We start from the raw sequence: 288,358 nt of genomic DNA, 5'->3' as shown, positions 1-288,358 counted from the left end.
CAGCGAGTGGACTGTACGAAGCTGGAGGGGAAGGTCATTCCATGTCTTGGCAGTGATGTAGGAGAAGAAGCAACCACTGCTGCGGCTGTGATGGATGTGGGGGTGTGTGCGAGGGTGAGTGAAGAGGAGCACAGGTGTCTAGTGTGTTGGTGGAAGTTCAGTCGATGATTGATGTAGCCAGGTCTTAGGTCATGGAGGGCTTTGTAAGCGTGCATGAGAATCTTGAACTAACATCTCTTCCGGATGGGAAGCCAGGGGACATCTCTCAAATAGGGAGCAATGTGGGTTCATCTGGGGAGGTCCAGGATGAGTCTGGCTGCAGCATTCTGTATGGTCTGGAGTCTTCTGAGGAGGTGGGTGAAGATGCCAGTGTAGAGGACTTTGCCATAGTCGAGGCATCTGTTGACGAGGGCCTGAGTGACAGTCTTTCTGGTGTTGGGTGAGATCTATATGAAGATTGATTCTGGGGAGCATGAGATGTGTGGAAGCAAGAGAAGGCAACTGAGTTGACTTGTAGTTTCATGGTCAGTTGGCTTTAGAGGATGATGCAGAGGTTGGGTGCATGGTTGATTGGTGTGGGTGTATTTCCAAGTTATGCAGGCCACCAGCTGTCTCCAGCTGTAGTCCAATGCAGAAGTGTTCTTTTCAAAGATCAGGACTTCAGTTTTGCCGGAGGTGAGTTGGAGGCCGTTGTCTCTCATCCATTTGGCTACATTGGTCATGGCGTTGAGGAAGTTGATTTTGGTATTGGAGAGGTCCTCGGGGAGCGAGAGGATCAGTTGAGTTTCATCTGCGTAGGAGATTATGTTGAGTCTGTGGGATCTGGCAACATCTGCAAGGGGGTCATGTAGATGTTGAACAGACTGGGGCTGAGGGATGATCCTTTTGGTACGCCGCATATGATGTCTTTGGGTGTGGAGGTGAAGGGAGGTAGTCGGACGCCGTAAAGAAGGAGGCAATCCACTTGAGGGCGTTTTGCTCTATGCCTATGTTGTAGAGTCTGATGAGGGTGTTGTGGGAAACAGTGTCGAATAACACAGTCAAGGAGGATGAGGGCCACAGTTTCTTCATGGTTGAGGAATGTTCTGATGTCATCTGTGGCTGCGATCAGCGCAGTCTCAGTGGTGTGGTTGGCACGGAAGCCTGACTCTGAGGCGTGCAGTGGATTGTTTTATTCCAGGAACTCTGTGAGCTGCTGGTTGATGGCTTTCTTGAATAGTTCAGACATGTAGGTGAGCAAGGACATTAGACAATAATTTTTGAGATTGCTGGTGGCCAATGGAGAGTTTCTTTAGGAAAGGTCTGATGTCTGCATGTTTCCATCTGTCCGGGAAGATTGCTGTGGAGATTAGGGTGTTGAGGATGCTGGTGAGTTGTGTGCTGATTAGGTTCTTTGCAAGGTTGTAGAGGTGGTGGGGGCAGGGTCGGTGGATGCCGCCAGTTGATGAAAGACATGATGGCTGAGGTGGTCAGGGCAGTAATGGTTTGGCTGATGTGCGCTGGTTGGTTGAGGTCACTGGGGTTGAGGGCGGTGGGCTGGAGGTTGAAATTGTTGTAGATGTTGGTGTTCTTTATGTGGAAGTAGTCTGAGAGGGTGTCGCAGAGCTCTTGGAAGGGGTGGATGGTGTTCTCTGTGGTTGTCGGGTTGAAGAATTCTTTGACTATTTTGAGGAGTTCCTTTATGTTTTCGGCCGCAGAGTCGATGTGGGTTGTGATGGCTGCTTTCTTGATTTCTTTGATGTGCTGGTGATAGTTGCTGAGCGCTGTTTTGTGAGCTGCTATGCCGGTTGGGTTTTTCGTGGCGCGCCACAGTTTCTCCAGTTGGTGTCAGTTGGTGGTCCTGAGTTGTGGGGTGTACCAGCTGGCATGTTTGGAGGTCTTTTTGGGTTTTGTAGGTTTCAGTGGGGCAATTCTATTGGCACTGTTGGTGATCCAGGTAGTGAAGTTCTGGACAGCCTGGTCGAGATCTGTAGAGGCCTCGGGTTGGGAGGTGGTGAGGGCCTGAGACCACTGAGTTTCAGTGACCTTGCTACAGCTGGGGTGGAAGGAGATCTGACGCCTGGTGATGGTGTGCTGGGCAATGATGATGGTGAAGTGTACGATGGTATGATCAGTTCAGGTAAGTTCTTATTATTATAGTTAATATGTGCTAACTTTTGATTGGAAAAGGGTAAACATTTCATGTTTGGTGTTTGAGAAATGGTCTTTAAAAATGTTCTTTAATGGTAAAGACAGGTTTAAAGTTGCAGTTTTGAAAATGCTCCTTTTAGAAAGTTAAAGGACAACAGAACAGCTGTATTGCACTTAATATTCACAGAATAAACAATGTACACAATAGAAACAAACAGAATTCAATGACAGTGTGCACCCTCTGAGGCGGTTCTACCCCACCGCCTGTTCAAAATTAAAAAAGAGAACTAGGACAAAAGTCTTAGAAAGAAAGTGCACTACTTCCTGCACTCAACGGGGTGTCTCACAATTGTTAAACTTCAGTTAGACCAGTTTACAAACTATACAAATCATTTGAGTTCCAATGTAAGCAACAAATTTGTAAATAAGAGTCCCAAACAATTGTCCATGACACCGTCAATTCATGACTTTACGAATTTAGGTTTATTCAAAATTGGATTTTTCCAAAACCAGTGTTTCTTTTATATGTCGATCCTACATGTCAGGCATGGATCACATTAATCCCGATGCATTTCGGGTGATAAGACCACACTTCCTCAGGGGAATCTACAAACAAATAATGATACCAATAAATATCTATCTAATACAGTCACATTGATCCATGTGGTTAGTCAAAGGCCCTTCATCCTGTGAGGTAATTGTGTGTAGGAAATGTCAAATAGGTAAGAAGAGCCCAGATTTTGCACGAGGCTGTAGAGAAAAAAATTATCAAAAACTACTCAACATGAAAGAAAAAAGAGAGAAGTGTGAAAAGGAAGAAAGAAACAGAACAGAATGAAAAATGAAAAAAGGAAAACCTAATAGAGCTATAGTTATCCAAACAAGAGTGACACCCTCTCAGTGAACATGCATACCACAACACAAGACAATATTCCACGCAGTATTCCCAAGTTTTTTTAACTCGTTGGGTATTGTCCATAAAAAGGTAACAGTGCATCATGCATTACTGTGACACAGCATGCAACCATAATAGACGTGTCCTAAAAATATCCATAAGTACCTCCACGCCAGATATCCTCTAGTGAAACGACTGAGGATTATCTCCTAATGGTACACAATGATGTTGAAGACAGTTCTTATGCCACACAAGGAGGTTTATATCACACGTAAAAATGCCAGTGGTACGTCCTGATCATCAAAACTACGTCCGGTATGCACTGAAAATACAACAATAACTCTTAAACTGCAATGCTAGCTTTTGTGTTAAACTGCCACATGAAGTCAAAGCAAATGTCACTCACTGATAATCTGATATCAAGTACGCCGTAACAGCCGCTTGCACCTTGAGTGCCTTGCACATCAATTTAATGTCTGGGAGAATTACAATAAACCAAGTTCTCCTCAGCAACCGAACCAACTGTGAATTAAATGATATGGCGTCACTAACTTTCCGCATCTAAATGCGTGAACCGCGCCTCTTAAAAACCACTTACCTCTCCGGTGTCTCCAGAGTGTAGCCCAAACCGCCGTCGTGTAATCACTGTGCAGCACGCGCCTTCACCAGTGGTAGAAATAGACAAAGGGAAGGAAAGTTCTTGAGCAGGTTCAGGTAAAAGCAACATGTCTGCCAGAGTGCCATCTAATACCCATAATGTGCTATACTTGACTGATGCACATTACCAAAAGTCTTGATTCCATGATTACTTCTACTAATGTGTGACAAGTATTTTCACTTACAATATTAATGGATAAACATTTGTGGTAGTGCTACTGCAACATTTGTTTTACAAATGTGTGTCAAATAGTTTCAATTGCAATGTAATCGAACAAACATTTCCAAAAAATTCTACAGCAACCAGACATGAACGTAATACTTTTCATATTAAACATACTGTGAATCAGCCTAACATTTACTTGGCAATACGTTGAAGTGTTCTAATCCCAGTAACTCTAGGTGAGACTGCTGGTACAATGAATGTACTCGAGGTTCTTTTCAGCATTTTGTGCCTTAACAGTAAAGCCATCAACTTTAAAATGCTTGTACTGACACTCCAATTACAACGCTGCTGGTCTGGAAATAATCTTGCTGTTAATCATCAATAAAGATTAAATTGATACGCACTGAATGTTCCATGTGAAAAATAAAGTTATGCTCTCTAACACTTCACATATATAACAGACTGAATAATAATTATGTTACAGATTACATTATGCCCAATTCTGTACGTATCACCGTTCATAATGAGATGTGTATTCCTAAAAACTCCTAGGATCGATGACAGTACATCCGCTGTACAATAGTCTACTTGAAACCCCTGGGATTGTGATATCTAAGGTCTGAGGTCTTGCTAGGGAGTAATGTTAACAACGTTGTATGTAATGTACTACCGAGTAAGAAGTGAAACTAAAATGTAACTATTGAAAAACAAAAAAAAGGAACTTGGGAAAATAATAAAAATGAAAGCCTACAGTACACATGCCAGTTCAAGCTTGTCGTTGAGACCCTTGGGCATTAGAGTATCAAGAAATCGAATCCCAAAACTTTCTCACTGGATAAGAAACTTGGACGTGTCCCTGTCATTTCTAATCTTTACTACTTCCAGCACCCTAAACCTGAGTTGGGCGATTGTGTGATGATTTTCGGCCCAGTGACTAGCTAAGGCAGAACTTGCGGTCCTGGTTCTGATCCTGCTCTTGTGCTCCGTGATCCGTGTTAGCAACGATCTCTCCGTCTTGCCCACATAATACAGGCCACATGGACACTTGATAGTGTAGGTCACGTTTTGCTCATTGCAATTAGCTGTGAAATGTAAATTAACAGGTTTCCCTGTCCAGGGATGGGAAATGGAAGAACCGCTTAATACGATGTCGCAATGGGAGCAATTGTAGAACTTTTGCATCCCTCTGTGTTCCATCTTCTTGTCTGAGACACTTTCCATTGGAAGCTCTCTGAGACTGCGTGATCTTTTGTAAGCAAAAATTGGGGGGTCTCGGAATAGATTGTAAAAATCAGGCTCGGATTGCAATAGCTCCCATCAATTCAGAATCACTTGTTTGATTGCTGCTGACTGTGTGGGGAATGTGGATACAAAAACCTCTATTTTATCGGTCGTCTTTTCCTTCTTCCTTAAAAGGTCAGTTCTAGGTATCTCCTGAGACCTTCTTTCTGCATACTCAACCACCTCAATGGGATATCCACGCTCAAGTAAACCTTGTTTGTATCCTTCCAAAGCTTTAAGGTACTTTAGTGTTGTCTGACGTGATCTCTTCACTCTAAGAAACTGGGGAAATGGAAGGTGTTTCTTCAAAGATGTAGGATGGAAGCTACTATATAATAGTGTGTTGTTACGATCTCTGGTTTTCTGAAAACCGAAGTAGTGATTGTGGTACCAACCAACTCTATCATCACATCCAAGTAGAACATACTCCGATGATCAATGGTGTAAGTCAATTGGATCCTCGGATTCCTTTCATTCAACTGTTTTAATTTGGCCACTAGATCTTGTTGTGTACTCGCCAAATTATTAGTATATCGTTGATGTACCTACGATATAGAATCAAATGCTCCATCCAGGTAATATCATTCAAGATGTAATCAAACTCAAATTTCATCAGGAAGATGTTAGCGTAGCTGGGGCCCCCGAAAAACCCATGGCGGTCCCATTGGTTTGTAAAAAGAATTTTTGCTTCCACTTGAAATAACTGTGGAACAAACAGTATTGAAGCAATTCAATTAAGAAGACTTTATTGGCCTGTGCGTCTTCCTGTTGGAGGAGTGCCCATTTGACAATTCCCTCTATGTGGCGAATAGATGTGTAGAGCGCAACTATGTCCACTGTACATAGCCAAATCTCTGCCTCATCTGGTATCACCATCTCATCCAAGAGTTTTAGAAGATGAGTCGTGTCTTGTATGTATGTTATTCCTGACTGTACAATAGGCTGTAAGAAAGAATCCAGATACTGTCCTAGTGGCTCATGAATGGATCCGCAACCCGATACAATTGGACGGAAAGGAGGATTTCTCAAGTCTTTATGAATTTTTGGCAACACATAGATGAGAGGTCTGCGCGGTACTCTAGAATATCTGAACTTTGATGTCTTGTCTGAGATACATCCCATGTCTTTAGAGTGTAATAAGATCTTATTGAGAGTGTATTGAAACTCCGTTGTTGGATCTCATGTCAAAGGCAGATAGGTCGATTCATCTGCCAACATTGTTTCAACTTTCCTCTCGTAAAAGATACGGTCCATCACCACCAGTGCCCCACCTTTATCAGCTGGAAAAAACACTAAAAAATAATTCTTTTTTAAGGACTTGAGTGCCTCTTTGATCGTTTTCGTCAAATTTTGCCATTTCGTCGAAGCAACTGATATTTGCGCTAGATCTTTTTTCACTAGAGTTTCAATCGAGTCAATCACTTTGTGTGATATCGGGATACAAAAGTACTTTTAGATTTGAACTCTTGATATTCTGAGCCAGTGTCTGTTGGTTGGGTGTTCTCTAAGTTGGCAAAAAAATAACGTAGTCTTAATTTCCTCATGAACTTGTAAAGGTCTACTTCTGTGTCAAAAGGTCTGGTGTGGAATGTTGGTACAAACCCGATGCCCTTATTCAACAGTTCCATCTGTGCTACTGACAACTGAGTGGAGGATATATTAACCACTAATGTTTTTTCTGTCTGCGACCTGCACTGGTGGGTTTTGTTGAATCTCCCGCCTCAGTGGGTTTTGCTGTGTCTATTTGAACTTGTGCTGTGGTTGTGTATTGGCGGCTGGACTGATTTTTAAAAGAGGTACCTTGGGAACTGTAGCTGATTCTATTGCAGGTTCTCCCTGTGAAGCTCTGTTCGCACGGTGAATACACAGTTCATACATCCATGCCAGTTGTCATATATTTTTTAGACAATCTGTAAAGCAGATTATCTTTTTTTAAAAACAATTCGGGATAATGCCCAGCATGGGCATACCTTTACCCTTGAGCTCTTGTGTGTGTAACTGCACTCCTTCAAGGCTCTTCCAGTCAACTCCTCCTGTGAGTCGTAACTGCATACGCGTCCGGCATCAGCTCAGCACCGCATCCAAGAGATAAGCGGAGGTGCAGGGTTGAGCGACAATACCCCACGCCCTGAAGAAATTGCCGTGAGTTTATCCTAAGGCAATGAAACATGTCGGCATTTTAATATGAGCAGACACACAGCATAGAATAAAAATCGCAAGCCAGTGTGATCTAGCTCAGAATTATATATAGTTGTGGGGTTTCATTTGGTGCACGGTTTACTGCACAAGTTATTTTTCATTATACACCCTAGCACCTTGTCTTTAGGGTTGTTACCTATATTTTCTCTATCACACAATTTCACTTCCGGAGCGAGGGTAGCTGATGGTGAGATCTTGAGGTAGCAGGCGAGTACCTTCCTGCTTTAACCTCCCTGGTGTTGCTACCGTGAGGCACCCTCGCTCCCACACTTTTTCTCACCATATCTGGGTGTCCAGAGACACTAATCTTTGGGTTACAGAGATAGCCTCCCTGTTTTACCTCGTATGAAATTCTTCTCTTTTTCTATTGGTGAGTCATACTCATAAGTAGCACAGATGGTGTCACCACTTGCTTTACAGATTGTCTAAAAAAATATATGACAACTGGCATGGATGTATGAACTGTGTATTCACCGTGTGAACAGGTCATTTGCTGTATAGAGACTTATGAGTGGGGGACGACCTGTTCTCTGCCCCTTGAGCTCCTTATTGTGGTTTGGTCTCCCTGTGAAGCCCCTGTTGTAGAAGGGACTGGTGCTCATGTCATCCGAGTGTCGCTGACTGATGCTAAGCTCTCTTCTGAGGAAGTGGTTCCTGGTTTATGGAAATTTCGTTTCTGAGCATACACCTCCGCCCAGGAGTACACTTCGTCCGGCTTATAATCAATTGTGTCTTCCCTGAACTTACAGACCTTGCGCTTGTGAATCTCCTTAGTGTAAACGTCTAATTTATTATTGATCTCTTCTAGTGTTGTGGACCAATTTTCGGATTCCATACACTGTTTAAGGGAATCTTGCAAATCATGTATCTCCTGTTCCAGACCCACCAAAACTGCTGATAGTTCTTCCACAATCAAAAGTATCAAATCTAAGGAGCACATATTGAGAATTGAGTACAACTTATCCATGAACTTCTTAGTAGTTTTAAAAATCATTGGTTTGATGACAAGTCTCAAGCCCCTTGGTATTCTACTGGCCTTGTGGTACTGGATAAGGGTAGTGGCGTGTAGTCTCTGGTTTATTTCTCTCCGCATTAAATATTCCAATTGTCTCAACTGCTGTGTAACTGGCCCATGGGCTGTGTCAAATGTCCGTACCTTCACGGATAAGACCATATTTATCTTGTTCTTCAGATACGCTATATACTTTAGTTTCTGCTTTATTATCAGTTAAATGTAAAATGTCCTCAAATTACATTGTGTGGTGCAACCGATAGCTGTGTAGGGCAGAAAAAATTAAAGTGAAAGGACAAAAGAACATCTGTATTGCAATCAATATTCACAGAATAAACAATGTACACAATAGAAACAAACAGAATTCAATTACAGCGGTTCTACCCCACCGCCTGTTCAAAACTAAAAAAGAGAACTAGGACAAAAGTCTTAGACAGAAAGTGCACTACTTCTTGCACTCAACGGAGTGTCTCACAATTGTTAAACTTCAGTTAGACCAGTTTATAAACTATACACATCATTTGAGTTCCAATGTAAGCTACAAATTCGTAAATAAGAGTCCCAAACAATTGTCCATGACACCATCCATTCATTACTTCATGAATTTGGGTTTATTCAAAATTGGATTTTTCCGAAACCAAAGTTCCTTTTATATGTCGATCATACATGTCAGGCGTGGATCACATAAATCCCAATGCATTTTGGGTGATAAGACCATGCTTCCTCAGTGGAATCTACAAACAAATAATGATACCAATAAATATGTATCTAATACAGTCACATTGATGCATGTGGTAAATCAAGGGCCATTCATCCTGTGAGGTAATTGTGTGTAGGAAAGGTCAATTAGGAATCTACCGCATAGCCTGAGGGTGCTTGGTCTTCATCATATAGAGATTTGAAAAAATCTTCAAAGGCTTCTTCCATTTCTATCCTGCTCTCTACCTTTCCGCCTGCCAGGTCACTGTTTATTGCCATAATTTTGTTCCTATTATTGTCCATTTTGATTTTCCATGCTAAGAGTTTCCCACTATTTTCCCCATATTCATAATTTGACAATCGACTGGCTTCCCATCTTTTCCTTACCCTTCCCTCCAAGTAGTTTGACAAATCATATTTCTTTTTGGAGATTTCCTCTTTTAATCTTTCTCAATCTATTTCAGAAGTTACTGCTTCAGAAATCCTATATTGGTCTAATATGTCTCATTCTAATTGGGTTATTGTGTGCCTGATTTCCTTGTTTCTTTCTGTAGCAAAACCAATCAAAGATCCTCTGACAACCGTTTTATATGCGTCCCACACCACTGTGCGTTCTAACGTCCACCTAACCTCAACCTGTGAATAGCTTTGGTTTAATTCTATTTGAACTAAGGAGTGGTCAGATAGATGAGCTAGTACATGTTGTACTTTTGTTACATGGTTACTTAGTAATTTATCTATCAAACAAAAATCGATTCTTGACGCGTGGCCATATTTTTGGTTTTTGTAGGTGAATCTAATATTTTGATCTCCTTTACTCTTCCATATATCCACTAACCCCAGAACCTCTTTAAACCTATTCATCCACTCCCCCACTTTAGGAAGATTCGACGCCCTCCCTGGCGGATGTCTGTCGATTATTGGGTCTAATAATAGATTAAAGTCTCCACCCAAAATAATTGGGATGGATATATTAATTAACTGGGAGTATAAAGACTGTAGGGGAGCTGGGTCTTCCGTGTTTGGAACGTAAAATCCAACTACAAGGGAGGAGTTTTTCCTCTAATTTGATCTTAGCAGCTGCCCATCTACCTTTCGAATCAGCATACTCTTCTAGAATATTTATTTTTGAAGGTTTTTTTTAACGATTATTGCCACTCCTTTAATACAACAAGTCTAATTTGTACAGACATATTTTTCCACCCATTTTTCATGTTTTATCATTTCGGGCCACTCTGATTGTAGGATTATAACGTCACATTTAAGTAATTTAAGTCTTCTTGTTACCCTCAGCCCGTTTACATTCCAATGCAAAAGAAACAGTGATGGACAGAATGCAGAACAATGTCATACATTCACCCCAGTACAGAGATCTGGGCCTAAATCCATCGGTTTTTTGCTCACCATGCCGTTCCAGCTTGAACCCAGCCATATGCAAATCAGTCTTGACCCTGTGCCTCATGGGTACAGTCCAGCCCGAACTGCCAAGCCAGGTCCTTCCTGGACTGGAAACAAGCATCCTAGGACCGGTTTCGGGGTTTCACCCCTCTTCAGCCAGGATAGCTTGATTCCAGTGGCATGGAGAGCACGGGACCCACGCCTGGGCATACCCTTCCCACTCGGGGTGACAAATGCAAAAGAAACAGTGATGGACAGAATGCAGAACAATGTCATACATTCACCCCAGTACAGAGATCTGGGCCTAAATCCATTGTTTTTTTGCTCACCATGCCGTTCCAGCTTGAACCCAGCCATATGCAAATCAGTCTTGACCCTGTGCCTCATCGGTACAGTCCAGCCCGAACTGCCAAGCCAGGTCCTCCCTGGACTGGAAACAAGCATCCTAGGACCGGTTTCGGGGTTTCACCCCTCTTCAGCCAGGATAGCTTGATTCCAGTGGCATGGAGAGCACGGGACCCACGTCTGGGCATACCCTTCCCACTCGGGGTGACAAGAACGATGGATTTAACCCAGATCTCTTGACTGGGGGAGAATGTATGCATTGTCAGCATTCCGTCCATCATTTGTTTGTTGTAACGCTTTTCCCCCTAAGTGGGAAGGGTATTCCCAGACGTGGGACCCGTGCTCACTACGCCACTGGAGTCAAGCTACCCTGGCTGATGACGGCTGATAGCCAGAAACCGGTCCTAGGATGCTTGATTCCGGTCCAGGGAAGACATGGCTTGGCAGTTCGGGCTGGACTGTTCCCATGAGGCACAGGGTCAAGACTGATTTGCATATGGCCATGTCTAAACTGGGGTGGTGTAGTGGGCAAAAGAACGATGGATTTAACCCAGATCTCTTGACTGGGGGAGAATGTATGCATTGTCAGCATTCCGTCCATCATTTGTTTGTTGTAACGCTTTTCCCCCTCAGTGGGATGGGTATTCCCAGACGTGGGACCCGTGCTCACTACGCCACTGGAGTCAAGCTACCCTGGCTGATGACGGCTGATAGCCAGAAACCGGTCCTAGGATGCTTGATTCCGGTCCAGGGAAGACATGGCTTGGCAGTTCGGGCTGGACTGTTCCCATGAGGCACAGGTTAAGACTGATTTGCATATGGCCATGTCTAAACTGGGGTGGTGTAGTGGGCAAAAGAACGATGGATTTAACCCAGATCTCTTGACTGGGGGAGAATGTATGCATTGTCAGCATTCCGTGCATCATTTATTTGTTGTAATGCTTTTCCCCCTAAGTGGGATGGGTATTCCCAGACGTGGGACCCGTGCTCAATACGCCACTGGAGTCAAACTACCCTGGCTGATGACGGCTGATAGCCAGAAACCGGTCCTAGGATGCTTGATTCCGGTCCAGGGAAGACATGGCTTGGCAGTTCGGGCTGGACTGTTCCCATGAGGCACAGGGTCAAGACTGATTTGCATATGGCCATGTCTAAACTGGGGTGGTGTAGTGGGCAAAAGAACGATGGATTTAACCCAGATCTCTTGACTGGGGGAGAATGTATGCATTGTCAGCATTCCGTCCATCATTTATTTGTTGTAACGCTTTTCCCCCTAAGTGGGATGGGTATTCCCAGACGTGGGACCCGTGCTCACTACGCCACTGGAGTCAAGCTACCCTGGCTGATGACGGCTGATAGCCAGAAACCGGTCCTAGGATGCTTGATTCCGGTCCAGGGAAGACATGGCTTGGCAGTTCGGGCTGGACTGTTCCCATGAGGCACAGGGTCAAGACTGATTTGCATATGGCCATGTCTAAACTGGGGTGGTGTAGTGGGCAAAAGAACGATGGATTTAACCCAGATCTCTTGACTGGGGGAGAATGTATGCATTGTCAGCATTCCGTCCATCATTTGTTTGTTGTAACGCTTTTCCCCCTAAGTGGGATGGGTATTCCCAGACGTGGGACCCGTGCTCACTACGCCACTGGAGTCAAGCTACCCTGGCTGATGACGGCTGATAGCCAGAAACCGGTCCTAGGATGCTTGATTCCGGTCCAGGGAAGACATGGCTTGGCAGTTCGGGCTGGACTGTTCCCATGAGGCACAGGGTCAAGACTGATTTGCATATGGCCATGTCTAACCTGGGGTGGTGTAGTGGGCAAAAGAACGATGGATTTAACCCAGATCTCTTGACTGGGGGAGAATGTATGCATTGTCAGCATTCTGTCCATCATTTGTTTGTTGTAACGTTTACATTCCAAGTTATAATTTTTATTTTACCCTCCGATGCTGTCATCTGTATTTTCTACTCACTTTTCAACTCAGAAATAAGTGGCTAAGCAAGCTCTGTGGCCTAAGCCTAAGGTGACTGATTGACAGGACACAGGTGGGGTGTACGGCAGACAAACGTGTGAACAGGAAACTCAGGTCCAACCCCAGATAAGCGTAGCGACACCAAAATGGTCCAGAGAGATTGGGTCCAATAAAACACACATGGCCGTAGGGGTGTGCACATTCCCAAAACACCATAAAGTCAGATGCCACATAAAGTTAGGAACACACAGCCAATCAGGACACAGCACACACAATACATGCAGTGATCACGTGCCCCTCATTCCGTACAACTGGACACGGTACCCACAGGCCCACATTGTGTCCATGTAAGGTTAAGGCCCACATGCAATTGTCATCAGGGGCCTTATTTATGACTCCACAGACAAAAGAAAAAACAATCGCCGGGTATTAGAGCACTTTACATAGCACCAGTTGCATTACATGAGGACACATTCATTTTTTTGGCAGGCACGGGGAGATTAAGTGATTTGCCCAGAATCATAGGATGTTCAGCGTCATTGCCCAGACTGGAACCCAGAACCCCAGATTCAAGGTCGACTGCCCTAGCCGTTAGGCCAACTTCTCTCCCCCTTTATGATACCCAAAGAAATGTATAAAACCCTGTTTAGATTGATTGTTCTTTGAGACAGTCCTCAGTCCTGCTTCTGTAACTGTGCTCCGGTACGAAGTGTTTAATTAAATTAACTGTTCCTATTTTGCCAAACACCTCTTGTCTTTTGTTTTTTCAAGGTAAATTCATATTTGAGCAACATCTGCTTTATTCTAGTAAATATATGGTTTCTTTCTTTATTCTCTTCCCTTGACAATTCCTTTAAATATATCTCTTCTGTCGTATACCATATTACTTTTACTACAATTTTCATCTCTCTGTTCGCATAGTGTCCCTTGTTCCTCCAAGTACATTTCTTCCTTCCCTCCACATTGTCTTTCCTGCTTCTTTTCCTTCTAACCCTATTTCTCTCACTCCTATTCCTGTAGCTGTATCTCTTATGCCCTTATCCCATTATACACCATTTTTGCATTTCTCCTTTTCTGGATAATTTCTCTCATATTTTCTACCTATGTCTCCATGCCCTTTCTTTTCCTATGATCTTTCTCCCTTCCCCTGGTGCCCCTGTTCTGACAGTTATACTCCATGTCTCTCCTATCCTTGTCATTATTCCACTTCTCTCCTTCTACGCTTGTCTCTACTGCTTCTATAGGTACCTCTTTTACCATCTCATTGTATCCCCAGTTCCATTCACTAAATCTCCTGTTTCCCTGTCTTTATCTCCTTTTAATCAAAACAGAATTTTTAAAGCGCGACTCGTCACCCATATGGGTATCCATTCCTATGCTCCTGGAGCGAGGCATTTCCTTTAACTCTCTGCTTGCCTACTTAGGGGCAGATTTACAAGCCCCTTGCACCACTCTTGCGATGCTTTTAACATGGGAAAATTGACGCAAAAGTGGCGCACGGGGCTTGTAAATTTGTCCCTTAGATTCTGGGACCATATCTCTTTTCTTCACCCATACTTACCTTTCCTAGGACTCTTTCTCTCAAACTTCAAAAAGGATCATTAATCTCCTGAATTAAAATCACTTTCATTTTATCAGCTATGAACACATTCATGTCTTCTTGTCTGGACCATAACAATAAGATTTATCTTGGAGTGCCTAGTTACACTCTTACCTTCTCAAATTGAAAAGATCTCACCACATTCGGACCTGGAAAAAACGTCTTGGTTAAATCACCATGCATAGGGACAAAGCCTGCATTTCTAAGAAATATATTTTTCAAATATTCCTCTTCAGGTTGCCTTAGCTGTTCGTCTGGTGCAATTGTCATTATCTGGTGGCTATCATTTGTTTTGAATTAAAAAAAAATCTTCTGCTAGCTCTAGAGGCAGCATAAATAGTTGACATTCTGCAAGGCCCTAAAATTCAGTAAGTTTAACCAGCGGTAGGCATGCTCGACTCCCATGCTTATTCCTTCTTTTTGTCCAGAGTGCAATGAAAGCCTTAAAGGTATACCTGTGTTTTACAAGTAGAATACAGGTTAGTAAAACATGACGATCTCTCCCACCCCCTTGTCTCTTTCATTCCTCTGAGTCTTTCTGCATCTATTCTCTTCCTCTCTATGTCTCTTTTGTTTCAGTAACAGTTACTATATCGTCTCTGCTCTTGTCCTCTTTTCATTCTGTCTCCTCGTTCTGTTCTTGTAGCTATTTAATTTGGCCCTTGTGTCTCTCCTCTTTCGGAATCTTTATTTGCGCTCTCCTTCCCTCCCTCGCATCTCTTGGTCCTGTATCTGTGTGCGGTACCTTCGGCCCCTGCTCTTGTCTGTCGAAGCTCATAACTCCTATCACTTGGTATCACCTGCTCCTGTGAAGGCACCGAGGGCTCTTCTTCCCGCGAGTTTCTAGATTGCACTAGTAATTTTGCCATTTCGTACCAACATGTAGAGCAGTCAAAGCCGAAAAAAACACGTGCTTCCTTCTGCCAGGGACTGCAAATTTAACTGAGAAACGCGATTGCCACCAGTGCAATTCGTGTACCTCTTACATTTTCCAAACCTATTTATTTCATGGTAATAAATAACTTGGGTTATGCCTTTGACTGAAAGAAACAACAGGTTGAAAGCAGGCTTCCGAGTGCTTGTCTCCATGCCTCTCCATCCTCACACATTGCTCCGAGCCCTCGGCCTCTCTCCTTGTCCTTGTAGTGCACGTCAGAGGTCCTGCGGTCGCATCTACGCGGAGTACGAGAGCTCCCGCTAGGACGAACCTTGGCCTTCTCTCCGGGGGTAGCATAATTCATCATCAGAGACAGCACGGTCAATGCAAAGATTCGAGTCACCAAAGGAATTGACCACTATAGGAGAAATAGTCATGCGCGTCCATCATGCAGTTCACGTGTGAGGAGTCAATAAAATATTTGTAACATAAAGTGGCGAGTGTGATCCGCATCTCTTGTGTTTGCATACTTCCCAGGCAAACACCTATTTGCGCTCGCCCCAGTTCTGAAATGTCTGGTTGCATCATGCACACATGAAAAACAATCCGCATTGGCTCACCATTGATTATCAAAAATTACCATAATTAGGAATATAATGATTAGTAATTAACGAATACATTGCTCTAAAGCAAGGTCACATTAAAAATCATGCAGGACATGAGATTTTGTGACATGTCCAGGCTGTGAAGCTGATTTGCCTTATGTGAAACATTGTCAGTTTCTGCTCACCACATACTGAATGAAATTGCCTTTGTACGTGGAATATTTTTCTTCGGGCAGGCAGGCTGTCAAGCACTTTGATGGTGGAGGCATCCACCCAGGGCTCGAGTCGGGGTACACGCGGGTACACGGCGTCCCCCCACTCTTTTCACAGGGTGGACGCCGTCCCCCCTGCCAAGAAGCTGGGCCCCACAGAAATAAGCTGAACGTGTCCCGGTGTAATTTTCAGACACCGTGACACGTTTAGCACGTGACGTCATGAGGTCATTTGCATATTGTCAGTCCCCCCTTCTTTTTATAGGACTTGTGCCCTGCACCCACCCACCAAATGGCACCCATCCCACAAGATACAATTTTGTTCACTGCTCTTCTGAGACATTTTTGATAAAAATGCTCCGTTCTTGCCTTCCTCACAGCAGGAACACTTTTCAGAAAAAGGTATACCTGAGCCTGTATTATGGAAGTGCCCGCAGGGTCGCAACGGGCGTTGAGGCCCACTTTGTGCACCCCGGGGCACTTCAATATTACAGAAGGGGCTGTAGATGCTTGTGAGGCCCGCTTCTGTAATACAGAAAGCACTGGCACATACGTTGCCCCTGCGCTATCTCAAGAGGGCGTTCCCTCATTTGTTTGGTGGTGTGTCCAAATGCAAATGAAGGAATCTCTTTGCCTCTCTCTGCCCCTGCGCCATATTATGGACGAGGGCACAGGGGTAAAAAAGCTGTCAGGAGGTGCACTGACAGTATGTCACAAAAAGGTTGTGTCTATCAGTGATGGGAGCCCTTTGGAGGGGTTCATAGGACCTCCCTGACAACCCCTTGCAGGCAGGTGCAGACACTCACTGCATCCACCTGCAAGAGGATCTCTCTCCCTTCTTTAAAGTGTAGGCAGGTAGCACCTGCACAGTGAAACCCAGAGTGGCTTTGAAGCAGCTGCTCCATATTTCACTTGAATGTGCTGCCCCCAAGGCAGCATGAGCTTGAGGCTGCCCTAAGGGTAGCGCATTCAACCGAATCGGGCACACTTTCCCTGTATGAGCCAGCGCACCAGCTTGAAGGTGCGCCATGGCTCAAACAGGGAATGCACGCCCTATATGTAATAGGGCGACAAATGTGCTATCTCTTCATCTCAAACTTCTTAACATGTGTTTTATATTTCAGGAATGAGTCCCTGACTGCAGAAGGTCTATTCTGAGATACAGAGCAAATAGTCTTAACATGGAGAGAACTTTTCCCCTGTGCATCAAAGACATTGCTTTCATTATAATGCCCATGCACACTATGCCAAACATTACAGACCTGGTAAAGAAAACTGTCGAAAGACCCACAATAGCTAGGCTTCCCAATACACAAACACATTTTTCCCTGTGGTAGATAAGTTGCCTATCAAAAAATTCTTAGAATGAAACCATCTGAGGCTTCACCGTTGGAAACCAGAGGCCGTATTAGACATAAGGCAAACTTTCCTTGTTTGCGCTATAGCTTACCTTTAAATAGATCGGCTTTACTACAGAGGATGCGATGACCCTAGGGCAGCCGCAAACTTGTGCTGGCTTGACAGCAGAGCATGGAAGTGAAAAATGGAGTAGCTTCTTAAAAGGCCCTTGATGTTTCACAAGGCAGACAGCATGCTGCCTGCATTTTTAGGAAGGGAGAGAGATCTGCTTACAGGCAGGTCCAGTAAGTGGTTAAATATCCACACGCGGGGGAGTTGAGGAGGTGAGACGGCATTGCCCGTTCCTTTGTCCAGGTGTTCCCTTCTGTGGTCGGGTCCCTCCCCTTCGCCTATGAAGTAGTGCTAATCCACCTGTGAGATGGTAAAATTATTCTGGTTCCTTCTTGGGATCAGACACACTTCATTTGGACAGCCTTGATTCCCGGGGAGTCCCACGGCCCCACTAGGGGGCCTTTTCTTATCCTTTTTTTTATTAAGGTCCTGAAGAAGTGCCGCCTGATGATTGGGCTTCAATGGCATGAAACATGTTGACCATGCGCACATAAGCTATCCTGGTACCTTAGGACCTCTAGATAACGCTACTATTCTTAGTTAGTCCTGGACCCATATTAAATCAAAAGTTTCTGGGTTCCGATTACTATTTTAAGTCACCTTTTACACACAACTATTCACTGCATTTTGCACACTTGCACCCACCACCTTTACAGAGTCCTCAGATCTGAAGAACTCCATCAAAGAAGCCACCAGGCCCGTCAGACATTGCAGCGCCGGTCTGATGAGGAGCGCTCTATGATGAAGCATGACACCGTAACAGGTGTGTGAGGGCATTAGGATCTGAAATTCAGATCTCCCAGCAACTGAATAGAGGAACTATCTCCTTCTTGTGTTATGCAGAAAGTGGTTGCACCTGACTGCAAGGGGAAGTCTGAGGGGTTCACGGGACCCCCTTTCTCCCCTCCAGAGGGCTGCCTTTAAGAAGCGCACTTTTAGTGTGCCTCCTGAAGGCATGTTTGCCTCTGCACCCATGTCCATAGTAAGGCTCGGGTGCAGAGACAAAGAGATTCCCTTGTTTGCATGGGGCCACGCCTCCATGCAAACGAGGATACACCCTCTGTGCGCCAGCGATATCAGTATTACAGAAGGGGCTGCACAAGCCTCTTCCTCTCCTGTAATACCAAAGTGTCCTGTGGGGGGGGCGCACAAAGCGGGAGCACATGCCTATCGTGTCCCCGGGCACTTGTTATGACACACATCTAAATTATTTATGTAGGGAATATCGAATCCTAAATATCAATGGGTCACAACCTCATGACCAGAATATTGAGGGACAGAGTATCAAACAGTGAAAGTGCACAGAGGTGGGTAAATATTTACTATTCTTAACTCCACAACTACGTACCTTGAAGATACACATCACCATGGTACGTGTAGCTGGAGTTAGGTATAGAAAATGTAACCAAAGGTACCTTGCCATGTTTCGTCCCTCGATGTTGGATTCATCTATATTGTGATCCGTTGATATTTTGACTTTTATATTCCCAGTTTACAAACCTCAGAACAAGGCAGGGCAGCTAAAGGTTTGGTTCAGCTGGAGCTCGGCTAATTTATGGAAATACCACGGCTCTGCCAAACCGTAAATGACCTCCAACGTCTTTTGTGCACAGAATCTTTCTTACCCGGAAGTAAAAATCGAATTATTTCGAAGACTCTCCACTCACGCTGGGCTGGCTTTCTCCTCCATTTTTAATGATCATTCGTGTTTCCTGACTGAAGAAGAATAACCTCGCATTGGCTGTGTTATGGAAACACTTTCAATGCTCCTGCAAATGTTTGAATTTCTCTAATATTTGGTATCTACCGTTTTACGCTCCTGGATGTGCGAAGGACTTTAGGAAAATGTTCTGCTTGGGTTTTCAGATCGGGTGGAACCCGCTCTACAGAGCCCTCCTGACCCAAACCAGAACGTTACCCCCTCCCTAGGGCCTTTTTACACCTAAATAACCACATATATATGTACCACCTAAGGACAGGGAATTCCTATTATATATATATATATATCAAGACCTCACCGTCTAGCGATCTCAGCAACCACAGTCTCGCGGCCTTCAGCAGACCCAGAATCTCCTACCTAGACGGCAGCAACACACACAGTCTCGCGGCCTCAGTCAGGCCCAGAATCTCCTACCCAGCCGGCAGCAATACACACACAGTCTCGCGGCCTCAGTCAGACCCAGAATCTCCTACCTAGACGGCAGCAATACACACACAGTCTCGCGGCCTCAGTCAGACCCAGAATCTCCTACCTAGACGGCAGCAACACACACAGTCTCGCGGCCTCAGTCCGACCCAGAATCTCCTACCTAGACGGCAGCAATACACACACAGTCTCGCGGCCTCAGTCAGACCCAGAATCTCCTACCTAGACGGCAGCAACACACACAGTCTCGCGGCCTCAGTCAGACCCAGAATCTCCTACCTAGACGGCAGCAATACACACACAGTCTCGCGGCCTCAGTCAGACCCAGAATCTCCTACCTAGACGGCAGCAACACACACAGTCTCGCGGCCTCAGTCCGACCCAGAATCTCCTACCTAGACGGCAGCAATACACACACAGTCTCGCGGCCTCAGTCAGACCCAGAATCTCCTACCTAGACGGCAGCAACACACACAGTCTCGCGGCCTCAGTCAGACCCAGAATCTCCTACCTAGACGGCAGCAATACACACACAGTCTCGCGGCCTCAGTCAGACCCAGAATCTCCTGCCTAGACGGCAGCAACACACACAGTCTCGCGCCTCAGTCAGACCCAGAATCTCCTACCTAGACGGCAGCAATACACACACAGTCTCGCGGCCTCAGTCAGACCCAGAATCTCCTACCCAACCGGCAGCAACACACATAGTCTCGCGGCCTCAGTCAGACCCAGAATCTCCTACCTAGACGGCAGCCTTAGCACGAGCTCATCCTATTGTTACCGTAGTACATGACAAGGGAATCGGGATTACCATAGATCAGATCACACAAAGACTATTAGTTGAGCACAACCTGTTCTCTAGTTCGAGGGGCTCGTTTTCCCCCTCATCCAGTTACCACTTACCTGACCAGGATTAACCTCTGTTCAGGTTGAGTTAACTCTGACTAAAAGAATAGGCTATCCTCCTATACAAAAATACACAACACATGCTAACTCACGACAAGCTAAATACTTTATTTAAATGCCACATGCACATTCGCAGAATACATTATATATATATAACCTGCAAGGAAAGTGAAAGGTTAAGTTATACACTTCAAAGGACAAAGGGGTCGACTTCACCTGGATTGTATGTAGCCTGTGCTCAATGGTCATCTAGGTTCCCTTCTCCCTCTGTGCCTCGGCTTCGCCTGGAAGTCACACCTCCGCAGTCGCGGATCTACTCCCTTCTCCCTCTCCGAGTCACTGGAACCTCTTCCTCATCGGCTACTCTTTCCTCTTTAGATTCAAGTTCGTCATCTGTCTTCCCTGGAATAAGTAGTAGCTCTTTCTGCTAACGGCCAGATGCCGCCTATGGTCTAGAAGCAAGTGCCCGTGTCTGCCTCAGACTTTCACTAATATAGATGTGCATTCTCTCATGGAAATTTCCAGCTCGAAACCTGCCGCCCACCAAATTCCTGTACCTCCCCGTGCCAAGGACACGTTCCCAGCCGGCCGGCCTGATGTAGTGTCTTCAGCATGAAGGAGAATACAATCCTTCGATAAGGGCCGGCCTGAACCGGTTCTCTCCAAGCGAATAACACCTCCTAACTAAAACACTGCCTATGACCTGGAAACTTCCCAAGCTGCCAGAGCAGGAGGAAAGATGGAGTCTCTCCCGTTTAAGGCCTACCAGGCCTGAATGCAGCACAGCTCCATTAGATACCCTCACTACAGAACAGATTACCCCTAATGCTAACGAATCTATCCCCTAGGCTATGTATGTAGGCCCTGATCTATGGGTAGGAGCACAGGATTGTGTCAACGTGTCTAATAGATAGGTCCTATTCACTACTCTAGTCCTTAGACTTGGATGGAAAGAGACTGAAGTCATATTGATCGCTCTATAACACAAGAAGGCCAGGAAAATCAAGCAGCACAGAAGGACGAAGACCACAGATAGAATTTGAAGCAGAAAAGCCCCTTTTGGCAACCCGTCAACAGCAAAAACTGCTTTTGAAATCGTGAAAACAAAGAAGATTTACTAATGCTGAGTGAAATATAGTTTTGTTAAACAAATTGATGTATATGGAGAGAGTTAAAACACTTGGATAGCACTACTCATAAAATAAAAGCAAGACTAAGCAACCCATATATTAGGCACCTTTGACATTCAATAGCATCAGCAGATGGCTTCTGAGCAAATGTTTGGGCCTCAGCAGTTGTTCTTTTACAAATTAGGCACTGAGACACAGGAGGACTCAATATCAGTTGCAAGACGATTTGGGTTATTTTTCAAGTTTTTTTAGGCATTCATTATTTTTAATAGTGGTGGTTGTGGCATTGGTGGTATTGGTTGAGATGGTATTGGTGGTGGTATTGGTGGTGGTATCGGTGGTGGTGGCATTGCGGGTGGCTCTATTGGTGGTATTGGTGGTGGTGGTATTGGTGGTGGTATTGGTTGTGGTGGTATTGGTGGTGGTGATATTGATGGTGGTGGTATTGGTGGTGGTGGTATTGGTGGTGGTATTGGTGGTACTGGTGGTGGTATTAATGGTGGTATTGGTGGTGGTGGTATTGGTGGTGGTACTGATGGCAGTTGTATTGGTGTTGGTGGTGCTTGTATTGGTGGTGGTGGTATTGGTGGTGATAATGGTGGTGGTAATGGTGGTATAGGTGTTGGTGGTATTGATGGTAGCATTGGTGGTGGTGGTTGTATTGGTATTGGTGGTGGTGGTATTGGTATTGGTGGTGGTGGTATTGGTGCTGGTGGTGGTATTGATGGTGGTGGGATTGGTGGTATTGGTGGTGGTCGTATTGGTGGTGATATTGGTACTGGTGGTGGTGGCATTGGTGGTGTTGGTGTTAGAAAGGGGATTTCTGGTTGGCTAGGGCATGTGCCTAAGCCAGGTAGAAACCGCCACTCTAGTCAGGGCAAGGGAGTTACACGCTGAAGATAACCCCTGCTCACTCCCTTGGTAGCTTGGCAGAGCGGTCAGGCTTATCCCAGAGGCAATGTGTAAAGTGTTTTCTCAACACACTCATACAGCAGCGACACACCACAAAAAGAACTCCACACAAGCTTATATCAAATAATAACCTTTGTATTACTCATGGAGCACATTAGAACGTAATCACATATGTTCACTGGGCCACCTGGCACTTAGTATGACTTTACAGGGGATTATATACTCAACAGGGCCAATCGGGCCACTGTCACAACATCACATATCTAACAGTCAGTAAGAAAAACCAGTAACTACTGGTAGGAATTGTACTTAGCATAAATCCATTAGGCATACATTCTAATCATCAGTGCACCCTAGTACAAAGCATTATGCATACACCATAATTAGCAACAGGGCACCACAGCGATCAGGGCACACATGAGTGCTCAGCCCAACACATTATGCATTGGCAACAGAAGCATTGCACCAAAGTAAGCACTTGTAAACGGCACACATTCATAGAGTCCCCACAGGGTGCAGCTGCTACACAGGGGTGTCCAGGGCCCCGTCCTGGGCTTGCCCCCCAAAAATGTTCCTTCTTCCACGAGGCCTCCCAACCGGCCCCCCTAGCTGCTGATGCAGCCAAAACAACGTGCGTAATGCAAAGGGGGAGGCGGTGCAACTCACCCTGGCTCCTTTAATGGAGGATGCCCCCTATGCTGGAGATGAGCATGCAGTTGCCCGCGACCATGCGGCGCAAATGCGTTAAGGCACAGAGTGTCAACAGGGCTTCCTCACAGGCCCTACTCACCAGTACCTCCCTCTCTAGACTCATCCAGTCTCCTCTGTCTCTCCTGTAATACCAAAGTGTCAAGGGGGGGGGGGGGCGCACAAAGCGGGAGCACATGCCCATCGCGTTCCCGGGCACTTTTTATAACACAGCCCCAGGTATGGAAAATATACGTCTAAATTATTTATGTCGGGAATATCGAATGCTAGATATCAATGGGTCACAACTTAATGACCAGAATATTAGTACCTCTCTTGACTCTTCGAGTCTCCTCGCCGTGGCCTGCTCTCTCTGATGACCTGCCTCTCCCTCTACCAGGTGGGGGGAGACGGGAAGTCGCGGAATGGAGCATGTGAGGCTCCGGCCCTTCTGCCTCGGCAATCTCGGATCAAGGCACCCACGAGGCACTGGCTCTATCTTCTGCCGAGCCCTGCCCACAACCAGGCAACCTCTGCCTGTCGTCCGACCTCTGGAGGGTGGTCCTCATATGGAGCGAAGTCTCTGTCGGATTGGCTCCTTACCTCGGGAAGGTGGCCCCACCCACAACCAGGCCCGGCCTCTGCCTGGCTGCCGGCCGCTTCCACAACCAGGCTCGAGAAGCATGCCTGGCTTCCGGTTCACCGTGGGGCTGTTCTCGCAGCATTAATCAGTCGGAGCCCACTTCTCGGGCTCAGGGGCAAAAAATGCGAAGCGCCCACACGCTTTGGGTGTCACAGGCTCAGGATGGAAATCCAAGCATCCACCATGCGCTGATAGGGATGAGCCCGACGCCAGGGGCTCAACACCAAGGACTCCTGTCTTGCTCCAAGCCCAGGTCCAGGGCAATTAGGCCAGAGCACTTGGCCCTCCTGGCAGAGTGCTGGGAACATGCAGGCAGGGTGCAGCCAGGCAGGCCAGCACAAGGGGCAGAGGAACAGTCCTCCTCTCAGCAACAAAGTACCATGGCGTTTCCTCCTGGCTCACTGCTGCCCATGCAGTGTCTCCTCTTCAGTCCCAAGTAGGCACCAACAGCACCCCCTACATGGGGACACAGCCCCAATACTTATACCACTGCTAGTCTTTGTTCTCTGTTTAAACACAACAGAGCTGCTCCGAGTGAGGTGACCTAAGTGCTAATGTTTCTTAGTTCATGAGTGCAGGCATCCCACAAAATTTGAAGTACTGGTCTCACACACCACCTGGTGTCATGCTTCATTATAGACCAATCCTCGCCCTCTAAAAACTCGGTTTGATAGAGGGCGGGCATGCACCTGACGACAGGGATGCACTTCTAAACTAAGTGGGGGCCCTTACAGAAAGAAGTTAATTTACAAAGCCATTACAGATTACAGTAATGGCTTTTTAAATTAACTTTTTTCTGTAAGGGCCCCCGCTTAGTTTAGAAGTGCATCCCTGTCATCAGGTGCATGCCCGCCCTCTATCAAACCGAGTTGTTAGAGGACGAGTACTGGTCTATGATGAAGCATGACACCAGGTGGTGTGTGAGACCAGTCCTTCAAATTTTGTGAGATGCCTGCACTCATGAACTAAGAAACATTAGCACTTAGGTCACCTCACTGGGAGCAGTTCTGTTGTGTTTAAACATTTTATGTTGGAGGCTGCTGACTTCCAGTACCATGTGCCTCTGGTTCCCTCACCCCAGATAAACTCTGGGTTTTGTGGTTGCACAGTCTTTGTTCTCTCCCTGGCACAGGGCTCTGTGCCCGGTCCAAACTAGTTCTGGGGGTAAATTTTTTCATGTGCACCACCAACCTTATTGTTAGTGTAGGTGCTGGCTCCAGACACACCACAGGGGGCGGAGCCAGCATTGTGTAAGGCAGGCACAGTCCTACAGCCCTATTCAGGTCCAGGTGTTACTCCTCCCACTACTCCAAATGCAGATTGGCCTATTCAGCCTAGAGCTGACTCACCCAGCCGCTCTGGAGCCACTGCACCTCCCCAGTCTCTGTCACTCCAGAGCCACGCATGCAATACACAACATGCAGGCACAAAGACACATAGCACACAGAAATACCCACTTCTAAAAGTGGCATTTCTAAAATAGTGATAATAAATCTGCGAACACCATTACACAGTATTTATTACCACTATTCCAAACATACCAAATTTGACCACGCTACTCCTCTCATGTCAGGAATTACCACTGAAACACATATCAGGGAATCCCCAATGCATTCCTATGAGAGGGCAGCCTCACAATAGTGAGAAACCAAAATGGCTGTTTGTCACTACCAGGACATGCCACACAGTTAAGGCACATGTCCTACCTTTTACCTACAGCGCACCCTGCCCATAGGGCTAGCTAGGGCCTACCTTCGGGGTGACTGATATGTAGTAAAAGGGGAGTCACAGACGTGGCACCCACTTTAAGTGCCACGTCACAGCGGCAGTAAACTGTGCACGCAGGCCCTGCAATGGCAGGGGCCTGAGACAGGTTTGAAAGGCCACTTTGGTGGGTGGCGCAAGCAGAGCAGCAAGCCCACCAGTATATTTAATTTACTGGCCCTGGGTATATGAGATACCACTTTACAAGGGACTGATAGGTAAATTAAATACTCCAAACAGGTGTAGACTAATCTTACCTGGTTTATCATAGAGAGCACATGCCCTTTTCACTGGACAGCAGTGATAAAGTGCCCAGAGTCCTAAAACAACCAATACCAGGTCAGACAAAATAATAGGAGGAAGGCAAAAAGTTCAGGGATGACACTGCAAAAAGGGCCAAGTCTAACAGGTGGTATTGGTGGTATTGGTGATGTGCTATTGGTGGTGGTGGTGGTGTTAGTGGTGGTATTGGTATTGGTGGTATTGGTGGTGGTGGTGGTATTGGTGGTGGTATTGGTGGTATTAGTTGAGGTATTGGTGGTGGTGGTAATATTGGTGGTGGTAGTGGTATTGGTGGTGGTGGTATTGGTATTGGTGGTGGTATTGGTGGTCTTATCGGTATTGGTGATGGTATTATTGGTGGTGGTGGTGGTATTGGTAGTACTGGTGATGCTGGTATTGGTTGTGGTGGTATTTGTGGTGGTAGTGGTATTGGTGGTGGTGGTATTGGTATTGGTGGGGGTGGTATTGGTGGTGGTATTGAATTGGTGGTGGTGGTATTGATGGTGGTATTGGTATTGGTGGTGGTGGTATTGGTGGTGGAGGTAGTCTTGGTGGTGGTGGTGGTATTGGTGATGGTGGTATTGGTGGTGGTGGTGGTATTGATGGTGGTATTGGTGGTGGCATTGATGGTATTGGTGATGTGGTATTAGTGGTGGTGGTATTGATGGTGGTATTGGTGGTGGTGGTGGCATTGGTGGTGGTAGTATTGGTGCTGGTGGTATTGGTGGTGGCGATATTGTCAGTGGGTGTGGTATTGGTGGTGGTATTGGATTGGTGGTGACATTGGTGGTGGTGGTATTGGTGGTGGTGGTATTGGTAGTTGTGGTATTGGTGGTGGTGATATTACCGGAGTGGTATTGGTGGTGGTATTGGTAGTGGTGGTGTTGGTATTGGTGGTGGTGGTATTGGTGGCATTGGTGGTGGTATTGGTGGTGGTGATGGTATTGGTGGTGGTATTGGTGGTGGTGGCAGTATTGGTGTTGGTGGTACTGCTATTGATGGTGGTGCTATTGGTATTTTCTTGGTGATGGTATTGGTGGTACTGGTGGTGGTGGTATTGATGGTGGTGGTTTTGGTGTCTGTGGTGGTGGTATTGGTGATGGTGGTATTAGTGCTGGTGGTATTAGTGGTGGTGGTATTGGTATTGGTGGTGGTGGCAATGGTATTGGTATTGGCGATGGAATTGGTATTGGTGGTGGTATTGGTCATGGTGGTACTGATGGTATTGGTGGTGGTGGTATTGGTGGTATTAGTGGTGGTGGAATTAGTGGTGGTATTGGTGGTGGTGGTATTGGTGGTAGTATTGGTGGTGGTAGTGGTGGTGTTGGTGGTGGTGGTATTGGAGGTGGTGGTATTGGTGGTGGTGGTATTGATGGTGGTATTGGTGGTGATGGTATTGGTGATGGTGGCATTGGTGGTGGTGGTGGTATTAGTGGTTGTGGTGGCATTGGTGGTGATGTTGTTGTTGTTAATAAAACAGGCTTTTAAAACAGCCCCATCAGGGGGCTTTAGTACAGATGACATGTAACACAGATGTGCTGTTGTCAGCTTTAGCCCATCAACACCAAGGACTCCTGTCTTGCTCCAAGCCCAGGTCCAGGGCAATTAGGCCAGAGCACTTGGCCCTCCTGGCAGAGCGCTGGGAACATGCAGGCAGGGCGCAGCCAGGCAGGCCAGCACAAGGGGCAGAGGAACAGTCCTCCTCTCAGCAACAAAGTCCCATTGCGGTTCCTCCTGGCTCACTGCAGCCCATGCAGTGTCTCCTCTTCAGTCCCAAGTAGGCACCAACAGCACCCCGTACATGGGGACACAGCCCCAGTACTTATACCACTGCTAGTCTTTGTTCTCTGTTTAAACACAACAGAGCTGCTCGAGTGAGGAGACCTAAGTGCTAATGGTTCTTAGTTCGTGAGTGCAGGCATCTCACAAAATTTGAAGTACTGGTCTCACACACCACCTGGTGTCATGCTTCATTATAGACCAATCCTCGCCCTCTAAAAACTCGGTTTGATAGAGGGCGGGCATGCACCTGACGACAGGGATGCACTTCTAAACTAAGTGGGGGCCCTTACAGAAACATGTCGACCCCATTGACATCGGTGGGGGGACAATAATATCCCCAACACACCGATCACCCTATTTTTAATCATCATATAGATGCCAGCACTATTAAAATTAATTTGACATCTGTAATGGCTTTTTAAATTCACTTTTTTCTGTAAGGGCCCCCGCTTAGTTTAGAAGTGCATCCCTGTCATCAGGTGCATGCCCGCCCTCTATCAAACTGTGTGAGACCAGTCCTTCAAATTTTGTGAGATGCCTGCACTCATGAACTAAGAAACATTAGCACTTAGGTCACCTCACTGGGAGCAGTTCTGTTGTGTTTAAACATTTTATGTTGGAGGCTGCTGACTCCCAGTACCATGTGCCTCTGGTTCCCTCACCCCAGATAAACTCTGGGTTTTGTGGTTGCACAGTCTTTGTTCTCTCCCTGGCACAGGGCTCTATGCCCGGTCCAAACTAGTTCTGGGGGTACATCTTTTCATGTGCACCACCAACCTTATTGTTAGTGTAGGTGCTGGCTCCAGACACACCACAGGGGGCGGAGCCAGCATTGTGTAAGGCAAGCACAGTCCTACAGTCCTATTCAGGTCCAGGTGTTACTCCTCCCACTACTCCAAATGCAGATTGGCCTATTCAGCCTAGAGCTGACTCACCCAGCTCCTCTGGAGCCACTGCACCTCCCCAGTCTCTGTCACTCCAGAGCCACACATGCAATACACAACATGCAGGCACAAAGACACATAGCACACAGAAATACCCACTTCTAAAAGTGGCATTTCTAAAATAGTGATAATAAATCTGCGAACACCATTACACAGCATTTATTACCACTATTCCAAACATACCAAATTTGACCACGCTACTCCTCTCATGTCCGGAATTACCACTGAAACACATATCAGGGAATCCCCAATGCATTCCTATGAGAGGGCAGCCTCACAATAGTGAGAAACCAAAATGGCTGTTTGTCACTACCAGGACATGCCACACAGTTAAGGCACATGTCCTACCTTTTACCTACAGCGCACCCTGCCCATAGGGCTAGCTAGGGCCTACCTTAGGGGTGACTGATATGTAGTAAAAGGGGAGTCAAAGACGTGGCACCCACTTTAAGTGCCACGTCACAGCGGCAGTAAACTGTGCACGCAGGCCCTGCAATGGCAGGGGCCTGAGACAGGTTTGAAAGGCCACTTCCTGTAATTGAGGTGGTGATTCCGAGCTGGCGTGCTGTGTGGTCCCTGGCGTCTCTGTGCCCTGGTGTTGGCGAGTTAGCCGAGCGGAGCGGTGCAGCTGAGGACTACGTTCCCCATCAGCCCTAGCGGCAGCGGACCCGGAAGCGGGCAGACGATCTTTCGCGACTGGAGGCGCATAAATATCCCCGGTGATACCGGCAGAGCGGGCGACCTACTTCCTGTAATTGAGGTGGTGATTCCGAGCTGGCGTGCTGTGTGGTCCCTGGCGTCTCTGTGCCCTGGTGTTGGCGAGTTAGCCGAGCGGAGCGGTGCAGCTGAGGACTACGTTCCCCATCAGCCCTAGCGGCGGCGGACCCGGAAGCGGGCAGACGATCCTTCGTGCCTGGAGGCGCATAAATATCCCCGGTGATACCGCACCGCGGGTCCGCGCGCGGGTCGGCGCCGGGAGAAGCCCGGGACAAGGGCGGGACCATCTGTGGCCGTCAGGGGCCAGAAGAGGCTGGGCTGGGCCACCCCCCTGAAGTGCCGCGATACGGATACCGTGTGAAGGTACTGTGACTGTTACTAGCGGTGGGACTGTGGCACTTTGTTGCACGTTGAGGACGGAAGGGGGCCTTATCTTCCCCTTGGCATACCGTGGCACTAACTGGGATCAGGGTACTGTGGACTGAGGGGAACGCGAGAGAATTGTTAGGGTAGATAATTGTTTATCATTTATCATTGATCTGTAGTAGTGTGGTGTTAGAGTACCCCATGTCTAAAGCTAAACCTTCCTCGGCCAAATCAACCATGGACAATTATTTGGTGAAGATGGTTGACAAAATAAATCAAGAGCGGAGAAAATCATTGGGGCGGGTGGAGGTTATCGATCCTATTCCTTTAAATATCAACCCTCCTACCCATCCACCTGCTATAGACAATGCTAATGTTAATAATGAGATTAATGATTATGATCGGATCCATGATACGATAGACCTTAGTGTGGTTGTCCCCGCAGATGACAATAACTTAGATGACCCACCTTCTGAGGACCTAACATGTACTGCAGACCCTTCGACTGCTGTTACAGCGGCTACCACATCGCAAAGAACATTACGCTCCAGCCGGACACATAATAAGACACACAACAAGATTGTGCATTCTAAGAGGGGGGGGGGGGGCGACCATTACCTAAAAGAACTGATCCTTTAGTCGTGAATTCTACCCAAACCCCTTCTGCAGCGCTGGATAGTAATCCGGTCATTATCGAAAGTGGTCAGTTGGATCTCCTAATTAGCATGATTGACGCCAAGTTTGATTTATTAATCAAACCATTAATGAATAAACTAGATATGGCAATTACTGAGGTGGTTAGACTAGGAGGTCTGTTAGAATCTCATCTTAATGCGAGCACTGGTACTAAAGCGATCGCTGAAACCCCAGTAAACAGCCATGCTCTCCGACAGGCCTCTGAGTTAGTTAAATCAGCGGCCAACCCCCCTAAGACTTCATATGGCGTACAAGGTAATGAAAGTAGAAATGCCATTGATTCTCTGCAGACCCTGGATCAACAAGGATTGTCATATACCCCTACAGTCGAAAACCAATCTGATCCTGGTGTAAAAAATATTGGTACCTCTAGACCCGACTTGCCCCCAGCTTGCGCCCCGTTTGTGGCGGTTCTTACCAATGTTCCACAAGTTAAAGAAACTGGCCGTAACTATAGTGAAACCCATGTTTCTTTGAAAAATAAAACTGTGGATTGGCTGCACCGGGAATGCGGCTTTCCAGTAGTCTTGGCAAAGGATATCATAAGTACTAGAAGAGTCAATTGGATTGGGAGCTCGCGTAAGACTTGTGGGGGTGACTGTATTATAGTTAATTTCCGTAACCCCCACCTTGCTTCCACAGCTCTGTTAAGAGCACAATCCTCTTCCTCAATGGACCAAGGGATATCCCTTCGGCCTCTAGTGTATTTCTATAGGCATCATAATACCCGTCCAAATATTGTACATACTGGGGCGAGGGAAAGAGTTAAGTATGTTCCCCCTGGTCCTATCTTCACTACGGCAAACCGATTTGAAGCATTGAGCGGACTAGATGGGAATGATTGACTGGGGCCAGATCCGTTTGAGTCAACTATTGTGGCTAATACCGCGGGAGGTAAGGGAGGGATTGTCGCAGTGAGGGTACCAGACTCAGTGGATGCCAGTGGGATTGTTATTACCAGCGGGAAGATTGGCTACTGTGAAGGAGAGAACTGTGCCCCCTTGTCCGTGACCAACCCCGTAGTCCCATACCTTCTGATCCTATTAGCCCCTCTCCTTGCCTTAGATCCCGGAGGCAGAGTGTTTACTCGATTGCTAGTTGGAATATTGCTGGACATTCCTCTAAGATCACCTGTCTGGGATGGGATGGGTCGAATTTATTAACACTTTTAATATTTTATGTTTTCAGGAAACCTGGTGTGTTGACCCAATCAATTACAATGGCTTTGTTTCTTATAACCTACCAGCCGTGGCCTCATCATCGGGTAGAGCTAAGGGTGGGTTATTGGTTTTGATTGCTGTAGATATACCTGTCAAAGTCAAAAAACATGTTTTGGTTGGTACACATTCCCAGATTTTATGGCTTCAACAGGAGCAGGACAGGAATATGCTTTTAATTAATTTTTATAACAATGTCTTCGACAACTCAAGGTACCAGGTTGTACTTGCATTGGAATCCGCTATGGAAGATATTGTAACTAAATTTGATATTGTTTTTGATATCATCTGGGTGGGAGATTTTAATACAGTGGTGTGTCCTCTTGCCACCCAAAGGGTATGTGGCTTTATTGATTGTTGGGGGGATGGTGTCTTCCACTTCCCTCACAACTTATATGGTAATTCTCTGAACAAAATTTTAACAACATACGACATGGAAATATTGGTTAATCAGACTAATAACTCAGGTGAAGTTGTCCCCACTTATACGGGAAGGAACGCTAATACAGTGATTGATTTTATTTGTTTATCATCTGGTATCGGCCCAAGGTGTTCTACCCCCGTGGTTGTAGACAACATAATTAGCGATCATAATTGTATCACTGCCGAGTTAACCTTATGGAAGGAACGACCTGCGTCTATTCCATGTATTATTACCAATATTGAGCCCCACCGCCCTAACGGTATTCGTATCAGATGGAAAGGCAATAAAGCGGACATTCAGTCTAATGCCATTGTGTCAAAATGTCTTACAGAAATAGTTACTATATTAGAATGTGAGGAGGGAAATGCTGAAATTATGCATACTTTTACCAATCTTAATTTAACTATAGACAGCAACTTCACTATATCGCACAAGGGTAGGAAACACCAGCTTAAGGGATGGTTTGACCATACCTGCACTATCGCACTTAAAAGGCTCAAAATAGCATTGTCAGCTGAGAAGAGAGATATTGGAACCATCAGGGAATTACGAGGGATTTACCAGACGGCTATCAAGTCTAGGAAAACTGAACTAAGACAAGAGGCTTGGGATAAATTGGATCAAGCAGCCTCTACAGCGGATTCTTCTCTATTTTGGGCAACAGTTAATAGTCCCTTTTTGAAGGATGAAAAGATCCCAGAATTAACAGCAAATTTCAGTTCGGAGAGCTGGGTCACCCATTTCTCCCAGATTTTTGATTCGACCAGAATTGGAGAATTCCATGACGACAGATGGCCTGTTATATCCTTGGACATTACTATTGCTGAAGTGTGGGATAGTATTAAATCCAGCAAGGGTGGGAAGGCCCAGGGACCTGATGGGGTTCCTATTGATGTATACAAAACAGTACCAGAGATATGGGGCCCACTACTTACAAAAGTTTTTAATACTGCCGTACGTACTGGGGTTCCACACACTTGGGAAGAATCCATTATCGTACCGATTTACAAGAAAGGAGACAGGGGGGATGCAAAGAATTACCGCCCAATATCCCTCCTGGACTCCTCGGTGAAAGTCATGAGCCGGGTACTTATGGTAAGGTTAGAAGAATGGGCCGAGTCCAATAATATCCTGGCTGATTCCCAATACGGCTTTTGGCGGGGCAGAGGAACATTAGAACAATGCCTCAACCTTGATTTAATCATAGGCAAATATACCAAGGCTAAAAAAGGATCTCTCTATCTCTGCTTTGCAGATTTGAGTAGTGCCTTTGATATGGTGGATCACAGTATCCTATGGACTACGCTATTGGAAATGGGGGCTCCAGAGGCAATTGTTTACTTTCTAGCGAGACTTTATGCCAAATTAAACTCTAGTGTTCGCTATGGTCAGGCCGGGGAGTGTACCCCCAAGTTTAGTGTTAGACGGGGAATTAGACAAGGGTGTGTGCTTGCCCCTTTGCTTTTTATCCTTTTTATTAACAAAGTGGACGCAGTTTTAAAGGAGATCGCGGCTGACGCACCAAAAATAAATGATTTCAGCGTTCCCGTACTCCTTTACGCGGACGACGCTGTAATTTTGTCTAGGACCCCTATTGGCCTACAGCGTCTGATGGACAGGTTCCTGCTGTTCATCAACGACAGAAAGCTGTTGATCAACAAGACTAAAACCTTCATTATGGAATGCGGGGCGGTATGTAAAAAACCTCATGCTTACTTTTTAGAAGGCCATAAGGTGTCAACAGTGGAATCTTTTAATTATCTCGGCATCACCTTTTCTAAATCAGGCAGCTGGACTAGTGAGATTAATAATGTCCAGGCAAGGATGGCAAAAAGCTCGCATGGGGTGTTCAAATTCGCTACAAACATTGGAGATAAACGGATCAAAGACATGTTGACGATCTTTCAAATGAGATGTTTATCTGTGGCCCTTTATGGAGCCGGAGTGTGGGGGCATACCAAGACAGGGAACCTGCAAGTAGAGGAAAACCTCTTTCTAAAAAGGTTGCTGTGTTTGTCTAAATCTGCTACAAATGATTTGGCCCATAGAGAACTAGGTATTTCCCACCTCTCCGATTTACTGGCACTAAGGCCCTTAATGTTGTGGCGTTCTGTATGGTTAAAAGAAGAGACCTCCCTAAGCAGAGCAATTATTGGAGATTGTCTCTCCATTGATGGCCACCTGAAAATTCCTTGGATTAAATATGTCATAAATTGTTACTTCGAGATTTATGGTATTAGTCTTAAAGATGACTGTAACGCCTCCTCCAGTCTGTCTAAAAAAGTGATGAAATCAGTTTTTATGAATTTTACGCTAGAGCAAAGGGAAAGGACTAGTAGTAATTTAAGTACATGTATGTTTTATAGCAGATTCTGTGAAAATGAGGGTTTTCAGCCATATCTGAGTCTAGTCACTCGATCCCTCCCATAGGTATGTTATTACCAGATTAAGGTTTGGGATAGTTCATCATTTGGTGGCTTACCCGTGTATTAAAAAACACCCGGTAGGCCCATGCCCATGTGATAACGTATCAGCTCAAAACACCATGCACTTTCTTTTGTCATGTAACCTTTATGATAATTACCGCCAAGCCTATCTTAAACCTATCTTTTTAAAATATGGTGTAAGGAACAGACAAGATGCCATGAAGCTGCTTTTTAAACCATACCCCGACGTATGCTTTTTTACTGCAACCTTCCTCCTATTAGCTATCAAAGTAAGGCCTGGTATGCTTTTTTAATTATTTATATATCTTAAATCATGTAACCTGTCTACATTTTTATCATGAAATTGTTTGTTGTATTTGTTGTGTATTTGTTTTGCTTTTATGGACTTGTGTTTTAAGCTCCGAATAAAGCCTTATGAAATGAAATGAAAGGCCACTTTGGTGGGTGGCGCAAGCAGAGCAGCAAGCCCACCAGTATATTTAATTTACTGGCCCTGGGTATATGAGATACCACTTTACAAGGGACTGATAGGTAAATTAAATACTCCAAACAGGTGTAGACCAATCTTACCTGGTTTATCATAGAGAGCACATGCCCTTTTCACTGGACAGCAGTGATAAAGTGCCCAGAGTCCTAAAACCACCAATACCAGGTCAGACAAAATAATAGGAGGAAGGCAAAAAGTGCAGGGATGACACTGCAAAAAGGGCCAAGTCTAACAGGTGGTATTGGTGGTATTGGTGATGTGCTATTGGTGGTGGTGATGGTGTTAGTGGTGGTATTGGTGGTGGTGGTATTGGTGGTGGTGATGGTATTGGTGGTGGTGGTATTGGTATTGGTGGTGGTATTGGTGGTCTTATCGGTATTGGTGATGGTGTTATTGGTGGTGGTGGTGGTATTGGTAGTACTGGTGATGCTGGTATTGGTGGTGGTGGTATTTGTGGTGGTAGTGGTATTGGTGGTGGTGGTATTGGTATTGGTGGGGGTAGTATTGGTGGTGGTGGTGGTATTGAATTGGTGGTGGCGGTATTGGTGGTGGTATTGGTATTGTTGGTGGTGGTATTGGTGGTGGAGGTAGTCTTGGTGGCGGTTGTGGTATTGGTGATGGTGGTATTGGTGGTGGTGGTGGTGGTATTGATGGTCGTATTGGTGGTGGCATTGATGGTATTGGTGATGGTGGTATTGGTGGTGGTGGTATTGATGGTGGTATTGGTGGTGGTGGTGGCATTGGTGGTGGTAGTATTGGTGCTGGTGGTATTGGTGGTGGCAATATTGTCAGTGGGTGTGGTATTGGTGGTGGTGGTGGTATCGGATTGGTGGTAGTGGTATTGGTGGTGGTATTGGTAGTTGTCGTATTGGTGGTGGTGATATTACCGGAGTGGTATTGGTGGTGGTATTGGTAGTGGTGGTATTGGTATTGGTATTGGTGGTGGTGGTATTGGTGGCATTGGTGGTGGTATTGGTGGTGGTGATGGTATTGGTGGTATTGGTGGTGGTGGCAGTATTGGTGTTGGTGGTATTGCTATTGATGGTGGTGCTATTGGTATTTTCTTGGTGATGGTATTGGTGGTACTGGTGGTGGTGGTATTGATGGTGGTGGTATTGGTGTCTGTAGTGGTGGTATTGGTGATGGTGGTATTAGTGCTGGTGGTGGTATTGGTATTGGTGGTGGTGGCAATGGTATTGGCGATGGAATTGGTATTGGTGGTGGTATTGGTCATGGTGGTACTGGTGGTATTGGTGGTGGTGGTATTGGTGGTATTAGTGGTGGTGGAATTAGTGGTGGTATTGGTGGTGGTGGTATTGGTGGTGGTATTGGTGGTGGTAGTGGTGGTGTTGGTGGTGGTGGTATTGGAGGTGGTGGTATTGGTGGTGGTGGTATTGATGGTGGTATTGGTGGTGATGGTATTGGTGGTGGTGGCATTGGTGGTGGTGGTGGTATTAGTGGTTGTGGAGGCATTGGTGGTGATGTTGTTGTTGTTAATAAAACAGGCTTTTTAAAACAGCCCATCAGGGGGCTTTAGTACAGATGACATGTAACACAGATGTGCTGTTGTCAGCTTCAGCCCATTAGCACAGGATTATGTGCTAGCTGGAATTCACATGACTTAATTTGCTAATAATTTCCTTGCGGGGAAATCCATTTTAGTTGGGGGGCTGAAACAGACACGAGATAATGGCGGGTTAAAGTGATTTTAAGCAGGCGTCCGTGTTATGGGTGCATACGTGCTGCTTTAAGAAACACAAGAGGTTTTAGCTGAAGCAATGCTTGTCAGGCCTGCAGTAAGATAAACTCAATAAGGTAAATAGCACTTACAGACTAAATAACAGGTCCTGTGTGACAACGGAAGTAAAGGGACCAGTTGCCATGTGGCATTACAAATGAAGACAAGGCCATACTAAGGAGGGACTAACAAGCCTATTAACGAATTGGAAGGCAGCATTTACGAAAGACAATGACACAAGCCAATGAAAAATAGTGGGCGCGGCTTCTGTCACATACTCTACTAAAGCAGTCTCGCAGAGTGAGTTGCACAGGCGAACTGCCGCTAGTCTCAACCTAAGAGTGCTTCCTTCTGTAAGTGACTGCAAATTTCACTGAGAAATGACATTTTGTCACCAGGAAAATTTGTGTACCTCTGATATGTTCCAAACTTATTTATTTCATGATGATCAATAGCTTGGTTTATACCTTTGACTGATAGAAAGAATAAGGTTGAAAGCAGGCTTCCGAGTTCTTGTCTTTGTCTCCATGCCTCTCCAACCTCACACTTTTCTCTGAGCCCTCGGCCTCTCTCCCTTGTTCTTGCAGTGGATGCCAGAGGTCCTGCGGCCTCATCTACGCAGAGTCTACTGCTGGTACGAGAACTCCTGCAAGGACTGACCTTGGCCTTCTCTCCGGGGATAGCATAATTCATCATGAGAGACAGTACGGTCAATGCAAAGATTCGAGTCACTAAAAGAATTGACTACCATGGGAGAAATAGTCATACCCGTCCGTTATACAGTTCACAAGAAATTAGTAACATAAAGCGGCGAGTGCAATCTGTAGCTCTAAATCAAACCACTTGTGTTGTTTGTGCACTTTCTATGCAAACATCTGTTTGTGCTAGCCCCAGTTCTAAAATGTCTGGTTGCATCACGCACACATACATGAATAATAGCACACCATTGATTTTCTACAATTACAATAATTAGGAATATAATGATTACTAATTAACAAATACATTGCCCTAAAGAAAGGTCACATTAAAAATCATGCAGGGCATGAGATTTTGTCAAATGTCCAGGCTGTGAAACTGATTTGCCTTATGTGAAACATCGTCAGTTTCTGCTCACCACATATTGAATGAGATTGCCTTTGTATGTGGAATATTTTGCTTCGGGCAGGCAGGCTGTCAAGCACTTTGATGGTGGAGGCACCCACCCACAAAGTGGCACCCCTCCCACAGAATACACTTTTGTTCACTGCTCTTTGGGAAATTTTTTTATAAAAATCCTCCCTTCTCGCCTTCCTCATAGCAGGAACACTTTTCAGCAAAAGGTATACCTGGGCCTGCATTACAGAAATGCCCGCAGTGTCGCAATGGGTGTTTAGGCCCACTTTTTGCACCCCCGGGGCACTTTAGTATTACAGAAGTGACCGTAGATGCTTGTGTGGCTCCCTTCTATAATACAGATAGCACTGGCACATACGTTGCCCCAGCGCTAAATGAAGAGGGTGGTCCCTCATTTGCATGGTGGTGTGTTCAATTGCAAATGAGAGAATCTCTATACCTCTACTCCTGCGCCATATTATGGACGAGGGCACAAAGGTAAAAAAGTTGTCAGGAGGTGCACTGACAGTGTGCCACAAAAAGGTTGTGCTCTATTAGGGCGCCTCACTGATGGGAGCCCTTTGGAGGGGTTCATAGGACCCTCCACACATCTCCTTGCAGGCGGGTGCAGTCACTCACTGCATCCGCCTGCAAGAGTATCTCTCTCCCTTTTTTAAAATGCAGGCAGGTACCACCTTGTGGAAATATGGATTTTTCTGGTCAGTTATGTCCCCTATCTTGGACCCCAACGGTTCTATGTGCATGTCACAAGTACATGTATGTTCCCTCCAGTTCCAGTTATGAAGACGCAAATACATGTGCGTCCACCGTCAACATGTCCTCTGTCAGATCCGCCATGAATAGGCCGGATATTCCATTCCTAAATATGAAAGGCCACCGGCTTTATATGGTTCACTTATGCCATTTTACAGTCCAGGCAAGTAGGCCCTGATTCTGTCATCAAACTCCTCTTGCTTTCTGCCTCTGAAAACTCGAGTTTTCCCTAAATACACTGCGGCTCGTCGATTCTATGGCTGAACAAGATTTAGCCAGGGCAGCTGTCCATTGGGTGGACAGTCCCGGAAAATATAGTGATGATACAGTAGTACGCACATTTTTGAATCTCACCCCAGATGAACAGAGGTTAGTTGGGATTTATATGATTCAACAACTCATTATACTATATCGGAGTCAGCATTCGGACCCTGGTCCCTTACCTGACATAATGACTGAATTGCTTATGAATAAATGGAGAGGTGCAGGTACTAAATTAATTAAAGAAATTCTAGAATCAAGAAAGCAGTATATTCTTTTTGTATGCGCAGAGCATGTCTCATTGCCCGTCAAGGAAAGAACCACGTATCACATGGATAGACAGAATCCCTTACGAGAAGTGCACCCAATAAAAGGCGAGGACAACGAGTTTAAGCGCGTATTTGTATATACGCCCATATCAAAAATAGAATTGTTACAAATGAAGAAAGTGGTACCCAGTCATGACAAAGATCCAGCGGGTTTTCACCGAGAAATTAAAGACATGTTACTCATGGGAGAGTATACCTATCCCGACATTATGACAATATTAAAGGTATTGATGCCTGCTGGCATTTATGAGAAACTCAAGGAAAAAGAGTGGGAGGTAGGAGACCAAAAGATAGAATGGTCAGTGTTAGAAGCGGAAGAAAAGGCCCGAACTGCAGGAGCAGGACTTGGGGATAAAACTAAAGCATTACCAGGTTTATTAGTACAGGTACTGCCACGTTTATTAACTACGAAAAAGGAAGATTGGGGTACAATTTCAGCCTGTAAACAGAAGCAAGATGAAGACACTAGTGATTACTATGCCCGATTCGAAAAATGTTTTGGTATAAATAGTGGCATAAAAGCAAGTAGCGAATCATACCCGCATCTGTTTGTAACAAAATTAGTAGAAAATGCCCTGCCCCCAGTAAAGAATAGAGTATTAAAATTCGAGAGTACCTGGCAAGGTAACACTCCATCGCAAATGTTACAAATGTTACAGTACCATCACAATAGAATTAGGGAGAACAAGAACATGAACACAGACGCATGAAAGACACGAAAATGAAAATGCTAGTTTCCCAGACAGTTCCAGCTGAAGGACATAAAAAGGGTATGACACATTCCGATTCAGCAGGACCTGTAAAAGGGACATGCAATTATTGTAAAAAGCCAGGTCATTACGTACACGACTGTCCAGTTTTAAAACATAATATCGCCATAGGTAAAACACAAGAAAGATCACGGCCACTCAGACAAGATCAGAATGAACAAGGAGCTCTGCAGCATGCCCAGGCCATGCCAGCCGCACAACAGCCAATACAGTTTGTGCCAGCTGCACCACCGTTGCCTGTTGCTGCCACACAGACAACAACACGACAAATGTATCAGACCGCACAGTATGAATATCCTGAGTATCAGCGTTACGCATGAACTAGCCTAGAGAGGGAAATTGACTTACCCCTTATCGAGATTCCTGTAGATCAAGAAGGACCTTATGTACATAGTGAATTATTAGGCCAAGATAGGAAATTTTTACTCGATACAGGGGCAAGTCGAACAACTATAAAACGTAGTGAAGTTCCAGGGGCACCCCTCTCAGGCTCTCAGAATATTTCCCTTGGTTTTTCAGGAAAACCTATTGTTAATGAAGTATCACAGCCTCTTCCACTTACGATAGGACCTCTGACCCGAACTACAGATTTATTGCTTACTAAATCATGTCCAGAAAACTTGTTAGGGATTAAAACACTGAAAGCTCTAGGAGCCATAATATGTTGTTCTCCGGAAGGAGTAAGGTTGTTTTTACGTGATTTTAAAGGTCACTATGTGTCTAGAGACATGGATCCCCGACTGCAGACTTTACCTACACGTCTATGGGCACAAGGCCCTACTGATGTTGGTTGCATGAACATTACACCATATCGAGTCACATTAAAGGCAGGAGTGGTGCTACCACGAATGCGACAATACAAGTTACCACCAGATGCTGTAGTGGCTTTACTACAAATCATTGACGAGCTTATTGCCCAAGGAGTAGTTGTAGAAACAGACTCCAATGTATGTAATTCACCGATAATTCCGATTCTTAAACGAACAGATCCTAAGGCCCCGCCAGTATATCGACTGGTTATTGATCTGCGCGAGTTAAACAAATGCATTGTGCCACAATTTCCTGTGGTCCCAGATATCTCGTCATTACTGACAGCTATTGATTCCGAAGCGACATTCTTTACTGTAATTGATCTCAAGAATGCCTTTTTCAGCGTCCCAATAGATCCGGAAAGCCAATATTTGTTCGGATTTAGTTTAAATGGACGTAGCTTTAAATTCTCACGCGCACCTCAAGGATTTACAGAAAGCCCCAGCATCTATAGCCAAGCACTGAAACGAGAACTAGATAGTATCCACATGCCAGTTAACACTGCTCTGCTCCAATACGTCGATGATCTGCTGATCACCGCGAGAAGCGAACCGGAATGTGAAAAAGCATCACTGACAGTTTTACAATTTCTAGCCGAAAAGGGGCACAAGGTGTCCCCTTCTAAGCTGCAATTCTGTGTCCAGCGAGTTGTTTATCTTGGACACTCGCTGTCCAAGGAGGGAAGGCAGCTTACAAAAGACCGCATTCAGTTAATAACTAACATGCCAATACCCAAGACACAAAAGGAGGTGCGGGCTTTCATAGGTCTCACTTCATATTGTAGGCAGTGGATCCCTCAGTATGCATTTCTAGCTAAACCACTCATTCAGTTAACCACACAGGAGGCAGCCACATCGACTGTTCTCCCTTGGACTCAGGAACATACACAAGCTTTTGAAAGCTTAAAGAAAGCTTTATGTCAAGCACCTGTTTTAGCAACGCCATGTTACAGAAAACAGTTTACACTCTTTGTTACAGAACGCGAAGGTACTGCCTTGTCAGTACTCACACAGGAACAAGCAGGAGCACACAAACCATGTGCTTATTTTTCTAGTACATTAGATCCCGTAGCTCAGGCTTTGCCTGCATGCCTAAAATCAGTAGCAGCGACAGCTTTAGCAATCAGACAAAGCGATGCCATAGTGTTAGGACATCCATTGACAGTTCAAGTACCACACGCAGTAGAGGTTCTTGTAAATAGAACGCAAACACAACACTTGACTATAGCGCGACTTACAGGGTACGAACTTACATTGTTTCAGCCACATATAGAAATCAGACGCTGTAACACATTGAATCCTGCCACACTTTTGCCAGTAACCGGAACAGACCCACTAGCTCATGACTGTATTGAAGTTATTACTATAACGACAAAACCCAGACAAGACTTAACCGATGTCCCATTGTCAGATCCAGACCTGACATTGTATGTAGATGGTTCATGTATGAGAACAAGTACAGGAGAGTTAGTGGCCGCTTACGCAGTCACAACCGATACTGAAGTCATTGAAACTAATCGTATAAATACTTTGTCAGCTCAAGCCGCAGAGCTTATCGCTCTGACACAAGCCTGTATTCAAGCCACGAATAAAAAAGTCAACATATACACTGATTCACGTTATGCATTCGGAGTTGTACATGACTTCGGCGTGCTGTGGCGAGAGAGAGGTTATTTAACTTCCCACGGTGCCCACATTCAGCACGGACCCCTCATTCATGCCTTATTAGATGCAATACATCGACCCACTGCAATATCAATTATGAAATGTAAGGCTCATACGAAGGTTACTGATATCATTTCCCAAGGCAATGATCTAGCCGACAGAACAGCTAAACAGACTGCTCAAACTCAAACCCCCGACATGATAAAGACAATAGTCCCGACACCGACACATTGTATGACAGTTAAAGATCCTACTCTTGACGTAATTGACATACAGACACATGCTACACCAGACGAAATAAAGAAATGGACTGAATTAGGAGGGATCCAAACGGACCAAGGATGGATGATGAAGGAAAAGTCTGTATGGTTCCTTCCTGATTCAATGGTCCAAGTTATAATTAACACTATACATAGTCCAGCACATCTAGGAGAAAAAGCTATGCTAGACAGCATTCAACACATTTGGTTCAATAAACATTTACGAGCAGCAGCCAAACAAAAGGTCCGTACCTGTATGATCTGTTGTCAGTTTAACCCAGGAAAAAGCGTTCCCGTAGAACAGGGTGGATTTCATCCTCCTAATCACCCTTTGAAGCCCTCCAGATGGACTATATCCAGATGGAACGATGTCGAGGATTCAAATATGTTCTCGTAGTTGTCTGCGCTCTGTCCCGTTGGACAGAGGCAATCCCGGTTTCAGATTACACTGCCCCGACTACTGCCAAACAGTTGGTTCGAGAATTCTTCCCACGATACGGTTTACCACGTGTTGTTCACTCAGATAACGGCCAGCCGTTCTCATCCGAATTAATGAAACACGTTTCACTCTTGTTAGGCTATCAGTGGAAATTTCACTGTGTTCGACACCCCGAGGCAGCAGGTCTCGTAGAAAGACATAATCAGATACTGAAAATCAGATTGTCCAAAATATGCAGAGAGAAAGGTGTCGACTGGGTAGTAGCGTTACCAGTTGCACTCTTTTACATGAGAATGGTAGCACACTCTCGAACAGGGCTATCCCCGTATGAGGTGATCTTCGGCAGACCACCAAATATGTGGGGGACGCCTATACCACGCAAAATAACTGATGTTGACTGTAATATGCTGACAGATTACTTGGCTTCCTTGATGTCTGCACTACAATCTTGTCGTTCACAGGTTGCTGCAGCCTTTCCCGATAACACTGAGGTGAAACCCCATGACGTAGTTCCGGGTGATCTCGTATTTGTGAGAAATTTCGACCGAAAGACTCAGCTGGAGCCCAGGTGGAAGACACCCAAGTTGGTTCTGCTCACTACAAGGACAGCCGTGAAGATCGAGGGCCGCAAGGGCTGGATTCATTCAAGTCATATCAAGAAATTTCATGGACTATCCTCGGATATAGACATTGTGCCATGCGCTCCCTCACAGACTGATTCAAAACTTCCTTTTGTTGAACAGAATAACTCTGAACACTACAAACTAAAGCTTAGGCCCAACAAGTCGAGCAATTTGATTGTTTAAGTCCTCTCCAAGGTGAAGCGGTTGAATTGTCTCTGACATGTATCCCTTGGACCTGAGTAGAGAAAACACCCGGAAAATGTTGAAACGACAGGCGTATTGTAAATCACTGCGTAGCCACTGCATAGTGACATTATTAATTTTGTTTTTCTTGAGTCTTTTAATAATTACTGCAAGTATATTGTTGCACATATATTACCCTATTTCTAGACATGTTTATAATGTTACTGCTGAACATTCTTTTAGTGACTTACCTCCGCATGAATTGTCTTATAGACTTGCGCTGCGCAATAACACTTTCATTAGTATGTTACATCATTCCCATCAGACTAGTAATGCTACTAATTGTTGGGTGTGTGGCCGGCTCCCTCCCTATCAGAATTATGAAGGAGTCCTGCCATTCTTTCCACACCCATTTACACATAATGGCTCCTGTGGAGCATGGTTCAGTTTAATCAATTCCATAGACTCAGACACAGCAGTTTACCAAGATCATTGGGTATGGGGAAACCTGAACCTAGTTTTACTCAAGGTCTGCTACCCTGACAAGGAGGGTCGCCCCAAAAGAACAGGAACTGATCTAGAAAATGAAGTATATGGATTAGGTAATTTTACACCTAATCTCATGATTCTAAATGTCGTATCCGAAGTTGAACTAGTCTTACCCACCATGTCAGTATTCCCAGCGAAGGGTGAATTGTGTGTAAGAAAGGTTGGTTCCATACATATGGGCCATAGTAAATGCACTACTATAGTAGAATTCAGTGATCAAGGCAAATCTTCATTTAGAGCTTATCGCCACTCCTACTTTATATGTGGTCAGACTGCATATATGCGTCTACCTCTAGATTGGGATGGTACCTGCTACATTGCATTCCTTTTGCTACCTGTTTTCCTAGCTCCTCCTGATTATTACAGAAATATTCATTTAGTACACAACAGAGAGCGGAGAGATCTCCCCATTGTCGATTACACTGAGACGGCATGGGACAAGTATGTAGATTTTAATAAAGGCATCTTTCCCTATATAGGTACTGTTACTAATAGTAAGCTGATACGTAGATTAACTAGAACCCTTGAAGCAGTAGTGAATGAGACTATTTCCGCCTTAGGCAATTTAACAGAAGAGCAGTCTGCCATGCGGATTGTTGTGCTTCAAAATCGTCTTGTCCTTGACGTCATCCTGGCTGATAGGGGCGGAGCTTGTAGGGTCATCGGATCAAGCTGCTGCGTATTCATACCAGAAAATTCGCCATCTGTATATAAAGCCATCACTCGCCTTCATAAGATTGTAAACCAGATACACCAGAACCCAGGCACTTGGACTTGGTCCAGTTGGTTTTGGAATGTGATATCAGCCTGGGGATGGAGAGTTTTATCCTTCCTAGGTATTGGCCTTCTCATACTATTCAGTTGCTGTCTATGTCTACAATGTGGACCAGCGATCTGTGGTCTGTGTGCCACATCGTGTATTCCACCACCAAGATTTCATTCGTCACGGAAGAAGAAAGAAGAACAAATGATGCTATATGAACAGATCAATGGATTGATGAAGATTGATATCTCTTAACGGGCAAGTAGGGGACAAGGAGGGAATGTGGAAATATGGATTTTTCTGGTCAGTTATGTCCCCTATCTTGGACCCCAACGGTTCTATGTGCATGTCACAAGTACATGTATGTTCCCTCCAGTTCCAGTTATGAAGACGCAAATACATGTGCGTCCACCGTCAACATGTCCTCTGTCAGATCCGCCATGAATAGGCCGGATATTCCATTCCTAAATATGAAAGGCCACCGGCTTTATATGGTTCACTTATGCCATTTTACAGTCCAGGCAAGTAGGCCCTGATTCTGTCATCAAACTCCTCTTGCTTTCTGCCTCTGAAAACTCGAGTTTGAGCCTGCATCTGTGACCATGAACTTTGTCTCATTCCCTGCGCGGCTCACGAAGCCTGACATCAGCCTATTCTCTGCCAAGAACTGTATTTCACCTTCGAATTATCTGCTTCACTCCTTAGCCGATGCATTCCTGCCTAGTAGTTTAAGTAAACATTCTTCCAGTTACCGAGCAAAAGGCCCGGCTTCTCTGCCCTTATGCAAGTAATTCATAGTCCTGTTACCATGGAATATTTCTACCCCCTCGCATTCAGTGTAGACACTTAGACGCTTGTACACGCACGCACAGTCAGTATAGAATAGATTCTGTCCGAGAGTCCTTCTTTTGTGGATAACATAGTTCTTTAAACATAGGATGTTAGATATGATTTGGGATTAGGTTGACTTGACCCCCCAGACTTTTTGTCTCCACATGTAGAGCTAAATGTCAAGTCCCCTTCACCCCCTAGTTGCACGTCAATTACACGTCATGCTGCTGCGCGCGCATCTATGCCCAGTATTATCTTATAGATCCACCTATATGTGACATCATAACCAATTATGTTCCTTTTTACTCCTTATTACACCCATTTTCTGGTTACGCAGATAAATCGTCATTTTCCTTATCAATTGTTACGCCTACTGCATTCGCTTCATTGTAATGTATGATCTATAAAAGTCATTTCATGTCAATAATGTATGTACTTCACTTCCTGAACCTCCGTGGTGATGGAACTTGGAGCAACCGATTATAATCGATCACTGGAATAAAGCCCATTCCGAAACCTCTAATACCACTGATTCTGCCTCTCATTTTACTGAGCTATTTTATTATGTTTATGTATCAAATTAAGTCCCGGTAAAGGAATTTTATTTACCACAACCTGCACAGTGAAAGAGAGAGTGGCTTTGAAGCAGCTGCTCCGTGTTTCACTTGAATGTGCTGCCACCAAGGCAGCATGAGCTTGCGACTGCCCTAAGGGCAGAACATTCAACCTAATTGGGCACACTTTCCCTGTCTGAGCGAGCGCACCAGTTTGCGCCGTGGCACAAACAGGGAATGCACACCCTATATGAAATAGGGCCCCAAATGTGCTACCTCGTCATCTCAAACTGCTCAAAATGTGTTTTGTATTTCAGGAAGGAGTCCCTGACTGCAGAAGTTCTTTTCTGAGATACAGAGCAAATAGTCTAAACATGGAGAGAACTTTTTCCCTGTGCATCGAAGACATTGTTTTCATTATAATGCCCATGCACACAATGCCACACATTACAGACCTGGTAAAGAAAAATGTCGAAAGACCCACAATAGCTAGGCTTCCCAATACACAAACACATTTTGACCTGTGGCAGATAAGTTGTCCATCAAAAAATTCTTAGGATGCAACCATCTGAGGCTTCACCGTTGGAAACCAGAGGAAGTATTACACTACCGCCCCCGCCAGGGGTTGGTAAAATTGCTGAGGTATGTTAATTCTATCCTTTCTGCTTTCTTGGAAACTAACAACTGTTTCCATCCTACTCAGACTGGATTTAGAGAGCAGCAGGGTACGGAAACTGCGTTGATCAGTGTGATGGTAGAAACAAAACGTATCCTTGACGATGGAGGCTGCGCTGCCCTTATTCTTTTAGATCTCAGCGCGGCCTTCGATACGGTGAACCATCAGCTTCTGATTCAACGACTTTGTCAGGCGGGAGTGTCAGGAAATGCTTTAAAATGGCTCCAGTCTTTTCTTGAAGACAGATCTTTTGCAGCTCGAGAAGATGACACTATGTCAAATCTGTTGCCATTGAACTGTGGGGTTCCTCAGGGATCTTCCCTGAGCCCCACATTGTTCAATATTTATTTGGGCCCGCTGGCAGAAATAGTATTGCCTTTTGGGGTTCAAATAATAACTTACGCCGATGACACCCAGCTGGTGGTTTTCATCAACCAGCAAGACAGCTCGTCGGCTGGTTTTTCATCCTGTCTTGCAGCCGTCTCTAAGTGGATGGATGCATCATTTCTAAAGCTTAATGGGACCAAGACAGAGCTTATGTTATTGGGTAATTTGGTTCCATCTAATATTGATCATCTCTGGCCCAGCTGTCTGGGTCCTGCTCCCATTCCCAAGGACCATATTAAGAGCCTTGGGGTGTGGCTGGATCGTAAGCTGGATTTTAAAGAACAAGCCCGCAAGGTTGCTGCCAGCTGCTATGGACTGCTGAGGCTGCTCAGAAAGATCCTGCCTCTTATACCATTTGGTGCTAATAGGTTGTTGGTTCAGGCATTGATTCTTTCTCGGTTGGACTATTCCAAAGCCTTATATTTGGGTGCTCCGTCGTCCTCGATTAGACATCTTCAGATTGTCCAGAATTGTGCAGCCCGCCTGCTGCTTAATACCCCTAGGCGGCTCTCCGCAAAACCAGCCCTTGCTGCCCTCCACTGGCTCCCCATCAAGGAACAGGTCCAGTTTAAGGCTCTATTCATTGCCCATAAGACAATCTCTGGCAAAGGATCTCTTCTGATGCGTTCTCTTATCCAGCCCTACTTCCCTAATAGAATGTTGAGGTCTGGAAATAAACGCTTACTTACAGTCCCGAAAATTAGAAGAGTTCGTAGTGGGGGGCGACTCTTCTTGTACAACATAGCCAAGCTCTGGAACCTTCTGCCTCTTCATGTCCGACTAGAGGATGATCATTTATCCTTTCGGAAGGAATTAAAAACTCATCTTTTCCCTTGAAGATGGCTCTAAGTGGGAAGTGCTGCCAATAGCGATGGGATGCCTTCGGGTGAGCACGCGCTCTATAAATGCTTCATTCATTCATTCATACGGCACACTTTCCTTGTTTGCACTGTAGCTTACCTTTAAAAAGGTCTGCTTTATTACAAAGGATGTGATGCCCCTAGGGCAACCACAAACTTGTGCTTCCCTGAGGGAGAGCATGCAAGTGAAATATGGAGTAGCTTCTTCTTTAAAGGCGCTTGATGTTTCACAAGGCAGGCAGCATGCCACCTGCATTTTTAGGAAGGGAGAGAGATCTGCTTACAGGCAGGTGCAGTGAGTAGTTGCACCGACCTGCAAGGTGATCTCTGAGGGGTTCATGGGACCCCGTTTCCCCCAATTCCAGAGGGCTGCCTTTAAGAGGTACACTGAATGGGTGCCACCTTTTTGTGGTTAACTTTTAGTGCGCCTCCTGAAGGCCTCTGCACCCGCGTCCACAATAAGGCTCGGGTGCAGAGACAAAGAGATTCCCTTGTTTGCATGGGGCCACCCCCCATGCAAATGAGGATATGCCCTCTGTGCGCCAGCGATATCAGTATTACAGAAGGGGCTGCACAAGCCTCTGCCTCTCCTGTAATACCAAAGTGTCCTGTGGGGGGGGGCGCACAAAGCGGGAGCACATGCTCATCGTGTCCCCGGGCACTTGTTATAACACAGCCCCAGGTACTTTCCCCACATCTAAATTATTTATGTAGGGAATATCGAATCCTTAAATGTCAATGGGTCACAACCTCATGACCAGAATATTGAGGGACAGAATATCAAACAGTGAAAGTGCACAGAGGTGGGTAAATATTTACTATTCTTAACTCCACAACTACGTACCTTGAAGATACACATCACCATGGTACGTGTAGCTGGAGTTAGGTATAGAAAATGTAACCAAAGGTACCTTGCCATGTTTCGTCCCTCGATGTTGGATTCATCTATATTGTGATCCGTTGATATTTTGACTTTTATATTCCCAGTTTACAAACCTCAGAACAAGGCAGGGCAGCTAAAGGTTTGGTTCAGCTGGAGCTCGGCTAATTTATGGAAATACCACGGCTCTGCCAAACCGTAAATGACCTCCAACGTCTTTTGTGCACAGAATCTTTCTCACCCGGAAGTAAAAATCGAATTATTTCGAAGACTCTCCACTCACGCTGGGCTGGCTTTCTCCTCCATTTTTAATGATCATTCGTGTTTCCTGACTGAAGAAGAATAACCTCGCATTGGCTGTGTTATGGAAACACTTTCAATGCTCCTGCAAATGTTTGAATTTCTCTAATATTTGGTATCTACCGTTTTACGCTCCAGGATGTGCAGGTCTTTGGGAGGGACGAAGACCAGAAACAGAATTTGAAGCAGAAAAGCCCATTTTGGAAACCTGTGAACAGCAAAAACTGTTTTTTTTTTTTAATCATGAAAACAAAGAGGGTTTACTAATGTTGAGTGAAATATAGTTTTGTTAAACAAATTGATGTATACTGTGAGAGTTAAAACACTTGGCTAGCACTACTCATGGTTTGAACAATTAAGAAAAAAAAGGCATGGCTTAAATCCAAACTTTTAATGTGACTCATGGGTGGGCGAGGTGGCGGCATGTTCCACTATCCAGGGGGTAGAATGAACATCTTGTGTTCCGAACAATGTGTGGCAGGCATAGGAACTATATTGAAACCCTATTCAAAGCATATCTCAAGGCCCTGGTAAGAGAGACCCTTTGTGAAAGATATGGATGCCCAATAAAAATAAGTATGCACACATGCATTTAAATAAGATCCACCATCAAACCTCAGGCAATGTACAGAGCACAGTATGGCAGAGACATGTATTTCCTGATGTTTTGTCCATCCTAATACAGACATCTTCTGCCTTTAGCAGCAACTCCTGATATGTTATCAAGAGATCCAAATACAGACTATTAGAGTAATAAACACATATTGGCCATGAATAGGTCAAGTTGAAATGCAGATATTTAGGAGGGTCACTTAGATCTTGGCTGGGGATCTGCTAAGCAGCCATGGGAGGGAAAATCTGCATCATGAGGACCCCCCTAAATAGGGTACCACCATGAAGCTGCGGATTTCACAAAAGGTAGAAGCCCTATGGAGGATGGCCCGCTGCTAATGACTGTATGGTGGTAAAGGATTGACCGGTGCACAATTGGCAGTTCCACAACTTCTAAATGGTGGGTGCTGTGAGTTTGGTGGGTTTGGATCCCTGCCAATAAGGGGGCGGGCTCCTGGTACACCAAATCCTTAATCAGGCACTTAATAAGACACTTAAAAACATGATATGTTGTCTTAAGAGTTTAAAGTTAAACACTTGTCAAGAAGAATCCCAGTATCCTTAACTGTGTGTGAAACCATGAGTTCTTACCAACAACTTTGGTAGTGGAGAAATTAGCTGGATTTTTAAAAACAGGGATTTCGTTCCAAAAATGTAGTTTTGTTTCTAAAGCACTTAGGGGCATATCAACAACAACCGCCGATAATTATCGCTGAGCGCACTTAGCGCTCGGATAATTATCGCCGGCTAGCGTCGATTTTTATCGCTGAGATAGCGTGCTATTAGCAACGCTTATCTCATCGGCGATAAAAATCCTAGCGCTAACTGGCTAACGTGAGATTATCGCTGGAAACCCAGCGATAATCTCACGTTAGCTAGTTGATAAGGACTCACAAACTTAGCCATGATATCTACCTTCCATAGGACATCATGGCTAAGTCAGTCCTGAAGCAGGTGTTAGGAAAGTAGCGATAACAGGTGTTATCGCTACTTTTCCTGACGCTATGCTTCATAGCGTGGGGCTTGATGATGGGAGAAATGTCTCTTAGCGACATTTCTTCTATCATGTCAGGTCAGGAACGCCCACTTTGCATCTCATTATAGATGCAAAGCTGGGCGTTAGAAATCCACACGCTAAAGCAAGGTTTCACGCGTTAGCGTGACCTTGCTAATATAGCGATAAAATTATCGCCGCTTTTCGGCCGAAAACGGCCGCTAAAGCGGCGATAATTTTTTATCGCCTCGTTGTAAATATGCCCCTTAGCTGGAACAAGTTGGGGCTTTTCAGTTCATAATTACCACAAGTTTAAAATAAACGACTCCTTCTTGATGAAGTTTAGGGGATTTTTGACATAAATAAAGACAAGAGCTGGGTCGAGAGTATAACACTGAGAAACCAGACAAGGTAGTACCAGTGGGGAAATGTTAACCACCCTAAACTAACAAACTTTTTCATCTCCTGCAAGAAGACCTCTTTAAAGTATGTTGCTCTCTGCTGTAAACCTCTGATGATGAATGAACGGCAGGTGATGGTCAAAAGGATCAAAGGAGCCAGTGATCCAACAATATACACGACTCATTTAAAAAAAAAAAAAATCATGGGAACTTTTATGTCTTTAAATAATGGAGAGGGTACAATTACCGCCCAACGTGGCAAAGACGTAATGTAGGTCCCTACAGCGCAAGGAGCCCCCTTACTCTTCATGTGCCCCATCATTTCTTCAATGGGGGCCCCATTGAGTCCAAGACTAAAGAATATCTGTGAGATATGGGAGACCTGCGGCCCCCTCATCGCATTCTACAGGGGGGGCACCATCATTGTGTGCTACACCACTGCTAAGTGGTCTTATAAAGAGAGTGCTAAAGATAAGTGACTATACTGTTTAAGACACAAAAACCTAGCAATACATTACATGTTGTTATCGCTGTGCCACCCTCTGTCTACGAACTATTTCTACAATGAGGACCATAATTATTCATAAGAAAAGAGGATGACCCTTCCTTTGGACTGGGATCACAATCTGGAAGGGGCAATTACTATGGGTCTTTGCCTGCATGAAGGAACTTGTTCAAACATTATGGGGCTTATGTACAAGCCCCTCTGCAGCACATTTCCGCTGACGGAACATCCCTTTTGTGACACTGTGGAGGCGCAGTGTGCAGACCCACATATATGAGGCCATGAAAAGCCACTTTTCCTCATAGAAATTGAGTGAGGCAAACCAGCACAAGTCACTGCCTCGCCTTACTCTGCGTCGCATTCCATGGGTGTTGCTCTGGGTGTTCCCACGCAACACCCATGGACTTTTGACTCTGCCCCAGATTTACAATGTCTTGTAAACCTGTGGCAGCGCCAAAACCTTGTGCCTCTCTAGAACAAAATGTATACATGTATACATTTCTCCTTGTTTTTTCTACTTTTCATGTGTGCTGCATCCGGCAGCACACATAGAAAGAGGAAAACACTTCCAAGAAGTTTTTGTGCATGAAGGTGTTCCTTCCTGCACAAAAACAAATATTGTCAACAACACAGACACCCTTACACCATGGTGCAAGGGTGTCTACGTTGGAGCACGGCTGTGAATTGTGTGCCTGCTGAAAGGACAAGAATGTACTGTATCTTGTGCATATGGTGCATCCCTGCCCTTTCGATTGGCGTAGGGCACTGCAGAAAAATGACTTGTGGTGCTGCCCTGCACTAATTCTTTGTAAATATGCCCCAGAATTGTTTCTGTGCAGGAAGGGACACCTACTTACACAAAAAGAGTCCATGGAGGCTTTTTCCCCTTTCTACGTGTGCTGCAGAATGAAAGAGGAAAAAACGAGGAGAAATAATGATATTTCTCCTCACTGCGCCTCCCCTGGGGAGGTGTAAGATTTTGACGCATGCCTAGGTTTACCGATTCTTGTAAATCTGAGAATGTGTCAAGTACCATAGGTTACGTGGGAACACCTACTGTAACACCCATGGGACACCTCGCCATCATATCCTGAGGCATAGCAGTGACTTGCGCTGCGTTTCCTCACTCAATATCTATAAGGCAGTGAAAAGCCCCTCAGGGTGGCTTGTAGTTATGGCAACGCCCTGTGCGCCACTAGAACGTCACAATAAATAATGTTCCAGCCGCACACTGGCCTTGTAAATAAGCCCCCTAGACTCAAGAGTAGGTTGAGTTAGCACAATGTCGTTTTTTGCATACACGGCCGTGGAACACTCCCTAAATTTATGGCACTTCGGTGAGAACCTCGAATGAAGCAACATACCTACTAGGCAAGACCGATCTCCCCTTTTGCCCATATGCTCTATGTGTCGAAATTTAAACTTGTTTCAATCCCGAGTTCTCAACAATCATTACCTCCTAGGGCATGAGATGCCCTATCTCATAAAGCGGGAGCACACAGAAACAGTCTGAGCACCAGTGGTAAGGATTATATAAAAACGTAGAAAGCAATGGTGGCACCCCCGCATGTTGGCACCATTAGTACAACCAATTGCTTCTTACAATCCGTTTTTTCACCGAGGTCCGCAAAACCTGTACGGTTTAGGGCCCGGCCAGAGCAGCAGAGATGTCCCTACTGTGAGCTGCACACTGGCACCCATCAGAAAGGAAACCAATCACCATGAACATATCCAGAGAAGCCAGAGAAAGGCTGACCTGTCTGTGGGGGCCAAGCTAGTGTAGCCTTACAGTTCTGGAAGAGTGTGTTGGCCTACAGTAAGACAAGTCCTGGTTTTCCAGGCAGTGCATTAATCTCTCTTTTTTAACTGTTTGCTTCCAATACTGCCCTTTCTGTGATGTCTGTCACCCTAGTGCCCGAGAGTAATTAGCTTTATAAAGCTGCCGTGCTGGCTCTGTGCTTAGAGAGCTGACGGCTCATGCATTTGATGAAAAAGCTCACCTCATACACGGGTTGGTTTTAATAAGTATGGTGTGTGAGAGCACAAATACACATACCTTCCAGGCAGTCCAGATACAAATGTGTGCTGTCATTCTATTGAAGCCTCCAACCGAAGGGAATGCTTTGAGGGAACGCCTGTGAAAATGAGTGTTGTTGCGCCGTGTAAACGTGCCACGTAGAATGTTGCACCTGGGGACTGTATACAGCCTCTGGATTCCGTTCTCGTGGCATTAAGCCAGAGAAACCCTTTTAAGCGGCCCCACTGACATGCAATGTGATATTTCTGACAAATCTCAGCGGACAAGGATTTTCTTTTTGCTGTGTTTGTTTTTTCGCCGCATGTAAAGTAATTTTCTGCTTTCAAGGATATTCCTTTCTGCTCATTTTATAAGCTTACTTAGAGTTTCCTCTCTGGAGTCATAAAGGTTCCTGGGGCTGGCAGAGCGTAGCTTTATGAGAAAAAAACCACTGCAGCCGAGCCCTGGGACGGCTTCCTGAAGCCGGGAGCTTATTAAGGGAGTATTTTCTCATCCTGCAGCGAGAGTGGTTGTCTGTATGTGCGCTCCAAGAAATCATTGAGATCGCACATACCGTTGATTTAGAGAGAAGTTGTATTTGTAACCCGAAAAATCAGAGAGTATGTAGTAAAATTACCACATCCTCCTGTGACGTTAAAGCAAAGCTACACTGAGCCCTTGACCCAAGGAACGATGCTCTTTTCGCATTGGTTGTTGGCTGCAAGGCCCAGAGGTGTAAGAGACAATACATTTCTGGGGGAGGGGGGGGGGGGGGGGGGACAGGGACATCATTTTGGACTTTCCAGTGACCCGATTCAAATAGACCATTGTCTGAGAACCGTACACTCCGTTAAAAGAATACAATCGCATAGTTTTGTAGTGAAACATTGGTAAAGGCAGGCATGTAGTCACAGTTTGCAAGATGCTTTGATTGTTATTTACATTCACAAAGTAATTAGACCAAATGTGAAAAAACATGTTTTTGAATCTTATCTTCATGCACCAAGCTAACAAATGTGGGACGAAAAAGGAAGATCAAACTGAATGCTCTTTGCGACCTGTGCATGATTGTGAGGGACTGTACAATTTACTTGTAAGGAAACACATCTTTTACAGCTGTCACAATCAGCAACTGCACCAGTACATGGTGGACTCGGATCTGACCTCTCCCCAAGTATTGGGAAAGAAGGCAGACTAGTGGGTCCGCACCAGAGTGCAACAAAAGTCTCATGGTGGTGCTGACCTTAAGAAGCGGGATTATTCTAAGGCCCAAGAGAAAGGTGGAGAGAAAGCTACAGACAAGAAAGAGTCTTCTGAAGGTCCTCACAAATCTTCCTCTGGGGTAGGTCCCATTCCTCTTCCTACTCTAACAAGAAACCTTGGTGCTATTTGTTTAAGGAAAAAGGTAAAAGGGCAAAGGTTGCCGATTGCTCTAAGTCTAGCACCAATACTGCTACTAAAACTCCTAAACCTCCTAGTGCCCCTAGCAATAGCACTGGTAGTAGTAGTGCCCCCAGAGTTTAGATGGGTTAACCTTGGGGACTAAAGTGGGTTCTGGCCTAGTCAGAACACCCACTCAGGCTGCTTTATTCTGTAGTGGTGGCACTGAGCTCGCCACCCTTATGTAAGTCCCACTAACTTGGGAAAATACAGACAACAGCCTCTCATCAATGGTCAGGAAGCTGTGGCATACAGGGACACATGGGCCAGTGTCACTATGGTGACAGAAAAAACGTGTGTCTACTGAGCAGATTCTACTTGGACAGATTTACCAAGTGACCAATGCTAACAATTCCATGGCAGATGTCAATCTCAGCTGGGGAGGGGTAACTGGCCCAAAGAGAGTTGTGGCATTCCCCTACCTACCTGTGGACTGTCTACTGGGCAATCATTTGGAAACTTCAGCCTGGTCTGAAGTGGAGTTCAGGACTCATACAGAAATGATGGGAATGTCAGCCAATGTCTTTGCTGTCACTAGGGCTGGGGCCCAGAAGTTAGGCACTGAGGGAGCCCTGGATCCTGAAGAAATGGACCAGTCAGCTCCCAAGAGAAGGAGCAAGAAGGATACATATGTATCCTCCTCTCAGATTTACAATGAGAATCAGCCTCCTCAGGGAGATGATCTCAGTACTTGTGAAGGAATTGTACCAGAGGAGCTTGGGCCTGACAAGGCAGAGCAACTAGGGACAGGGGTCCTTCAAGGGAAGACTTCAGTCTGGAGCAGAAGGCCTGCCCCTCTCTTGAACAACTCAGGCATCAAGCCGCTGCTGAGGAAGCAGGACATTTCAGCAGGTCCCACAGGACGTATCAGGAAGAAGGGATCCAGTTTCCTGAAAGTAGAGACCCCAAGCCTGGTGCCACTAGGAGGTTGGTTATACCTCAGAAGCTCAGGGGTTTCTTATTGACCCTGGCGCACGACATTCCCCTTGCAGAACATCTTGGGCAAAGCAAGACATGGTGTGTGTGTCCCCACATGTCTGAAGACACCAAGGAGTTTTGTCGGTCCTGTGTCACCTGCCAAGCCAGTGGTAAGTCAGGTGGCACTACGAAGACCCCCTTAATCCCACTGCCAGTGTTTCGGGTTCCCTTTGAGAGGGTAGGGATAGACATTGCAGGTCCCTTAAGCCCTCCAACAGCATCTGGACATAGTTTTATCTTAGTGGTGGTGGACCATGCCACTAGATATCCAGAGGCTATTCCCCTTAGGACCACCACAGCTCCTGTAGTGGCCAGGGCTCTCCTGGGAATCTTTTTCAGAGTTGAGTTCCCTAAGGAGGTCTTGTCAGACAGAAGTACTACCTTCATGTCTAGCTACATCACTGCTATGCTGAAAGAGTGCGGTGTAAACTATACGTTTTCCACACCCTATCATCCACAGGGCAATGGGGTTGTTGAAAGGTTCAACAAGACCCTCAAAGGTATGATCATGGGACTCCTATAAAAGCTGAAAATGGTATGTCTTACTACCTTGCCTTCTCTTTCACTACAGAGAGGTTTAAGGGGTGGGCTACAGCCCATTTGAACTTCTATTTGGACATCCAGTTAGGGGTCCATTATGTATGGTCAAAAAAGGATGGGAGCAACCTCTCAAGCCTCCTAAACAGGACATAGTAGACTATGGTCTGGGCTCCGTTATCACATGGCTGAGCATATGAAGGTGGCCAGAAAAAACCTTGAGGCCAGCCAGGAGCTTCAGAAGGCTTGACATGACCAAAAGGCTGTACTTACTGTTTACCAGCCAGGACAGAAAGTGAGGGTGTTGGGGCCTTATGGCCCCAGCAGCTCTCTAAGACAAGTGGAGTGGCTCCAAGTTGACCTAGGTACTCGAAGAAGTCCCCACAGGGGACTTCATGTGATTCGTCCGAAACCTTTTGTTAACAGGGCTGACATGAGCATGCTCATGGCCACTGATGAGGGACAGGAGGAAGTGAGTGATCCTCTCCCTAATCTCCTCTCTCAGGACCCTGTTGACGGATCAGTTGAAGGAGTTGCCGTGGCAGACAGCCTCACTGATCAACAGCAAGCTGATTCTAGACAGGTTCTCAGTTTTCTGGTCTCTTTTCTCTGACACCCAGGCAAACCACTTGGTGTACCCATGAAATGGACACATGTAACAGCATGCCTGTGAAGAGTAAAATTTACAGACAGCCTGATCATGTCACTGACTACATCAGGACAGAGGTCCAAAAGATGCCAGAGTTGGGAGTCATTGAGGCTTCAGATAGCCCTTGAGCTAGTCTTGTAGTCCCTGTACCAAAATCTCACAGCTAGGATAGTAAGAAAGAGATGAGTTGTTGTGTTGACTATAGAGGCCTCAATACAGTCACTAGGGCTAATGCCCATCCAATTTCAAGGGCAAATGAACTGATTGATACTTTGGCCCCTGCCCAATATCTCAGTACATTTGACCTGACTGCAAGTAATTTGCAAATCAGACTCAATGAGGATACCAAACCTAAAACAGCATTTTCAACCCCCAGTGGACATTATCAATTTATTGTGATGACTTGTAGTTTCAAAAATGCACCTACCACATTTCAGAGGCTGGTGAATAAAGTCTTAACAGGTCTGGAAGCTTATAGTGCAGCATATCTAGCATTTAGCTGTCAGAAGGCATTTGATAACCTGAAGCAAGCAATGTGCTCTGCTGTAACCATGCCAACAAAGATGGACTTTCCAGATATTTCCACTAAGAAAATGAAGCCTCAAATGGGCAAGGTTAGCCTCATCCGTACGTTTGGGGCGGGAGGGTGTAGGAAAGTAGGATCTGCTGTCATGGTTTCCCACACTTTTTGCCTGGGGTCAGTGTGTTTTGACTGTAGTCTGCTGGGATCCTGCTAATCAGGACGCCAGCAACTGTGCTCTCTGCCCTAAATTGGCTCTTTTAAGTACTTTGGTACAACCACAATTGTCTACTGGTGTACCATTATATGTCGCTAGTATATGCCACTAAGGTACACAGGGCATAGGTACACCAGAGGCTCCAATGGGCTGCAGCATGTATTTTGCCACCTGTGAGAGTCCACTTAAACTTGGCTACAAGCCTGCCATTGCAGCCTGTGTGAGATGGTGCTTGCACCTCTCACAACGGCTATAAGTTCCTTACAGCTGAGGTCACTGCACTTAAAAACGATGTCATTCCTATGGTAGGCAGGGTGATTGGTTACAAATGTGAGGGTTCCCCTGCATGAGCAGGACACCCCTACAGACCCCGGAGCTGATTCTCCAAGCTTTGTAAGAGCGATCAGCCATTTTAAGGTATATAGTGGACATCAGTTAATATGAGATGTCTAACTAAGTAATGGCTGCACTGGACCTGGTCATGTTTTGTATCAAACGTTTTGGAATCATACCCCAACACTGACTCTCGTGCTAGGAGAATGATCCCAAGTACTGGGGGGCTCCTTTAGTTGACCCCCCCGTACTCCAATTAACAGCCTTTCAGGGTCTGCCAGCAACCTAGTGCTGCCGACCACAGACATGATTCTGCCCTCCTGCTGCTGACCTGAGCTTGAGCAAGGGAAGGTAGAAGAATAGGTTACCTATGACAGGTAGGTCTGACCACCTCCCAGACAGGACTTATTGTATTGGGCTGGGGTGAGGTGCTTGCCAGTGGCACCTGTCTGCTTTGAAGGGCCACATTTGTGCCTTCCTTGCATACTTCTGTTTGGGACAGTTCAGGAACCCCTGGTTTCCACTCTGGCGCAAAACTGGACAAAGAAAAGGGGAGTATCCTCCCCTCTGTCCAGCCCCTCCTCTGGGAGGAACACCCGAGTCGTGCCAACCATTTCCCTAGGGTACTTAAGGGCTCCCCTGCAGGTAGGTCCTCAGATTCTTCGTGGAACAAGACTCACCTCTGAAACCAAGACACTCTTCTACCGTTTGGACACTTGAACTTCGTTGGACTTTGACTGGACCCGAGACTGCATTAAGGAAGGCTCCTGCTGTTCCTGGTCTCGCTGTTCTTCAAGTCTTCTGTGTCATCTGTGCATAACTAAAGTTCTCCAGAAGGCCTGTGGGCATCAAGGACATCCAAAGTAATCTCCCTTGGCGTGATGGAGTCACTCCCCTGCATCTGCAGGCACCGCAACAAAGCTGACCGGTCTGTTGCTCCTGTCATCCAACGGACTTCATGCAGCCCAGCAACACAGATGGTGGTTCTACGGCTCCCTAGAGCCCTGACCTGTCTTCTCTGCAATTTTGAGGACAGTATAGCTCATCGAAGCCGCTGGGACCAAACTCATGTGCACTGCGATAAATTGCCATTGCCAAGGCTTGTTGGCTCTGCACTCAAGAGATATTTGGGCTACAAGACAATTCACCCTCTAGCACCTCATCCCTCAAAGATCAGCATCCTCACTGCATCCTCTGCACCGTGGACCTCCATCTTTTGTGAGCTGCCTGAGGTCCTCTTGCAAATCCTGTGCCTTCGGCATTTGGGTCCTCTTCAGGGTCTTACTTTGCTTCAGTGGGCTCCCTGCTTGCTCATGGCCTGCTCTGACTCTCCTGCACTTGGTGCTTCGCTTGGATCTTACTGGTCCCAATGGTTGCATCTTTTTGCTTTCACACCATTTGGGGCTACCAAGGTTTGTTGGTCCTCCCGCTATACACCAACCACCTGAACACCGACACCCAATATGGGACAGCTCGTGCATGGCTCCTGGTCTTCCTCAGCGTCTCCTGGTCCTCGCAGCTGCAGCAACACGGTCACCGTCTTCACTCTTGAACCTCCCAACATCGGTGGGGATTGTGCTTCTGTGCCTCCTGGTCACTTCCAAGTGGCATAGACTCTATCCCCTCTGCTTGCAGGTTCTCTTTTTCAAGAATCCACTCTTGGATTCCACCGGACTCCTTCAAATGCTTCTTCAGAGGCATCTTCTTTGAAGTTTTCCTTTGTCGTCTATGGCAGGTTCCGACGTCAATTCACTCCTATGCACCCGGCTTCCCAGGTGCAGGTACCCTGGTTCCTGGGGCATCCATGGGTGGGATGACTCTCCAATCTCTCATCTTCCAAAGGGTTTCTTCGGGGTCCTCTGGGAAGGGCCCTTCTTCTGTAAAACTGCAACCGCGACTTCTCCATTGACTTCCATCGGGCATGTAGCTGTATTTCTACTCTGCACACAGCTCCTTGGCGTTCCTGGGTACTTAGCTTGGGTAGTTCCTTGTGTCCCCATCTCCTATGAGTTTTCTGGTCCAAGTCCCGTTCTCCTTGAAGTTTGCATTCCATTTTCTTCGCATATGGTTTGGTCTTCCCCTGGACACCAGTGTATATTTGTGCTACTTACTAATTATTTTGAAGTATTCTTGTTTGTATTGTTGATATCTCTGGGTAGGAGATATACCAATGTGTTAGTCATTGTGTTGCATGATAAATAGCCTTATTTTTATAAACACTGTATGGTTCTTTTTCATCTAATCTACACTATTGATTAAATGTGGTAAAACAAGCTGCTTTACACTTCTTCATGATAAGCCTGGAGGCTTATCATATCCTAAGCCAGCCTCCCAAAACCACCAACACCAGTTCTCTAATATACTTCTCCCAACAGAGCACAAGTGCTAAAAAAAATGAAGTGGGGCACTACCCAAGTTAGGTAGTATGTAAGTGACATTACAGCGCATGACATCGCACGTGACATCACAACACATGACCTCACAGGAAATTATATAACAAAAAAATCACATTAGATTCTAAGACCTTGCATATGTTAAGCAGGTCTATCATGAGTACATTCGAGCGCATTGCAATATTTACCAAATTAGAGTTTGCATCGAAGTTGTGCCAAAAATTGATGAAACCCAGATGCAAGATCTAGGCCTCCACTTATACATTTATTTATTAAAACTCTGCCAGAAAGAAATTGGTAACAAGGAGAAATATGGCTGTATATCTGTTCTGCTTAATTGGTTAAAAAGTCTGCATTTTAAAATATCTTATGTGGTTAAGACACCTGGTGCAGTGATCTTTATGTACCCAGTAAATCTCAGGAAATAATGATAATAATGGTAAGATAACTCTGGAGGTGAATGCTCTTGCTGGAGAGACAGTTGTTTTGTCTAGTCCCAGTTTTGAATCAATGTACCATAGAGGGTTAATATGTCTCACGTAAAGCACATCATGTGATATATAGATGACGGATTTTTCTTTTATGGGTTATTGATTTTAACACAGAGATCCTTTATTTACTTGCAGTTCATAAATTGTAATCCTTATAATATAGCACAACGAATTATAAAGGAAAGGACATGTGACTCCTACACCTTGTAACCCTCACTATCTTATGAAACACATCCTGCAAATTGATTTACACACATATGGTTTATTGTGAATGTATAATGTGTATGTAAATTTGATACTTGTATAGCGCACTACTCACCCGCAAGGGTCTCAAGGCACTTGTACGAATACCGCTGTGGAACCCATCCTGGCTTTCCCTGTGAGGCGTCCACTCCTGGGCACCCCCAAGGTGGAGGCCAGGCATCCTTAGCATTGTGGGGGCCGTTGTGGAGATTAAGCAAGCTATTGCCCAGAGTTGCACAGTGGGACTCCATGATTGGAATAGGCACCAAGGCGAGAATTATCAGGTCCGTGGAATATTTGAGCCCAAGACCCGCCGAGGCAGGGAATTGAACCCTGGTCCCAGGCTACACCTTTTGCATCAGGGTCTGCCGCTCTAATCATTGAGCCACACTTCTCCACCCAGATGTGTGATTTAAAGCGCTCCAACACCCTGGATTGGGTTGGGTAGCGGTATAAAAGAAATAAGACAAAATAGGGGTATTTAAATACTTACTTGTGTAAATATTAGGCAGACCAACACATCTGACACAACATAATGCAAGATAGCTTAGACTATGTTTGATACTAATTGATCTCATGTTCCAGGGCAAGGTTCAACTGCTCAAAATAAACATTCCAACAAAACATTAGGCTTTGAATGCCTGAATTGCGCAGTGTGAAACAGTCAAATGAGGTAGGGTCCGGGCTGATGAGGGGCAGGATGATGTCATCCAGGGTCGACTTTAGGGCGGTGCGACCGGTGCCACTGCACCGGGCACCAAGCTCAGGGGGTGTCATTTGCCTCTAACCAAAATGCATGCGCTGTACTCTTCCATTTCCACAACATCGTGAAAATAGAAGATGGACAAATGCACTCTTGTGGTTGCGGATGGATGTACTCGGACAATAAGTATGACCCTCTGAGGATGCCTCCTCTGCCGCTGCACATGCAGCAAGCACTGCTGCTGGGCCCCGAGTCCACCACTGTACCAGTGATTGTGCTGTGCAACAACACCTAGTCTAAGCAGCCGTGCACCCTCGAGCTTCTGACAACAAGCCCGAGGGCCCTCACAGGAGCAACCCTCAGATACAGGAGAGGAACAGCACTGGCCTTCACCTGAGCGTCCATCACAGGAAATTGAGGCAAAGCACTGTGGCTGAAAACACAGCTCCTGTCTTTTGGTATGTACAAGCCTTCCTTGTCTCGCCGCTTTTCATGCCTTTACGTTTTATTGTGAACAGTCTGCTTGTCTATGTTTTTACTCTACAGCCTGCCCCCTTTACACTGCTGTCCTGATCCATACTGTCTTACTTTACAGTGGTGGACAGTCTGCCTGTGTCTATTTACACTGCTCTCCTGCTACCAGAGGCCTATCAGTGTGTCATGGACCCCAGTGCAAGAAAGAAAATGGGCCCTTCAGGCCAGTGGGTCCCAGCGACCCTGTGTGCTCTGTACAGTATGCCCTCATCTCTCTTTTCGCTACTCTTCTGGTGTACAGCCTACTTGTGTGTCTAAACTGCTATCCCTTATATGCAGTATTTTTCGACCCTCTTTACACTGCTGTGGCTTGTCTTCATTTAGACTGCTGCTCTGGTGTGTAAAGTCTGCCCCGTACCAGTTTTCCGCTTCTGTCATGGTGTGTACAGTCTGGTGTGGACTTTTTTTACGCCGCTTTCCATGTATATACAGTCTGTCATCCGAAGAATTCAAGTGGCCAGGATACCAGATGTGGCCTAAGGCATAGAGCTTCTGACTTTTCAACTGGGCACTCAGGTTAAAGTCCCGGCGTTGGCTCACTATGCTGTGACTCTGGGCAAAGCATTTAATTTCCCAATACCTGGAAAAAACATGAATCTGACGTTGTGTACTATAATCTAGTGTTCACATGAAGCACTGTGATCCCCTTCGGCCAAGTTTGCGCAATATGAAAACAACAAAAGTGGGTCAAATGGTGGGTGGACACCCTGGGACATGTCTGAGTGCCAAGACTTCCCTCGCAAGCCAGGACCTCTGTCTTACAATCTAGGCTTTCTAGCCACCAGTACCAGGCCTGCCACCTAGGCGTCGTCTAAGCAGGCACACTGTTAGGCTATTAGGCAAAATGTTACTGCTAAGTAATCATAGCAACCGAACATATCCTCCCACTCAAGAAGCCACTCTCCATTCATATCACCTCTGGGCATATGGGCTCCTTTTCTTCGTGAAGGTCTGATACACAAGGGCCTAACCTGCTAATACTTTGTCTTCGTGTCTTATAGAGCATCAGATGTAATTTATTTTGCATTTCATTCTAGAAGTCTCATTGATTTAAGCACTGTGCACTAGCTGTGCTTGCACCTGTCACTGTGTGTGCCGCACAGTGCCTTTGGTATCATTTTGTTCGCCCTAAGTTGGCAGGGTATGCCCAGACGTGGGTCCCTTGCCCACTTTGCCACTGGATTCAAGATAGCCTGGCTGAGGAGGGTTATGAACCCGAAACCGGTCCCAGGATGCTTGTTTCCGGTCCAGGGAAGACATGGCTTGGCAGTTCGGGCTGGACTGTTCCCATGAGGCACAGGGTCAGACTGATTTGCATATGGCCATGTCTGAACTGGGGTGGTGGAGTGACCTAAAGAATGATGATAGATTAAACCCAGATCAGTTGACTGGGGGTGAGTGTTTGATTTGCTCAAACGCTGCGTCCATCATCCCCTTTGGTATCGCACAATGCCTTGCAGCAGTGTGCACCTATTGCATTTTGGGCACCTCTTTCTATTCCTTTACAATGTGTGCCTCTAGTCCAAATACCTTTCTTGTTTTCAGCAGTGCAGTAAATAGCACATTTTACATCTCATGTGCTCAGAGCGCCGTACATCCAAGTCATTTAACAAGCATTACACCAGCATTGTTTTCCCCCATAAACTCAAAATAAAAAAGTTTGTTGGGGCGCCCACCGAGATGGTTGCACTGGGCGCCACCAACTCTAAAGCTGGCCCTGCAGTCAGCAATCAGCAAACTGCTTCTCTTCCTTTGTGCTGGAAGTGCAGACTGCAGCCAGTGGCGACGACGATGGCGAGGTTTGAAAACATTCCTGTAGCTTTTGCAGCACAACAAAAGGGAAGGTCACAGGTCAAGTACAGGGCCTTTAGCACGTCAAAGCACTGGCGCTTTGACATACCAATGGCCCTGTCACAGACCGAAGAAAGAGGGGAAATTCTTTCGTCCCCTCGTCCCCCCCCACCCTTGTCCCCTGCATCCCCCCCACTGCAAAATCTGGGTGGGATATGTCCCCTGTGTCCCCCACACTTCCTACGCCCATGGCCGGGCCTGCTATTTAAAATTCATATTTTGATTGAAGATTTATGCAAGCGCAAGCCTAAAGCTCTCATTAGGATTGGCCAGGTTAATTACAATATGTGCAGTTGCTCCTGTTACCTCTCTGCTTGAATGTTGTCCTTTATGTCTCTAAAGACATATTATTGACCATCCCCTATCTGCACAACCAAATCATGGAGTGCAAATGTAGTATACATTCATAATATCAGATCTATCACTGCCACGATCTGTGATAGAATGCATATAATATTACAAATGCAGCGTATGTGTTTCTGCATGTGCCTCAAAACCACAAACGCTACGTAACAGAATGTAGCAGTAGTATTAAACAAGCCTTTGCAATCCAATCGGTCTGGCATTTGTGGAAGTTAGAGCTTTTGTCATTTGAAATGGCAATGTTTTTTGGGGAATGCAGTAGAGTGATGATATTTGCATAGCGCTATTCCAATTTGTATTATCTTGCGGCGCTGGACAACCCAAAAATGGGAAATAGGTTATGAGGGTGGGGAGACAAGAGTAATATGCTGGCTGGAAAAAAAATAACATCCTGGAAAAATCAAACACATATGGAAATTTAGAACACTGTTTAACTTAATGGTTATACACACATTTAGAAATATGAGAGTTTTTGGTTGACAATTAAAGGACATGACTATTGGAGAGATGATGCGATCAGTTGGATTTATTGGGAGTGGACCATACATTTACATGCTTTGTAAATATCTGGTGGCACCACATAGCAGCACTATTAAAAACAGATTCCTACTCATCACTCTGAGTGCTGTGTCATTCTTAGAAATTAGGACATTCATGCTCGAGAAAGAGCAATAAACGAGACAAGTCTGCAAATAAATACAGGCTATAGTGCTAGCTGTGTCTATGTCGGGTGTGCATGGGTGTGTTTTTTTAATTTGTTAATTATTATGTGTGAGAGAATGTCTGCTCTTCTGAGAGTGTTAGCTTCTGCGGAGTAGGAATGTGTGCACCAGTGGTATGTGCCTATGTGCCATGAATTTATGTTTGACGAAGGTCGAAAAACGGACAGAGAGAGGAGTGGGTAATTTGGAATGGGACAATGCAGAAACTTACCTATGGGTACATTCAGATGTTTAAGGAGTGGCAGTGGAATACCAGCAGCATGACAAACTCGATGTGAAAGGCAGCAGCAAGTATGGCAAAAGGCAGCAGAGACAAGATGAAAGGAAGCAACTAGGAGGTGAAAGGTGACATCCGAGAGGCGAAAGGCAAGAAAAAGCTCGATTTCACTGCCAAGTACTTTATATTTGCAAGTTTCATCTTTATGAAATTAAAAATTGTAGGTATTTTCCATAATCCGTGCTGCTATGTTTCTAATTGTTGGAACGTTATTGCTGACGCTTCTGTAATATTATTGGCTTCTCTGATTGACTCCTTCAATCAGAGAGCCCTCTGCTAGATGGCCACGGTCTTGAAAGGTTCGCCTTTCTTTCACCCTGAGCTTCAGGTCTATAGAAAAAAGAAAGCGTGTTGCCGAGGAGCGTGTCAGGCAGGACAAAATCAATTAAAGAAAACAGTGCTCCTAGGCTGTTATGAAAATGTACCAAAAAGTTAAAGTGCGGCATGCGGGGGTGGGATGGGGATGGGGATCTTTAAGCTGTGAACGCTATTGTTGAATGTGTGGGTCCGTGTACAATAACATAAAGGCACGAGTTAAAGATAAGGTGTAGCGCCTTATGAAAAACAAACGGTCGCCATTGTCCCGGCTCAATAAAGAAAAAGTACACATACTGTGTAACAACGAAGTATAGGGGCCAGTAGTCATGGGAGATTACAAGTGATGACAGGGCCATAGTAAGGATGGACTAACAAGCCTAGTAAGGAATCAAACGCCAGCAGTTACGAAGGAAAAAGCCACAAGCCAATGAAAAATATGGGTGGGGCTTCACCTCCGTACAGTACCTACCCCAGATCGCCAGAGCATCGCTTGCACGCTGGCTCAGGCTCGACCTAAAAAGGGAAATAGGAAAGCATTTGTTGGAGCTAGGGCCCATTCAAACATTTATCTCCAGAGGGGCGATATTTCTAGCAGCATGGTAGGTAAAGGGAGAAAACTATCACTTGTTAACATCTCATTCCAGTGTAACCAATGTTGCCTCACATAAATGCACTCGACAACTTGATCTGAGTTTAGTGGGGTTTCATTATAAATTTAGAAGCAAATCAATGTAGACCAATCTCAACATAATCATATAAAATTACATGAAGACTTAGATAAGACCAAATCTCCTGAAGAAATGTACCCTTATAATACAAAGTAGACAAATAACTCTACAAGGATGATGCAGATGATCAGGATAAATAAATAATTTAGTATTAAGATTCATCTGATGATTCTCCTTAATAAGCCTGATCCAGCCACCTTTCTCTAAATTATCTTAAAAGGGCAACCCTACATTAAGAAGCATTCCATAAGGGTGAAATCAGAAAGGTGTCAGCTGTCATAGCCTTCAGTAGAAAACACTTCAACCGTGGGTTAAATAGCATAAAGCCACACAAGCAGAAGTATAGGTCTTCTCCCTGTGAAAACGTAAGATGACTCTCCTTCTCCTCACTATGTTCAGCATAAAATATCAATTGCAGTCAGAGTAGACAATCCCACGTGATCCTTGCCGGTGCATTTCCATAGCTAAGTTACAACTGGATACTTTCACCACCTATCCCACATCGATAAGTTGCACCGTCACTCGTCCTTGGTCATTCCACTCCTTTCTCTAGAGAACTCGCTTCCTTGCTCATTATCGCACTTCTCCTTGCCAACTTCCTCTTCCCATACCTTGCTAGCTAAAGAAAACATTGCCCTCATATACTAACTAACGGGGCTTTCTCTCTCCATACCTGCCGTGGAAACTAAATACAAGTACACACATTCTACATTGTAGGTTAAATACGAATTACATGTTAAACTCTAAACGTGAGCATAGACCAAACTGTTTCTCGAGGCCCCCCAAGACAATTTTAGTAATGCTCAGGGTTACAGAATATGACCACATTTCTACACACACAATAAATGCAGCTCCTTAATACATGTATAAAATATAGAGAATTACGAAGATATCATTCTAATTGTACTGCATGGAATAAATTCTTGTTACACGTATTCATGTTTAAAACTTAGTTGACATACATTCAAATTCAATAACCTCACAATGGGACAGATTAATGTTAACTCATCTTGTCACATTAATATGTAAGTGTCACATAAACCTTTATTAATCACGCTCTATACACAAGTATCTCATGTGTAATTTTTTAGATATGCAATAATCCCCTCCCTTCAGTAACGTTAATTACACAGAATATATTCAAGTGCTGGATTCGCATGAATATGATGCACTCCTACGATATCTTCAGATGGACTCAAGATTAGACTTCTCCACATTCATTCATTCAAAATAACTTAATTTTAATACAAGCAATACAAGTATACAAGAAAGATTAAAGTGCACAGTGCATACAAAATACATAAAATCATAGTCAACTGAAGCCATCATGATTTGATACAATGTCCAGATTGTACTGAGGCACTACATGATATATAAAAGAAGATAAAATGATAAGATATTTAAAACAACCCTGGTAGCAGCAAGGTCATACAGCAATTGACAAGTAACCTATTATAATCACTATTACTAAAAAGGACTTAGGGAGAACTTGGGCGCACTTCATGATGAGGAAAAAGATTTTTCCTTCTAACTGAAATAGGAAAGTAGCCACACATAATATTATTGCCATATTCAAATACGTAAGCGGCTGAAGATTTGCCTTTCTGGACTAAATAAGGAGTATAGCCCTTACCGATAAAAATTATTGCAATAACACCAGTACCTCATCCTGTGGTATTTGTAGGTGAAAAATGTTCTCACCTGTTAATTTTGCATGTAGAGTTTTGCAGAAAACAATATCAAAAATGTTCCACATACCTCAAATGTGCCACCTGAGCCGGTAAGGCAAATTCTCAACTCTTAAACCAATCCAACAAGCGAAACACACTGACCCTGTATAAATCTGTCCGGAGTCACAAAGAGGCAATCATTTTATCCTCTGCCATTCCCCACCTATAATTGCCTTCTGATTCTTCACACCATGGCTTCTGGCAGTCAAAGAAAATCTAAATTTCCCGGGAGTGAGATAAAACTTGTTTAAGAAAAGGTCTAGAGTGAAGAGATCAGACTTAATTGACCACCAGATCATTAAAAACAAGCCCCAAGGTTTGTGCCAGGTTTTGGCGGTCCATCAGCGATAAAATAAACTCATTGACCTCTAACCTACGTGACACGGAGTTATAAAGAAAAGACTGAATAACCTGAAGCATAGGGTGAGGAACCAGCTGATGTGACACTGTTTCAAGAGCCTGGTGAGTCGGGGTGTTCCCACCCCACAACTGAACTTAAACCTTGGTAACAGTGCTTGAAGAGCATCATTCATTTTAGCAGATTGGAGTGCATCTCTGAAACCTGGAGCATACACTAGGTAAAATAAGCACACAATAAATGATCAACATTACCACATTGTGTACATGCTGCTGCACAGTGGCGTAATTGCTAATGGCCCACGATCAGCCAAGGTACTTCTACCCTGGAACATCCCCACATTATCAATGCAATGCAAATTATCTGACGTAAAATGTTAGGACCATGCAGAGTGCCACTGAAGTGTATTGCACATGTTCTTCATGCCCACTGTCATCAGTTTAAAAACCATGCAACAATCATATCGTAGCCCGAATATCAACTACAAAAAATTGTAAAGGTAAGTATAGACATGATGTTTTAGTTTTACTATACTTAACTATATAATATACATATATATATGTGTACCTAGATGATCTATCTCTATCTCTCTCTCTCTCTCTCTCTATCTATCCATCTGATACCTTAATTAGGCTAATTACGTCATTTTATTTGCAAGCTTTAGAAATTCATTCCTAGGGGAATTTCTCAAATGCTTTGTTGACAGAAACATACGCCGCAGTCTAACGTCTGTTATCCCACCAGCTATAAATTATATTGCCTGCCAGTCTTGGTTTAATGTTCCGCTCTGTACTCAGAATTTCAGCTTTTAAACTCACACCCCACACAAGGACACACGCAGCGAGAACGCTTTGTCCATTTCATATATGCTGCATCCTAAAAAATGGAATCATCAATCTTTGTAGCAATATTTCGTACATGCAAAACACAAGATGCTGACTCAACATTCATTCACATTCTTTCATAAAATAGTTCACAGAATAGTTATGTATAGCAGACACTAGAACATGTAACAAAATTCCAAATGTTGTGCATATACTGCTGTCTTGTGCTGGCCTTTAAGTCTGTCACATTCCAGGTATAGATGCTATAAAAATCTTGGTCAAGAGGCCCCGGGCGTACAGCACCCCAACTGTAACAACTGGGGTTTTTCACCACTGGAGTTCCATGGCCCTCTAGACTGCAGTAACCCCAAGTGGGAACCAAGCATCACTTTGTAGCACTTTACTATAAGGGTAGTGAGAAAGAGCAGTCCAAAGCTTTCTCAAGATAAGTGCTGTGGTTTAAGGACTCAGAACTTATCAACAGAACACAACACTTAATTAATAGCTGTCCAGTCAGTTCTTTTTCATATAAAAGAGAAACGTTCTTTACAACACATAATGCTATATATACTATACATAAGTTACGAAATATTCACAAAATGGCAGATGGATTGCCTATGGGGACACCCTCAAAAGGACTTCACAGTCAACAAGGCGTGCACACTAAACAAAGCTCGCACAGGTCAGGTAAACCCCTTAGGGATACTCTGAATATCCTGTCCTGTACGTCTAAAGATCTGTGCACCAGCAAGCCCTAATATAACAGCCTATGTGCTGAATCCAAAATGAGGGGTTTGTTCAATAAAGGTCAGACCTGCTGGCTTTGTCAGATTGTGACCATGCAAATTGTTAGAAACGGGGGTCTCTAGTTGGCAGGGGTAAGGGAGTTACACACCCAAGATAACCCCTGCTCACTCCCTTGGTAGCTTCGCCTATCTCAGAGGCAATGTGTGAAGTATTTGTACATAACACACACAGTAACACAGTGAAAACACTGCAAATGGACACCACACCAGTTTAGTAAAATAAACAATCTTTATCTAAACCAAACAAGACCAAACATGACAAAAAATTCAACATGCATAACTCAAAATATCACCTTTAAAAGGTTTAAGCAATTCTGTCCCTAGAACTGTATGGATGCAATGATTTTAGCACAAAGTAACTTTTATGTGTCAAAATCCAGAAGGAAAACAGCTGTAGAGGACGGAAGCATCGGTAAACACAGCAATGTATCGGTTCCTGAGTCCCTGGGGCAGAGATGCGTCAGTTCTGCTGCACGCAAGAGAAGTGTTGTGTAGGTTCCAGACTGTAAGGGGAAGCAATGCTTTGAATTACAAGACGGTTGTAGTCTGTGGGTAATTCAGTGGAAAACTTGGCACACAGGTGTGATGCATGGAAATCTGGATGCTCTGGAGGTCAAGGCCGCAGTGGCAAACAGGCGCTGTATCGATTCTTTCAGCTGCGGAACGGTGATATGTCGATTCTTTCAGCAACTTAGCAGGACCTGCGTCGGAGCCAGTGCGGTGGTCTTGGACATCGGGGACACGGTGCACTGGACTCAGTGTGCAGTGGCTCTTCGGGACACAAATAGGCATTGCGTCGATTTCTTCAGCCACATGGTAGCGGTGCATGGAAACGTCTCCCGCATGGGAGGGGCTGCATCAGAAAAGCAGGCGCTGAAAGGGCAAGTCGATTTTGTGCACACAAGCCCTTGGAGAACCTTGGAAAAGTAGCATTCAAAAGCAAAGTCCAGTTCTTTTACTGCCCACAGACAGAAGCAGGAACTACAGGCCAGCCCAGCAAAGCAACACACAGTAAAAGGGCAGTACTACTCCGGACAGCTCTTTAGTTGTTCTTACTGGCAGAGTCCTCAATCCATGAGTGTTCTGAAAATGGGGTGTTACGGGTACAATTCTTATACCCCTTTCCCCTTTTGAAGTCGGCACACTTCAAAGGAAAGTCTTTGTAGTGCACAGATTCTGTCTTGACCTGGCTCCAGATACACTACAGGGGGGTGGGGACAGCATTCTGAAAGGACAGGCACAGCCATATTCAAGTGTCAGTCAGAACTCCTCGGGACACTCTAGCAAAGGAAGGCCCATAAGCCTGGTGATGGGCAATCAGGATATGCAGGGCACACCTCATCTCCCTTTGTGTGACTGTGTAGAGTGACTGCACAAACAGCCAAACTGTCAGTCTAAACTAGATGTGGATTCTACAGGCAGGCGGAGCCACAGGATGTTAAAGCAAGAAAATGCCCACTTTCTAAAAGTGACATTATCAAACACACAATTTAAAAACTACCGTCACAGAAAGATGTGTTTTTACATTCTGAGTTCAGGGAACCCAAACTCCAAATCTCTAGCTCTTCCCAATTAAAAGTTACACTTGTAAGATGTTACAAGGTAGCTCCAATGACAACCTATGGGAGAGCTAGTCCTTGCAATAGTGAAAAACTAATTTAGCAGTATTTTACTACCAGGACATGTAAAACACACCAGTACATGTCCTACCTTTCATATACACTGCATCCTGCCAATGGGGCTACCTTGGGACTACCTTAGGGGTGCCTTACATTTAATAAGAGGGAAGGTTTGGGCCAGGCAAGTGGGTGCACTTGCCAGGTCAACATGGCAGTTTAAAACTGCATTAGCGGACACCGTAGTGGCGGTCTGAGACATGGTTGCAGGGATACTCACGTGGGTGGCACAATCAGTGCTGCAGGCTCACTAGCACCATTTGCTTTGCAGTCCCTGGGCACACACAGTGCACCTTACTAGGGACTTACCAGTAAATCAAATATGCCAGTCATGGATAGCCAATTACCAATACAGTTTAGACAGAGAGCATATGCACTTTGGCACTGATTAGCAGTGGTAAGTTCCAGGAGCCCTAAAGCCAAAAAAAAACAGTTCCCAAAAAAAGGAGGAAGAAGGCAAAATGTTTGGTGATAACACTGCAAAAGGGCTAGGTACAACACAAATCAAAGGCAATGTATATATTGAAACACAATGTAAATGAAGAGGAATGCCACACTCGCTTCACCAGCAATCTGGTCCTAAATGGAGCAGTGACCCTATCTGGGGTAATCAAGATGAAACTGCTCAGCTGGTCTAAACAGCATGCTGCACATGTGCAATCAAATCTGATGCAGGCATCTCTGGACTCGTTGGGCCAAATATGATGTCTAAACCTCCTCTAGAAGCCAGATACTCAGAGAAGTTCCTCAGCCTCTTGCTGGCTTGGCCCCAGACAGCAACACCACCATTTCTTCTTCGCATCCATCCACCTCTGCCCCTGCCTATTGCTTGCATTAGGTCTCTGCAATGGAACAATGCAGGAGGTCTGCATGTGTTGCCAATTCGTCAGCACCAGGCAGACCACCTAAAAAAGAACCTCAGTAACCACAGATTCACACTGCACATGGGGTTGCTGGCATTAGGTTGTTATTCAGGGTAGGGTAGTGAAGGAAAGGGTTAGTTTCTGTCAGATGGGGGTCAGTGGGAGACTAATGGGGGACATGGATTATTAGGGTTACCATATAGCTAGGGGATGGGTTAGTTAGGTGTTAAAAGAGAGCTGCAAGGTGATAAACAAGTTGGGGTCAATAGGGTCTGACAGAGGGATGGGTGGGGTGATCACTTCTGATAAAAAATATTTTGAGCACATACAGTTTATCCAATGTTTTCATTTTAGTACTGCAGATAAGTACTTCACCATGCCTTATTTGAAATGCAGTTTAGGTATCCACATTTCCTAAGAGTAAAGTCAGGAACTGATGTACTGAATGCAGCCATGCCTGGAAAGGTTTGGGCTCCTCAACAGTGCAACTTGTGAAACTATGTGAATGTTGATTTGTTGCAGGCCTGGGTGGAATTTTGATATCCGCCGGCAGAATCCGAGGAATTTTGGTAATTTTGAGTTACTCTTGCAATGCGGGATTACTGATAAATTAAAATTCAGTTGCTCTGCCGGCGGAATAAAAAAATAAGCAGTAGTTTCTGCAGTTCAGAAACCAGTGCATATACCACTCGGCACCAACTCATAATTTGCAGTGATTAAAACAGCAAAGTATGTAAGATGCGGGCACTGAGGGATATGCAGTGGTCTCTATAGTTTATAAACCACTGCATACCACTCCTCGTCCTCAGATACCCTCAGTGATTAAAAGTTTTGATCACTACAGTGTATGCAAGGGTGCCAAATGATATTTGACCGTGCTATTTTCTCAGGCAAAATGCATCCTAGCTTTCATTTTTGGAAGTGAGGGTGCATTTTGCGCTTAGAAAATGGCACCAAGTGCCCACCCCATCATAGAATTCTGCAGAATTTGGTGGAAGTTTAATGCAATTCTGATTGAATCAAATTCCACTAGTTCCTCTCACCCCCAATTTGTTGCACGTATGGCCCTGCGTTCTCAATTGGACTCGTTTGGTGTGCTGTTGGTGTTCAGTCTATCGTTCATGTTGTTTTACAAGGCAGTTTGAGTGGACATGCTTCGGCTATCCCACCCAGGAGCAGTAACAATATCACGGCCATTTCAAGACCATTATGACTTCAGGAAAGATCGACATCCCCTCAGGATGCATCTTCACACAAGTTTTTCCATCATTGTGGGACTATTCACTTCATGCATATGTAAATATTTTTACAGCCGAAATGCGTGCAAGGAACGGACAAAAGCTGTACAATTTTACTGTATACCTTCTATTGTTGACGTGAGATGAAACTCTTTTTTTGTATGTTTGCTGCTCCACATACATGAGTCTGAATTGTTGTCAAGGCAAAGTACATTGATGTTTTTCACTGAAAAATGGGTACAAAGCTTGCCTTCATAATTATGTTAGTACATTTTTATCAATTTTTTGTCCCTAAAATTCTACTTTCAAATATGCTGTTTCACAGATTACATGGCATTATTTACCAGTTGACTTGAGGTGAAGAAAGACTTCAGGGGTGTTGGAGAGTGAGTTATTGGTAGGGGCAAATGTAGGACTGCCACTGGCAATAAGGCCACTAACACAGTAAAGGTTCAGTATAGGTCTTAAAAAATTATTCCTATGCTCAACCCTTGGTAACGTGGCTAACTTCAAAGACAGATACGTAAAGCATTTAAAAACACAATTTCAGTAAATAATGAAGACACAACACATAATAAAAATCCAACACCAATTTATAAAAATAGGAAATATTTTTATTTTTAAAATGACACCACAATGATAAACATCCAATGTAGAGCACCGGATATATGAATTTTCAAAGATTTAATAAAATAAAGCACTGAGAAGATTATAGCACCATAATGTGATACCTGCTTGCGATAGACCAGGGCAAAGTCAACGTTTCAGGCCGACCTTGATGGAGCCCTGGGCGGCTACAGCTTGCGGTAGGTCCTGGTCTCAGTTTCTACCTTCACACTTAGAAACTTTTCTGGAGCTTTTCTCCTTGAGACCCCTCTAAGCTCCCAGCCAGTCCGGATTCGGTGAGGGTTTGCCGGAATGTCTTGTGATGAGGTCCCGGTCAACTTCCCTGGAGCGAACTTAGAACATTTTTCAAGATCGCTTCAGCGGGACAACCCAGGAATCCAGGCCTACACGTGATGAAAGGCAGGCGGATTGGCGTTTGCACCCGCTCACCTTATCTATGAGCGGACTTAGAAACGTTTCTGGAGCTTTTTCTTGCGGGGTCTCTCGATGCTCTTCGTGTAGCCGGATCGGGTGAGGGTTCGCCGGCTTCAGATTTCTTCTAGACCCGGTCAAACTCTGGAAGTTGGACCGATGGAGCTTTTAGCGGGACGAACCTGGTTGGCTTGGCCGGCTCGTGGTTGAAGGCTGGCGGCCTGGCTGGCCAGGTTGAGTCGGTCCCTTTATGGAGCTTTTTTTTAAAGTTGCTCCAAAGTTCTCCAAACTTCTTGAACTTCTTTCTGAAGTTCCTCAAGGGGTCCCAAAGTGTCTCAAACTCTCTCCAAGGGTCTGGAAGCTCCAAGATGGTCCTTGAAAGTTGAGGACTTCAGTTCCCACAATCCACTGGTACAAAACCCTTACAAATCCACTGGTAGTTGTCCAAGGTGTAGATTTAGTAGGTGATGTTCCAGAGGAGCTCTTTTAACCTGTAGCTTTCAGGGAGTCCAGTCTTTAGTTCTTTTTCAGCAAGATAATCCACAAGGCTGTAGTTTCAGATGGTACAGTCTTCAGAGGTCAGGCCTTAGAAATCTTTGCACAGCAAAACTTCTGAACAGGGCACTTCTTGCTTCAGTAAGTTTCAAGCAGCAGATCTGGAGAGCTCTGCCCCTCTCAGATACTTATTCCAAGTTCTCTGGGTCAGGCAGGAGGTCACTTCTGACCAATGGGAGCAGGGTAGCTCCTCAAAGATATGACCACATCCTGTAGAGTGTGGAATTATTTTGTCCCAGAGTGCATCAAATGTTCCTAATCCATAATGGCTGATTTTCCAGCAACGAGGTAAGAGCTGGCTAAACACACCCCTGGGATGGCTAATTTACTTGGACTCTCCCCCTGCATCTCCTCATACCTTCCTTAATCCTACAATCTGCCTAAGGTGGGAAGTTCAGAGTTGGAAATTACACTGTTCTCTGCTTTCCTCTTTGAAGAACATAGTTTACGACTCCTCCCCCTGGCCTGGCATTCCTATGGAACAGCACACTGCCCTCCCAGCAGAGCTGGTCAACCCCAGGGGCTCGTTATCACCTCTACAAGGCAGCCTGACTAATCCACTTAACTGTGACCAATCAGGGCAGACCACTGGAAGGCTGAATTTGGACTTACAAACAAGAAAGTCTTATAACTTCTTGTATGTACACTTTAGGAGAAATTCAACAATATGATATTGTTGGATTTATTAATACCATTCTTGGAAGTCTTTGAATGGTATTTCTAGCCTTTTCCTATCAAGAGTTATTAATTATTAACTTCCTTCGATGTTAACCTATGTAACACAGGATTTGCAATGGGAAAAATGACTTGGGCCATTTTTCCAGCACCAGGACTTACAAAAACATATTTTATAAGTACGTTTTGTATTTTTGCAGGACCCCCACCCCCTGTGCAATTAGGGGAGACTTTTGGGGTTCTGAATCTGTAGAAATATTACAGATCCTCCCTCCACAGTGCTCCTAGCATCAACGTCGAGTTTGAGCAGCACTTTACCACAATGTGGGGAGTGAAATGTGAAATTCCACTGTACCCAGGCATAAAAAAACTCAGTTTATAAGGGTATACCTTATAAATATCTGACCCCCCACCCCGGGGACACCTAGGGGAGACCCTGGGGGTTCCTAATATGCCAAAACATTGTAGGTTACCCATTTTGAAGTGCCCCAAACGCCAAAGTCGAGTTTGGGCACAATTAACTTTTTAAAAGCAGTCCTGGCACTCAGGCTTATTTTTAAACTGACCTCAGGCTTCAGCAGTGCACACATGCAAGTGCAGAAAAAGGCTGCTAGCCTCTAAGCTGCCATGCCCCAGGGTACTGGGGACTTCTAGGTAGTTTCAATCCCCCTGCCCTATTATATACAAGGGACCTATAGAGGAGGTCATGCCAATCACAGGGGTACCCCACCATACTATTGTGTACCCTAGTGTATGTAGGTGTTTTAACTGTATTCTAATGTGTCTCTTTCAGTATAGCACTGGCCCTGGGCCTGGTTAGGCAGAGCCCAGGGTCAGTCAAAATCAGTTACCACCAGTACCATTCAGTAAAACGTTGGGGGTGCTCAGGGCACTGGATGACTTTGCAACAAGGGGTCATTTCCAAATGTTTTTTTTATGTACAAATGGACTTGTATGCCACTTAGTGCATTTTTCACTTATGATTTTACCACAATAGATATTAGCTTAGTCATGAAGCAAGATAGCACGTACATTTATTGAACATTTTCATGCCGTTATTCCTCATGTAATATTTTTGCATAAGTTAAAATTGGATCGGACTCTGAATCCTAGAGGCATCTTTCACGTACCCACTAACACACTCATACACCCACTTATACATTAACTGACAGACAGACAGATACACACATTCACACAACCAGTCACCCACCCATAGATTCACTGAGACACCTAATCACTCTCTTATACAGTCAGTCACACACCCACTGAGTCATCCATACATTCACTAACACATCCACTGATTCACCAATACACCTTGGTATATATATTTAACACTCATAAACATTTAAACTTAAAAAAAAACCACTCACTCTCACTGGATGATGTCATCACTGATGTCATGAGTGATGTCACTGACCATGTCATGAGTGATATAATATGTGAGGTCATAACCAGTGCATTGTGGGGTTGTGAGTTATAGTTAGCTCAGCTAACTATAAGCTGAATTTCTATGGTTTTGTAAGAGTGAAATCTCAGCCTAACTATAACATCCTTGTAGCATATGGCTTTTTCCGTGATTATATATATACATCTGTTCAAGGCCACAGGAAGTGCTCCAAACACGTCATGAGCAGCACGCTGTGAGAAAAATAAACTCACATTTTCTGCACCACATCACATGGAGTCCGTGCCTGTTTGTATGCGAAGCACGCATCAAGGAACTGTTTGATATATATCTCTATATATATATATATATATTCATGTTTTGTTTCCACCTTACCAGCCGAACTCAGGGCGGGTGCTGTATCCGTGCACGAGGGTGGAGCTTGTGTATGTTCCACAACAACTACACAAAGATTCGGAGCACTCACAGGGTAATTTTAAAGAAATGTATTTTCCTCTCTCCTGCATACGCGTTTCGGCGTTGTGCCTTCTTCGGTGCTGGATTTAAGAATCCTTGCTACACACTGCCTGATTGGTTGAAGTACTGGGACCATCAATCCCATTGGTTAATAGTGAGCCAATGGGTGGACTGAACAAATGTTCTTGGTTCTCTAGGTAAAATTCCGGTCCTTGCCTCAGACTTCATGCACTGTGTAGACCCCTCGTCACCGCTGCAAGATGTTTCCTTCTCGAATTGCCCGTAGGCGTCAGGCATATGGCTTGGCGTCTTGGGTTTGAATAACCCCCGGTCTTCAATGGCCGCTGGGAAACTCGATCAGCGGTGGTTCAGACTGTTAAAAAATCTTCATGTTTCGTTTCCACCTTAACAGCTGAACTCAGGGTGGGTGCTGTATCCGTGCACAAGGGTGGAGCTCGTGTATGTTCCACGACAACTACAAAAAGATTCGGAGCACTCACGGGGCAATTGTAAAGAAATGTATTTTCCTCTCTCCTGCATACGCATTTCAGCGTTGTGCCTTCTTCGGTGCTGGATTTGAGAGTCCTTGCTACACACTGCCTGATTGGATGAAGTACTAGGACCATCAATCCCATTTAATAGTGAGCCAATGGGTGGACTGAACAAATGTTCTTGGTTCTCTCGGTAAAATTCCAGTCCTTGCCTCAGAATTCATGCACTGTGTAGACCCTTCGCCACCGCCGCAAGATGTTTCCTCCTTGAATTGCCCGTAGGCGTCAGGCATATGGTTTGGCGTCTTGGGTTTGAATAACCCCCGGTCTTCAATGGCCGCCAGGAAACTCGAGCAGCGGCGGTTCAGGCTGTTAAAAATCTTCATGTTTCGTTTCCACCTTAACAGCCGAACTCAGGGCGGGTGCTGTATCCATGCACGAGGGTGGAGCTCGTGTACGTTCCACAACAACTACAAAAAGATTTGGAGCACTCACTGGGTAATTGTAAAGAAATGTATTTTCCTCTCTCCTGGATACGCGTTTTGGCGCTGTGCCTTCTTCGGTGCTGGATTTGAGAGTCCTTGCTACACACTGCCTGATTGGTTGAAGTACTGGGACCATCAATCCCATTGGTTAATAGTGAGCCAATGGATGGACTGAACAAATGTTCTTGGTTCTCTCTGTAAAATTCCCGTCCTTGTCTCAGACTTCATGCACTGTGTAAACCCCTTACCACCGCTGCAAGATGTTTACTTCTCGAATTGCTCGTAGGCGTCAGGCATATGGCTTGGCGTCTTGGGTTTGAATAACCCCCGGTCTTCAATGGCCTCCGGGAAACTCGAGCAGCGGCGGTTCAGGCTGTTAAAAAATGTTTATGTTTCGTTTCCACCTTAACAGCCGAGCCCAGGGTGGGTGCTGTATCCGTGCACGAGGGTGGAGCTCCTGTATTTTCCACAACAACTATATATTTATACATTACCTACTGGTGGTTGCCAGTAGGTAGTTATAGTTAGGACCAAGTTTCCATAGGAAGAATATTTTTTGTTTTGCTTATAACTTTGGCGTCATTTGATGAATCTTCAGGAAAGTTTCCAAACTAATTCTTTGTTCATATCAGCTCCTATGTTGAAAGTTTGAGTGTGATTCATCAAGGGGGAGCCGAGATAAAAGGGGGGTCCCAAAACTTGTTTTCTCCATGTTAATTTCCATAGGAAACTTTAGACAAGGCTACAGGTCGAACGGGTGAACGGAATTACCCCAAATTTGGCAGGGAGAAATGTCTTGGTCTAGAAAGCACGCTTTTGTTTATTTGGTGTAAATCCGTTCAGTAGTTTTGGAGAAGTATCGAAATTTACAGATATCGATATTTGGGAATTCTGCCATCTGATTGGCTGAGGCGTTATGAGCACAAGCTTGCTGCTTATTGGCTGCGAGCGGTGCGAGAGGTTGCAACTAGGAAATGTTGGCAGCCATTTTGTGATTCTGTTGAAACGAGTAAGGGGGAAAAAGGGCAAAAAGAGTAGGAAACAGGAGGATAGGAGCACTGTAACCTTTGTGGAGGAGTGCGAAGCGAAGTAGTCACTCCAAAGGACTGAAAGTGCGGTGTTGCTCAGAGTGACATGGTGCTGGGATGAGATGCTGCTACACTCGGGTATGAAACCGAGAGCCTAAGCTGTGAGGTCATTGCTGTAAAGTGATGTGCTCTGGTCTTTGTAGCATACCTGTGGAAGTAGTGTTAGTAGGTGTTTATACCATACAGGGTGTGGGAAGTGAACTACTGACCTCTACCATGCGTTTATACTATACCGGAAGTGGGAAGTGAAGTACTCACGCCTACCGGTGTGAAGACTCAGGGCTCAAACCGAGCTGATTCTTGTAAAGTGAAGGGCTGTGGGCGCTGTAGCATACTGGCCGCTGTAGTATAACTGTGTAAGTAGTGTTAGTATTCGTTTATACTAGACAGGGAGTGGGAAGTGAACTACTCACCCCTACTGGTCTGAAGACTCGGGGATTAAACCGTGAGCCTACACCGTGAGCTCATTGCTGTAAAGTGATGTGTTATGGGCACTGTAGCATACCAGTGGAAGTAGTGTTAGTTTGCGTTTATACAATACAAGGAGTGGGAAGCAAACTACTCACCCCTACCAGTGTCAAGACTTGTGGATGAAACCATGAGCTCATTGCTGTAAAGTCATGTGCTCTGTGTAGTATTCCAATGTAAGTCATAGTAGAATGTTAGTATGTAATGCTACCAGAATGTAAGTATGTACTGTTAGAATGTAGAGCTGTCATGAGGGGAATCTTGGGGAGTTTGTACACAGTGCTGGAGAAGACGGTTGCCTTGCTGTCTACCCCTGTTGGTGGCTGTTTAAGCTGTCTTCTTTTCCTGCAATAAATCTACTTATCAAATCCACTGCTGTCTGCCTCTTCACTACATAAATTTGGCGACAAGTGGGAGAAGGTAAAAAGAAGGCAGCACTCACCAAGATTTTGAACTTGCTTGGGTTCTGCTGAAGACCCGTTTTCTTGGTGAAGTTGTTTCTACTCATCCCAGGGTCGTCCACTGATCGAAGTATGTGATCCTACCTCTGGTAGAATTATATTTTTTGATTTTGTTCTTCCTCTGCCTCTTCACTACACTCTGGTTGCTGTATTACCCATGTGCAAGTAGTGTTAGTATGCGTTTATACTAATTTTGTAGTTATGCATTAACCAATGCATCATGGCCCTATGGAGCGCCACCTCCCAGGCGCAGGTCATACAATGTCCCTGGGTGTGCATCCGCGGGACATTTATGTTTGCTATTACAGGGCGGGAGGATTGCTTCCACCCTGTGATAGTAAATTCTTGTTTGCCTCGTTAAAGCGAGAGGAGGAAAACCTCGGATCGCTTCAATAAAGCGGATCCGGATGGTAAAAATGGAGAAAAAAAATGAAGCCGGGTCTCACCCATTCTATTTAAATGAGCCCACTAGTGGGTAATGTTTCGCAGACTAGGGGATCGACACCTCCCTGGGTATTGTTTACGAATTGTTCGTGGGCTTCGAGGCCAACTCAAGACCGGGGATCGGCAACCTCCGGGGCTTTACTGAAATATGGAGGGTGGGCCCCACCAGTCCTTGAATCCTCGATGGCCCTAGGCAGTGCCTTATTGATTCTGTAATCACACGGACAGTACTCATGGTGTTATAAAGTGATTCACTCATAGAACCCTTGCCATTGTAGAATTACCCAGGCTTAATTTATGTAATAGTCTGTTGTTTTATATTAGGTAGGTGCACCGCAAAATTACAAATGTTTTCCCTCATAACCTCCTATCAACCGCCGATATTCACAATAAACTACAGACAAGTGTTGTCAGAAAAAGAAGACCCATACACTCAGTTATTTATTGGTAAAAAAAAATAATTTTTATTAAAACAACACAAATAAATGGAAACATAACTTTATTCGAACAACAGTAAAACATGAAAGAAGTGGGCGGGACTCCTCCGGAAGCAGCGTACAAAACCTGAAAGAGAAAAAAGAAACATAAGTATGTGTGCCATGTTCAAGAGAACAAGCATTTGTAATGCAATAGGTCTCGCGTTAACGTGAGTTTAAGCTATTGGCATTGTAAATGACAACGCCTTTTATTGATGTTTTAAAAACGAAAACAAAAATAAAAGGCATTGTTACTTGCATTGTCAATAGCTCAAACTCACGTAAATGCGAGACCTATTGCATTGCAAATGTATGTAAATTGCTGGCAGGTCTACGACTAGGAGGGTCCCGGCCCACTTAAAAAGCGCTGAGCACTGTACGTTTGAAGCAAGCGCCCTCTGCATGACTAAAGGCTTGCCCTTTGACCCAAGGCACCCTGCCCAGTGACACTGGCTCCTGCTCACAGTCCAAGGTTCCTATCCCTAAAACTCACCACCATTGGCTCACCGCATTAGACCAGAGGCAGTCTTAAGCCGCGCTCATGAGCTGGCATCAGAAGAGAGGCAATACCAGCCCGCGCCCTGAAGTGATTGTAAGGCGCCACTTAGGCGCTCTAAAAACGTCAAAATAAATACAATGAAATAACAAACCCAGGAGTTGTGTTCGCCCGCGCACTAAAAGAAAATTTTCAAAAGCACGCGAGTGGTGCTTGTAGGCGCTTGAGTGAGTGCGCTGGTGATGAGCGGATGCATGATCGCGCATCCTTCTCTTTTTCAAAGCACATACTCTTGCTTGTGGCACGTGGCTGCGCACTCCCGCAAGCTGTATGCCGCCACAAGCACGAGTATGTGCTTTGTAAAAAGAGCTGCACGAAGACTAAAGGTCTCCTATGCAGTGCATGCCCACTGCGTAGGCGAGACCTAAAAAGAAAGGTAGTCAGAATGAAAGGAAGAAAGTGAGAATGGGATAAAGAGCAAGTGGGTGGAAGGGAGAAAGGGAGAGAGAGTCAAAAGAACAGAGGGAGGAGGAGACAGAGCGTCGGCCTTCTGCACCCAACCCTCACTGTTCACCTCCCGTCACTCGTGTGTCTGGGATGCTGGGGTCCGCGAGAAACAGTGCGGTCCAGCAAGTCTTTCAAATGAAACAGAGATATGAATGAGGCCAGAGATTATATTATTATCTACGGCAACATCGCTTGCCTGCACCTGTGCACCCAGGCTGCTGCACCCCAGCCCCTTCCCCCGCACTGTGCTCAATTGCAGCTCCTGCACACCGAGGCTTCACTGCTCACCTGCCACAACTGGTGTGTCCAACAACATACCGGTGCAAGCTCTGACTCCGGGGTGCCTCTCAGGGTGGCAGCAGGTCCCCGGTCAGGGACGGTGTCTTGATACCACGATGGAAGGCGTCATAAAGGCCAGAGCATCAGCACTGGTCGAGCACCTGCTGCGTGCTTTTTCGTGCAACTAACTCAGTGTCTGAAAAGTGAGAAATAATATAATGGTGGAAACGTCTTAAGGTAAATGAAGGTTTATTTGAAGCTTAAGAGAGAACACCAGTTGAGTGCATCCTTCCTTCTTGAAGTACGATCTACCAACTGTTAGTGGTAATCGTGGTTCAAAGAGGAGTTGGAGTGCACGAGAATACACAAGGGTAAATAATAATATGTTATGCCAACGTTCAGAGCGCATGCTAGAAGCATAATGTGCGCGTGCATTGCAGTTGGGCAAGCCTGTGTGCATGTACACTTAGTAATCAGCTCACTACAGTGCCCCTAAAGCCAACTCCACATGGCTGGAGGGCAGCGCTGCCCGCTGGCTCAGGCCTAAAGTACGGTCCAGCAGGTCCTTAAAATGAGACAGAGATGTGACTGAACGAGGTCAGAGATCACATCATTATACACGACAACATCGCCTTTTTGCACCTGTGCACCCAGGCTGATGCACCCCATCCCTTCCGCCGCACTGCGGTCAATTGCAGCCCCTGTGCACCCAGGCCCCACTGCTCACCTGCTGTCATTGGTTTGTGTCCAAACACGATGGCCAGCAGGGTTCACAATTCAGATGTATTTTTGATTGCCAGGATGATGTACACCTCATGGATCCCTTTTTTTTATTGCGCATTGTGATATGCGAGGTGGATACGGCCATATCCCCTGCAGCAGTGTGGAAGAACTGGGACATGTGGCGTTGTCGTTATCCTATATATACGTACGCAAAGTGGGCTGGGCTTGCGTACGCCAGGCCAGCGTAGGGGTGTGAATAATTATTCCGGGGACCTGGGCATTGTTCAGTTCCTGCCTGGCCAGGAAGTGTACTTATGTGAGTGTCCCTGTTGCAATTTTGATGTTGTACAAACCCCAATTTACATTAATGTAGCATGTACCGGGAGGGCAGCAACTATCGCTAATGAGATGCTGTCTGAAAACATTGAATGGACAACATCACATGTCGTTGTCAAGCTTGTGGATATGCGCGGACACGCATGTCAATGGTGTACGGTATTATTGAAAGTGTTGCTATCGTGAAGCGCACACATGTGAATGTGCTCGGATGGAGAGAGGATCAGCAGTGAGGCTATGTCATACACAGTGATAATGCTCATTACAGTCAAGCAATGCATGTCAAACGTGAATCTGAAAGTCTCACATATGACACACTACTATACTGGTAAAGCCTGACAACAGAGCATACTGCAACACAAATCTACACATTACTCTTTACTGTTTAGGTCTCGGGACCATCCGGTCGGCAGACCGGAAGTCCGGAGATTTAATGTCTTTGAGAAGAGGGGCTTGCACCCGCCCCTCTTCTCTCCTGTTCTCCATTGGCTGGCCTCTTAAATGCTGGCCAGCCACTGGAGAAGAGGTCCAGTCACTCCGATAATGCCCCGTCCTTTTCGGATCGGGGGGCGTGTTTTTTAAAGAAAGTCTCATTCTCTCCTCCAGCCAATGGCTGGAGGAGAGAAAAGACAAACACGCCCCCGAATCCGAAAAGGACACTGCGTTTCTCCGAGGCATTTCTGCTCTGCCTTGGAGAAAGGCGGTGGTGTCTTCCGGTGCCCTCGGCTTGTTCAGGCTTCTAATCGGATAACTTTCTTATCCTTCAGTGGTTAGGTCTCCCCCCCCCAACACAACTCCCGGTCACGGCACAGCCAAAAGGTCCCACCTAGAGGATTTGTCAAAGCTCGCCTGATTGTTTGTGCACACGGCCCGCCTTGGGGAAGCACATTTCAATAGTGCATCCTGCCTCTCCTCCTTCCCCCCTCGCCAGACACGCATGAAGCTGTCGAGTATGCTAATGAGCCCCTCTCCTGCCTTTGAAGTTTCTCCCGTTATCTGCGCTGTGCCCGTTGCCTTTTGCTCTTCATTTGTTTTAACAAGTTTCAGTATGCGCATTGTAAAGCCGCACATGAGCTCACGCGCTCCCATGCAGCATGCTTTCAGACACATGAAAGTCGTGATGAAAGCGTACACATATTGCTTCCATAAATCTCTCCTTTTTGGCTCCCATTTCTTCCTTCCTTCCGCTATTCCACCCACCCCCCTCCCCCCTTTTCTTAGCTCCGCTTGCTCCCTCCCTCCTTCCTCTGCACTTCGTGCTCGCCCTCGTTTCGTCTGTCTCATTCCTTGCTTGGTGTACCTCTCTGCCCTTCCCCCTATTTTCGCTCTTTAGCAGTCTCTTCTTCCCTTCTCTTCCCTTGTTTATATTGGGCATGTTCAAATATATTATTCCGAATCAGTTATGCCCCTTGTTCTCCGCTGCTATTGTGGCGAGCAACTGGCTAGTTCATGCTGGCTAGTTCAAGCGATTGCACTTTGTACGTGGAAAGGTGGTTTATATTGAGGCATGTACTTCACAACAATGCAAGGAAGAAACGTGCCCCTGCAGTGCCGCCTATTACAAGTCGCTCACGTTCTGTGAGGTTTATTTTGTAAGTAAGTGATGTATATTTGTAATGGCATAACTGAAATCGGGGTGACTGTATTTTATGGAACGCCGAGTTAAGTGATACTCTGCGTCAAAAAAATGCAACTTGTTTGTCAGATCTCGGCCAAGATGAACCGACTGGCCTATTGTAAGGAAAGCAGCTCTAAAGAGGAGCTTTCACCGAGATTTCTGATATCCTAGAACAAACGTGTTGTCTGGTACTAGTTGCATTACACTGAAATTCATGCGAGGCTCTACAAATTGGACAATTTTGCTTGTTTCTGGATTGAAGCTGTCTTCGAGTCACGTATCTAAAATCACCTGATTTCAAGGATATACTGCTGCTGTGAGTGCTTACACGAAACGCCTGTGCCTGAAATGAGAATCGCCGCTGTCTAACCTGCCGGTAAAGAGGCCTTTTCTCCAATAGCCCCTGCGGAATAGGAAGAGCGTATTGTGGCAAGGGCGTGGGGGCTCAAGAAACCCCTCAGGAGCTGCTGTCTACCTCTCGTGAACACCGATGGGTCACCTTTTGGTATAAGAACGCCGTGTCCAAGAGAAGTTGTTACACGAGTTATTTCTTGCTAAACAAACAAGCATTTTTAAAGTTAGAGCTATTGGCATTGCTCATGACAATGCCGTTTCTTTAAATGTTTTAAAAACAAAAACATAAACAAAAATAATGTCATGAGCAATGCCAATAGCTCTAACTTTACCAATGCCGAGACCATTGCATTGTAAATGCTTGTTTTCACATGTGATCTAGGATGTGCACTCTGCCCGTGGCTGATGATACCCCTTCGAGCCACCAATACCCAGGCCAAAAGGCAGCACAATAATGCGCGCATGTATTCACTAAGATACACTTAATCAGTCAGTTATACAATCAATTTTTAAAAAACAAATCATCCATTTAGACACTTATATACCCATTTATTCTTCCATCGACCTTGAGATATACATATATAAAACATATGTAATTTTCAGAAAAACACACATTCACTGGATGATGTCATCAGTGATGTCATTTGAGATGTCATCAGTGATGTCATGAGTGATGTCACTGATCATGTCATGAGTGATGTAATCTGTGACGTCATCACCAGTGCATTGTGGGCGCACGAGTTATAGTTAGCTGAACTAACTATAACGGGGGAATTTCAATGGTTTTGTACGAGTGAAAAGTCCAGCTAACTATAACGCCCCTGAAACCTATGGTTTTTTCAGTGAATTTCTAAGGTTTTTAAAATGCTAATTCCTTACTATAACATGCCTGAAACCTATGGTTTTTTCAGTGAATTTCAAAGGTTTTTTAAATGCTAATTTCTAACTATGCCTACAGAGATAGGACATGTGAAGAAAGAAGAAAAAACGCACAGAAAGAAAAAAAAGAAATGCAGAAAGAAGCAACAGAAGTCCTCAAAGACGAAGAAAAGTGCAGGAAGAAGGATAACATGCAGAAAGAACAAACAGAAGAGCAGAAAGAAGCCTTGTTGCAAAATCATCCTGTACCCTCAACTTTTTCAGACGGATACTGGTGGTAACTGAGTCTGACTAACCAGTCCTAGAGCCAGTGCTATGTTAAAAGACACTCAGAATACAGTGAAAACACCTACATACACTAGGGAACACTGTGCGTTGGGGTCCCCCTGTGATCAGCATGACCTCCTCTGTAAGCCCCTAGTATATAATAGGGCAGTGGATTAAAACAACCTCTTAAAACGCGCCACAGGGCGTGTTTACACACGTCACCTCAGGCCCTGTCCCCTCACTTCCCCACTGTGTAAAGATGCCCTGTGGCCATTTTAAGTTGGGAGATTACGTCCCCTTGAATCCTGAGGGTCCCTAGGGTCCAACTAGACCACTAGGTACCTCCAGTAAGCGCTACAGAGCTGCGTTGCAGAGAGATGTAAAAAGAGGCGCGGCCTAGACCACCTCTCTGCAACGCAGCGCAGTGGTGCTTACTGGAAGCACCTGGTGGGCTAGTTGGCCCCCAGGGTCCCTCAGGATTGAAGGGGAATTATTTCCCCAACTTAAAACGCGCCACAGGGCTTGTTTGCACATGTTAACTCAGGCCCGTCCCCTCCCTTCACCACTGTGTAAACACGCCCTGTGGCCGTTTTTAGTTGGGAGATTAAGTTCATTTGAATCCTGAGGGTCCCAAGGGGCCAACTAGCCCACTAGGTACCTCCAGTAAGCGCCACAGAGCTGCGTTGCAGAGAGGTGTAAAAAGTGGCACGGCCTGGACCACCTCTCTGCAACGCAGCTCAGTGGCGCTTACTGGAATCACCTGGTGGGCTAGTTAGCCCCCAGGGGCCCTCAGGATTGAAGGGGAATTATTTCCCCAACTTAAAACGCGCCATAGGGCGTGTTTGCACACGTCACCTCAGGCCCCGACCCCTCCCTTCCCCACTGTGTAAACACGCCCTGTGGCCGTTTTTTAAGTTGGGAGATTAAGTCCCCTTGAATCCTGAGGATCCCTAGGGGCAAAATAGCCCACTAGGTACGTCCTGTAAGCGCCATTGCAGAGAGGTGTAAAAAGGGGCACGGCCTGCACCACCTCTCTGCAATGCAGAGCAGTGGCGCTTACTGGAAGCACCTGGTGGGCTAGTTGGCCCCCAGGGTCCCTCAGGATTGAAAGGGAATTATTTCCCCAACTTAAAACGCGCCACAGGGAGTGTTTGCACACGTCACCTCAGGCCCCATCCCCTCCCTTCACCACTGTGTAAATGTGCCCTGTGGCCGTTCTAAGTTGAGAGATTAAGTCCCCTTAAATCCTAAGGGTCCCTAGGGTCAAACTAGCCCACTAGGTACCTCCAGTAAGCGCCACAGAGCTGCATTGCATAGAGGTGTAAAAAGGGGCGTGGCCTCAGAACACCTGTCTGCAACGCAGCTCCCTGGCGCATACTGGAGATACCTGTTGGGCTAGTTGGCCCTCAGGGACCCTCAGTATTGAAGGGGAATTAATTCCCCAACTTACAACTGGCCAGGGGGCACGTTTGCAGAGTGCTGCAAGGAGGGGGCGTGGCGTCCGACACGTTGCCGGTCTTTTATTTATTGTATTTTTTTAAGAAGGAGGGCTTTGTGGCCCCCCTCCTTTTTCTAATTTACTGGCCCTGGGGACCCCATCCCCCAGGGCCTGCACCCTAATTTTTTTTGTTGAAAAAAATAAATTTGGCCCTCTCAAGCCTTAATCGGCCCCGGGGACCCCAACCCCCGGGTCATGACCTTTTAAAAATGATTTAGGAGGGGGCTGCGTTGCCCCCCTCCTCAGGCCACTTATGGCCCTGGGGACCCCATCCCCCGGGGACGGCCTTTGTTTTTTATTATTTAAAAAAAAAATATATTTATAGAAACACCTAGGACATGCTGGCCAAACCGTATGTACCTATCACCATGACGATTTGCGTGATATTCATTAAAAGGTGACTATGCATAGAATGAATCCACATGGAATGTATTTACACCGCTAGTGAAGCTCTGACGTGTCTGACGCCCTACCGTGCCTAATCTTGGCACCCCCGCCGGTGGGTACTCTCCAAGTAGACACCCTTGTTGTTTATTTATACAAACATGGGTAGCTATTGACAGGCACATTTAATATACACGCACACCAAGCCATTCAAAGGGGAATCGATAAAAATTCGACCAAACTATGCAAGAAATCCCCCTCACGGTTAATAAAACACACATCCACTGCCGGGTGTGTAATACTTTTTATTTTACTCTCTGGAAAGGAGACAAACCTCACTTGAGAGTCACAGCGTGCTCCTGGCTGAGCCCAATGCTATGTTACACCCACCAGTGCCCGCCGAGTGCCTCACACCTCTGTGTTGTATTCCACCAGCTAGTGCGTATGCTATGACACTCTCTAGCCCATGTGCACTGTAACACCACCCCGTGAATATGTCATGCCACACTTGCCTTCGCACGGGTTACATTGCCCCATCTAACGTGCCTTCCTCGATGCCTATGTTATAACGCACAGCGCTATGCCATACATATTACAATCTGGGATCCATGTCTTTGTCACAGTGCATATGCAACGTTACACTCCCCAGCACATATTTTATATTACAACTTTAGAGACTAGTTAGGTTACACAACACTGCCCTGTGCATATTACACTCCAAGGTGCATATCGCATAGCATGCGCTAGTGCCTGTGCTATCTCGCGCTCTCCAATGAATCTGTCATTGCGCACAATGTATTGCATATTATATTTCACGCCCCGGTTCATCTTATATCACACTTTTTGGTGCATAGTTTATACCATTATCTATATCTAGTTTTCATTTTCAATCGTGCTCTCAGGACTATTTTCTATATAACACTGCGTCCACCTACCGTTTTCATGGGCATTACATTTTGCGATGGGGGTGGAGGGTCAGGGGGTGTTTCTGCCAAGTGAGCCCGGAGTCACAGTCACAAACGTCCTCTTCTTCCTAAATAAAAGTGAGATTATGCTGCATACTTGTTCATATTTTAAGTAGTTTGCACAGACACACATTTTAAAAACAATAAAGTTCCTAATACCCCCCTTCTCTGAACAGTTAGCTTGCTGCCCCATCCACCTCCTCCCTATCCTCTGTTGTCTGAATCCATGGACTAGCCTCCTCCCTCCTGCCATGCATGGTCTGATGTGCTGCTGCTGGAGCGGGTTATGCACAATGTTTGTATACCCATCCCATTTTGCATTTTGTTTTATTAATTAGATTAATTAATTAATCATAATCGTACTAATGGTTTGGAGTGATGTGGAAATAACTAATCAACCTTATTAATGACCAAAATACACGTGGGATTTGCATCTGCATGGCCTAATTAATGACGTGAACTAAATTTCGTACGCAATTAATGATAGATAATTAGAACATTGCATGATATATGTCGCTTTGGTGATGAAATTGTGATTCGTGCTTTATTTAGTAAGTATAAACCGCATTGAGTGTTGCTTTTGGCTAGATAAATACACACACATATGGGTATTAGCGAGGGAATAACATTTAATTAGTCATTTCTATGTATTAATTACGTTTTTGTGTTTCTTTGCTTAAGTTGACTATTCTGGCCTATCAAATGATGGCCGCTTTTGGTGCCTAACCCAACTGCCGATGCTGAACCAGGCTTGGGTGAAGGGCGCCTGCGCTAAAAAATGAGCAACAATGGCCCTGTCTTGACCCCAGGCAAGCTGTACTTATCAAGGCCAGTGGGAAAGGTTCCAGCGCTAAGACAAAAGGCTTTATTAAAGAACCGGAACCAGCAAGTATGCTGACAACATGGACTAAACCTTATGGGAACGGAGAGGTTGACCCCTGATCAGCCAATCAGAACAGTTTAAAACTCAATATTGTTACATTTTGCTATTGAAATTATTATAAAACACATAGAATAGAGAGGTTGGAGGGTCGCTCCTTCGATTTCCTGATGATATGCTGACGAAGAGGACAGCCTGAATCTTTGACAGACTGAATTAATGCCCAAAATCCTGATGAACTTAACCTGCTAAATTGATGGGCATAGATTTGCGAGATTGCCAGATTTGACATAGAGGACGACTTTAGCCAGAATAGGTAAATATGAATGGCAACTTGATCAAATGAATGATTTAATCTGCAATATTAATATAAATTTGGATTTGAACATCTACAGAAATGAGTTGGGTTGTTTATTCATTGAAATGTGTTAATGAAAAGGTTAATTAGAGTATTAGAAATTAACTTAAATCTACAACTAACAGATCCATCCCGGTCATGAGGGTAATACCAAATGTAGAATCTAGGGCCTAATGAGTATAAGAAGGGTTTGTAGGTTTGTTGCTCATTAGGGTAAAGTGGTATCTTCCTCTCTCATTATCCAGCACTTGGAAGGATAATCGCCTCTCGTACGGACTGATGGTGAGTGTGTGTTGGTGTTATGGGCCCCACCAGCGAATGTATGGATAGTGTGCGTGTGTTAGATCTTTTGGTGCGCAACGGTAGGGAGGGATTTTGCACTCCGCGCTGGAGCACTGCCACTGCCCTCCATTTAGCATGATGTACCAGTCCACTCCTCCTGCCCTCCATTGCCCAATTCTATGGCCCATCATTGACCTCCTGATTAGCCTCTGTGCTTAGCTTGCTGCCCCTATTCTCCTTCCCCCTGCCCTCCGATGTCTTTGTGCATGCCCCTGCTCCATCCTTTTTGCCCACCAAGTTCCATGGACCTGCCACTCCTATCTACTCTGAGTGTTCTGTTGAGCTGCCACTCCCCTTCACCTGCCTAGCATTGTCAGATGACTGTAACCTGTCCCTGCCACCTCCACCTTGCCTGTCCACATGCCATGCCCCTATCCCCTTCCTCCTGTCCTACATGGTCCATTTTACTGCCACACCCTTCTGCCCTCCCTGGTCTGTTGTGCTGCAACTGCTCCTCCTGCCTGCACGCATGGTCTGTTGTGAGGCCCCTTCCCCTGAACTCTCTTGTCTGTGCCCAGGTCCTGACCCTCCCTTCTTTCCTCCATGGTCCTTTGTGCATGCCCCTGCACCCTCCTTCTTGCCCATCATAGCCATTGTGCTGCCACTAACCCTCCTGCTTGCCATGCATGGTCTTCTGTGCTGCCATGGCCCCTCCCGCCTTTCCTGTGTGGTCAGATAGCTGCCCCTGACCCCCTCCCACCTTCCCTCCATGGTCTGTGTGTATGCCATCATAGTCTCATTGTTGCTCTCCATGGTGTGTTTTGTTTCTAGTGCCCAACCTGCCTGACCTCCATGGTCCTCTTGCTGCTCCTGCCTTGCCCCCTTGCCCCCAGCCCTCTGTTTCCATGTGCAGACCCCTATTCCCTTCCTCCTGGCTTGTCTGTTCCATTGTAATGCCCCTGATCCGTCCCTCCTGCCCTTTATGATCTGTTATGCTGCAGCTTTCTCTCCTGTCTGCCCATTATGGTCAGCTAGCTACCATTGCCTCTTTCCCCTCTGTTCTCTGTTGTCCATGTGCATGGTCCTGTCCCTTCCCTATTGCTTTCTATGGATTGTTGTGCTGCACTCCTGTCCCGCATGCGCTGTGTGGTGTATTGTGCTGCTGCAAACCCTGATGCCTGCCCTGTAGGGTCAGTTTGGTGCACCTCTCCATGTCCCTCCTGTCCTCTGTTATCCGAGTCCATGTCCCTACCCCAATTCCTCCTGCCTACCATGATCCAATGTACCATACTTGCGAACATTTTGAACTTAGTAAGAGGGAGATTTTTGAAAAAAACTGGGGTATTGAATTTCCCCTTTGAGTTACATTGAAAAAGAGGAGATTGTAGACAGGAGAGAGATCAAATAAAGCCCATTTGAGCTTAAAAACATTGGACGTTTCCTGGCTGAAACGGGTCTGTTGGCATGTATGGTTGTACTACCACTGCCTCTTCCTTCTGCCCACAATGGTGTATTATATTGCCACAGCCTCTCTTGCCAGTCCTGTATTGTTGGTTTGTTGCCCCTGCCCCCCTTTCCACTGCCCTCCATAGTCTGTTGTGCTGCCACTGCCCTTCCTGCCTGCCCAGTGTGGTCAAATTGTTGCATCTGCACTCTCCTACCTGCCTTCAATTTTCAGAGTCCGTGCCCCTGGCCTCTGCCTCTCAACAGTATCCCAATGAACAACTAGATTGCAAACATTCTATATTTATTACAAAAGTGTGGAACGCCTGACGTCATCTTGATGTAATCAAAACTGTAATACCTAGAGTATTTCCTTTAGAAATTACATATATGAGAGGGTCTTATTTGCATCAAAATTATGGTTAGAGCTCTAAAAAACTAAAATGAGGACATATTTTCTGAGTTTTCAAATAGCGACAAAGAAATTTTACATTATTTGTATTCTTTATGTTTTTTTATCCAGTTGACCACTTGATTAAATGTTGCACCTAGGGGAGAGGATGTGGTGTTACTTCCAGAGCTGCAGACTTTGCAACTGGGGAACCAGGTTGGAGTTTCTGCTTCAGCTCAACATTCTGTGATTCTGGTCAAATCACTTAATCTCCCCATGTCTACAACCAAAATGAATTTGGTCTTGTGTGATGTAACCAATGCTCATGTAAAGCACTCCAATACCTGACAAGTCTGCACTATATAAAACTGCAAATACTCAAAAATAAGTGTTTTGCACACTTCTGTCATTGGGCTACATGTGGGCTACATCTGGGTGATATTTGTGCTGCATTTGGGCTCTTTTGTCTCTGGTGGCCATCTTGTGAGATTTATTTGTTATGAAGTTTCCTAATTTTCTCATTTACTGCAGTCTCCTCAGTAGGAAATGCTTTCAGTTTTTTACTTTGATTCCATCAAGAAGGTATTCAGATATGTCACACATTTGCCATGAATTCTGAATGTTAGCACTCTAGTTGCTCATTAGATCACTGTAGTAAAGCTACTGCTCACCACGGAAGTCTGCTGCTGGTATTAAAAGTGCATGTTTCAGTCTGCATATCAGAAGTTTTTAATGAAATAGAAGAGGATTTGAGAAGTCACTCAAAATGTGCCCTAATTCTTCTTTCTTCGGCACTAATCATAATTTATATGGCAAAATGAACCCCCTCATTGTGTTCCTTTTTAAATTAAATGTTTTAAGTGTTACCAGTTTTTTCCAATCAAGATGGCTTCAGGTGTGCCATACTTTTGTCATAAGTAAGACAGTAAGCGCTCTAGTTGTTCTTAAGAACACTCTGGGACATTCTGTCATTGGGCTATACTTGGGCTACATCTGGGTGATATTTGGGCTACATTTGGGCTCTTTTGTCTCTGGTGGCCATCTTGGGAGATTTATTTGTTATGAAGTTTCCTAATTTCCTCATTTACTGCAGTCACCTCAGTGGGAATACTTTCAGTTTTTTATTTTGGTTCAATCAAGAAGGCATTCAGATGTGTCACACATTTGCCATAAATTCTGAATATTAGCACTCTAGTTGCTCATTAGATCACTGTAGTAAAACTACTGCTCACCAGGGAAGTCTGCTGCTGGTATTCAAAGTGCATGTTTCAGTCTGCATGTCAGAATTTTTTTATGAAATAGAAGAGGATTTGAGAAGTCAAAATGTGCCCTAATTTTTCTTTCTGCAGAACTAATCATAATTTCTATGGCAAAATGAACCCCCTCATTTTGTTCCTTTGTAAATTAAATGTTTTAAGTGTTACCACTTTCTTCCAATCAAGATGGCTTCAGGTGTGCCATACTTTTGTCATAAGTAAGACTGTTAGCGCTCTAGTTGTTCGTTAGAACACTCTGGGACATTCTGTCTTTGGGCTATACTTGGGCTACATCTGGGTGATATTTGGGCTACATTTGGGCTCTTTTGTCTCTGGTGGCCATCTTGGGAGATTTATTTATTATGAAGTTTCCTAATTTCCTGCAGTCTCCTCAGTAGGAAATACTTTCAGTTTTTTACTTTGGTTCCATCAAGAAGGCATTCAGATGTGTCACACATTTGCTATAAATTTTGAATATTAGCACTCTAGTTGCTCATTAGATCACTGTAGTAAAGCTACTGCTCACCAGGGAAGTCTGCTGCTGGTATTCAAAGTGCATGTTTCAGTCTGCATGTCAGAATTTTTTTTATGAAATATAAGAGGATTTGAGAAGTCAAAATGTGCCCTAATTTTTCTTTCTACAGCACTAATCATAATTTCTATGGCAAAATGAACCCCATCATTTTGTTCCTTTGTAAATTAAATGTTTTAAGTGTTACCACTTTATTCCAATCAAGATGGCTTCAGGTGTGCCATACTTTTGTCATAAGTAAGACTGTTAGCACTCTAGTTGTTCTTTAGAACACTCGGGGACATTCTGTCATTGGGCTATACTTGGGCTACATCTGGGTGATATTTGGGCTACATTTGGCCTCTTTTGTCTCTGGTGGCCATTTTGGGAGACTTATTTGTTATGATGTTTCCTAATTTCCTCATTTACTACAGTCTCCTCTGTAGGAAATACTTTCAGTTTTTTACTTTGATTCCATCAAGAAGGCATTCAGATGTGTCACACATTTGCCATAAATTCAGAATGTTAGCACTCTAGTTGCTTATTAGATCACTGTAGTAAAGCTACTGCTCACCAGGGAAGTCTGCTGCTGGTATTGAAAGTGCATGTTTCAGTCTGCATGTCAGAATTGTTTAATGAAATAGAAGAGGATTTGAGAAGTCACTCAAAACGTGCCCTAATTTTTCTTTCTGCAGCACTAATCATACTTTCTATGGCAAAATGAACCCCCTCATTTTGTTTCTTTTTAAATTAAATGTTTTAAGAGTTACCACTTTATGCCAACCAAGATGGCTTCAGGTGTGCTATACGTTTGTCATAAGTAGGACTGTTAGCGCTCTAGTTGTTCTTTAGAACACTCTGGGAAGCTGCAGTAGATCACAAAGGAATCAACTGACAGTCTCTGCCCTTGTTGGATGTACAGGTTTTTCTGAGAATGTCAGACTTCATTCTCACATGACTGAGAAAGATAATGTGAATTTACAGAAAATATGCTCTCAGTTTAGCTTATAGATCACCTTCCAAACCTCTGTGGGAAAAGCATAAGAAAATAGTTTTCTCTCAAACATGATTCATGATATCACAGCAGAAGGCTTTTTCACATGGTAAAATCACCTTAGAACACACCACAATTCCTAAAATGAGTATGGTACCATCAACAAATGATTTATAATGTAACTAAAGTCTTAAAACCTTCTATTAACTGCAATGCTTTTTAATGAGGTGCTATCTTTTATATTGGTCCCAAGATGGCTGCCAACACTTCTTGGATGAAGTGCTGACAGCCACTCAGATCTCACGATGAGATGTGTGGTTAGGCTCCGCCCAGATATATATGTGATTTTACTTTTGATTTTCTCAGGAACTACTGAACGGATTTACACCATATATGCAAAAGGCACATGCCTGACCTGAGGACTACCTCTTTGCCAAATTTCAAGTAATTCTGTTCAGCCGTTCGTGCTGTACCTTCGACTAAAGGTCCTATGGGAAAATGCATGGGGAAAACGCATTTTGGGACCCCCCTTTTTTCTCGGCCCCCGCTTGACGAATCACCCAGAGACTTTCAGGGTAGGAGCTGAGCGGAGCGCCCCATTAGTTTCACGAAGAGAAGTCAACCGGCGCCAAAGTTATTCAAAATAGAATTTTCAGATTTCCTATGGGAACTCGGTCCTAACTATAACTATCTACTGGCGACTGCCAGTAGATAATATATAAATATATATATATATATATTACCTACTGGCGGTCGCCAGTAGGTAGTTATAGTTAGGACCACGTTTCCATAGGAAATCCGCAACATTCTATTTTGAATAACTTTGGCGCCGGTTGACGAATCCTCGCGAATTTTTCAAAATAGGTGGGGCGCTACGCTCCGCTCCTACCCTGAAAGTCTCGGGGGGATTCGTCAAGCGGGGGCTGAGATAAAAGGGGGGTCCCAAAACGCATTTTTCCCATGCATTTTTCCATAGGACCTTTAGACACAGCTACAGCCCGAACGGCTGAACAGAATTACTTGAAATTTGGCAGAGAGGTAGTCCTCAGGTCAAGGAAGTGCCTTTTGTAGGTTTGGTGTAAATCTGTTCAGTAGATTCTGAGAAAATAGCCTTTAAATCAATATATATATCTGAGCCAGCTTACGGTGCGCTTACGGTGCGCTTACCGTACGCGTACGGTGGCGTGCGCGAGCGCGATTCTGATTGGCCCTTAGATCTTAGTAAACATTCGAATCGGTCGAAACCAGGAAGCGGCGGCCGCCATTTTCTCTCTCGCACTCTGACAGGGGGTTGAAAAACCAAGTGCAAAAACATGTAAAGGGGCTGTTTACACAGCTCCCAAGCACCTAGCCATGGCGAGGGAGTCCCCAACGATCCCCCAAGTGAAAAAAGGCAATTTTAATTTTTTTGAATATTTCGCCGATTACGATTACCGTACGCGTACGGTAAGAAATAATAAAAAAAAATAAAAAATATCCAAAATCTCCCCACCCCGTGTGCAAAAGGTGCCCGAAGGGCATCTTTTGTGCATGGCTTAATAGAGCTAAACAAAACATATATTTTACCTGTCACAACGATGCTCATCATATGTCCTCCATGTGCGCACGGTGCGCGAAGCGCATCGTGCGTTCATGGCCCATCTAGCGTAACGTGGGCACGCGGTGCGCGAAGCGCACCGTGCGCGCACGGAACGAACTGCGTTAAGTGGGCGCGCACGCCACAAATGGCGTAAAGTAACTTAGCATTTAAAAAACCGTACAAATTCACTGAAAAAACCATAGGTTTCACACACGTTATAGTTAGGAATTAGCATTTAAAAAACCTTGCAAATTCACTGAAAAAAACATAGGTTTCACACATGTTATAGTTAGCTGGACATTTTACTGATAAAAAACCAATGAAATTCCCCCGTTATAGTTACTGTAGGCAACTATAACTCACGCGACCGTAATCCTCTGCTGATGACATATGTGTCTTTATGAAAAAAAAATATTTGTAATATATGTATAGCTAAAATTTAATGGAAGAAGACATGGGCAAATAAGTGTCTAAATACAGTATTAGCATCAGCAGAGGATTGCGGTCGCGTGAGTTATAGTTGCCTACAGTAACTATAACGGGGGAATTTCATTGGTTTTTTATCAGTAAAATGTCCAGCTAACTATAACATGTGTGAAACCTATGTTTTTTTCAGTGAATATATATATATATATATATATATATATATATATATATATATATATATATATATATATATATATATATATATATATATATATATCGCACAGCGCCACTTCTTGCACTTCCCTTCCTCCGGGAAAAACGGACGGCGAGACCACAACTTTGTGCTGCAATTTTTTGTTTTTATTCAGACACCTTGTCCATCATGACGCGTTTTCGGCCTCTCGGCCTTGTTCACATAACGCGCTACGGGGTTGCCATATTGTATTTAAAGTGACAATGGAACCACACGTGATTTCATGTTATCATAGACATAGACAACATACTATGCATACAATTTCACATTATTAATGTGCAACCTGCAGTCATAGATAAGGATGTAGCTTGTTATGTTTAAATAAAATGCTTGAATAAATAGAATAATTTAGATAAAATACCAGTTTCATTATCCTAAAAACTCCTTATCTAAAAGCAATTCAATTTCAAATGTGCAAAACAATCTTCATGCATTTTGAGATGTTTGACTATATGTGCCTCATCTCTTGCGTTTAAAGTAGACCAACATATTGGATCTATCATGTTGAACATTGCTATAGAAATTTGATTAGCATTCTTTTTGAAAATGAACACCACGGTTCTAGTTTTTACTTTCACTGCGTATTTTCATATCGTTGTATGTTGGACGTCTTAGACTAAAGTGCAAGTGCAAAAGATAAATAGATAAATAGTGCTAAATTATAAAATTTATAAATAACGTGTGCTATTAAAATGTCATTGTGACCTAAAGTCACGACAGCGGAAAGATAGCTTGAAAAGTATTATATATATATTTTAATCATCATATATATATATACATCTTTTCCTTTTTTGGGTTTATCATACTGCTCATTTGGATTTATTTATAAAGATGTATGGAAATCTTCACTGGAGTTGTGTCCATTTGGAGTCTTAGTATCTAACTCTAATATGTATTTAGTTCCTAGGAGACGAAGCTTAGCCTCTCGGTTGCCTCCTCGTCTGGACACTGGGATACAGTCAATTAAAAAATATGTTAATAGGTCCAATTGGTTGTTGTCTTTCTCTTTAAACTGTCGTGCCACCGGGTACGCAGGATCGTTGTTGGTGATTGCCCTCATGTGCTGCAGTATGCGTTTGTGGGCCTGTAATTGGTACTGCCCACATACTGCAGTCCACAAGGGCAACCCAACACATATACCGCATACGCCGTACGACAAGTCATCAATTTGGATATTTTAGCTGGATGCTGTGAAAAAGGTGTATTATACATAGTCTTATTGATCCCACATTTGCATGCGCAACAGCTATTGCATTTCACAAATCCCTTGCGAGTAGTGGATGATTTGTTTTCAGGGCTACTGCTTACTATAGAATCTTTCATGGATTGTGATTTTCTGAAGGTGATGCTAGGATGTTTTGGCATCATCCTCCCAATTATCGGGTCACTACATACTATTGACCAATTTTTGTTCACAATCTTGCGCAGCGCATTATGTTGTTGGCTATATGTTGATATGAGCCTAGTGTTATCCTTTTTCTCCTTATTCTGATCTTTAGGTTCCTTGACTTTTTTTGCTAGTAGTATTTGTCTGTTTGATAGGTTTGCTTTGTCTCTCACTATATCAATGGTATTTGGTTTGTAACCCCTCTCTATGATTTACTTTGTTGTTGCGCCTCTTTTAGGTCTTTATCATTGCTGCATGCTCTTCTAATCCTCAATCAATCAATCAATCATTTGCATTTATAAAGCGCGCTACTCACCCGTAGGGGTCTCAAGGGGCTGGGGGGGGGGAGGGGGGGGGGGAGGTCAGTGCTCGAAGAGCCAGGTCTTGAGCTGCCTTCTGAAGGAGAGGTGGTCCTGTGTGCCGCACAGGTGGCTGGGAAGAGAGTTCCAGGTCTTTGCTGCCAGATAGGAGAAGGACCTGCCTCCGGCGGTGGCTTTGCGGATGCGAGGCACGGCTGCCAGGGCTTGTCCGGTCGAGCGTAGGGTGCGAGGAGCGGTGTAGAAGGAGACGCGGTGGTTGATGAGTTTTGGTCCGATATTGTGCAGGGCTTTGTGTGCGTGGGTGAGGAGTCTGAAGGTGATCCTCTTGCTGACTGGAAGCCAGTGAAGTTTCTTCAGGTGTCCGGAGATGTGGTGGTGGCGAGGTATGTTCAGGATGAGTTGTGCGGCCGCGTTCTGGATTCGTTTTAGTTTCTTCTGTAGCTTGGTAGTGATGCCGGCGTACAGAGCGTTTCCATAGTCCAAGCGACTGGTGACGAGGGCGTGGGTGACGGTCTTCCTGGTGTCGGTGGGGATCCAGCGGAAGATCTTGCGGAGCATGCGGAGGGTGTTGAAGCATGCCGAGGTCACCGAGTTGACCTGTCTGGTCATGCAGAGGAATGAGTCCAGGATGAAGCCGAGGTTGCGTGCGTGGTCGGTGGGTTGGGGAGTGCTGCCTAGGGCGGGGGCCACCAGGAGTCGTCCCAGGCGGTGGGAGTAGGGCCGAGGATGAGGACCTCCGTCTTCTCCGTCTTCTTGCCGGCTGTCTGTCATCCAGTGCGCTACTTCCTTCATGCCTTCGTGTAGTCTGGTTCTTGCTGAGGTGGGGTTGTTGGTGAGGGAGAGGATGAGCTGGGTGTCGTCGGCGTAGGATATGAGGTTGAGTCCGTGTTTTCGTGCGATGTTCGCCAGGGGGGTCATGTAGATGTTGAAGAGGGTTGGGCTGAGGGAGGATCCTTGGGGGACGCCGCAGATGATCTCCGTAGTAGTGGATCTGAAGGGGGGAAGGCGGACTCTCTGGGTTCTTCCGGAGAGGAAGGAGATGATCCATTCCAGGGCCTTGCCTCTGATGCCGGCGTTGCTGAGGCGACGTATTAGGGTACGGTGGCAAACCGTGTCAAAGGCTGCAGAGAGGTCCAGGAGTATGAGGGCCACGGTCTCTCCTTTGTCAGTCAGAGATCTGATGTCGTCCGTGGCTGCGATGAGGGCGGTCTCGGTGCTGTGGTTAGCTCTGAAGCCGAATTGTGAGGGGTCGAGTGAGTCGTTGGTTTCCAGGGCGGTGGTGAGTTGAGTGTTGACGATTTTCTCAATCACTTTGGCGGGGAACGGGAGGAGCGAGATGGGCCGGAAGTTTTTGAGTATGGTGGGGTCTGCTGTTGGTTTCTTTAGGAGGGCGTTGAGTTCGGCGTGTTCCCAGTTCTCCGGGAAGGTGGCGGTGGTGAAAGATGCGTTGATGACGTCTCGGAGGTGGGGTGCAATGATGTTGTCGGCTTTGTTGAAGATGTGGTGCGGGCAGCATTTCTCCATACGGTATTCTACGTATTAAATGCTGAGGATGATGGCTAGTGGCATGTAGAAGGCTATTGCCCGCTGTCGGTTTACGATAGAGGCGGGTTTCCATTCTTTGTTTCTCTATGTACACTTCCAGATCACTTATAGCCGCTGTGAGATGGAGATTTAATTCATTCTGATTGATATTTTGGACAAATTTTTCTGCTGTTTCTTTTGTTCCATGCCATATGACAAACAAGTCATCTATGTAGTGCAGCCATAGTCTTATATGTTTGTCTACCATTTGTTTGTGCTGTATATTCAAAACCAACTCCTCCCACCACCCCATGTGGAGGCAGGAGTAGCTGGGGGAAAAACATGCCCCCATAGCTACTCCTCTAATTTGTTGCAGGATTTGGTTATGGAACAAAAAGTAATTGTTGTTCAGGCAATACATAATCATTGTTAGTAGCATTTTGTTATGTTGAGCATATTGGATTGATCTTGAGTTTAGATAGTGCTCTACTGCCCATATCCCATCTTTATGGTGTATACTAGTGTATAGCGATGCCTGCTGGATTTTAAAGACTTGCCTGTCTGCCTGCTTGCACTTTCAGCGCTCCGAACACAACGCTCGGATCCTTCCTGGCTGCCCCCTCTCGCGCAAGCATCCCAGACCGCCTCCGCTGATCGCCCCCCCCTCGCCTGGTTCTCGGAGTGGGACGGGCGGCTCCACCATCTTGGGCGGGTCTGGGCGACGCGCTGCTGCTCTTTGGCACCTCCCCCTTGCCACGCCCCTTGACCCTTCTCCCCCATGTGTCCCTATATATTGGTTGGTCAGCCCCGGCGGCGCAGCGGACGGGCGCAGCGGGCGCGACGAAGGCGCGCCGAAGTTGCGCCTAAGTTAAGCCCGTCTGCGCCCGTCCGCGACAGGCCGGGACCTGGGGCCTCTGACCCCGCTCTTCCTTTGGTCTATTCGACGTCCCAACTGGTTGCATATTCTGCTCCTACCCCTCTTTCCCCTTCTCTCATATCCTATTTGGATAATCTTGGTATCCTTCTTCCGCATTCCCCAGATTCCTCTTTAGTTGTGCCTGCCCTGGCTTCTCTCACTCCAGGCATCTCTCCTTCCCCCCGCCCTCCTGTTAGATTTCCACCTGCCTCTGCTATCTTGCTCAACACTCGCTCCGCAGTCAAAAATCAAACTGCTCTTTTTAATTTACTCAACACTGATTCTCCCGATTTTCTCTTTCTTACAGAAACCTGGTTCTCTACTGACTCTCTTCCTGACCTCCTGGCTATTCTGCCTGATACTTACTATGCCCTCCGTGCCGACCGCCCTGACGGTAAGGCTGGGGGGGGGTGGCCATGATAATACGTTCATCCTTGAAATTTCAACTCCTTGCCCATCCCCCCATACCTAATGTAGACTATCTTGTGGCCCGTTCACTTAATCTTCCTGTACCCCTTACTGTTGTCCTTATGTATCGCCCCCCGCACCCTATGCCGCAGTTTGTTTCCACCCTGCAGGACCTTTTGGCCACCTTGGTGGTAAACAATTCTTCATTGTTGCTGCTGGGCGACTTCAACTTTTGGCCTGGGGACCCCAGGGAGGACTCTTTGTCCAAAGATTTCTCTGCCACACTTCTAAATTTTCTTCCCCATGTCTCGGCCCCTACTCATGTCCACGGCCACACTCTGGACCAAGTTTGGTCCTCAAGTTGTAATATGTCATCTGTTTCCATCCTTCCCTGCGTCTGGTCGGATCATGCCATGATCTTATTCTCCATTCTCCTCGGCTCGGTCACCAAAGCTCCTCTTCCAAAAAATATCTTGGCTCGGAGTTGGAACCAGACGGATCTTAATGTTCTCTCTTCCTCCCTGGCCTCATCCGCCCCTGATCTTACGGGTTTGTCTCTGGAAAGTCAAGCTAATACCATCAGTGCTTGGCTTTCCTCTTCCTGTGATCAGGTGGCCCCGCTTAAGAAGGTTAAATCTGTCCGTCCCCACGACGCTCACAAATGGTTTTCTTATGACCTTAAAGCCCTCAAACTTAGTCTCAGGCGCGCTGAACGCCATTGGAGACGGAACTACTGTCCGACTCTTCGCGCCAAATACAAAGCCCTTCTTTGCGATTATAAAAGAGCCATCCTTGCGGCTAAGACCAAATACTTCACAGAGAAAGTGGCCCTCTCTGCCAATAAATCCCGCGAAATCTTTTCTCTTGTTCACAGTCTTGCCTTTTCTGATCGCACTTCTTCACCCCTTGTTCCATCTCAAGCTCTTTGTTCTTCCTTCAATGACTATTTTATTGATAAAATCTCCAACATTAAAGCTAATATTCCCTCTGTTCCTTCACCTGAACAACCTGGTTTCTCTCCTTTTTCTACCTCCACTCTGGATCGCTTTCAACCTATTTCTCCCCAGCTTTTCCTTGACCTTTTGGCCAAGGTTAAGTCGGGTTCCCCTACGGATTGTGCTCCTGCACGGATCCTTAAAACTCTCTACACCAACTGTCCGGCTCCCCCTCTTGCCCTCCTTAACACGTCCCTGGCTCTTGGCTCCGTTCCCTCTTCATTTAAATCTGCTATTGTTTTGCCTATTTTAAAAAAACCTGGTCTGGATCCCTCTCTTTTATCTAATTTCAGGCCTATTTCTTTGCTTCCCTACCTTGGGAAGATTTTGGAAAGCTACGTAACATCCTGCTTGTCCGCCTATATTGAGGAGAATTCTCTTTTGGCCTCTCATCAGGCGGGCTTTCGCCCAGGCCACTCCACTGAGGGAGTGGTTCTTGCAGTCCTTGATGAACTCAAGGGGATGGCGGACAAAAACCTCCCTCAAGCCCTCGTTCTTCTTGATCTGTCCGCTGCGTTTGACACGGTCGACCATGCCATCCTCCTCGATCGTCTCAGCGCGGCGGGCATCCAGGGCCTCGCTCTATCTTGGGTGGCGTCCTTCCTTCAAGGCAGGTCACAAGCGGTACAGCTCTCCGGGTTTTCCGCTCCCCCGCGTCCGGTCACCTGCGGGGTTCCCCAAGGTTCTTCCCTTTCCCCTCTACTCTTTAATCTTTATATCCGCCCCCTCATCTCCTCACTTTTGGAGCTGGGGGTCTCTGTGTACAATTACGCAGACGACCTTCAGCTCGTCTTCGATCTCTCTTCCCCTCTTGATTCTCTTCCCAAATTCTCTTCTACTCTTATCTTTATCTCCCAATGGATGAGCTTCAATCATTTGAAGCTCAACCCTGATAAAACGGAGCTTGTACTCACGGGTGGTCCCTCCAACCCTTGGTCCCCTTCCCACTGGCCTCTCTCCTTTGGTCCCTCTCCATCACCGGTTTCCTCTGTTCGGACCTTGGGTATTAAGGTTAGCCAGGATCTTTCTATGCACGCCCATATAAGTTCTGTGGTGTCTTCTTGCTTTCTTTCCCTTCGTTTAATTCGTAAGATTTCAAGGTTCTTTTCTGTTGATGCCCTCAAAACTATTATCACTGCCCTCATCACGTCCCGCCTGGATTATGGGAATGGCCTGTACGTTGGCATTCCTGCCTACGAAACCCGCCGCCTTCAGGCCATCCAAAACCAGGCGGCTCACCTTATCCTTCGTCTTCCCAAAACCTCCCACATCACGCCTGCTCTTAAATGCCTCTACTGGCTCCCCGTGCATTTCAGATCCTATTTCAAACTTGCTTGTTTTGCTTTTCAGGCTCATGCCCGTTCCGCTCCTTATTTCATCAACTCTCTCATTGCTCCCCACGTTCCTAGTCGCACTCTCCGCTCCTCCTCACTTTCTCTTCTCCATGTCCCTCGATTCCGTAAATCCCGCATTGGTGGCACTCGTTTCTCAGTCCTGGCCCCCCGGTTTTGGAACAGTCTTCCTCTTTTCCTTCGTTCTATTCCTATTTACACCCACTTTCGTAAAGCCCTTAAAACTTTTCTGTTTTCCCAAGCTTTCCCTAACTAGCTCTCTGGGACTGTTCTTGTGAGTCTGGACGAGGTGTCAGCGCCAGGAAGCCGCTTGGCAGCAGTGCGCTTTAGCAAATTCCTTTTTCATTTCATTTCATTTCATTTCATTTTATTTACGTCTAAACACATTAATAAATCCTCAGATTGCCAAACATAGTCATTAATATGTCTTAAAATGTCACTGGTGTCTTGTACAAATGATGGCAAGTTTTTAACATATTCCTGTAAAAAGAAGTCTATATATTTTGATGAATTTTCCAATAATCTGCCCTTGGCCGATATGATGGGTTGACCTGGCGGTGTGACATTTTTGTGCAGCTTTGGTACAAAATATATAACGGGCATCACAGGATGTTCATTTTTTAAAAATTTGAACTCATCTATACTGAGCAAACCCGCACTTCGCCACCAATTCAGCTTGGAGTAGTATTCGTTCCATGATGCTCGTGCTATTTGAACATTACTTCTTTTGTAGCAGTTTTTATTGTCCAGTTGTAATTCGGCCTCTGCCATGTACATGTTCCTTGGCCATATTACCAAATTGCCACCTTTGTCCGAGTTCCTAAGTATATATATGTCAACCAAAGTCGCCTCGCAAAGAAACAACAGGGAACCGCGGCGGTCTGTAGACAGGTAGGTTTATTGAATCCTTGGCATGACGTGTTTCAGTTAATGCCTTCCTCAGATGCAAACGATTAACACTGGCGCCTTTTCACAGTTCCTCTTTTGAATGCAAACTGCATCCCCCCCATTGGTGGAGACCTGATGGCCCATGGAAACTGCAAGTCCCAGCATCCCCCATCTTGGGAGTCGCCCCTGCAGCTCTGATTTGCCTGCCCCTTATCTCTTACATGCGGTGTGCCTCTGATTTCTGTGCTCATACAGTGCTGAAATGTTGCATACTTGGGTACAAAGTTCTCTTGGTGGGAGTTGGGGTCTGGGGCATGGTTTGTCCGCACCTGTGCTCTACTTACTTGTGCATGTGTGCCATTGTACCCATCTCCCCCCGTCCCCCCAGTCTCTGCTCGCTACTCACCCTCTTGCTGTTGTGTCCGGTCCTGTTGAGCAGTGTCTGGTCCCCCAACTCCTGCCACCGTCACCCCACTGATGACTGTGGACACCATTTCCTCCATGTCACCCAGCTCCTCCTGTGGCGCTGGACTCCCACCTTCAGTCTGCATTTCTGCCTTCCGGTTGTTGGCGAGTTTCAGCTTGGTTTTGCTCTTGACGTCATTCCAGCGCCTCTTGACCTCGTCCATTGTCCTCTTCAGCACTCCGACTTCATTCACCTTGTCCACGATGGCCTGCCATAGTCCATTTTTTGTCGCCAATGACACAGTGGATGTGATGAACAGTTGTTGATGGTGTTCAACCATCTCCGTTATCAGGGTCCTGTTCTCCTGTGGACTGAAGCGCTTCTTCCTACTCTTCTTCTCCTTGCCCTTCCCTGACCCCGAGGCCGCAGGCAGGTCCTCTGGGGGGTTTGTGGGGTTCTGGTTCTCCTCCGTACTTGCTCCAGCAACATCCATTGTGCTTGGCTGTTGTTTGACATTTGTTTGTCAGTTTTTTTCTACTTTTATGGTGATTGTTCCCGCCTGACGCGTGTGAATTGCAGACCTGTAGCTAATTTTCGCTGATTTTTGTATCACAATTGGCCTCATAGTAGTCTATCCTATGTAGCTGTAAAACTCTCGTAATTTTTCCTGTGTCTATAGAGTTCTCATACATTTTTTTAATTTTGACAATAGTTTATGATTCCTCTGATGCTGAACCTCACACACTTGAAATCAGATTTTCCTCAATGTTACCTGCCCTGAAAAGAGACCCTAAAATTGTTTCCTCACCCCCTAATTTCAAGGGAGCAGTGCCCTCAGTGAGGTCCCTGGTTTGTGGTAGCATTATAGATTTTGTAGTAAAATAGTTGCATTAAGATCTGATGCCAACTGGCCCCGGTTTCTAATAGCCTGGGGCAGATGGACATCTAGCACATGGCTTGTTACCTATTGCAGGGGGATGAATTAAGGCGTGTAATGAGTAATGGCATCTTCAGTGTCACCCTTTCCTTTCTCATTAGCATCATGATTTCTCCTTTGGCACTACAAAAAGGGCAATTGAAAGCAGAACATGCAAGTTCTGACATGAAACATTATATGAATAAAACAAAAGAGGTAAATAAATATTTCAGATAATTCAATAATTTGTCATTTCTGTCTTAAATGGCCCTGATCGAAGACTGCTGTCGTGTCGCTGATCCTCAATCTAACTTTCCATTGTGTTTGCAAAGACAATTTAACAAACACGTTTGAAATAGTACTCCAAAAGCATGTCCCAAGAATATGTTATTGTGCTAGAACCATTTGGATTTTTGTCAAGCACCCAAGGCTTCATATTGACAATTTATTAAAAGTATTCAAATGAATTAACCAGAAAGTAATCATAAATAAAGAGTTGGCACTTTTTCAACAATGTCTGTCTCACGAACAAAAAACTAGAAAAAAATTTCTCCATTTAAGTTGAATTTGCATGCAAAGGACACAGCATTACATGAAGGAATAACAGGGCATATTATCAAGACAGGCGGTAAAATTATCCCCGCTTTAGCGGCAGAAAACTGCCGCTAAAACAGCGATAATGGGCTTGATAATATGCTCTATGGAATTCCAATTGAAGCCCATGTTAGATGTGAAGGACATCTAGCGGCGATCATTTTATCGCCTGACTTGATAATATGCCCCATCGTTTCTATCTCCTCTTAGGTGGAGTTCTGTTTCCTTCACTCCCAGGTGGCCACTTACTTTCTTAACCTTGACTGGAATAAAATTTAGGGAAAATAAACAGATGATAGGTGGAATATTTGTAGTGTGCCTCTATTCCTCTTCAGAGGGAGCTCGAACTGGCAGTTCGGGCTCGACGGCCTCCAGTCCCTGAGACTTTCACAAGCATTCCTCCCATCTCTTCTGTGGTTACCTTGGAATAACACAATGTTGTTTATGAATTTTCATCAGTTTGGGGGTGCATTGACTCCCTGATATATTCATGCCAAACCATAGGTCTTATTCACCCCCTTGGGCTTTAAATATATATATTACACACCATGGAGAATATTTACAAGGAGTTAACGCCCCCAATTGTCACTTTTTCTGACGTTCTGGTGGCGTTAAGTCCTTCACCTTATTTACAAGGCAGCGTTAAGCCATCTAACAAGGCTTAACACCGCCTTGTAAATAATGCCCCTATTAATGCAGCACTTAGCTTGAAAGTGGCGTGCAATGGGTGCTGCAGTGGGCGTTCCGCAGCAACACTAATTGCTTTTTGATGCTGCACGATATTTCCAAGGTATGGGGCAGTGCCAAAAATATTGCCAGGGAATACCTGGTCTTAAGCAGACGATACGAGGAGAAAGGTTTTATTTCTCCTCGTATTTTGCTCTTTCCATGTTTGCTGCATTCTGTAGCACACATAGAAACAGCAAATCACCTGTAAAGACTGTTTATGTGCAAGAAGATTTCCCTTCCTGCACATAAACAAACACCCCTGCAGCAGAGGCACACGTGCAACATGGTGCAAGGGTGCCAGCACTTCGCTAGGCAGCTTCTTTAGCCCCAGCGCTGGGGAAATGCAGGGGTACACTGCATTCTTGTAAATACTGCACATCCCTGCGTTTTGAAACGGACAGAGTGCAGCGTTACCAACTTTGGCCTAACACTGCTCTCCGCCAATTTCTAGTAAATATGCCCACAAATGTCTCAAAGGCTGAACTTGCTGAACAAAGGAATGCCTATGCTGATGTTAAACTGGCTAAATCCTATCTGTCTGGCCGCTGTCTGGCCTTCTCTCTTCCCCCTTTTCTATTCAAATTTAGAATAACAACAAATGGTGTCCCCCAGGGCTCTTCCCTCAGCCCTATTTTATTCAATATTTATACCAAACCTCTCCTCTCACTTATAAAAACCCAGCATATTAAGTTACTTAACTATGCAGACGATACTCGGATAATTCTGTCGCTGAACAATAACTAGGAGGATACCATAGGTAACTTCCAGGCATGCATTCTTGACATCTTTGACTGGATGAATGCAAATTCACTCAAGATGAATGGAAACAAAACTGAACTCCTCTGTTGCTCCTCCAATAAAATCCCGGTATCCCTATTGCCTAGCTTCTGGTCGTTACCCACGGAAATGCCACTGGGCAACCCAGCGGCGGTGCGAAACTTAGGTGGGATCATTGATCAATGTCTGTCTATGGAAAATCAAATGAACGGACCAGGACTTGTTTTGCACTGATCCGGGCCCTTAGGAAGCTATATCCTCTGCTTGACCTATCAGCTAGATCACTGATCTCCAGAGGTGTAATACTAAGTAGGCTGGACCATTGCAATGCCCTGTTGCTAGGTGCCCCTAGCTATTTGTTAAAAAAACTAGAGCACATCCAGATAATCACAGCTAAGCTAACATTGAACAGATCTCGATATTCATCTGCCACGGAGGCCCTGAAGGAGCTCCACTGGCTGCCTATCAAGCAGAGAATTATCTTTAAATATCTCTGTATTGTCCATAAGGCACTACACAATAAAGGACCAAAGCCCTTACAAAACAAACTAAAAAAATATACTCCTGGCAGAAACCTCCAATCAACCACAGGTAACTATGTCCAAGAACGCAGATTTCAAAAAGTCAGACAAGGAGGACGTACCTTTACCGTCAAGGCAGCTCGGATAGGGAATAAATTATCAGCTCCCCTACGATCTCACTCTGACTTACTAAAATTCAGGAAATCACTGAAAACCTGGCTATTCCCTCACTAGCGACCCGCTCTTCAGTTTCTCCATCAGCTGTTTTCTTACATAGTGGTTACAGCGCCAGGATTTCATTTTTGGTCACAGTGCGCTTTATAAATAACCCTTACAATTACAATTACAATTACTTACCGGTAATCTTCATTAGAATGAGTCCTGGTTATCCTTGATGCAGTCCTGAGTCTCACCCTCCCATCCGGGCATGGTAGTTGGCTATTTCCAGTTTTGCTGTTTGTCTTATGGCATTTGCGTGCTATTTTTCAGAAAGTGCATCATTAGTTCCTCCCTTTTGTGGTGACTCCTAGGTAACCGGGGCCATCTCGGAGTAACTTTATGGTTTCAGCTAGGGAACTGCATCTGGGAGAAAGGAAAAGTATCTCATGCATAAGGACTGCATCCAGGAAGACGGACGAGGGGGTAATTTGCAATAAATATTAAGTCCCTTAGTCTCCTATTCCCCATTCCATTTTACCTATTTCTTCACTGGTCATTAACAGAACACTAAGATTGATGTTGTCTTCATGTACTTACAGATAATTCTCTTTTTTTATCAAAATATATATTTTTTTAGGAATGGAATGCCACCTTGTTTTCTGTTATCTGGCATAACAATGATGACATTTCTGTTTGCCACGATCCACCACAAAGATATAAGAGGACCTTGATGCCACCAATCCTGAAGACCACTACCCTTCAAAATGTTTTGAGTTTTGAAGGGATTCATTCCCTGATGCATGTTCTGGTTTTCCTCTCCATGACTACTGCGTATAACAATTGTGATTTGAAATGCATATTGGTCTTTATTATTAAGGATAGAGTGTCAGATTTGCTTGTAGAAATGATTGGCTAGGATGATTGAAGAGGCATAGAAAAGAGCCAGCAAGAGATCACACAATATAGTATGACTGGGGTTACTGTAGACTCTCATTTACCGCAATAACACTTAGAAATATTTTGGCTTTGAGTTGCAGATTTTAAAATCTTGGATTTATACTACATGGTGATGCATTGAGACTACCTGATATCAGCTTAGTACTCAATGATTGCTTTTTTCCAAATCAGTAAAATAAAAACTATTCTCCCACTTTATTTCCCAAAAAATAGTTCTTTAATAATCATAGATTCTAGTAATTCACACTTAGAATACTGAAACATCCTTCATAGTGTACTTTCACAGTCACTTTTGTGTCATGCATCAGGTTGATCATCATTGTAGGAAAATGCCTTTTAGTTTGGTCAATCCATTTTTGGTGGGCAGATGCTGATGGTTTTTTTTACGTTGTGCATTGGCGCTCTGCTAGCAGGCCTCAGTGCATGTGCTCTGACTCGGAAAACATGTTGAAATTAGCTATAATCCTAACAGGAATATTTAACTTTCCTACAATTATCTAGTATATTATACAAAGTGTACACAGAGGCTCCAAGTTAAGTGGCTTGAGGTCTACCATTGTAGCTTGACTGCGGCAGTTTACAAACTGCAATATGACTAACCTAGAGCGGTGAAATCCGCACCATTCGAGGAGTTTGTGGAGTTTTCGACACTCTGTGGAGCACGCGGAGTTCCCAGAAACCCTGCTCCATGGAGTTTTCCTCCATGGAGCACGAGTGAGGAAAATCAACCTCCTGGTGTGATGTCTCAACGCGGGCAGTCACGTTGAGAAACCTTTCATTCGTGTTGAGAAAGCTGCTGCTCGAGTAGAAAATCTACTTGAGCAGCAGAAAGGAAGCTGCGCCCTCTTGCGCTGCACATGGTGCCGTGCAGAAAGGAAGCTGCGCTCTCTTGCGCTGCACATGGTGCTGTTCGAGATGACTTTACAGCGCGGGACAAACACCCGGCGCTCAAAATCACCTTGAACGGCATGACCCTAACACACTCCGCCGCTCGCTGAACTCCGTGTATCACGGCAGAGTTTTTTGTCACTTTACTGAGTTCCACATAGCGGAACTCCATGAACTCTGCCCAGGCCTAAATTTGACCTGTCAAAATAAACCCTTTTGACAGGCCTAAGCCTTTCATTTAAATAATAATAAATGACCCCCTAAGTAATTCTTACTGCCCACAACGGAGGTTGCATAGTTTTTAAAAGTAGGATATGTAGAAATTTTAAATTACACCTCTCTAAACTGAAATCCCCCCAAAAGCTATTTTTATTGCATCACGGCTGGCTGTTTGATAGGAAAACAATGGGATGTGATATTACATTTGTGTTATTAGCTTTTGCATACTTCCGCAAAATTGCACAAAATCATAGGCAACTATGCAAATCCTTCATTTTGTGCTATGTTCTTAGTGCTAAATACATCCTGGTGCAAATACACATTTAAATAAAAGCACTGCGAACAACAACGCTCTCATTCTATTGTTCCTGTGCACTCATGGTAAATTGTTGACCACAAATGATGCCATTTGTGTAAATTATGACCACGAATGGCGCCTTATTTCACAAAATGACATAATTTTAGGAATTTTTCACAAGAAGAGTAATTCTCAAAATGAATAAACCTACATTGGCATAATGTAAATTTCACCCAGGCTGATAAACAACTCAATTTATTGGTGAACTTGGATTTGCAATAAATATTAAGCATAAAGCACTATCAGAAAGTTACCTTTTCCCTAACTAAAGACTATGGAGGCTAATTTACATAGGCCCCCAGCTGAAGCCCTCTGAATACTTAAACCCCGAATGAGGTGTGAAAGCAATTCCCAGAGCAGGACACAGGCTTGGTGCAGGGAGATGTTTCTGTTCCTCTTGCATTATGGCCACTTTGGCAGTGCACAGTAACTTCATTATCTTTAAAGAGGCCTCTACTGTTACAGACAAATGGTAGCCAACAACGCCATGTTAGAGATGATGCTCCTCGGGGTCAGCACGATGCTCAAATTGTTCTCATCCCGACAGCTTAAAGTCTGCTTGCTGTTATGGCCCAGAATTTTAGAAGTGATTGAAAGAGGGAAAGGGTGTTATATAGGGGACAGTAAGGAAGGAGATTTGGAAAAGAAAAGAGGTAGATTAGACCTCGCTGACAGTACAATGCGTTTTCTAAGTGAAATGTGTGCTTGGTTCACCTTGGAAAGTAGAAAGTAGTTCTATCATCACTCTCCCTCGCTCTCTGTTTTTTGGGATTCCTATATGGGTTATGGAGTTTTCTTTTCTAACAGTTTTAAGCTGTGCCCGCTAAAAGAAAGATTATCTGTCAATTATCAGGCATTAAAACATACAAAACACCACTTCTCCACGTATTCATCATTTTTAGCACCAACATACTTGCCACAACTTAAGTCTTTGCTTGAACACTGAAGAATTCTCTCCCAGGTAGGTATTGCACGTTAACTTCCCATGCTGCCCTTTATGTCTCATCTCATGGATCTCTTCCTCCAGTTGAAGCGTGCTGATTGCCAAGTGTGAAAGAAAGAACAATAGTCAAAAAGTCTCTAAAATGCACTCTCAATGTTTAGTTAGCTGCACATCACTAACATTGCCAACTCTGAATTTCGTAATACTTTCTCAGGAAAAGAGGTATGTCTTCTGAACTCACTGGGGGCAGTGTTTTGCCTTTTATAGCTATTAATAGCAATGTTTGAAGGTTTTTTAACTGTTCTCTGAAGGCTCCAAAGGAACGAATAGTTATCTTTACATATAACTCTAGAAAAGAAGAATCGTAGTCATAAACATTGTTTGTCTATTGAATGTAAATAGTACGTCAAATGCTTGTTACCTTTGGACGCCCACCGAGTCCTTGCAAAACTGGAAGCAGTGAAAACCACAATGGAGAGGAGTGAAAAACCCACAAAGCTCTCTTTCTGACTCTGAAACCTGAAAAATGTTCATCGGTTATCAGGCATGGCTCTCTAAATGCACATGCCCCATCCTAGATAACCACCACATGTGGGAGCACACAGGAATCTGGGACATGAGGTCCCTGTGAACGTTTCTCTTGAAGTCTCCCTTGACGCCCCTCCATTTTTGAAGGAGACACAGGTAATAAAAGCCAGAGGGGCTATTATTTGAATACAACCACCGACACAGACAGGTCTGCTCTCCAGCGTTTCCAAGGTCAGAATGCTTGACATTACGATGAGCACATGAGATTCTCATTCTATTACTAAGACAACTAAAAGTTCTATTAATTCTATGCTATAGCATGCAAGTAAATTGCAACACATCCCCTTTACAAAATAAATAAACTTACAGGACAACAAAGGAAATAATAAACAAAACAACAATGAGAGAATACATCATAACTGGAATCTATGTATACAAATAAGAACATAAGATAAACTAGAAAGCACATAGTTCTAATACAAAACATAATCTTTGAACTTCACTGGTACATGTCTGAGTCTAGTTGAACTATCATAATTTTCACCTCTATTCACAGAAACGCAACTGCGGGTATTGGCTGTATGAAAATCTGTATCAACAAATTTAACCAACCTAGACATACTCCAAGTGCAACCATTATCCAAAGTTACAACATTCTTTTTAATTGCTGTGATGACAAAAGGGCCAAGAAGATTAGACAATCCTTTATGACCATACTTGGTTTTCTTTACCCAAACACGATCACCAAGATTCCACTTTCTCTCCCTCACTGACATTTTGTCATCATAACGCAATTTATACCTCCGCTGATACTCAGCGAGCCTACTCCTTCTCACATCTTCACTCACAACATTGCTTTTCCACTCAGGAAGCCACACTGGATTTAATTTTGAAATCGCTAGCCTCCCCCTCAAGGCTTCAAAAGGTTATTTTTGGGAAATGGCATTGGGAACTGTACGGTGTGCCCACCAAGTTTCTCTTAACACACAACTGAAAGAAATTCCAGAATCAAGTGCCCTTTGAGCACACCTTTTGCCAACTCTATTGATTCTCTCCGTGAGACCATTAGCTTGTGGAGCATATAATGCAGTCTTCTGATGAATTATACCAAGACCTTCAAGAAAAACCTGCATCTCATGGGAGATGAACTGCACCTCATTGTACGTGACTAAATATCTAGGAATACCTTCAGATGTGAAAACATCTTTTAGGAATTCAATCACGGACTTGGAATTAACAGTACCCATGCATTTGGAAACTACCCGCTTTGAGGTGTAGTTCACCAAGAGAACAACAAACCTCTCCTGGGGAGGCATTAACTCAAAGGGGCCCATGATGTCCAACCCCAACTTAGTCCAAACTGCATCCGGTACCTCCACAGGCGAGAGGGGAACCTGGCTGGTCATATGAGACTTGTCATTGATGGCACATAAATGACAGTCTTTGACAACACTCTCTACCATCCGATCCATTCCTGGCCACCAGTACCTCTCTCTGACCCGTGTTTTTGTAAGACTTCTTCCGAGATGTCCCTCATGGGCTAAATTACCTGCCTTATCCTTAAGAATCTCAGGCGGAACCATTCTATCACCCCTCATCAGTTTACCTTTACAAAAGGTTAAGTCATCCCTTACACTCCAAAATGGCTTCACTGCTGGAGCAAGATCTTTGTAGCTTGGCCAACCTTTGGATATAATGTCTTTCAGAGAGATGAACACTTTATCTTTAGCAGCACAAGATAACCACTCTTCCTCTAACAGCGAATTCTCCATCAACCAATTTACACACTCCAACTCATCACTCACATTTTCAGAAACTACCGGCAACCTAGACAGCTGACTTATTATCCAAACCTGAAATATAGTGCATGCGAAAATTAAACTCCTGCAAACCCTCATCCCATCCTCGTCGCCAGTAATAAAAGCCAGAGGGGTGTAAGCAATCCGAGGCAGGCTTTATTTGAATACAACCACCGACACAGACAGGTCTGCTCTCCAGCGTTTCCAAGGTCAGAATGCTTGACATAACGATGAGCACATGAGATTCTCATTCTATTACTAAGACAACTAAAAGTTCTATTAATTCTATGCTATAGCATGCAAGTAAATTACAACACGTCATAGAAAACAAAACAGGGACAACAGGTGGCAAATAAAATAAGGCATATACATTGATGGCAACAACATAGACTGGTCAACAGCAAATAAGCCGTCCAGCTGAATCTCGCTGAACGCTGTGAAATCAGAAGACACAAAGGCTGTGCAGCGTTATTTAACAGGCACCCTGACACGCTAGGCCCTTCTATAGTTCCGCCATTCAAACAGGCTACTGTCATTGTGGGAGGCAGCTATTTCAGTACTTTTTTAAAGTGAATGCAGACCCTGGTTTACCAATTTCTCTGGCCACACCCCTGAGTGGACAAACAAGCTCTGAGCAAGAGGAGAAGGATTTCATTATCTTAGATTTAGGCAGAGAAAGGCACTATGGGATTGTCTGCAGTAGAGAATGTAGGAACTGCTGCAAAAGGGGGTAGGGTTACCCCTGGATACCTTTTCCACATTATTAAGGAGGGGCCAGGAGTTACCACCACCCAGAGGTTAATTCTGCACACAAATGTGGTATCCTAGTGCACCCTCTTCAGAACACTCTTGTTAGACCCGGGATCCCTGGTTGGCTGAGGTAGGTACCTTAGGCCAAGAAGGGACCCCCGTTCCAACGCCAGGGAAAGGAAGGTCACCTTCTTAGATAGCCCCGTTCACCCCCTCGATAGCTTTGGCACGAGCAGCCAGGCTTATCTTCAAGGCAAATGTGTAAAGTATTTCCAACCACGCTCACAATAATCTAATGATGACACCATAAATAGACTCCACACGAGTTTTATAAAACAAGTATAAACTTTATGTAAAAAGATATACGATAAGACCACACAACATAAAACCAACATATGAGGTTGTGTAATGTTTCTCCTGGCCGGTTGTTCCAGCCCGTGTAAATTCTGGAGATGTCAATGAGCACTTCTAAACATTCTCCTGTACTCCTAATCACATGTCATATAGTTCGTAATGCTATAGTCAGGTACTTTTGTAATGTAAAAATACTGTAACGCGTAGTGTAGCAATCAGACACTCTGCAATGAAAAGAATGCAATGCGTAACGCAACAATCAGGCACTTTGCAAGGTAAGACAATGCAATGCGTAATCCAACAACCAGATATGTAGTTCTGCAATAATAAGGCAATGCGTATCCACTAATCAGGTAATTCGTTGTGCAGGAATATTGCAATGCGCAATACGCTAATCAGGTAGTTCGTTATGCAGGAAGAAGGCAATGCGTCATACGACAATCAAGTAGTTAATTATCCAGAAATGTTGCAATGTGTATTACGTCAGTCAGGTACTCTGCTCTCAGAAATGGAATACTACGTAGTACACTCAGGCCCCGATCACCGGGCCCTAGGCGGTGTCTCCGCCTTCTCTTCTGACCTTCAGTCAGGCTCTCACAGTTGCCCCCAACACAGTACGATGTAATTCCAAAGTGCAGCTTTGCACTGCGGCCCCTGTACCGCCACTCCCTTTGGCAATACGGGCTGCGACACGAGCCGAAGCAGAGGCTCACGCTGCCAACACGAGAGAGAGGCCGAAAGCGTCTCCCTCCAAGCCTGCACCCCGCCCCAGGAGTTGACACACATTACCGGGGGGGCGCGAACCCACTCTCCTCTCATCGTCCAGCGGCTGGGCCTCCAAGCAGCTTTGTGAAATGGCAACGGCGGCTCGGGCCGGCAACACAGCTCCTCCGGGGTTGCCGGTCCGGGCCGCTTCACGTATGAAGATCTCAGGCTGCCACAAAGCACAGGCACACAGCGTCGCTGAGTCTTCCTTCACTCTGGGTGCACGATTACTGGGTACTCCACACACTGATCTCAGGCTGCACGAAGACCACACGCACAACGTTGCTGAGACTCCCTTCACTCCGGTGCACACGATTACATGTCGAATCCTCACAAAAGTTTCCCGGTGCACAACCCACCCGCATACAGCTGCGATGAGACTCACGTGGATTCCAGTGCACACGATAACAAGGCAAATCCTCACGAAGGTCTCACAGTGCACAAAGCACACTCTCACAGCGTCGATGAGACTCCCTTGGATTCAAGCTCACACGATCACTGGACAATATTCACAAAGGGGTTCAGGTTGCACAAAGCACACGCACACAGCGTCGCTGATCCTTGCTTGTATTCCAGGTGCCCCCGAACACAGGCCGATCCTCCTGAAGGTCTCAGTGCTGCACAAAGCACACGCACACAGCGTCACTGAGATTCACTTGGACACCAGGTGCCCACAATCACAGGCAGTTCTTATAAGGGTCTCAGACTGCAACAGGCACGCTCCCACAGCGCCGCTGAGACTCTCCTGGCAACTTTTATGTTCCTTTGTTTCCAAACAAGGGATCCAGCTCATCTCAGGCCCTTGGAGATAGTTACTTCAGGACACAGCACACAGCAAAGTCCTTAAAGCAGGGGACCATAGCACACAGCAAAGTCCCTTTAGCCTTTCCTTGGTTGAAACAGCAAACTGTAGGCCAGCCCCGGATCACACAGCAAGGGTCAGTCCTATCCTTCAGTCTCTTCAGTTGTTTCTTCCTTGGCAAAGGTCCTCTTGACCACAAAGTAGCTCCAGTCTTATTCACACTTGATCAATCCATTCTCCAAAGTTCAGGGGCTTCAGCTCTCATAGTTGTACCCCTCAATGGCTTTGAAGTCTTTGTGCTTCAGGGGGCACTGACCCTTGTTCAAACCAGTTCTGGGTGCCTCCCTGCCAGTGACACCTTTCTTCCTTTGATTAGTGGGGGTCTGGATTCTCAATCACTGGGCAGGAGATGAGCCAATTTTTTATAGCAGGAACCCAGGCCTCTTCACCTCTAAGGGCTTCTCCTCCCCCTACACTCCAGATGCAGGTCAGTCTGTTGCTGTCTCACCTCCTCCCCTGGGTCAAGACATTCCCCAGATCCTATCGCTTTCAAATCCAGACAATCAATCGACAGCCAGGCAGAGACACAGACATGTTAGAGCACAAAACTCAGCCACTTCTAAAACAGTGGCTTCTGAACACACATTGCAAAAACCACCTTCATAAAAAGATGTGTTATTACATTGTGAGTTCGGGCATACTAAACTTCACCTTTCTATCTTAAGCCCTTGGGAAGATAGTCTGGAAAACATATTACACAGCCTTCCCAGTCTATCCTATGGGCGAGATGGCCTTTTAACAGTGAAAACGAAAATTGAGATTATTTCACTGTCAGGACATGACACATACCTTAGTACATGTCCTACCTTTAACCTGCACTGCACCCTGTCCAGGGGGTACACTAGACCTACCATAGGGGTGTCTGATGTACACAGAAAGGGATGGGTCAGGTCTGGCAAGTGAATGCACTTGACAGAACAACATGGCAGTTTAACAAACTGCGCGCAGGCCCTGCAATGGCGGGCCGGACTTCCCTTTTTAAGGCTACTTGTGTGGGTGGCACAAATAGTGCTGCTGGCCCACTGGTAGCAGTTGCATTACCAGCCCTGGCACACATAGTGCACTTTACTAGGGACTTCACTTAGTAAGGCAAACATTCCAATCATGGACAACCAATTACCATTACTTTATACAGGGAACACTTACACTTTGACACTGTTTAGCAGTGGCAAAGTGTCCAAAGCATCTACGTTGGCAACACTATGTCAGAAAAAGGTCTAGGGGGAAAGAAAAAAGTTTAGGGACTTTAGCCAAAAAGGGCCAAGTTCTACAACTCTGGACCTGTGTAATAACAGAAGAAGGACAGCACCTACTGTTTGAGATGTGTTCAGAGACCTGAAGGGCAGAACCTGTTCCCACTTGTACACAGTCAGTTGATTGACCTCCTGTTAAGCTACAGAGGCACAACAAGCTGCAAGAAGCCCTTTTCCTGAGGAACCCACGTGACCAGTTCCAACTGGACCTGTACTGGACCCAGCTGGTGGCTTCTGCTGGAGTGAGTCTTGACCCCAAAGCACTGTTTCTGAAAGCCTCGTACCCTGGGCTGTGCCAATGTTTACTAATCGTAACATCCTTAAAAACCTGGGACTTAGAAAAATGTTGGCTCCAAAGGCTTCCAGAGGACCTGGACAAACCTGGCAAATCAATATCTGATCAAGGTGCATTGCCGCTGAGATAAAGATTCAGGTTTTGCCATCTCAGAGCTTTTCAGCAACAGCAAGTCTATTTCAGTAGGACCTCGCAGAGAAGGCATTTGGCCTCACGGAGCCCTCTTCAGCTAAAGCTTGCAGCCTTGCCCCACTGGAGGAATCTGCGCTCCAGACAATTGGCCAAATATAGAACATTTTACTGGGCAAAGGGCTACCGGAGTTCAACTCAAGTTTAAATTACTGAAACCTTTATTACTGAAATCTGACCTGGACCCAACAATATAATGCCATTATTACTTGTGGTGAGCTCCCCTCCATCCAAACTATGAATCCACTTCGTCACAACCATATTTATTTTTCTTGTAGTGTATTACATTAACAATTGATTGTGGACAGCATTACCACTGAAATCGTCTGTCTCATCTTTACTAAAGTTCTTTTTATTAGTAATCACAAAACAAAACTTGTGCATGACATCAAGAGGATTTACAAGCCAGAGGCAGGTTCGAATCAGCTGTGCAATAGCAGTATGTACAGTCTCAAACAGTGGCACTGGGTAATTTTAATTCTAAACCTTTCTCGCTGCCGTGTGGAGTACCTCAGGGGTCCTCCCTCAGCCCCACTCTTTTTAATGTTTATGTCTCGTCGTTGGCGAATCTGATCAGGTCATTTGGTTTCAGCCTGACTTCGTACGCTGATGACACGCAAATTGTGGTGGCTCTACGACCTGGTCTGACAACAGGAATGGAGGACAGATTCCACAATTGTATGGCAGCAATTGGGAGCTGGATGTCCCAAAACTGCCTGAAACTGAATTCTGGCAAGCCTGAAGTCATCTTGTTCAGTAATGATCCCAACTTTGGACCCCAAGGTGGTGGCCTGAAGGTATGGGGACACTTCCTACTCCTGTTATGAAGGTAAAGAACCTAGGTTTCATCATTGACCAAAAACGTAACTTCGGTGACCAAATCAATGCAGTATCATCCTCCGTCTATTTTTTAATCAGAATGAATAAGAAAATACTACCATTTCTTCCCACTACCTGTCAGCAAACTGTAGTCATTGCTCTTATTATGTCCAGACTCGTCTACTGCAACAGCCTGTATTTAAATATACAGCAACGTTTTGTAAACAAATTACAGCTTCTACAAAATGCAGCTGAAAGGCTGATTACGGGCACTCCCAAATACGCCCCCATCTCTCAGGAATTGGGGAACCTACACTGGCTGCCAGTTAAGAATCGAGTGCTCTTCAAGGGCCATATGTAGGTAATTTTTTTTACCGATTCATAAATACCGAATTTTACCGAATCGGTAAGTTATATGTACGTAAACAATCGGTAAACATTACCGATTCGGTAATATTCGGTAATCATGAATCGGAAATTACCGATTCGGTAAATACCGAAGTGGTATTTACCGAATCGGTATTTACCGAATCGGTAAATACCGAATCGGTAATTCAAATACACATGACTTGATGAATCAGCCAATCCTGTGCTACCTAAACCCCACCCAACCAGGAAGTGGCCACACCCAGGCAGGTGCACACAATCCACAGACTCTGGAGAGGCTGGGAGTGCAGAGGAGAGGAACAGAGCAACTGCCTGATTCAGCCCTGGAAACTGCAACAATGGCCAGCCAGGACACAGAGAGGGATGGAGGGGAGAGGAAGAGAAAGCTGAAATTCAGCCAAAAGGAGCTGCAGGTACTGGTGGAGGAGGTTGTAAAGCAGCACCAGAAGCTTTTTGGCAATCAGTCACAGCAAGTGGCTGAGTCAGAGAAACGTAAGATCTGGCTTGGAATCCAGGCACAGGTGAATGCCATGGGAGTGACCCCCCGGGACATTGATGTCCTCAAGAAGCGGTGGTACGACATCCGTATCATCACGAAGAGGAAGGTGGCAGAATTGAAAAAAGAGGCCAGCCGGACAGGAGGTGGACGCAACAGGGCACCAGCCCTGACAGAACTGGAGGAGCTAGTGGAGACCACCATTGAGCCAGAAAGCATCGTGGGGATTGGGGACGCTGACAGCTCCGGCAGAGGCACCTCGAAACAATGTAAGACGCTTGCACAGCAATGTGTCCCCCCCTACCCCTATCCCAACTCCCCAAATGTGCAATGAGAATCCCACTCCAGTACAGGTGTTAGTGCATGCTAGCAATGCATCATGGGAGATGTAGTCCCTGAAAGCCCAAACATGATACGATTAGCACAGATTAACAAGGCATGTAACACACAGTAGCGAGAAGCAGGCAGAGGACATTGAGATACTGTTTAAAAAATGTATTGTCATGGCAGCAAATCTATGCTTCAGGTACACTTAGCTGATGTTGCATTTCTGTCCACAGGCACTACTGCGCACAGAACTGCCCATGACAAGGGAGAGAGGGCACACCACAAAGACAGCGCGGAGAAGGCCACCACCAGTTCTGGCCAGGGAACGGCACCACAGGCAGTCACACCACCCCAGCCAGCATCGCCACTCCAGCCAGCATCCCCACTCCTGCAGGTGTCACCACCATCTTCACCACCTGCATTGCACAGGTCGAGAAAGCGTGCTGCTGCCAGGTTGTATGTGACAGACTCATCCTCTGAAGACTCGAGGGGGGCGGAAACGTCCACTGTACCCCTGGATGTAACCCATGCCAGTGGGCCTTCCGACTCTGAGGGAGCACACACAGGTGGCAGACGGCGCCGCAGGGCTCGGCCGCAGAGTCCACCTCCACTAGGGCTGGGCCATGGAGTCTCCACAGGGCTTGAGGCCACCATGGTGAAAATCCAACGCATCCAGGCAAGGGCAATGGTGTCCGTACAGCGACAAATGCGTGGCCTCAATGAGACATTTGTTAACATTGACAAGGGCATCAGCGCCATGGCAGGGGGAATGGCTGAGATGGCAGCGGGCATGTGGGACATGTCCCAGTCCATCATGCTGCTGTGCTCAAAGTATGATGAGGACAGGGCAGCACGGCGCAGGGGACATCAGAGAAAGGATCAGAACTCAAGGGCAGTGAACCGGCTGGCAACTGCCACTTCGCTGCTCTGCAGGCGCTCTGTGGCGATGCAGGAGGGCCTTGCGCACTGCAGCACAGATGTGTCAAGGGGGATGGTGAGGGTCACGAGTGCACTAGAAGTGCTGCTCACCAGCCAGTCTGCAACAACTGGCGCTGTGGATGCTGGTGACACCGAAGACACGACCAGCAGGAGCAGCATAACCCCCCCTGTCCCAGGCACACGTCGGAGCAGCAGGCGGCAAGGTGGTGCCACTGGTCCCACAGCCAGTGAGGACGCTCACTCAATGCCATCCCGCACTGGTGCGCGTGGGCGCATACACTAATGCGTCAGGAAAAACAAAGACACTATTGGGTGAAGTAACCCTTGACTGACATATGTTTATTTCTCAATGTTGATGAGAAAGGTTTCCCTTTGTGTTGTGGCGTAGTGCTGCCTGATTAAACTACGTTATGGCATCCAACTACTGGCTGTGTCCCCTTACTCATTCAGAAATAGTTGCATGTGATCTCTGCCCATCTCACTCTCCCATCTGTTGCTGTTGCCACTCCTGCTGCGTTGGCCTCTGGCTGTGCAGACTCATCATCATTGTCCTCAATATATGTCATTTCGACCTCTGTACCTCTCTTCGTGGCAAGGTTGTGCAGCATTGCACAAGTGGCAATTATCTTGCAGCAGAGGATGGGTGTGTACTGGCGTGCAGCTCCGCTTTTATGGAGGCAGCGGAACCTGCTTTTCAATAGTCCGAACGTGCGCTCCACCACATTGCGTGTAGATTTGTGTGCCACATTATATCGTCTCTCACTCTGGGTTGATGGGTGTAGGTAGGGAGTGAGGATGAATGACCGCACGGCATATGCACTGTCGCCTAGGTGAGTAAAAGGGAACCATCAGTCACATGCCTCAATACACTATGATTTGCACTAAGTATTATGGAGCGTCACTGTTACTTACCTAGCAGGTATCCTTCTCCAAATTCTCCGGCAAGCAGTCGTGTGTAGATCCCACTGTTCTGGAAGATGTAGGAGTCGTGGGTGCTCCCAGGAAACTTCGCAACAATATCAGTGATGATGTTCCCTGCATCGCAGATTACCTGCACATTGATGGAGTGGGTGGACTTTCTGTTCCTGTAGATGTGCTCAGTGGCAGCTGGTGGGCAGATTGGGATGTGTGTGCCATCAATACAGCCAATGACATGGGGGAACTGTGCCATGTGATAAAAGTCAGTTTTAGTTTTCTGCAGTTCAGCCTGTGTGTTTGGGAAGCTGATGTAGTGGTGCATTCTCTGCATCATGGCATTCATGAACTTCCTGAAGAAACGGGACAGACAACTCTGGGATACACCGCCCACCGCAGCTATCACCCCCTGGTAACTGCCAGATGCGAGTAGATGTAGGCTGCAGAGAACCTGCACATGTGGTGGTATGGCATGCGCCCTTCTTGTTGGCTGGTCCAGGAGTGGGTGCAGGTCCCTTATCAGGTCCATGATGGTTTGTGGGTGTAGCCTGTACCTTTCATGTATCTCTGCGTCAGTCTGCTGAAAGAGTGTGATGCGCTGTCTGTAAATGCGTTCCTCCCGTCTCCAAATCCTCAGACCTGCTGCCTGTAGACGTAGGCGCCTTGCAATGACATACAGAGCGGCCATGTTGTCCACGCTGTTGCATTTTGGGATTGCTTATATGCACTGTTGATGCTTACCACCTGCTTTCAATCTGTGTTAATTACCGACTCTTAATTACCGAATTTCATGGATTTCTTAATTACCGAATTTACCTACATATCTTTTCCCGTTTTACCACTTCATATTTACCATTTCATATTTACCGAATCGGAAAATATGTATTTGGTAAATATGAATCGGTATTTTAGAATTCGGTAAATGTGAATCGGTATTTACCGATTCATATTTACCGAAAACTGGTTTTTGGCCTCCTATATCTCACTTGACTAAATACCGGTCGGTAACGGGATATTTACCGAATTTCGGCCGTTACCGACCGGTATTTAGCTACCTACATATGGCCCCAAATCTCTTAATACCGTGTTCAAGGCACTCCACGGAATAGGTCCAGATTTCCTGAAACGGAAATTGCAGTGGTATATACCCGGAAGAACCCTGCGCTCCAGAGGAGCCTAGTTGATGACTGTGCTACCCGTCAAAAAATCGATATGGCGAGGTAAAAGTTTCATGGTTTGTGCAGCCAAAGCCGGAACGAGCTTCCCCCTAGTTTGAGAAAGGCCCCGGACTTGCTCACCTTCCGGAGAGGACTGAAAACCTGGCTTTTCACCTGCTAGTCCGGGTCCCCTGTTACTGCTCTCAATGAATTAGTGGTTCAGCGCCAGGACACCTCTGGGTAATTGTCGTGCTTTATAAATAACGATAACATAACATAACATAACAGTCACCACACTCCAAATCTCATAGTAGCAGAACAATAGCTAATACAGAGAAATCTCGGTATCAGGTGACCTCTCGAGGTTTAGTACTTTAAGTTCAGGATAGTACAGTTGTACATGAACTTGAAAACAATGAACAGACATAACGTGCACATGTCTTAATCTATCAAAGGGCAGAGATGTGCGGGGCAGCGGTACCGTTCAGCAGGGGGAGGAGACAGGCCCCATGAATCTTGCAAGGTTCCTTACTGTGGAAGGAGGCATGGAAGATACCTTCAATCAAAGAGCTGTTGCGTCCGAAGTTTCGGGGGGCTAAAGCAAGTAAACTCTATGTGCATTAGGTAACGGATTAGGGGCTTCCACAAATGTTGGAACTTTTTGTCAGTGTTAGTCAGGTTGTCAGATATCTGCTCCATTGCTACAAGATGCCACACTCGAGCGAACCATTGTGCAACAGAGGGAGGGGCTGGTTGCTTTCACATAAGCACTATGAGTTGTTGCGCTGCCAAGAGTAGGTAACAAATGAGCGTCCAGTCTGCATGGGTCATTGCGGCCAAGTTAGAAGGTCGTATGCCTAGAATAATCGTAGGGTATGAGAGGGGGAGAGGATAGCCTATGATGTCTTTAATATGATCCAGTATCTCCTTCCAGTATGTAGAAATCACTCTACAGGACCCCCAGATATGACAGAAGGTCCCCTCTCCCTCCCAGCAGCGCCAACATAGGGGGGGAACATTCAAATAAATGGTTGACAGGTTAGCAGGTGTATAATAGCATTGAAACATCAATTTATGTGTAGTCTCACAAGAGAGAGACTCCAATAGGTTTTGGGTGTGTTCTGCCATAGTGTCTCCCACTGTTTAGGTGTTATTGCCTCCTGAATGGTGTCATGCCACATGGATTAATACATATGGGTGCGAATTGGGACAGAAATGTTGCAGCACCTGGTATGTGTTGGATATAAGTCCTCGTGTACCATCAAAGGTTCGTACAAGCTTCTCAAATAAGGTGTAGGGGCAGGTGCCCAGTGACTCAGCTGGTGGTATGGGAGTCATTTGGTGCCTGGGAGTTTAAATTCCACCCTTCATTTGTCAAACAAATTCATGGCACCTCGGGTAAAGAGATCCTGGAGCACCTAACAATCCCCTTGGCAACAACTACGAAGGGAAAGGGGTGATAGTCCCGGTGGAAAGGCTGGGTTGCGGGCGATGGGGGTCTGAGGTGATGGAAAAGTAGTCAGTCCTCTTTTTAGGGCCACCCTGTCCCAAATCTCCAATACCATCCTAGTCGGTGTGGCAACATACGCACTGCGCGGTCTGGCATGTTTAGGTATCCAAGCAAGGTCCCACAGGGGCTTACACGTGACAGTACAATCCATGTGGAACCAGTGCTCCTCGCTTTCCCGTACCACCTATTAACAAAAATACCTCAGGTGGGTCTCCCAATAATACTCTAGAAGGTTGGGACAGGCTAAGCTTCCCTTATCCTGTGGCAGCATCAGCAAGGAGTGGGCTGCTCTGGGTTGTTTCCCATTCCATATAAAAGCACGAATGTCCCTTTGCAGACACAGAATATTGTCCTGCGCGATCGACGTGGGCAATATCTGAAACAAGTAGAGGACTCTGAGGAGTACATTCATTTTTATGATGACTATACACCCAAGCCAGGTGATATGAAGGGGTTTCCACCTCTGAAAATCAGCAAGGATAGCGCGGTGGAGAGAAGGCCAGTTGGCTCGAGACCAGAAGGTGAGTGTAGGGGTGATAGTAAGGCCTAAGTATTTGATGGAGTCCGAAGACCACTGGAAGGGCACCAGGCTCTGCAAAGATATTACATCATGGGCCAGAGTAGTGACATTAAGCACGGAAGACTTGGTCTTATTAATCTTAAAACCAGATACAGCCTTGTTGGCCTGCAGGCACTACACAACACGGTGCAGGGATATCTCAGGTTGCTTCAGTGTGAGCAGGAGATCGCCCGTGAACAAGCTTATCTTATGGGTTTGGCCACCAAAAGGTGTGACATATCGTGGATTTTGATAGTGAGAGGTTCAACCACCACGGCGAACGGCAGGGCCTGGTTCGCCCATTAACTCAGATACTGACTACCGGTGCCACGTATGAGTCCATAATTTTGGAGATGAAGCCCTGTGGCAGACCTATTTTGTTCAGCACTGCATGTAGATAAGATCAGTTTACCTTGTCAAAGGCTTTCTCTGCATCAAGCGAGAGAAGGCATGCCATGATAACAATGCAATTTTTCCACCAAGTGTGCTATGCAGCGAACATTGTCCGCCCCCTGCCGATGGCGAATGAAGTCCACTTGACCCGGGCCAATGAGGCCCAGTAGGTATGGTTCCAATCGATCAGCGAATATTTTGGTGAAGAGTTTAGCATCTGCATTGAGGAGGCTATGGGTTGATAAGAGGAGCACAGGGCCGGGTTCTTACCTGCTTTGAGTATGAGTGATATTTTGACTGTTACCATTGGGGCGTGAGGCCCATATACTGTGTGAAGGAGTTGACGAGTCACAGTAGATGATCCTGAAGGTGGGGCAGAAAGAGCCAGTAGAAGAGGACCGTGAGTCTGTCAGGACTGGGTGTTTTGCCCAAGGGAAGGGCCCACACCGCAGTGCGTAATTCCTCAGCAGTAATTGGTTCATCTAAAAGGGCAGCCTGTTGTGGGTGTAGTGGATCCCACTCACATTCAGCTAGGGAGGAGTGAAGCAGCGTGAGGGAGGGGTCTTTGTGGGAATACAACTGTTGGTAGTAAGCCTGAAAGGCCTCCAGTTTATCCCTTTCCGCTATGGCCCATGCCTTGTCAACCACCTGGATCTTAGCAATATGTGTCTTGACCCGTGCATGGCACAGCCTGTGAGCTAGCAGTCTACCCACCTTGCCTGTCTGGTGGGTGAGTAATTGGCCGCATGAAATAGCTAGCTGCCACTTGGTCCGGTGGGAGAGGGCAGTTTTGTCTAGGTGTTCCAGGTGCCTCATCTCTGCCAACAAGTTTGACTCTATCAACCTTACATCCCACCCTGCGCAATGGCTATGGATGTAATTGTGTCCATAACAGTGGCTTTGAACACATCTGAAGTGCGTGAAGGGAGATTTTGGGGAATGCGTTTAGCGTAAAGTAGTCGGTGATTCCTTTACATATCTCCTCCACATCTACAGGATCGTGCAGAATATGTGGTGGATCACGCTATCAACCAATATGAGCTCTTAATGTGCATGATCTGAAATGGTGATGTCGGAGAGCTCCACAGTACTTAAGCGGCGGAGTAGGGAAGGAGTGATGAAAGCATAGTCTATGCAGGAGGTATGAACGTGTGAGTAAAAGAGTAGTCTCCTGTTTTAGGATGCTTATAGCGCCATGCATCTACAAGGCCTAAGTCCTCTATTGCCCTCTTTAAGCGTGAGGACATAGCCCCAGTGTACTAAAAGGTTGTTCCGCTTCAGTCTAGGGAAGGGCCCCACACCAGGTTAAAGTCCCCACAAACTATGACATCACCATACACCCCCTCTAACCGCTCTCGCAGGATAAGCCTGATGTCAGCATCCTGTGAAATGTTTTGGGCATATAAATTAAATATTGTCAGTTTGCACTGCCCCCGAAAAGGTGTAGTAGCAAATATTGACCCTCCTTATTGCGGACCACTCTAACCACAGATGTATAGAAGATTGCGTTACCGAGGAAACCCACTTCCAATGTTTTGGTAGTCGTGTATGCATAGTGTTGTTTATGGTATTTTGGATGTGCCATATGATGCCCCTGTTAAGTGGGTCTCTTGGAGCAGGAGGACATCCGGGTCATGTTGCAGGACGTAGCACCAGATTTGTTTACGTTTGGAGAGTTTAATTCCCACATATTCAGGAATATCAGCTTGAAGTCGCCCAGAATAGGTGTAGAGACGAGGAGTGTGCATAAAGTGGTCTATGCGTAAGGAAGCAAGGGTGTATAGGGGCTCGACCTGCTAAGTAAGGGGGGGAGACTCAACTTGATCCCGCCTCCTCCCAGCGATGGTGGTAACAAAGGTGTACCCAGGAGCCCAATGCACCAGTGACCCATCAGGAGGGCCACTGTCTCATCTTTAAACTCCTACACTAACTTGCCTGAGGTACATAGCATTAAGTCTACATCTCTTTTCTCTCATCTATAACCTGTACAGTATGTGGAAGGCACTACTATCTGTCCCTAAACTTAAGTCTCATGGTGGAGGAGACTTCTTGGTGCAGGGCCTTTCCATCCATTCCCTTAATCAAAGTAACTCACTACCAGTACATATGAGATTCTCTCCCTCACCCACATCAGTAAAGGTCACCAAATACCAATTATGTATCGTTTTAGAATATGTCTGTCTTAAATGATCCCTAGGACTAATTATCTTCTTTCTTAATTTCTGAACGGTGATCGTCTCACCTTTCAGGTGCCTTAGAGGTCTCACAAATCCTTGAAAAGCAACATGTCTATATTCTTGTACTCACTGAACATAATTTCCTGTCCACCCAAAACACCCTGCTTCGACTGCCTTACCACCTCAAATTTTCATATTTTTCACTCTATTGCTCTTGACCTGTTCTTTACTTCAGCGTCACTGGCCTACAACACCTATTATTCGCTTCCATTTCCTTCTCATAATTCCCTTTCTTAGTCAAATTTATCTTCATGCTTGTTAGATAATCTGCCATCAAATTTCTGCTCTGCAAAGTTGAATTCTTGTTTTCCTATCACCCACAACAAGATATATGGAAACTGTAGTTGTAATTATTTTGAATAGTACTAACTATTAAAAAGTTCTATTATAAATATGCATTGAAAACTCGCTAAGGTTTTTTTCCTGATTACCACAGTTATAGAATAACTTGATGGCAGGCGGGAAATCTACATAGTGATTTCTAATTCACTTGAAACCTTTAAAAAAAGTAGTTTTATTTCTAACTTTTTCATTTCGTTACGATTGCCTGTGGTGCGGATCTGGGACATAATATGGTGGCGGTGCCGAGCAGGCACCACCATCCATATTATGATGTGCAAATTGAAAGACCTTTCCACGGCGGCAATGCTGCCATGGAAAGGCCGGCGGAAATTGTTTTGGCCCCCGGGAGGGTGGAGGGCTGCACTTGGGGGTACCTATGGTAACCCCCTACATTGCCATACACAAGGTGGCAGGTACCACGCGGTGCCTGTCACGTTGTGCATGGCAATGCAAACAATGAACTTTTAACATTGCGGATGTAGCTGCACACAGCAGCACCGTCCGCAATGTTAGAAGCCAGAATGCGCCCACCAGTGCGGCGGGCGCATCCTAATTGGCCTCATGGGACCGTCACACCTCTGTCGGTTGGTCCCATTTTCCATTACAGTGGCAGGCATCGTAATGGGGTCCTAAGTGTCTCTTTTCTTAAAGCACACTCACATTCTAAGCATTTATTTTAAAGGTTTTACCTAAAGCACTGCTCGATCATTGAGCCTGATTCACAAAGGTGAACTTGGACGTTTGGTCTAAACTTAGACTAAGACTAAACGTCTAAGTTTAGGACTTTGGGAATTCACAAAGGGCATTTACAAGTATTATCCTTATGGTCACATTCGGGGCGGAGATCTAGGCCTGAGTGCAGACATAAAGATAGCACTCCTAAATGCCCTTTGTGAATTCCCAAAGTTGTAAACTTAGACGTTTGGTCTAATTTTAGTCTAAGTTTACCTTTGTGAATCAGGCACATTGTGTATAATTGAATATTTAGGCAGCAGTTTGTTTCTATTTGTTTTTATGTAAGTGTTATTTTTACTGTTAACGCGTTATTTTTTACTTTAATTTTAGTTTTGGGCTTCAGTTCCAATACTTACTATTGAGATGGTCATTTTTGTATTTTAAGTAATTTAGTTTTGTGTCTTTATTTTCCTTTTAGCATTTTTTTCTTCTTGTGCAGTATGTACGTACCTGTATGTTGCTGAAATAAATAAGTAGCATCGTTTTAATTATTGGTGATTTCAATATAGCCATTTACAACCGAGTTGAAACAGGTGATAACTAGATGCAACCTATATAATCAGTCCCAGAAGGCATCAGCATTTTCCACTAGGGCTCAGGAAAAATATGCTGGTAATGAGCATGTGCTAAACTCTCAGGAGCAAGTCTATTCCCACCCATGTGCTGGTATTATGCTTGCTTCACCTTTTAGCATCTGAGAGTCCCCAAGATGTGATTGCTAAAACACGTGGGGTTTTCAAAACTGCATTATCCATATTTCTTAGAGGTCTCTTGGATACTATGGGGCAGATTTACAAGCCCCTTGCGCCACTTTTGCGTCATTTTTTTTTTAAGCAGAAAAATAGGTGCAACAAATGACTTTCAGTAATAGAACAGAACACGTATTTTTGGCCAGATAGCGATGTAGCCCCTAGCAACAGTCGGATCTTAAACATTGACTCAACAGTATGCATAATCAACATAATTTTCGGTCCATGTTCAGTTTAATAAGCGTTCTTAATATATTTTGCACCTTAATAATAACACTAAATGCTATCTGAATTTATTAAAGTGCCTTGACAAAAAAATGCATTAGTGCTTTTTGTAAGAAAAGTGCATACAATTCATTAAAACCGGATTTAAACAACTTTTCCGAAGCTCAGCCCACTCTACTTTTAATCAAAACTGTAGATCATGGACTATAGCATATGCAAATAGCAATTGAAAGTGCAAGAGTGCTACTGAATTAACAACAATGTTTTACAATTCCAACCACATGTTAATACATTTAACAGAGAGAAAAGTGCATTAGTGCTTCAAAAGTGCAACTTAAGAATGCAGAGCAAATTTTGATTCAGAATATCTTCATAAAAAGCTGAAGCCATCGGGATTTACCTGACCATTATAAGCTCATGTCTCAAGCTAAAATAAACAATTTTTCAAAATCACTGCAAACAAGCACACCATCTAACGTCAGGTACCAAGCTTTAACTGCCTTTACCCTTCATTTCCAAAATTGCCAGATGGCATTACATCTTTTCAGTCCCCTACCAGCTTTGCATAAACCTCATCAAAATTCACAGTGAAAGGCATTTTTTTCTTCAGCTCCAAGACTGTCAGGACCTTGAGGGTCCTCCATTTATGAAGGATAAAAGAGCGCACAATCGAAAAAGCAACAGAGATAAAATATTGTTGACCCGTTGCTAATTGTTGGCTCCTTTTAGAGACACTAAATAATGCTAAGGTAGCATCTGGCCGAACTGGGCACTCAATTGCCTGACCTTTTTTTTTTTTTCAATTAATTTTTTATTGAAGTTGAATGGTGTCATACATATTCAAAATACAAAATATAAACAATGAAAAAATTAAGCCCAAAACTTTCTCATAAATCATACCCCGCTTTCAGCAACGGATATGGGCCAATAGTTAATTTGCAAATTTCCCAAACTCAACAGGCAGACAAAATATTTGTACAAATTAATCAAAAAATGTCCGCCAGGTTTTTTCAAATTGCCTGACCAATTGCCTCAAACAATTCCTGCCAAAACTTAGTGAGATGCAGCCATACATAAACCGTATGGAGCCAGCCTCCTTCGCCTTGTTGATGACAGCGAAAATAATTATTGGAAACCGCAGGGTACATTTTATGGAGAATTTCCGGGGTAGAATATGCCGTCCATCTCGACAAAAATGACATTCTTTTAAAATTAGCTGCCCGGAGAGATGTGTTCACTATCTCTGCAATTAAATGCCAATCACTGACTGATAGATGACATTGAGTTTTTTCTGATACCTTGGAAACAAAATAAGTTAGCTCAGACTGCGCAGAAAGATCCTTCAGCAATCTGTACCAATTTCCTATTTCTAGCATTTTGCTCATAGTCCGAGTACTACTAATTGATTGGGACTCCTGATTCTTGCTATTAAAATAGACCTGCAGAAAGTGCTTAATCTTGTTAAAGCTTAAACAATGTTGCCTACATTGACGGCCACACGGAGCAAACAGTTGCTCCCATGAGATAGATTTCCCTCTCCTAATAAAATCGCTAAAAGTTTTAAAGCCTATGAAGTTCCCAAATCTAGACTCTTGAGCTGCTAAAAAAACAGGCCCAGATACCTGCCCTCCTGCAATAACAGTAAAAATCAGTTGAAAAGCGACTTGTAAAATTTGCATAGGGCATTCATCCGCCGGAAAGGTATCCTGTAAAAACGTATATCTAGTTTTCTTTGGTAGCTTTGCTATTTTTATAAACATTGGCAAGCTAACTTCTGGTTCCTGAATCATCTTATTAAAAAAAAAAATATCTAGTGCTCTGCATCTATATAAACATCTTGAAAGCAGCCTGAAAGATAATTTCGCATCTTTCGTTTGCTCAGTCAGAGGTTGGATTTTGGACAATGGCGATTCACTCCCGGGCGGTCCTTCTGGGAGATCTTTTTTCCTTGGAATATGGCGATGGCAGGTCTAGAGGTGGTGTTGGTCCAGGTTTCAGTGAAGAATGCGACTTCCGGGGTGGTGCTGTTGAGGAAGTCCCAGATTTCGGTGGCGTGTTTGTGGAGGATGCATTGCAGGGTCTTTGGTCCGGTTGTTGTGGGCAGGTTTATTTAGAAAAAGCTTATGCCGGGGGTGTCCCGGTGCTGAGACAGGCGGCAGATGCAGGTACCAGAAAGGGACTAAGGGGCAGAAAACAGCCAGGTCTTCACTGCAAAGGCTCTGACACCCAATCTGGACTGGCGGAAATGGGGAGTCGCCAAAAGGTGGAAATGATTCGATCTAAGGGTATGGTTGTGCTGGATCCATGGGGGTGCTGCAGGAGTGGCAGCAGCGGTGATAGCTGAAGGGTCCATGGGTGTCGGCTGGTGATGCTAGCTTGCAGTTGTTCTTGCGACCTGGGTTGAGCGTGTAGAGTGCCGCTGGGTTGTGCCGTTGGCAGTTCAAAGGTCCAGGGTTCCTGGTGCTGGTCGTATTTGGGTTGCGGACGGGCGCAGACAAGCTTGCCTTTTGCACGCCTTTGGCACACCAGCGGCGCTCCCACTGCACACCTGTGCAGAGGCCGCCATTAAGTAGGGGTCGGAGAGGGCTGGGCAGCTGGGAAGCAGGAGCAGGGAGGGCAAAATGGCTTGGGCTGGTCGTGCTGGGTGAGGGGCCGCGGGGGCAGCTGCGGCGAGAAATAAACGGGAGAGAGGTGTACAGAATAAAGAGTAGAGTGCAAACAGAGTAAAAGTGAAAAGGAGGGTGGAAAGTGATAGAAAGAGAGTGAGAGTAAAAGGGTGAAAAACGAAGGTGAAAGGAAAGAGGTGAAAGGAAAAAGCAAGCAGAAAAACTGTGTTAGAGAAAGAGAGAAAGGTCCACTGGACCACCAGGCATGAGGCGCAGGGTTAGCCTGCGGTTGGAAGAAGGCCTCGAACACCAACACTTGAGAATGCAAGGGCTCAGGAGGGCCTCACTTGATGGTGGAGCTGCGCGGGTGGGAGAACAATTTCACTGACAATAAGTTCTGTTACCATGTTTCCTGTGATGGAATTCTCTAGCGATTTAATAATTGGCTTTTCCTTCTTAAATCTAGTAGACCAACCCAGGAACTTGCCAATATGCTGGTTTTCCTCATATATTTATTGTTGATAGCTATTGGGCTTATTTATCTCTAAGATTTACTTTTGCTGTTGCTACCAAGCCTGTCTTGTGCTCAATTCCTCAGTTTCACTCCCTAGCTCCCATGACATTATCTAATCCTGTCTCCATGCTCGCTATCCGCTTGGAGCGTTCTTTACTTTGATACACTTTAAAAGCATTAACCCTCCCCCTCAATTTTGCCTTAAAAGCCTCCCAAATGGTAAATAGAGAATCCGCATCACTATTGATGGAAATAAACTCGGGGATTAACTGCTTCCTTTCAGCAACCCACTGAGAATTGGAGAGCAGCAAAATATAGAGTTCCCATCTAGGTCTATCCCTAATATTTGAGCCAATATCCACCACTTGGAAGACCAATGAATGGTCCAAAAAAGCATTGGCCCATATATCGGTCTGCCCCCTTCCCAATATTTTTGACAATAAGAAAAAATGTATTTGTGAAGCAGTTCTAAATCTGTGGGAAAACATGCATATTGTTTAACCTCCAGATGGTCTTCTCTCCAGGGATCAACTAGTTGAAAACTTTACTTAAAAGCTTCTATTACTCTTTTCGTTCCACGTTTAAGCTGTTGCTTATTCCTATCTGAAGTATCTCAAGTTTTTAAAAAAAATTAAACCCTCTCCTCAAATCAGAGGACCCACTGCCACCAGGGCAATATCATGAAGCTTGGTAAGAGAGTCTGTACTGTCGTTTATAGGGCCATCGTAATTGATAACATTTAGATCCCGGTAATTGAATGCAACTTTGACCCAAATCCATCTACCATGTGGTTCACAGATAACCTCTCTTACCTCCCAATCAATGCTATTTCCTAAAACAATTGCAACTCCCCTGACCGCCTCCTGTGGGGACGCAAAAAAAGCGTGGGAGTACTTTCGAGGGACTACCAACTTTGGGGTATTGCTCTTTAAGTGGGCCTCCTTTAAATAGATAACCACTGGTGAAAAAGAAGCTAACCATTCCATAAACCTGCTACTTGTATTTTTATTGGTTAGCCTATTAACATTACACAAAATAATCTGTACCTCGCGTTACTCATGAGATAACATTAAGGAAACACTTTTAAAATCACTTTTAACACCTTTTCTGTACAAATTAAACTCATTTTACCAAGTTTTATCACTAATTTCTGTCCTACATGGATCTGCACATTTTTCCTATTGCAGAAGTGCTCCCCTCCCCCACCTGGCTGCCCTCCCTCAGAAACCCCAGTGCCCCTAGGGAGAAGCCCTAGTGGGAAGGGACATCTCCGCCTCACTCCCTTCCCTATTCATATTACCATTTTGGTGACTTGGTGTGGCACTAGAGATTACCGCTCCGGTGTAGGCTGTCACGAAAGAAAGGGAATGAAACCCCTAGACAAAAAAACAGCCTTACTTATGGTTTTCTTTTTTCTCTTTTTCTTTTTTCCTTTTCCCCCTTTTTGTCTGGGTTGATGTGATAACTAACAGATACATCCTAATTTAAAGCTTATCTTGACACCCCCCCATTATCTACCCTGATTTGGCTGATGTAGAATCTCTTTTGCCTGCTGAACAGAATGTAAAATATGAAAGTGTCCTTTTACAAGAACGTTCAATATAGACTGCTGCACTATGGCTGCCTGAATTCCTTGTCTTTTAAATTGATCCATCATTGATTTAAACTCTCAATGACGTTTTGCAGCTAAGGCTGACATATCTGCAAAAATGTTGAACCAAAACTTGTGAGAAGTCTGGAAACCCTTCGATTTTATGGCTACAGCTATTATTGATTCCTTTATTTGAAAGTCTCCGAAGTTGACAAGGAATGTCTGTGGATATTTTGTGTTGGTCTGTTGGTGAAATGGAACACAATGGGTCCTCATAACCAAGTGATAAACTTTGTTTGGCACGTTTCCTGGGCTGACATAATTCTGAATAAGGTCCAAAATAAATGTAATGGGATCTTGCCCTGCTTCCTGCCCTTCCGGGATACCCACAAAATGAAGATTTGACCTTCTTGACCAATTCACAAACTCACCAAGCTTGATCTGGGTGTATTCCTGCTCTTTGCACTTTGCTTGAAATAGCTCAAAGTTTTTCTGAGCATCTTCATGATTGGAAATACGCTGTCTGGCAAGGGTTAGCCTTTGATTTAATTGCAAAATATTGTCCTTTATGATCTTTAACTGGCTCATAACTTCTGTGTATGTCTCCTGACTGGGAGTTATAAACTGCAGCCCCCCATGACTGCCACCATATCTGTCCTTGGCTCAGACTGTATCACTGCTTGGGATTGAGGGATTGCATTGCTAATGACAATTTAAGATGCTAAAAACCCGTTTAGTACATTTGTCCCTGCTATTTCCAAAATTGAATCGTTATTCGCACAAGATGTTAAGCTCTCTGATGCCAATTGCGCTACCTCTCCCAAACCTTGCCTCATTTCAGGTGGCCTTTGGGCAACTTGCCCTGCTGTCTTAGTTCCTTTAAGCCCGAACAATGGATATGAGAGTTTTTGCCCAGGACATATTTTTTTTGACACCCCTGATGGTATATCAGGCATGGAATCTTGAGCCAGGTCTGGTTCTGAAGAGTGCAGCTCGCCTTGTTCTACTAAATTACCTTGCTGGGGCTTTGGCTGAATTTGTATTAAAGACTCATTTGCCTCATCAGAAGAACAGCTTCTCTCCAAATCGGGTGAAACCAGTGGACCATCTCGAGTAGTGCTCAGGTTGATACTATGACTGCACCCCTCAATATCCTCTTCTTGAATTTCTGGACCGACAAGCTCAACCTGTTTCTCACCCGTACTGTAGCCGCTTAGGCCAGTTTGGAGATCTTCACTATGGTATGGAATTTTATTGTCCTATCTGGTGCATTCAGGTGCTTCATGTGACCTAACTCAAAGGACAGCCCATTGAAAAGGTTAACTTTATCTGAAAACCACTGATATAATGACTTTCTCTATTTTAAAATGCCCTGAATTGTATGGAGGGGGGCAGGCCGAGCAGCAGCAAGCCGCACCCAACGCCTAGGAAGGCCTCCTTCGCTGTTGCCTTGGCTCAACAGCTCATGAGGGATGCCTTATACCTCCCTTGAAGAAAATTCTTCCTTAACCCCTCTGGACCCCCCTCCTGCCGTCTATTATGGAGTGGTTACAGGTTGCAACTCAGCTCTTGACAGGCAATCCAGACAAACCAGTCCCTTGATGCCTTGCGGCGTCTTCTTCTAAACATTTTCGGCGTCTCACATTGCTACAGCCTCTCAGCGGTTCTTCCATCATCACCAGAGCTGCAGCGCGACTATTACGGGGCCGATTCACAGAACTAATCTGAGATAAAATCCTAAACTTACTACTTTTGGTATTCACAGAAGGCATTTAGTAGTAGTAAAGTTAGGACTTCTAACTTTACTAAAAACTGAGACAAAATCCTAACTTACCAACTTTTGGTATTCACAAAAGGCATTTAGTAGTAGTAAAGTTAGGAGTCCAAACTTTGCTACTACTAAATGCCTTCTGTGAATTCCAAAAGTAGTAAGTTTAGGATTTTATCTAAGTTTAGTAGTAGTAAAGTAAGGAGTCCTAACTTTACTATTACTAAATGCCTTCTACGAATACCAAAAGTAGTAAGTTTAGGATTTTATCTCAGATTAGTTCTGTGAATCGGCCCCTACATTCCTCTCCAAATGGCTCTGAACCGCGGATCCAAAAAAAAAACAGGACCGGAAAATGGCAATTTCCACAATCTTCGTATACCACTGCATATTAGCTTTGAAACTCCTCATCAGAAAATGATGCTGTGCAATGCGGTGCACTATGAAGTGAGAAGCAGGGGCAGGATTCAGCAATGCAGCGCTACGATCCTCTGCATGGCGGCCATTGACCGGAGGTGACCTCATTACCCGAGGATCAGCACGGGATCGCCTCGCTCTTTCCTGTCCTGTATGCTATGTTAATGAGAATGTTGTGAATTCCCTAAGTCGGGAACGTAGGCGTTTGGTTTAAGTTTAGACGAAAAGTCTAAGTTCACATTTGTGAATCAGGCCCATTGTGTATAATTTAAAGTTAGGAGTTTTTTTGTTTTAGTTTATTGCTTAGTGTTATTTTTACTGTTAAAGCGTTATTTTTACTCTGATTTTAGTTTTTGCTTTAGTTCCAATACTTTCTATTGAGATGGTAATTTTTTTATTTTGAGTAATTTGGTGGTGTGCCTTTAATTTATTTACATTTAAACATTTTTTCCTTCTTGTGGAGTATGTACCTGTATGTTTCAGAAATAAATACGAAGCATAGTTTTAATTATTTGTGATTGTCACATAGCCATTTACCACCGTATTTTTATAAAAAGCACAATTATAAGGAAATTGTTCTACAGTATCTGAAATACCAATATTGCACTCTTAGCTTCTTACTAAGTTGTAAAATCTATAATTTCATGCAGGCTAACCTAGATGATTTAACTGCTTAAGGAAATCTGCATCCTGTGACCAATATAAATATTGCTATCATACTATTTGACTGCTATGATTAATATCAAGGTAAAATCACACTTAGTATGCATTTATGATGCCATTTGAGTTTCTCGCAGATATGCTGGAGGGAACAATGAGAGGGCTACCACTCCCTGGAAGGGCTCAAGGAGAACATAATTGCCAATTTGATTACTGTTGTAATTGTTATTGCATTTTTATCTCGCTCACTATCCCTGATGAGATGCTGAAGTGCTTTTTGGCGAGTAGTACGCTACTCCAGAACCCATAAAGGATTAGTGGTGAATTAGGATAGGAAAATATGAAAATAATTTTAGCAGTGGACAGGTACATTTGTTAGTTGGATTAAAAAAGGATAGTGGAGGGATAAAAGATGGAGAAGGGTTTTCATTTATATAGCGCTTCCTACCCATGATGATGCGTCAAAGCTCTTTTCAACGATTAGCACAGTACTCCAGTACCCAAACAGGATTAGAGGTGAATTAGTATAGTGAAATATGACATTCATTTAAGCGGTTGACATGTGAGTCTGTTAGTTGGATTGAAAGGGTTAGTGGAGGGATAGAAGAGGGAGGGTCTAGAAAGTGTTTCTTTGGAGATCTTCGCAGGAGGAGGAGGCTTGGGATGAGTAGAGGGAGGGGGAAGAGTCAGCCGGAAGGGTTTAGAAGGCTTATTTGGGAGTTCGGATTAGTACAATAGGTTGGAGATGTTGCAAGGTTGAGTAGAGGAGGGAAGAGTCTAGAAAGGATTATTTTGGGGATTATAGTAGTACATTTGGGTTTGGGATGAGTCAGAAAGTGAAGGTAGAGGATATATTGAGAGAGGTATAGTTTGAGAACTAGTGTTGTGCATTGGAGATGCTGAATTAAGAGTAAAGTAATAAATATAAAGATACATAAGTACATGTAAGGTTTATATATATAAGTATGGCAGTATATCTAGATTTATGATGTAGATAATAAACTCAGACTTTTCAAGTGTTGCTGTACTTTATTTAAGCTAATTTATTTGTGTGTGTATGTATATATATATATTCAATAATGAAGCAATTGTAGATTAATAGTTATGATAAGAATGTACTTATTTATGAAGTGACCTATAGACATGCTAAACATAGAATAATAAAAGCATAATAATATGGACGTTTGTTAGGCAGAACTAATGAATATCTATAGATTTATAAACATGATTATTATACACATTTATACAAAGTAATACACATACACATATATAATACATATATAATCCTAATAACTGCTTATATACACAGGGATATGCTGTATAATTATGTTTGAGTACGGTGGATATGCTGGGAAGGGCCACCTCGTGGGTAGACTTCTGAAGATAAGGTAATTGTCTGCAGTAGCGGCCCGTGGAGGGAGTGCCATGGGGCGGTGGGGCGGGGGAGGGGCAGGGTGGGGCATAGTAAACTCCGGCTCACGACCGACCAGAGTAATGTAAATAAATAAAACAAATGTCATTGCGAGCGCTGAAACGGCAAATGCGTTTCTTTACATTACTCCGGTCGGCCATGACCCAGAGTTTACTACCCCACGCCCTGCCCCACCGCCCCGCGGCACTCCCTTCATGGGCCGCTACTGATTATCTGTGGAACTTATGTTTAGGGGTAAAGAGTTCCATAGTTTAGCAGCTTGAACATAGAAGTATGTGCCACCTATGGTTTGTTTCTTGTATGTTGGGATTTTGAGGTGAGGTGCCAGTCTGAAGTGGAGGTTCCTTCATTGAATGTATTTGGTGATTTTATTCCCGATGAAGAGCGGGCCTGTTCCATATATCGTTCTGTGGGTGATACAAAGTAGCTTGAATGTGGATCTTCTGGCAATCAGTAACCACTGTAGGTCCTTCAAGGCAGGAGAAATGTGAGCTTGTGATTTTATATGTAAGAGTACTCTGGCAGCAGAGTTCTGAATCTGTTGTATTTTTTTCATACTTGTTAAAGATGGTTCATGCTAGATGCTATTGGCGTAATCGAGTTTAGACAGAACAAAAGAGATAGTAGCAAGCACCTTATGTGGAAATCCCAGGTGGGGGAAGATGCGTCATAGAGTTTTTTTAAAGAATTAGCTTGATCTTTCTAGTTTGTCCACTTGGGCATTCATTGATGGCTTGGAGTCCATGGTAATTATGAGTTTTCTTTCTTTCTTAGATACTTTAGGCAGTGTTCCTAGATCGCCATGCCAGGCGGTGAGTGGGTCACACATTTTTCATTCGCCACATGTGACGATTTCTGTTTTGGAAGCATTCAATTTGAGATTACTCCATTTCATCCACTGATCAATGGCTCTGATGCAACTGAACATTTGTGAGTTTCAAATGTTTTTGGGGCTTTCCAGTTCAAGGAGTATTTGTGTGTCATCTGAATAGTTATTGGATGTGGGGTGAAATTTATTGGTCAGCACCAGTAATGACTTCATGTAGATATTGAAAAGCATGGGTGCGATGATAGAGCCTTGAGGGACCCCTAATTTATTAAGTACAGTTTTGATTAGAAAGGGGGTATGGATGACATTTATTCTGTTTTGAAGGTAGGACGTTATCCTGTCGGGAGCAGTCCTGTAGGAGACTGGGATGGATGTCTAAGTGTGGGGGCTTGGTTTGCTTCGCAATTGTGTATTTATGTGGGCTGAGTGGACTCCTCTGAAGATGATGAAGGGTTGGTAATGCCTTCTTCTGTATTTTCCTTCTTAGGCCTTCAGAAGTGGAGGGGGCTGGCAATCTCGGATAAAAGGAAAAGGCAATGGTAAGTATTTTATGCAGGGAATACCTAATGATGGTCCTGACACCATTCAGCACGGTGCTCAAAAGAACATGAGGGAAATAAGTGCAAAAAGATAGCCAAAGGAATAAAGGAAGACTAAAGGGCTTGGTTAAAATACAAGAGGAGGAGATGAGCAGATAAACTCTCTGTTTTCCTTTGGGAGCAAAGACTGCCCCTTTTCTTTATCTTAAGTTTTCTTATAGATACTTTATTTCAGAGTATCAAAATACAGGAACTAAGGATTTTCACCTTTTGTCCTGACAAAATTAACCCAAAATATGTTTCGTTTTCTTCTACATCCAGCCCACTGCCTTGTGGGAGATGAAGTTTTAATACGGTAGCTTAAATGCTCTCTATACCACAATAAGAATGAGGACCACCTTCCTTATAAGTAAAATTCCTCCTGAGTGCACCTGTTGCCTTCCAAATCCCCCAATGTTTGGGCCCTCAGGTACTCACATGCTCTGCCGCAACTCTGCAGAGATGCATTGTCTACACAGCATCCTCCGAGGTGGTCCACCACTCCTCGATCCAGGCATTGTCGTACTCGGCATCACGCGTGCATTAGTCATGGTTATCTCACCCGATGGTTTCCTTTCTTGCCTCCTGGGTGGTCAACATCCTTCTAGGTTCAACGGCATCTTCCAGAGTGTCCTTCGCTTTCCAGGTTCCTCCGACTTCCTGGATCTGTCTGTTCCTCCAATCAGTGTCCCCTTCCTCTCTTCTTACTTCCTTTTTCTCCAGCCCTATCATCCTGGATTGGTTCATGCCTGTTATTGTCCAGCCGGGTTGTTTAAATGGATATTGATCTTTGTTTGCTTGGTTTACGGCAGGTGGGGCTGTTTCAACCCTTCTTTCATTTCTTTTATTGTTTTTCAGATGTTGAGAAAGCTGGCTGCATAGACGCTGTGGTAGAATACCAGTAAGGGGGGTCCCAAGGATTAATCCTCTCACATTTCTCTTCCCATACTTTCTTGATACCAAGAAACCTATCATGGGGATATTGGGACAGGTTGTCAGCATTGGTTGGATGTATACCTTTTCTATGGAGAGCTTGAAACTGAAATGATTGTAGGGCCAGACACCATCAGAGTATACACTCATTGTTACTTTTGTTTCATGCCATCCATTCCAATGGGGCATGATCAGTGTAGACGGTAAATTCCTAACTCTCCAAATAAAAATGTTTCATGTTAATGGCATACTTTATGGCTAGGACTTCCTTTCCAATGGCTGTATACTTTTTCTCCCTAGGGAACAGTTTTCGGCCAATATAGGTTATGGGATGCTCTTCTCCTTGATCATCCTGTTGGGGCAGTACAGCCCCTAACCCCGCATCTGAGGCATCCGTTTGGACTATAAAAGGTTTATCATAGTTAGGGCTGATCAACACAGGTTCTGATGAAAGTATATTTTGAAGGGCTTGAAAGCCTTTATTATTGCTGTTGAAAGATGACACAATTCTGCTTCTGTTTTAGAGGACTTTTTCAGAGGGACCGCAACTTGTGAAAAACAAGCGCTAAAGCATATATAGGCAAAAAGACCATGGAAGGCTTTCAATTCCTTCTTGGTAGTGGGTAGGAGCATTTTGGATATTTCAGTCATATGTTCTGCTTAGGGTCGGATGTTTCCTCCACCCAAGAAATACCCCGCATATTTTACAGCTTTAGCTGCTAACACTTTTCTTTGAGTTGACCTTTAAACCACTAGAGTCTAATGTATGTAGAATCACTTGCAAATGTTCCAAATGTTGATTCTAAGTTTTTTTGTATATGACAATATCATCAATATAAGTGGCAGAGTGGTGGGGATGGTGCTGAAGGATAGTATTCATGATATGAAGAAAATTGGTGGGAGCACCATGTAATCCAAAGGGTAATACGTCAAAATGTTACAAGTCTCCAGGGGTAGAGAATGCAGTATTTCCCTCTAAGGGGTCCCGCAAATAGCCTTTACATAGGTCCAGGGTACTGATATATTGGGCTTCTCCTAGGCTTTCTACCGTATCATTGACCCGGGGAAGGCGATAGGGATTAAATTGGGACACTATTTATTTCACTAAAGTTGATGCAAAATCGAACAAGTCCATCCGGCTTAGCCACCAGCACTATTGGGGAGTTTCACTAGCTGGTGGAGGGCTCGATAATTCCCATCTGGAGCATAGATTTTATTAGTTATTTATTATTTCTCTGTGTGCTTCGGGTCTATGGTAGGGTTTAAATCTTGTGGAAACCCCAGGAGAAGTGTGTATAGCATGCTCAACAGTGGTGGTTCTACTGGGAAGAAGAGAAAACACTCCAGACTGTGAGTGTAATTTCTGTATCATTTTTTGTTTAAAGGGACTGGTTAAATCTGGGTCTATACTCTGTAGGAAGAGGGGTTCTTCCTCTGAGGTTATTTCTATTAACACTGGCAATGTCCCATCCCACTTTTTTAACAGATTATTATGATGTATTTATGAGTATTTTTTACAGGAATCAAATTCAATGTGATAGGCAACAGGAATCACCTTTGCAAGTACTTTGTTGTGACCCTGCCATTTCCCCAATAATTTGAAATCAGATGCAGACATCATTATCAAAACATGGTCTCCTACACTGAATGGTGTGTTTTTAGCTCTTTTTTATCATATTGTCCCTTTTGTGATGTTTGAGCCTTTTCTAGGTAGGTCATTGCAATGCTCCTGATTTGGCCTAAATGTGTTTTCAACTGGGACACATACATCCTCAGCTTCCCATCCTTCTCGTGACATATCTAATAAAGAACGGGGTTGGTGACCATATAAAGTCTCAAAGGGAGAGTAACCCATACGTTTGGGATATTACTTTGTATGGCAAATAAAGCTAAAGGGAGGATGTCTTCCGAATGCCTAGTCTCTAGCTTCAATCTTTTTTTTAAACCATTTTTTTTTTTTGTTTTTTTTTTTTTTGTTGAAACCGTTTATTGCAATCTCAAGTATATACAAGTATGGGCCTACAACCTTCCGGCCGGCCGCTAGAGTGACAGGAGCACCTGACAAACTTACAAAAGGGCACTTGGCGTTACAGAGAAGCAAATCAGGAGACATCAACGACGTAAGCCACATGACTCTAAGCCCACAATACGGTTTCATTTTATACACACGCAACAACATAAAAAAAAAACACACACCCGCAAGGCAACCCGCAATCGAAGGTAACCACACGTGCTCCTCGAATAAGGGACCCCGACCATCCGCAGGAATCTGAAGAGGGGGAAGGGAAACAAGTCCAGGACTGGGGGAACTCTGTGCCCGGGGCTGGGGGAGGGGGTCAACTAGGGGGACGGAGCCGGTGAGGCAGCAGGCAGCAGTGGTGGCTCGCAAATACCCCCGCGGTAGGCGTTCCAGGGGCCCCATATTTTCACCCACGCCCCAGGCTTGCCCCTCGCCACATACACCACCTTTTCTCGGAACATGCACCAATCCATATGTTCTTTCCAGGCCGACACCGCCGGGGGCCGCTGGGATCCCCACAGTTGAGCGATGTCACGCTTAGCTATCATATATCCCAGAGTCACCCATCGCGTCTGCGGAACCGAGTAATCAGTTGGTTCCCACACATTCAGCAAGCATCTCCTCGCTTCAGGCAACAGTGCGACATGCGTAACCAGACGCAGGACCTCATGCACACCACGCCAGAATCGCTCCACCTTCGGGCATTCCCACAAAATATGCAAAAAAGTCGCCAAAGCACCACACCCACGCTTACACAACCCATCCTCAGCATAACCCATACGCAGAAGCCTTGGCCCCGTCATGTAAACCCGGTGGAGTATCTTAAGCTGGACGAAGCGAAGGCGAGCCGGTATGGCCACCTCCTTCGGAGAGGCCACCGCGGAAATCCAGTCTTCGTCGTCCAACTCCAGCCCGTCGGCAACCCAAGCCTCACGGAGGCCGGTCAGCAGGCCCGAGCGGTCATTAATCAATTTTTTGTAAATGAGGGAGATCGTGCTATCCGGAACGTGGCCATCCAGCACTCTATCCTCCAGGGGGGAAGACTCCGGGATGGAGGCGGCGTCTGGGAAGACGGAGCCCAGCGCATGACGGACCTGCAAGTACCGAAAGTATTCACTGCCCTGCAGCTGAAACTCCGTCTGCAGCGTCTCGAATGTTTTAAATCCCCCTCTCGTCCAGAGGTCCCCCACTTTACTGATGCCAATCGTGTCCCACTGCTCGAAGCCCTTCGAGGTCCACAAGGAGCCCAACCGCTGAGGCGCATACAACGGCGACGCCCGGGTCAAACGGTCCTTCCACCCCATAGCTGCATTGGCCGCGTGCCACACCCGCACCATGACACGCGTGGGCCCCGTCAAGCGGGGATCCGGCGCGCCAGAGTAGAGTGCTCGATTGTAGTCGCCACCGGGCAGGAGCATCTTGTCCATTTCAAATGCCGGGTTCAAGGCGGGCCCATAGAGGCCATGATTAATTGCAGCTAGCTGGGAGGCCCAGTAATACCGCTTAATGTCCGGGAGGGCAATCCCCCCGTCATACCACGGGAGCGTCAACTTCGCCAGGGCTATACGCGGCCTCCCGTCCCAGAACAGGCGGCGCTGTAGACTCTCCACCTCACGGAAGTAGCGTGCCGGGACTAGGTCCATAGTGTTCTGGAGAGCGTACAGGAAGCGCGGCAACGACATCATCTTAAACAATGCCGCCCGGCCGAGCGGCGAAAGCGGCAGGTGCCGCCAGCGCGCAACGTCCTCCTTCAAGCGCTGGAGGGGGGGAAGCAAGTTTCGCTCGTAGCGGGCCGCCGGGTCCAGCGTGATATAGACACCCAGGTACCGAAACCCCTGCGAGGCAATCTGGATCGGACATCCCCGTGGGAGGACGGGAGCCTCCCCGGAAAGCACATAGACACATGATTTAGCCCAGTTGATGACAAGGCCTGAGTTACGGCCAAAGGAGCGCAGGACATCAACCAGGACAATCAGTGATTTGCGAGGGGAGGCTAGGTACAAAAGGATATCGTCAGCGTAGAGGGACACGCGGTCCTCATACTCGGGGGTCCAACGGAGACCACGGATGGAAGGGTGCCACCGCAGCCACTCCGCCAGGGGTTCCAAGGCCAATGCAAACAGGAGCGGCGACAAGGGGCAACCCTGTCGCGTGCCCCGTCCCAGCGCGAACGGGGCCGAGACTCGCCCATTCACTACCACCTGCGCTAACGGGCCCGAGTACAACAATTTGACCCAGCTGATGAATCCCGGTCCAAAACCAAATTTCGCCAGCATCGCCCAAATGTATGGCCATTCGAGCGTGTCAAACGCCATGGTGGCGTCTAAGGACGCCAAGATGGCCGGCTCCCGCACAAACGGAACACGCGCGAGCACCCCGTGCAAGCGCCGCAGATTGAGGGCCGTGTTGCGATGGGGGATAAAGCCAGACTGGTCTTGGTGGACCAAATCGCCCACCACGCCGACCAGCCGGTTGGCAAGCACCTTGGCAAGGATTTTGGGCTCCGCATTCAAGAGCGAGATAGGCCGATAGGAGGTAACCCGGTCTCGGGGTTTCCCCTCCTTGTGGATCACCACGATTGTAGCCAGACGTTGGTCCGGCGGGAGGGAGCCCCGCGAGTGGGCCGCAAGGAACATCGCGCGGAGGTGGGGTGCCAGTACGTCCGGTCGCAGCTTATACAACTCGATAGGGATGCCGTTCGGGCCCATGGCCTTGCCAGATGCAACCGAGCGTATAGCGAGGGCAATTTCGTCCGAGGTAGGAGCAGCATCCAACGACTCCCTGTCCTCCACCGAAAGGGAGGGCAGCGCGATATCTCGAAGCAGGGCATGAGAATCCGCCTCCGAGCAGGGAGAGACCGGGGAATACACCTCGCGGAAATAATCCGCAAAGCAAGAGACAATGTCTTCTGGCTCGGTGACACGTACACCATCCATCCTCTCGATCAGCGGAACCACACGACTCGCTCTCTCCTTTTTATCCAACCACGCAATCAATTTACCAGCCTTATCACCCACATCATACAGTCGCCCCTGTTGCTCTCTACTGAGGCCCCTGGCTGCCTCCGTGACGAGGGCCCTATAGGCCGCTTGCTTAAGGTGTAGAACATGCAGTGCAGCATCCGTCACCCCACTCCCCAAATCACCCTCTAGTTCAATAATTTCGGCCTCCACTCGGGTCACCTCCTCCTGCTCGCGCCTCCGGGCATGGGATATGAAGGAGAGGGCCTCCCCCCTGATAACTGTCTTGAAGGCCTCCCAAAGGGAGATAGCCGAAGGGACAGACCCCACATTCTCCTCGAAATACCGCTGCAAGGATTTAATCAGGTCAGCGCGAATAGTGGGGTCGCGCAGATACCAGGCATTGATTGGGGCTACCCTGCCCTCCCCCCTCGGGAGGACACCAAAGTGCAACAGGAGCGGGGAGTGATCTGAAATACCCCGCGCCAGATGGCGCACCTCTCCCACCCTCCCAGCATAGGCCGCAGGGACAAGGATATGATCAAGCCGCGAGAGGCTACCATGGGCACCCGAATGGAAGGTGTATTGCAGCTGCGTGGGATGTTTTAAGCGCCAGCAGTCCACCAATCCCAATGTATCTAAAAGGCCGGACAGCCACGCCTGCGCCCGGGGGAGGTCCCTAGGGGGGTGACGATCCATAGTCCCAGAAACCACCGCATTGAAATCCCCCCCAACCACCAGAAGCCCCCCCGGAAGGTCAAGGAGGAGGCGCCCCAGGTCCGCAAAAGTGGTAGACTGTAGCCCCGGTGGGACATACACTGAAACAAAGACAACCACTTTGCCCTCCATTCTCCCCACCAAGGCAGTATAGCGCCCCCTCTCATCATGGCGCACCTCATCTATTTCCAGCGGGAGCGAGTTCTTCACCATGATGCCCACCCCCCGCGAGCCCGACGTGAAGCCCGAGTGGGCCACCAAGCGATAGCCACGCCGATTCATGGCACAAAAGGAATTACCAATAAGGTGTGTCTCCTGCAGAAAGACCACATCTGGCGAAATTCGTTTCAGATACTGCAGGACCACACCTCGCTTAATCCTATCCCCCAGTCCATTAACGTTCCAAGACAACAAAGTCAAGTCCCTACCCCCCATCGCCTACAGAAGCCATCACTCGTCCCCCCGAGAGCACCTCAAAAACACCAATACAGTAAAGGGTTTGCCTTGCGGTAAAAACGAACAACACCCCACCCCAACCCACCCGTCCCAACAGAACTCCCCCCTCCCTGCACCCCTGCATGAGCCCGAACAGCCCCCCCAAAGTGCAGTGTGCCTGTCGCCCCATAGATGAAAACACTAACTAGTCCCCCAGAGGAGGAGGGAAAGCCCCCAAGAGACCCCGTACGACCTCCATGGGAGGGGAACTTACACAATCAGTCAATGATGACAATAATGTTGTCCAGAGCAAGGCCTACTATTAGTCCCTCAGTCCTGATCCGGCAAGCCCTCCCCACCAACCGCGCCCCCCCCAACCCCCCGGCCCCGGTCCCCGGGCAAAGTGTCCAACCAGTCCCCGGCCGCCTCGGGACGATCAAAAAAGTGCGTGCGGCCATCCACCTCTACCCTCAACTTCGCTGGAAAAAGCATTGCATACTTGAGGTTCAGGTCCCGTAGGCGACGTTTGACTCCGAGAAAACTCAGTCTCTGCTTCTGGACCGCCGGAGTAAAATCAGGATAGAAGTTTACGTCCATATTGTCGAGTCTGACCGGTCCTTGTTGCCTAGAAGTCTGCAGGATAGCGTCTCTGTCCCGAAAGTTGAAGATCCGGGCAATGAGAGGCCTCGGAGGGGCTCCGATCTTAGGTCTCCCTCCGGGGACCCTGTGAGCACGTTCCACTGCGAAGAGTTTACTCAGCCCCCGGGGCTGGAGACGGGTGAGGATCAGGTCCTCCACAAACAGATCCGCCGCCTCCTCCTCACGTCCCTCCGGCACCCCGACAATGCGAACATTGTTCCTCCGGGCCCGACCCTCGGAATCTTCCAGTCGACGATCCATCAGGGCGCTCGCCTGGCCCAGTCGGCGCACCTCCTTTTGGAGGGCCGCCACGTCCGTTGTGAGGCCCGAGGTGGTGTGGGCCAAAGAGTCGACCCGGTCATTCGTCTTGGACAGATCGGCCCTCACCAGGCCCACATCCACGAGGACCGAGTCAATCTTTTGCGCCAGAGTGTCAAAGCGCTGGTCCACTGAGGCCTTCATCTCGGCGATGGCGCCCATGACGTCCCGGAGGGTCAGATCCGCGGGCAAAGCAGGGGCATCAGTCGGGCCAACAGGGGACCTACGCGGCGCCTCTGGAGATCCCTTCTGGAGGGTGTAGCGGTCCATGTTGTTAGACTGAGGGGCTGCGCCACGGCGGGTCGATTTCACCTTTGCCCGGTCGCCATCTTGTTTCGTGGACATGGCTCCAGGCCCCAAATCGTGCCAATCTCCTCGAAAAGGGCTGACAGACCGGTTCACCGGCTCCGGGGGAGGGCGACCACAGCTCCGAAGGGCGGATCACAGCTGGTGGGCCGGCAGGGCACCCCGATGAAGTCACACCACCGCACAACGCCTCGCGACCCTACCTCGCTTGGCAGCAAGGAGGGCGCGAAAGCGAAAGTGAAAGTGCGGGGTACGCGAATCGCCCAGCCTCGCCCGCCGCTGTTGTTCACTTTGTCTCCGGATCGCCCCACAACTCCAATCCGGGGGGCCGGCGTGGAGAAGGCCGCAAACCGCAATCGATGCTCCCGCCGGTGTCCGAGGTCCGATTTGGAAACGGAAAACGGGTGGCACCTCAGCTCGGTCTCACGAACACAGTCCCCTCATCTAGGACAGGATATAGTCAGGATTTATGCAGGAGGTCGCGGAGGTCCTCGGGAGCCTCGCACCTACGCGGCCATCTTGGTTGCGCGCTAGGCTCCTCCCCCCTTTTAAACCATTTTTGAATGTAGCATTATATCTCTCAACTAGCTATCTGTTTGGGGGTAATAGGCTGATGTGCGTATTTGGGTGACCTGCAACATATGACACACTTGACACATCAACTTTGGGATGAATGGGGTGCCTTGATGCATCAGGATCTCTTTTGGGAAGTCAACCTGGGCGAAGACATCAATCATGTCCTTAGCTGCACTCATAGTATTAGGGTTACATAGGGCAATGGCTTGGGGAAAATGGGTTGCATAATCAACTGGTACCAATACTTACCAACACCTGCTTCTAGAATGTAATACAAGCCCTGTAATATCCATCCGTACCCTAGTGAAGGAGACCTCTATTATAGACAGGGGCAATAGAGGGACCTTAGGGGGTTTATGCCCACTATTTTTTGGACGGATCTGACATTCTTTACAGTATTTTTGGACTTTCTGAAAGATACCAGGCCAATAAAATCTATTTAATATGGTACATTCAATTTTGTCTTTCCAAAGTGTCCCCCCAAAAGATGGCTATGAGCCAAGAATAGGACTTTATCCTGAAGTGGCCCAGGAATTAACAACTGTGCGGGACAGTTATGGCCCCCTTTTCTGTATATCAGGCCATTGTGTGTATAAAACTGGGGACCTACTTTGGAAGGATCTTCTTGATCCGATGATGTATGCCAAGCTTCACAAAGAGTGAGATCTTCTTTCTGTGCCGCTTTGAAATTGCGGTTGGTATCCCATATGAAGTCTTCGGATTTTGTGAAAAGATTTGTCGATGGGCTTGTCTCTTTTCTTCTCGCCTCTGTTTACGACTTTTACCTTGTTTGGGGGAGGCCAAACCTGACTGTCTATCTGAGAGAATGGTGCAGTGCTCCACAATCCGTCACCCTCGTCCCAGGTTTCTTGCACCAATGAGCTAAGATGTGGATAATCGCTTCCCACACTCAGATGCTCTGGTAGGCTTGGTATGAGACTTACTTTAAGGGGTACTACTGATAGATCTTGATGATGGATGTATACTTCTACTACGGGGTATCTTTTGCTGTCTCCGTGAACACACTGTATACTCACTGTGTCTTTAGTTTCAAGTTTTTTATGGGGAAGAACTTGAGGTTGCATTACAATATGCAAATACTCAATACTCGGTGTCTACTGGAGCAGTAACAGGCACATTGTCAACTGATAAATCACAGTGAGAGGGAGGCTTCTTTCCTGAGGATTTGCCATACAAACCAGAGACATTTTTATTTCCGTAGGTTCCTCCTTTTGAGGACAGAACCTGGCAATGTGACCAAACCCTTCACACTAAAAACATTGCAAACTGGGTGGGGCAGGTCTAATGACTGTTCCCGGGATTATGATATTAGCTCACATGTCTTTTCAGGTACTGGATATGAAGGTTGGATAGGTCCTGAACGATTATGCCTTGAGCTGGTCTCTTCCTTCCCTTTCTGTACTTCTTGTGCATGACTATGCACTTCCTATTTCCACCGCTCTGTCTAACGTCAGCTGCGTATGTTGTCTCACCCACTTCTGTACTGGGAGTGAAGAGAAGTGAGATATTATTCAAGATACATTTCTCCGTTATCTTATCTTTGGAAGCACTATGGAGTTTTAACCAACAATCAGTCATATCTTTTACTTGGAAATACAAGGTTCTTGGGGCTTCTTGAGGCCCTTCTTTGATGTGTCTTGATTTCATTCTATAGATTTTGTCATCTACTCCCAATCTTTTGAGAATATTCCTTTTAAAGTCAGCATAAGGGTAGTTGCTTGTGGATTCGAGCCCTGGTAGGCCAACTGTAATTCCTCTGCTAACAAAGGGCCTAAATATTGTCCCCATCGATCGCGAGCAAAGCATTAGCTTGTGCCATTTGCTCAAAATGAATGAAGAAGAAATCAGGGTCTTCTCTGTTAACATATTTTTGCAGGACTACAGAGGGTAATGCGGTGTGTCCTCTTTGCTGGACCAAGGTATCAGCCAACCTACTGAGGGCAGTCATGTGGGTAGTGAATTGGGTTGTCAGGGCTTTATGAATGGATAAACGATCCCCTGCTGCTGCGTTGAGAAACTTTTCCATGACCCGTTCCAACTTCTCAGGGCTTTCGGCCATACGGTTTCCCACAGCCTCCATACTTCCTGATCCCACTTCTGACACCACGTGTAGGAGGCTGGGACTGATTTATAAGCGAGGATGCTTGGTTTGTTTCGCAATTGTGTCTTAAACATATATATGTGGCTGGGTGGATTCCTCTGAAAATGATGAAGAGTTGGTAATCTCTTCTGCATTTTCCTTCTTAGGTCTTCTGAAGTGGAAGGACCCCAGCAATCTTGGATGTAGAGGAAAAGGCAGTGGTAAGAATTTTATTCAGGTAATACCCAATGATGGTCCTGTCACCATTCTCCACAGCGCTCAAAGGAACATAAGGGAAAGGAGTGCAAAAAGATAGCCAAGGGAATAAAAGGAAGACTAAAGGGCTTGATTAAAATAGAAGAGGAGGAGATGAACAGATAAACTCTCGGTTTTCCTTTGGGAGCATAGGCTGCCCCTTTTCTTTATCTTAGGTTTTCTTATAGATACTTTATTTCAGAGAATCGAAATACAGGAACTAGGTGTTTTCATCATTTGCCCGACAAAATAATCCAGAAACTTGTTTTGTGTTCTTCTACATCCACCCCGCTGCCTGGTGGGGGATGTAGTTTTAATATGATGGCCTTAAATACTTTCTATACCTCAATCATAATGAGGATCCCCTTCCTTATAAGTAAAAGCCTTCCGGAGTGCACCCATTCCCTCCCAATTCCACCACCCTCCTGGTGACATCCCCCAAAGATTGGGCTACCGGATACTCACACGGTCTGCCAGAACTCTCCAGAGAGCACTCCTTGGTCCAGACGTCATCGCCCTCAGCCTTCTGGGTGCTTCTGTTGTGGTTCTCTCACTCGACGGTTGCCTTGCTTGCCTCCTGGGTGGTTGGTGTCCTCTGTGGCTCCACTGCGTCTTCCTGGGGTCCTCTGCTTCCCGGGTTCCTCTGACTTCCTGGATCTCTCTGTTCCTCCAGTCAGCACCCCTTCCTCTCTTCTTACTATCATTTTCTCCGGCCTAGTCTTCTTGGATTGGTTCAACCCTGTTATGGTCCCACCTGCCTGTTTAAAGAGATATTGATATTTGTTTGCTTGGTTTGCGGCAGGTCGGGCTGTTTTAACCCTTCTGTCTTTACTTTTATATGTATTCAGATGTCGCAGGAGCTGACTGCATGGTCACTGCGGTATACTACTGGCAAAGGGGGGATCCCAAGGATTAATCCTCTCAAACGTCTCCTCTACGCCAGCTTCATAGAGTCTTTGTATTAGAGTGTAATGGTCAACTGTGACAAAAGCAGCTGTGAGGTCCAAGAGAAGTAGTGTAGCAACCCCATTCAGGTCAACTGTGTTCTTAAGGTCATCACAGATGGCAATGAGGGCAGAATCTGTGCCTCTTCTTTGATGGAATCCTGTTTGGAAGTTTGAAAGTATGGAATTATCATCAGTGAATTATGACATCTCAGTTGCTGCTCTTTTTATCAGTTTGCCCAGGAAAGGTCCATTTGTCTTTGGTCTGCAGTTTTCTGGGTTAAGCGGTTCCATGTTTGTTTTCTTTAGTAATAGGCGTTTGTATGACTTATTTTAGGCCTTCTAGAAATATTCCCGTAGTTAAGGAATTGTTGATGATTCTTCTTACTGGTGTGGCAGCTGAGGTCGTTAGAAGAATTTTCTTGATGGTTTGTGGTGGGCATGGGGTCATAGAGGCTGAGGGCAGACCTATCTGTTTTGACCAAGTCTATAAATTCATTGTTATCTTTCTAATGTCATTGTTCTGTTAGTTTCAATGCTTATATTTTGGATCTAGAATTGTGGGGACTTGGGAGCTGACTGCCTTGCCTGAAGGCAGGTACTGAGCTGTCTTCCTAGTAAATCTTAAAACCTTTCTCCTGGACTCACTGGAATAATTATAATTACATTCCAAGATACCCACAGAACAAGAATGCTATCATCCCTTGAAAGAACACCCTTGTATTATTGGAATATAACTCTCCATGGTACATATTAATATGCTTTGAATTTTCTCTCTCTCTTCGAAGAGTGCAGCAACTATTCACCTGATGTTTTAAAATTGCCTGTATCTGTGCTAGGTGCAATCCTTATTGCACTCTCACCACTTATACTCCACTCAGCTTAATATATAGTTTGAAACAGCTCTCACAACCACATAACCTCTTACCTGGGCACTAGTTCCTTTAACAGACCACCCTCTGCCTCACTAATTCTACCAACTAAGACCACGATCTACAATAGACGACTCCACCCTAACCTGACTACAGTGACCATACCACCACTGACTTAAACAGGAGGTAAGTGGTATGAAGGTCCAGCATCTAGTATGCATGAACTGTTGACCTGGGTCAGACCACAACTCTATCCCTTTTTTCCCTCTTTGAATTACTAGGACATCTCTTCTCCACTTACCGTTATTTATCCGACTATATTTAAATATGAAGTAAGGGTAATCTCAAGACATGTCTGAGCTTACTTGCAATACTAACCTTGATTGCACAGTTACCATAGGTTTGCTTTTCACCTTCTACTACTAATTTCTCTAGGTCAGACCACTTATTTAGTCTTGTGTTTTTCTGTTAGTTACCAGATATCTTTCTCCATTGACCGTATCTTTCCAGACACAAATATGAGGACACATTTTCTCCATTGAACATCACAAATCCTTATAACTGCTAAGTCAGAACTCTGCCCTTCGTTTCTTCCTTACTTTCCTTTGTCATAAACACTTCCTTATAATGGTTCTCATTTACTATAACAGAACTATGGCAATTGCAACTTCTTTGCAATTTTGGAACCTTTCAGGTTTTTCCTGATGTCCCAAACTGATCAAGCATTTGGACCCATTCAGAGTAACATAAATGGAGAGGTAGACACGAACTTCCCAGCCCATGTCTTCTTTCTCTTGTCAGTTTTACCGTCAGACCTGCTAGTTTACCTTGCATATCCCAGTGTCCATCCTACTGGAATGCAACCACCATCCAGCTGCCTATTGTAAATTTAATAAGAGAATAAGTTGAATAGTGCATTGAAGCGTGACTACGCAGATCTCTAGATACAAGTGTGGCATTTTGATTAACAACTATCATACATTATATGCCACTTCTTCCAAATATCTCACTTCTTGAGGAATCGCCTTTAGTATAGAAATCTTTTTTCAGGAATATCATTAAAAACTCTTGCCACCTGAGGAACAACATTTAAATCCCTGCTTTTCGCTGACATGTTCACAAAGATATGGCATGCTCCCAACAGTCACAGGCACGAGCGTCAGCTCACATCCAGATGATTTTCTTCTTTCGCCTTAAATGCACAAAGTGCCTAAAGCACAGTTTGCAGTGTACACAGAAGGGGGTGATTGGCACATGGATCTCTTAGACAGTCCATTTAACATGACTTCATTAATTTTTTTGTTCATTAATTTACCTTATGGTTTTTGTCTACTTCTGAACTCGTATTAATTTTCCTCATTTTTGTATATCTGATTTCTTTGTTGTATAAATGAACGCTTTGTTGTTGTGAAAACTTTTACCTGCTTCAAAAAGCCCCAGTTCATCATCCTACACATGGGGCGAAACACAGGTTGGCTGGCTTAACCGTTCATACACAGATCTTATCCAAATAAACCACTGATATTGCAATGCAGGCAATGATTTCAATTGTTTCATTGAATACTGCCGATCTATCTCATTAGAAATGATCACATAATTTTATGCTGTCTACCCTGTTCTCCTAAAACTGATCCTTTACATATAGTAAAGGGGCATAGCCCAACTCTCACAGTGAGATAGTCTCAACTCCATGTTAGATCAATTAATAAATATCAGGCAGTGCCAGGGTTTTCACACCCTCTATGATAGAATCAAAAGATCTTTGATGCCTCCAATTTAATCACAGATATTGTGGCAAGATTCCCAGGCAGTATCCATGATTCCTTTAGACAGATATTTAATTACTAATTTCTATCACATTTACTAAAATATATATGATCCACATTGTCACCCAGTACATTTGGTACTGGACTTGACTTTTTATATAGGGGACATTCAAGGCCGGACTGTGAATGCAAAACCAACCCCCTGTACCAAAAAGGGACCCCAACAGTCCAAAACCGGACCCCACCCTTCCGGCCCACTGGTAAAATGCCCAGTACCTGCTACGGCCAGTCCGGCCCTGGGGACAGTGCTTATGATTTGCGTTCATGGATCTGTGATATAAAGGACACATTGACAGCTCAAAAGTCCTTTTTGCCATCTCCCTACAGTATACACCTGAGACAAACTGTAAGAAAGATAATAAGAACATGTGCAATCTTACTCAATATTGCAACACATACAGGCTTACCAATAATCATTCCTGAGACAGATTCGGAGGATAAGGTTCAATAACAACCAGCACATCACACCCAGGATGGTTCAAGGGCAGTAGAAGGCAGAGCAGGTTGTGCCAACATAGCTAATCATTATTTTTAGGGTAAGTGTAATGTTAAACTGTGAATTTCAAAAAATACAAAAGAAATGTTTGCACTGCAAACAACATGTACCTTTATTTTCAGGTAGGCATATTTATGCTTAAACATAGATCTTCAACAGCCTTTACCTTCTTTCTCCTTCACAAATTCCTTTACTTCTATAAAATGAAAATTCTGATATTAGTACATAACAGAAATCGCAGACATTTACAAAGTTTTAATGTTTGAATTGACCACAGCCGGCAGGGTGTCTTTCAGATGTTGTTGACCCTACACTTTCTCCAACTGCACCAAGAATATTACTTTGATGCAGGTTCATAGCCTCTGCCACAGTAATGCTGCTAAAACTGGACAGCTCATCACTTTCCCTAGCCTCGACGGACACCCAAGTTTCAATTTGCTGTATTTGCAAATGTTCTAATGCATTTGTCACCTATAAAATGTCCCGTGCATCATCCCCTTCCTAGTGGGCCATTTGTGTCTGCCGTTTGGCAGTGCAGGAAATAAGGTTGAAGTTACCAGGGCAAGGCGATTTATAGAGTGACTCAATCTATCTACAAAATAATTATGTTGCCTACACCTTTGAGTTACATTTTCCTGATTTAATTGGTCATATAAATTATTCATTACCTCTGTCATACTGTCTTTGTCATCCACGGACTTTGGCTTTCCTTTATACTATTAGCCAAATGTCGCAATCCTTTTTTGATGCTTCTTTCGATGCCCACCAATTTTGTATTTATGTTTTTTATTTGTATATGTTTTATGCACTGGATCCTCAACATTAAGGCCTCTAAACCTCCTAACAACTCTCCAATCTCTCCAATATTGCCAGTGGGAATAGCGCAGGTTGATTGTCGCCTAAGAACACTGAGATGTCACAAACTACTTCTCCAGCGGAGCTGTCTTGGCCTCACTGATGGTTCTTTCATTTGTGTGTGTGCCCGGCTCCAGACTCCTTCAACAGATTGTGTACACGTGCTAACTCAAGGAGCGGAACAGTGTGGCTGAGGTTGTGAATTCCAAGAGTCTCATTCATTGTCTTCATCACTGACCACTTCGGTGTCTTTGTGTCCCTTGCTTTCAGATTATGACCTCTTTGTGCAGGGATGTCTAGTTAAAAATGCAGTTACTGTTACTTTGATGGTATATGTAAGATATGCATATCATGGGCTATACATTTTGCTTTTGTAAGACTTTGCTTGCTATGATGAACTACATCTCCCATAATGCATACTAAAGTCAAATGAAAATGTGTAATATAGATTTTGAAATACACCTTAGACTTTTATTTTGAACTTTTATTGCTAAACATTTACATAGTACTAAATGTGCAATTTATGGAATATAGTTTAGGAAAATGGACCTGATATGTTTTATACTTAACTTAAGATATTTCTGCAGCAGCAGGTGTGTCTGTTTTGCTGAATACAGTCACGCTTTCAGGATCCAGGGTTGACTCAATCAACTTCTTAAGAGGGGTTGGTGGGGGTTGAGAGAGGGTCCTTCTACTGTTGCATGGGCCTTACTTAACTGGATTTCCATCTTCTTGTTGGTCTATGATCGTACATTACTCTATTGTTTTTGGATTTCCTCAATGTCCTCCGTGTGACCCCCACAGAGTTAATCCTCTCAAGTATAGATGCCCAAATTTTCCTTTTATGTGGATTTGGAACAGAAGGTGATGATTTGCCAAATAAGTCATCATGATGTGCAACACTCTCTTCAGTAAGAATCTCCAATTCTTTTTCTGAGAATTTCAATTTTTTTTTTCCAGACTCCTGCATCCTTCTTTGGGTCTTGTCGAGACATTTTACTGGTTTCCATGGGTGCATGCTCAAAATATGGAGGATTTAGGTGGATTTCAAAATCACTCTCCAACTAAGTGCTCTCAAGTCTTTTTACTAAAGATGTAGGGGCAGATCCACAAGAAACTAACGCAGCGCGGTGCCGCAAGTCATTTTGCCTGCGTCATGGGGAGTTTGTTTTTGTGCAGGAAATAGAACCTTCCTGCACAAAAACAATCAATTGAGGTGATTTCCTCTTCCAATGTGTGCTGTAGAATGCAGCGCGCATTGAAAAAGGAAACAAACAAGGAGAAATTAAAACATTTCTTATTTTTGCACCTCGCTACGCCACCCCTAGGGTGGCATAGCATTCGGACGCATTTCCATATTTACGATTTCTCGTAAATCTGAAAATGCATCAGTGGACATGAGTGTTGCATGGGATCACCAACAGCAACACCCATGTCACGCCCCTAACACACAAAGTGTTGGGTGAACAGGGGCGATATTTACAAGCACAGGTGAAGTCACGCAGGGTGACTTTACCTGTTCTTGTAAATATCACTTAGCAGGCTTTGCCACCGGTGCGTCATGCAACGTGATCCCCCGGTGGGGTAAGGGGCTTGTAAATCTGCCCCGAAGTGTACTACTTCCTGTTTGTGAGGTCATTATTCACTGCCACCAAAGCGACATTTGGCAACGACAAATGCGAATCATACTAAATTGGTAAAGGTTTAGCTAACACTATGGTACATAGCAAAAAGTTGCATACATCTAACCCTTTATCTCTTAACTATTTTGCATTGTCTCATGTTTTCCAAACTCCTGTCAACTTCCTCAGTAACTCATTCTCAGCTAAGCCTTGAGCTAGAGCATGCTACCAAGGGGAGATCAGGAGCTCTATAATGAACCTTCAATTTGCCTCTGTGGCTACCTGATTTCCAGGTCAGTAAAAGGTCTGGCTCCCGTCATTAAGCCTTCAACTTATTTTTCACTCCTATTTGGCCTCTTTCTGGCCTTCCGCGCTAGGGTGCACCTGATAATTAAAGAGCCATTAAGAAAATTGAACTGGGCATTATGCAAAGAAATGATGGTCAATTATCTTACTTCAAATAACTCTCGATATTTCTTTAGTTTTGGAAACCTATGGAAGATACAAAACTGCCACTGCAACATCTTCACTAGGTCAATGTATGCACTTTTTGTGGGCACAGCATCCACCGTTTCCAAACCGGAAGATCTCGCTGCCTTCCTTGTCATCAGATCAGGAGGTGACAGGTTGATAAAGGGGGTCGAAAACCGAATTGTCTTGTCAGGAACTGTGACGTGAGATACAACCCAGCGCCACCACTGTTGACAAAGCATTCTCGGGGGCACCGCAGGTTCTGATTCATTTGCAGTGATTTATGCTCTTGATTGTACTTACTAATGCTGAGAATCCATCAGTTGTTTGTGTGAAATAGGGAGTTAGGGGCGTTGGCAATGGTTGTCTCCATTGTAGTGCAGTGGGAGTCTGGTCTGCAGGGCAAACATGAACCCCTGCCAAAGATGTGTTTAATGGGTGCTCACAGGTCATTGTCCACTGGCACAAGACACCGGTCCCACTTACTGCCAGGGTTGCAGCGTGCTCGTTGTTTTAATGTTATCATCATCTAGCACTGTCTTGATCTGACGGGGGCCAGAAAGGTACACACGAGTAACAGGTTCATTAAAGAGAACACCTATTTTGTTAGAGGACATTACAAAATATAGTCAGTTTGGTTCCATTGCTGCAAATCTCGACGCGGTATTAATAAACGTGACATTATAGACACGTCTATTTCAGTTCTGGTTCGTCTTCCTGCCTCTTTCTGGCGGATAACGAAGGAAGGACCACGCCTGAATGGCAGCGATAGAGACTCACAGGATTTCTTGCTAAACCCCAGCCCTGGAAGAAATCACAGGACGAGGTCTAGACATTTCCATGAGAGCAAGAAATGAGAGGGCCCCGTCCTATTGTTCGCTTGGAATAGCTTTATGGCGTCCTCCAAGTTTACCTTAGATCTGTTCTTTCCCTTTCTTGCACCACAAGGTAGAGGAGAAGGGAGCGGCGGAGAGGGTGCAGAGTGAAAAGCTTGTTTGCATCCAGGCTTAAAGGCCCAGATTACCCATAGGTTTGCCCTGGGTATCATACACTTCAAAGTATCAGAAAGTTATGCAAATGCGTTCATGCGCAAATGCTATTTTGCACCAAAAGTTGACCAGTTGCAGCACTGAAACGAGTTTCCACTAACCCCTTTTAATTTATGCAAAGGAGGCATGTTTGGGGTGGGACAGCAAAACGTTTTAGGTTTAACACAAAAACAGATATACTGAAGGGCTGTGATGTGGCTTTGCGCCAAATCCCAATGCCAAGGACAACTAGGCCAAGCACGGGACCTATCACCTTACCAATCTAGGTGGAACTTGTTTTGACACTAAAGAACATAGCTCACATGTCTTACTCATGTGATGTGCTGCTCTACACATAACAATTGTACTGTGGTGTACCTCCAGCACAAATCCAATGATAGACACTGCTGGCTCACCTTTGTCCCTTAGAGCCAGGCTGGGCGTTACACAGAAGCCTCAGGCTTTCCTCGTTCAAGCTCTAGTGATGCCAGCATTGCTGGATGGCTTCTGCTAACTCTGTTGCTGCACTGTTTCCTGTCCTTTGTGTTCAAGAGTCCTCCAGGTATCTTTGCAGTGCTTTGTTGATTGAAGGAGATCAAATCTGGGTCATGTCAGTCATTTACTTGCACATTTGTCCCATTACCATGAGCCCGCTGTCTGACGTTGTAGGGTACATAGGGGAGATCAAGGCTGAGGTGGATTGGTTTGCCGTCCTACTAGCTCCCTACTGTCAAGCGCCTTTATGTACCCGTGTCCACTTTCAGGCAGGAGGAGCATCCGCTGATGTTTTTGAAAAGGGCTGACCATTGGCAGCGGGTTGGTGGGGGATGCCAGGCCGCAGGCTGGTGGCAATGTGCTAGGTGTGAGTGCTGCCTGTCACCCAAGCAGTCAAGAGAGGACGATGCCCATTTCTGCATCTATCGCTGGCCATCAGCAGAGGCATTTGATCCTGAAGCAAAGAACCCAAGGACCCAAGGGGTCAGCCCACTAGAACTGAGATGAAATGAGGTGCAATTCATGAAAACACTCACACTGCCCAGCATTATGAGTTGCCAGGAGCATTTAATGAAAACTGATAGCTACACAGTACTCTGTCCTGACAACGATGACTGAGACTTGACATGCTGCTGTCTTGACTGCTCTCCTTGAGGAGGCTGCCATCTCAAGAGAAACATATTTTCTAGAAGAAAATCTATGAAAAAGTACACACTTGCACGTGGCCGCAGAATTCTCACAATTGCCCATTTATACTTCACCAATACCTGCATATTGGCTCCAGGATCGGGGTAAGTAGGTTGGACAGTTGCATCAATACAAAACTGCACAAATCAGTCACATACAGAAACCTCTGTGTTTGTCTTGGTTTTTTATGGCATGACTAAGGCTTATAAAGATGAAAGATATGCCTTTCTGAGGTCCGGGCTCAGTTTATCGTGAAAACGACCTGGATTTACCCTTAATACCGACTGGAAAGAACAGCAGCGCATCCAAACAAACCCCATTTAATATAACAGAAGAGCGATATTTTTAAACAATTGGCTAGATTTTAAATGCCCTTAGCCACAGCAGACCCAGATGTCAGCCTTCTACATCAGGCAGGGATGCCCTGCTCCTTTATTAGCACTTCAATGTAGCAGACGTGAAACTAAAACTACACTCAACAACAAGGAAGCAAATGTATGCAGGCAATCTGTGTGTCTGGTGTGCTGGATAATAAGGCAGCGAGGGCACAGACTACTATAGCATGGGCGCTGCGAATGTCATGTAAATTACACTTGAATTCCAAAATTCAATTATCTCCACACTGCTCAGGCAAATAAATAAATTCATGTCTGAATATATTATGCCTACCCATCTCACCCTTTCCTCTTCAAAATTAAAACAGCTGCAGCAAAATATGCACCCTAAACTTAAAGCATTCGGCCATCTATTCATCTGGTGCAGGAGAATCTCTGAGCCGCGGAATATCTATGTACTTCCTGCTAAGTGAGATTCCTCAATGATGCAATCGTGAGGAAAGTTAATGTTGCAGAAAAAGTACATGGAGTTTTGTATTTTCTTTTCTTGTTTCATGACAGTTTGGTGGTGATTGAAGGCTCCAGGGCTTTTTTTAAACCAGTGCTACAGTGCCACAACCTTCTTATTCAGAGGCTGATCCAGCTGGTTTATATTTAGTTGCTAAAGCCCCTGCAGGAGAACAAAGCTAACAGCATGGAAATAGGTGTAGTTAAAAAGACAAAACCCTTAACATTAGTTACAAATGAGAGGACTATTGACAGACCCTCTAACTCAATGTGGGGCACAGACTCTAAGTTGCTTTGCACACAACATGATGGATTTTTCAAGAATCCCTTTAACTTTTTAAAAACTCCAAACATTAATATTTTAAAACGTTCCATGACTTTTTTCAGCATTTTGCATTTGCTAACATCTCATATTCACTGTGTACCATTGCGTTTCATCTTTGGTGCAGAACATTACAAGCGTCAAAATAAACACATCTGTTTGCCCTATACTCTGGGGCCAGATTTACTTTGATTTTGCATCGCGTTGCGTCACGTTTGTGGGGCAGCCCCACGCAAAATATTATTTGGCCTTTTACTAAGTAAGGCAAAGCCTCTTCACCTGGTTTAGTAAATACAAAGTAACACAAGGCTGCGCCTAGCTGACTGAGCTTACTTTCATTTTTTCTAGCTTTAACCCATTGCTGCATTTAACCCCTTCCCCGCTCATGACGGAACCGTTCCGTCATGAGCCACGGTTGCCGTGTGCTCATGACGGAACGGTTCCGTCATGCCACGACTGTTGGCGGCCGCTCCGCCCACGCGGCGCTGTTTCCCCACCTGTGCGGGGGGACAACGCAACTGGGCGGAGTCATGACGGAACCGTTCCGTCATGAGCACAGCTCAACCGTGGCTCATGACGGAGCGGCTCCGTCATGAGCACAGCGCCACCGCGCTGCCCCCCGCACTCCCCAGCACCGCGGCGGAATTCCCGCCGCGGCGAAGGGGTTAAAGGTACACCCGCCGCGGAGCAGTTCTTTTTTTTGGCCTCTTAATTATGCATATTCTGAGGATTACTTGTGGTCAAAACCATAATTAACCACCAAAATGGCCAGATCCACCAATTTTTGATTTCACCAATAAAAGGAAAAGAATACAAACTCAATGGGTGGGCGCCCCTCCTGTGCCCTCCCAAAATAAAAGTAACTACACCAAAGTAAATAAACACTGGAAATAGTCTTTAAAACACAGCATTTACCATACAATGCCTTTACAAGCATCCTTTACCACCACGCAATGCCTTTACTATGCATTGCCTTTACCACACAAGTCTTTATCACACAATGCCTTTACCATGCATGCCTTCACAAGGAAATGGTAAGTATATATCAGGTAAGTATATACCTGAGACATACAAGAGACTTGTGTGGACATGTGTGGATAGGCACTTTTTAATTCAATTTTGTTAATGATTACACTTGGGTACACTGATGCATTTAAAAAACGAAAATCTAAAAAATACAACAAAATAGAAAAGTAAAAAAAATGGAAACTAAGTGTATAACTATAAATGGTAAATGCTTTGTTTCAATTTATCATTGGTATAAAAGTATAACAATGAATTTTCATGTACCATAGCCTACATACCTTGTTAGTATGTCTTCTATGTCCACCAGGTCATGTGATTGATCGTACTTTGAATTACTTTATTAGTCATTGTAGTAAATCAGCTCGCTGTGTGAACAAGTCAGGGGATCCTGCCGAAACACGTTACAGCCCTGATATTTGCCAAATAAAAAGCTTATTTTCACTGAAACGGCACCGCATGAGTCTGGCTAGATGATTGTCTATGTTGGAAGTGTTGGAGGATATATATATATATCATATATATATATATATTCAATGAAAAAACCATAGGTTTCACACATGTTATAGTTAGCTGGACATTTCACTCGTAAAAAACCAATGAAATTCCCCCGTTATAGTTAGTTCAGCTAACTATAACTCGCGCGCCCGCAATGCACTACTGATGACGTCACACATTACATCACTCATGACATGGTCAGTGACATCACTCATGACATCACTGATGACATCTCAAATGACATCACTGATGTCATCATCCAGTGAATGTGTGTTTTTCTGAAAATTAAATATGTTTAATATATGTATATCTCAAGGTCGATGGAAGAATAAATGAGTATATACGTGTCTAAATTGATGAATTTTTTTTGAAAAATTGATTGTATTACTGACTGATTAAGTGTATCTTTGTGAATACATGGCTTAGTGAGCAATGTTTAAATATGTAAATATCTGTATCAGTCTCTCACTTTGTGTATAAGTGGCTGCATGGGTTGGTGAGTAGCTACATGGGTGTCTATATAGGTTATTAGTTGGTTTTTTGAGTCTCAGTATGAGTGTCTGAGTGTCTTCATGGTGCAGTGGGGGGTATTACGTAGTGCATAGATGCATGAATAAGTGACTCACTGTTTGTATGTGTTGAAGACAGCATGTGTGCAGGACTGTATGGGTAGATGAGTGTGTGCATGGGTGTGTTAGTGAGTGAATGACTGTCTCAATAGTGTCTTCATAAGTAACTACATATGTTTTAAACTAGTATATGTGACTATTGGTGTTTATAAGTGAGTATATGTGAGAGTGAGAGATTGGAAGAGTTCCTGTATGAATAAGTATGTGTTTCTATAAGTGATTGTTTAAAAGACTAAGTATGTGTAAGTTTCTGTAAAAGTAAGTGTGGTGGTGTGTGTATAACTGTATATGCAAGTAAATGGATGTTTGATTCTTTATTAGCATGAGTGACTATGTGTGAGTAACTCTATGGATGAGTGGCATTGTGTTACAGGATGTTTAGTTGTATGAGTACATATGATGTGTGAGTACATGTATGAGTGACTGTATAGGACTGTTGGTGGATGAGTGGATGTGTATGTGGATCTTAGAATTACTGAATAGGTTGTTGTAACTGGTATTGGTATGTCCATTTTTTTGAAAATGTCAGTCTCTTTTTTTGAATGTTTGTATCAAAGGTTATATTTGGGTGAGAGGAGGTCTACCACTCTGTCACAAGGATGATGTCATCAGTGATGTCATTTGAGATGTCATCAGTGATGTCATGAGTGATGTCACTGACCATGTCATGAGTGATGTAATATGTGACGTCATCAGTAGTGCATTGCGGGCGCGCGAGTTATAGTTAGCTGAACTAACTATAACGGGGGAATTTCATTGGTTTTTTACGAGTGAAATGTCCAGCTAACTATAACATGTGTGAAACCTATGGTTTTTTCATTGAATTTCTAAGGTTTTTTAAATGCTAATTCCTAACTATAACGTGTGTGAAACCCATGGTTTTTTCAGTGAATTTGCAAGGTTTTTTAAATGCTAATTCCTAACTATAACGTGAGTGAAACCCATGGTTTTTTCAGTGAATTTGCAAGGTTTTTTAAATGCTATTTTTTTTTTTTCTTCTTCTTTTTTTTTTTTACATATTTTTATTTTAATTGTCTATCCTTTTTTAAAGACTATGGTTAAATTTTAAAAATTCTACAATATGTTTTTATTTTACCATTTTTTTATAATAAAGAAGTAAAATGTATTAGTATTACATATTTGTTTTTTTTTTTTTTTTTTTTTACCGTGCGCGTACGGTAAGCGCACGTCTTGCTGTAATTACGTTAGATTTCTACGCTGTTTGCGTTCATTTACGCAATTTGCGTAGACGCACGTCACGCGCGCACAGCGCGTAACGCGTACGCTGCACGCGCACGTTACGCGGAAGTGAAGGGGCGTGCCTGTTTTGCGCATGCGCGCGAGCGTTTGTCTTTTTTACGCGCATGCGTACTTTTGCCGTAAGCGCACCGTAAGCGTACGGTGGGTCATGTGATCATGAAACACAACTTTTGATTGGTTGAAACTACTTTCAGTTCTAGAACTCTCCTACACCACACCCATTCCCCTCATTTCTGCTTGTGATCCCTTAGGAGAAGGAGCTGGGTTGTCTTTGTGATACGATGGCAGAACAGCAGAGCCCTTCTGAGAGTGAGGCTAGCAGCACTACCTTGAGGCAGAGAGTGAGGAAACAAAAGACCTCTTTCATATGGGAGTATTTTTCTTTTCCAGAGGGCCAGCAAAAGGTAAATGCACCCTTAGTGACTTGTAAGCTGTGTGGCCGTGTAAGAGGGAATCCCGACAGGAAGTATTCCTTCGGGAATCACACCATGTTGAGACACCTTAAGGATGTACACAGAAGGACACATGCTCGACTTACTGAAGGTAACCCTTCAGTAAATCAACAAAGCACATCCACAGCAGCTCAGCCTGGACCATCATCTGCAGTGCCGAGTCCTTCTTCTGCAGGTCAGGTGAGCCCTTCATCTGTGGGGGAGCATCTCCTTTTTCTTCTCCTCAGGAAATTAACCCTCGGTTTCTGAGGGTTGAATTACGGTGCGCCACTTGTCATGATCTAATTTGTTATAGGGAGACCAGTATTTCCCTAGTAAACAATAAAATAGATCAGCACACTTGTCGTACCGTCTAATATTCCCATTCTTTCTTTCCTCTGTCCCTGCATGAACACAACGGCTCTTTTAAGAGCCAACCTTACCTTTCATCTATTTTTTATATATGTTTTTAAAACTTTTTTTTGTTTTTTTTTTTACCGTACGCGTACGGTACGCGTAATTTTTTATTTTTTTTTAAAAAACACTAAAAATCAATTATCACATTACAAGGTCCTTGAGAGACTACAATGAAAAACTGAAAATGTAATTGTGGAGAAGTGGAAAAAAAGGACCATGATATTTTTGACTTACCATACCCACTCAAAAAAATATTTATTCATTTGAATTTTTTTTTAATTGCTTTAAAAATGGTTCTAGTTTTCGAAAATTTTCTATCTCAATCTGAAAAAAAAGAAAAAAGTATTAATATTTAATAAAACATTGTATAATACAGTACACGTATTTACATATTTTTCAAAAAAATATTTGCCTTTTTTTGCTGTTTTCAGAATATATTGCATTTCACTATAAATTGTGAAAGCAATTGCATTCATCATTTAACAGCGGGCAAAAAAAAATTTACAATCTCAAAGATTGTTTTAAAACAGCCCACAATCTCTTTTTGCATAAACATAACTTTATAGAAATGCATAATATTCTTTAAAAATTTCATCTAATATCAATACTTATTTCTTTAAAATACCGTCTGATATTTTTGTTTCAGAAGTATAATCACAAAAATATATCTCACATAACTCCACAATACATCTGGTTCCATTTCCTTTAGGCCAAATAGTAATTTTAAAATTCTTTTTTGATTAAATTTCCAATGTTAATCCAATAAAAATCTAAAGTTTAAATTGTACAGATCTCACCGATTCTCTGTAACATTTTGGTTTCCGAAAGATTTATTATTAATTAAATAAGTCCACAATAGAATTGTTTACCTTTCCGCATGGCCAAATAGTAAACTAAAAAACTTTTTTGAATAAATTTCCAATGGCAATCCAATAACATTCCAAAATTTAAATTGTGCAGATGTTACCGATTTTTACAAAATTTTTGGTTTTCCAAAGTTTCATTTAAAATTGAAAAAGTCCACATTACAATTGGTTACCTTTCCATTAGGCCAAATGGTAATTTGTAAAATCATTTTTTTTTTAAATTCCACTGGTAATCCAATAAAATGGTAAAATTGTTTTGTCCAGATGTTGCCAAATCTCTCTAAAATTTAGGTTTCAGGAAGATTAGATAGGAATTTGCTAAATCAAAAGGCAAACATTGCTTAAAAATCAACTGGGAATCATTACACAGTGTCCAGCCTTTTTCACATTTAAGATAAACTGTGTAATGTCCAGAAGTTACAGTAGGTCCATCATGGAAAATTATTGCAACTGTTACAAAAGTTTTTCCTGAAATTGATAATTGCTGTCCTGTAAACTTCTTTATTAAAGTATCTAATTTTGAACCATCAGCTTTACAGCGTTGCATCATTAAAATTACATACTGTCCGTATTCTTTTAAAATTAACGTTGAAAACATGTCAGATTGACACTCACTGCATTCCATGCTATGATTAGCATCTTTAACTAATTTAGCAAAAGTGACTGTTTTACTTTCTGGCAATGTTAAATAAATAAACCTTTCAGAATCAACATTATAGCCACATATATTATAACAGTTTTCACAACTATGTTCCCATTTATAAGAGAGACCAAATACATTTTTAATGGGAACCCCTTCTTCTTCCAGTACCTGAAGAAAAAACATCAAGAATTCCTGTGCGTCTTGCTGTACATTTTGAGAAAACTGTGTTCGTCCTGAACATACATCTAAAAGTTTTCTAATTTCAGTAGCACTTTCTATTTGAGTTTTATCATTACTCAGCTTTTGAAAAAGGAGACTCAACTCAGAACAGAATCTTTTTCCCTGATTTACTATTATCTGCTCTTGCACACTTTCCAGATAAAATGCAACATTCAGCACTACATTAGCGTAGCAGTTGACACCAGAGCTATTTTCAAAATGACATCCTAAAACCTCTTCCACACTGTCCTTTTTCTTTTTGCTTGCAGTCACATCACTATCTTTTTGTTTTCTCTTCTGTACACCCTCATTACAGATATTCTCAAATCTCCTTTTACGACAAACTACACGTTTCTCCAACACAGGATACTGACCTAAATGAGGAGCATAGCTTCTTCTTAATCTATTATACTCCTTTACACAATTTGCATCAGCACTAACTTTTGAGTCATCAAAGTCTATCATGAATAAACCTGATAATGTTTTCACTCGTGACAAAGCAACATATGCCATACCTTCTTTGAACACAGTTGAACCAATGTTCACAAATGCACAATCTACAGTCAATCCTTGAGACTTGTGAATAGTTACAGCATATGCTAGAGAAAACGGAAACTGCTTCCTACGTACATATAAGTCTTTCACAAGCATGAAACGAACTGAACAACGACAAATGTCTTTAACTTCTTCTATCTGATCAAATTTTATTTTTAAACATTCAATTCCTTCTTTTTTCTGATAATTAATAAAACCCACAACTCTTCCCATAGCTCCATTAACTAAACCTTTTTCAACATCCAAATTTCTCCTTAAAAATACTCTACAGTTCATGCAAACATATAGATTTTTTGGAAATGTTCTTCTCTAGTGAATCCAATTTATTTTTCAGTGTGCCTGTTAATGTGATAGTAATTCTTCCATCCTCAATTTTGTCCACTGCTTCCAATTTCCTGATATCTTCCTTTTCCAATTTTAAAAGCCCCTCATTGAATATTGAGCATTCACGTAGAGTTGGCATTAAGCAGATGACACTTTTCTTTTCTGCAATGTTCTTGTATATCTTCTCTGCAACTATTTCTTCCTTTGGAAATAAATTATGTAGCAGCCGACTCTGTAATGCTTTTTTGCCAACTTCTGTGAGTAGTCCAATCCTGATATCTTTCAGAATACTTCCATATTCTTCATCGTTTGCTTGCCTCATATTAGTAGTAAGTTCCTTGTACTCAAAGAAGGACCAAATATTTGCATTACCGATGCTTCCCAATGACTTCTTTGTGTCTTCATGTGTCACAGTATTAAACACTGGTTGTCCTTTAACTGGAGTAAGTTGCAAAAGATCTCCAAAAACTATGACGTGTTTTCCTCCAAATAACACGTCATAGTCTGTCTTCAGAATTTGCTGCATTCTTAAATGCACAAAGACAAGCATTAAGTTTGATACCATGCTCACCTCATCAATAATGAGAACTTGCATCTTCTTCAATACTCTTGATACTTCCAAGCATGCTTCTCCAGTTAGCTTGTTCTATTGTATTTTGTTCTCATGCTCCACTGGTAACATTAGCAAACGATGTAAAGTGATTCCTTTTATGTTATATGCTGCTAACCCAGTTGGAGCAGTAACCACACAAGACAAAGTAGAATCCGTTTTTTGCTGTACGTAGCTTCTGATGACTTTTATAAGGAAACTTTTTCCAGTTCCAGCTTGTCCGCTTACATACATCCTGATTGGATGAAATGATGTGCATGAGCACTCTTTTTTTTCATGTAGAAATCCGTGATCAATTTTGTTTCTGATCTCTTCATAAATTTGTTGCTGCTCTTCGTTCAGTTGTCTTTCCAAATTTTGTAAGTCTATAAATTCTTCTTGAGCTTGATTCATAGCTGTTTCCACTTCATTCATGGCTATTGATGCTTCATTTTCAACGATTGGTTGTCCTAGGGGATCTTGACTGAGTGTTCCTGAACTTTGGCTGTCCTGAGAACTGTCTCTAGCTATTTCTGCTGCAATTGTAGTTTCCTGTTCAATTTCTTCATTTAACATTTGCAGATAAGTTGAGAATGTACTGCATTGTATGCTGTCTTTGCAAGCATTAAAAGAATCTTCATAGCTTTGAAATTCTCCCAGTAGTTCATCCTCTGTACGCCATGGTTTAAACAGCTGTAAAAGAGCCAAGTGGTAAAATTCCTTTTTGTCAGTAGTGTCGCAACTCAGCTTCCTGTGATTTATCAAACTTCCTTTTGTTTGCTTCACCAAACATCCTTCCTCACCAATGACTTTATATTTTCCATTGTTGATGTCTTCTGTGGCTTTCCGTGAATAAATGTAGTTCTGCAGCACTTCATAGAGACACATGTTCTCCAGATGATGACTTCTCTTGGGATAATATGTGTCCAACATGTTTGATTTCAAAATATCTGTACTTTCTGGGTCATTCTCGGCCAAATATTCAATTTCTCCAACAGATTTCAGTACCCGATTTCTCATTGCTGCAAGGCCTAAACTTGCCCAAATTATTCTTCTTGATTTCGAGTAGAGACTTGCAGAAGATAACCTATCTGAACATTCGTAGGATCCAATTTCTCGATGTGATAACATCTTTAAACTGAAACTGGATAGCTTCTTACTGACAGTCTTCTCGTGAGAAATCTCTTCCCACATTTCTTTCAATTCAGTTTTTTCTGATTTAGTAATGTAAGACGTTACATATCGAGCAACAGCAATGGAATTGTCAGCTACATACTGTATATCCATGTTAGCATTCCACATGGATAAAATGACTGGGTTGTAGTCATTTATATTTTTTGATTCTTCTTTTCTTTTTAGGTTGTAGGTATTCTTAGGTGATTTTCTTGTAATAGTATGTCTCACAGCTGACATAAAACTGTTTACTCTTCCTTTTGAAAGAACAGGTCTAGGAAATCCAAATCGACATTTAGTGTAGTATTTATCTTTGCTCTTGTATTTCCGTCGACAGTATTTTCCACACCGATGACTTTGGAAACGTAAAACTTGCTCCTTTAACTTTTTATCTTCTGTGCTTTTTGGTATAGCACATGTTGCATATACTTCAATGTAAGATAACACTGCTTCATCAGCATCTGTTCCAAACTTTGGGGCATCCTTGATCCACAACAGCATATGAATATGAGGAGCACCTCTTGCCTGGTACTCTTTTCTCCAAAAGAAATCCACTACTTCTCCTAGAGGTGGATTTTTTTTATTGCAGATGAACGACATCATAGCCTCAAATCTATGATAACCGGATCCAATGAGCACAGTTCTGCTGCTGTCTTGTATTCGATGTTTTTAATGTTTGAATTTGCCTCTCGTAGAAAATCCAGTAAATCATCCCAAGCGTACTCAGCACAGCTTAGGGTAACGAACCATGTTGGTGTTCCTAAATTCCGTAACATGCATTTTAATTCACCATGACGTCGGTACCAATATTCATTTGTCCCACGCTGACAAGCCATCAGATTGATCAGTTGTGTTTCCAAATGATCATCTCGGTGCTGCACTTTTTCCATAAAATCCTTAGCAGACACATTTTGTAAATGTACTCCACTTTTTAAAATGTGATTTACTGCATAAGACAGTGCAGACAAGTCGCTTTCAAATAAAAGATGGAACAAATAAGGAATACTTTGTCGAAATCTGGGATCTTCAGCATATAGTCTTGTAGTCCGATACTCAGAAGCTGGAATCTGTTCTGGACGTTCATCGTATCGTCCTCCTTTTCCTTTAGGAAACAGCTGGGGAAAACATCGAGCTTCCAAGCTCTCCTCCCATACACTCACGGGAGTTCCTTTTGCTTTCTTCATCTGAAACAGATCAATATTGTCTCCCATAACTTCTTTTGAATGAAGAGGATGTATGCTAAAATGTTCATAAATTTCTTCTTCCTTTGACTTGTCCACTTTTTCAATTTGTCCAGTTGGTGTTTCTGTGTCTTCTTGTAAATCTTCTTCTTCTTCTTCTTCTTCTTCTATATAAATTGATTCATACCATTTGTTATTCCTTTTCAAATACAAATTTGCTCTTTGTACTTTCCGTACATCTACCAGCTCCTGCCAAATCTTCTTATTCTTTGTAGGTACACCATTAACCAGAATAATTAATGGTTCAGTTTCCAAAGTATCCGCATCAATAGTTTCCATATTTTTTTTCAAATCCAAGGGCAAATACACCACTCTACCTTTTAAACCTCTCAGTAAATCTGAAGGAGGTAATTTACCAGTTTTGGGCTCCATACGTACTATGGTCTGGAACGGATGAACACATTGAATGAGTATAGACTCATATGTATTTAATTCAGAAAGTTCAGCAGGAATTGCATCCAATTCTAAATTATTATGTACAGCTCTGGTCGGCATTCTATTTTCTTCTAACTTATTATAACAGTATTTACAAATACGCTGAACTTCACCCAATTCAAAACAATTTTCAAGAAATATATATGTGGCAAAATCCTTCCACTTATAATTATCTTCATTTTCACTTTTTCTATAGAGATCAACATACCTGGTTTGTTTTCTATAATGAGTTCTGCGGCAACAAATACAAGTAATATTTGGTCTTTCATTAGAGATTATTGCAAATTTTGTTATGTGATCATTAAATGTCTTACTTACAGAGGGTTCTACATTCTCTTCCACTTCTTCCTCATTTACTGTGTCCTTTTCTGCACTGTTTTGTTCAGGACCAAAGTAACAAAACTGAATTTCATCAACAACCTTCTCTACATCTGATACCGATCCACGGAACAGAGCCCTATTCAATTCATCTAACTTTATTGCTGGACTTTTAGCAAAATACAACCGTCTCACAAACTTTCTCATTTCAGTATGATGAACAGCCAGCATCCTAAAATGATGGAAAACACTAATACACACTTTTCTAGATAGACAAGCCAGAGAATGACCCTGCAAACCAGTATTCTCTCTCACTCTGCATGGATCCAGACTTTGAAGCACCTTAATCTTCTGTTTTACACTTTTTTTTACTATATTCTCTTAGAAACTCACGAAATTTATCAATAGATTCTGGTGTCAACTGCATGCAGCAAACTATTACTTTGAAAATAGCTCTCTTCATTAAAAAAAGGTTCACTAATTGAACTATGCATCCATTTTCCTAAAAACACTTTACAAAAGTTTGTTCTGTTCCCTACTCTTTTCCTTTTGCTTTGTGATTTCAGTACATTAACCATTTTATCTAATGTACGCATCCTATTCAAAATTAAAATGAATAGTTTCCTTTTTAATTCTAATGCCTTTGCTGCAATGGCTTCAATTTCTTTTTTTCTCTTATAAAACGTAGCCTTTTGCTTATATTTCTTCACATCCTTTATCAAATTGGACATAACTCTTCTCTGAAACATTTTTCTACGTATCTCTTTAAACACTGTTTTTCTGTTTAAGTTTATCTTTTTAGTTGCAAAAGGTATATTTGCATTAACTAAATTCTCAATTTTTTCCTCTCCTTTTCTATTGAAAACATTTTTTCCAGTACAGACATTTTGTACATTTTTCCTTTTTTTGAATATGTTCTTTAAAAAATCTTTTGTTTGCTTACCAGAAGATTTTTTCTTTTTCCCAACATGAGCATCTCCAACTAACTTAGGTCCTCCAGTTGTCTTCAAATATAGGTTTTTTTGTGGTCTTTCTTTATTCTGGATTTTGTAGGCATCTTAAATTTTGTTCACTGCTCTTCAGCAATACCTGAAAAAAACTAAAAAAAAATTCCATTATTTAATTTAAATATATCACTACATTTTTTATGTTCTTTAGAAATCTTAAAAAACTATAAACCCCTTTCCTATAAATGAAAATCACAATAACACCTTCACAAATTAAATTTCTAAAAATAATTCCTGTGTGCACACAAAGTCATGCTTTGAAATTAGGCAGAAAACTGCTTTTTCAGACCAGCACCATGTGTAACCTGCGTGACTGCCTACACTCCAGCAAGGGCAACCAGCCTTAGTGATGCTGAATGTATTTGCATTACTGACTGAAACCTCAAACCCCACTCGCTTGTGAATACTGTGCATGATTCCACAGGGTAAGGAGCTGGGTGTGTGCTAAGAGTCTGCTTCTGCACCAAAAAATGGCTCCCCCTTTCCATCTAATGCAACTGTGAAATCACCAGAGCAATACGCAATAAATCTCTGCCTGTAATTCCTATATGCACACAGAGTCATGTTTTCACATTAGTCACAAAACGAAATTTCTTTGCCATTTTGAAAGCACACTTACTACTCTTTTTTTTGGCAAGTGATAAACACTTTTACAGACTGACACATTATGAATCCACTTTTCAGATTCTTAAAAAAGCACATGTCCAAACCGCTTTTTCAGACCAGCACCATGTGTAACCTGGTTGACTGCCTACACTCCAGCAAGGGCAACCAGCCTTAGTGATGCTGAATGTATTTGCATTACTGACTGAAACCTCAAACCCCACTCGCTTGTGAATACTGTGCATGATTCCACAGGGTAAGCAGCTGGGTGTGTGCTAAGAGTCTGCTTCTCCACCAAAAAATGGCTCCCCCTTTCCATCTAATGCAACTGTGAAATCACCAGAGCAATACGCAATAAATCTCTGCCTGTAATTCCTATATGCACACAGAGTCATGTTTTCACATTAGTCACAAAACGAAATTTCTTTGCCATTTTGAAAGCACACTTACTACTCTTTTTTTTGGCAAGTGATAAACACTTTTACAGACTGACACATTATGAATCCATTTTTCAGATTCTTAAAAAAGCACATGTCCAAACTGCTTTTTCAGACCAGCACCATGTGTAACCTGGTTGACTGCCTACACTCCAGCAAGGGCAACCAGCCTTAGTGATGCTGAATGTATTTGCATTACTGACTGAAACCTCAAACCACACTCGCTTGTGAATACTGTGCATGATTCCACAGGGTAAGCAGCTGGGTGTGTGCTAAGAGTCTGCTTCTCCACCAAAAAATGGCTCCCCCTTTCCATCTAATGCAACTGTGAAATCACCAGAGCAATACGCAATAAATCTCTGCCTGTAATTCCTATATGCACACAGAGTCATGTTTTCACATTAGTCACAAAACGAAATTTCTTTGCCATTTTGAAAGCACACTTACTACTCTTTTTTTTGGCAAGTGATAAACACTTTTACAGACTGACACATTATGAATCCATTTTTCAGATTCTTAAAAAAGCACATGTCCAAACTGCTTTTTCAGACCAGCACCATGTGTAACCTGGTTGACTGCCTACACTCCAGCAAGGGCAACCAGCCTTAGTGATGCTGAATGTATTTGCATTACTGACTGAAACCTCAAACCCCACTCGCTTGTGAATACTGTGCATGATTCCACAGGGTACGCAGCTGGGTGTGTGCTAAGAGTCTGCTTCTGCACCAAAAAATGGCTCCCCCTTTCCATCTAATGCAACTGTGAAATCACCAGAGCAATACGCAATAAATCTCTGCCTGTAATTCCTATATGCACACAGAGTCATGTTTTCACATTAGTCACAAAACGAAATTTCTTTGCCATTTTGAAAGTACACTTACTACTCTTTTTTTTGGCAAGTGATAAACACTTTTACAGACTGACACATTATGAATCCATTTTTCAGATTCTTAAAAAAGCACATGTTCAAACTGCTTTTTCAGACCAGCACCATGTGTAACCTGGTTGACTGCCTACACTCCAGCAAGGGCAACCAGCCTTAGTGATGCTGAATGTATTTGCATTACTGACTGAAACCTCAAACCCCACTCGCTTGTGAATACTGTGCATGATTCCACAGGGTAAGCAGCTGGGTGTGTGCTAAGAGTCTGCTTCTCCACCAAAAAATGGCTCCCCCTTTCCATCTAATGCAACTGTGAAATCACCAGAGCAATACGCAATAAATCTCTGCCTGTAATTCCTATATGCACACAGAGTCATGTTTTCACATTAGTCACAAAACAAAATTTCTTTGCCATTTTGAAAGTACACTTACTACTCTTTTTTTTGGCAAGTGATAAACACTTTTACAGACTGACACATTATGAATCCATTTTTCAGATTCTTAAAAAAGCACATGTCCAAACTGCTTTTTCAGACCAGCACCATGTGTAACCTGGTTGACTGCCTACACTCCAGCAAGGGCAACCAGCCTTAGTGATGGTGTATGTATTTGCATTACTGACTGAAACCTCAAACCCCACTCGCTTGTGAATACTGTGCATGATTCCACAGGGTAAGCAGCTGGGTGTGTGCTAAGAGTCTGCTTCTCCACCAAAAAATGGCTCCCCCTTTCCATCTAATGCAACAGTGAAATCACCAGAGCAATACGCAATAAATCTCTGCCTGTAATTCCTATATGCACACAGAGTCATGTTTTCACATGAGTCACAAAACGAAATTCCTTTGCCATTTTGAAAGCACACTTACTACTCTTTTTTTTGGCAAGTGATAAACACTTTTACAGACTGACACATTATGAATCCACTTTTCATATTCTTAAAAAAGCACATGTCCAAACTGCTTTTTCAGACCAGCACCATGTGTAACCTGGTTGACTGCCTACACTCCAGCAAGGGCAACCAGCCTTAGTGATGCTGAATGTATTTGCATTACTGACTGAAACCTCAAACCCCACTCGCTTGTGAATACTGTGCATGATTCCACAGGGTAAGCAGCTGGGTGTGTGCTAAGAGTCTGCTTCTCCACCAAAAAATGGCTCCCCCTTTCCATCTAATGCAACTGTGAAATCACCAGAGCAATACGCAATAAATCTCTGCCTGTAATTCCTATATGCACACAGAGTCATGTTTTCACATTAGTCACAAAACGAAATTTCTTTGCCATTTTGAAAGCACACTTACTACTCTTTTTTTTGGCAAGTGATAAACACTTTTACAGACTGACACATTATGAATCCACTTTTCATATTCTTAAAAAAGCACATGTCCAAACTGCTTTTTCAGACCAGCACCATGTGTAACCTGGTTGACTGCCTACACTCCAGCAAGGGCAACCAGCCTTAGTGATGCTGAATGTATTTGCATTACTGACTGAAACCTCAAACCCCACTCGCTTGTGAATACTGTGCATGATTCCACAGGGTAAGCAGCTGGGTGTGTGCTAAGAGTCTGCTTCTGCACCAAAAAATGGCTCCCCCTTTCCATCTAATGCAACTGTGAAATCACCAGAGCAATACGCAATAAATCTCTGCCTGTAATTCCTATATGCACACAGAGTCATGTTTTCACATTAGTCACAAAACGAAATTTCTTTGCCATTTTGAAAGCACACTTACTACTCTTTTTTTTGGCAAGTGATAAACACTTTTACAGACTGACACATTATGAATCCACTTTTCAGATTCTTAAAAAAGCACATGTCCAAACTGCTTTTTCAGACCAGCACCATGTGTAACCTGGTTGACTGCCTACACTCCAGCAAGGGCAACCAGCCTTAGTGATGCTGAATGTATTTGCATTCTGACTGAAACCTCAAACCCACTCGCTTGTGAATACTGTGCATGATTCCACAGGGTAAGCAGCTGGGTGTGTGCTAAGAGTCTGCTTCTGCACCAAAAAATGGCTCCCCCTTTCCATCTAATGCAACTGTGAAATCACCAGAGCAATACGCAATAAATCTCTGCCTGTAATTCCTATATGCACACAGAGTCATGTTTTCACATTAGTCACAAAACGAAATTTCTTTGCCATTTTGAAAGCACACTTACTACTCTTTTTTTTGGCAAGTGATAAACACTTTTACAGACTGACACATTATGAATCCACTTTTCAGATTCTTAAAAAAGCACATGTCCAAACTGCTTTTTCAGAACAGCACCATGTGTAACCTGGTTGACTGCCTACACTCCAGCAAGGGCAACCAGCCTTACTGATGCAGTATGTATTTGCATTACTGAGTCCAACCTTAAATCCTTAAAGTATTCTTTATTTTTACCAGTACACCTTAATTTATCGTGAAAACATAGTCCATATTATTTTACATGTTCCTCACATTTAAATTTCTCCCAAAACAGAAAATAATAAACACAACTTCAACAAAAGGAATTCCATTTCTATTATTCATTTCTTAATTTACCATATACATCCCCTCTCGAACTCTAAACTCACCTTTAAAATTAGTTAGCTGTGAAAGAAATGTGGCACTCAAACAGCAGATTATCAGAGCCAGGATCTCTGTTCTTTACACCTCTCTCCTCTCAGCAGAACCAGATAATGGCAAACTTTCCCTCTCTTTTTCCACACATATACATGTAAATATCAAATCTCAGTGCTTCCCCCTTTTTTTCAAATGTAATCACACATTTCTATTGGTTGAAAACCAACCCTTTTCCAAAAGTACCCTTCCCCCAACTTGACTTCTGCCTAGTACCCTTCCCCCAACTTGACTTCTGCCTGCTACCATAGCAACAGCTCATGGAACACTGCTGTGTGGAGTTAGGTCAGAAGTTCGCCAAACAATGTTTCAATTCCACAGAGTAAGAGTGCTTGACTTTTCTAACCTAACAGCAAATCCATAGTACTGTTCTTTGGTAACACATTTTTCTGTACCAATACAAAACATGCTTCTATTAATTTACACATACAGCCTAGTTTTTATTTCAGAATGGTATGAAACAGCCAATCAGTTCTTTTTTTAATGAAAAAAATATGTATGCCTCCATTTCCAAACTGTCTTTCATTTCTTTTTACCATTCTACTGAATTACACCTCCTGAGTGCATCCAGTTCTCCTTTGAAGATGTTCACAGTGTGGATTGTAGGGCACAGCTATGTCTTCTGGAGTGAAAAGTTTGCAGAGAAAACAGGTATGGTGAGAGACCTTGCTTTGCCAAATGTAGACATTAAATGGATTGGTCAGAGAGGGTTAAAGTGGCACCAATTGATGCCATTGGTGAAATCCTTCATGCAAATCCAACACCCTGACCTCATAATAGTGCACTGTGGTGGCAATGACCTAGGCACTTTGACTGGGGTAGGTCTGGAAATGCTTATGAAGGACACCTTTGCACAACTGTTTTCACTTTTCCCTAAAACTGCCTTTGTGTTTTCTAACATATGCCAAAGGCAAAAATGGAACTGGTCCAATCATTTCTGTCCGCAGATTGACAAAGCAAGAAAGCACGTCAACAAATCTGTTTCTGCTTTCCTCCGTGACTATGGTATGGGTTCCATTTACCACAACAACTTGCGTTACGACATGCAAGACATTTATAGAGGAGATGGTGTGCACTTCAATGATGAAGGGAACAGAGTCTTCCTCTTGAACCTTAGACTCTGCATCGGTACTTACTTGTAGGTACCACTAAAAAATCACTTCATAAACACAACGGCTCTTTTTAGAGCCCCCTAATATCTAAACACTTAAATCTGCATTTCGTTTCATTTTTTATTTTTTTTTTCTACCGTACGCGTACGGTAAGCTTACCGTACGCGTACCCCGCGATTTTTTTTAAAATCAATAAATGTTTTCTTTGTACTTTTCTGTCCTTCTTTGACCCCCTTACAAATGTTAGGGGGTCTGTAACTCTCCTCCTTGCCCCCTTTCCAAGATATCATTCTTTTTTTTTCTGAGTGAAACACACGAAATGGCGGCTGCCGCTTCCTGGTTTCGACCGATTCGAATGTTTACTAAGATCTAAGAGCCAATCAGAATCGCGCTCGCGCACGCCACCGTACGCGTACGGTAAGCGTACCGTAAGCGCACCGTAAGCTGGCTCAGATATATATATTGATTTAAAGGCTATTTTCTCAGAATCTACTGAACAGATTTACACCAAACCTACAAAAGGCACTTCCTTGACCTGAGGACTACCTCTCTGCCAAATTTCAAGTAATTCTGTTCAGCCGTTCGGGCTGTAGCTGTGTCTAAAGGTCCTATGGAAAAATGCATGGGAAAAACGCGTTTTGGGACCCCCCTTTTATCTCAGCCCCCGCTTGACGAACCCCCCGAGACTTTCAGGGTAGGAGCGGAGCGTAGCGCCCCACCTATTTTGAAAAATTCGCGAGGATTCGTCAACCGGCGCAAAAGTTATGCAAAATAGAATGTTGCGGATTTCCTATGGAAACGTGGTCCTAACTATAACTACCTACTGGCGACCGCCAGTAGGTAATATATATATATATATATATATATATATATATATATATATATATTCACAGAGAAAACCATAGGTTTCAGGGGCGTTATAGTTAGCTGGACTTTTCACTCGTACAAAACCATTGAAATTCCCCCGTTATAGTTAGTTCAGCTAACTATAACTCGCGCGCCCGCAATGCACTGCTGATGATGTCACATATTACATAACTCATGACATGGTCAGTGACATCACTCATGACATCACTGATGACATCTCAAATGACATCACTGATGACATCATCCAGTGAATGTGTGTTTTTCTGAAAATTACATATGTTTTATATATGTATATCTCAAGGCCGATGGAAGAATAAATGGGTATATAAGTGTCTAAATGGATGATTTGTTTTTGAAAAATTGATTGTATAACTGACTGATTGAGTGTATCTTAGTGAATACATGGCTTAGTGAGTAATGTTTAAATATGTAAATATCTGTATCAGTCTCTCAGTTTGTGTATAAGTGGCTGCATGGGTTGGTGAGTAGCTACATGAGTGTCTATATAGGTTATTAGTTGGTTTTTTGATTATCAGTCTGAGTGTCTGAGTGTCTGTATGGTTCGGTGGGGGGTATTACGTAGTACATAGGTGCATGAATGAGTGACTCACTGTTTGTATGTGTTGAAGACAGCATGTGTGCAGGACTGTATGGGTGGATGAGTGTGTGCATGGGTGTGTTAGTGAGTGAATGACTGTCTCAATAGTGTCTTTATGAGTAACTACATATGTTTTAAACTAGTATATGTGACTATTGGTGTATATAAGTGAGTATATGTGAGAGTGAGAGATTGAAAGAGTTCCTGTATGAATAAGTATGTGTTTCTATAAGTGATTGTTTAAAAGACTAAGTATGTGTAAGTTTCTGTAGAAGTAAGTGTGGTGGTGTGTGTATAACTGTATATGCAAGTAAATGGATGTTTGATCCTTTATTAGAATGAGTGACTATGTGTGTGAATAACTCTATGGATGAGTGGCGTTGTGTAACAGGATGTATAGGTGTATGAGTACATATGATGAGTGAGTACATATATGAGTGACTGTATAGGACTGTTGGTGAATGAGTGGATGTGTATGTGGATCTTAGAATTACTGAATAGGTTGTTGTAACTGATATTGGTATGTCCATTGTTTTGAAAATTTTAGTTTCTATTTTTGAATGTGTGTATCAAAGGTTATATTAGGGGGAGAGGAGGTCTGCCACTCAATCACAAGGATGATGTCATCAGTGATATCATTTTAGATGTTATCAGTGATGTCATGAGTGATGTCACTGACCATGTCATGAGCGATGTAATATGTGACGTCATCAGCAGTGCATTGCGGGCGCGCGAGTTATAGTTAGCTGAACTAACTATAACAGGGGAATTTCAATGGTTTTGTAGGAGTGAAAAGTACAGCTAACTATAACGCCCCTGAAACCTATGGTTTTTTCAGTGAATTTCTAAGGTTTTTTAAATGCTAATTCCTAACTATAACGTGCCTGAAACCTATGTTTTTTTCAGTGAATTTCAAAGGTTTTTTAAATGCTAATTTCTAACTATGCCTACAGAGATAGGACATGTGAAGAAAGAAGAAAAAACGCACAGAAAGAAAACAAGCATTTGCAATGCAATACGTCTCGCATTTATAAGAGTTTGAGCTATTGGCATTGTAAAATTACAATGCCTTTTATTTATGTTTTGGTTTTAAAACAAATAAAAGGCATTGTCATTTGAATTTGTAGCTTTATTCGAGATAAAAACTCATAAAAGCATAAGGCATACATTGCATATAAACAGTCTCTTGTAAAAACTTTTTGTTTAAAAATGAATGAAAAACATTAAAATACATCCGTGATACTGAAGATCATAAAATTATTTAGCCAATATAAGAGCAGAGTGGCAAAATTTCCATAACTAGTAGAGCGGACAATGGTCTAAAGTCTTTTCTCCTATACTACCATTAGACAAGAGATTTCTTTCTGATGGCCCAAGCCCATCCCAGATATTTGGCAACTGCCACAGCAATGAATGTTGAAGGGCTGGTACAAATAATCCTTAGAGCAGTGTCACTCGCTCTTGTGCCCAGCTGTTTACACATAGCCTTCAACCAAACACGTCGGGGGACTGAATAGGCCTCGCACACAAAGAGAAAGTGGGCAATCGTCTCAGACCTTACTTTACAAACTGGGCAGACTTGAGAGCTACCCTTTGCCCATTTTCCAATTAGTGATCTGATTGGGAGAGACCCCACTCTAAGCTGGAAGTATAATTTCCTATCCAGGGGTTTGGTGATAATATCCCAGTAGGGCTCTAAAAAAGGAGAAGCTTTTACTTCAAGGAATTTACAATGTCAGTAGCATAAACTCGCATAAAAGCAGTGTGCGGCGTGCAGCAGTGTGCGGCGTGCAGCAGTGTTTTGTGTAGCGGTGTGAGGCATGCAGCACTGTGTGGCGTGCAGCAGTGTGCTGCGTGCAGCAGTGTAGCAGTGAGTAATGCAGCAGTGTGTGGCGTGCAGCAGTGTGTGGCGTGCAGCAGTGTGCGGCGTGCAGCAGTGTGTGGCATGCAGCAGTGTGTGGCGTGCAGCAGTGTGCGGCGTGCAGCAGTGTGCGGCGTGCAGCAGTGTGTGGCGTGCAGCTGTGTGTGGCATGCAGCAGTGTGCGGCGTGCAGCAGTGTGCGGCGTGCAGCAGTGTGCGGCATGCAGCAGTGTTTCGTGTAGCAGTGTGAGGCGTGCAGCAGTGTGAAGCATGCAGCAGTGTGCGGCGTGCAGCAGTGTGCGGCATGCAGCAGCGTGTGGAGTGCAGCAGTGTGTGGCGTGCAGCAGTGTGCGGTGTGCAGCAGTGTGCGGCATGCAGCAGTGTGCGGCGTGTAGCAGTGTGCGGCGTGCAGCAGTGTGCTGCGTGCAGCAGTGTGGCGTGCAACAGTGTGGCGTGCAGCAGTGTGTGGCGTGCAGCGGCATGCAGCAGTGTGTGGCGTGCAGCAGTGTGTGGCGTGCAGCAGTGTGTGACGTGCAGCAGTGTGTGGTGTGCATGCTTCTGGAAATATGCATATAATATTGAATTACATCATATGGTGTATGACTTTGTATAAAAAAGGGAAATCCTATAATAAAGAAATTGAAAGCAAATCATATATTAATTCTTCAGGCATTTATGCCAAGTTTAGTCATAAAATCTTAACACAAGAACTACCGGATTGTCCCTTTATTTATTAGATTTTTGTCAGTTGACTATGTAATGAAAGCAAAAATCAAAACTAAAATCGAAAGAAAATCCTTCGTTTTTATTACATTATACATTCTCGAGATACTCTTTCCAACATCTACATATCTAAGTAGCCGTTTCTGGTTTACTGCTGGCATCATGCCTCGCTAATTAAACTATTGGCCTTTATTTGGAATTCTAAAGTATAGCTTTGAAAAAAATAGCATGTCTGCTCAAAGTTTATGACATCCCGCCTGCTTCTTCCGTTCTCCACGCTATCCTGTTGTCACCCGCCCTTGTCCTAATCGTCACTAAGGATAAAGGGAAACAATGTAATTTAAAATTGAAGAGAGAAAGAGATCTATCCACCTATCTGTTTGTGTATGTGTGAGCAGCAGCTTGTGACACACATGCACGTATAAATCAATGAAAAGCTGCCAACCAATTGAAATGTTAACTCTTTTCAGTGTGAAAGGTTTATTTAGATATGTTAAAATAATTCTGCCATCCATCTTCTGCGCTCTTAGGTTTTTCTGAACTTGGCAGCTTTCTATAAGAAGTTGAACAAAGATGGCGAAGAGGGGCTTTCGGCGGCATTTGCATTTTATAGCACCTATTTCTATGCCATACTGAGCTATTCTACATAGAGATGAGACGGTCTTTCAAACGCCTCTGCTGTATTTGCATTTGGTAAAACAGCCTTAATGATGTGTTGAGAGGCGCCCCCCTGCCATTGTTGAAGCCGCCGTGTGGGACCCTGCTAAGTGAATGAGGGGTGGGAGATCAGCATACACAATTTATTGTGTCTAAAGCCACCCTTTCCTGAGACACAGCCCTGGAGACAGAGAATGTTGATTTCAAGGAAGTCCAGCGGCCTTTCGATCTGGGCAGCATTTGGTAAAACAAAGTACAAATGTTATGAAACATTTACATATTCCGAAGCATTTAATCCATCGTGCAAGCCTCTCATTGCACGCGGACGGAATGTTTTAAAAATGCTCTCAGGCGTAGCACATGACACTGTTTGAACTTCATGTGTTTACTACACAAGCTGCTAGTCATACACCTCATTTTAATAACTCAAACGGCAGCGTCTGTCAATTAATTGGTAATGGAATCTGCCCACATTTCATCATTATATGGGCGTGGCTCTGTTCTGAGCTTGTAAACATCGCTTAATTTTTGTTAAATAACGATTACACGATTCTTCGCTGTTTTTTTCTTTACAAATATTGAAAAGTACTTTTTAATCAGAGAAGGCATCATTTTCAAAGCTGTGAAAAAGTAAACACCTCACACCGCATGATACGAATTAGTATTAATTCCTTTGGTTTTCTTGATTAAACTCGGTAGACAGAGGTGCAACTAGAGCCAAGTTTGTGGGGGAGGGGGGTAAGAAAAACAAGCCGAGGTGACAAGAAGGGCTGGGCGAGAAGGGAGGGGGGAATGCCAGCATCAAAGGAGCCTGAAGCTGACGAAAAGGGAGGGGGAGAAGGGAGGAGGGAGTGCGAGCAGCAGCTGTGCACGTGCACGTCATCGTGCACTCAAGCTTTAGGCCTGCCAAATCATGTGGGCAGCACTTTTCAAAGCCCACTTACAAAATGTCTCAAAGAGACAGCTGCGCTGTCTCAGCGAGACCTAAAAAAGAAATGCAGAAAGAAGCAACAGAAGTCCTCAAAGATGAAGAAAAGTGCAGAAAGAAGGATAACGTGCAGAAAGAACAAACAGAAGAGCAGAAAGAAGCCTTGTTGCAAAATCATCCTGTACCCTCAACTTTTTCAGACGGATACTGGTGGTAACTGAGTCTGACTAACCAGTCCTAGAGCCAGTAAAAGACACTCAGAATACAGAACACCTACATACCCTAGGGAAACTATGCGTTGGGGTCCCCCTGTGATCAGCGTGACCTCCTCTGTAAACCCCTAGTATATAATAGGGCAGGGGATTAAAACTACCTCTTAAAACGCACCACAGGGCGTGTTTGCACATGTCACCTCAGGCCCCGTCCCCTCACTTCCCCACTGTGTAAACACGCCCTGTGGCCGTTTTAAGTTGGGAGATTAAGTCCCTTTGAATCCCGAGGGTCCCTATGGTCCAACTAGACCACTAGGTACCTCCAGTAAGCGCCACAGAGCTGCGTTGCAGAGAGATGTAAATAGGAGCACGGCCTAGACCTCCTCTCTGCAACGCAGCGCAGTGGCGCTTACTGGAAGCACCTGGTGGGCTAGTTGGCCCCCAGGGTCCCTCAGGATTGAAGGGGAATTATTTCCCCAACTTAAAACGCGCCACAGGGCTTGTTTGCACATGTTAACTCAGGCCCCGTCGCCTCCCTTCACCACTGTGTAAACACGCCCTGTGGCCATTTTTAGTTGGGAGATTAAGTTCATTTGAATCCTGAGGGTCCCTAGGGTCCAACTAGCCCACTAGGTACCTCCAGTAAGCGCGACAGAGCTGTGTTGCAGAGAGGTGTAAAAAGTGGAACGGCCTGGACCACCTCTCTGCAACGCAGCTCAGTGGCACTTACTGGGAGCACCTGGTGGGCTAGATAGCCCCCAGGGGCCCTCAGGATTGAAGGGGAATTATTTCCCCAACTTAAAACGCACCTCAGGCCCCGTGCCCTCCCTTCCCCACTGTGTAAACACGCCCTGTGGCCGTTTTTTAAGTTTGGAGATTAAGTCCCCTTGAATTCTGAGGATGCCTAGGGGCAAAATAGCCCACTAGGTACGTCCAGTAAGCACCATTGCAGAGAGGTGTAAAAAGGGGCACGGCCTGCACCACCTCTCTGCAACGCAGAGCAGTGGCGCTTACTGGAAGCACCTGGTGGGCTAGTTGGCCCCCAGGGTCCCTCAGGATTGAAAGGGAATTATTTCCCCAACTTAAAATGCGTCACAGGGTGTGTTTGCACACTTCACCTCAGGCCCCGTCCCCTCCCTTCACCACTGTGTAAACGCACCCTGTGGCCGCTCTAAGTTGAGAGATTAAGTCCCCTTGAATCCTAAGGTTCCCTAGGGTCAAACTAGCCCACTAGGTACCTCCAGTAAGCGCTACAGAGCTGCGTTGCATAGAGGTGTAAAAAGGGGTGTGGCCTCAGAACACCTGTCTGCAACGCAGCTCCCTGGCGCATACTGGAGATACCTGTTGGGCTAGGTCGCCCTCAGGGACCCTCAGTATTGAAGGGGAATTAATTCCCCAACTTACAACTGGCCAGGGGGCGCGTTTGCAGAGTGCTGCAAGGAGGGGGCGTGGCCTCCGGCGCGATGCCGGTCTTTTATTTATTTTATTTTTTCAAGAAGGAGGGCTGTGTGGCCCCCCTTATTTTTCTAATTTACTGGCCCTGGGGACCCCATCTCCCAGGGCCTGCACCCTAATATTTTTGATTAAAAAAAAATGTGGCCCTCCCAAGGCCTTAATCAGCCCCCGGGACCCCAACCCCCGGGTCATGGCCATTTTTTTTTTATTCTTTAGGAGGGGGCTGCGTTGCCCCCCTCCTCAGGCCACTTATGGCTCCGGGGACCCCATCCCCCGGGGCCAGCCTTTGTTCTTTATTATTTTTAAAAAAATATATATTTATGGAAAAGCCTAGGACATGCTGGACAAACCGTATGTACCTATCACCATGACGATTTGCGTGATATTCATTAAAAGGTGACTATGTATAGAATGAATCCACATGGAATGTATTTACACCGCTAGTGAAGCTCTGATGTGTCTGACGCCCTACCGTGCCTAATCCCGGCGCCCCCGCCGGTGGGTACTCTCCAAGTAGATACCCTTGTCGTTTATTTATACAAACATGGGTAGCTATTGACGGGCGCATTTAATATACATCCACCGACAGATGTGTAATACTTTTTATTTTACTCTCTGGAAAGGAGACGAACCTCACTTGAGAGTCACAGCGTGCTCCTGGCTGAGCCCAATGCTGTGTTACACCCACCAGTGCCCGCCGAGTGCCTCACACCTCTGTGTTGTATTCCACCAGCTAGTGCGTATGCTATGACACTCTCTAGCCCATGTGCACTGTAACACCACCCCGTGAATATGTCATGCCACACTTGCCTTCGCCCGGGTTATAACGTGCCTTCCTCGATGCCTATGTTATAAAGCACAATCTGGGATCCATATCTTTGTCACAGTGCATATGCAACGTTACACTCCCCAGCACATATTTTATATTACAACTTTAGAGACTAGTTAGGTTACACAACACTGCCCTGTGCATATTACACTCCAAGGCGCATATCGCATAGCACGCGCTAGTGCCTGTGCTATCTTGCGCTCTCCAATGAATCTGTCATTGTGCACAATGTATTGCATATTATATTTCAGACCCCGGTTCATCTTACATCACACTTTTTGGTGCATAGTTTATACCATGTACTATATCTAGTTTTCATTTTCAATCGTGCTCTCAGGACTATGTTCTATATAACACTGCGTCCACCTACCCTTTTCACGGGCATTACATTTTGCGATGGGGGGTGGAGGGTCAGGGGGTGTTTCTGCCAAGTGAGCCCGGAGTCATAGTCAAAAACGTCCTTTTCTTCCTGAATAAAAGTGAGATTATGCTGCATACTTGTTCATATTTTAAGTAGTTTGCATAGAAACCCATTTTAAAAACAATAACGTTCCTAATACCCACCTTCTCTGAACAGTTAGCTTGCTGCCCCATCCACCTCCTCCCTATCCTCTGTTGTCTGAATCCATGGACTAGCCTCCTCCCTCCTGCCATGCATAGTCTGATGTGCTGCCACTGCCCTCCATTTAGCATGATGTACCAGTCCACTCCTCCTGCCCTCCATTGCCCAATTCTATGGCCCATCATTGACCTCCTGCTTAGCCTCTGTGCTTAGCTTGCTGCCCCTATTCTCCTTCCCCCTGCCCTCCGATGTCTTTGTGCATGCCCCTGCTCCATCCTTTTTGCCCACCATGTTCCATGGACCTGCCACTCCTATCTACTCTGAGTGTTCTGTTGAGCTGCCACTCCCCTTCCACCTGCCTAGCAATGTCAGATGACTGTAACCTGTCCCTGCCACCTCCACCCTGCCTGTTCACATGCCATGCCCCTATCCCCTATCCCCTTCCTCCTGTCCTCCATGGTCCATTTTACTGCCACACCCTTCTGCCCTCCCTGGTCTGTTGTGCTGCAATTGCTCCTCCTGCCTGCCCCGCGCAGTCTGTTGTGAGGCCCTTTCCCCTGAACTCTCTTGTCTGTGCCCAGGTCCTGACTCTCCCTTCTATCCTCCATGATCCTTTGTGCATGCCCCTGCACCCTCCTTCTTGCCCATCATAGCCATTGTGCTGCCAATAACCCTCCCGCTTGCCATGCATGGTCTTCTGTGCTGCCATGGCCCCTCCCACCTTCCCTGTGTGGTCAGATAGCTGCCCCTGACCCCCTCCCACCTTCCCTCCATGGTCTGTGTGTATGCCATCATAGTCTCATTAGTTGCTCTCCATGGTGTGTCTTGTTTCTAGTGCCCATCCTGCCTGACCTCCATGGTCATCTTGCTGCTCCTGCCCTGCTCCCTTTCCCCTAGCCCTCTGTTTCCATGTGCAGACCCCTATTTCCTCCCTCCTGGCTTGTCTGTTCCATTGTAATGCCCCTGATCTGTCCCTCCTGCCCTTTATGGTCTGTTATGCTGCAGCTTTCTCTCCTGTCTGTCCATTATGGTCAGCTAGCTACCATTACCTCTTTCCCCTCTGTTCTCTGTTGTCCATGTGCATGGTCCTGTCCCCTCCCTATTGCTTTCTATGGATTGTTGTGCTGCACTCCCGTCCCGCATGCGCTGTGTGGTGTATTGTGCTGCTGCAAACCCTGATGCCTGCCCTGTAGGGTCAGTTTGGTGCACCACTCCATGTCCCTCCTGTCCTCTGTTATCCGAGTCCATGTCCCTACCCCAATTCCTCCTGCCTACCATGATCCAATGTACCATACTTGCAAACATTTTGAACTTGGTAAGAGGGAGATTTTGAAAAAAAACTGGGGTATTGATTTTCCCCTTTGAGTTACATTGAAAAAGAGGAGATTGTAGATAGGAGACAGATCAAATAAAGCCCATTTGAGCTTAAAAACATTGGACGTTTCTTGGCTGAAACGGGTCTGTTGGCATGTATGGTTGTACTACCACTGCCTCTTCCTTCTGCCCACAATGGTCTATTATATTGCCACAGCCTCTCTTGCCAGACCTGTTTTGTTGGTTTGTTGCCCCTGCCCCCCTTTCCACTGCCCTCCGTAGTCTGTTGTGCTGCCACTGCCCTTCCTGCCTGCCCAGTGTGGTCAAATTGTTGCATCTGCACTCTCCTACCTGCCTTCAATTTTCAGAGTCCGTGCCCCTGGCCTCTGCCTCTCAACAGTATCCCAATGAACAAGTAGATTGCTAACATTCTATACTTATTACAAAAGTGTGGAACGCCTGACGTCATCTTGATGTAATCAAAACTGTAATACCTAGAGTATTTCCTTTAGAAATTACATATATGAGAGGGTCTTATTTGAATCAAAATTATGGTTGGTGCTCTAAAAAACTAAAATGAGGACATATTTTCTGAGTTTTCAAATAGCGACAAAGAACTTTTAAATTATTTGTAATCTTTATGTTTTTTTATCCAGTTGACCATTTGATTAAATGTTGCACCTAGGGGAGAGGATGTGGTGTTACTTCCAGAGCTGCAGACTTTGCAACTGGGGAACCAGGTTGGAGTTTCTGCTTCAGCTCAACATTCTGTGATTCTGGTCAAATCACTTAATCTCCCCATGTCTACAACCAAAATGAATTTGATCTTGTGTGATGTAACCAACGCTCATGTAAAGCACTCCAATACCTGACAAGTCTGCACTATATAAAACTGCAAATACACAAGAAATAAGTGTTTTGCACACTTCTGTCATTGGGCTACATGTGGGCTACATCTGGGTGATATTTGTGCTGCATTTGGGCTCTTTTGTCTCTGGTGGCCATCTTGGGAGATTTATTTGTAATTAAGTTTCCTAATTTCCTCATTTACTGCAGTCTCCTCAGTAGGAAATGCTTTCAGTTTTTTATTTTGATTCCTTCAAGAAGGTATTCAGATATGTCACAATTTGCCATACATTCTGAATGTTAGCACTCTAGTTGCTCATTAGATCACTGTAGTAAAGCTACTGCTCACCACGGAAGTCTGCTGCTGGTATTAAAAGTGCTTGTTTCAGTCTGCATATCAGAATTTTTTAATGAAATAGAAGAGGATTTGAGAAGTCACTCAAAATGTGTCCTAATTTTTCTTTCTTCAGCACTAATCATAATTTCTATGGCAAAATGAACCCCCTCATTGTGTTCATTTTTAAATTAAATGTTTTAAGTGTTACCAGTTTATTCCAATCAAGATGGCTTCAGGTGTGCCATACTTTTGTCATAAGTAAGACAGTAAGCGCTCAAGTTGTTCTTAAGAACACTCTGGGACATTCTGTCATTGGGCTATACTTGGGCTACATCTGGGTGATATTTGGGCTACATTTGGGCTCTTTTGTCTCTGGTGGCCATCTTGGTAGATTTATTTTTTATGAAGTTTCCTAATTTCCTCATTTACTGCAGTCTCCTCAGTGGGAATACTTTCAGTTTTTTATTTTGGTTCCATCAAGAAGGCATTTAGATGTGTCACACATTTGCCATAAATTCTGAATGTTAGCACTCTAGTTGCTCATTAGATCACTTTAGTAAAACTACTGCTCACCAGGGAAGTCTGCTGCTGGTATTCAAAGTGCATGTTTCAGTCTGCATGTCAGAATTTTTTCATGAAATAGAAGAGGATTTGAGAAGTCAAAATGCGCCCTAATTTTTCTTTCTGTAGAACTAATCATAATTTCTATGGCAAAATGAACCCCCTTATTTTGTTCCTTTGTAAATTAAATGTTTTAAGTGTTACCACTTTATTCCAATCAAGATGGCTTCAGGTGTGCCATACTTTTGTCATAAGTAAGACTGTTAGAGCTCTAGTTGTTCGTCAGAACACTCTGGGACATTCTGTCATTGGGCTATACTTGGGCTACATCTGGGTGATATTTGTGCTACATTTGGGCTCTTTTGTCTCTGGTGGCCATTTTGGGAGACTTATTTGTTATGATGTTTCCTAATTTCCACATTTACTACAGTCTCCTCAGTAGGAAATACTTTCAGTTTTTTACTTTGATTCCATCAAGAAGGCATTCAGATGTGTCACACATTTGACATAAATTCAGAATGTTAGCACTCTAGTTGCCTATTAGATCACTGTAGTAAAGCTACTGCTCACCAAGGAAGTCTGCTGCTGGTATTGAAAGTGCATGTTTCAGTCTGCATGTCAGAATTTTTTAATGAAATAGAAGAGGATTTGAGAAGTCACTCAAAATGTGCCCTAATTTTTCTTTCTGCAGCACTAATCATACTTTCTATGGCAAAATGAACCCCCTCATTTTGTTCCTTTTTAAATTAAATGTTTTAAGAGTTACCACTTTATTCCAACCAAGATGGCTTCAGGTGTGCTATACGTTTGTCATAAGTAGGACTGTTAGCGCTCTAGTTGTTCTTTAGAACACTCTGGGAAGCTGCAGTAGAATACAAAGGAATCAACTGACAGTCTCTGCCCTTGTTGGATGTACATGTTTTACTGAGAATGTCAGACTTCATTCTCACATGACTGAGAAAGATAATTTGAATTTACAGAAAATATGCTCTCAGTTTAGCTTATAGATCACCTTCCAAACCTCTGTGGGAAAAGCATGAGAAAATAGTTTTCTCTCAAACATGAATCATGATATCACAGCAGAAGGCTTTTTCACATGGTAAAATCACCTTAGAACACACCATAATTCCTAAAATGAGTATGGTACCATCAACAAATGATTTATAATGTAACTAAAGTCTTAAAACCTTCTATTAACTGCAATGCTTTTTAATGAGGTGCTATCATGTATATTGGTCCCAAGATGGCTGCTAACACTTCTTGGATGAAGTGCTGACAGCCAATCAGATCTCCGCCCAGATATATATGTGATTTTACTTTTGATTTTCTCAGGAACTACTGAACGGATTTACACCATTTAAGCAAAAGGCACGAGTCTGAACTGAGGACTACCTCTTTGACAAATGTGGTGTAATTCCGCTCAGCACTTCGGGCTGTAGCTGCGTCAACAGGTCCTATGGGAAAATGCATGTGGAAAACGCGTTTTGGGACCCCCCTTTTTTCTCGGCCCCCGCTTGACGAATCACCGTGAAATTTTCAGGATAGGAGCAGACCGGAGCTGGCCAAACGTTTGGAAAATTTCGTGAAGATTCATCAATCGACGCCAACGTTATTCCAAATAGAATGTTGCGGATTTCCTATGGAAAATAGGTCCTCACTATAACTACCTACTGGCGACTGCCAGTAGGTAATATATATATATAGCCTGCTGAATAAACGAGTAAAAATACATGTCGTGTGTGGCATCTTCACTGGGAGAGCAGTTTTCAATGGATATATATATATATATATATATATATATTATCTACTGGCGGTCGCCAGTAGATAGTTATAGTTAGGACCGTGTTTCCATAGGAAATCCGCAACATTCTATTTGGAATAACTTTGGCGCCGGTTGAAGAATCCTCGCGAATTTTTCAAAACTAATGGGACGCTACGCTCCGCTCCTACCCTGAAAGTCTCGGGGGGATTCGTCAAGCGGGGGCTGAGAAAAAAGGGGGGTCCCAAAACGCGTTTTCCCCATGCATTTTCCCATAGGACCTTTAGTCCGAGCTACAGCACGAACGGCTGAACAGAATTACTTGAAATTGGGCAGAGAGGTAGTCCTCAGGTCAGGGATGTGCCTTTTGCAGGTCTGGTGTAAATCTGTTCAGTAGGTCCTGAGAAAATAGCATTTAAATCAATATATATATCTGTAAGCGCGCTCCGTGCGCTTACGGTAAGCTTACCATACGCGTACGGTTCCCGTGCGCGAGCTCAATTCTGATTGGTGGTTACATGACTGTAAATATTCGAATCGGTCGAAATCAGAAAGTATCGGCCGCCATTTTCTGTCTCTCGCACTGAAAAACAAAGGTTGATAACATGAAAAGAGGGCAACGAAGAGAGTTGCAGACCCCCTAGCATTCGTCAGGGGGTTCACGAAGGACCAAACAGTATGAAAAATAAATTTAATAATTAAAAAAAAAATCGCGGTGTGCGCGTACGGTAAGCTTACCGTACGCGTATGGTAAAAAAAAAAAAAAAAAAAAAGAATTAACAATCACATTTAATATATAAATCTAAGGACCCCCAAGGGAGAAAAAAACAATTGATATTTTGTAAAAAATGGCGAGGCGTGCACGGTACGAAATGCGGAACGTGGGCGCTCGGTGCGCGAAGCGGACCGAGTGCCCACAGCGCGTGCACGGTGCGCGAAGCGCACCGTGCGCGCAAAAATTAAAAATAAATACATAACTTAGCATTTAAAAAACCGTACAAATTCACTGAAAAAACCATAGGTTTCACACACGTTATAGTTAGGAATTAGCATTTAAAAAACCTTGCAAATTCACTTAAAAAACCATAGGTTTCACACAAGTTATAGTTAGCTGTACATTTCACTCGTAAAAAACCAATGAAATTCCACGTTATAGTTAGATCAGGTAACTATAACTTGCGCGACCGCAATGCACAATGTGTCATTTCAGATGTCATCATTGATGTCATGAGTGATGTCACTGACCATGTCATAAGTGATGTAATATGTGACGTCATCAGCAGTTTATTGTGGGCGCGCAAGTTATAGTTACCTGATCTAACTATAACGTGGAATTTCATTGGTTTTTTACGAGTGAAATGTACAGCTAACTATAACTTGTGTGAAACCTATGGTTTTTTAAGTGAATTTGCAAGGTTTTTTTAAATGCTAATTCCTAACTATAACGTGTGTGAAACCTATGCTTTTTTCAGTGAATATATATATGTATATATATATGTATATATATATATATATATATAAACAACAGAGAGTTGTCCCCTCAGTAGAAGCCACACAGCCAAAGATACGTTTTTAGCGGCTTATTTGGGAAGAACTGACGCTGCACAGTGAAGACAAACATCAGGAATCTGTGTCAATAATGCCGACGCGTTTCGTGCGCTGTGCGCACTTCTTCATGGCTTGACAAAGTGAGAACGGCAAGTAAGTTCACGACACCTGTATTTAATTGTGATACAAGCCCATGTGGGCGGAGACAGTCCAACTGCCTGATGGTCGCTGTAGTGCCTGCTGATGTATTCACAGTGGAATCTTTGCCGATATTCACAAGTAACATATAATAAAATCCCTCGTGGGTCGACGAAGGTTTCCATCAGGGCAGCGACACCATCTTACTCTCCTCCCCGCGCCTTCTGCTTCCTATGCTGACGTCCGTTGGCGCCAGCACACGGGCCACGAAAACATGGCAGGGCTTCCACCATGGCAGGACTGGCCACATCAAATAAACAACAGGGAGTTGTCCCCTCAGTAGAAGCCACACAGCAAAAGGTAAGTTTTTAGCGGTTTATTTGGGGAGAGCTGACGCTGCACAGTGAAGACAAACATCAGGAATCTGTGTCAATAATGCCGACGCTTTTCCTGCACTGTGCGCACTTCTTCATGGCTTGACAAAGTGAGAACTGCAAGTAAGTTCAGGACACCTGTATTTAATTGCGATACAAGCCCATGTGGGCGAAAATAGTCCAACTGCCTGATGGTCGCTGTAGTGCCTGCTGATGTATTCACAGTGGAATCTTTGCCGATATTCACAAGTAATCTCATGTATGTATGTATATATTTATAGTTAGGACCTAGTTTCCATAGGAAGAGCATTTTTTGTTTTGCTTATAACTTTGGCATCGTTTGATGAATCTTCATGAAATTTTCCAAACTAATTCTTTGTTCATATCAGCTCCTATGTGGGAAGTTTGGGGGTGATTCGTCAAGGGGGGGGTCGAGAAAAAAGGGGGGTCCCAAAACGTGTTTTCTCCATGTTAATTTCCATAGGAAACTTTAGACAAGACTACAGGTCCAACGGGTGAACGGAATTGCCCCAATTTGGCAGGGAGAAGGGTCTTGGTCTAGAAAGCACACTTTTGTTTATTTGGTGTAAATCCGTTCAGCAGTTTTGGAGAAATATCGAAATTTACAGAAATCGATATTTGGGAATTCTACCATCTGATTGGCTGAGGTGTTACGAGCACGAGCTTGCTGCTTATTGGTTGTGAGCGCTGCGAGCGGTTGCAACTAGGAAGTGTTGGCTGCCATTTTGTGATTCCATTGAAGTGAGTAAGGGGGAAAAAGGGCGAAAAGAGTAGGAAACAGGAGGATAGGAGCACTGTAACCTCTGTGGGGGAGTGCGAAGTGAAGTAGTCACACCTACCGGTCTGAAAATGCGGTGTTGCTCAGAGTGACACGGTGCTGAGATGAGATGCTGCTACAGTCGGGTATGAAACCTAGAGCCTAAACCGGGAGGTCATTGCTGTAAAGTGATGTGCTCTGGTGTTTGGAGGATACCTGTGGAAGTAGTGTTAGTAGGCCTTTATACCATACAGGGAGTGGGAAGCGAACTACTGAGCTCTACCGTGCGTTTATATAATACCGGAAGTGGAAAGCGAAGTACTATACCTACCGGTGTGAAGACTCGGGGATTAAACCGTGAGTTCATTTCTGTAAAGTGATGTGCTCTGTGTACTACTTCAATGTAAGTCATAGTACAATGTTAGTATGTAATGATACTATAATGTAAGTATGTAATGTTAGAATGTAGGGCTGTCATGAGGGGAATCTTGGAGAGTTTGTACACGGTGCTGGAGAAGACGGATGCCTTGGTGTCTGGTCCTGTTGGTGGCTGATTAAGCTGTCTTTCTTTCCTGCAATAAATCTACTTATCGGATCCACTGCTGGACATTTATGTTTGCTATTACAGGGTGGGAGCATTGCTTGCATCCTGTGATAGTAAATTCTTGTCTGCCTCGTTGAAGCGAGAGGAGGAAAACCTTGTATCGTTTCAATAAAGCAGAACCGGATGGTAAAAATGGAGAAAAATAAAATGAAGCACGGTCTCACCCGTTCATTTAAATAAGCCCACTGGTGGGTAATGTTCCGGGGCCAATCCTATTATTATATTGCGGGGTCTCTGCAGCACAGGGGATCTTAATCTCACATGTAAATTAGGCGCGGGAGGGCACAGAGACGTTTCACAGACTAGGGGATCGACACCTCCCCGGGTATTGTTTTTATGAATTGTTGTGGGGGCTTCGAGGTCTGTTGGTTTATATTTGGTAGGAGCACCGGAAAATTAAACAAAATTTCCCTTATAACCTACTATCAACTGCCGATTTTCACAATAAACTACAAAGAAGTGTTGTCAGAAAAAGAAGACCCATACACTCAGTTATTTATTGGTAAAAAAAAATAACTTTCATTAACACAACACAAATAAATGGAAATGTAACTTTATTCGAACAACAGTAAAACATGAAAGAAGTGGGTGGGACTCCTCCGGAAGCAGAGTACAAAACCTGCAAGATAAAAAAGAAACATAAGTCTATGAGAAAAAGAAAGGTAGTGAGAATGAATGGAGGAAAGTGAGAATGGGACAGAGAACGAGTGGGTGGAAGGGAGAAGGGGAGGGAGAGTGAAAAGAACAGAAGGAGGCCGGCCTACTGCACCCAGCCCTCACTGTTCACCTCCCGTCACCTGTGTGTCTGGGTTTCTGGGGTCCGCGAGAAACAGTGCGGTCCAGCAAGTCCTTAAAATGAAACAGAGATATGAATGAGGCCAGAGATTACATTATTATCTATGGCAACATCTCTTGCCTGCACCTGTGCACCCAGGCTGCTGCACCCCAGCCCCTTTCTCCGCTCTGTGCTCAATTGCAGCTCCTGAGCGCCGAGGCTTGACTGCGCACCTGCCACAACCGGTGTGTCCATGGACGTGCCGGTGCGAGATCCAACTCCAGGGTGCCGCTATCAGGGTGGCCCAGCAGGTCTCCTGTCGGGGACCGGGTCTTGATACCATGGTGGAAGGCGTCAGAATGCCCAGGGCATCATCACGGGGTGAGCACCCGCTCCGCTTATTTTGGCTCCACTAACCCACTGTCTGAAAAGGGAGAAAAAATATAATGTTGGAAACGTCCTGAGGTAAATGAAGGTTTCTTTTAACATTAATAGACAACACCAGTTGAGTGCATCCTTCCTTCTTGAAGTATGATCTTTGAACTGTTAGTGGTAATCGTGGTTCAAAGAGGAGTTGGAGTGCATGAACATACACAAGGTTAAATAATAATATGTTATGCCAACGTTAACATACAAAGGAACAGAGCGCATGATAGAAGCATAATGTGCACGTGTAATGCAGTGGTGCAAGACTGTGTGCATGTACACCTAGTAATCAGCTCACTACAGTGCCCCAAAAGCCAACGCCACGTGTCTGTAGGGCAGCGCTGCCCGCTGGCTCAGGCCTACAGTACGGTCCAGCAGGTCCTTAAAATGAGACAGAGATGTGACTGAATGAGGTCAGAGATCACATCGGTACGCAGGGTAACATCGGTTGTTCGCACCTTTGCACACAGGCTGATGCATCCCACCCCTCCTGCAGCACTGCGCTCAAAACGTGTCTGTAGGGCAGCTCTGCCCGCTGGCTCAGGCCTACAGTACGGTCCAGCAGGTCCTTAAAATGAGACGGACATGTGACTGAATGAGGTCAGAGAACACATTATTAAGCAGGGCAATATCGCTTGTTTGTACCTGCACACCCAGGCTGATGCACCCCACCCCTCCCGCAGCATCGCGCTCAATTTCAGTCCCTGTGCACCCAGGCCTCACTGCTTACCTGCTGTCATTGGTTGTGTGTCCAAACACGACGGGCAGCAGTGTTCACAATTCAGGTGCACTGTTGATTGCGACGATGGTGTACGCCTTATGGATTCCTTTTTTTATTGCGCATTGTGATATGCAAGGTGGATGCGGCCATATCACCTGAGGCAGTGTAGAAGAACTGGGACATGTGGCGTTGTCGTCGTTATCCTATTTATACCTACTCAAAGTGGGCTGGGCTTGCGTACGCCAGGTGAGCGTAGGGGTGTGAATAATAGCTCCGGGGACCTGGGCGTTGTTCAGTTCCTGCCTGGCCAGGAAGTGTACTTATGTGTGTTTCTGTTGCAGTTTTGACGTCACAGAATGCGCAATTTACATTAATGTAGCATGTACCGGGAGGGCGGCAACTATCGCTAATGAGATGCTGTTCGAAAACATTGAATGGCCAACATCACATGTTGTTTTCAAGGTTGTGGATAAGCGCAAACACTCATGTCAATGGTGTGCAGCATTATTGAAAGTGTTGCTATCGCGAAGCGCACATATGTGAATGTGCTCGGATGGAGGGAGGATCAGCAGTGAGGCTACGTCATAAATAGTGATAACGTTCATTATAGTCAAGCAATGCATGCCAAACATGAATCTGAAAGTCTCACATATGACACACTACTATAATGGTAAAGCCTGACAACAGAGAATACAGCAATACAAATGTACACATTACTGTTTACTGTTTGCCACATGTGATCTAGGAAGTGCACTCTGCCCGTGGCTGATGATACCCCTTTGGGCCAGCAATGCCCAGGCCGAAAGGCAGCACAATAATGTGCACACACACACACCTGGGGCATCGTGTAACAAACATTTGATTTTTGATGTAACGTTTGAGATGCATGGCCATCACACGTGGAAGGCCAATGTACAGACCATGAATATTGATCAAGATGATTGTTGCATGTTGTGTGTAGTAGAAGATATGTGTACACAGCAAAAAAGCTCTCTAAGCAGAAGGGGTGTGTCTCATCAAACGTTCTAGAGAGAATGACTAAAATGGGTGGGGTCCTCCAACTGTTACAATGGGAAATGTCATGAACTAATCAAATTCTTTTTTTTAAGGTCACATGGCAATTGCGCACCTAGGGCGCAAGGAGGCCGATCCTGGCAAGATTTTGAGAAAATATATTTATCATAATATAAGTTTATTACAGTTAGAAATATATAAATGTTTAAAATATTTTAGATTATCGCTTGCTCTCATATACAGTTTAAAGTTATTTAGATATAGTTTTGAGACATAAAAAAAAAAGAGGGAATGGCATACCCGGCGCGACACCATACCTCTATGACGTAACACAGGGCCTGGCAGCGTGCACTCATCGCATACGCAACGCGCAGCGGGCGTGACCCCATACGTACATGACGTAACGCATGGCTTGGTACTGCGTACCCGTCGGACACCTATGTAGCAGCTGGCGCGAACTCATACTTATATGATGTTGCGCGGGACGCGGTGCCACGAATCCTTCGGATCCGAAATGCGCATCCTTTACGAGTTTAGCAATATGGCGGATAGGATTCGCATGGTGATGGACCTTGGTACACTACCGGTATGGGAGTTGAGTTTTCTCCCAAAAAAAAAGATATACATATTTTTGGGGAAGATATAAAACATTACGTAATTTTTAAAGTAAAAAAAAAAGAAGTATAATAGAGTTCCAAAATATTACAAAAAAAATAGAAAAAAATTAGGTTTTATAAACATTAAAAGATGAAATTAACATTTAAAAAACCTTCGAAATTCACTGAAAAAAACCATAGGTTTTACAGACGTTATAGTTAGGAACTAGCATTTAAAAAACCTTTGAAATTCACTAAAATAAACATAGGTTTTAGGGACGTTGGACATTTGACTCATATAAAACCAGAGAAATTCGCCTGTTATAGTTAGTTGAGCTAACTATAACTTGCGCGCCCACAATGCACTGCTGATGATGTCACATATTACATCACTCATGACATGGTCAGTGACATCACCACTCATGACATCACTGATGACATCCCAAATGACATCATCCACGAGATAATCTGATGCACATACTGATGCCCTAATATAAACTTTGATACACCCATTCTAAAATGCAGACTACGATTTTTGAAACTATACACACAACAATGCCATATACTACATACCACTCACTGTTTCCTAGGTCTACACACACATCCAGTCACTTATACATGTAGTTACTCATCAATACTGTAGTATAATATGCACTCATACATCTATACATGCAGTCACACTCCGCCGCTCATCCATAGAGTTACTCACACACCTAGTCAGTAATGCAAAGAATCAATCACATATCCATTTACTCATGTATACAGTTATACACACCAAGTCCGTTATTTATAGACACACCATATTGTATTGTATTGTATTGCATTGTATTGTATTGTATTGCAGGTCTCTAAGCGCTACCAGAGGGAGTACCTATCCATGCCAGTGGGGAAATGTCAGCTGTTAAATAATGCCCCAGGCTTCTGAAAAAAAAACAGTCTTTAGCTTCTTCCTAAAAGGGAGGAGGGTCTCTTCCTTGCGTAGATTTTCCGGCAGATTATTCAAAATCTGGGGGATTGCTGTTGAGAAAGCTCTTCTTCCCATAGAGGACAGGCTGAAATAGGGACAGACCAGTAAACTGGCCTCCGCTGACCGGAGCACCCTACGAGGGATGTAGTTAGCTAGGTGGCCTTTAATATATCATGGGGCTTGGCCATACATGGCTTTATGCGCAATGCAGAGACCTTTAAACTTAGTTCTCAGCCTGACCGGGATCCAATGCAGCTGGCGTAGCAGAGAAGTGGCGTGAGCTCGTCTTGGCATTCTGAAGATTAGTCTGGCAGCATCATTCATAGTAACCTGTAATCTGGCCAACAGTTGTCGCGGGAGGCCAATATACAGGGAATTACCGTAATCCAGACGCGACAGTATCATAGCTGAGACTGCCAGTCTGAGTGTGGAAAAGGTGAGAAGAGGGGCCAGTTTCCACAGTTGTCTCAGCAGGCCAACAAATATACCCACTACTGTCGACACCTGTTGTATCATGGAGAGCTTGGCATCAATTTTGATGCCCAAGCTTTTCACGGCCAAGGCCAATTCCGGATAGGGGCCAAGTTCTTGTGGCCAAAAGAGATAGTTCCAGGGATTGGAGTCTGTAGTGACGGCCAGTAGCTCAGTCTTATTGGGATTGATTTTAAGGGAATTGGTCATCATCCAGTTGACAGTGAATTTTCAAATATTTTGCATCCTTGAATGGGCAGTCGACGAGCTGTCAATCTGGATGATAATTTGGGTGTCGTCAGCATTGTTATCAATCCAGCACTCCATCTGGTTTAATGCAGCTATCAGGGGCTGGAGGTAGGCGTTAAAAAGGAGGGGTGACAGTGCCGAGCCCTGTGGTACCCCACATGAGAGTGTACCTGAATCGGACACAAAATCTGATAGCTAAACTCTCTGTGAGCGATCCTTAAGAAAAGATGTAAGCCAGGCAAGGGTCGTGAACCGGATTCCCAGATCCGAGATCCGCAACAATAAACGGTCATGGTTGACCTTGTCAAATGCCACGGATAGGTCCAGTAAAACCAAGGCACATGGCTTTTCCTTGTCTGCCCTCAATCTTAGTTCATCCAGCATGGACAGCATAATCAATTCCATGCTATGGTGAGCCCTGAACCCTGCCTGATTAAATTCTAAGAGGTGGTTGTCCTCAAGATAGTGTGAGAGGGAATATAGTACGTGCTGTTCTAATACTTTAGCAAGGAAGGGCAGCTGGGAGATTGGTCTGATTTTTTTTTAATTCTTAGTATCTGCCCCAGGTCTTTTTAGGAGCGGGATGACATGGGCCTCCTTAAAGTTAGCAGAGACGTGCCCTGCTTCCAGGGACCGATTAAGAAGCGAGAGCACCTCGCTATCAATTCCAGGGAGGGCCACCTTGAAGATCTTTGGCGGACATGGGTCTGCCAGTGCTCCTGATTTTACCCGTCCTATTAAGAGTGACATGGAATCCTTCATGAGCAGAGGGAAAGTGGTTAGTGGATTATCGAACGTAGGGGGCCGGAAGGTAGGTCCTGCGAAGCAGGAGAATGTCGGGGTGCGATAAATTTCCATCAAAAGGTTCTTTATTTTCCAAGTAAAAAAGGACTGAAATTTATAGCAGTCTTCCTCACAGAAGGAGGGCTTCTGTCCCTTATCCTTTCTTAACTCATTCAGGATCCGGAAGGTATCCTTTTGTGGGTTAACTGCTGCTGCAATCTTTGCTTCGTAAAAATTCTGCTTTCCTTGACAGAATTGCCTTTTTGTAGGTTGCGAATATTGACACATAATCTGCCCGGGCGCTAGGTTCATAAGCTTTCCGCCAGGCTCTCTCACACTGGTGAAGTGTTTGTTTCATTTTCTAAGAACATCATTGAACCAGGGGGCCCCTTTACCTTTGTCCCTTGTTCTTTCCCTGCGGGCTGGAGCTACCGTGTCAATGGCATTCCTAAGCCTTATCGATAGGGTGGAACTATCATCATCAAGGTCTCCCTGTAATGTCCTTGAAGAGGCAGAATTGTGTAGGGTGGTGACCAGGTCATCAGCTCTGATCTTATTCCAACTCCATAGTACTTTCCACTCCGGTGGAGGATTCGCTATTGGGTTGGTAAGGGAGAGTTGGCCATGGATTATGTAATGGTCCGACCAAGAGCAGGTAGTGATAACTATGGGGCTGGTAAGCGGGTGGGATGACCAAACCAGATCCAGTGTATGGCCCTTCTCGTGAGTGGGCCCGTCCACTAATTGGCGGAATTCTAAGGAGATCAGCGCCTCTTCTACCTGTTTTGCCTGACTATCTTTGGGCGTTTGCTCCCAGTGGAAGTTAAAATCCCCCATCACCACCAACCCTTGGTACCGTGAGCAGAGGTCGTGCACTAATTCCAGAAAGAGTTCCATGAACCTGGTTTACCAGACAATCCGTCGGGGAACAGAACTTAACCCCCAATACATCAGCACCCTCGATGCTTTCTGTACAAAGAGTCTCTGCCTTTAGTAGGTGGTTGTAAAGGATTGCAAACCCCCCCTCTGGAGCTGCCGGGTCTGTTATGATGGAGAGCTGCGTAATTCGGTGGAAGCGTGGCTACCAGATCCGGGGTTGAGGACTCTTCCAACCAAGTTTCAGTGACACCTAAAATGTCCAGATTATCATCTTGAAGGAGCGAGAAAACCTTGAGTCTGTGGTTCTGCAATGAGCGTGTGTTAAGAGTGGCAAAGCTAAGTCCTCGAGGGCTAAAAGGCTGGGACGGCCTGGGGAGGGGTGTGGTATGGTTTAACCTCCTCATACTTGATTGTGAGCTCAGCAGCCCTTCCAGCCGAAGTGTAGCTGTTACCTTGTTATTAAGTGGTAGCATACCTTGATTTAGGGACAGGAGCTCCTTCATAGAGTACATTAGGCGGGGGCCAGGGGCCCTGGCCCCTGGTTCTGGTCGGGTGTGGACGGGCGCAGACTGGCTTGCCTTCGGCGTGCCTGGGGCGCGCCAGCTGCGCGCGTGCGCTGCACGCTTGCTCCAGCTTGGGTTTTAAGGCCAGGGACTCCTCCCACCCACCACTGAGCCCTGCTGTGCAGCAGCTGCCTATTCCAAGCACTAGACCGTGGCAGTAACCGGAAGTGCTATTGCGGAAGTGAGGGGGCGCTGGGAGCGAGATGAAGCAGTCACGAGTGCAAAGTAAAAATCACAATTACACAGGTAAATGTTAAAAGCTTTAAAAATGCCAGCAGTTAAAAATTAGCAGCGTTTTCTCAGCAAGTGAAGCGGCGTTCTGAGCAGCCCACCACAAGTATAAGCACACCCGTCTGTTTCCATATCACTTATTTATAGAGATACTAACACATATTTACTGTCTTATACAATTACTGATACAAGCAGACACTCATTTATACACAAACTCTTCAAATAACTTACTCTCATGTAGTCATTTATATACTCCAACACTCACATTTAGTGCCTTATAACATATGTAGTTAGTCACAAATATACCACTGAGACATTCATTCACTCACCAACACACCCATACACACAGTAAGACATCCATACCGTCCTTCCCAGATGCGCTTTTGAATCCGTATAACCAGTGATTCACCCACTCAGACCTCTATGCACAGAGTCATACAGCCCCCCACCCACCCATACAGACATTCAGGGACACATACTGATACTCAAACAACAAATCAATAACCCATATAGATACTCATGTAGCTATTCAGCAACCCATGCAGTTGCTTACACACCAACTGAGAGACTAACACAGACTTTCACACAGTGTAGTCACCAACCCATGCATTCAGTAAGACACGTTCAATCCTCACTTATACAGTCAGTCACACACCTACTAAATAATCCCTTCAGGCACTTGTAAATGCATTCATTCTTCAATACACCGTGGCATAGATATATATGAAAAATATTTAAACTTTACAGAAACACACATTCACTGGATGATGCCATCAGTGATGTCATCAGTGATGTCATTTGAGATGTCATCAGTGATGTCATCAGTGATGTCACTGACCATGTCAAGAGTGATGTAATATGTGACATCATCAGCAGTGCATTGCGGGCACATGAGTTATAGTTAGCTCAACTAACTATAACAGGCGAATTTCTCTGGTTTTATATGAGTCAAATGTCCAACTAACTGTAACGTCCCTGTAACCTATGTTTCTTTTAGTGAATTTCAAAGGTTTTTTAAATGCTAAATCCTAACTATAACCTATGGTTTACTTCAGTATATATATATATATATATATTCACTGAAAAAACCATAGGTTTCACACACGTTATAGTTAGGAATTAGTATTTAAAAAACCTTGCAAATTTACTTAAAAAACATAGGTTTCACACATGTTATAGTTAGCTGGACATTTCACTCGTGAAAAACCATTGAAATTCCCCAGTTATAGTTAGTGCAGGCAACTATAACTCACGCGACCGCAATCCTCTGCTGATGACGTCAGATATTACATCACTGTATTTAGACACTTATTTACCCATGTCTTCTTCCATTAATTTTTAGCTATACATATATTACAAATATTTTTTTTTCAGAAAGACACATATGTCATCAGTGATGTAATATCTGACGTCATCAGCAGAGGATTGCGGTCGCGTGAGTTATAGTTGCCTGCACTAACTATAACAGGGGAATTTCAATGGTTTTTCACGAGTGAAATGTCCAGCTAACTATAACATGTGTGAAACCTATGGTTTTTTAAGTGAATTTGCAAGGTTTTTTAAATGCTAATTCCTAACTATAACGTGTGTGAAACCTATGGTTTTTTCAGTGAATTTGTACGGTATTTTAAATGCTAAGTTATGTATTTTTTTAAGGTTTTTCACCGTGCGCGTACCGTACGCGCACGGTGCGCTTTGCGCGCCCTGCACGCGCTGTGGGCGCACGATGCGCTTAGCGCACCGCGCGCCCACGTTACACAGTTTGCGGAATTTTTCCATTTCTACCGTACGCGCACGCTACGCGTACTCTGCGATTTTTCGCCAAAAAATTTAAGGACATTTTTGCCGTTGGGGGTCCTTCTGGGACCCCCTGACAAAGGCTAGGGGGTCAGGAACTGTCCACCCTGCCCCCTTTTCACGTTCTCCACCTTTGTTTTTCACCCCCTCAGACTGCGAGAGACAAAATGGCGGTCGACACTTCCTGGTTTCGACCGATTCGAATGTTTACTAAGATCTAACAACCAATCAGAATCGGCAGCGTGCACGTACGGTAAGTTTTATCGTAAGTTTTATCGTACGCGCACGGAGCGCACCTATAGATATATATATGCTTTTAAATGCTATTTTCTCAGGAAATACTGAACAGATTTACAAAAGGCACATCCCTGATCTGAGGACTACCTCTCTGCCAAATTTAAAGTAATTCTGTTCAGCCGTTCGGGCTGTAGCTTGGACTAAAGGTCCTATGGAAAAATGCATGGGGAAAATGCGTTTTGGGACCCCCCTTTTTTCTCAGCCCCCGCTTGACGAATCCCCCCGAGACTTTCAGGGAAGGAGCGGAGCGCCCCACCTATTTTGAAAATTTCGCGAGGATTCGTCAATCGGCGCCAAAGTTATTCCAAATAGAATGTTGCGGATTTCCTCTAGAAACACGATCCTAACTATAACTATCTACTGGCGACTGCCAGTAGATTATATATATATATACATATATATATATATATATATATATATATATATATATATATATATATATATATATATATATATGTCCTCCAACTGTGTATCCCTTTGCTTGGAGACGCACTCAATGAACCAAGCAGGACGCCAACATTTCTAATGAAGTCCTTTATTTAAAGCACAACCGGCATCTTGTTTCAAAACTGCTTTCATTGCCCTCGTTGCCCTACGCGTTTCAGTGCTCCTGCACCTTGATCACGGGCTGGCAAGGCAGGATTACGGCGGATTCATGTTGAAGTCAAGTCTCCATTTTTAAACAGCATTTACCTGCCCCCTGGTGGGCGGGCTCCGGTGCCAATCACAAGGCATGCTGGGACTTGAAGTATTTTCACATGTTAATTATTCCCTCCAGTGGGATTCCACCGTGTCCCGTTCATTTTGTTACTAAATACCCTCCAGTGGGTCTTTGAAAGAGAAACCGGTTGCCAATGTCGCTCAAAACTTGTCATTCTGCTCGTGCTGAGGTTCCAGTACCTCGCAGCAGCCCATCACCTTTCGACGGCGGTGCGATCTCCACGACCAAGGACTGGCCGTTATGAATGTCCTCCAACTGTGTATCCCTTTGCTTGGAGACGCACTCAATGAACCAAGCAGGACGCCAACATTTCTAATGAAGTCCTTTATTTAAAGCACAACCGGCATCTTGTTTCAAAACTGCTTTCATTGCCCTCGTTGCCCTACGCGTTTCAGTGCTCCTGCACCTTGATCACGGGCTGGCAAGGCAGGATTACGGCGGATTCATGTTGAAGTCAAGTCTCCATTTTTAAACAGCATTTACCTGCCCCCTGGTGGGCGGGCTCCGGTGCCAATCACAAGGCATGCTGGGACTTGAAGTATTTTCACATGTTAATTATTCCCTCCAGTGGGATTCCACCGTGTCCCGTTCATTTTGTTACTAAATACCCTCCAGTGGGTCTTTGAAAGAGAAACCGGTTGCCAATGTCGCTCAAAACTTGTCATTCTGCTCGTGCTGAGGTTCCAGTACCTCGCAGCAGCCCATCACCTTTCGACGGCGGTGCGATCTCCACGACCAAGGACTGGCCGTTATGAATGTCCTCCAACTGTGTATCCCTTTGCTTGGAGACGCACTCAATGAACCAAGCAGGACGCCAACATTTCTAATGAAGTCCTTTATTTAAAGCACAACCGGCATCTTGTTTCAAAACTGCTTTCATTGCCCTCGTTGCCCTACGCGTTTCAGTGCTCCTGCACCTTGATCATGGGCTGGCAAGGCAGGATTACGGCGGATTCATGTTGAAGTCAAGTCTCCATTTTTAAACAGCATTTACCTGCCCCCTGGTGGGCGGGCTCCGGTGCCAATCACAAGGCATGCTGGGACTTGAAGTATTTTCACATGTTAATTATTCCCTCCAGTGGGATTCCACCGTGTCCCGTTCATTTTGTTACTAAATACCCTCCAGTGGGTCTTTGAAAGAGAAACCGGTTGCCAATGTCGCTCAAAACTTGTCATTCTGCTCATATATATAGATATAGATATAGATATAGATATAGATATAGATATAGATATAGATATTCACTGAAAAAACCATGGGTTTCACACACGTTATAGTTAGGAATTAGCATTTAAAAAACCTTAGAAATTCAATGAAAAAAACAAAGGTTTCACACATGTTATAGTTAGCTGGACATTTCACTCGTAAAAAACCATTGAAATTCCCCCGTTATAGTTAGTTCAGCTAACTATAACTCGCACGCCCGCAATGCACTACTGATGACGTCACATATTACATCACTCATGACATGGTCAGTGACATCACTCATGACATCAATGATGACATCTCAAATGACATCACTGATGACATCATCCAGTGAATGTGTGTTTTTCTGAAAATTAAATATGTTTAATATATGTATATCTCAAGGTCGATGGAAGAATAAATGAGTATTTAAGTGTCTAAATTGATGATTTGTTTTTGAAAAATTGATTGTGTAACTGACTGATTAAGTGTATCTTTATGAATACATGGCTAAGTGAGTAATGTTTAAATGTGTAAATACCTGTATCAGTCTCTCACTTTGTATATAAGTGGCTGCATGGGTTGGTGAGTAGCTACATGAGTGTCTATATAGGTTATTAGTTGGTTTTTTGAGTATCAGTATGAGTGTCTGAGTGTCTTCATGGTTCGGTGGGGGTTATTATGTAGTGCATAGGTGCATGAATGAGTGACTCACTGTTTGTATGTGTTGAAGACAGCATGTGTGTAGGACCGTATGGGTGGATGAGTGTGTGTATGGGTGTGTTAGTGAGTGAATGACTGTCTCAATAGTGTCTTTATGAGTAACTACATATGTTTTAAACTAGTATATATGACTATTGGTGTATATAAGTAAGTATATGTGCGAGTGAGAGATTGGAAGAGTGCCTGTATGAATAAGTATGTGTTTCTATAAGTGATTATTTAAAAGACTAAGTATGTGTAAGTTTCTGTAAAAGTAAGTGTGGTGATGTGTGTATAACTGTATATGCAGGTAAATGGATGTTTGATTCTTTATTAGCATGAGTGACTATGTGTGAGTAACTCTATGAATGAGTGGCATTGTGTTACAGGATGTTTAGGTGTATGAGTACATATGATGTGTGAGTACATGTATGAGTGACTGTATAGGATTGTTGGTGGATGAGTGGATGTGTATGTGGATCTTAGAATTACTGAATAGGTTGTTGTAACTGTTATTGGTATGTCCATTTTTTGAAAATTTCAGTCTCTATTTTTAAATGTGTGTATCAAAGGTTATATTAGGGTGAGAGGAGGTCTACCACTCTATCACAAGGATGATGTCATCAGTGATGTCATTTGAGATGTCATCAGTGATGTCATGAGTGATGTCACTGACCATGTCATGAGTGATGTAATATGTGACGTCATCAGTAGTGCATTGCGGGCGCGCGAGTTATAGTTAGCTGAACTAACTATAACGGGGGAATTTCAATGGTTTTTTACTAGTGAAATGTCCAGCTAACTATAACATGTGTGAAACCTTTGGTTTTTTCATTGAATTTCTAAGGTTTTTTAAATGCTAATTCCTAACTATAACGTGTGTGAAACCCATGGTTTTTTCAGTGAATTTCAAAGGTTTTTTAAATGCTAATTCCTAACTATAACGTGTGTGAAACCCATGGTTTTTTCAGTGAATTTGCAAGGTTTTTTAAATGCTAATTTTTTTTTTTTCTTCTTTTTTTTTAACATATTTTTATTTTAATTTTCTATCCTTTTTTAAAGACTATGGTTAAATTTTAAAAATTGTACAATATGTTTTTATTTTACATTTTTTTTAAAATAAACAGGTAAAATTTATTAGCAATACATTTTTTCCTTTTTTTTAAATTTTTTTTTTAGTGCGCGTACGGTAAGCTTACGGTAAGCGTACGGTTTACGCAATGTCCGTAATTTATCTACGCTGTTTGCGTATAGTTACGCAATTTGCGTAGCCGCGCGTACTGCGCGTGGGGCGCGTACGCGTGTACGCTACACGCGCACGTTACGCGGAAGTGTTGGGGAGTGACTGTTATGCGCATGCGCGCGAGCGCGTGTCTTTTTTACGCGCATGCGTACTTTTGCCGTAAGCGCACCGTAAGCGTACGGTGGGTCATGTGATCATGAAACACAACTTTTGATTGGTTGAAACTACTTTCAGTTCTAGAACTCTCCTACACCACACCCATTCCCCTCATTTCTGCTTGTGATCCCTTAGGAGAAGGAGCTGGGTTGTCTTTGTGATACGATGGCAGAACAGCAGAGCTCTTCTGAGAGTGAGGCTAGCAGCACTACCTTGAGGCAGAGAGCGAGGAAACAAAAGACCTCTTACGTATGGGAGTATTTTTCTTTTCCAGAAGGCCAGCAAAAGGTAAATGCACCCTTAGCGACTTGTAAGCTGTGTAAGCGTGTACTTTCACGAGGGAATCCTGACAGGAAGTATTCCTTTGGGAATCACACCATGATGAGACACCTTAAGGATGTACACAGAAGGACACATGCTCACTTACTGAAGGTAACCCTTCAGTAAATCAACCAAGCACATCCACAGCAGCTCAGCCTGGACCATCATCTGCAGTGCCGAGTCCTTCTTCTGCAGGTCAGGTGAGCCCTTCATCTGTGGGGGGAGCATCTCCTTTTTCTGGTCCTCTGGAAATTAACCCTCGGTTTGCGAGGGTTGAAGTACGGTGCGCCACTTGTCATGATCTAATTAGTTATAGGGAGACCAGTATTTCCCTAGTGAACAGTAAAATAGATCAGCACACTTGTCGTACCATCTAATATTCCCAATCTTTCTTTCCTCTGTCCCTGCATGAACACAACGGCTCTTTTAAGAGCCAACCTTACCTTTCATCTATTTTTTATATATGTTTTTAAAAACTTTTTTTTTTTTTTTTTTTACCGTACGCGTAATTTTTTTTTTTTTTTTTAAAACACTAAAAATCAATTATCACATTACAAGGTCCTTGAGAGACTACAATTAAAAACTGAAAATGTGATTGTAGAGAAGTGGAAAAAAGGGACCATGATATTATTGACTTACCATACCCACTCAAAAAAATATTTATTCATTTACATTTATTTTAATTGCTTTAAAAATGGTTCTAGTTTTCGAAAATTTTCTATCTCAATCTGAAAAAAAAGAAAAAAGTATTAATATTTAATAAAACATTTTATAATACAGTACACATATTTACATATTTTTCAAAAAATATTTTTGCCTTTTTTTTTGCTGTTTTCAGAATATATTGCATTTCACTATAAATTGTGAAAGCAATTGCATTCATCATTTAACAGCAGGCAAAAAAAAAATTAACAATCTCAAAGATTGTTTTAAAAAAGCCCACAATCTCTTTTTGCATAAACATAACTTTATAGAAATGCATAATATTCTTAAAAAATATCATCTAATATCAATACTTATTTCTTTAAAATACCGTCTGATATTTTTGTTTCAGAAGTATAATCACAATAATATATCTCAAATAACTCCACAATACATCGGGTTCCATTTCCTTTAGGCCAAATAGTAATTTTAAAATTCTTTTTTGGTTAAATTTCCAATGGTAATCCAATAAAAATCTAAAGTTTAAATTGTACAGATGTCACCGATTCTCTGTAACATTTTGGTTTCCGAAAGATTTATTAATAATTAAATAAGTCCACAATAAAATTGTTTACCTTTCCGCATGGCCAAATAGTAATTTTAAAAATCTTTTTTGAAAACATTTCCAATGGCAATCCAATAACATTCCAAAATTTAAATTGTGCAGATGTTACCGATTTTTTCTAAATTTTTGGTTTTCCAAAGTTTCCTTAAAAAATGGAAAAATTCCACATTACAATTGGTTACCTTTCCATTAGGCCAAATGATAATTTGTTAAATCTTTTTATTTGTAAATTCCAAATGGTAATCCAATAAAATGGTAAAATTGTTTTGTCCAGATGTTGCCAAATCTCTCTAAAATTTAGGTTTCAGGAAGATTAGATAGGAATTTGCTAAATCAAAAGGCAAACGTTGCTTAAAAATCAATTGGGAATCATTACACAGTGTCCAGCCTTTTTCACATTTAAGATAAACTGTGTAATGACCAGAAGTTACAGTAGGTCCATCATGGAAAATTATTGCAACTGTTACAAAAGTTTTTCCTGAAATTGATAATTGCTGTCCTGTAAACTTCTTTATTAAAGTATCCAATTTTGAACCATCAGCTCTACATCGTTGCATCATTAAAATTACATACTGTCCGTATTCCTTTAAAATTAACGTTGAAAACATGTCAGATTTACACTCACCGCATTGCATGCTATGATTAGCATCTTTAACTAATTTAGCAAAAGTGACTGTTTTACTCTCTGGCAATGTTAAATAAATAAACCTTTCATTATCAACATTAGAGCCACATATATTATAACAGTTTTCACAACTATGTTCCCATTTATAAGAGAGACCAAATACATTTTCGATGGGAACCCCTTCTTCTTCCAGTACCTGAAGAAAATACATCAAGAATTCCTGTGCGTCTTGCTGTACATTTTGAGAAAACTGTGTTCGTCCTGAACATACATCTAAAAGTTTTCTAATTTCAGTAGCACTTTCTATTTGAGTTTTATCATTACTCAGCTTTTCAAAAAGGAGACTCAGCACAGAACAGAATCTTTTTCCCTGATTTACTATTATCTGCTCTTGCAAACTTTCCTGATAAAATGCAACATTCAGCACTACATTAGCGTAGCAGTTGACACCAGAGCTATTTTCAAAATGACATCCTACAACCTGTTCTTCATTTTCCTTATTCTTTTTGCTTGCAATTACATCACTCCTCTTTTTTTTCCTCCTCTCTACATCTTCATTACAGATATTCTCATTTCTCCTTTTACGAGAAACTACACGTTTCTCCAACACAGGATACTGACCTAAATGAGGAGCATAGCTTCTTCTTAATCTATTATACTCCTTTACACAATTTGTATCAGCACTAACTTTTGAATCATCAAAGTCTATCATGAATAAACCTGATAATGTTTTCACTCGTGACAAAGCAACATATGCCATACCTTCTTTGAACACAGTTGAACCAATGTTCACAAATGCACAATCTACAGTCAATCCTTGAGACTTGTGAATAGTTACAGCATATGCTAGCGAAAACGGAAACTGCTTCCTACGTACATATAAGTCTTTCACAAGCATGAAACGAACTGAACAACGACAAATTTCTTTAACTTCTTCTATCTGATCAAATTTTATTTTTAAAAATTCAATTCCATCTTTTTTCTGATAATTAATAAAACCCACAACTCTTCCCATAGCTCCATTAACTAAACCTTTTTCAACATCCAAATTTCTCCTTAAAAATACTCTACAGTTCATGCAAACATATAGATTTTTTTCTAATCCAGCTGTTTTGGAAATGTTCTTCTCTATTGAATCCAATTTATTTTTCAGTGTGCCTGTTAATGTGACAGTAATTCTTCCATCCTCAATTTTGTCCACTGCTTCCAATTTCCTGATATCTTCCTTTTCCAATTTCAAAAGCTCCTCATTGAATATTGAGCATTCACGTAGAGTTGGCATTAAGCAGATGACACTTTTGTTTTCTGCAATGTTCTTGTATATCTTCTCTGCAACTATTTCTTCCTTTGGAAATAAATTATGTAGCAGCCGACTCTGTAATGCTTTTTTGCCAGCTTCAGTGAGTAGTCCAATTCTGATATCTTTCAGAATACTTCCATATTCTTCATCGTTTGCTTGCCTCATATTAGTAGTAAGTTCCTTGTACTCAAAGAAGGACCAAATATTTGTATTACCGATGCTTCCCAATGACTTCTTCGTGTCTTCATGTGTCACAGTATTAAACACTGGTTGTCCTTTAACTGGAGTAAGTTGCAAAAGATCTCCAAAAACTATGACGTGTTTTCCTCCAAATAACACGTCATGGTCTGTCTTCAGAATTTGCTGCATTCTTAAATGCACAAAGGCAAGCATTAAGTTTGATACCATGCTCACCTCATCAATAATGAGAACTTGCATCTTCTTCAATACTCTTGAAACTTCCAAGCATGCTTCTCCAGTTAGCTTGTTGTATTGTATTTTGTTCTCATGCTCCACTGGTAACATTAGCAAACGATGTAAAGTGATTCCTTTTATGTTATATGCTGCTAACCCAGTTGGAGCAGTAACCACACAAGACAAAGTAGAATCCGTTTTTTGCTGTAGGTAGCTTCTGATGACTTTTATTAGGAAACTTTTTCCAGTTCCAGCTTGTCCGCTTACATACATCCTGATTGGATGAAATGATCTGCATGAGCACTCTTTTTTTTCATGTAGAAATCCGTGATCAATTTTGTTTCTGATCTCTTCATAAATTTGTTGCTGCTCTTCGTTCAGTTGTCTTTCCAAATTTTGTAAGTCTATAAATTCTTCTTGAGCTTGATTCATAGCCGTTTCCACTTCATTCATGGCTATTGATGCTTCATTTTCAACGATTGGTTGTCCTAGGGGATCTTGACTGAGTGTTCCTGAACTTTGGCTGTCCTGAGAACTGTCTCTAGCTATTTCTGCTGCAATTGTAGTTTCCTGTTCAATTTCTTCATTTAACATTTGCAGATAAGTTGTGAATGTATTGCATTGTATGCTGTCTTTGCAAGCATTAAAAGAATCTTCATAGCTTTGAAATTCTCCCAGTAGTTCATGCTCTGTACGCCATGGTTTAAACAGCTGTAAACGAGCCAAGTAGTAAAATTCCTTTTTGTCAGTAGTGTCGCAACTCAGCTTCCGGTGATTTATCAAACTTCCTTTTGTTTGCTTCACCAAACATCCTTCCTCACCAATGACTTTATATTTTCCATTGTTGATGTCTTCTGCGGCTTTCCGTGAATAAATGTAGTTCTGCAGCACTTCATAGAGACACATGTTCTCTAGATGAAGACTTCTCTTGGGATAATATGTGTCCAACATGTTTGATTTCAAAATATCTGTACTTTCTGGGTCATTCTCGGCCAAATATTCAATTTCTCCAACAGATTTCAGTACCCGATTTCTCATTGCTGCAAGGCCTAAACTTGCCCAAATTATTCTTCTTGATTTCGAGTAGAGACTTGCAGAAGATAACCTATCTGAACATTCGTAGGATCCAATTTCTCGATGCGATAACATCTTCAAACTGAAACTGTACAGCTTCTTACTGACAGTTTTCTCGTGAGAAATCTCTTCCCACATTTCCTTCAATTCTGTTTTTTCTGATTTCGTAATGTAAGACGTTACATATCGAGCAACAGCAATGGAATTGTCAGCTACATACTGTATATCCATGTTAGCGTTCCACATGGATAAAATCACTGGGTTGTAGTCATTTATATTTTTTGATTCTCCTTTTCTTTTAAGGTTGTAGGTATTCTTAGGTGATTTTCTTGTGATAGTATGTCTCACAGATGACATAAAACTGTTAACTCTTCCATTTGAAAGAACAGGTCTAGGAAATCCAAATCGACATTTAGTGTAGTATTTATCTTTGCTCTTGTATTTCCGTCGACAGTATTTTCCACACCGATGACTTTGGAAACGTAAAACTTGCTCCTTTAACTTTTTCTCTTCTGTGCTTTTTGGTATAGCACATGTTGCATATTCTTCAATGTAAGATAACACTGCTTCATCAGTATCTGTTCCAAACTTTGGGGCATCCTTGATCCACAACAGCATATGAATATGAGGAGCACCTCTTGCCTGGTACTCTTTTCTCCAAAAGAAATCCACTACTTCTCCTAGAGGTGGATTTTTTTTATTGCAGATGAAGGACATCATAGCCTCAAATCTATGATTGAAATATCTGCAAACATTAACCGGATCCAATGAGCACAGTTCTCCTGCTGTCTTGTATTCGATGTTTTTAATGTTTGAATTTGCCTCTCGTAGAAAATCCAGTAAATCATCCCAAGCGTACTCGGCACAGCTTAGGGTAACGAACCATGTTGGTGTTCCTAAATTCCGTAACATGCATTTTAATTCACCATGGCGTCGGTACCAATATTCATTTGTCCCACGCTGACAAGCCATCAGATTGATCAGTTGTGTTTCCAAATGATCATCTCGGTGCTGCACTTTCTCCATAAAATCCTTAGCAGACACATTTTGCAAATGTACTCCACTTTTTAAAATGTGATTTACTGCATAAGACAATGCAGACAAGTCGCTTTCAAATAAAAGATGGAACAAATAAGGAATACTTTGTCGAAATCTGGGATCTTCAGCATATAGTCTTGTAGTCCGATACTCAGAAGCTGGAATCTGTTCCGGACGTTCATCGTATCGTCCTCCTTTTCCTTTAGGAAACAGCTGGGGAAAACATCGAGCTTCCAAGCTCTCCTCCCAAACACTCACGGGAGTTCCTTTTGCTTTCTTCATCTGAAATAGATCAATATTGTCTCCCATAACTTCTTTTGAATGAGGAGGATGTATGCTAAAATGTTCATAAATTTCTTCTTCCTTTGACTTGTCCACTTTTTCAATTTGTCCAGTTGGTGTTTCTGTGTCTTCTTGTAAATCTTCTTCTTCTTCTTCTTCTTCTATATAAATTGATTCATACCATTTGTTAAACCTTTTCAAATACAAATTTGCTCTTTGTACTTTCCGTACATCTACCAGCTCCTGCCAAATCTTCTTATTCTTTGTAGGTACACCATTAACCAGAATAATTAATGGTTCAGTTTCCAAAGTATCCGCATCAATAGTTTCCATATTTTTTTTCAAATCCAAGGGCAAATACACCACTCTACCTTTTAAACCTCTCAGTAAATCTGAAGGAGGTAATTTACCAGTTTTGGGCTCCATACGTACTATGGTCTGGAACGGATGAACACATTGAATGAGTATAGACTCATATGTATTTAATTCAGAAAGTTCAGCAGGAATAGCATCCAATTCTAAATTATTATGTACAGCTCTGGTCGGCATTCTATTTTCCTCTAACTTGTTGTAACAGTATTTACAAATACGCTGATCTTCACCCAAAACAATTTTCAAGAAATATATATGTGGCAAAATCCTTCACTTATAATTATCTTCATTTTCACTCTTTCTGTAGAGATCAACATCCCTAGTTTGTTTTCTATAATGAGTTCTGCGGCAACAAATACAAGTAATATTTGGTCTTTCATTAGAGATTATTGCAAATTTTGTTATGTGATCATTAAATGTCTTACTTACAGAGGGTTCTACATTCTCTTCCACTTCTTCCTCATTTACTGTGTCCTTCTCTGCACTGTTTTGTTCAGGACCAAAGTAACAAAACTGAATTTCATCAACAACCTTCTCTACATCTGATACCGTTCCACGGAACAGAGCCATATTCAATTCATCTAACTTTATTGCTGGACTTTTAGCAAAATACAACCGTCTCACAAACTTTCTCATTTCAGTATGATGAACAGCCAGCATCCTAAAATGATGGAAAACACTATTACACACTTTTCTAGATAGACAAGCCAGAGAATGACCCTGCAAACCAGTATTCTCTCTCACTCTGCATGGATCCAGACTTTGAAGCACCTTAATCTTCTGTTTTACACTTTTTTTACTATATTCTCTTAGAAACTCACGAAATGTATCAATAGATTCCTGACGCACAGTGCAAATACTACTACAATTCCAAGTGTACACTGGGGCTTTAGGACGTCTCCCCATAGCCTCATCCGCCATCACTTGTACCTCATCTCTTGGAACCATTATCTCCTTCTCCATTATGCAACCATTTTTCACTTCATAAGCAAGACCTCTGGTGTCAACTGCATGCAGCAAACTATTACTTTGAAAATAACTCTCTTCATTAAAAAAAGGTTCACTACTTGAACTATGCATCCATTTTCCTAAAAACACTTTAGAAAAGTTTGTTCTGTTCACTACTCTTTTCCTTTTGCTATGTGATTTCAGTACATTAACCATTTTGTCTAATGTACGCATCCTATTCAAAATTAAAATGAATAGTTTCCTTTTTAATTCTAATGCCTTTGCTGCAATGGCTTCAATTTCTTTTTTTCTCTTATAAAACTTAGCCTTTTGCTTATATTTCTTCACATCCTTTATCAAATTGGACATAACTCTTCTCTGAAACATTTTTCTACGTATCTCTTTAAACGCTGTTTTTCTGTTTAAGTTAATCTTTTTAGTTGCAGAAGGTATATTTGCATTAACTAAATTCTCAATTTTTTCCTGTCCTTTTCGATTGAAATCATTCTTTCCAGTACAGACATTTTGTACATTTTTCCTTTTTTTGAATATGTTCTTTAGAAAATTTTTTGTCTGCTTACCAGAAGATTTTTTCTTTTTCCCAACATGAGCATCTTCAACTAACTTAGGTCCTCCAGTTGTCTTCAAATATAGGTTTTTTTGTGGTCTTTTTTTACTCTGGATTTTGTAGGCATCTTAAATTTTGTTCACTGCTCTTCAGCAATACCTGAAAAAAACTAAAAAAAAATTCCTTTATTTTATTTAAATATATTACTACATTTGTTTTCACATTAGTCACAAAACGAAATTTCTTTGCCAATTTGAAAGCACACTTACTACTCTTTTTTTTGGCAAGTGATAATCACTTTTACAGACTGACACATTATGAATCCACTTTTCAGATTTTTTAAAAAGCACATGTCCAAACTGCTTTTTCAGACCAGCACCGTTTGTAACCTGGGTGACTGCCTACACTCCAGCAAGGGCAACCAGCCTTAGTGATGCTGAATGTATTTGCATTACTGACTGAAACCTCAAACCCCACTCGCTTGTGAATACTGTGCATGATTCCACATGGTAAGCAGCTGGGTGTGTGCTAAGAGTCTGCTTCTGCACCAAAAAATGGCTCCCCCTTTCCTTCTAATGCAACTGTGAAATCACCAGAGCAATACGCAATAAATCTCTGCCTGTAATTTCTCTTTGCACACAGAGTCATGTTTTCACATTAGTCACAAAACGAAATTTCTTTGCCAATTTGAAAGCACACTTACTACTCTTTTTTTGGCAAGTGATAATCACTTTTACAGACTGACACATTATGAATCCACTTTTCAGATTTTTTAAAAAGCACATGTCCAAACTGCTTTTTCAGACCAGCACCATTTGTAACCTGGGTGACTGCCTACACTCCAGCAAGGGCAACCAGCCTTAGTGATGCTGAATGTATTTGCATTACTGACTGAAACCTCAAACCCCACTCGCTTGTGAATACTATGCATGATTCCACATGGTAAGCAGCTGGGTGTGTGCTAAGAGTCTGCTTCTGCACCAAAAAATGGCTCCCCCTTTCCTTCTAATGCAGCTGTGAAATCACCAGAGCAATACGCAATAAATCTCTGCCTGTAATTTCTCTTTGCACACAGAGTCATGTTTTCACATTAGTCACAAAACGAAATTTCTTTGCCAATTTGAAAGCACACTTACTACTCTTTTTTTTGGCAAGTGATAATCACTTTTACAGACTGACACATTATGAATCCACTTTTCAGATTTTTTAAAAAGCACATGTCCAAACTGCTTTTTCAGACCAGCACCATGTGTAACCTGGGTGACTGCCTACACTCCAGCAAGGGCAACCAGCCTTAGTGATGCTGAATGTATTTGCATTACTGACTGAAACCTCAAACCCCACTCGCTTGTGAATACTGTGCATGATTCCACATGGTAAGCAGCTGGGTGTGTGCTAAGAGTCTGCTTCTGCACCAAAAAATGGCTCCCCATTTCCTTCTAATGCAACTGTGAAATCACCAGAGCAATACGCAATAAATCTCTGCCTGTAATTTCTCTTTGCACACAGAGTCATGTTTTCACATTAGTCACAAAACGAAATTTCTTTGCCAATTTGAAAGCACACTTACTACTCTTTTTTTTGGCAAGTGATAATCACTTTTACAGACTGACACATTATGAATCCACTTTTCAGATTTTTTAAAAAGCACATGTCCAAACTGCTTTTTCAGACCAGCACCATTTGTAACCTGGGTGACTGCCTACACTCCAGCAAGGGCAACCAGCCTTACTGATGCTGAATGTATTTGCATTACTGACTGAAACCTCAAACCCCACTCGCTTGTGAATACTGTGCATGATTCCACATGGTAAGCAGCTGGGTGTGTGCTAAGAGTCTGCTTCTGCACCAAAAAATGGCTCCCCCTTTCCTTGTCTGCCTGTAATTTCTCTTTGCACACAGTCATGTTTTCACATTAGTCACAAAACGAAATTTCTTTGCCAATTTGAAAGCACACTTACTACTCTTTTTTTTGGCAAGTGATAATCACTTTTACAGACTGACACATTATGAATCCACTTTTCAGATTTTTTAAAAAGCACATGTCCAAACTGCTTTTTCAGACCAGCACCATTTGTAACCTGGGTGACTGCCTACACTCCAGCAAGGGCAACCAGCCTTAGTGATGCTGAATGTATTTGCATTACTGACTGAAACCTCAAACCCCACTCGCTTGTGAATACTGTGCATGATTCCACATGGTAAGCAGCTGGGTGTGTGCTAAGAGTCTGCTTCTGCACCAAAAAATGGCTCCCCCTTTCCTTCTAATGCAACTGTGAAATCACCAGAGCAATACGCAATAAATCTCTGCCTGTAATTCCTATTTGCACACAGAGTCATGTTTTCACATTAGTCACAAAACGAAATTTCTTTGCCAATTTGAAAGCACACTTACTACTCTCTTTTTTGGCAAGTGATAATCACTTTTACAGACTGACACATTATGAATCCACTTTTCAGATTTTTTAAAAAGCACATGTCCAAACTGCTTTTTCAGACCAGCACCATTTGTAACCTGGGTGACTGCCTACACTCCAGCAAGGGCAACCAGCCTTAGTGATGCAGAATGTATTTGCATTACTGACTGAAACCTCAAACCCCACTCGCTTGTGAATACTGTGCATGATTCCACATGGTAAGCAGCTGGGTGTGTGCTAAGAGTCTGCTTCTGCACCAAAAAATGGCTCCCCCTTTCCATCTAATGCAACTGTGAAATCACCAGAGCAATACGCAATAAATCTCTGCCTGTAATTCCTATTTGCACACAGAGTCATGTTTTCACATTAGGCCCTTAAATGAAATTTCTTTGCCAATTTGAAAGCACACTTACTACTCTTTTATTTGGCAAGTGATAATCACTTTTACAGACTGACACATTATGAATCCACTTTTCAGATTTTTTAAAAAGCACATGTCCAAACTGCTTTTTCAGACCAGCACCATTTGTAACCTGGGTGACTGCCTACACTCCAGCAAGGGCAACCAGCCTTAGTGATGCTGAATGTATTTGCATTACTGACTGAAACCTCAAACCCCACTCGCTTGTGAATACTGTGCATGATTCCACATGGTAAGCAGCTGGGTGTGTGCTAAGAGTCTGCTTCTGCACCAAAAAATGGCTCCCCCTTTCCTTGTCTGCCTGTAATTTCTCTTTGCACACAGTCATGTTTTCACATTAGTCACAAAACGAAATTTCTTTGCCAATTTGAAAGCACACTTACTACTCTTTTTTTTGGCAAGTGATAATCACTTTTACAGACTGACACATTATGAATCCACTTTTCAGATTTTTTAAAAAGCACATGTCCAAACTGCTTTTTCAGACCAGCACCATTTGTAACCTGGGTGACTGCCTACACTCCAGCAAGGGCAACCAGCCTTAGTGATGCTGAATGTATTTGCATTACTGACTGAAACCTCAAACCCCACTCGCTTGTGAATACTGTGCATGATTCCACATGGTAAGCAGCTGGGTGTGTGCTAAGAGTCTGCTTCTGCAACAAAAAATGGCTCCCCCTTTCCTTCTAATGCAACTGTGAAATCACCAGAGCAATACGCAATAAATCTCTGCCTGTAATTCCTATTTGCACACAGAGTCATGTTTTCACATTAGTCACAAAACGAAATTTCTTTGCCAATTTGAAAGCACACTTACTACTCTCTTTTTTGGCAAGTGTTAATCACTTTTACAGACTGACACATTATGAATCCACTTTTCAGATTTTTTAAAAAGCACATGTCCAAACTGCTTTTTCAGCCCAGCACCATTTGTAACCTGGGTGACTGCCTACACTCCAGCAAGGGCAACCAGCCTTAGTGATGCTGAATGTATTTGCATTACTGACTGAAACCTCAAACCCCACTCGCTTGTGAATACTGTGCATGATTCCACATGGTAAGCAGCTGGGTGTGTGCTAAGAGTCTGCTTCTGCACCAAAAAATGGCTCCCCCTTTCCATCTAATGCAACTGTGAAATCACCAGAGCAATACGCAATAAATCTCTGCCTGTAATTCCTATTTGCACACAGAGTCATGTTTTCACATTAGGCCCTTAAATGAAATTTCTTTGCCAATTTGAAAGCACACTTACTACTCTTTTATTTGGCAAGTGATAATCACTTTTACAGACTGACACATTATGAATCCACTTTTCAGATTTTTTAAAAAGCACATGTCCAAACTGCTTTTTCAGACCAGCACCATTTGTAACCCGGGTGACTGCCTACACTCCAGCAAGGGCAACCAGCCTTAGTGATGCTGAATGTATTTGCATTACTGACTGAAACCTCAAACCCCACTCGCTTGTGAATACTGTGCATGATTCCACATGGTAAGCAGCTGGGTGTGTGCTAAGAGTCTGCTTCTGCACCAAAAAATGGCTCCCCCTTTCCATCTAATGCAACTGTGAAATCACCAGAGCAATACGCAATAAATCTCTGTCTATAATTCCTCTTTGCACACAGAGTCATGTTTTCACATTAGTCACAAAACGAAATTTCTTTGCCAATTTGAAAGCACACTTACTGCTCTTTTTTTTGGCAAGTGATAAACACTTTTACAGACTGACACATTATGAATCCACTTTTCAGATTCTTAAAAAAGCACATGTCCAAACTGCTTTTTCAGACCAGCACCATTTGTAACCTGGATGACTGCCTACACTCCAGCAAGGGCAACCAGCCTTAGTGATGCTGAATGTATTTGCATTACTGACTGAAACCTCAAACCCCACTCGCTTGTGAATACTGTGCATGATTCCACATGGTAAGCAGCTGGGTGTGTGCTAAGAGTCTGCTTCTGCACCAAAAAATGGCTCCCCCTTTCCATCTAATGCAACTGTGAAATCACCAGAGCAATACGCAATAAATCTCTGTCTATAATTCCTCTTTGCACACAGAGTCATGTTTTCACATTAGTCACAAAACGAAATTTCTTTGCCAATTTGAAAGCACACTTACTGCTCTTTTATTTGGCAAGTGATAATCACTTTTACAGACTGACACATTATGAATCCACTTTTCAGATTTTTTAAAAAGCACATGTCCAAACTGCTTTTTCAGACCAGCACCATTTGTAACCCGGGTGACTGCCTACACTCCAGCAAGGGCAACCAGCCTTAGTGATGCTGAATGTATTTGCATTACTGACTGAAACCTCAAACCCCACTCGCTTGTGAATACTGTGCATGATTCCACATGGTAAGCAGCTGGGTGTGTGCTAAGAGTCTGCTTCTGCACCAAAAAATGGCTCCCCCTTTCCATCTAATGCAACTGTGAAATCACCAGAGCAATACGCAATAAATCTCTGTCTATAATTCCTCTTTGCACACAGAGTCATGTTTTCACATTAGTCACAAAACGAAATTTCTTTGCCAATTTGAAAGCACACTTACTGCTCTTTTTTTTGGCAAGTGATAAACACTTTTACAGACTGACACATTATGAATCCACTTTTCAGATTCTTAAAAAAGCACATGTCCAAACTGCTTTTTCAGACCAGCACCATTTGTAACCTGGATGACTGCCTACACTCCAGCAAGGGCAACCAGCCTTAGTGATGCTGAATGTATTTGCATTACTGACTGAAACCTCAAACCCCACTCGCTTGTGAATACTGTGCATGATTCCACATGGTAAGCAGCTGGGTGTGTGCTAAGAGTCTGCTTCTGCACCAAAAAATGGCTCCCCCTTTCCATCTTTTTTAAGTTCAAAAGAGTTTTATTGAGCAATGAAAAGGTAAATGCAATACAAGATATCAATTGGGGAGATAGGGAGGGAAAAAAAAAAAAGGGGGAGGAAGGAGGAGGGGAGTGGGATTACAAATGAAACATATAAGAGAAATTGCATATGGAAACAATGAACATGGGCATTGAAAGAAATAAAGAAATTGTGTCAATCCTGATCAAACAGTAAATTACAAAGAGCATGAAAATGAAACAACAAGGTAAAATATGCAGAACATGAGAAAGGGTATCATGGGGGCTTGGGAACTTCTTGTTGGGCAGGCAATGGAAGGGAAGAACGAGCAGCACATTTATCTAAATATAGCGCAATGGGGAGCCATAAGTCTGCACGTTTAGCTGCCAAGTGAATAGGGAAGACAAATGCATTATCAAGTCTATGATTATAACAGACATTGTACCACCACGCTTTAAAGGAAATGTTAGATGCATTTTTCCAATTGACAGTAATCTGTTGAAAAGCAACAGCCAATAGCAGATCAACAATGCGAGCAGATGTGTCTACATTATCCCAGCTAGTAGACAAACTGCCCAGGAAAAGATGAACAAGGGAAAAGGGGATGCTGGTCTGAAAAATAACATTGATTTGGGCCCACACCTGTAACCAAAAGTCATGTACATGCTTGCAGAGAAATAGCATGTGTGGTAGGGTAGCATTAGGAGCATCACAAGACCAACACTTGTCTGGGGTAGTGGGAAATCGCTTATGTAGTGTAGAAGGGGTGTGAAGTAGCCTGTTATAAATAAAAAATAGGGATTGTGTCAACGAAGCCGCTCTGGAAGTTTTGCGCAATTTTGTCCAAATTTTGTCCCATAAGGAAATCGGCCAATCCATCCCAAGGTCATCTTCCCACTGAAGTTCAACCTTGGATTTAGGCCTGAGTGACTCGGGTGTATGAAGGTATTTATAAAGAAGAGATGCCTTGGGGGCAGTGCGGAGGAGAGAGTGAAGTCGAACAGCAGGGGTGATAGGGATAGGGGGAGGAGAAGGAGAAGCCGAAAGTGGTAGATAAATCTCCAAAACAGCAGCCTTGAGGAGAAAATACTTAGAGAAAAAGGATTTGGGTAAGCAAAAGGAGGAACACAGGTCAGAGAAAGAAACAAAAGTGGAACCAGAAAAGAGTTGCGAAATCCAAATCAAACCACGGGATCTCCATGATTTCCAGTAAAAGGGCTTATTACCAATTAGGAGATATTTATTATGCCAGATAGTGGAAGAGATAAAATCAGCCACGGTCACAGGGGGGCCGGGAGCAGCAGATAATAGAAGCTTAAGAGTGTACTTGTGGATAGGAGTGGGAGTCGACGAAGGCTTACGAGAAAAAGTAAGATATTCTGCAAAAGAGAAGGGGGAAAGTAAAGTACGCTCAACCTTAAGCCACAGGGGGCAAGGGGAGGTGGAATCTTGTAACCAAAGGGAAGCTTGACGCAATAAAAAGGCCTTCTGGTATGCAGGGAAGTCGGGAAAATTAACACCACCTTCAGAAGCTGGACGTATGAGCCTAGCCCGAGACATTCTTGGTTTTTTGGAATTCCATAAAAACGAAGATAATGTTGAGTTAATCTTAGTAAAAAATGTCACTGGGATAGGGAGTGGAATATTGGAGAGTGTATATAGAATAATAGGAGATATCATAATTTTGATAGTGTCGAGGCGTCCCCACCAGGAGAGGTATAAAGGATGCCATCTTGTCGTGAGGTCTGCAATTTTCTGTGAGCATTTGGACATACACATAGAGATAGTGTCTGAAATTGAGGGAGTAATATATAAACCTAGATATTTAGGGCCTCATGTAGGTAGCATACCAGTTACCACTTCTAAAATACCGAACGATACCGAATCGGTATTTTAGAAGTGGTAACTCGTATGTAGGTAATGAGTCGGTATTTTTTACCGATTCGTTACAATTCGGTAATTACCGAATCGGTATTTACCGATTCGGTAATGAGGCATACCTTCCCATTGAGGGGAAGGTATGCCTCATTACCGAATCGGTAAATACCGATTCGGTAATGGTGGAGAACATGCAAGGGTGGCAGGGTGTCACATTGACACCCTGTTGCACCCCTGATTCGGCCATGTGTGCACATGTGGCACACATACATGCCCTAAGGGCATGTATGTATGCCACATTGCACACTGCTACGCGCTTCAAAATGCCCATACACAACCATTAATTATTTACCACCAACTATTAGTTGGTGGTAAATACCGACTCTTAAACACACCCACACACTCCCCCTACATCTCGATTTTGGTTTCGGAATTTACCGAATCGGTAAAATTACCGATTCGGAAAAGTTACCGATTCGGTAACATTACCGATTCGGTATTATTACCGATTCGGTAATTTTTCCGATTCGGTAAATTCCGAAACCAAAAATTGTCCCCCTACATACCAATAGCCAAAATACCGGTCGGTAACGGTATAATTACCGAAAATCGGCCGTTACCGACCGGTATTTGGCTACCTACATGAGGCCCTTAATGTGGGACGGACTCCAGGTGAATCGAGATTCAATAAATTCTTGTTTGAAAGTAAATTTGGTTAGGGGAAGGATCTCACATTTATCGTGGTTAAGTTTATATCCAGAGATAGAGGAAAACGTTCTTACTTCAGTCATGAAAGCAGGGATGGATTCTGCAGGTTTAGAAAGAAAGAGTAATATGTCATCTGCATATGCAGCGAGTTTAACATGCAAATCTGCAATCTGGAAGCCATGAATGGCAGGGTTTTGACGCAACCTGGAAAGGAAGGGCTCCAAAGCAAGGTTGAAAAGAAAAGGGGATAAAGGGCAGCCTTGGCGAACGCCTCTGCCTAGGTCAAAAAAAGGTGAAATTTGACCATTAGCAAAGACTGCTGCTTTAGGATGAGAATATAACAGGGAAACTAAAGAGATAAATCTAGGACCGAAACCAAACCAAGTGAGGGTGTGGAAGAGATAGCACCATTCAACACGATCAAAAGCCTTTTCGGCGTCAAGGGCAATCGCTGCAAGTGAGTGCTGATATTGGGAGGACTTTGATAGGATATTAAATAAGAGTCTAGTATTGTCCGTAATGTACCGGCCCTTAACAAACCCAGATTGCTCCTCTCCTAGTAGTTCGGGGAGAAGGTGGTCCAATCGAATCGCCAATGTTTTAGCGAAGAGTTTGTAATCAATATTGACTAGAGATATGGGCCTGTAATTTTTGCAGTGTTGGGTATCCTTTCCGGGTTTAGGTATGAGGCAAATATGGGCATCAGAGAAAGTTCCTGAGGAGGCACCACGAGAAATAAAAGTACGCAATAAAGAGTGAAGTCATGGGATTAGGAGTTTAGAGAAGTGAAGGTAGAATTCGACAGTAAAACCATCAGGCCCTGGGGCCTTGTTGGGTTTGAGGTGTTGCAATGCAGTGAGTAGTTCCTGTTGTGTGACTTCTGATTCTAAGGAGGAAAGATCTGGAGGGAAGTCAGCTGGTGTATGAATGGTGGAGAAGAAATGGTCAAGGGAGCTAGGGGTGGGTTGGGTTTCAGAGGTATACAAAGTTTCATAGAAACGTGAAAATTCAGCAAGAATATCAACATCAGTATGCTTTAAATTATCATCAGAGTCATAGATAGATTCAATATTTAGCTTATTGTGCTTAATCTTCAAATAATTAGCTAGGAGCTTTCCAGCCTTGTTCCTACCCCCCGTAGAATTTAGCAGTAGATTTCAGCAGGTACAAAGAGGCATCTTCTGTAGACTTCTCATTAAACTTGATTTTTGCTGCAATGAGGGCTGTCAAGCTATCAGGAGAGTGTGAGGTAAAATACGCATGTTCCAGTGTTTTAATGTCGGAAAGGAGATTTTTGGTAAATCTTCGGGCGTTTTTACGTTTGTTCGCAACATAACTTATAATAAAGTCACGTGCTGCTGCTTTAAAAGCATCCCAAATAGTATGATCAGGGAGGGTATCATCATCATTGAGGAGGAAAAATTCATCAAAAAAGGAAGTAAAGGTGGCTGTAAATTTGGGATCTGTGAGGAGGGAATTATTGAAACGCCATCTCCTAGGGCCAATAGTTTTAGGGAGTACATCAACACTAGTGAGGACGGGGGCATGGTCAGAGAGCAAAATCGGGCCTATCTCAGAGTGTAGGAGTGACTGAGCGAGGTTATGGGAAAGAAAGATGTAGTCAAGTCGTGACTGGGAACGGTGACAGGGAGAATAAAAAGTATACTCCCGCAGCTTTGGATTGGAGAGGCGCCAGGAATCTACAAGTTTGTGTTGTGAAATCGCATGGCTAAACAGCTTGTGGGGCTTGTTGGGGACATAAGGGGCTTTGGACTCTCTATCGATAAAGGGATCAAGGGGTTGATTACAATCCCCCGCCAGGATAAAGTTGTGATCCATAAATTTAGTTAGAAGTGGAGAAAAATCAGCCCAAAAAGAAGGTTCGCCTGTGGTAGGACCATATACATTGAGAAGAGAGACTTGAACACCTCTAAGGGACAACTTAGCGTAGACCCAACGACCAGAGGTATCCGACTCATGAGTGATGACCTGTAGGGGAAGAGACTTACGACAAAGGACTGCCACACCATTGCGCTTGCCATCGCCTTGTGAGAAAAACAATTCACCCACCCAACCACGCTTAAGCTTAACAGATTCAACCTCAGTTAAATGCGTTTCTTGAAGGAATGCAATATCGACATTCAATTTGGCAAGATGTGTCAGAATCCGTTGACGCTTAATCGGAGAGTTAATACCCTTCACATTCCATGACATAATATTCAATGACATGTTATCAACTTATTTATAAAAAATGTACATGACAAATCCAATGAAAAATAAGCCCATAAAGAGTAGAAAGTCGAGAAGGAGAAAAAAAGAAGAGTTGGTAGAAACATAGTGAAGACAAGAGAAGCAAACAAGTGACCATAAATATGAGCCATATCAAGAAAAGGAGAATAGAATGCAACAACGTCGTACGTGACCCAGAAAGCTAGGAGTAAAAAAGAAGTAGAGAGAAACATGGAAGCAGGAGGACAGGAGATGCAATTCCTATAAAAGAGAAGTGCAAAAGCAGTAGCAGAAGACAAAGATTATAAAAGGAAAACAGAGATACTGAAATAAGGAGCTAGAAAGGGGAAGTAGATTGAAAAGCGAGTATAGCAAGAGAAAAGAAGAATGCAATCCTCAAAAGAGCAACGAGTATCGTTCAATAATAATAAATCAACGTGAAAATATGTGGACAGAAAAACAAACGTAAGAGGAGATAAAGGGGAAGGGAAAGGAGAAAAACCAACAGATATGCCGGAAGGGTAAATAAGGAGATGGAGGAAAAACATACCTACATAGAGAAGATACGAGAAAGGGTGGAGGGAGGAAGGAACCACAAAGGTGAGGCAGCACATCAAGGAGTAACGAGGCTGGGGTCGGGAGACATCTTCAAAACACGGGGATAAACTCCTGTAAGACGAAAAAAGGAAAACAAAGGGTTAAAATGTGCAGGAAGTCAAGATGGAACTATGACTGAACCCGAAGATCAGGGAGCAGCCATAATGTTAAGCAATAAAAGGAACCTTAACGTCGCCATCTGAAGACGCAGAGAAATACAGGCGAGCTATAGCAACAGGATAATCTAAGGAAAAACAACATAACATGCAAAGCCATATAAGAATTATAAAAACAATATTCATCCGAAGGCAGAGGATGACGGTCTGGAGGCATCCATAGCAGAGGAGCGGTGTGCATTGATGAAACTTTGTAGGCGCACTGGGTCCTCATAGGTTGTAGTCTTGTTGTTGTGGGTGACCTTGAATAGACACGGGTGATAGAGGCCATACCGCGCCCCCATCGCCCGCAAATCAGCTCTTAAATTCAGAAAAGCCTTTCGCCGAGCAGCAGTTGCCTTGGCATAATCCTGTGCGAAGAACAGGGACGAACCAGACCAGGTTAAATTCGGAAGGGATTTGGCCGCCGCTAAGACCAGCAGAAGATCAGTGTACTCCAGAAAATAGATGATAACCCCTCTAGGTTTCTGAGCGGGGGATGTAGAAGAAGGCGGTCGGCCCAACCTGTGAGCACGTTGAATGTTAAGGGTCTTATCTTGTGCCAAGTGTAAGAGTTTGGGAAGGAACGACTTGAAGAAGGCGATTGGGTCAGACCCTTCAAGCCCTTCAGCCAGGCCATAAATGCGAAGGTTGTTGCGCCGATTCCTGTTTTCTAACTGCTCCACTTGCTGTTGAAGATCTGTGACCTGTGACCTCAGGTGGGAAACTACAGAGGATGTCTCTTGGAACGACTGAACAGACTTTTCAATCGACGTTACCCTCGTTTCCATTTGCGACCAGTTATCCGTAAGAACCTGGAGTTTGGTATTGGTCTCTTCCATGAAGGGGCGTAAGGATCTTATCTCGTCTAACAATAATTCCATGGAAACTGGCCCGGAGTGCTTTGGAGGTGAGAGAGAACTTGACTTGAGTCTTTTCGTGTTAGACTTAGAGTTATCATGTGGGTTCCTGGGGGGATCCATTGATGCCTCTGAGCCAGATGAATTAAGAGAATCTTCCAGTTGTGAGAAAGCAGAAAAAACTCTAGAATTTTTCACAATTTGAGGTTTGGTAGGACGAGGCATGCGTGGCGATGATGTAAGTCTACTCAGGTAGCAGAGCCGTGGAATATTGACAAAGTGCAGGACACAAGAAGCAAGGATGAGGGCAATATATGATGTAGCGAGACAAGAGCACGCTGATAACAGACTACTTCAAGCAGGGAATGTAGCCAACATCACAGCATCACAGATGACAGAACTCAAACGCCCGTTCAAAGAATATTAAAAAAGCGGAAAATCAGCAACCGCTTATTACACAGCATGAAGTGAGTCAGTCAAATTGAAGAAACCACAGTTAATGATTATGCTGACAGCAGAGAGCCACCTGGCAAATTCCAATGGAACTAGGCGTTAAATAGAAGGGAAGCCAAAAAGAATTCCATACAGGCAAGGCTATGTCTTGAAAAAATGGCATAGAAGCATGAAAGTACAAGTAAAGGCATTTCATCTGGTCTGTAACTGTGCTTTTTCCTTTTTCTTGAGAGGACGAGCGTTTAAGGATGCCAAGGTCACACACGAGAGTAATAAAGTGAAAAAACGGGTGAAACATGAGCCATTGTGATTTATGGACGCCAGGCAACAAAGCGCTGAGTAATTGGCAGAGAAATCACAGCGTAGAAGTCACAGCGTAGCGCGCGTCATTTGGCGGCTCAAAATGGCGGCCGCACCGGAAAAGATCCAGTCAGGACTTACGGAAGCCAGTGCATCGATGTAAGGCCACAAAAAACACTTCCTCAGCGATGCGCGTAGTCAAGACATCTTCCAACACATCTGCAGCTAAGTGTCTTCAGGAAAAACGAGCGGGAACCGGCTCGTCTCCCAAAACAGCCCCTAGGCCTCACATCAGCGCCGCCGTCACCCGCGGGCGCCAAGCCACGCCCCCCTCCCCCTTTCCATCTAATGCAACTGTGAAATCACCAGAGCAATACGCAATAAATCTCTGCCTGTAATTCCTATTTGCACACAGAGTCATGTTTTCACATTAGTCACAAAACGAAATTTCTTTGCCAATTTGAAAGCACACTTACTGCTCTTTTTTTTGGCAAGTGATAAACACTTTTACAGACTGACACTTTAGGAATCCACTTTTCAGATTTTTTAAAAAGCACATGTCCAAACTGCTTTTTCAGACCAGCACCATTTGTAATAACCCTGGGCGTAGTTCGCGTAGTCGCGCTTCGCGAAGCTTCGCGAAGATGTCATTGCACTACGCGACCTTCGCGAAGCTTCGCGAGCTTGCGTAGTTGCTTGTGGCAACCTGTTCGCGATGGCTTTTTCTTGTTCGCGAGCGCGGTAAGCATGTTCGGGGAACTGTTTGCATGCTCGGGGGATATATCTCGCGATCTTACCCATGCGGTCGCCAATGGGCGCGGCCATCTTGTTTTTATATAGTCCCGCCCGCTCGCGATGCCTTATTTCCTGTTCCGGGTCGCGGATAGCGTGTTCGCGATGTGCATTGACGTGTTCGGGAGCGCATTTTACTTGTTCGCGATAAATTGTACATGTTCGCGAGAAATATCGCGCGAACTTACCCACGCGGTCGCGAATGGGCGCGGCCATCTTGTTTTTCACTCTATGCCATGTTTCTGGGCCTACTTTTGTATCCTCCCTTTATCTCAGCAATCCTTTGTCTTTTAAGCCTTTTTCCTGACTTTTTTTAGTTATTATCTATCTCTCTGTTTGCCTCAGTTTATATTTTGCATTTTATTTCTACTTTTACTGTGTTTTTGTTACTTTTATAAAGTTCTTTCTATCTTCTTCCCCCTAACTTTTTTCCCCTTCTGACTTTTCTTTTCCGCCTCCCACCCACCCCAGAACCATGGCCAAGGGCACACCAAGTCCCAAGGGCAAGGGACCTGCAGGCGCAGAGAAGCGCCGCCTGCCTTGCGGCAGAATGCGTCCTGCAGGGGTGCAGGCCCGGCAACTGTTTGGGGAGGAGGAGGTGGCGGCTCTTGTTTTTTTCATCCAGCGCCTCCTCCCCTTGACCTTGGCAGCAGGCGGCAGGCCCGGCTCCGGGTACGCTACCCAGGAGCGGCACCGTCGGTGGGCGAAGGTGCGCCGGGCCGTGTTCCGGTGCACTGGGATCCGGCGCACCCACAACCAGCTAGCTCACCGGTGGTCCGACATCCTGGACCGGGAGCAGGACCTGTTGGACCTGCTAGGTGTCGAGGTCATCGGGCTTGGTGAGTAACTGATTGTGTATATTAAATTAGATGAACAACAAGATTACTGCTGCGTGCCAAGCGTTGCTGGTATTACGTTCCAAAAAGCAAAATGTTCTTTGATTTAAGGACCCAGGTTCCCGGTGGTACTCTTACTTGTTTGCAACGTAGTTTGCGCTAGCTTGTGCTGATGCTGATTATGTAAGAGTTTACTTTACAGAACTGAAGTTAGGTAATGCGATTTGCTAGAGAGACTCTAGTCCTTCCATTGTCCTACTGTGAAATAGTGGTGGATGGATATTGGATACTAGGTTTAGTTTGTTAGTAGTAGTTACTAATTGTTTTATGCGGTCTGCGTGACGCATCCTCTGTCACTGAGTGCTGCTTACCCCAGTCCTCCGTCGAACCTTTTGTACTTTGTTTAGTGTGTGGTAGGCTTAGCATGGTCAGTCAGTAGCAGAACTAGATCAGCATTATGCAACAAACCCACAATTTGTTGTATGTATGCACTAATGTATGCAACTATGCATGTGTCCTCCATCTCATCATCTATGCATTTGATGGCTGAAAAAAATTCAAGTGCAGACTTAGTGAACAATTGGCCCGTCTGGAATAGGTGGTGTAGGTCAGGTGGTACTTACTAGGCTTTGTTAGTATTTGGAATCAGAATGATCAAGGAACACTGGATTGTTCATAAATAAGTAGACGATCCGTAAATGCACTAGGAAGCAGCCAGTAGTCGATCCATCTGATTAGATAGGGCAATTTTATTGCACTTGTTGTTTCCTAAAATGTTCTTTGACTTATTGTTTTTCCAAATGATTTATTATTTTTCTCACAGCACTCCTTAATGTTGGTCTCTTTCTGTATTATATTTTACATGATCATCAGCACCACCCAGGGGCAAGAAGACGGGGTCGGAGTCGGCGGGGGAACCCCAGGACCTCTCCTCTACTGAGGCTCCTGCAGCTGGCCCCAGTAAGTCCTCCATTGGTTAGATTGACATTTATATTTCCCTAAATGTTATGTTACTGCATCTTTTTTTTCCCAAACTCTAAATTATGGTTCCACTTTCTGAATCTTTTTTACAAAAGCTTACTTCTTTGACCTTGACTATCTGTTTACTAATTCTGTTTATCCCTGCCTCGAAGTTGCTTCTAACTCCCTCTGCTATGACTCTCTGTGCTACTAATACTACTACTACTACTATTACTATTATTACTCTGTGTGTAGCGAAGCTTGCACAGTTGCCCACTCTTTAATAGACGGTTTTCTTTGCAACAATTAAACTCTGATTGACCAATAGCTCTAGCCACTGGGTCCTGTCCTTTGGTTGTCCTCTTCAAGTCTTCTCAATGTTGAGGCTTTGACAATTACCACAAACAAAATTCCCAACCAGATATTTGACTAGTATTTTTGATCGGATAGTACATGATACTACTATTGTCTATGATTCTGCAGAGCCACAAACAGAACTATGCACAACAAAATAGGATGGTGGTGATGGGAGGTTGGATCTTACTGATCACACCTCAGTCAGAAAAACCCAGGATCCCCTAACAGACTAGCTATAGTGTCTCACATTAGGGTCCCACTCCCGACCCCCCCACGAAGACGATACACAATGTTGATGATGACGGAGACAGAGACAATCCAGAACATAATAACAAACACCATTTTGCTCACACACTTGTGTAAGTCCACTCCACCACACCAAATACCACAGAGTCTATGTGTAAGTTCAAAAGGTTTATTTGAAACAAGTATCAAACTCTGTACATCGTTAATATGAAATTTAATTTACGACAGCCATAGTCAATAAGCCAGCAAAAAGCCTAACATTAAAACAGTAAACATTTACAAGTGCATGATTGACAACAAGAACAAGAGCCAAGATCTTTATAATTGTGGAAGATCCCTCACCGTAGAACGTAGAAATACTGGTTACATCATCTTGCATCCACTATGCTCTGTAAATCTCTGGTTTGTAGAAGGGAATCTTTCGCCTATGATATATGAGAAAAACACTGCGAGTTAGCCGTTAGATAGTATACTGGTGAATGATGCTAGCATTTTGCAGTCATGCCAAAAAGTGTAACATGTATGTGTGATGGCTAAGCAATATAAACTAAACAAAGTCAATATGTTGTTTTTTTTTCGACCTCTTCACTTGTACGCAACAGTCAAGCGGCCTTAAAGGCATCTACTGCACATCAATACGCTGGCAGGTATAATATGCACCAAAAGAGTAGTAGTCGACATGATGAATCTAAAAGGGTTACTCATGGCTCAGGCTAACTTTCAAAAGAGTAGAGTAGGACTAGATGACCCTCGGAAGTGGAACCATATCCTACTAGTGTCTGTCTACTGACTGTACTTACTGTCTAGTGCTGATGTATGTTGCATCGCATTAACTTTTTGTTCAATGTTCCAAGTGAACACTTAAAATAGGGGGAGGTTTACAGGCATCTAAAAAATTTGATGCTTTTTTCTAGGCACACTACCATCCACCAGTGCCGTCGGGGCCAGCGATGCGGCCATTCCGGAGGGGGCAGGCGAACTGGCGGCACCTGCAGGAGACACAGGGCCCAGGGGGGATCCAGCAGCAGTGGCCGGCGGCGGTGAGTTATATTCATTACTTCTTGACATTACAGCTAGATGGAACTGTGTTCACTATTTCACTGTACTGTGCGACAATATACAACGGTTGAAGAAGACACCCTTTACGTAGCATTACCAGCGTGAGTAGAGTAACCAATGGCCTCTTCTATTTGATTCCAAAATCAGCTGTGAATGTTTTATGGAGAAGACAAACTCAGATCAGATGACCTTCATGGATGTGTTGAACATAGAGGGAAAGCACTAAGGGTGGAAGGACGGGCGAGATAAACAATATGACTGACCGGCAGAGAAGGATATGTTGTTGGAAGCATGTATAGGAGTCTGATAGTAATAAGATCAGATGCATGGGTTGTTGAAGGATGGGTGGAAGGTGAAAGAATGCCTGCCTGGGTGGGCGACACAGTATGGGTGGATAGTACTAGATAGCAAGAATCAGCGGTGTTTTTGGTTCAAACTCAAAGCCAAGGCAAGGAAGGAAGGAGCAGAAGCATGGGTGTTTGTTGGTGAAACCAACTAAGGTTTGTTAAGAGATATATACAAAAGGATAGACGTTTACTTTAATGGATGTATGCCTGGATGTACTATCACCAAGAGACAGTATAGGTGGAAAGTGTCCCTGGAGATTCTTACCTTGAAGAAAATGTAACAGAAACTGCGCGACAGTAGCAAAGCCTAGAGGAATCAAGGTAGTATTATGAGCATACAGTACACTTGCAGTAGTTTGCAAGCACGTCATATATTATCAAGCGGAAACCCCTTCCTCCCACTCTGGGGACCACTCCCTACCTATTATTATTAATGTATTTTCGATTGGGGCAGCCAGCCTGCAAAGGGTGGCCTATCTCTTGTTTAATGTTTATGTATATTGGTTACACAAGCAATGAAAGCAATGTACCCTCTGCAGTAGCGGTTGGTGGTGGGATTGTTGGCGGGCGGCGACATGGGGAGGGGACGGGTGGGTGGCACTGGCGAGTAAACTGTGTATTACTGTTACGGCCAAATACAGGTAATCAACATAAAAATAAATTAAACTATTTTCAAGGTGCGCACTGCACCGCCGAATGCGATGCAGTGTGTGCTACTGTGTGCAGCAATGTTTTTTTTTTATGTATTCTTTAATTACCTGTGAATGTCCTTAATCCATCGTTTACTATCCCCACCCTGCACCTTCCCACGTCACCGACCGGCAGCACTCCCACCACCGACCGCTACCGACCTGATGTCGTATATCGTATTAGCACTAGCAGCATCTATAATATGAATTTAAGCAATGATCGTTGGATCCGATAAATAAATAATCAGCCTTTTTGTAGTACCCATGGTAGGGTGTAAGTGAAATTGTGCATGCCATTTGCCCTCATGTAACAGAGTATGACCAGTGCCAACGGCCGTAAGGCGTCAGACAAAAAGATGAGCTACCCCACCTGCAGACAGTAGTAGTAAATAAAAGTAACGTGAGTCTGCATCATCATGTGGCTCATATCTGTTTCTCTTGGGTGCAAGCTTAGCTGATGGACCTGGCATGCCGCCTACAACAAGGTTATGTAATTGGGCTAAACTACAGATAAGAACAGCACGACTGGTGTACCGCAGTACATACATAGTACGATTATATTTATAAATAATGTCTGAAACGGTCACAAATGTTAGAGTCCAAGGAAGTAGGATTAGAGATACTTACCCCAGCACCAAATCCCAAATGTTATGAACTGTGCTTGCTAGTGATACTGTGACACTATGTGTTGAATGATTAGTGTTCCTGTTTTGCTAAGAGTATTGGCTCCAACATGTTCTTTTTCTTTTTTGATATAGATGATACTCCTTCCCAAAAACCATCAAGGAAGGAGTTGGCCGCTAGGGCCCGGCGCCGGAAACTGGAGGCCATCTGCGAGCATTATCGCCGGCTGGTGGCTCAGGAGGAGGAGGAGGAGGAGGCGGCTGAAGCTGCAGCCTCCTCCAATGCCCCGGGCCCCAGTCAGGCCCGGCCTCCACTTTCACGGCGCCGTGGTCCGGCATTTGCCCGCCGCCGCGCCTCGATTTCCAGCACTGCTGCCCCCCACCCTGGAAGCAACTTTAGGGCATTTCGCCGCCAGCTGCTCCGCCGGATGGCCCGCTGGGAGGAGAACATGGAGGAGCGGGTCAAGATCCTGGTGGATAAACACCTTAAGGCCCGCCGACAGTAGAGGACCTCGTCGTTTGCCCCTTTTTTAATTCCTTTTGTTGGTGGGTGGGTTTGTGGGCGTTGGGGATTTCAACGGACATTGGGACTTTGGACTTTCGTTTCGTTGGGGTTAGGGAGGGGGGTGGGTTAGGTCAGAGCGGGATAGTTTATTTTTGTTAGGGGATATTAAAAATATACTTACTATTTATTTATATGATGTTAATGTTTTTTGTGGTGGGTTACAGTTTTCCGAATTCAATGTAAGTTACATGGTTGTTTACTTTGTTTCCGTGCTGCTGCATGCCCACAGCCAGTGTTTGATTTAAAAGATCTGCCGATTTTGTAACACACAAACCGATAGATGCAGTACCCCTCACTGAGTTATTTTTAATTGTCATAGTACTGTCAGTCTCTCCTCCTAGTCCATACCTCCCACCAAACTCTTACCTGTGATTGATGATGAAGTTCGGCACACTGATGGCTGCATGGTTGGTTTCTCAAATTGACGGAGTAGATGCCATTATAGTGGTGGTAGTAGTAGACACTGGCAATAGCGTTTGAAAAAAGAAAGAGAAAGTCACTTGACTGAGACTCAGGGAGGAGGAGTGGAACAGAACACAAAGTAAACTACAGCATGGGTGGTCAAGCAGAAGAAGATCCTTGCCCTGCCTTAGTTGAAATTGAATTACTGTTGCTTTCACCACATCTGCCCCAGCAAGCGTGTGATCAATTGGTGTACATAGTCATCACATCACACCTCAATATAAATCACACAGCCCGGGGGAAGAGGGTTAGGGATTGATGATTGGATGGGAAGTGGGGTTTTGGGAAAGGTTTGAGAAAGAAAAACAGACAATATGCATGGACACAACAAAAGTAAAACACAATCTTGTAAGACGACCATGATCCATTATCAAAGAAATCAAAGTATGAAGTGAGAGAAAGCAAATGCATGCATGCTGAGGAGGATAACTTGATGGTTAATGAGATAATGAGTTGTACTATAACTACTATGACCCAATGAGACAGTACAGTCAGGGACGAAATTGAAATTTGCCTTGCCTGTCTGACGCCCTCAGAGCTCAGACCGAACCCAATTGCCTGCTCTACCGGGCTTACTTTCATTTTTCAAGCTAGCTAAGGAAACTAAAAAAAAGTTGGATCAATTAACAAACAAACCACAACACACAGTCGTAATGATTAAAGAGAAAAAAGCAAGCAAATAAATGTAAAGACGAATGATGATACTAAAGTTACTGTATTATCCTGGTCCAAATGAGGAGTTGCATCATTCTCGTCATTCTTCTTGGTCCTCCCTTCCATGGACACTCCGCACATCAATCTTGGGTATCACTGCCTGCCTGATGCGTATTGGTAAGGTACGTGTGAGTCGTTTCTCCCACTGTAGCACAGGGTAAAGGGCCGGCCAGCCTGTAAGTGTAGATGGAAAAACAAACGGGGTATTGAAAAATTACAGCCTTTACAACAATAAACTCAATTACAGTGGAGTGCAAGACAACACTCTGGAGAGAACACTTTCAGACTGAGGCAGCTTGGATAGGCTACATAGTGTGTCTACTCTACAGCAAGCATTAAGGTACAACAACAACGGGACAGGATTCAGGAGCCAGCACAGCCACAGGACAGGAGAACCGCGGCACAGGCCAGGCACCCTACCCCTTACTTACATTTTGACCGAGCCAGAGAAATGTCAAATGCACTGCAGCAACCTAGAATTTTCCCAATGAAGTGACTAAATCAATGCGCCACTGTCCGTCATACCACTACACTCTACTCCAGTCCACACCACTACAAGGACATCTAGCCTAGGTCTGCTGTGGTTCTTGTTCAAACTTTTTACCTTTTATGTCAGCCCATCAAACGCCGTTATTCCATACATTTTCTCCAATCCAACTGACTGTGTGCAAAGATAGTATGCTCAGCATCCTCAATGATGGTGACCGTGTGGTACGTATTCTCCAACACCAACTCAGTCTGTAGTGACTGATTAAGTTTATAATATATTCCATATTACCAAATTGCAACGGATATTGGCCGGCACCTGCAGTGGTAGGAGTACAATGTGGTCATTATTAAACAGCAAGGAAACATTAACTGTCACCACACCTGAGTCACTTGTACTTTGTCGGTAAACTAGTATAGTTCTACTTCATGGCATGCACAATTCTTCGTAGTGAGCCAGCATCCAATGCAATGCATGCCACCATCATTCACAATAATCACTCATTACCTGTCTTTGTGTTCTCTTTGGCTGTCTGATCTGATGCCTGCCTAGCCTTCTGCCAGTCAGTGATGAGTTTCTTTCGGATTGGAAACAAAATGGAATATAGGTGGAGTCACGTTTCACTTCTTATGGAGGGACTGTTAGAGGCAACATGTATTGTACTATTCTCCATCTCCATCCAATGTCTGACTTGCTTGAAATGTACTTAGGGAGAGTACGGAACATGGAGCAGGACCCTGAGGAGTGGAGTGAACAGTTATGCACAGACGTGCAACTCCAATAGGGAAATAAAAAAAGGAGACTGTTGATGGCATTGTTGTGAATGTAGATTTTGAACCAGAAAAACAGATACACACAGTCACACACAAATAAAGGAAGGGAGAACAATTTGAAAGCCTAGTTGTCAGGGAAGAGGAGCTCGTCCTCAAACTCTGGTGGTTCGGACAGCAGTACGTCTAACAATCCACTACTTATGTCATCAAAGTCACTCTCCTCTTCCTCCTGTGATTCACGTATTTTGTACTCTGGTGGTATAAAGTGTTGATTCATTTTGATCATGGTTAACCTCTCAACACTTTTGGGCGAGAGACTGGTCCTTTTGACAGTAACAATGGCACCAGCAGCACTGAAAACACGCTCTGAAGAGACACTTGCAACAGGGCAAGCCACATACTTTATCGCCAGCCTGCTGAGCACTGGCCATTGGCTTCTTTTCCCATACCAATACACCAATGGGCTTTGCTCCATGTAGACCTCTGTTGTGTCATCTAGATAGGCCTGAACCATCCGCTCAATGTTCAGGGGTGATCCGATTTCCTGGGCCTCTTTTGCCTTTGCATCAGTCATTGATGTGCAATACCCTTTCCGTAGAAACCAATCCCCTGCCGTTTTTGGAAATGTGCCTGATGATCCTGTTGGTGCTGTTGATGTTATTGCTGCTGGCAGTGTTGACTGCTGGGAGGCAAACGCACTGCTCTTGGCTTCTGAAGTAGAACTTCGTTCTGGGTGCCCTGCAGTACTTTTTCTGACCTGGAGGGGCGGGCCTTTAATGAAGATCCTTTCGTTTTCAAACTCAGTGGCTTCCTTAGCTATCCAAGTTTTGTACTGGGCAACATTCAATTCTGAAAAAGGAATGACTTCATTACTGCGCAGCAATAATTTGTAACGTGGATCCAAAATTGAGGCAGTAATGTAATGTGGATCTGACAGAATGTTATTTTGAAGCCTTGTATTGTGAGATAAGCGAGCGGATAAGGTGTCTGCCAAAGAATGTGCTTCTACTTTGTCATCCACATCTGCGTACATTTCTGCCACATCCTTCAGCTGTTGCTCTAGCATGTACAACAATGGGATAGCTTGGCCCATAGTACAGTCCTCCCGGCTCACTTCACGGGTGAAGACCTCAAAAGGAAGTAGCATCTCTGTCAGGCTTTTGACAAGGTCCCATTGGGTCATCTCAACTCTCATGCCTTTCACTGTAGGATCCCCTGACCTTTTCATGACATAAGCATTAAGTGGTATATACTGCTCAAACAGACGCTCAAGCATGTAATACGTTGAGTTCCAACGTGTTGGCACCTCTTGGATGAGTGCTTTGACTGGCATTTTATGCTCACGTTGAATCACCCTCAGCTCCTTCCGGGCTTTAAAAGAATGGTTGAAATGTGTGCATATTCTTCTGCAGGTGGTCAGTAAGCTGCTGACTTTGCTTTCATTTTTCAGAAAGTCTTGCACAACAATGTTAATGCAGTGTGCCAAACATGGCACCCTGAAATACCCACCATCTTTCATGGCCCGAACTACATTACTGCCATTGTCCGTGGCAACAAAACCAATGGTAAGACCTCTTGGTCGCAGCCACTCCGACACCTTGCTGTTAAACTCATCCAAAATGTTAGCAGCAGTATGAGATTTCTCCATTGCAAACATGGCTACAGTTGCATGTTTGCGAGTGTCTTTAAAAATCTCAGCGGTGTCAACAACGCCGTCAGATATCTTATCTTTAACACCCGAAAAAGAGACCCAGTGTGCAGTGATGCACATGTAATCAGTGGCTTGGCAACTGGTCCACATGTCTGTTGTCAGGTGTATACTCTGAACAGCACTCTGTTTTAAGGCTTTTCCAAGCAATTCCAGCACGTCGTGATGTAGTGCTGGAACAGCAACTCTTGCAAAATAGTAGCGGCTGGGAACTTTCCATTTTGGGCAGATGGTGGTCACAAACTCAAGAAAACCCACCCCTTCAACAAAAGAAAAAGGGAGAAGGTCCAGTGCTAACATTTTTGCCAGCTTAGCATTGTACAAACGTGCTATTGGGTGATTGCGTTCGTACTGCCCCTCCGGCCTACTAAACATGCTAAGAATGGTAGGCTGCATGGTATTCCTTCCTGTGGTCGACTTCGCACTTTTTGGCCCAGCTGTACTCCTTGGTGTCTCAGGCTGGCTCTTACTCTTGTGCCAATGAGATGTGGCTGAGGATGTGGGCGTTACCACTGCAGTGCTGGGGACAGGGCTACTTTGTCTACCACTAGCACAGAGAATGTCTCCCTCTTCTTCCTGTTCCACCGTGAGCGGACTTTCTACTCGTTTATGCCCAACAGCAATGGTTCCAGTTTTGATGAGCCTAAGGTGCTCCTCCCACTGGATTGCGTGGTGTTTTTTCAGATGGGTCATTTGGCCTCCGGTACCATAGTTTGTACCAAGCTTTCCACGGCTAACAGAGGAATGACAAACGGAGCATACAGCAATGTTCTCCTCCTTTGGGCTAACCGTAAAGTAGTCCCACACTGGGGAGCTTAACTTTTGTCTCCTGCTGGAGGTGCCACTCCCACTTCCAATGCCGGATGAACTGGAGGGTGTGTGTTGAATTTGACTCTGTGCAGGACCACTACCTACTTCTGCTGAGGTGGTGCTTGTTGTGCTGGATGTAGGACGCTGCCGGCCCTTTGCTAATGTAAATATGGAAGCTGGAGGTCGTGTTGGTGTTACCTGTGTTGGAGGTATGCGTGCTACATCCCTCGCATCCATTTTGGATAATGTAAAAATGTTGCTCTCCATCTCCTCAGGCCCGGGAGTGATGTTTGTGATGACTGGCTCATCATCATCATCATCATCAACCTGCTCTTCTACATCAACATCCATAAGTGTAAGGCTTTCTGGAACCTTCCTTTTGCCATGCCTGCTCTTGTGATGTGTTTCCCTCTCAGACTCACTTTGTGGCTTCCAAGTGACATCTAGATCATCAGAAGGGGGGCTTGGTGAAGAACTTGATGTACTAACCCTCCTTTTCCTTGCTGGGGATTTAAAAGCCAATGCAACTTCTAAAGGAGTGGCTTCCTCTTCTTCCTCTGCATGAGGCTCAATTTCCTGAACTGCCCCTACTTCAGGAGGAACAGCTACTATTGCGGGCGGTAGCTGCGGCTGTTGACCACTTATCTGCTGTGTTGATGATGTTCCCTCCTGCGTGGATTGTGTACTACTTTGAGATAGCGATAAGTTTAGTTCAGGCTCAGCATCACTGCTTTCTACCATAAGGCTGGCTACCTCTTCCACACTCATCTGCTTGGGCATGGGTTGGTGGGTTGGGCCCACTGATGTGGAGGTGCTGCCCCCAGCTTGCCCCCCCGACACCGCTGCTGCAGGCCTCATTTTTGGTGAACCAAAAAAGGTTTTGGGAGGCACACCAGACTTAAGTGACACTTCCTTCTTCTTCTGTTCCTTCTTCTCCATGGCAACTTTCTTGGTACCGGAGGACCTGCTACCTGCTTTCTTTGGGGGCATCTTCAACAGATGTCAAAACAGCACTCAGTTGCACAAGTTGCAGAGATGCCTGGTCAGGTCACTGACACGTCACGTTGTGTACACTACAGCAGCAGGACGTCGGTCTGGCACCACAACAGTGGATGATGATGACACACCTCTGTCTTTTGTGCACCTAAAAGCAAAAAGCCAGAAGAACATCAGTCAAAAGATCCATAATATAATATATAATTTATTAGTGTCTCGTGGGTTGTCATCACAATTATTAAATTTCATGCAGTCAGTGAACAACATCAACAGTATAGCCAGCCATTAAGAGACTGACAAGGCCAGGGATCCTTTTGTATTTGTACTGTGTAGTGTACACTTAGGAAGAAGAATAGCAAGGGAAAAAAACCCGCCGTGATGATTGCTGAGTTGTACCCCTGGGCCTACTGTACGACTAGGCCACAATTTTGGACGCCTATGGCAAAGGCACAATGCATGCCTTCCTAAAATGGCCGCCACACACATGCCCAGCCCCCCCACCACAATAACACACAAAAAGTGATTGGAAAGGACAGGAAGAGGAAGTTGTAGTGTCTGTGGAACTTAATCCCTCTCATAAAAATGTTTTCCAGACAAATAACAGCTTCTCCCTGCTCCAAACCTACAGCTCAATGACAGCCTGAGGAGTTTTTTGTGCAGAAATGCACAAAAAAGCGTTTTCGAGAAGGGTCTATGTTGCTCGCGAGATATTGTTTGCCAGATTGCAAAAGCTGCGTGTTCGGGATCGCGAACTGTACAAAAAGGCTTTCTCGCGTGCGCGAACACGCATATTGCGAGCGCAAAAATGACGAAAACTGTAAGTCCGCGTTGTCGCGCTGTGCAGAGTTACCGAAAGTTCGCGAGCTGAATCCCTTGCCTTACATGCAGGCCAAAATAGCCCAATTTGTTTAGCACACACCCAAAAAATGCTATTGCACCCCAAACACACCTTTTGCAACAAAATCCAAAGCCATCCATGGAGCAAAGGAAAATCACCAGACAACACCAACTGTACATGTAAAATCACGCACCACAGCTTGGAGGCTGACTACCTCTGGGCCTAGTGGAAGACTACTAGGCCACAAGCTTGGAACCGGATGGCAAAAGCAAGCACACTGCTTGGATGGCTTCACAAAATGGCCGCCACACACCCACAACAACCACAAGAAATGGGAGACAGTCAATGGACGCCTATGGCAAAGGCACAATGCATGCCTTCCTAAAATGGCCGTTCGCGAGCTGAATCCCTTGCCTTACATGCAGGCCAAAATAGCCCAATTTGTTTAGCACACACCCAAAAAATGCTATTGCACCCCAAACACACCTTTTGCAACAAAATCCAAAGCCATCCATGGAGTAAAGGAAAATCACCAGACAACACCAACTGTACATGTAAAATCACGCACCACAGCTTGGAGGCTGACTACCTCTGGGCCTAGTGGAAGACTACTAGGCCACAAGCTTGGAACCGGATGGCAAAAGCAAGCACACTGCTTGGATGGCTTCACAAAATGGCCGCCACACACCCACAACAACCACAAGAAATGGGAGACAGTCAATGGACGCCTATGGCAAAGGCACAATGCATGCCTTCCCAAAATGGCCGCCACACACATGCCCAGCCCCCCCACCACAATAACACACAAGAAAGTGATTGGAAAGGACAGGAAGAGGAAGTTGGAGTGTCTGTGGAACTTAATCCCTCTCATAAAAATGGTTTCCAGACAAATAACAGCTTCTCCCTGCTCCAAACCTACAGCTCAATGACAGCCTGAGGAGTTTTTTGTGCAGAAATGCACAAAAAAGCGTTTTCGAGAAGGGTCTATGTTGCTCGCGAGATATTGTTTGCCAGATTGCAAAAGCTGCGTGTTCGGGATCGCGAACTGTACAAAAAGGCTTTCTCGCGTGCGCGGACACGCATATTGCGAGCGCAAAAATGACGAAAACTGTAAGTCCGCGTTGTCGCGCTGTGCAGAGTTACCGAAAGTTCGCGAGCTGAATCCCTTGCCTTACATGCAGGCCAAAATAGCCCAATTTGTTTAGCACACACCCAAAAAATGCTATTGCACCCCAAACACACCTTTTGCAACAAAATCCAAAGCCATCCATGGAGCAAAGGAAAATCACCAGACAACACCAACTGTACATGTAAAATCACGCACCACAGCTTGGAGGCTGACTACCTCTGGGCCTAGTGGAAGACTACTAGGCCACAAGCTTGGAACCGGATGGCAAAAGCAAGCACACTGCTTGGATGGCTTCACAAAATGGCCGCCACACACCCACAACAACCACAAGAAATGGGAGACAGTCAATGGACGCCTATGGCAAAGGCACAATGCATGCCTTCCTAAAATGGCCGTTCGCGAGCTGAATCCCTTGCCTTACATGCAGGCCAAAATAGCCCAATTTGTTTAGCACACACCCAAAAAATGCTATTGCACCCCAAACACACCTTTTGCAACAAAATCCAAAGCCATCCATGGAGTAAAGGAAAATCACCAGACAACACCAACTGTACATGTAAAATCACGCACCACAGCTTGGAGGCTGACTACCTCTGGGCCTAGTGGAAGACTACTAGGCCACAAGCTTGGAACCGGATGGCAAAAGCAAGCACACTGCTTGGATGGCTTCACAAAATGGCCGCCACACACCCACAACAACCACAAGAAATGGGAGACAGTCAATGGACGCCTATGGCAAAGGCACAATGCATGCCTTCCTAAAATGGCCGTTCGCGAGCTGAATCCCTTGCCTTACATGCAGGCCAAAATAGCCCAATTTGTTTAGCACACACCCAAAAAATGCTATTGCACCCCAAACACACCTTTTGCAACAAAATCCAAAGCCATCCATGGAGTAAAGGAAAATCACCAGACAACACCAACTGTACATGTAAAATCACGCACCACAGCTTGGAGGCTGACTACCTCTGGGCCTAGTGGAAGACTACTAGGCCACAAGCTTGGAACCGGATGGCAAAAGCAAGCACACTGCTTGGATGGCTTCACAAAATGGCCGCCACACACCCACAACAACCACAAGAAATGGGAGACAGTCAATGGACGCCTATGGCAAAGGCACAATGCATGCCTTCCCAAAATGGCCGCCACACACATGCCCAGCCCCCCCACCACAATAACACACAAGAAAGTGATTGGAAAGGACAGGAAGAGGAAGTTGGAGTGTCTGTGGAACTTAATCCCTCTCATAAAAATGGTTTCCAGACAAATAACAGCTTCTCCCTGCTCCAAACCTACAGCTCAATGACAGCCTGAGGAGTTTTTTGTGCAGAAATGCACAAAAAAGCGTTTTCGAGAAGGGTCTATGTTGCTCGCGAGATATTGTTTGCCAGATTGCAAAAGCTGCGTGTTCGGGATCGCGAACTGTACAAAAAGGCTTTCTCGCGTGCGCGAACACGCATATTGCGAGCGCAAAAATGACGAAAACTGTAAGTCCGCGTTGTCGCGCTGTGCAGAGTTACCGAAAGTTCGCGAGCTGAATCCCTTGCCTTAAATGCAGGCCAAAATAGCCCAATTTGTTTAGCACACACCCAAAAAATGCTATTGCACCCCAAACACACCTTTTGCAACAAAATCCAAAGCCATCCGTGGAGTAAAGGAAAATCACCAGACAACACCAACTGTACATTCAAAATCACGCACCACAGCTTGGAGGCTGACTACCTCTGGGCCTAGTGGAAGACTAGTAGGCCACAAGCACACACATCCAACAAAGGTAAATCACACACACACACCAACAGTGAAATACACCACAGCCACGTTTAGCATTTCAATCCTATGCCATCCATGCCCTACATGATGTAGAAATTCTACAGACACCACAAAACATGGACCTATGGGTACCCTACTGGCTGAAATTGCAGAGAAAAACAACTAGGCCCATATTGAAAGTAGTACAGGCCACCCACCACAACAATAATTTTTTAAAACAATAAAAATCCCAGAAAAATGTAGGTACAAACAAGCCCCAATGAAACAATCACACCAATTCTCCAACTTACTTGTCGTCAATTAAATCTCAAATCAAAAATTCCTCAAATAAATCCAAAAAAATGGTGTGATGCAGCAGACAGACACAAAAAGTGATCCTTCCAGCTCCAAATCCAAATGAAAGTGAACAACACATGCACAAAGCACGTGGGAGGAGCCTGCTGGACAGGAACAGGAAGTTGCAGTGTCAGGGGCACTTCCTTCCTCTTGAAAAAAAAGTGTTAAAAAAATTAAAGGACTCTTTCTTACACAAAGACTACAGCAAGATCACAATCTGAGGAGTTTTCTGAGCAAAATGAACATTTTAGAGAAGGTTTTATGAAGCTCGCGAGATATTCTTTGCCAGATTGCAGTTTTTCCATGTTCGGGATCGCGATCTTACCAAAACAGCCGCCGGAAGTCAGTTCGCGCGCACCAATGACGTGTTCGGGGGCGCACACTCTCGCGGGCTTGGGCAGCCATAGTACAAATCTCGTGGCGCTCGCAAACAGACAGAAAAGCAAGTTGGCGATCGCAGAATCAAGGTAAGACATTACCGCGCGCGCGAGAATGAATATTGAGCGCACGAGGAAGCAAATTTACTACGCTACGCGCTAGATTGCGTAGCAATCTGCAACTTCGCGCTCTACGCGAAGCGCGAAGTTACCAAAACTTCGCAAGCTCCGCGAACGGAGCGTAGTTCAACGCCCAGGCTTAATTTGTAACCTGGGTGACTGCCTACACTCCAGCAAGGACAACCAGCCTTAGTGATGCTGAATGTATTTGCATTACTGACTGAAACCTCAAACCCCACTCGCTTGTGAATACTGTGCATGATTCCACATGGTAAGCAGCTGGGTGTGTGCTAAGAGTCTGCTTCTGCACCAAAAAATGGCTCCCCCTTTCCATCTAATGCAACTGTGAAATCACCAGAGCAATACGCAATAAATCTCTGCCTGTAATTCCTATTTGCACACAGAGTCATGTTTTCACATTAGGCCCTTAAACGAAATTTCTTTGCCAATTTGAAAGCACACTTACTACTCTTTTTTTTGGCAAGTGATAAACACTTTTACAGACTGACACATTATGAATCCACTTTTCAGATTTTTTAAAAAGCACATGTCCAAACTGCTTTTTCAGACCAGCACCATTTGTAACCTGGGTGACTGCCTACACTCCAGCAAGGGCAACCAGCCTTAGTGATGCTGAATGTATTTGCATTACTGACTGAAACCTCAAACCCCACTCGCTTGTGAATACTGTGCATGATTCCACATGGTAAGCAGCTGGGTGTGTGCTAAGAGTCTGCTTCTGCACCAAAAAATGGCTCCCCCTTTCCATCTAATGCAACTGTGAAATCACCAGAGCAATACGCAATAAATCTCTGCCTGTAATTCCTATTTGCACACAGAGTCATGTTTTCACATTAGTCACAAAACGAAATTTCTTTGCCAATTTGAAAGCACACTTACTGCTCTTTTTTTTGGCAAGTGATAAACACTTTTACAGACTGACACATTATGAATCCACTTTTCAGATTTTTTAAAAAGCACATGTCCAAACTGCTTTTCAGACCAGCACCATTTGTAACCTGGGTGACTGCCTACACTCCAGCAAGGGCAACCAGCCTTAGTGATGCTGAATGTATTTGCATTACTGACTGAAACCTCAAACCCCACTCGCTTGTGAATACTGTGCATGATTCCACATGGTAAGCAGCTGGGTGTGTGCTAAGAGTCTGCTTCTGCACCAAAAAATGGCTCCCCCTTTCCATCTAATGCAACTGTGAAATCACCAGAGCAATACGCAATAAATCTCTGCCTATAATTCCTCTTTGCACACAGAGTCATGTTTTCACATTAGTCACAAAACGAAATTTCTTTGCCAATTTGAAAGCACACTTACTGCTCTTTTTTTTGGCAAGTGATAATCACTTTTACAGACTGACACATTATGAATCCACTTTTCAGATTTTTTAAAAAGCACATGTCCAAACTGCTTTTTCAGACCAGCACCATTTGTAACCTGGGTGACTGCCTACACTCCAGCAAGGGCAACCAGCCTTAGTGATGCTGAATGTATTTGCATTACTGAGTCCAACCTCAAACCCTTAAACTATTCTTTTTTTATACCAGTACACCTTAATTTATTGTGAAAACATAGTCCATATTATTTTACTTGTTCCTCACATTTAAATTTCTCCCAAAACAGAAAATAATAAACACAACTTCAACAAAAAGAATTGCATTTCTATTATTCATTTCTTAATTTACCATAAACATCCCCTCTCAAACTCTAAACTCACCTTTAAAATTAGTTAGTTGTGAAAGAAATGTGGCACTCAAACAGCAGATTATCAGAGCCAGGATCTCTGTTCTTTACACCTCTCTCCTCTCAGCAGAACCAGATAATGGCAAACTTTCCCTCTCTTTTTCCACATATATACATGTTAATTTCAAATCTCAGTGCTTCCCCCTTTTTTTCAAATGTAATCACACATTTCTATTGGTTGAAAACCAACCCTTTTCCAAAAGTACCCTTCCCCCAACTTGACTTCTGCCTAGTACCCTTCCCCCAACTTGACTTCTGCCTGCTACCATAGCAACAGCTCATGGAACACTGCTGTGTGGAGTTAGGTCAGAAGTTCGCCAAACAATGTTTCAATTCCACAGAGTAAGAGTGCTTGACTTTTCTAACCTAACAGCAAATCCATAGTACTGTTCTTTGGTAACACATTTTTCTGTACCAATACAAAACATGCTTCTATAAATTTACACATACAGCCGAGTTTTTAGTGTAGAATGGTATGAAACAGCCAATCAGTTCTTTTTTAAAAAAAAAAATATGTATGCCTCCATTTCCAAACTGTCTTTCATTTCTTTTTACCATTCTACTGAAATACACCTCCTGAGTGCATCCAGATCTCCTTTGAAGATGTTCACAGTGTGGATTGTAGGACACAGCTATGTCTTCTGGAGTGAAACGTTTGCAGAGAAAACAGGTATGGTGAGAGACCTTGCTTTGCCAAATGTAGACATTAAATGGATTGGTCAGAGAGGGTTAAAGTGGCACCAATTGATGCCATTGGTGAAATCCTTCATGCAAAACCAACACCCTGACCTCATAATAGTGCACTGCGGTGGCAATGACCTAGGCACTTTGACTGGGGTAGGTCTGGAAATGCTTATGAAGGACACCTTTGCACAACTGTTTTCACTTTTCCCTAAAACTGCCTTTGTGTTTTCTAACATATGCCAAAGGCAAAAATGGAACTGGTCCAATCATTTCTGTCCACAGATTGACAAAGCAAGAAAGCACATCAACAAATATGTTTCTGCTTTCCTCCGTGACTATGGTATGGGTTCCATTTACCACAACAACTTGCGTTACGACATGCAAGACATTTATAGAGGAGATGGTGTGCACTTCAATGATGAAGGGAACAGAGTCTTCCTCTTGAACCTTAGACTCTGCATCGGTACTTACTTGTAGGTACCACTTAAAAATCACTTCATAAACACAACGGCTCTTTTTAGAGCCCCCTAATATCTAAACACTTAAATCTGCATTTCATTTCTTTTTTTTTTTTTTTTTACCGTACGCTTACCGTACGCGTTCCCCGCGATTTTTTTTAAAATCAATAAATGTTTTCTTTGTACTTTTCTGTCCTTCTTTGACCCCCTTACAAATGTTAGGGGGTCTGTAACTCTCCTCCTTGCCCCCTTTTCTTGTTATCACTCTTTTTTTTCTGAGTGAAACACACGAAATGGCGGCCGCCGCTTCCTGGTTTCGGCCGATTCGAATGTTTACTAAGATCTAAGAGCCAATCAGAATCGTGCTCGCACACGCCACCGTACGCGTACGGTAATCATACCGTAAGCGCACCGTAAGCTGGCTCAGATATATATATTGATTTAAAGGCTATTTTCTCAGAATCTACTGAACAGATTTACACCAAACCTACAAAAGGCACTTCCTTGACCTGAGGACTACCTCTCTGCCAAATTTCTAGTAATTCTGTTCAGCCGTTCGGGCTGTAGCCCTGTCTAAAGGTCCTAAGGAAAAATGCATGGGAAAAACGCGTTTTGGGACCCCCCTTTTATCTCAGCCCCCGCTTGACGAATCCTCCCGAGACTTTCAGGGAAGGAGCGGAGCGTAGCGCCCCACCTATTTTAAAAAAATTCGCGAGGATTCGTCGACCGGCGCCAAAGTTATTCAAAATAGAATGTTGCGGATTTCCTATGGAAATGTGGTCCTAACTACAACTACCTACTGGCGACTGCCAGTAGGTAATATATATATATATATATATATATATATATATATATATATATATTACCTACTGGCAGTCGCCAGTAGGTAGTTATAGTTAGGACCTATTTTCCATAGGAAATCAGCAACATTCTATTCCCAATAAGTCTGGCGCTGGTTGACGAATCTTCGCGAAACTTTCCAAACTTTTGGCCAGCTCCGGTCCGCTCCTATCCTGAAAGTTTCGTGGTGATTTGTCAAGCGGGGGCCGAGAAAAAAGGGGGGTCCCAAACGCGTTTTCCCCATGCAATTTTCCATAGGACCTGTTGACGCAGCTACAGCCCGAACTGCTGAATGGAATTACACCAAATTTGGCAAAGATGTAGTCCTCAGTTCAGACTCATGCCTTTTGCATAAATGGTGTAAATCTGTTCAGTAGTTCCTGAGAAAATTAGACTAAAAAAGGTAGATATATCTATGGCCTCGGAGGATCCGCACACCCTAAGCGCACCCTCCCTGAACCAAGCGCGCACCCTCCCGATCACATGCTGAATGCTAATTGGCTGTCAAGTGTCTGTCTACATTCGAAACCAGGAACTGTTGGCAGCCATTTTGTGCCTCGGTAGAAGCGAGGCTGAAGAAGTAGGGGGAATAAGTGTTTAAAACATATAAAGGGGGCAGGGTAGAAATACTCTGACCCTCTAATGTTGCTTAGGGTCCCAGAAGGACCCCCTGGGGCCCCCTTTTTAAAAAAAAAAAATCAGCGAAATGCGCGCAGGGTGCGTGGATCCGGCCGGAAAAAAAACAAAACCCAAAGCGCGGGCTTCCGCGCTTTGTTAATAATTAGCCCCCGGGTGGGCCAAATCCCAGGGGCAAAATGGTTATACATTAATAGGGGGAGGGGGGCTGCATGGCCCCCCTCCTGGAGCCCTTGAGGGCCCTGGGGACCGCCACCCCCCAGGGCCGGCTCCTACAGTGTCCTGGGGTGCCCACCCAAAGGACACTGTTGTTTGCTATGAGAGGACGGGAGTCTCCCGCCCTCCCATAGCAAACTTTGTTAGGATTTTGAAAGAGAGAGCAGGGAAACCTGCTCTCGCTTTCAAAATCCAAACGATATTGCTTTTCCACACGGGGAGCTGCATGTCAGCAGCTCCCCATGTGGAAAAGCAATGCTGGCTCCCGAAGGAAGCGGGGAGCCGGCTGGGACCGTGGGGGCGTTGGGGCTCCCCCCACGGTCTCCAACGTTTTTTTATAAGCCCCGGGGGATGGGGTCCCCGGGGATAATAAAAATTAGTGATAGGGGCTATATTTTTTTTTACGGTAAACTTAAGAGTCGCGCATCCTAACGCGTTGGGTGCACGGTTCCTCTCGCGTTGGGTGCGCGGTTCCTAACGCGTTGGGTGCGCAGATCCAAGGAAAAAAAACTGAATTTTTTTTTAGATAAACATCTAGCTTAAGTGTTTTGTTCTTGAGTGGCTCTAAAAAGAGCCGTTGTGTTCATTGAGAGTTTTTGGTACTTATAAGTAAGTACCTATACAGAGTCTAAAGTTGTTGAGGGAGACTCTGTTTCCTTCATCAGTAAAGTGTACTCATCTCTCCTATACATGTCTTGCATATGAAAGCGCAGATTGTTATTGTAAATGGACCCCATTCTATAGTCTCGGAGAAAAGCAGAAACAGATTTATTCACGTTTCCTAGCTTTCTCAATTTGTGGACAAAAATGATTGGACCAGTTTCACTTCTGCCATTGGCATATGTTAGAATACACAAAGACAGTTTTGGGAAAAAGAGAAAACAATTCTGCAAAGGTGTCCTTCATAAGCATTTCCAGACCTACCCCAGTCAAAGTGCCTAGGTCATTGCCACCACAGTGCACTATTATGAGGTCAGGGTGTTGGATATTCATAAAGGTTTTTACCAATGGCATCAATTGGTGCCACTTTAACCCTCTCTGTCCAATCCATTTAATGTCTACATTTGGCAAACCTAGGTCTTTGTGAATGCCTTTGTTTTCTGCATACTTTTGGCTCCAGAAAATATAGCTGTGTCCCACAATCGACAATCTAAGCATCTTGAAGGGAGGTCTGGATGCACTCAGATGGACTCTGTAAATGAAATGGCAGTTTGAAAAGTAAGATTTTTCTAAAATGGTGGCTAAGATGCAGTTTTGAAAAAAGACAAGAAATCATTGGTTGTTTAACAACCTTCTACACTGAAAGGTAGGGTGCATGTTTCTGTTTTTTAAACGCATGATTCTTATTGGTTAACAAAAAGTGCGTGAAAGGAACATTATATATGATAAGCTGATATGTTGAAAAGTCAAGCACACTTGCTGTTTTGATTAGCAATATTGTGTGCTGAACTTGTGACCTGTGTGCTCAGTTCAGTGTTCCATGTCCTGTTGCTATGGTAACAGGCAGAAGGCAGATTGGGGGTAGGGTTCAAATTTATGTTATTTGGAAAGGGTTGAAATGTTTAACCAATAGAAATGTGTGTTTGCTTTTGAATTTATGTGGGAAGGAATGTGATTTGATGTTTACATGTATATATATGGAAAATGAGAGGGAAAATTTGCCATTCTTTAGTTTTGCTGAGAGTTGCACAGTGCAGACATTCTGTATGAGAAAATCTGGTGTGTGACTGATATACTTCTTGATCTACAAAACAACTTGAAAGGTGAGTTATTTAATTGTGAGGGGATGTATGTAGACTATTTTGATTTTATTCAGACTAATGTATTTCTCCTGCTAAAGTGCAGGGAGTACTTTTTTTGTCTACAATCTTATTGACAGTGTGTGTGCATGTAGAAACCATTCTGTGATAAGCATTTGTGTTTTTCATGTGTTTGCAGACAGATAACTGTGCTGTTTTTATATTTTGGTACAATTAGAAATCAGTAATTGTTTATGAATTTGCAAACTGAGTCATGTTTCTACACTAAAATGTAGTACTCGTAGATTAAGAAATGTGTTTTGGTAAACTCCTAGGGATAGTGTTGTTTGTCTAGAATCACACTGTGAGTCTGTGTGCATTTGGGTAACCATTGTGAGAGAAGCATTTGGTAACATCATGTATTTGCTGACAGATGACTGTTTTAAAACCTGTCATGTTTTAGTAGCATTAGAAGCCAGTCTTTGCTTATGCATTGATAAAATGAGTCAGGCATTGACAGTAAAGTGCAGTACTGAAATCTGTAGATTGTGTGCAGTACTCTTATCTCTTCCAGATTAGTGAATGAGTTTTGGTAAACTCGTAGGGATAGTGTTGCTTGTCTAGAATCACACTGTGAGTCTGTGTGTATTTGGGAACCACTGTGAGAGAAGCATTTGGTAACATTATGTATTTGCTGACAGATAAGTGTTTTAAAACCTGTCATGTTGTCAAGTTTTAGTAGCATTAGAAGCCAGTCTTTGCTTATGCTTTGATTAAATGAGTTAGGCTTTGACACTAAACTGGAGTCCTGAAATATGTAGATTGTGTTCAGTCCCCTTACTCCTTCCACAGTAGTGGATGAGTTTTGGTAAACTCCTAGGGATAGTGTTGCTTGTATAGAATCACACTGTGAGTCTGTGTGCATTTGGGAACCACTGTGAGAGAAGCATTTGGTAACATCATGTATTTGCTGACAGATAACTGTTTTAAAACCTGTCATGTTGTCAAGTTTTAGTAGCATTAGAAGCCAGTCTTTGCTTATGCATTGATAAAATGAGTTAGGCTTTGACACTAAAGTGCAGTACTTAAATATGTAGATTGTGTACAGTCCCTTTACCCCTTCCACAGTAGTGATTGAGTGTTGGTAAACTCCAAGAGATAGTGTTGCTTGTCTAGAATCACACTGTGAGTTAGTGTGAATTTGGGAACCACTGTGACAGAAGCATTTGGTAACATTATGTATTTGCTGAGAGATAACTGTTTTAAAGCCTGTCATGTTGTCAAGTTTTAGTAGCATTAGAAGCCAGTCTTTGCATATGCATTGATAAAATGAGTCAGGCTTTGACACTAAAGTGCAGTACTTAAATATGTCGATTGTGTGCAGTACCCTTACCTCTTCTAGACTAGTGAATGAGTTTTGGTAAACTCCTAGGATAGTGTTGCTTGTCTAAAATCACACTGTGAGTCTGTGTGCATTTGGGTAAGGATTGTGAGAGAAGTATTTGCTAACATTATGTATTTGCTGACAGATAAGTGTTTTAAAACCTGTCATGTTGTCAAGTTTTAGTAGCATTAGAAACCAGTCTTTGCTTATGCTTTGATTAAATGAGTCAGGCATTGACACTAAAGTGGAGTCCTGAAATATGTAGATTGTGTGCAGTCCCCTTACACCTTCCATAGTAGTGAATGAGTTTTGGTAAACTCCTAGGGATAGTGTTGCTTGTATAGAATCACACTGTGAGTCTGTGTGCATTTGGGAACCACTGTGAGAGAAGCATTTGGGAACATCATGTATTTGCTAACAGATAACTGTTTTAAAACCTGCCATGTTGTCAAGTTTTAGTAGCATTAGAAGCCAGTCGTTGCTTATAGATTGATAAAATGAGTCAGGCTTTGACACTAAAGTGCAGTACTTAAATATGTAGATTGTGTACAGTACTCTTACCCCTTCTACACTAGTGAATGAGTTTTGGTAAACTCCTAGGATAGTGTTGCTTGCCTAAAATCACACTGTGAGTCTGTGTGCATTTGGGTATGGATTATGAGAGAAGGATTTGGTAACATCGTGTATTTGCTGACAGATAACTGTTTTAAAACCTGTCTTGTTGTCAAGTTTTAGTAGCATTAGAAGCCAGTCTTTGCTTATGCTTTGATAAAATGAGTTAGGTTTTGACACTAAAGTGCAGTACTTAAATATGTAGATTGTGTGCAGTCCCCTTACCCCTTGCACAGTAGTGAATGAGTTTTGGTAAACTCCTAGGGATAGTGTTGCTTGTCTAGAATCACACTATGACACTGTGAGTCTGTGTGCATTTGGGAACCACTGTGAGAGAAGCATTTGGTAACATCATGTATTTGCTGACAGATAACTGTTTTACAACCTGTCATGTTGTCAAGTTTTAGTAGCATTAGAAGCCAGTCTTTGCTTATGGATTGATAAAATGTGTCAGGCTTTGACACTAAAGTGCAGTACTTAAATATGTAGATTGTGTACAGTACTCTTACCCCTTCTACACTAGTGAATGTGTTTTGGTAAACTCCTAGGATAGTGTTGCTTGCCTAAAATCACACTGTGAGTCTGTGTGCATTTGGGTAAGGATTGTGAGAGAAGCATTTGGTAACATCATGTATTTGCTGACAGATAACTGTTTTAAAACCTGTCATGTTGTCAAGTTTTAGTAGCATTAGAAGCCAGTCATTGCTTATGCAATGATAACATGAGTCAGGCATTGACAGTAAAGTGTAGTACTGAAATATGTAGGTTGTGTACAGTACCCTTACCCCTTCCACAGTAGTTAATGAGTATTGGTAAACTCCTAGGGATAGTGTTGCTCGTCTAGAATCACACTGTGAGTCTGTGTGCATTTGGGAAGCACTGTGAGAGAAGCATTTGGGTACTTCATATGTTTGAATATGCATAACTGCTTAAAAACTTTCCTGCTCTCAAGTTTTGTTAGAATTAGAAGGCAGTCATTGCTTATGTAATCACCCAGGAAGTGTCCTTGCAATACTGTAAACATTCAGTTAATATTCAAGTAGTAACTAAGTGAGGCAGGTCTTAGCACATGCATTGATTCAAATGCTTATCCACTATGCATGCAGTCCTCTAACCAGCTACACAGTTCTCTTTCACACCTTTAATTCCACAGTCAGTATTCATACACTTCAAGCAAACACTCTGTTACTCCTCATGTACTCCTCTAGTGACCCATTCAGTAGCATATACTAAACCATTAATTTTGCCAAAACCCAAACACTTATAAATTCACTCAGGCACTCTCTTTGTAGTACTCTTATCATTCAGTCAGTATCCAAGTACTCATGCAACGACCCATGCCATACAACATGGACTGCTTGAAACCCCTATGCAGTATGCATACAGGTCTCAAGTCACCTACACACTTGTCTTTCACTTCTTTAATTAACTAGTCAGTATCTATATACTTCAATAAACATCTTGTCACTCATCTTGCACTCATCCAGTGACTGATCCAGTACCATGTACTAATCTTTTTACTGTGCCAAAACTGAAAAACTTAACAGTTTTACCCAGGCACTCTTCTAGCAGTAGTCTAATGATTCAGTCAGTTTCCAGGTACTCATGCAGTGAACCATGCATTACCACATAGAGGGCTGCAAATGTCTATGCAGTATGCATGCAGTCTTCTAACACACTATACACGTGTCTTTAATAGCTTCAATTCCCCAGTGAGTATCCATGTACTTTCAGCAAACATCCTGTCACTCCCCTTGCAGTGTTCCAGTGACTTATTCAGCACCATGTAGTAAAGCATTCACCGCACCAAAACTGAAACACTTGTAAATTCATCCAGGTACGCTTCTTGCAATAGTCTAATCATTCAGTCAGTACCTAAGTACTAATGGAGTGAGGCAGGCCTTACCACATGGATTGATTCAAATGTGTTTCCAGTATGCATGGAGGCCTGTAACTACCAACACAATTGCCTTTCAGACATTCAATTTCTCTGTCAGTATCTATAAACTCCAATAAACACTCTGTCACTTTAATTGCACACCTCCACTGACTCATTTGGCAGTAAGTACTAACCTATTCACTGCACTATAATCCAAAATCTTAAAAAGATTCACTGAGTCACTCTTTTTTGTAGTACTCTAATGATCCAGTCAGTAATCAGGTAGTTTTGCAGTGATCCAAGTGTTACTCTATGGACTGTTTCAAACGTCTCTCCATTATGGATGTAGGTCTCTAGCCACCTACATACTTGTCTTTCACACCTTCAATATCCCAGATAGTATTCATACAGTTCCCGCAAATACTCTCTCACTCTCCTTATACTTCTCCAGTGACCCATTCAGCACCATGTACTAATCCATTCACTGCACCGAAAGGCAACCACTTATACATTCACCCAGGTAGTCTCCTTGCAGTGCTTTAATCATTCAGTCAGTACCCAAGTACTCATGCAGTGAGCCAGCCCTTAGCACATGAATTGCTTCAAACGTCTATCCAGTATGCATGCAGTCTTCTAACCACCTACACACTTGTCTTTCACACCTTTAATTCCCCACTCAGTATACATACAGTGCAGCAAACATCCTATCACTCCCCTTGTACTCATCCAGTGACCCATTCAGCACCATGTACTAATCCATTCACTGCGCCAAAACTGAACGATTTATAAATTCACCCAGGCTCTCTCCTTGCAGTACTCTAATCATTCAGTCAGTACCCAAGTACTCATGCAGTGAGCCAGGCCTTAGCACATGAATTGCTTCAAATGCCTATCCACTATGCATGCAGTCCTCTAACCACCTACACACTTGTGTTTTACACCTTCAATTCCCTAGTCAGTATTCATACACTTCTAGCAAATACTCTGTCACTCCTCTTGGAGTCCTCTAGTGACCCATTCAGCACCATGGAGTAATCCAGTCACTTTGCCAAACCCCGAACACTTATAAACTCACCCAGGCACTCTTCTTGCAGTACTCGAATCATTTAATCAGTATCCAAATAGTATTGGAGTGAGACAGGCCTTAACATATGGATGGATTGAAACATGTGTCCAGTATGCATGTAGGTCACTAATCACCTACACACTTGTCTTTCACACCATCAATATCCATGTCAGTATTCATACACTTCTAGGAAACACCCTGTCACACACCCAGTTTGTTTCCTAATAGTATTGTAATCATTCAGTCAGTTAGCATGTACTCTTTTAGTGAGGTAGGCTTTAGGGCATGAACTGCTTCAAAGTAGTATGCACTATGCTTGTTGTGTTTTAACCATCGTCACACTTGTGCTCCATGGCTATAGTTTCTTAGTCAGTTTTTATATAAAATGTGTTTTTACAGTAATAGAATAGTATGAATTTGAAAGTTATTAATATACTTTTATTTGTGATTCTTTTTTACAGATACTGTTTTTCGACGTTAAAATAGAGAAATCATGCCTGAAAAAAAAAGAAAAAGAAAAAGAACAGAGACAGGAGAATTACTTGAAGAAACGTCAACCACAAGTATTGAATGTACAAGATAATGTGCCTAAAAAGAAAAAATCTTTTGGTATGATCACAAAGCAATTTATTAAAAATGTTTGTAGGAGGAAACATAATGTACAGAACGCTGAATCCACTGAGAATATTTCAACTACAAAAAAAATTCAAAATAAAAGGAAAAGCAAAAAAACAAATGTTCAGTCAAAGGAGACAAAGTGTGCTAAAAGAAGGCAAAATCAGTATGAGGAATTACGAAAAAAAAATATTTTACAAGAGAGTAGTACATAATTTGCTGAAAGATGTGAAAAAATATAAAAAGAGAGCTTTATTTTATAAAAAGAAGAAGCATATTGAAAACATTGTTGAAAAGGCTTTAGAAGTAAAAAGGAAACTATTCATTTTAGTATTTAACAGAATTCAATCACTAGATAAACCAATCAATTTAATGAAGGCCAAAAGTAGGAGGAAAAGAGTAATTAATAGAAAAAAAATGTGTGATGTTTTTTTGGGAGAATGGAAACACAGTTCCAGTTCAGAGCCTTTCTTTAATGAAGAGAGTTATTTACAGAGCAAATAGTTACTGTTTGCAGTTGACACCAGTGGTAGAGGTTGCGAAGTTAGAGATGGTTGTCCAATTGAGAAGGAGAAAATGTATACATGGGATTGCAGTAGTATTTGTAGTGTACGACAGGAATCTATTGATAAATTACGTAGTTTTTTACGAGCATATACTAAAAAAAGTGTTAAACAAAAGATTAAGGTGTTGCAAGGACTAGACCCTTGCCTTGCAGAGTGAGAAAAAATACTGTTTTGCAAGGTCATTCTCTGGCTTGTCTTTCTAGGAAAGTTTGTGAAAGTGTTTTTCGCCATTTCAGGAAGCTGGCAGTACATCATACTCAAATGTGGAAGTTAGTGAGAAGATTTTATTATGCGAAAAGTCCAGCACTAAAGTTAAATGAGTTGAACAGTGCTCTTTTACGTGGCTCAGTATCAGATGTGAAGAAGGTTTGTGAGGATATTGATTTTTGTTACTTTGGTCCTCAGCAAGAAAGTGGAGAAACTGTGACATTAGTAGAAGATGTGCTGTACCCAATAGCAAAGAACATAAAAACTTAAAACAACAAGTCTTACGATTCCAAAGCCATCGATGTGGAAAATACTGTCGACGAAAGTACAAGTCAAAGGATAAGTTCTATACCAAATGTCGTTTTGGATTTCCACGTCCTGTATTATCCGAAGGAAGAGTGAACAGTTTTATGTCAGCTATGCGACATACCATCATAAGAAAGTCTCTGAAAAATACCTACAACTTAAAAAGAAGTGAAGAATCAAAATACATAAATGACTAGAATCCAGTTATTTTATCCATGTGAAATGCTAACATGGATATTCAGTATGTTGCGGACAATTCCATTGCTGTTGCTAAGGTATGTAACGTCCTACATTACTAAATCAGAAAAGACGGAATTGAAAGAAATGTGGGAAGAGATTTCTCACGAGAAGACTCTAAGTAAGAAATTATACAGTTTCAGTTTGAAGATGTTATCGCATCATGAAATTGGAGCATATGTATCTACAGATACCCGTGCACACATACAAAATTACAAAAGGCAAGGTCAATGCATTAGAACAGAGGTAAGCCGAATCCAACGTAGATATCAAGTCTTCTTTAATAAGTTGTGCACATGAAGCAAGCCGACACGTGTTTCATCAGAGAAAGAGTCTCTGAATCTTCAGGGCTGGGAAAGATACAAAGTCATATCTAAGAACATAGTCAACATTCAAAACGCATGTTCTCATAAAACAGATCGAAACCCTGTGCTAGTAGAGACCAAACTAGAAAAGGAAAGAGAACATAGTTATTGTGCAAGATACTCTTTCATATTTACAAAGAGAGGAAAAGGCACTCTGTGTACTTTTTCTACTCCATGTAAATACAACCTCATCATACGCACCACTTTGCGTTGAAAGGCTGTTCTATATGTGTTGTGTATGATTGCACTGAATACTCATAGAACAAGACACATCTCCAGATTTATCAGAAATCATAAATCTCGATATGTGTGTGAATGCTGCACCATACTCTAATTGGTGTACGGAAGAAGAACAAGGAGAATTGTTTTCTTTTCTCCTCATTTTTAAATCTTCAATGCATGCTAAAATGTTCAGCATACATTGAAGGAGAAAAATGCGTTTATTGATTGTTTTTGTGCAGGAAGGTGTGTCTTTCTGCACAAAAACAAACAGCACATGACACAGATATCCTTGCACTATGGTGCAAGGGTGCCTGTGTAACCACATGGCTGCAATTTAAGGCAGGAAAGTTAGTTGTTACAAGAACTTTTTTTCTTCTTTTTTTTTACATTTTTTTGGTTTTTCTTGAAAAAAAAGGAAAAAACAGAACTGGAGGTACAAAACAATGAACTTCAGGGTAAAATTTTTTACAAAAGTAAAATAAAACTGATGACTTTCTTGCATCCTGCAAATTAAGTCAATAGACTGCTCTTCGTAGCATAGCACTGCATTTCACTTCAAGCAGAGTACTTTCAGTGTGGCAAACTGAGGAGGGATGTCCAAGTGTTGGTCCGATGGATGGACGCGGGAAGTACTTGGCTCTGATGATGTCTGTGAAGGTCCAGGAAGAACTCTCATTCTTCGGCACTCTTCACGTGCCAAGTTTATTGGATGCATGGTTTTGAGATGTTTTTTCATGCTGGCTGTACCACATGAGTACTTCTTTTCTGGATCGCCATGGGAGAGCACTCTTTGACATATCTTGCATGTCACTTTGGTGGCATTGGTCTTCGATTGCCCCTCTGGAAAAGTACAAAATTTCCAGACGATGGATGAATATCTTTCCGGGCGTGGTGCTTCAGCCAGAAATTCATCTCCAGAAGAATGTTGAGATGCTGGAGATCCCTCCAGCCCTGAAGCCATTGTTTTGTAAAAAAGTTTGAACTAAGTGAAAACTTAGTAAAAAAAAGCTTCTTCTCTGCAAAGAGATGCTCCTCCAAAGAAGGTCTAAGAAGAATGATTGAAATGGGTGGGGTCTTTCAATAGTTAGAACAGGAAGTGTAATGAACCAATCAAATCTCTCTTTTTCAGGTCACATGGGATCCGAGCACCGTGCCCATAGGCAGCACGCACCCAGCACGCATCCGCGAAATTGAATTTAAAAAGAATATAGGATTAAATGTAAAAATATATTACTTTTATGAGTAGTTTAGAGTTTGTCACATGAAATACATATATATATAAGTTTTTTTAAAAGGAAAATATTTTGCGTGTCTTGCTCGCACATGACGCATCGCGGAAGCGCGCCAGCGTCGCGTAACGTGCATCGTACGAGTTGCGTATAGGCTTGGAGTCGCATACCGGTCGCATTGTAATCGCGCACTAAACACGTACCCAACGCTTACCGTACGCGGATGCTTTCGCGTACGGGTCGTGAAGTGTGCGCATAGGGTGCACGTATCCCCCAAAAATTGAAAAAAATAAATAAAATTTTGAAAATATAGTTTAAAAAATATTTTTAAAAAATATTAAAATATATTTTAAAACATTAACAATTTTTTTTTAAAAACCCAATAAAAACAAATAATATTTTTTAATTTTTAAAAGAATTCATTGAAAAAAATACGTTAAAAAAAGGTGATAAAAATGAATATTCAAAAAACATAATTAAAGGAATTGACAGACTGAAATAGAAAAATTTAAAAATCCAATGAAAATCATTAAACATCATAGCTTTAGTGATAAATTATAGATATGAATTAGCATTTAAAAAACCTTTGAAATTCACTGAAAAAACCATAGGTTTCATACACGTTATAGTTAGGAATTGGCATTTAAAAAGCCTTAGAAATTCACTGAAAAAACCATAGGTTTCAGGGGTGTTATAGTTAGCTGGACATTTCCCTCGTACAAAACCATTGAAATTCCCCCGTTATAGTTAGTTCAGCTAACTATAACTCACGCCCCCGCAATGCACTGCTGATGACGTCACATATTACGTCACTCATGGCATGGTCAGTGACATCACTGATGACATCACTGATGGCATCTCAAATGACATCACTGATGACATCACTGATGATGTCATCCATGTGATAAATTAGTGCATCTTCTCACACCCTAATATAACCTTTGATACACCGAGTCAAAATTTCAGACGCCCATTCTCAAAACCATAGATACTCCAATACCAATAACTGCATACCCACTCATTGACTCTTAGGTCTACACACAGCTCCACTCACTCACCTCTACAGTCAAACATAATTACAGTCACTCAGTACAGGACTATCATATGCAATTATACACCTATATAGACACTCAGACACCGCCAATCATCCATAGACGTACTCACACACCTAATCAGTCATGCAAATAATTAATCACACTCCAATTTACTCACCTATACAGTTATACACACAAAAGTGCACTTACTCATAAAAATACCACCACATTCTGAAGCTCTTATACAATTACTGATACAAGCACACACTCATCCATACAGCCACTCTCACAATCACACACGCTCACATATAGACAGTTATATACTCTTACACACATATACACTGCGTTTCACATATGTAGTTACTGACACATGTACAACTGAGATATACATTCAATCACTAACACACCCATACATACACTCACCCAACCATACAGTCCATCACAGTTGCACTCTTATAACCATGCACCCATAGAATCACCCACTCACACATCTATGCACAGAGTCACACACACCCTACCCACAGAAACACTCAGGCACCCATACAGATACTCAGACAACCAATCAATAACCCATATGGACACTAATATAGCTATTCACAAAACCATGCAGCCACTTATACACCAACAGACAGACACATACAGACATTCACACAGTTTAGTCACTAGTCTGCAGTAAGATACATTTAATGACTCACTTATAGAGTCAGTTACGCACTTAGAAAATCATCCATTCACACACTTGTACACCCACTCATTCTTCAACAGGGCTTTCCCTATATATATTAAACATATTAAAACTTTACAGAAACACAGACTCACTGGATGACGTCATCAGTGATGTCATCAGTGATGTCATTTGAGATGTCATGAGTGATGTCATGAGTGATGTCACTGACCATGTCATGAGTGATGTAATATGTGACGTCATCAGCAGTGGATTGCGGGGGCGCGAGTTATAGTTAGCTGAACTAACTATAACGGGGGAATTTCAATGGTTTTGTACAAGGGAAATGTCCAGCTAACTATAACACCCCTGAAACCTATGTTTTTTTCAGTGAATTTCTATGGTTTTTTAAATGCCAATTCCTAACTATAACGTGCATGAAACCTATGGTTTTTTCAGTGAATATATACAAATTTGTAAAGTTTCAGATTTACTACATGAACAACTGAAAGACCCATTTAAGGTCACATGCTAACTGTTGGAAATTGAAGTTTCTGGTCGGCAAAGTATACACCCTGTCTAAGCAGGAGTCACAATCCTAGTCAGGGTAAGTTAGATACACATGTTAAATTACCCTGTGCTCACCCTCTGGTTACTTGGAACAAACAGTCAGACTTAACTTAAGAGTAAATGTGTAAAGTATTTGTGCAACACTTGAATTACAGCAAACAAGTCAGAGCCTGTGTCCAAAGGAAGGTACCTGGGAGTGACCCCTATGCCATGATCTCCCTTAGTTAGGAGGTAGACTCAGAGGGTAAGTAGGTGATCCCTGAGTGTGGGAGTTTGTCACTTCAACCAGGTGGGAGTGAATGGCATCCCAGTCACTGTTCTGATGCCACCGTGGCTAGCCGGACCCTGATTGTGGAAAAGCTAGTTTACCCATAGCAGTACACCGATCAAGTGTGTAGGGTGACTCCTGCCCTTGAGTTGGACTTTTGACGCCCTATGCCTCTGGTATGCCAACAGTGGGGTGGGAAGGTGACTCAGAGGAGGGTCACAGATGATCATAGATTGTATTCTGTGAAATTAGTGTCAGGGCAACTGGGAGGTGTGTCTGCAACAGGTGCCCTAACCATTCAATTGAATCTGAAGAGCCCACCCCTGTCCCCTGTTCAGCTTAAGGGTACAGACCCTGGTTTGAGTGACCAGTATTAGAATACCACCCCTCAACTGGTGTGAGGTGAAGTGGAAAACGTGTGCATGACACCTGTGGCTACTGTCCCTCACTTTGAGAAACCACAGAAGGTATTAAGCCCTGGATGGCCTGTGGCCTGGCTCCTGTCACATCCAGCTGTCAGTGCCCTCTGTTGGTTGTTGTCCTTGTGATCAGAGTTTTCCCCTGGGTTGGGGACAAAATCAGACCCAAGGGCTGGAATGGGACACATCATACTGTTGGACATGGTGGTATTGTCTGCCTACTGGGATGCATCTGTGAGCAAAGTAAGGCTAGGTGCTGCACAGACTGGGTCTGCAGGTGAGAAGATTTTTCCATGGGTCAGGTCAGTGGGCCCAGAGAGTGTAGACAGAGGATCCAACTGGGTTCAGAGAGGCATAGAACTGACAGATGCCCTGCATTAGCAGGCTAATGGCCATGTTTTATCGCCCTAAGCAGGGAAGTCCATCAAGTTATTGATTAGTCTACTGTGGCTTTAGGCAGGAGTGAGGTTGTGTTGGATATGGCCCTTTCTGCAGGGTACTCCCACAACTTTTGCCTTCTTCCTCCCCTTTTTGCTGAATTCATTTTTGTTGGTTTTAGGATTCTGAGCACTTTCCCACTGCTAGCCCATGCTAAAGTGAATTTTCAAATGTACTCTAAACCTGCTAACATTGGTTTATCCCCAATTGGCATATTTGATTTACTTGTAAATCCCTAGTAAAATGCACTGTCTGTGCCCAGGGCCTGTAAATTAAAAACTACTAGTCAGTCTGCAGAACTGATTGTGCAAACATGGCTCAGGCCTGCCACTGCAAATCCCATGTGCGCAGGTTTAAACCGCCCTTTTCACCTGGGTAGTTAGCAAACTTGCCAGGCTCAGACCTTCCCGTGTACTACATATACATCACCCCTAAGGTAGGCCCTAGGCTGCCCCATGGGCAAGGTGCAGTATTTTTAAAAGGTAGAACATGTACCTTTGAGTTTTACATGTCCTGCTAATGAAAAACTGCTAAATTAATTTTTCACTACTTCAAGGCCTGTCTCTCCTGTAGTTTAGCATTGTGATTGCCTTAAAACATCTTTTAAGTGTCATTTCTAATGCATTGCGATTGCCTTAAAACATCTTTTAAGTGTCATTTCTAATTGGGGAAAGATAAAGATTTTGAGTTTTGTGTCTTTGGACTCACAATTTAAAGTCCCTACTTATGGTGAAGCCAAAAAGCAGTTGGAGAACCGTTTGTCCAAGAATGTAGAGAACAGGACGAGTCCTTCTCACTCGCAGGCAAAAAGCTATAGACAGCAGGCCAACACAGCAGAGCAGGTAGCAAATGTCCTTGGTTCAAGCAAAGTTCTGATATGATGGTGTCAGGGGTCCAGTAGTTATACCCAAATGTGCCTTTGAAGCGGGGGAAACATCAAAGAGGCCTTTGAAGATTACAAGGTTCCTGCCTTTCCTGTCCTGGCTTCAGACTCTCTACAGGGGGTATGCAGCTCTTGTGTGGGGACAGGCACAGCCCTATTCAGGTGCAAGTGTCAGCTCCTCCCCCCCAAGGTACCTCAGGAATGCCCAACAATCTGGTGATGGATTATCAGGATGCAAATGTCACACCCCATCTCCCTTTGTGTGAGTGTCTAGAGGGAATGCACAAGCCAAGCTATCAGCCACCCAGACGTGTATTCCAAGTCAGGCAGAGGCACACAATGGTTAAAGTAAGATAATCCCAACTTGTTCGACCATTTCGTTTTGCGTGCCTCTAATTACAATTAGAGACTCTCAAAATGAAATGTACTACTGTGTCTCAGACATATTAGCAATTTCCGTGGGGTTGCAATGGACCTGCCTCATCAATATTCGTGAGGCAGGTTGCCATTTGCCACCCATCGGGAATGGGCAATAGCAGAGGGATGGTGGCCTGCTGGGGACAGCATACCACCATGTCTGTAATTGCTTTTAAATAAAGCAACTTTTTTTTCTTTGAAATGCAGCCCGTTTTCCTTAAAGGAAAATGGCATACATGTTCTAAAAGTAAAATTAAGTGTTTCTGTTTACTCTCCTCCACTGTACTCTATGATAATCCACTTGATGATGTATGATAATCCACTTGACGATACTCCACTCTATGACACTCTACTTTACCCTACTCCACTGTAAAAGACTCTATTCTATCACAGACTATGAGATCCTACTCCACTGTTCGACACTCCCGTCCACTGTAAAACATGCTGCTCCAGTCTATGATACTTGACTTCACTATATGAGATACCATGCCATTACTCTATACAGCACTTTGCTACTTGTACGATACACCACTACACTCTGCTCTAATCCATCTATTCCAATTTACAATACTCCACTCTATGACAATGGACTTTAAAACACTGTCTTCCACTGTACTGTATGACATTCCACGTAACAACCCTCCACTTGCAACACTGGACTCTACGATTTGAAACACTTTTTATCAAAAATTTAAAAAACACCACAATTCAATAAAAAACCAAAGGTTGAAGCTTAGTTATAGTTAGGAAAACATTTTTTTAGGCCTGGGTGTAAAATTTTTCTCCACTTGCAGAATTTGCAAGCTTTGCCCAGGCCTACATTTTTCCCCCACAGAAACCAAGCTTCAACTACACAAACTTTAAAAAAAATTCGACAGTTATAGTTATGACTTAAATGTACAATTTATAGAGCGCCTTCAAATTATTATAAGTAGCTCACCTCATTACACACTCTTTTCAGCTTGCTAACCAGGCTACACTAACTAATGGGTCAATGCTTGCCTGTATTGTCTAAAATACTTTGAGCATTGTTGGTTGGTTATAAATAATTAGTTTATTAACAAAAATTAAAATTACATTAGAAAACACTGTTAACATGCAGTTATTTTTACAAATTAAACCCGAAAAACATGGAAATTCACAAGGTATGGTTAGAACCGCAATCCATATCTTGCGCTCCAGCCAGACAATCCAAAATATGGGTTATATTTGGGCACTGAAATATTTTTGGGAGCACCACACAATATCCATTATGCATGGGAGTCACTTAACTGACTAGTGTTCCCACTTTGAAAATTGTTCCAGCCCCACTGTTCTTAAAATGTTAATGATTACAAAATGTTGAGACCTAGATTATTTACCTTGTGTTTTTGTGTCCTATGAAAGTGTAAAATTTCTTTTGAACGCTCTTCAATGCTGCAGGACATGTTTTGCATTCTATTTTTTTGTCTTTCTGCAAATTCTACCCTCATTTTTATTGCAATCTCTTACTATATTCAAGTTCTTTTACCATAATGCTGATTTCCAAACATTGTGCACTTGCCTAATAATATTTTATTTTGTAAAATCGTAATAAACACTTCGGTTAACATTAAAAAGTAAACAAACTAATTCTGATAGCCTCAGCACATTGCATATTCAACAATGAGTTTGTATGTATCTTTATTCATGGTCCAATTTTTCCTAATGTCTCTTCCTACACTCACGACAGACATGGCAACATGTACCTAACAGCATGAAATTACCAGTGGTGGCTCCTCAATTAAGGCGGAAAAATAAACTGATGATAAAACATGTTATTATCGTTTACATTTCCTTGCTATGGGCATGATGCCGATTCAAGGGTGGAGCGGGCTGGGCCATGCTGATTGACACTGGGAGGCTGCGAGGAGAAGTGTTACGCACTGCTACAAGTGCACATGTCTATTTGGCTGGCCATTTTAGGCCAGCCAAACAGACATGCGCGCTTAGGTTTCTCCAACCGTGGAGAAACAGCACAGACTACCGGTGCCTGAGCGAGCGTCAAACCTACGCAGCTATCATGCTAGGTGTAGCATGAGAGCAGCATCTGGATTGAATGGGGAGTCTGTGATGTGTCCCACGGTCTGCTGGGAGCAGGAGAGCAGAGAAGCACCATTGGCGGGAGGCAGCCAGCAGCATCAGATAAATCTTTTATTTATTTATTTTTACCCCCGCTCCCATCCTGTGTTCCTCCCACACACCCCCGTACCCTCTCCACCCGCCTCACCGCTTTTTATTTGTTTCAGCCGCCACTGGAAATTACATCACAATTTATAGTGACGTAGAAAAGCAAATTCTCGAAATTGAAAACATTTTCATGTTATTAGGTGAGCAGAATATGCTGGTGTTAGGTAAAGCTATAAACATTTACAAAAATCCTAGCATGGTAAAAAAGGAAGTTATATAAGGGAAAACAATAGTAAAATTTGCTAGAATATACTCCTGGAGATGGAAGACACATTCTGCTGTAAAAATACCATCTTTTTTTCTTTGTTTTCTAAGCGATTATAATCCTTAACAGACTATAAGCATACTGTGTCCCAATAAAAAACATATTTGGTTAGAAGTATTATCTTTTTTACAGGCTTTAGGAAAGAAGATAAAAAGCAATTTGCATTGCCATGTCGGCCAGGTCTAACATAATGACGGATAATATTTGGATGAATGTGCTTTTAATGCTACTTGATGCGCTCTGAATGAGGCTTAGTTTGTCCTCTGCTAACACAACCTAACAAAGAGCTCTTTAAAGAGCAATGTCAATCGTTAAGTGCAAAACCAGCAGTAATATATGGAAGGTAAAGTTTTTAAAAGCTTTACAGTTTTGAAAATGATTATCTATGCATATCAATCTGATTAAGTGTAAGAACAGTGAGTTGATAAAAGTAGGATGCAATTAAGGCAGACTCTAAAGACAGTCTGCACAAGCAGGAGCCATTCAGATACCTTGCTCATTGGTCCTTTCGACAGCAAAGTCGGTGGCTGCCAGAACCTCATCTATGATTTTATGACACTTGATTGTGTTTATCATCTCATATTCCCATGTACCTCTAAGAGATGAAAATAACTCTCTTCGTTTCTGTCCTCTTTTGAGGAAAGATAGTAAACGTCCTAAAGGTATGGGTTCCTGAAATCGGGGACTAGCAGACTTCTCCTGATGGGACCAGATTGCAAATCATAAACCCATACATCACTGAAAAAGATAGAACAGGACTTTGGCATGGTAATAAAACCAAATGAAGTTTGATACTGGAAAAGGAAACGTACATCAGTAGAAAATAACACCAAATTAATGTTATTGGATTAACACTGTAGGTTTATTTTACGGGATAGATGTTATTCATCACATATGGCATATAACAATGCACTGGGGTACGTTATTCATCAAGTGTAATAAATACCACCTATAACAAGTTGTTGGGGGAAAGCATGCAGATTTTGATGTTTAACACAAAATCAGTCTGATACAGTAAATACTGTATGGTGTTCCTCTGTTAAATTTCAATAGGTTTGATCTGCCGAAATTTAATGAAGGTTGAGTTATTTAATGCATATGATAATTCTCAACATGTAATTCCAACCCTTATGTAAACAGGGTTTTAGGCCGAGACAGAATTTAACAAGCAACTCTACTTAGGCACTACATGAATAATAAAGGCATTTGCTGAGCCACCTAATGTGTGAGAAGAGAACACTGATGATGTCTGAGATTTATCTCTTCTGTGTTTGGTGTGTAGGCAAAGCATGTTACTGAACGTGTGAGGAGAGTTGTACTGCTACTTCTTTTGCTTTGCAAGTAGTGTGTGCCAGGAGAGTTGTACGTCTGTTTCTTCTATTGTACCTGATGCACGTGCAAGAACAGATGTACGATTGCTTCATTTGCTGTACCTCTCCCGTGTGCAAGAACAGATGTACGATTGCTTCATTTGCTGTACCTCTCCCGTGTGCAAGAACAGATGTGCGATTGCTTCATTTGCTGTACCTCTCCCGTGTGCAAGGACAGATGTACGATTGCTTCATTTGCTGTACCTCTCCCGTGTGCAAGGACAGATGTACGATTGCTTCATTTGCTGTACCTCTCCCGTGTGCAAGAACAGATGTACGATTGCTTCATTTGCTGTACCTCTCCCGTGTGCAAGAACAGATGTACGATTGCTTCATTTGCTGTACCTCTCCCGTGTGCAAGAACAGATGTGCGATTGCTTCATTTGCTGTACCTCTCCCGTGTGCAAGAACAGATGTGCGATTGCTTCATTTGCTGTACCTCTCCCGTGTGCAAGGACAGATGTACGATTGCTTCATTTGCTGTACCTCTCCCGTGTGCAAGAACAGATGTACGATTGCTTCTTTCGCTTCACCTGTTCCCTGAGCGAGGAGAGTCATACCGCCATTTCTTTTGCTTTCCCTGTTGCCTGTGTGAGGAAAGTTGTACTGCTGTTTATTTTGTGGGGAGTGTCGTACGGCCGCTTCTTTTTCTTTACCTGTTGCTTGTGCTAGGAGAGTTTCTTGACTGCTTTGTTCGTTTCACCTAATCAGTGTGCGAGGAGAGTTGTACCACTGCTTGTTACCCAGGGTCTTAAGAGGTATGGAAATGGTAGGGTCTACAAAAGGGATTTGGCCAAAGACTACTCTCCAAGAGGTGTGCCCTGCATAATTAAAGGTGTTTATTAAAATGTAAAATAAAATCCTATGCTTCACATAGCACTTTTGCTGAGGATTTGGGAGAGAGCAACTACCTGCAGGGAAAGTCGCTGCTAGAGCCACAGTATAAATTGATACTTGTAAATTGATACTTGTATAGTGCACTACTCACCCGCAAGGGTCTCAAGGCGCTTGTACAAATACCGCTGTGGAACCCATCCTGGCTTTCCCTGTGAGGCGTCCACTCCTGGGCACCCCCAAGGTGGAGGCCAGGCATCCTTAGCGTTGTGGGGGCCGTTGTGGAGATTAAGCAAGCTATTGCCCAGAGTTGCAGAGTGGGACTCCATGATTGGAATGGCACCGAGGAGAGAATTATCAGGTCCGTGGAATTTTTGAGCCCAAGACCCACCGAGGCGGGGAATTGAACGCTGGTCCCGGGCTAGATCTCTGCATCAGGGTCTGCCACTCTAATCATTGAGCCACACTTCTCCACTGAGCCACACTTCTCCACAGTATGAGACTTTTGAATGGAAAAACAGGAACATTGTAATGATTTTACACAGGGCAGTAGGAGGAAGCAGCTTTCTCCCGGGCCCTATACACCACGCCCCCAAGCCTAATAGGAACAACATTTCCCTTGTCTGCAGCACCTATTGAGACTACAGCAGTGCTTGATTCTGTCTATAGTTTAACACAGCAAATTAAATCTTACCCATTCTCTGCGTTCAAAGCAGCTTTAATTTAATGAATTAACAGTCACACTCAGCCCTGAGTGCCTGTTGCTGGTATATGGGGGTGAGCAAAGTAGGTCTGGCCTGTGGGGCAATCTACCAGTAGCAGAAGGACTGGTCTGACAGGTCAGTGGGATGGGTTTTGTGGGCTGCTTGTGGTCTGTTTTATGGTCTGGAGAGCTGTCTTTTTGCAGTTGATTTCTGTGATATTATCACAACCATTGCTTAGGGCAAGTACACATGCATGCAGTCTCCCAACCCCTTGCAAATCAGCCATACAGCGTGTATCTGTAAGCTCACAGCTGCTCTGATTTGCAAATGTGGGGTTTTCTAGCTATCTAATTCGCTAAGGGGGCCACGTTTATTTTGATGCTCGACTCTATTTTATGTCACAGTCCAACCCTGGCGCTGAGAAGGGAGACAGAGGTTCTGTCTTCTGTGATACCATGACTGTGGGCTCAAAACTGTTACAAGAGGAAAACAGGTCTGTGGAAAGAGAGTGGATGAGAGAGAGGAAATAAAATTATTTTGCATTATAATGAAAAAATCGGTGAGTGGGATGTTTCTTGTAGTGCTGTAGTGAATATGCTTCTAACCCCCAACCCATTCGAGCCCCTCTTTGTTTGTTGCTGATGGGATTGAACTACTTGACATGACTTCTTCCCTTTAAAGAAGGAATCCTCCGCCCTCAGTCTTAGCAAAAAATGTTTGCTCATTCTAACAGCTTACTGTAGGAGAGAAATACATGCTCTCACGTCTTTACAAGTGTGCAGAACTACAGGGTTTATGGATATTAGTGAACTCAATGAAAATACATTTAGTATTTTGCAGTGAGCAGCATTAATAGTTTGTGGATAGAGACATGCAAGGCCAGTGCTTGCATTGTAAGGGGGGAAGGACTGCAGAAAATACAGGTTATGGCCTGGTACCAATGGTTAAAGCGGCAGACCCTGAAGCAGAGTTCTGGCCAGGGACCATGGTTCGATTCCCGCCTCGGCGGGGCTCGGGCTCAATTTCCTCGGACCTGTCTATTCTCGCCTCGGTACCTATTCTAATCACGGGCCACACGCTGCAACTCTGGGCAATAGCTTGCTTAGCCTCCACACTGGCCCCAACAGCGCTAAGGATGCCTGGCTTCACCCTGGGGGCGCCCAGGAGTGGACACTTCACAGGGAAAGCCAGGAGGGGTTCCACAGCGGTATGAGTATCAGCGCCAGGAAACCGCAAAGGCGACACCGCAAGGTGGCCGTCTGGTGACAGTGCGCTCTATAAGTACCTTGACATTTACATTTACATTTTACCAGCACTAGGCAGAATTAACGGCAGTGTCAAAGTCTGTATATTGTAGTGATATAGCGCTTCAAACCCTTATCTAGGTGCTAAAGAACATGCATTTTTTTTTGTCTGCATATGTGTCCACTGATATTTATGCTGGTGGGTGGGTGAGTGTGTGTGTGTGTGTTTCTCTGTGTGATGGATGTGAACTTGAGAAAGACATACGCTACCAGTTTTGTTGAGTCTATAATTGTAAAGGCAAGCATGCCTTTAATTTTAGTTTCTTCACTTTGAAAAAATCCTCCAGTTCAATGTGAATTAATGAAGAGAATACATTTTCATGACATCTTTGGTACATCTCCCTTTCACCTATTTCAACATGTTGGTGTATGGTCGTTTGTCCACTTTCACAGTTATCAATGCCCAGTTCACTGGTATGCCTATTTCTTGCAGGAAGGAGTACTTAAATCACAAGAAACCTCTGACTGTTGAAGACGCTGAGGATCGCACAGTGCCCAGCCTGCCACCGAAGCCTTGGAAGGTGAAGTGGGATGCTTAAATATGCCACTGTATGCAGGTACATGCTAAATTGACTGTGTTCCTCAGCCATCTCATTTAGTTTTCTGCATGCAAGAAGAAATCTGCTTTGCGTCGTGATTGGTATGTGGGAGAACAAAAGATGGTCTGATGGCAAAGAATATGATACACATGTTAGCAGCTCTAAAGTTGAGCCAGAAATTCTTTTGTGAGCATAAGGACCAACTGGGGTTTCTGAATCATGATTTTAGAGACTGTGCTATGGCTCAGTAGTTGCATATTTCTAACAAAATAAACCACTGCAACAGCACAGGTAATTTTGAGTGGCATGCACACATTTTATTTCACAAATGGAGAAGTGGCATTTGCACCAGTACCACCCAAGCATCTCTCCCCTTTTAGGCCTGACACTTCTTGAAGTAGGAAGGGTGGTCCGGGAAATCAGCAATATGTTAGCAGCTTCCAGATCTGATATTTGCAAGACTGTACTTCCATTTAGATTTAAAACCTCTGTTAAAAACAAATAGGAGCTCTCAAGTCAACCTATGAAATACAAGTAACCTATCAATTTGATTTTTTTATTGAATCCTGTTTGCAGTAGATTGACTTTTATTATGTATTCCAGACTACAAATACCGGAATGCAAAGGAAAACAGAAATAGAAAATCTGCTTCAACAAACAAAAAGCAACTCTAGGTTAATATAACATTGCATGGATGTGGAATTATGCAGAGTCGGGAATAATTGCAGTCTGCTATCATTGTTACTTATGTTCAAACCTAGTTGGACATCAGTAAGGTGCTGTTCATTGTACAATAGTGTATTGTATATTGCACAACACTGGCAGTAGGCACTTGGTAAGAAAATATTTGGGCGCTGGCATTTATTTTAAAACAGTAAGCACTGCAAGCTTCACATCCAGCTCAGTAACCTCAAGAGAGACAGAACTCATAAGAAGAACACTATTTTGCCTGCTGTATAACCAGCTGCTGTTGAAGGATTTACAGCTAATACTGTCAACCAGCTTTTACATACCCAATCATGAATGCAACACACACCAGTGTTTAATTTGAGCCGGTGGTATCTGGTGACAGTCTGCCGCATGGTGGTTTGTTTGTCTGATTTAGAGTGAGCACAACAACAGTTATTTACTAATTCCCTATATGTTAAGAATTACTAATACCTTCGGCCATGCTAATCTCATAGGTTTGGGGAATAGTCTGAATTGTCACACTTATAGGAGTGTGGTGGTTAGCAGCTAGTTTAGTACTTTTATTGGCAGCGCTAGCTGGGGCAATGGGTGGTGTAGGCTGCAGTGGCTGCCTGGAGGGCCTTGTCATTTAACTTTATACAAATTAAGCACTGGCACACACAGACTTCAACATACAGCATAACAAAAAGCACACCACATAGTAAACAAAAAGACAGACCGCAGACACAAAAGTAAGTCATCATGGTTACACCAAATAGACAGATGCCAAGCATACTAAGCATATAGTACACAGGTCACGACAACGATACATACACAAAACACACACATATCATGCACAGCTATATTTTCAGCTGCAATTTGTCTCTCCTCCTAACTTATGCAGGTCCAGAAAGTGCTCTTATGTAGAATGAGTTATTAATGCTTCATTGTTATTGTTTATGCACCATACCTCAATTTTCAGTGAGCCTCTACTGTCAGAAAGGAATCAATTAATAGCTAGGTGTGTATCAGTCTTGACCCCCAGCACCCACAGGTCACCGAGAAAATCACTTTCACGCATGTTTTGCACCACATACAGTGGCTAAGGCTTTTTTTAATACTGATAAGTCTAGTCAATGGTTGAACCAGCAGTGGTGTAAACAAAATTGCTTTCCCCATCCAACAAAAAATGCCCATCAAAGCACAGGATTCTTTTATGAGAGCCATTTCAGAGGAACTGGCTTTCTAGCAAATGTTATTGAACATTAATCTAGGACTGCAAAGTGCACTATTTGACCCACTTGAAGAAGGCAGGTGCACTTGCTCAGTCTTACTTTTGATCATTTTCCATGCAGTAGAGGAAATGGGCAGCAACATCGGTAGAAGTTGGAACACTTGAGAAGGAAATGGGTGGCGTCCTACAAAAAAGTTTGGGAACTTTACCATATTTATTTCTAACAAATCAAGCACTGTTCGACTGCTTTGTGAAACAAACCTCAAACTGTTTCTTTAATTTTCAATTGATCAGTGAAACTGCTCATGCATGGCTATTTAGAAGAATTACAAAAACAACAGTTGATGGACAGAATGCAGAACAATGTCATACATTTACCCCAGTACAGAGCTCTGGGCCTAAGTCCATCATTTTTTTGCTCACCATACCGTTCCAGTTTAAACCCAGCCATATGCAAATCAGTCTTGACCAAGTGCCTCATGGGAACAGCCCAGCCCAAACTGCCAAGCCAGGTCCTCCCTGGACTGGAAACAAGCATCCTAGGACCGGTTTCGGGGTTTCACTCCTCTTTAGCCAGGATAGCTTGATTCCAGTGGCATGGAGAGCAAGTGACCCACATCTGGGCATACCCTTCTCACTCAGGGTGACAAATGCAAAAACAACAGTTGATGGACAGAATGCAGAACAATGTTATACATTCACCCCAGTACAGCGATCTGGGCCTAAATCCATTGTTTTTTTGCTCACCATGCCGTTCCAGTTTGAACCCAGCCATATGCAAATTAGTCTTGACCCTGTGCCTCATGGGAACAGTCCAGCCCGAACTGCCAAGCCAGGTCCTCCCTGGACTGGAAACAAGCATCCTAGGACCGGTTTCGGGGTTTCCCCCCTCTTCAGCCAGGACAGCTTGATTCCAGTGGCATGGAGAGCAAGGGACCCACGTCTGGGCATACCTGGTGCACTTAGGGCGAGAAAGCAGGGTCAAGACTGATTTTCATATGGCCATGTCTGAACTGGGGTGGCGTGGTGAGCAAAATAACGATGGATTAAACCCTGATCTGTGACTGGGGTGAATGTTTTGCCAATGTGCAACATTCCGTTCATCATCTTGTGTGTTTTTCTATTTAGAAGAATTTGCCTGATGTGGGGATATTCATAATGCTGCATGCATTACTTTATGACACATATTAATGCTTGTTTTGAGTTTCAATTTTCCCTTTTTTGAAAAAGGGTCTCCTTCTTAAAATGCAATTTCAGTTTTTTTTTTTCAATTTATATTTCCCAATACACTTTTACATCCCTGCGACACTTTTTCTATCACCAAATCACTCGTACATCTGTATCTCTTTGGTACTTTGAGTGGTCTTAGGATGAGATAAGTAGTTTATAAGCAAACAATGCCATCACATGAGTCACAAAGGCTAATACAGTGACACAGTGGGGCCTACACTGAAAGTAGGAAACTGACACAGGGGCACCAAGAATGACTCAGGGGTTACAATGGGCCTCCAACACTGTCCTCCAACTCTGTCACTAGCACACTGACAAAGGAAAAACAACAATAACATGGGGGCATTGATGTGGCTACTGTGAGAAATAGGCACAGGGACACTAGCAAAAAGGTACTGTCAGTAAGATAATGCGTCAGGCAAATCAACATGGACACTTGGGCACTGGAACAGGGGTACCAAATGAGGACCATCAATAAGAACATGGAAACAGTGACATTGGGACACAGACATGGCACATAAACACGAATGCTAAGCCACCAACACAGGGCAGTTATGCTGGGACACTGACACAAGAATGCCAGGGCACAAGGATATTGACACTAAACAGTGGGACATAATATTAGACTGTGACATCATATACTGACGCAGTGACACTGACTGGGGAACACATCATTAGTATATCTGTGAATGCTGGCAGAGGTTACTGATGCATGGACATTGACATGGAGACACTGCCATTGGGACAAGGACACTAGAACACTGACCAGTGGCACCAACAATATCATGGGGATGTTGGCAATGTGGCACTGGAAGTCATTCATTGACAAGAGTCACAAATATTGACACTGGGACACATTAGAACATTAACACACTGGCACCTCAGTGATGCTGACTCAAGGGTATTTTCACTAGAACAGTACCACTGGGAAACAGATAATGGAGCACCAACATGGTGATATTAACTTGGGAACAAAGACACTCGCACAATCATTGATGCTAGCAGTGGCGGCTATCTGTTATAATATATGGTGTGGCACGATGACACCAAACTCACCATAAATGACGCACTTCTCCTCCCCGGCATGGCACTTCTCTCCCCGTGCCCACGAGCAGGAATGGAAGGACTTCCTTCCTGCTCAGTGGAACATGAATCCAGCCAATCCTGGAGATGCGCTCATCAGTGTGAGAGCAGCTCCAGGATTGGTGGGAGCAGGCTAACCCAGGCCTCATTTTGAGGCTGAGGGCCTCTGCCAGCAATTCCCCGTCTGTTTTACAGCCCGGGGATTGTTGGGTCTACAGTGCGCATGTCAGACTGGCCGTAGGTAGCCATCTGGCCAACCCGACATGCGCACTGCAAGGGGCAGCAGTAATCCTGCAATAACAGGATTCAGCCCTGCCCCCTGCCTCACATACATAATGTACACAACCCGATCTGGTGGCAAAATAAAATAACATTATTATGCCATTTATTTTTCGCTCCTACGCTCACAGCATGCTGGGCGACCCCCTTCTGCTCTTGTTGAGGAGCAGCTGCTGGATGCTGGTCCAATGCCATGGGGCAGTTACAACGGGAGATTGCCCTAGGGATTTTAAAATATAAACACTTAGATATTTAAGCTTGAACATAACACCAATTGATACAAGGGCACTTACTGGGTGGACGGGACACTCAGGTACTGACCTGTGGTTGCTGAGATAGGTCACTGATACTGGGATATGGACACAAGGGCATTGATATGGGGGCACACACATATCAATCAATCAACATTTGTAGAGCATAGCACCATCACACCTGGGGGTATCTGGGCATGGTATCTGGGTGCTGGGGTGCGAGTTCTCCGTCGAAAAGCCAGGTCTTGAGGAAACGGTAGGAAGAGGGACGTAGGGTCAAATATACAGAAATGTACAGTGACACTGACATGGACATTGGGCACTGATAATCTGCCAATGCGTTACTTCCCGGAAACTCTGTTTGGGTACAGACAGACACTAGGAAAAGTGGCCACTTACACAGAAACACTGAAACTAAAATGGCACATTGAAATTGATATACTGACATGGGCACATGGACAATGACACAGAAAAGGTGACAGGGTAACAATGATACTGGAAAACCAGTGCCAGGGAACTGCCACTGGGACATGGGTAGATGGGGAACCAGGGACACTGACATTGATACGGGCTCACTCATGATGTGAGAAAAATAAAGGGACACATATGCAGTAACAGTGTCATAGGGACACTAATAACATTGGAATACTAAGTCATAGATACTACATGCAAAGAGGTCATGAACAACAAGCATGGATGTACTGATACTTGGTCATTGGCATTAAAGCACTAACACGGGTAAATTTTTGCATAGACCGAGACACTGGAACGCCAACACAAGAACACTGTGAGGAATATATTGACAAAGGTGAAAAGATATAAATACTGACAATGGAACACTTGCATAGCAATAGGGCAGTCCATCACTGCCACTGAGAGACAGCCACATTTATTGAGTGGCACTGACACTTGAAATTTGACACTTGGATAATGACACTGACAGGGATATTACCACTGGGAAACTAATGTAGGGACACAAAGGCAGTTAAAGGGAAACATGTGGACATTGGGGCACCGACACCGGTTATGAGATATTGACATTTGAACACTGATGTTGAGATACTGAAAGACAGGCTTACACTAAAATCATAATATTGACACTGTAGTTCTCACAGTTGGGAAACAGAGCTACACAGACACGGAGACACTGACACAGGCACTAAATCTAACACAAGATCACTGACACTGAAGCACTCATGCGTGGATACAAATATAGGAAGACACACCAGAGATCACACACACTCAGACTACAGACAAGAATAAGCAAGTCTAAGGTTCCATCTAAACAACATTCTTTAACAGCACCAAGAAGGCATAGGGATAGCAAGTGCTGAACATCAGCAATCCTTCCTAACATTCTTTTGTGAGATAATATGGAAGCCTGGTAGCGGTGGCCCCTCTGTCCTGCCTAAAATATACCCGCATTTCTGCCTGTTGCAGTCTGTGTTGACAGACTACAACTTTGGTTTCTAGAAATAGTGAAGGCACATGCTTTCTACTGTCACAGTCCTGTGGAGTTTCGATGAGAACCGACCTGCTGCATGTGGAGGTTGCTGAATACTAAGGCCGTAAAGTCTTGATTCCGCCGCATGCCTCTTTCTTCCATCACCCTACACTTTCTAGCTTGTTTCTTACTCTTGCAGGATCTTCTTCATCCCTGTGTTCTGTCTTTATCAAAATGTTCTGATATTTCTATGCCTTCTTCCTTTCTTTCTTTTCTACCCATCTTGCTTTTGGTCGGGATCAAAATTTAATGATCAAAAATAAGTCAAGTTCCCAAAAGATAAGTGCCAGTGCCCGCAAACTGAAACCAACTACACAAATTAAGTAATGGTCACAAGGCCCTGAAACAATGACTGGGCAGCTACCTAGCAGGTTCCTGCTGCTTTGAGTTGTAGAAGTGACCTATCATCACACTCACCCCCTCAACTATCCACATGGTCCCCCAACATCCTATGCTTACCTTTTATAACTCTTCTACTGACTGTTCCATTGAGATCTCTCTTGCTGAAGAGGATTTTGAACTCCCTTAAAAACCCATTCAATTATTGTCAATTGTTGTTCAGAAAATGTATCTAGAAACACTGGATGTGCCTTACTCTTCCCCAAAGGTGTCTTGAGGGAAGGGACACAGACCCATGCATAATTGCAATTACACACTATTTAGTTTTCTGCAATTTTGCAATACGTGTGCGGAAAATACCCTTTAACACAGATTTAATTAACATTTCGCTGTGTTCTTGCTCAGTGTACCATAAAAGGTACCATTTGTTATTTATTATAACAAATAGCAGGAAATTTAGAATAATGGTAACACTTTAGAAAAACTGCAAAATATGCTGCATTCTCTGCAATCTCACTATATTGTGCCTTTAATTAAACAAATTCTGTGGAATCCAAACCAATATCAAACATTGATAACCGAAACCCTTCTGTAGTTATTCCTTCGGGCCATGTCCCCCTTAACATCTACCCCTGGCTATTGGATTACCTTTTCCCAAGCTGTATACAGTCCATGAGCGAAGGTAGAGAGCAATGGCCTACCTATACTGTACTTCTGCTGTACACAAAGTAACCTTTACCTGTTAAATCTGTTTTGGATGAGTGAAGCTGAAACAGACACTGCTCATGCTGTCCCTGGTATATGTTAGAAAAATACTTTTACGGTTGTTTATCTGAAACCTACTAGACGCTGTATAGAAAGTGTTCAGCGCACATGTGAAGATTGCACAGCATATTTCCATGCTGTACCTTTAAGCATATAATTGAAGACTGCAAACAAATGAAGTATAGTACAATAAACAGTTTATAATAGAGGTTGGAACTGGGAGCTTAGAGGAAAATGGTGAACAGAGCGGGTGATATACAGGGATGCTCAGTAGAATACCAGGAGGTAAGGAATGGTGGGCATAGGGCAGGGTGCAGATTGATACTCAGAGGATACAACAGCAGTGAGGGTGTTAGAAATTGGGTTACCAGATGACTTGGTTGTGAGCCCTGGTCAAGGAGCAAGTGAAATCTTGTCATGGTAAGCCACACGCAAACCCCAAATTAATCTTTGCTTACCCCCGTTATAGCTTGGCACAGAGCAGTCAGGCTTAAATTAGAGGCAGTGTTAAAGTATTTTTGCAACACTTCAAACTGTATGACAGTGAAAACACCACACTTCAAGGATCCTACACTGGATTAGAAATATTAAGGTTAATTTAATTTGAAAAAAATAGAGCAAAATGACAAACATTCAATTAGTAGGACCGAAGATATTGAATTAGAAAGGTTTTGGAAAAAATAGCACCAAAAAGGGTAAAGTGGCAGCTGTGGAAATCTGGTAATGTCAGACCAGGGCAAAGTCACAAGTTCAGGCCAACCGCGATGGAGCCCAGACCGGCTACAGGACCCATCCAGGCCCGCTGAACAGAATACCTTAAACCCTGGTTTGTGTAGTGTTGCATGAAGCTGTGTTGATGATGCATCTCTCAGCTGAGGCAATGCATCAGTTCCCAGTCACAGGGAGGCTGCGGTCCGAGGTGTTGTTGCATCAGCATCGAGAATCCCATTGACAAGGGCTTGTGAGGTGAAGTCTGGAGTCGGGGATACATTGCGCAGTCGGGGCGATGCACAGTTTCCTACGAGCTGCATGTCTGCGATGCAGAATTTGGCATCAAGGCTTCTGCTGATGAGAGATGCGAGGACCTGCACCAGGGATGTGTCAAGCAGTGGCAGTTGTGAAGGCAATGCGGGATGCAGCGTCGATGTGAGTCTTTGCGATAGGGTCAATCCACACAGCAGTGGAGAAGAGTCGATTCTGCTCTGGGTTTCATCACACAGCCCTTTGTGTAGAGACAAGACACAGCCTATTCAGGTATAAGTGAGGCTGGGTTGAGCCCCCCCAACCTGCCAGTGGCGGCTCTTCCTGTGACAACTAAGCTGTCTAGAAGGAATACACAAAGCCCAACTACACCCAGTTGTGTGACCAGACACAGGCTGAAGGCACCAAATGAGTCATTTTCTGAATTGTAATTTAAAATCTGACTTCGCCATAAGTTAGGATTTAAAATTAGGATTTCAGAGACACCAAACATGAAGCAGTTACCTCTTCCCATCTGGAAATTACACTTTTGAAATGTAATAACGGCAACTCCAATGTTATCCTCTGTGAGAGATAGGTCTTGCAGTAGTGACAAACAAATGTAAAAGTCTTTCACTACCAGTACATGTAAAACCTAAAAGTATATACACAAATGTCTAAATATACTGCTCCCTGTTTCTAGGGCCATCCAGGACCTAACTTAAGGGTGACCTATATGCATTGAAAAGGAAGGTTTGACCTGGAAAAAGGTTTATTTTGTCAGGTCAACATGGCAGGTTAAAGCTGCACACATAGGCTCTGCAATGGCAGGCCTGAGACATGTTTAAAGGGCTACTTAAGCGGGTGGCAAAATCAGAAGTGCAGGCCCACTAGTAGCATTAAATTTACAGGCCCATGGCAGATGTAGTGCTCATTAGTAGGGACTTATAGGTACATTTAATTTAGCAATTGAATATTTGCCAATATTAACATTTTTAGGAAGAGAGCACAAGCGCTTTAGCACTGTTTAGCAGTCGTAAAGTGCGAAGAGCCCTAAGGCCTGCAAAACAAAGTCAGCAAAAACAGGAGATCTAAAGGCAAAAAGGTTAGGATAAAACCACACCAACGATGTCATGTTTAACAGAGGTTTATTTTGACGCTATGCTATTTGAAAGAGTGTGTCCTATTTGGACTGGTATAGGTTAGCATACTATGGG

This window comes from Triturus cristatus, chromosome 5_2 (assembly GCF_964204655.1).
Source record: "Triturus cristatus chromosome 5_2, aTriCri1.1, whole genome shotgun sequence".
Classification (NCBI taxonomy): domain Eukaryota; kingdom Metazoa; phylum Chordata; class Amphibia; order Caudata; family Salamandridae; genus Triturus; species Triturus cristatus.
Note: the sequence above shows the minus strand (reverse complement) of the source record.